The sequence below is a fragment of the Epargyreus clarus genome, unplaced genomic scaffold, assembly GCF_041222505.1.
Source record: "Epargyreus clarus isolate Ecla_fem2 unplaced genomic scaffold, WU_Ecla_fem_2.2 ptg000019l, whole genome shotgun sequence".
Taxonomy (NCBI): Eukaryota; Metazoa; Arthropoda; class Insecta; order Lepidoptera; family Hesperiidae; genus Epargyreus; species Epargyreus clarus.
Window position 1 is genome coordinate 8,210,178 of NW_027332227.1, and position 288,358 is coordinate 8,498,535.

Below are 288,358 nucleotides of genomic sequence, written 5' to 3' on the forward strand. Positions count from 1 at the left end.
CATCAATAAGTCCTTAAACTATATAAGGGTCGTACTGGTTGTGTAGTTTTTGAGTTCAAAATATATATACGCGTAGTATTAAAATATGTGTAATATTACAATACGCGTATTAAAATATGTAGACGGTATAATAATATGTTAGAACTTTAATGGCAAGATATTTCTGATTCCGGTTTTGAAAAAGAATGTCGTTGTTGTTTGGCAGCGAAGTATTGGCGTGTTCTAAAAGCTCACTCGAAGGAGGAGAAAATTTCCAACTGCACAATACAAGCTCGTAACGTTGCATAATATGGCGCGTGTTCAGCCAAAGTATTCGTTATGGTATTTGCTACACCTAGCCAACCGGGGCATATGTTCTTCGATATGACGCCGAACGTCAGGTGTTCATCGTGCGACCTACATATAAAAATCTATTTTAACGCGAGAGTGTTAAGTTTCAGAAGAGAATAGCTAGGGCTTTGTCATTTGAGTCTGTTTCGAATCGATGGGCAGTGAGCCCTCCCTCTCCGAGCGCGCATTGCCAGCGGTGGAGAGTACTTGAGACTCTGGCGAGAAGATCCGAGCGACGATATTCGCGGATCCGGGGGTTCGCTCGCTGCATCCTTTTTGCTCGCGGGAGCGCGCGACGCTAGGCGGGCGGGAGGCACCGGCTCGGCGTCACTCACGTCGACTCGGTCTTCTCGATCGTGTGTCCGAACCTCTCCTGTCCGTGACGTACGATCTCTCCGAACCCTACCGGTACTAACTCGAGCGTGCCGCGTCCCAGACGCGTCATTTATCTAAAACATCCTCTTATTTGTCGTAAAATTACCTCTCACGATCCGATCACCTGTTCCCGTAATTACGGTTGCAAGAGCGGGCTTCGGTTAGAATTTTTTTTTCGTAGAAAGTTTTATTTCGTAGTGCTATTAAATTGGCAAATTTAAAGGACTTTCGTTGGACTTTTGAACGATAATTAAGGGTTACCTGGATTGTGGGAGAAGTGAAAAGTGACCGCAGCCCGGAGCGGCAGCTTTCAACCGGCCGGTCTCATTTGTAGCTGTCAAAGAGGTAAGTTCACGTATATTTTAAAAGTAGCTTCTAAACAAACATGCGACATTTTCGCGCGGGCTTTCAAATAGTTCTTGTAGAAGTCATTGTCTTGTAGCTAGTTGGCTTAAAAACTCGTACTAAGTTTTGTTTGCCTTTAGATTTTTTGTTTGCAATTATTTTTAATGTTACACTTTGTAATTGCTAGCTATTTTTGGGATACATTTAGTGGGAATTCGAAATTATCATCTACATAAATTGTATACACTTTTAAAATAAATAAATCAAAAGTCCCAAATATATATTTTTAATCACTTAAAATTATGGAATGGCTATAAATTTTGTGGTTGTAAAATAACGAAGTGTATTTTTATTTTCACGTTGCATTTATTACCTACGATTTATTTGTGTATAAAGTCCTCGCAATTTATTTTATTATATTGTCAACTAAACACGTCCTTGCCGTATTTATACGACGCTCCGGTAGACACGAGATCGCAATATGCTAATTGACATGCACAACACCGCGACAACACTAATGGTCCCTTATTATCAACGTCACTAATTATTATTGTAAAATGTTGTTTAAATTTAAAATAGAAATAGGTTGACTTGTGATGTATTTATTTGAAATATTGTATTTTTTATTTCGTTATAAAATACAGTAGTTTTGTTAATGATGTTTTAATTGGAAAATGTATATTGTAGAGTCATTAAATGAAGAAATATTGAAATATCAATAAATCAAGAGTCAATCCGGTAATAGCCCCGCGATATAACATCGTCATAATTATTTTTATTCTAATTATTTAATTTGTAATACAATATGGGTAGTTGATATCTGAATCATGGCCGCGTAAGTGTTCAAAATCTTAGCCTCAAATAGAAATTAAGTTGCCTGAGAGTGCCGTGAGAGTTAATTGTTGTTATAATATTTTGTAATAATTTTAAATAACGTACTTTTGATTTCGAATCGAAACTTAACAATAGTTAACCCTTGAGCTACTTAGTTCTTTTGCCGCAAATCCAGATAATTCCACTGATATCTTTACTGGTTCATGGTTACGGAACTCATTTGGGTACTGAAGGGAATCCAATTTAGACTTTTAAGGTGGCGCCGCTTCTTTCACTTTCATTCAAATTTCCATTTTAGACTGTAGAAGTAGAAGTAGTTTGCTCTACACCTGTACTTACGTCTTTTACTTACTATAGATCATATTCAATGTTTTTTTACATTAACTGCATGTACATTAACTTTCTTATTTACTAAATAAAACTTTATAAAGTAAAATACATATTATAAGTCAAGTATGTGATATGTATAATATTTTATTTACTCCATGACGCCGGAGTACCGAAAAATAAAACACTCATATGTAGACATAGATTAGTAAAGATACTTTGCCGCCTTGAAATTGAATGAAGCCACGAACGGCTTATTAGTAAGTTCTTTTTTTGAATTCTTGACAAATAAAAACATTTTTAGAGAAAATTTACGAATAACTAATACTGCGTAATTTACATATTAAATAAATATTTATTTCAAATATTTTTGACATTTTAGCACGGAGACGTGGCAAAACTTTTTTACGCAACTATTTCAATTCTCTAAACTGGTTACATTTTCTTGTTAGGAGTTAGAAGTGAGTAAACTTTTCTAATCTATGTATCTAGACAACAAATTAATTAACATACATGCAATAATTTCCATAGATCTAATTTCTTGAACTTCCAATCCAAATACGAACTAAATATTCCACATTTAACCACTTGATCTGATATTAACACCGCCCTTGAGCTAAGAGACCATAATTCTCCGATTGACGTTTATAGCACTACACTTTGACAGCTCAGATTGAGGCTTCACAACGAGCCTACACGACGGCGAATTTCATATCACGCCAACGAGCATACCTACTACTTATATTAAATAATATCGTAAATTCTACAGATACTACTTTTTAATATGTCTTTCTAAATTGTCATAAATGTTCGAGGATTTACCATGTATGCGTTTAAGATGCTGTACTTTGAAAAGAATCAAATTCAAAAACCGATATTTCATCACAATTATCGGTATTTATAAAATAGTTTAAAATGAATTCGTAATAAACAATAGCATCTGTAAATGAATTAATACAATCTGGTTTAATAAATACAGAAGATTATGACCTGCTATGGCTCAATAAACTACTATTTATGAATTTTATATTACTCCCTTTTTGTCGTCGTCAGCCAATTATTGTACCACTGCTGGGCACATTTCTGTTCTCAGTATGAGAGGCGTTTTTGCCGTATTTCATCTAGCTGACCAAGTGGGAGTGAATTGGGAGACCTAATACGCTTGAGAACATTTTCTTTAGAAATTTCAGGATTCCTCACGTTGTTTGCTTCATAATCAAGCTCACTGGTTCTGAAAAGATTTTTGGAGCTAATCCAGTACTGATTATGGGAGCGTACCAATTAAAATAAGATTTATTTTGAACAAAGAACTTAAAATCAACGCTACTTTTGATTCTTATAGTATCAGGATAACACTCCTGTATTTTAATTTGAAGGATACAATAAGGTACTCTAATGTAGAGTTAATGAGGAATTTTACTCTACGTTTTCGAGAAAGAAACGCAAAATCAAGATTAATTTGGGATCTTATTTTTATCGGCGTCAATTATTATTCGTTGATTATAGTCATATGCAGTATCCATTTACGGTCTAATGATTTGCATAGCTCTATACTTTACGTTTTTATGTGTTACATAGAATTAGTGAAAAGTACCGATTAATTATGAATAGGTAACAAGAAAGACATCAAATCGAAAATATAAATCAAAATATTACTAAACGCCCATCCCATGTTATCGGATCATAGGCGACAATACTGAGCAATGAACGTAAATGAGCTAAAGATCACAATCTGTATCCTTATCATACTAACTGTCACAATATGACAAAGGTATAGTAAGACCCCATTATTCAATTTAAATTAATTTGACAATTGTGTATTATTTTCCACATTCAATAGATCGTTAATTATTAAATAAGTATTTGTTACATTTATACAACGAATTAAGACGAGAAACCGGTCATATGGTCTAGTATAACAAAACGGAATTAGGAAAGGATTAGGAATTGTAATGGGAATATTTTAATCCAATTAATATCTTTATTAGCCTTTTAGTTAGTACTAAGATCGGATAAAAAACAAGACAATATTACATTAACAACAACTATTATAAAATAAATACAAGGATACAAGTATAAAAATTCAGTTTTATTGATAAAAGGAGATCTCTGTCAGCCAGCCTTAAGCTAACTATTTTGTTGGAGCCGTTTTCTGAAACAGCGAGATATGCTTATGCGTTCATCAATGCATCTCGCAAACATAGAAAATAATTATATAGGATAATTTAATTAAAGTGTAAAATAGATTGTATGAGGTACAATAGGGTTGACATAATTAAATAAAGAGAAAAAACAACCTTAAGCTAGAAAAAATAAAGGAATTCAAAAGCTTATTATTAAATAATCCGTGTTGTAGACAAATAGATACAGGACAGACTGATCGATTCCTTTATCAGTTGTTCGGAAAACCTTTCAACTTTCAGTTTCAGCGGTTTATCCGTAAATAATTTTCGGTAAAGGTATTTCGCTTGTGTAATCATTATTGTTTGATGGGCACAAGAATGGAGGAGGGTAAAATATTAATTGGACTGTCGATCCCCCGATCGGCGGTCCCCAACTGAAACGAAAACAAGGTATAAACAAAAATATTTCGAACTTTGAAATAATTTCATCGATTAATCAACGGAGAATCGATTCCAGTTCGCCTTTTGTTTGCTTTTTGACAGGTTAATGAAAACGTTAAAAACTTAAAAGAGTGTATACCTATTGTTTCGAAAATGATTTTTATACATTAGAATTTTATTAAGCGTATGGCATTATGTTTTACTGTATCTAAACAGCGTGCAATATTATTAAGATTTTTATTATATATTTTAGCAGTTAGTGTAAATATTTACTCATTTTGTACCTGTCCAATAAACTTTTTTTTATATAATATAAGAGTAGCAGACGAGCATGCAGCCCACCTGATGGCAAGTGGCTACTGCCGCCCATGGACAACTGTAATCAACCCCAGATAGGATTAGATATTCCTACCGGAGGTCGGCCACAGGTGCGCCGCTACCCCTGAGGACTAATCTGGAACGCCTCGGAAAAGTGTCTCCCATACCACACCATTCAAACCGAAACACAGCAGCGCCTAATACTGCTGTTATAGGTACACTATAACACTACTGTTATAGGTAATAGGTAGAAATAGATTTGGCGGTGGTGCCGCCGGAGTCGAACCACAAAGGGTTCTGCCACCTTCAAACTTAAGTACAATGTGGAGACAAAATTGTAAGCTAAACAGCTGATTTAAAAACTTTGTCATTTTTTCTTATACAATTCTAAATACTATAAGTATATAATTATTACATGCATTATCTATCTCATTTTATATATTATCACTAAACCGAAATAACTATATCTGTAATATTATTTATCCATAGAAACTCAAAAAGTGGTGTTTATACTTATTTCAAAATTTACTATGTATTATTCAATTATTTTCGGCCACTTATTAAAACATTTTCGTAAAGTACGTCGTACTTTAACATTGCTCCTATTTTAATTTATCAAATAAGTATAACGATTATAATACTAAGCTGTAAAATATTTGAAATGGCTGTCATTTCACAACTATTGGAGAAAAATGACAAATAAACTGTGATTTGTCAATAAAATTGACTATATTTCACAACATGAAAGGTTCCACCACTGGCTGCAAAAAAGTGGCCAAGTGTAAAATGCATTATGACATTAAGAGTTCCGTACGACCACACATACAACATTATCGGCGCTCTGTATTTAAACAAATATTTTTTTTAGTTTGGTGTATTGAGCGCAAACCCCACTCACAGTTTTCCAAATTTTATTACTTGTTATTCTAACATACATACTTAAATATTTCCACCAACCACTCAAAAATAGGTAAAACGTGTAAGACAGATGAATACATAATACGAATAATTCGTGTCCCAATAGCGGAGCTTTCAGTACGGATCCCTAAAAATAACTAACGCAAAGCCGACAAATGTCACCCGATAAACTATTTACAACGCGTGTATATCACTTCAACAAGGTAAATAAAATGAGTGTCCTTCGCATTTCATAGCTCACTGGAGTTATGAACTTATTCCTGCAAATAGAATAAATGCGTCGCAAACTTTCTCCTTTTAGGGCTCTTTATGGGTTAAATTATATACGCCCGGGGGCGCAAAAATGGAGACATATTCCACTACTGGGACTCTCCGAGTTATTGTTACCGACCTAGATGCCCCGGCCACGGAAACATACTGCTGTTTCTATTCATATTTCATACACCATTACTGAGTCGAATCGTATTTTATTCGACGTGGCCTGTCGCCGCAATTTCGCGGAAAACATTTTTCGATGCCATTATTGCGACTAAGTAATAGCACGGTTTATCGCAATTCTATCGGAATAATAGAGTATACTCACTGTATTCAATGAATGTTATATTATAAAGGATATTAAACCGTAAAGTTACGATAGATTTACACCTTGTAATTTATAATGTAAAAAATAAAATAATGCGATACGAGTGTTATCAAATAATTAATTTCTTTATAGCCGATTACTTTGCATTTAATAAAAATATATTTACGACGAAGTGATATTTCATTCATTTTATATTGAAAATTAAATAGATTATAATCATATGTTTATTCGTCTTCCAATATTCAACAACAAAGCTCTTCATTTCGAAGGCTGCAAACTTCAAAAAGATTTCTTAGGTATTCATAATCCGGTTGACAATGGCACGGTTAAAATTTTAGAAGTAATTTCTTTTGTTTTACGAGGAAAACGCGGGGGTAATTAAAGCACAGAATTTCTTTGCTCATTGCTTCTCTAGTCCGGGAAGGTATTTTAAAATGTAAGTCAATTCGCGTAGCATTATAATGTAGTATTATATATTTTTTACATTCTTATAAAAAATAAGGAGCAGAAAAATTCAAAATGATATAGTTACTTGTCTTCAACCCATTATTTTCACACTGCTGGACATGGGTCTCCTCTCAGAGTGAGAGAGGTCCAGGCCTCAGTCCGCCGGGCTGGCTAAGTGCAAATTAATAGACTTTGCACATTCTCAGGACTTTTTTTTAAGAATTTTCAGGTCCTAAATGTCCTAAACGGTTTTTTCACGCACGCATTTCTAATACGCACATAACGTTGAAAAATCAGAGGTGTGTGCCTGGGATATGTATCTCGGCTCATCTTTTGGGAGGCTGAGTTTCAATCATTAAGAACAGATACATAAACTTAGGAGAGTTGTGTGGTTATACCTATACTAAGTAGGTAAGCAAAGTATCCGAAGCAAAGTATTTCAAGATATTATGTTACAAACAACTTTGTCGCATATAATGGCGTAGTCGCAGCTTTTACACCAGTAAGCTCTATATATAAACGCAAATTCATGTCGCACTCTCTATAATTTGTGGTTGGTGTACTAATGTAGCCTAACCACTGCAAAGAGTGTAAAACACTCCCAATATTGAAAGTGGTTGGAAAATATTTTAACTAGTAAATTAAGTGCTGTATGCGAATTTTATTATCGTAATAAAATTATGTATGACTCGTCCAACCAACATGGTTCAATGTTACCACGGTTATTCATAGCCATGTGAAAATCTCAATACTGTCTCTCGTTTACGTGTTTGATTTTGGTGTTTTGTGGCGCTCAATGTACAAATAACTATTCACGGGTCCGTGTGTAGCATTAGCCATGTGCATGTTTTATAATTTTACACTGGATCTCTAATTATTTTTGGTTTGGTTTCAGAAACTTGTACTGAGCATTAGTATAGTAAGATGACGATAAAAAAGTAATAAATATAAGAAAAAATCAGAGATGCGTTTTTTTAAAGTTGTTTGCGTATTACAAATATATTATCAATAGCTTAAATGGTGAAGAAAAACGTACGAGGAAATCTACATACCTGAGAGTTCTTAAGAACGGAGTTCTAAAGTCTAACGATCCGTACTTGGCTAGTGTGATGGACTATGGCCTATACTCCTCCTACTCTAAGAGGAAACCCGTATCCAGCAGAGGTTTGGTTTAACGATGAAGTAAGAATGTATAGAAAATGTCACTTATCTTAAGAAGTTATATGACATAGGTACATACCCTTTAATGATCATAAACAACACTTCTATCTTCTAGTGTAGAATTATTTACAATTGTACCTTTTTGTAAATAATACTAATTATATCGCAGGTAGTATAGAGGTTAGCGTACCCTTGAATAATTCTAAGCACAAACTAATGTCATGGCTCGTCCAACTGGTGTTGCAAGGTAGTGAAACTCGGTACAGTGAATCGAAAGCCGCAGTCAACTCAGATGAAAAGTTTTTTGCTATAGAACCGGCTTGGCGCATAGATGTTGTGCGAATAGTGTATTTCCCTCACATTCTCTTTATTATCTACAAACATTTATGACAAATAGCTCACACAAAGAACACTAGTACTTTATGCTGACCTGGTGTTTTTTGTTCCGAAATAATACAGATAACGTGTTTATTTCAATACCATAACTTAAATATTTTGCATACCTCTAAGAGGTACGGTTATAAATGCTGTATTTACCTATATTAAGCAAATAAATGATTTGATTTGATTGGAAATAAATATAATATATTTTTAATGCCATGTACTATGTAGCAGATACAAATTTCCATACGGTGGTCATTTACCATAATGTAAAGTGAATTAGAATAATAGGTAGAAATGGTCATTAGAATTCCATCTGCTAATTTTTAGAGTAACTAATAAAGAAATATTATTTGTTTTATAGTAGCATAGTTTAAATGTAATCACGGATGGGATTAAATTATTCTTTACGTATTACATAATTTAAATTAATTATTAAACATACGTAAAAACGAACGAGTATATTTCAACGCGATCACTTTTAAATATGCGGATCCGTGGTAATGCAAGTTTAATGAGCTCAACGTACTGTTCATATCCGTAAAAATACTTAGTACTTCATAAAGCCAGAATTTCCGTCACACCCGACTACGAAGTGAGTTGTAAAATCGATTTTACTGCTCTCAGACCATAAACTTCCGAGTGTGATGAATTTTATATTGATAGGTTGGCTCTTCTACCGCAGAGTCGAAGGGTCGGGTATGTAAGAAGGTTATCGAAAGCCTAATTGGGCAAGGTCTCCAAGAAAACAACTTTGGATTTTTTAAATCCCAACCATTTGGATAACTACCGTCCGTGAATATAATATTTTTCCGATCTCGTTATTTTCTTGCCTATCAATTTTCCTATTAAATTATGTTTGTTAAGGTCATGTTTGGCGGTATTCATAATTACGATAAATTTGTGAAGAATTATTTAGTTTTTCTCTTTAATGAATAGATAGACGAACATTTTATATGACAAGGTTGTAAATCAGTAATTTACTGCTATAATCAGTGAAAAGAGGAAAATGTTGACCTTTATATTGAACTTTTTAAGTACACTCTAAGAGAATTGACATTGGACTCCGGCATAACGTTCGCATTATTTGAGGAATTTTCTACTGAATTTACAATCAGTGTGACTTGGGGTTATTAGTGATAGTATTCGTTATAAGAAATGCTTATAAAAGAAACAGTGTGTGCACTTAGATATGTGTATGTGTGCACGTTGTATCTCTTAATAGGACACATTATAACGATATTCTAAAAGCAAGAAGAAGCCCGCTATTAAAAAAAATCAATACTTATGAATACATTGGCAGGAAATGTATGACACATTTGCTCATATCCCACAGTGCAGCTAATATAGTTTTCCATGTGAATTTCTGCAGTGCGGGTTGTCTCAAATATTTGTATAGCCGCAGTATTATTGAAATAAAAATTTCAGTATTTTCTGAGCAAGCGCGTTTATACCTCAAGCTAGCTTCCGATGAAGATCCGATAAAATAGAATAGGAATAGATTTAATAAAATTCTAACCAAACAGGTACAGCAAACATTGTACGGATTTGGTTGAAGTTGTAACTGAAATTATAACATAAACAACTTTAACAGATAATACTTCGCATTTTGTACAAATTATTATAAAAACAAAAAAAAAGAGTTTTCAAAAATATAGCCTATGTCACTCCCATGATTTAAACGAATCCAACGCCACCTCATATTTTAAAATCCGTCAAGCCGTTTGGGCCGCAGGTCGTGACAAAGAATGAGATATACATTATTATACATACATATGCTCGAAAAGTATTATCCTTCGTAGTCGGATAATTTAGTAACTTGTACATTGATGTAATCATTTCATAGTGAATAGGTAGATAAGTGTGTTTAGTGTAATTTTTTTAATTATCTTCTGAATTGTATTTTAACGGTAGTGACAATGGTAATGTAAGCGCCGAGGCTCATGCGACCCTCCATACTTACTACAGCCTTAATAAGTACCTTAATATAAAATCATTTTAATTGAACCTATTTTATCACGTAGGTAAAATTTAAAAGCCAGCCTTTTAGACATTTTTAAAGACAAGATGAACATGATGTATTTTATAATACCAACATAATTACGTAACGACATCAAAAGATGCTGCAAAACGTGTCCCTTCTAATGTATGTTTTCTTACTGTACTCAGCTAACTGTAAAAGCGGGCTGGGTCCGTCTGATAGCGTCAATAACCTGACATATCCTGGTTGGTCTTCTAAACAGGTTCTAAGCTATTTGCGGTAGCGGACTCGCCGGCTAAATGTAACCTTACACTGCACTCGTTTTGTGTTAGTGGAAATACATTTTTAATAATTTCACTTCGAAAGTTGACGATTACACGTTAAAAATTATGATCGATTAAGAATCTAGTCTAGTAAACACTTTTTACGTTTTTAAGATGATTCGTTATGTCGTGGGAGTCACTAAACCAAATAGGTGAATATTCCCCTATATAGGCACCTAGACCGGGGAAAATCAAAGCAAAATCAAAGCAAAATCAAAATATATTAATTATATAGTTGCCAGCCTGAATTTGTATCTTATTCGGAGTCTTCGAGAGTCAGACCGGCAAAATGTCCTCTAAGTAACTTAAATCTTCAATATTAATTAATACTTAAGCTCCAAGATATTGACAAAGTATTCAAATTAAACTACGAGCAATACATTTCTAATATCAAATACTTTAAGAGACTTTTAAAGTCCATTAGTTTGTGGTGATTAGTTAATAATTTATGTATGGAATACACAACCTAATCTTCTAAGTTATACTCAAAATTATGGGCTTAATGTCAGCAAAAACAATCAGATGTTCAATATAAACTTACGTATCTATCCGCTTCAATAGATTTTCATAACGTGATATATCTATTATCAATAAATTACGCGTCAGTTACCAAAACCATCTGTACAATTTGTTATACCTACTCTTGCTTACTAACTTCACTTATAAGATTGATATTGTACGTGAAGTTACATTTTTTCTATTAAACTGTAGAAATTTATTTAGAAATTTTATTTTATACCCAGTGTCTCGTACCATGACCAAAAACACTATTGTGTTATAAATAAAAATTAAAATGTTTAAAAATAAAAGCACCGCAAACAGAAATAAAACGAAAACAGTAAATAAAAATATTCACAAAACTATTAGTACTTGACACCGTATCAGAAATTCTCTTTATGTTCAAAAATGCACAAAGAATTTCCTTTGAAACGCGTAGCTTTGTCCAAACGCATTTTGTAAAAAAAACTCGATTGAAAATAACCGTGTTTTCGTATGAACAAGGCTCATATGGAATTTTCGCTCGGATGATGTGTCGACTGCATTTTAAATATGGCGAGACTTAGGCTGTATTGATTTAAGGTATTTTCAGAATTATCCTCATCATAAAAAAACAAAGAACAATAAACAACAAAGATACTATAATCGCTAAACTCAAAAGTTTTAAAATTGCGGGTACTTAAAACTATCCCCTATCTTAAAAACTTTATATATCGACTTTAGTAAACTTGTATTTTCAATCTTAGTATCGCCCTGTATAAAGTTACTACTCACTACTATATACTTATATCCTGCCCTTCTTTAATTGTATATCCGTATTTATATTGTTCTTTATCCTAATTTCCACCGTATACCAATTAAAAATGGTTCATAAAGCACTCGTCTTCCTTTTATTATATGGTGCTAATAGTCTACATTTACGGCTAGACCAGATAGATGGAATAGAATAGTAGTTTTTACGATTTTTAACATAATCAAACTGAGAAAATGCAGTCGATTGGTAATTGATATTCACGACGAGCATTTTCATGAATGGCATTATTTCAGAGAAACATTTACGTACAGTGTGTAGCATACCTACCTTGCTATTTTTAAATAAGATTTGAGAAAAAGGCTGATAAATGAAATAAACAAACAACTTCTGTTCAACAGAACATCAAAAAGTAATAAAGAGGAAGTCTACTTTCTAGGTGTCTCAAATTGTACAAAGAACTCCCTTTGACACGCGTAGCTTTATCCAAACGCTTTCTGTAAAATAAAACTGTATTGAAAATAACTGAGTTTCCGCATGGACCAGGCGAATATTGCATTATCGCTCGAATGATAACGTGTCCACTGCATTTTTAAATAACAATATATTAAAATTTTATCTCTTGTCGAAGGTTTAAAAATCGATTTAATGTGAATATGTTAATGTAAAAAAATCTCAAAAAAAAATCTATATTTACGCATGCGTGAACTAATTTCGTAATTTAAGCATATAATCATAATATAATTATGATACCTAGTTAACTGAGTTAAGCTTGTGATTATTATAAATCTAATGATATGCGATTAAGTTAAACCGAATGTTTCCATTTTTTTATATTTGAGCCTAATTATTTGATTCCTATAACACTATTTGATTTCTATAACTATATGGTTAAAAAAGAAGCCTTAACCTTTGAAATCATGGTTAAATTCAATCATTAATCCAGATATTTTGTAATCGACTTCATCATTAGATTGAGCTTACTTAGTTCCACATGGGACCTAATTAATAATGTAAAAATTACAAGGAATATTTTCGCGTTTTGTGAGCTGTCAATCGTACACGCGTGACTGCTCTTCCCGCGAGCTCCATATTCGCGCATCGCTGTACGAAAATTCAATCTGCCCCAAACGTATTGGCTTGCATACAAAATGTTCAAAAGGCCATCACTCTTTTAACCGTAGATCAATTAACTTTGGCCCGAAAGTAGTGTTTATCGTTCAGTATTGGGGTTCTTCAAATTTATTTTACATAATGTTACGGATGAAACCTGGCAATTTTGTAAAGATTGTAGAATTCTCCGTTGTCGGGCTGCGGTGGAATGGCATTAGTAATGAAAGAACAACAGTATTCTGGTGTTCTGTATTCTGGTCGAATAACTTAAATAACCATCGTTTAAAATTTATTTTTTACAAAATAGTCTACGTACGTATTCTAACCACTTTTTGCCAGTCTACTCGTACCTACAGGATTTTGAAGAGTGAGCAGAAAGGAACTAGGAACAATTCAGTAAAATGAACACGTAGGTACATTATAACGTGATAGCAATCGAATAACTGGGAGCTCATTTAAGACATTTTTTAATTTGTAATATAGAAGTATCAAGCAAGAATGCAATCCACTTGATCGTAAGTGGATACTGCGGCTGGATAAGATTAGAGTTTTACCTGAGGCTGACCACAGATACGTCTCTATCCTTAAGGGCTAATTTGGAAAGCCTTGAATAAGTATGTCACCTTTCACACCAGAACATAGCAGCGCTGAACCCTGTTATTATTAGGTCGAAATAGACTTGGCGGTGGTGCCTCCAGAGTAGAACCACAAAGATTCTACGACCTTAAATAAACGTTGTCTGTCTTTTCTATCATTCTGCCTATTCTAGGCGTAGTTATCGAATGTGGCTGAACCGAACGGGATGTTCACTGGCATTGAAGAGCGCAATACATACGAGTATTAAGAAACGATTTGCAACAGCTCAACAGCAATATTTGATTAATATATAATTTTCCGTAAAAGTACTTTGGACGCCAGCGGGGTATTTTCGGCAGTTGTCAATCTGTACGCGTGACTGGCTGCTCACGCCTCCAGCGTCAAGTTCTCGCATCGCCGTGTCAGGATCCAATCCGATCCTAACCGTGCGATGTTGACTAGATTATATAACAAAATAACATTGTGACGTTATCCAGAAACTCATTTGTAATAGATAACCTTTTTTAAATACATAAGTATTAATATTATATAATAATAAAATAAAATGTGTTTCATATTACATAATGCTTTATATAAGTATATATGAAGTGTGCGAACTAAAAATATAAGCACAGTTATTGTGTGGTCTCAAAAAGCTCCACCTTCTCTTAAACTGGGTTCAAAAATATGTTATACGATAAATAATAGTAATTTGCTACAATACCATTAATCATAATACCCAAATGACGTTAAATTAAATCTTAATTATGTAAACAGACCAAAAATGCCCAATTATAAATAATAAGCCGTTCTAGTGAAAATGGTTGCATGCTTTAACAATTGTCTTCAGAGTAAGAATGATAATAGAGTGCTTCACATGCCATAAAAACCTTTGTACGATCTGTGCTATAGCTGATTCTGAACTAGTTTCCTAACTCTTAAACAACGAAATTAGCTAACTTTATCCAATCTTACTTGATTTATGATTGACTGCTCTATACCGCACCTACCAAGTAGACGCTATATAACTCTGAGCGCACTTTCCATAGCGTTTGGTAGAACACTAATTGTTGTTTTCCAGCCACTGCATGAATGTGGTTAATCTAATGCGGGAAATCCGTTAAGTGTGAAACAACGTTATGGCACGTCAGGTATGCAACATCAAGGCAACCTAATTATCATTTATTTGCTGTGTAACTCTTGTACACAAAGACTAACTTTTCGCCAGCGTGAGCTGCAAGTGATTACATATGAGTAGCTTAGCATAATAATTGTAAAGTTTAATCCAAACACAAATTGTGAATTTAGTTGTTCACATATAATGAAATAAAAGAAAGTGACTAAAATGTACAGAAATTATTATTTGTAGTGCTTATAATGTCTAGTCATTATTAAAAAATACGTACCTGCTTAAAAATAATAATTAACTGAAACGGGAATTATGTTACATACATACGATTGAAAACATTACTTTCCGCAGTCGAGTTAAAATTATATTCATTTTGCGCAAAAAAATATAACTAAAGAAAATCACAAACACTGGGCAACTATCGAGTATTTAAGCAGCAGTTTTTTGAGTTTTGGCTTCGGATTTCATGATGTGAAATTTACATGCACCCAATCGTGAATTCAACCAATTTTCCACGTAGTCATTCCAAAAACCGGATCAGTATTTCAAGCTTCCAGAAGTCTACACTAGAACAAATCCGAGAAAGCCTCGAACGGATAGCCACCCTAGCTGCAACCTGTGTGTTGACTCGCTGGGCTTTGATTGACAATTTTATTGGAAACGAGAGCTTGCTCCGGGCTTCATTCCCCAACGCCGGCCGGCCGAACTGCTTTATAAAGCTGCATACAATTTTACGCGTCGGTACGCTTTCCTCAAAGCTGATATTGAGTTCACTCTTTGTTTTTGTAAATGTAACGCTTCGGAGTAAGCGTTAGGCAAGCCGTTTATAGAACTACTAGTTATGGTTTGCGACTTCGTGTGTAAAACAATTTTAGGAGCATTAAGTAACATATTAGCAACAAAGTATATCTACTCGGTATGTACCATGCTCTAAAGTAGTTAACGAGACATATTTTTGAGTATTATAAGCAATATACAATAAGAAATATACTTTAAAAAAGTATTTTATAATTATTTATTAAATATTTCTCTAACTTGACGTCAAAACGCTCTATGGATAAAACATACATAAAACATAAAATCATATTTTCGGATAGTTTTTTTTCCTTCATGGATTTCCCACGTAGAAAAACGTCTATTAAGTCGTTTTTGGTCAGTACAGTAAATACATTAATCGCTGGACACGACTTTACCTGTTTTAAGCTCTTAATGGATTTTCCGGTTGAGACGAACTACGTCCACCCATGTTTGTAAACAAGCACTTAGTGCTAGCAACAAACGCTTTCGGTCGTGTTTCTAGATGCATTAGTTCGTGATTACATGCACGTTCCACCAACACTATTTAGACGGGAAAATTCGACAATTTTCCTAACTAAAATGTATATTTTACACTCCAGTTAAACTCGGTTGTTTATATCAGTTTAAGTAATGTTTAGGGAAGTTCAAAAAGCTTTTTGCGCGACTGCCGAGGGTAGTGTTTATTGAGGGTGTATGTATGTCTCTTTCTTATGTACTCGTATGTATTCTTTGCCACGCTATAGCACAAACGGCTCGACGGATTTTACCATATGAGGTGTCGTTGGATTCGTCTAAACTCTAAATTATAGGAGTAATGTGTGCTATATTTTTTAAATAGTTAGGTTTTATTTTATAATAATTCTACAGTATCGACTACATTATGGATTAGGTATTAGATACAAAGCAAAGTAAAGCGATATAATTAATAGTAATTCTATTAACTAAAAATCCTTATTAATATATAAAACATCCAAATAGATATTCAAATGGATATATGAATTGTTGTTTACATACTATTACTGACTGGCTACTAAATACTTCGCATTTAGTAGGTACCTTACCCAATGTACAAGATAGTAAAACAAAAAAAAACATGTTTTAAAAATTTATTTCCCTACGTGTTGATCTTAGAAACTAAATCAATCTTATCGCGTACCAAGTAAAAATAAAGAGAGGACTTTACAGCGCGTGACAAGGCTACTTTGCAAGACTACTTCAAAATACCTAAGGACTTTAAATAAATAAGATGGATACCACTTTTTATTTCAAAATATAAAGTACAAAAACCTGTTACCACGTATAGCCACACAAAAGCCGTAATGAATAAAAGGAATAAAAGTGGGTGGTATACTCGTATAATAGTGGCCAGTAACAAGGCACAGTCCACACAATGAATAAGAAAAGGATGTAAATGGGACACCGCTTACGGCGTCCAAACAGTAAAAATGAGCTAGATTAATTCACTGTCGTCAGTAGAGGAAACACCAAAAACCACTTGGCGCTGGATCCGACAGAACGATGTAAATGCAGACGATTTTAATTGAAAGAAAATAAAAATGAGTGGACAGGAAATAGTGAGGGAATATCCACTTTAAATGAAATATCAGGATTTGAAATTGCTCAATTTTAATATAATATAGCGCAGTAGTAGTATTCGATTACGTTGTATAAGCAAAGTGTATGGTGCAGTATTGTTCTAACAAACCATTTTGTAATATCTGAGTACATTTTGGGCTAGTTTTGACCACAGCCGATAGTAATTAGAATTTTTAAAACAATAAAAGTATCCATAAAAGTGAGCGATGGGTCTTTCGTACATATTGAACGCTATTGAATTTTGTTGGTTTTCTCCATTACTATTTTATAAAATAAGTAGCCCCTAGTAAGTTAAAACACTAATATAAATAAGAACCGCAACATTTTAAACCCAAAAACAATGATTCATCCACGGAAACTGTATGGAATTTAATTCAGATCAGTTTTCGCGTGAATACACCGGTGCCATTTTACAGGAGTTGTGCACGTCTCAATATTACCCGCAAGAAGTGAGCGACGCAATTTCGTCTCGACTTTGCTTCAAACTCTAGTGAACTTTATTGTTTTCTTCCAGCCACGTCCTTTACAAAACTTGAAAATAGGACGTGTTTTATAGCTCGCGCTTGCACTTTTTAGTAACTTATGAGCTCAATTACCACTCAGGAGATCGTCGCACATAACATAAATGTTTGTATTATATAGATTTTAGGTCTATTGTTATGCATAGATTCCATTATCGATTAAACTAAGCTATAGCAAGAATTGAAATGATGTTCTTACTTAACATATTTACTACTTACTAGCTGACCCGGCAAACGTTGTGTTGCCATATAAATAAAAAAATGTTAGGGGTGAAAAACCCTTATCACTTAGGGGTATGAAAAAAAAACAGTAGCCAATTTTCAGACCTACTGAATATGGAGGAGTAGGTACGGTAACTAACACTGTGACACGAGAATTTTATATAAAAGATTATTTTTTGTTTTACGTAAAGAACACAATAAAAATTGCATAAATAAATAGATTGATTTGTATAAATAAAGATTACATGTGTAAACCATATATACAAACAAGCATATATGGTTTACGCCTACAGCGAAGGTAAGTGATAACTACCGCTCATACACATAATCATCTCCATATAGGATTAGATTACTACAGGAGATCGAACAGAGATGCATAAAATATAGAACCCCCTATAGAACCCCTAAGGCTGGACTTGTCAAGCGAAAAAAAATATGTCGATACACAGAATCTATAGTATGTTACATGGAATGTAAAGAATGTGATGTTGCATGCAACAATGCAATTAGAAGTGGCGAATTGGAACGTGCAAAGCGGGAAAGAGGGACTAGAGTACGGGAATGCTGTGTGAATTCTTGTTAATCAGCTGACTTAATAGGGTATCCGTTCGATTGCAACTGTAATTCTGATTTAGAGTTCAATTTCAATAGTGCTAAAGTAGTTAGTTACTTGTACAATCGCCACATCTATTTCTGTTTAATAGCAGTAGTGTACTGCTGGGCTTTGGATTGGAAAGTGGTGAACACTTATACGAGGCTGTGCAACCTACTCCTCTGTGGTAGAAAGACAGTTAGAGTAGACATCGCTCGGTAACACATAATGGCAGAATAGCTGCCACCTGTCCATTCTGGGGTTAATTGCAAATATTCAGAAGCAGCAGTGGTCACTCGTGGTGGCACCATTACATGGATTGCGTTAGTTTGTTTTATTTAAAAAAATAGAATATGGTCATTATTTTACCGTCGTCCAAAAAAGTATCAAATATATTTTGATGTAAACTTTACATCTAGCACAAACTAAGTAATATAAATATGCCAGTAATTTCTACTTCTACAATACGAAAATTATTTTAGAATAGTTTATATAAACTAGCAGCGGTTAATTTAAAATTAACACCCCAGTGATTACTTCGAGCTACATGAGTTGGTAATCCAACTAGCGGTGATTTGTAATATGGTTTTACTCAGTTGAAGATAGTTATTACGTTAAGCTCGGAAATAGAGACTAGTTTGTAGATTTAACAATGATTGTAAATATTACAACGATTACAGTATTAACAATTATAATTATTGGAATAGGTATGCGAATTATACCGTTATAGAACACTAGCTAATGCCCGTGGCTTCGCCCGCGTTTAAAAGAAAATAATATGTCATACTAACATACATAAAACTGAAAATTCATACCTTCATTGGAATGACAGTGGCGCCATCTGGCGAAAATTGGTCGTACCAACTCTGAAACCTTCGTGGGCTCATGGACATCAACTTTGCTAAAGATCATCACTTGATCGAATGCAAAGTTTACGATTCAATCATTACTAATATCGATTAAAATAATCGATTTTTTTGGTCCAAAGATCGATTCTCCTATTAATCGATCTTAGATCACCATCCCTAGTTCCCGTGGGATTTTTGGGATAAAAACTACCCTATGTCCTTTCTCGGGTCTCAGACTATCGTTGTACAAAATTTCATTAAAATCGGATCAGTGGTTTGGGCGTGAAGAAGAGACAACCAGACAGACAGAGTTACTTTCGGATTTATAATATTAGTAAGGATAAAGTAGATTTTCCAATTACCTCAACTAATAATTAAACATGTAGCATGTGTGTAAGGAATTAAAATGGTATAAATGTACATATTTGTTCTATTATATATTTGGTCTATTACTATCTCACTGTTGAGCAAGTGTTTCCTCTGAGAGGTGTTTAGCCCATAGTCCACCATGCTGGCCAAGTGCTTGTTGGTAGACTTCACACACCTTTTAAAACTTTTTTTAAAACCTCCCTAGTGGGTTACATTTTTATGACGATTTCCTTCAGTATCAATTTACATAAATATATACATATATGTATGTAAGGTTAATAACTTTAAAAAATCTTATATTGATGAACAGGTACTTCAATGAACATGTTATATAAATGTCGCTAAACAGTAGCTAAAATTTTAGACACGAGGAATGTCTTCCCAGTTCCACCGGAGGCTTAAAAAATAAACCACCATTTCCATCATAAATTGCTTTCGTCTATTCAATGCCTTACAATATTGGCAAACTGAGTTCATAGATCCAGTAGCAACACAGTTGTAGGCACTGTAATAAATAGATATATCGCAACAAAAAGCAGCTCAAACTTGCACCATTATTAGACGAATGTCGCTCTTCAAGAGTCTGTCAATTGTTTTGCCTTCCCGGAACCCTTCCACAAATAATTAAACTTTGTGGTGTGGTATTAAAGTTCAAATTGACTTTTAAGTTTTTGTTTACTGTATTTTAATAAAAAAAATAACTGAATAATTTGTATTAATTTTAAAATCCTACATCTGCATATTCATTGTTAGGTGGAACGAAGTTCGCCTGGTAAGCTAGTAATTAATAAAATTTTAAAAATAGTTCTCTACAATCAATATATAAATAAACGACCTTTGCACTGAAAAGGTTTTGAAAATAATTAATTATAGCTAAAGATTTTTATGTACCGTTAATGGTTGTAACCGAGAATGCCTATTCACTAGACATTAAGTGGTCGCTACTACCTACGGACACTTGTAATCAATTACAAATACAAACCAGGGATACGAGTCGCCTTTGTTGTCCTAATTAGCCACGGCTTAAGTAGGTATGTAACTAAGCACAATTAAGTACACAGTCGTAAAAATACTTTTATTTTTTTCACCTTTTTGCTGGTTTTACAGAATGTCATAGAGACGTGAGGTCGGAAAACACATCAGGTAGATTGAAAGGTGGTGCAAACGTCCGTGATTACGTATTAACACTTACGGAAAGGTGAAGGGAAATATCCTGAGACAATCTATGTGCCTCAAAGAGCTTTAAAAACTTTTCAAAATTGAGTGATGTCTATCCATACGTTACCATTTGGCCAACGCGGTGTACAATGGTTCAAAGTGTATACAATAGTTCAAAGTTTAATCTGAGAGAAAACCCGCGCCCAGCAGTGGGAGAGTAATAATTAAACCACTATAAGTGCGTTAAAAAATCAATATTATAATTTTAATTATTATTAAACTATTATATACAACATCTACAAAAATTCAAGGCACCGTAAGAATAATTTTACCAAAAATACAGGTATTTGTAAAACAATAGACCAATTTTGACTACATGTACAGAGACTGTCTAACGACACCGGCTCCTACAAGGGCTCCGTATCACAACTACTTCGCATACACGGGAAGCCTTTTTATAGGTCATCAACCTTAGCGCTGCATACAAGTGTGAGGGCTAGATGCGACTGCGTTTTACTGAAGAAATAGTAAACAAATCGTTGATAAAAACGTAAGAAAGATAATGAGTTCTTAGTGGGAAATGTTGCAATTATAAACCTTTTCTGCGCCGTGTTATTTAACATATGGCTTTTTATATTCCACTGCTGGGATGTATCTGATAAAGGGCTGGAGCATACTCCGTAATTCACATATAAGGATTAGTGGATTAGAAAGTAGCTTTTACCAAAGTTTTTAACGCTATTAATTTTCAAATAACGTACACGAATAGCTCACATTAAAAATTTTCATGTCGTGTCATGTCCTGGACACATACATAAACGAATACACCCAGACCCAGGACAGAAATTCAAATTTATCATTCCCATATTTCTCTAGCCAAGAATCAAACCCAAGACCCACTGTGCCTAACCAGTATGGTTACCGCTTCACCACGCGGGTCATCAATTAACCTCACCTTACACGTAAAACATTAACAGTTATCAAAAATCTCGTTCCCCAGTCCCCCATATTAAGGGATACAAAGTAATTCATCCAGTTAATCCGGGTTAAGGGCCCTTCAAACGAGTTTGATGCCCACTGTCTCCACGATCGCTATATCCTGCTGTATCGTACCCATCTGCTAACAACATTTGCAATATTAATTATGCCAGTTCGCCCGGCGTCATCCCACTAGAGTAAATAAACGTACAGTAGTTTCCTTTGAGCGAAATTTAAATGCCTACTCTCGCATGAAATAGAAATTCCTGCTTATTTTATATGAAGCTTGCACTGCATAAATTGTTGTACGTAGGTATTAAAAATATACAGTGAAATGAATCCATTTCTCTTTATTTATAATATATATTATGATTCAAATTCCTTAATAAGTTATACAAATAGGTAATCTTTATTTAATTAATAGCAAGTTATTATTAATCGTAAATTGAATGCATAGTAAAATTTAAATATAATCCGCTTAGTATTGTTAAATCATATTCGTCATACAAGTGTTTCTTCATACAATTTCATAAATTATTTCAAGGCTCAACGAATAGATATATCTACATACTTCTATAAAAAAGTCATGTTCTAATTCTGAAAAGCACATAATTTGATTAATACTAATAATTCGTAGTACGAATTCATATGCATTATTATTAAATGGAGCGGTTGTACAAAGCTTGACTTCTGCGAATATTTGCTCACGAAGTCATGTCCGCGTTAATAACAGACAATTCGGTATGGCAATGGATTAAACAATATACGGTAACATTCGAATGGGGACAGTTCCCACCGCGGGTGGGTATTAAAAATCATATTCCACTTCCTTTACGAGCTTCAAAACTTTATTCATTTTTGTTTCGCGCATTAAAATGTGAATGGTAGATAAATGTGAATGGCAGGTTTATGCACTCTAATATCTATCTATCTAATAGTATACGAAAAATAAATGTCATTGACAATTTATAAGTGCCCCGTAAGTCTTTACAAAATAAATACATTCCATTTCAACAACAGACTCATATTATTGTTTGACACTGACTTTGAGATTAAAAAAAAATATTAATGATAAATTCTTTTTGAAACTCATACTGCTTCACTAAAAGTTTCGATCTTGGAAAAGTTGCAAAAGAAACGTATAGCATGTATGTTTTTCCGTAAAAACATCATTCACAAGTAAATAACTTAAGTTAATGGAACAAGTGGAACTGGAGCTGTTTCAGACTATACGTTTTATTGTTTTAGCAATCAATTCAGATGGGTTGCCGTTATAATCCTGCACGCTAAGTGCGGAATGGTAGAATTCTCATATATTTGAAAATACTGTGGATTACATCCAAGAATTGAGATTATCTTATAATGTTTCCCATCTTTGTTAAAACAAATTTAATTTATAATACGCACATGGCTTCAATATAGCGTGGCACTCGTAAAATCTCCAGAGCGAACGTCTGCAATTCTTACCACTGGGATATAACTTCTTATTAAGTTACGTTGCAATTAATATAATAAACGTCAATTATTATTAATTTAGAAGGCACCTATACATATAGGGACAAACATAAGAGTGCTTCAGAACAAAAAAATTGGACAGAGTTGTAACAGAAGCAAGCAGTAAATGATGTCTACTTTGTGAGGACACATTAATCAATGGAGGATGATTAATGAAAGGGAGCGTACGATCCCGATCGCTTGATGGATTAGCCCCCATATGGTGCTGCATAATTTTCTAAGTGCCGCCACCTGTGTCCTGTTCAAAGCCCGTTGAAAACATTCAGATACGCCGAATAAATGAACACGGCTTTTAATTTCATTAGGACTAAGTTCCAGCTTCGGTCCCGTTTATTTACAATGTCTTGTGGTTTTCCCGAATTTGACACGTATACGTCTATTTTAAATCGTGATCCTCTCCAAAATTTGTACAAGATTAATTATATTATATGAGTAGTCAAAAACTTTTTCAAAGAAAGTATTTTCCGTCGGTTTTAATTTATTTTGTACTAGTTTTTGCCCGCGGCTTCGCCCGCGTTTAAAAGAAAATAATATACTAACATACATAAAACTGAAAATTCGTACCTTCAACTTTGCGAATCATCACTTGATCAAATGCATAGTTTACGATTCAATCCTTACTAATATCGATTAAAATAATCGACTTTTAGGTCCAAAAGATAGATTCTCTGATTAATCGATCTTAGATCGCCATCCCTAGTTCCCGTGGGATTTCCGGGATAAAAACTATCCTATGTCCTTTCTCGGGTTTTAGACTATCTTTGTACAAAATTTCATTAAAATCGGTTCAGTGGTTTAGGCGTGAAGAAAAGACAACCAGACAGACAGACAGAGTTACTTTCGGATTTATAATATTAGTAAGGATAAGGATTTTAAATTATTTTTATCTGCTTCTTTCTTAAAACATACCTAAATATACATTTTAACATAATTAGCCATAACAGAATGATCACCTGATTCTATTAATTTATTAAATAGTACATAGAGACGATTAAGCTTTAACATGGTTCATTTTAATGTTATTTAGCGATCCATTAAAATGTAATTATCTGATACATCTACTTTTCCAAGTTATTTGTCTACTCGTTTTCCATTGTTAATAAAAAAGAGAACCTATATCCCTTCGCTAAATTACTATTCCCTTTGTAATGTCGATGAATAAGATATGAAAGCAACCTATTATTTTATATTTTCCTTTTAAGGACTTTCTTTACAAATCTGTTAACAAGAAACATGCGAGCTTGTTACCTAACGAAGAATTCGATTGCCTCCAGCGGTTACGATGGAGATTGGCAGCCCCCAAATCCGACCAAATCCTACCTACCGAGACCTTTTGCCGTGAAAAAATAAGCAGAATCGTATCAAAACATGCCCATTATAGTCATGAGAATATATGATACACACGTTAGGTTTTTCCGTGAACTTAGCCCACATACGAGGTACGTGAAAGCTTTGCTTATGTATGTTAGATCATGTAAAAACAGTAAAGTTGGGATGGTATTTCCTTATGAAATACGAAGTATTACGACTAGGGTTTTTAGAATACTAACACCTTTCTTTACATTAAAGCATTTTTGTAGCGTTTCAGTTTTGGTGAATTTGAAAATTACCCATGATTTTAAAATCACGAAACATTAATTTTTATTTAAGTATACGTTTAGAAGTTGTTGTTACCATTATGTCAAGGTAATAAATAGTAAATTCATATTTTATGGGGTAAAAATGAGGTGTTACCAATTCGTCGTGAACTACTGTCGAGTGACATGTTTCACTGTAAGTTATTACTTGATATCATATTTCATGCACAAAGCACGAAAGGTTTTTGTCGATTTCCACGAAAGAGGTAGGTATAACCGTATACATTTACTTTTTTACGGAGGAAAGAATCTGTTTCTGATCACTGCAAGGGTTTTGCTTTATCCCAATATTATACTTACCTGTGATTTTTGTGAAGGCGACCCTTTCCACTGGCATAGCATTAATATATAATAATACTAGATTATGTATCTTGCTGGTTTGTATTTTTCCAAAATTGACATACATTTTCACTCATATTTAAGACATATTACTCGTATGTGTTTGACTTTGCATGACTAATTTATAATTTATAAGCATGTATAAATACATTTCTGGAGCTCTAGAAAAACTTATATTTATTCAACAGCTTCTTGAGAGTTAACTCTTTATTTACACTGAGAATTTAAGAAGACAAAATTAAATACAAACAGGAAACTGCAATATTTTCCAATATTCAACGAATTGTTCACAATCAAAATAAGCGTAAAGCTTTAAAAGCATTTATTTTTAAATTACAATGAAACACTTTAATTTATTCATGAGCATTGAAATTGACAGATAGATTACGCTTATCAAGTCTGGATTTAACATGAAGTTCGTACGAATAAAGTTCGATGCGATCATTTGCGTATCAAAGTGGTTAATTAATTTCGTGTTGGTTCGGTTCCACTAACTACCACCCCGCACACAAAGGATTATTTCAATCGCGGATTATTCCTTTATGATTATATTTCATGACAGGAAATGATGATGCTGCTATTACTGTAACATCATTATCCATTGTTACTGTTAAGTATTTTAAGCACAAAACAGTCTGTAAAAGCGTAATTTGGGTGTAATTTGCTTCTCAGTCCAATATTTGTATAGTAATGTTTGCCTTCATTTGCTTTGGGTTTATATAATATTATTTTGGAGGAAATTTATTAGATCTTCATGTTCGACGAAAACACAATAAAAAAGATAAGCTCTAACAACATTATTAAGTAGAAATCATAAGCGCAAATCATAAGCGCATAGATCTCTGTTTTTTTTTATAATATAGGAGTAGCAGACGAGCATACAGTCCACCTGATGGTAAGTGGCTACTGCCACCCATGGACATCTGTAATCAACCCCAGATAGGATTAGATATTCCTACCTGAGGTCGGCCACAGATGCGCCGCTACCCCTGAAGACTAAGCTGGAACGCCTCGGAAAAGTGTCTCCCTTACCACACCCTTCAAACCGGAACGCAGCAGCGCCTAACACTGCTGTTATTAGGTAGAAATAGGTGTGGCGGTGGTGCCGCCGGAGTCGAACCACAAATGGTTCTACCACCTTCAAAATGTACTTATAACGTGGACGAGGCAGTAACATTTGATCTTATAATGGAGTGATTCGCAAACCTAATTGATTCAAGTATATATTAGTACATATACCTGCGTATTGAATAGTACAAATCTAATATTTTGTGATCAATATAATTCATCAAAGCATGTAGGTTGTCTGCCTACTGTTTGTTTAGTCTTCAGACTTTTCAGGTCTTTGCTATTTTGCTACTAGTTATATACGAGTACGTAAAGCGTTGACAATAAAACTAAAATGTATTAATATTTCACTTTGAAATAGTAGAAGCTTATTCAATATACAAAACCAATTATCGCCTGAGGAAATTTAACTATTTAGTAACATTTGTGAACGTTAGTGGCGCCATCTATTTCCAGATTTTCCGTTCCAGTTGCGCGGATAAATTTAGCAGAGTAGGTACCAGTCAAATTTTGTGCAATAATTTTAGATGGAGACGCGTTGCGCTGCCTGATCGCCATGCTTGGTTTATCTCGGTTCATTAACTGGACAAGTGTGTAACTGAATTAGCACCTTGTGTTATGTCGTGTGTCTAATCTCTATAAGTACATTTAGTGATTGGTTCCTACTACAGAACGTCTTATGGCGTCTTGGCAAATAAATAATTAGATAATTCCATTTCTTTATGTACGCAGCTTAATATGTCTGATATTTTATGAAATTGATGGCGTCTATTTTACATTCAAAAAAATTCAAATTTACATTCAAAGAAAATATTTAAAATCAGTGAGCAAAGTAAGCAAGTATTTTTAAGTGAAATTTCCTTGACTATCGTCAAGGAAATTCGCGGGCGAAATTTGAAAATAAAATTTTATGTACGTTCTTCAATAAATGTTAATTATAGTTAGAATTATTTGGATACCCGTTAGTCAAGCGATACGAACGAAGCCCTTGTGTTCTTAAACCCATGTAGACTGATGTATCATGATATTGCTGTTACCATTCTTAACTAACCGGCGTTACGTCAGTCATCGTCATCGACAACCAATTGTCCCACTGTTAGGCTGATAACTTTTAAATTGTCATTAAAATTATACTAAAGTAGGCATCTACAACTAATTATTGTCGCATTGCTGGACTGTTTTATTTTCAATCCTCATTAAAAGTATACTAAAGTAGGTTATAAGTACGAATATTTCAAATATCATCGATCGAAATGTGATGATCGCATGGCTGATTCCGCACAGTGCTTACAATTGATGACGCGTCACCAATCACATAGACATCCATCTCTTGCATCCATCGGGAAACAATACAGTATTCGAGTCGCTCCGGGAATGGAGACGCACGAAACCTTTCCAAACGTACAACTGTCTACATCTACTTTCGTGGATTGAAAACGTCAAGAATAATATGACCTAAATTTAATTTACGTACTCTGTGTTCTACGAAGCTACGCATATATCAAATCACATAGTAAACTGACTCAACCTGACAACCTCAGAAAACTGACAATCTTATATTTACCCGATTGCTCTCCGGTAATGTTTTTCATGGTTATGTTTCTATGTGTATGTCATTCTTAGACTAAACAATTTGGCGGATTTTAACATGATACGTATATTATTCAGTGTCGTTGGATTCGTCTAAACTGTGGTAGACATATAGACTACATTATTTTCTTTTTCTGTAAATTTATTACTAAGCAGTCGAATTTCAGTTTCTTTTTTCAATAATGAAAAAGTTATTACTAAAAGTAACCATAAAATATATTTTTAGCGCACCCACGTGGATGTAGAAAGGAATGAACAAAAATAACTTTACTTATGTAGGTACTTATACCTAAATCTTATAGTTCTTGAGTATTTCATTGAAAACATTTTATTTAGATAATAATGTTTATTTTTCTATTACTAGTTAAATTTATTTTCTTTTCTATTTAAAACAGTCTACTTAAAGAAACAGAAAAGCAAAAACTATTTTTTTCTAAATTTGATACACCTTATCTTAAAAAAAATGAATATTTGAAATATTGTTCAATCCAGCTAGACCAAATTGGCAAATTGAATAGGCCTCTATGGGACGCCTTCTGTTACTTACGGCATTCCAACTTAGGTTTAACAGTGCACCTGTGAAACCAGAACATCATAGCAAGAATGCTTCTATACAGGAGAAGAAGTGAAGGGCAGTTAAAGTACGAGCTCTGAATAAAGAATGTGGGTACATACATATTTATAATATTGTGGAACCTAACTCTCTTCGTAGAAATAATGTAGTTGTCATCCGACCTTACAAGTTCTATAATTATATAGTGGCAACGGTAAATTAATTGTTTAAAGTGAGTTATTGGAAAAGTCTAGAAAAACAATTAGTATGTGTGCTTAAGTTCATAAAGTCTTCTTTCAGACTTATCTAAGAACGAGCTTTTGCCCGCGGCTTCGCTCGCGTCACGATGTAACATTTTCATCCCCTATTTTATCCCCTTGGGGGTAGAATTGATCAAAATCCTTTCTTAGCGGATGCCTACGTCATAACATCTACCTGCATGCCAAATTTCAGCCCGATCCGTCCAGTGGTTTGGGCTGTGCGTTGATAGATCACTATGCCAGTCAGTCACCTTTGAGTTATATATATTTAGATAATCGACATTTTGGAACATGTAACTGCATTTTAACAGCCTCACAATATGTAATAAAGTCACCCTGGTGTGTAATTTGCGAGTACGTACCAAAATGAATTTTGTAGCGTAGTTATTCGTATGTTTCCACCCGTAACGCTACCTGCAGTAACACGTTTTATGAATTTTGCGAAGGAAATTACATTTATGCATAGTATAATATGGCCCGTGCAAGTTGAAATATGCATGCAGCTAGTGCGGCAGGCGACTTTAAGAGGATGTTTTCAAATCGACGCGTATAACGAGAAATCGTCTCTTTAGCATAAAAAGCGCTGAATTTACGGAGAACATTTCGGAACGATGAAAGACAGACTTTTAGGTCGTTCACTGAATATACTGGCATACCTTCGTAGTATTTTTCATTTAAGGATTGTGTGGTTTGTGACTTTTCCTTAGTTTGTTGTATTCAGTTATATCCTACACATCTTTAATACCTATAAATTAAATTCGACTATAATTTTCAATATTAAATATCAAATTTGATAAATCGTTACACAAATATTACACCTCCACAAATATTACGATAGCGTTATCTATAATGTCCTACGCATCTTTTCAAAAATAGATTTTTATAGCTTAATGAGAAAGTTCTTTATTCATAACTTTTCTAAAAGACACAAGTTAAAAGACATTAAGAAACGTCAATTTAGGAATCTCCATGCAAGCAAGGCTTTACTTGTAACCATCTCCATATAAAATAAGGGTTCTTGCTGAAGCCGATCCCAGATACATTGCTACTCTTTGGGACTAAGATGTACAATCTTCCACCGAAATGCAAGTAATGCCGGAGGCATGGAATAAGCTTTGCTGATTCTATCATCTTCCTGACACATGAAATAAAAAGAGATGTATTCAAAGCGTTGAATTCCCATCCTAAGTTATCTGACGATGATAAAAACTGTAGCGCGAAAGTTCGACTACACATCTGCTTTGTAACTAACGAAATGCTTAGTACAAATTTTATATGCAAAAAACATGTTCCTGTATTTCAGGGAAGACCCTTTGTTGATTGCTAAGCCAACCGTGGAGGCACGAGCGTTCACTCGAGAAGCGTAATTGGAATGAGCCGTCCATACTGTCCGCCACTTGAAACAAAGACGTCCTCCAAACGCGAGCTCTGCGCTGTCAAAGGTGCCTTGTCTCGTTACTATTTACAGAAATATGAATTTATGCTATTCAACGTAGTTACCTACTTTTATTTTAAGGAATTCCTGCATTGACTGTTAACTTTGAACCGTTGATATTTTATTTTACTGACGCTCTCATTCTTTTACCTGACTGCGTCTTGTAATGTTTTTGGAGCAAATGTATATATATGACAAAAAAGTCTCACCAGTTCAACGGTTAAACTGCTCAGTTGAAATACTGGGAATGAGCCACGGAGTTTAACATAATACTCGTATATAAAGCGTAGTTGAGTTCTTCTAAATTGTGGGAGTGACACGCTACATTACTCTACATATTATATTTATAAAAATCCGACTCCTAAAAAATTGCCTATATCGCTCCCACACAATTTTGACGAGTTCAACGACACCTCAAATATCCCTCAAGCCCATCTTTATTAGTAGTATATCGATGCTCAAGCCCTTGAATGCAGGACATGCCAAAGAATGAGATATACACACATACGCTAGAAAAACATTACCGCCGTAGTCGAGTAAAAAAGACTATACGTTAACTGAATGATCTCGTAAAGTTGTAAGACCTTTATTTATGACTTACTAACTTCGCTTGCGGCTTCGCCCGCGTGTATTGGCTTTCATTAGTTTCAATATATTTTTAACCAGAAACGCTGTGATTTTAAAATGTTATTAGGTATAAGATTTTAAACTGTTTTTAATAAGATCTGAATAAAATTCTATTCAACGTTAGTAAAATAAATAATCTGAATATCAGATAAGGAAGGAAGTAAAGTAAATGAGTGACTACAAACGTTTATAAGCTCTTGGAAGTATTGTATCTGTATTTTTACATAACATTGTTTTCAATGGTTACGTTCCGTATAATTAAATTATTATAACGTTATAGCTTATTATTGTCAACCGTGGGTTCGAATTTAATTGTATTAACGTAATAAACGGAACACATGTAGGATCCCACGGCACGTTAGAGTAATCACAACTGTTTACTGCCGACCCTAAGTATTCATGAAGGTACCCTACGGTACATCTCTACGGTTACGGGGCCGTTGATAGTGCGTACTGAGGTATTTGTTATCGGGTGGTTAAATGTCAAAAGCGAGTTTTCCGGAATAATGTGTATATCACTAATATGACTATGCGTGTCGTTTTGAACGGAATTATCCCGTTTTCAGCATTCTGTTTCGGAGTCCGAAGGGCTTTGGACCGCGAAAAGGAACAATTATAGGAAGCGACGCATGGTCAGCATAATTGTAGGTAATAGGAGATACTTATCTTTTGCCGATAAATTACAGAGATAAGTTTACATTTCAGATACTATTCAAGTTTACACGAGCTTTTTTTCGTCGATTAATTCCATCCAGGGGTGGCGTGAAACTACGCAGCACCACTGAAATATTTTTTTCCAAATATTTAGATTTTTTACCCCCAATACTACGTAGCAAAGGTGTCCCATTTTACAATAAAATAAAAATGGTCAGCATATGTGAGCAACGGGGGCCGTGTAGTACTCGGTTTGTGGGTCGCTCTGTATTGTACAACTTTCGTATTTACTACGCGTACTTCGGTGGATTCTACTCGTTTGTTATTTATGTTGTGTTAGTCTTTTTGTCATGTAAGTATATCCCACTTTCCGAATTTGTACTCAAAAAGGTACAAAGATAGATTATGACGCAAGATAATCATATTCAGTGAGGTCGGAGCATTGATTTAAACCGTGGATGCGCCCCGAGCTTAAAAACGGTGTCATGCAGTGTGACATTGAACGAAATAAAGAGTTCAGTTTTGTCTCTTTTGCTCTTGTTGAGTCGTGTTTTCTTTTGCATAGTGCATTGAGTCATGTCATAATATCGAAGTTATTACATTAAGAAGAGTTAAATCTATGATTTTTTTTCCATATTAGCTCTCATCGTTAGCAATACTCCTGTAATTATATGCAGATATATGACATGTTAAACCACGAACGAAAGACTCTTGTCTATATAAAGTCCATAAGTTGTCCATAGGGATGTCCGTTTTACACGAAAGTGGTTCATAAAAAAACGCGTTAGTGTGCTATGCGGTTTCCAAGTGTTTAATTTTGCAAATGTTATTAGTGGACGTGCAGTGGCGCTACGCGACGGTGACGCAGCGTTGGCCGACAAACAAGCCATAAAGGCGGCTAATTAAGCGACTACCAGTCACTCGGAGCTTCACAATTAACTGCTAATCCGTTTTCATAGGCAACCGCCTGTACTTGTGTCCGATGTGCAGACCCTGTTTTCATAAGCTTGTACGTTCGCGAAGCGTTTCACGGTGTGACAATATTATGACAGTCCAAAACTAGGTTGCTGACGCTTTTGCGATCGTGTTTGTATCTAGTTTCGAAATTATGGATCCGGAATAGATATTAATTTGTTTTGATCATGATATATGAACAGTGTATACTTAGAATACGTTCAAATTTCGATGATTTGACCATGCGCCGTACTTGTAGAATGTATAATTTTTTACCACGAGGCGATGACGATATAATCTCATAGAGATAGTCTCTAAAGGGAATATGATTTCTCCAGTTTCTCTAAAATATCTATTTTCAATATTGTTATATGTGACATTTTCTCTACTACATAGTATAGTATAGTAAAACATTTTAAATAATGATGCAAAAATAAGTCAAACATAAAGTTTTCCTAAACTTATCCAAAGATGTGACCAGTACATGTACTTTTTGTAATCCATTTCTACACAGTCGTACAAGTAGTTAGTTTAATGGAGAACACATCTATATAATCTGGCCTCTTACAGTAGTAAAAGCCTACGAGCTACTTAGTGATCTGCAAGATTATCATTTAAACACGTAGCTACGTATCTACTGTTAATCCCTACAAACGGATTCGTAGACAAGCTACGAAAATTGTTGTCTAAATAAAACGGCTTGTATTTAACGTGAATAATGGAGATTGCAATGGAAATAAATTAATAAGTTGTAATATTTATGATGATCCGAAGTTCATATCCCTGGCACGCACCTCTGATTTTTCAAAGTTATGTGCAGTATGTGCAGTATTAGAAATTAATGATCACTTGCTTAAACGGTGAAGGAAAATATCGTGAGGAAATTGCATACCAGAGAGATTAAAAAATCAAGAGAAACCTGAATAGTATGTGAAATCTGCTAATACGCACTTGGCCAGCGCGGTGGACTATGGGAGGAGACCCGAGCCCAGCAGTAGGACAGTAATGGGTTGGTGATGATGAATGAGAATTTTGGCTTATAAGTTTGGTAAAATAACTTAACTTACGAAATTATTTAAGATGTCTTTATCGTTTGCCATATCACATAACCGTGAATAAATATAATTCCGTTGGTAGCATATTTTCTGGGTTTCAACAAAAAATGATTCCCCGTAGTCCAACTTGGGGACCCGATACTGGATCCGTGAGGAATAACGTAGCGAGAGGGCCGGGCACAGTTTAAAAATGTATGAGGCATAAATATTATGACAGCGTTAGGTACATGTCGCAAACGAAATTTAGAATTACATAACAGTCGCTTTCAATACTGAGCTACTGATAGCTGATAGGGTACTGGCCCTTAGTATAAGTTTTATGTTTTTACAAAAATGACTGTTTTGGTATTTGTTTACGTATTTGCCAATACATTTCCAATCAGAGCCCCTAGCGTATTGTATCAGAACAGATTGGAAATATTTGAGAAATACGTAAAGAAAAACGAAAACAGTCATTTTTGTAAAAATCGTAAAAAGTCATACTAAGAGTTCAAGTGGCATATCACCTTTACCATAGTAGAGGTGTGTCATTAATGTGTCATTAATGTACTTTTTTATCTGACTGCGGTGGGTAATGTTTTTCAAGAACCTTTGTATGTATATCTCATTCTTTGACATCTTCAAATGAATGAATAATTTGGTTGAATTGTGGAAATAACATACGAGTAGATTACCTCCCTGTTGACTTAATTATTTTTGAGCTGTCGGTTTTCTGTATTTTAAATAATACTCCATTAAAAAGCTTAAATTAACGCAATTTCAAGGTTTTATTTTTTATTAATAGGTTTTATTCGGTCGAAATAATGGTATGTGAATTCCCTGAAAGACTTTACGCCGAATTTATGCTGGCTTAAATAAACGAAATATAAAATGTGATTATAATTATTTTTACATCTTTCATATTTTTACATAGTAGAAATCTAATTTCATCTGGGGTTGATTCTAGATATCCATGGGAGGTAGTTGCCACATACCTTCAAGGACTGCTTGCTCGTTTGTTTCCTTTATACTTATTTTAAAAAAAATCAAATGTATATTTAAAAACATAAAGTTTTAGATTTTAATTGCATAAACTAACTAATACTGGTCTAGGTATTTCAATCAATGTCCAACTCCTTTAACTAAACCCTGCATTAGATATGAACAAACATCAAATCCAAGTCAATACAATATACGAAACCAAACACAATTCCGAACGAGTCTGAAACAAAGTTTTTGTTAGCAGGTACCAAACCTGGCACCGTACTTGTTCAATAAAATAGCAATGTCTTGCTACTTTTGACTGCATTGAAGTTCGTTCGCTGAAAGTTTTGATTAGTTTCGATACTAACATAGTGCAGTTTAGTTTCAGTTTTGCATTCGATCGCTTTGTTTATTGGGCGTGTGTAATTAAAAACGTGTAGGTATTTGGCAAAAAACAGTGATAATGTAGTGGTTTATATCTCTATGTCGAGGTTTTAAGTCAAAGTTATGAGTGTATTAAAAATTAATTTTCATCTGAGTTCTTCAATATACACTTGGCCAGCGCGTTGGGCTACGTTCTAAGGGCGGCAGGCGGACTACCTACTGAAAATATATACCACTCTGAGAAACGACACGTGCCCAGGAGTGGGACAAAACTGGGTTGACGACGAGGTATTTGATGTTATATTGACTGATCTAAAACATAATTTTATATTCTAAAACATAAACATATACATTCAAAAACCGTCAGGTCAATAAAGTTTAAATATCTGTTTGATTTTAGTAAAACAAATCAAAAGTATCTATTTAACTGATTCTTAACCTTTATGTTTAGTAAATGTTAGAACATGATATTAAAAAATAATATAAGGGTGATATTTGTAATAATAATGCGATAGAACCACAGAATCCAATATAATGGAATTCTTAGCTATAATTCATTTCAAAACTTTTCCGACAAGTCGTATAAAATCTGTAACACATCTTATTGATGTGCTGGCAAAGAATTTGAATAAGAACTTAGAGATAATCGGAAGTGTTCAAGACTTCCCTCGAGCAATTGTTTGTCAAAAATTACCTCAATTTAGATAGTTACCGGTAAAGTTTTAATCTTAAACGACGCCAGTGATGTGAGAAAGTTTGTGCTCGTAGTTTGAACTTCATAGAACTATTTATACCCGTTGGCAGTGACAAATTTACTCTAAGTATATTTGGCGTGAACTACATTAAAATGTTACTACTGCTAGCAGATTTATCATGCTTGTAAATAAATATGCGCTACAAACTCTGGACCTTTCTCCTAATGACATCTACTCACTCCTCGAAGATAAGAGGGAATACTACAGCGCTACTGATCTTTCAGAATAATGAGCGTGAAAACAGTTCCTATAGCAGTGGTTTATTTCACATAGGAATTTAGTCACAGATTTGATACCAGTTATTATGTAATGATATCATCATTCATTACATAATTGTCATTCATTACTAATGTGTTTGTCAATATGTGATGGAGCAGCGTGGTGGAATACATTATATTTTATTTTCATTCCCTCCCCTAGGAGTCTCGTGCATACATACAAAAGTACGAGGGTACATGAAAGCTGAGATTCCTAATAGTTAATAGTATTCTTCCCCCAGAGCGCCAGAATATACCAAGAATCACGCACACCCAGTGTGCGTGATTCTACACCTACCTACCTACCTACAAAAATTCCATTTTTACAAAAAGCTTCAACCTCCTTAAATGTTTACCGTTATGAATCTTGTTAAAATAAACCGTAAAGTGATTTTACATACCAAGTTGGGCAGTAACAATAAGAAAACAATTTCCTAATTTCCCAACAATGTTTTTCCGTTATTTTCTTTCCTATATTCCTGTCTGCCAAAAGTTTGGAGTTATGATATTGCGACCGAGTAAAAGTTTAGTGAGTTTATAAATCATGACAAAGAATCAATGATCCAATTGTCTGAGAGCTTCGCTTTTGAAGGCAAAAAATGCTGAGAATGGATTATGATCACATGTCATATTTTGCAAGATTTTATTTGACTTGCTTTGATAGTTCGTATGTATGTGAGAACCAAATCTTGATCCCGTATTTTAAATTAATTAACCCCAATCGATTGCGCTGAAATTTTGAAAGCGGTTACATTTCATGGTTAGTGACTTCATTCTAAATCCAATCCGCCATATTGGATTGTTAATTTTAATCTTATATGGTTATGATCACCATATAAGTTATACTTGTATTTAAACGTTTTTCTAATGAGAAATTGAAAAAAAATTGGGTTACATTTCATGATTAGGTTAGTGACTTCATTCTAAATCCAAACTGCCATATTGGATTGTTAATTTTAATCTTGGATCATTAATTTTAATCTTATATGTTTATGATAACCACATTTATACTGGTATTAAAAAGTTTTTACAATAAGATTGAAACATAAAATGACATTCTTAACAAAGTCCTTTATAAAAAACTTTTTAAATTTTATTTAGCCTCAAGTTGCTTTTTACACAAAGAATTAGGTTAAGAGACGAGAATTCAACGTTTATTTCGGACAAAAACGGATCACATACACAGTGACCGAGGATTGTGGAGTCCGACAGAGTAGAGCCGATTACAACGTGAATCGCTAAATATTTTATAAGACTGATTTGCATTTTTTTATAAACCGGCTAGGTGGTCGACTACAAAAATACTCTCTCTTTATAGAACGAGAGAGGTTCTTTATTAAAGTCTCAATATAGATAAGTTACTGTATAAATTAAGGTCTTTGTACACCTGAGCACTGGGAATGTCTGCGCTTTGTAATATTATGAAAGGGCTATTAATCATTCAGTACTTAATTAAGGGATTAAGGTACATTTGTGTGTTTTAGTAATTGGTAATCGACGTTACGGCACGAGGAACGCAAATAGGGCTTATTGTTTATTTCATTTATTGTGGCTTAATTAGTTTCCATGTAGGAACATATCAATAACAGTAAATGAATTTAAAACTTCCACAAATAATATTTGATTTTAACAAACATTTGTTGTCTTTGTTTGATTGATGTGATTATTTTTTGGTCTTATCATTTAAATTCCATATTTTATTACATTTACATATCTATCCAAGTGGTTTTATCTACAAAATTTGTGAAAAATATAACTTTAAAAGACAAAATACCAATAAATAAATGATCAGGGTTCTGTAAAGCCATAGTACTTTTAAAATCACACAGAAGCCTCAGGCAATGTGGACACGAACCGCTCTGCTCTCACAGTATTATAATTATTATTGTAGAACTTCGTTACACGAAAATATGTTTCAAAGCGAACGTTTTCTTCTTTATTTCATTTTACATTCGAATATTACTTTACTTTATAAAATTGTAGTGAAGTACGTTCTGGAATCTATACTTTTAGAAGAACATTGAATTTAATTAGCGCTAAAAACTGAAGCTATTTCGAGAAAGGTATACCTTTAATCACAATCCTCTATTTTTATTCAATATGGCTCATGAGCTAAATTCTGTACATTAGCAAATGATGCTCGACTAAAAATAATTTTAAAAAAATTGCACGAAGGAATATTAAAACTCAAGAAAATAAAAGTAATTATTGAAGTAATTCGTAGTAATAGGTACTTTCGGTAATCGGGACTAGAATAGGGCTACGGTATCCCCTGCCTGTCGTAAGAGGCGACTAAAGGGGGGCTTCCGGGGTTGCGGGCGGCAAGAGTGGGAGCTCGAACCGTCCAGTGTGCTACCCCGGGAAGGACGGCGGTATGTGTGGTCGCATACCGTCGTAATCATAATTTGTTGTAGGAGGAGCGAATGCTCCCCTAGGGCAGAGCCCGATCCGGGCATCGCGCTTGGAGGACTCCGGTTGTGTTCCGTTGGAGATCCCGGAGTTCTCCAACAAGCGCCGAGGACGGCCACCGGGGGGGTTTCAGTGCGGTAAAAATCCCACATAACCCGACGTCGCTCCTACGACGTCAGGTACCATTTGAAGGTTTCCCCCTCGAAAAGAAAAAAAAAGAGGTACTTTCGGTAATACTTAATTTTGCAATTTTAATACTCTTAAAGTACTGTAATTATAAATGGCATTACACAGAAATATGTTCAGTAGATTTTTTCTTTGTTCCATTGTACATTGGAATAATGTCCAATTTTAATTTTAAAACTGTTTCTGAAAAAATGATTTTTCTTTTTCCGCGTGGTTGTATACAATTTATCTTTAAATTAATAATGAGCCATTAACAAGGTGGATGGATAAGGGTTCCTCACTTTCAATATAATTGTCAAATCACGTCTCCTATTTTGGGAAGATAAATATTGCGTATTTATAAAGTATTCTACCTTAATAGTCACTGAATCGATGACAAATAACTTTTGGATAAACACACCATTGTCATGATATATTTTCTCAAGGAATTCTTACTTAATAATCTCTTCACGGCGTAAATACACGAATAGCCTTATTTTCACAAATAACGTATCATACTTATTTTGTTTTTCAAGGTACTTTTCGTTATTAATGTCGTACAAAATTATAATTTTGGCGAAAATTGCGGCTACATTTTATACTGAGTAAAAGATTACGCAATGTACATCTTGTTCTCCAAGAAATTCGTTATGACGGCATCAACTCGAGTTCGTAATATAAATACGCTTTGACGTACTTGGTGGGCCCAAGTTACAGAGGCCTGCCTTTTAATCTCAAACGAATAATTAAAAGATGTAAAAGTACTTTCGGGTGTCTCTGAAAGGCACTGCTTTGTGTGTCTTTTGCGTTAAGCTTAATTATATAATAATACAAAAGGCAGTGTCATGTTATATTAAAAGGTTGAGATGAGTATTTAAATTTAAAGTTATTTATTATCTTATATATAAAATTCCCGTGTCACAATGTCAGTTTCCGTATTCCTCTGAAACGGCTTTTCACCAAATTTTATATGCATATTCAGTAGGTCTGAGAAACGGCTACTATCTATTTTTCGTACCCCTAATTGAGTGATTGTTCAACCTTAACATTTTTTTATTTATATGGCAACACAACGTTTGCCGGGTCAGATAGTAATATATAATATTTTGTATAATATTTACATATGTATTTACATTTTTTTTTTTCGTACTAATTCATCGCAAGTCCGTTACTGTCCCACTGCTGGGCACGGGTACCCTCTTAAAGTGAGAAGTTATTATGCCATAGTCCACCACGCTGGCCAAGTAAGAAAGAATTGGTAGACTTCAAATAACCTAGAGATTTTTTTTAAGAACTCAGACCTGCAGGTTTACTCAACATGCACAAAATTTTGAAAAAAATTAGGCCTAGAATTGGATTTTAGACTTCCGGGCTAAGGGGGCAAGTTTCTACTACAAAGCCATCATTATTCTTAGTATTTACTGAATACATCATTCTCAGTTCTTGTTTAACATCTTTCTAAATTTAAGATAACTTTCATTATCTCATTGGATCACATGGTTTCGACTCTAAAAATAATTAAACCAAATTTTCAATTTTGCATCAGTACTGAACGAATCTCCGCGTATAGCAACTTGACATTCAATTTGAATGATCTGAAAAAAAACCTAAATTAATTGTAACAAACAATACAAAATACTTTAAAAAATATAATTGTTTAAACAAAGCATAGAGTGTAAATACGTATAAGGATGAGATAATACTTAGGAGTTTCTAAGCCGGAATGTTAAGAGGATACGGGGAGTTAAACCTTTAAGCTTGTATTTTGCATTAGCGAGACTTGCTAAAAAACATTGTTAGATTTTCACGATATGGGCAAACTTCTTTAGACTGCTATATTTACTACCTTTGTGTGTATGTATTTGAAAGTATGAAATCAATTACAAACACACTAATGAGGTCTAAGTTTCTTCGGCTCGTATTAGAGCATTTGCCTTACCAGATTTTTTATAACACTGAACTAGCAAACCGTCCAGTCCGCCTGATGGTGAGTGGTCACTGTCGCATGGACATTTATAATAAACTCCACATTGAAGAGGCGTTCTATCGAAAACCGATCACAGCTGCGTTGTCACTCCAGAAGACCAGTATATACCCGTCCTTTCGGAGTCAGTCGGCATCCTTTCCAAGGAAGTACTTCCTCCATCAAATCATATAATTTCTACTACTTTTTAAATAGGTATACTAGTGCGAATACTGATATCAAGGCGGAAATAACTTATTCACTCAATTCTACACAGGAAAAACTACAAAGGTATTACTTACAACATTGCAAATTATTTCAAGATCTCCAAGCGAATAATAAATAAACAAGAAGCGGAAATCTCGAGAGATGATTATATCAGCATTCGAATAGATATTCGTAATAAGCAAAGAATTGAAGCAAAGTAAATTCTGAAATGCATACAACTGTCGCTAAACAAGATGTTTTGTGAATCCGCATCGCAAAGAACTCCAAAAATGGAAACGGAAATTCCTGTACCGATGCTTCGTATATTACTAAAGGGGAGGGGAATAACGGATAAAACATACATAAGATTTTATTAGTCGCTAGTTATTTTTAAATTTGTATGCTTTGTCAAGGTTCTTTTGTTATTATTACTACAGCGGCGTACCTGCGATAGTCCGCACTGGCGATCGTAGCTGATGATAGGCGACAGTCGCTAACGACGGGCGGCGACAGTCGCAAGCAGTCGACGACAGTCGTCAGCGTGTTATCGCTCATATATTAGTTAGTTTACTATCGTTTTTATGTTAGCTTTTAGAGGATTTTTCCAAAACTAACTTAGTTTTAGAGCTCTGTGTACTGTTCTAGTTGGGTAATAGTCCTATGAATTTCCCTGTATATCGGTATAGTATGTAATACTATACCGATATACAGGGATACAGGGTTTGAAGGTGGTAGAACCCGTTGTGAAGGTGGTAGAACCCGTTGTGGTTCGACTCCGGCGGCACCACCGCCACACCTATTTCTACCTAATAACAGCAGTGTTAAGCGCTGCTGTGTTCCGGTTTGAAGGGTGTGGTAAGGGAGACAGACTTTTCCGAGGCGTTCCAACTTAGTCCTCAGGGGTAGCAGCGCATCTGTGGCCGACCTTAGGTAGGAATATCTAATCCTATCTGGGGTTGATTACAGATGTCCATGGGCGGCAGTAGCCACTTACCATCAGGTGGACTGCATGCTCGTCTGCTACTCCTATATTATAAAAAAAAAAAAAAAAAAAAAAAAAATAGGGTTCAATAGGTTCAATAAACCATCGAAAAATTATTGATCGGTCGAAGTCGATACTAAAGCTTGTTCCGAGAAGAGCCCAAGGGCTTTCGCGCTAGAAGGGCATCGGTGCGTCCCTCTGGAAAACCCAGAGCTGTCAGGGTTCTCTCCGTCCGGTCGTTGAGAGGGTTTAGTGAGTTTTACATACGCCAATATCTTATACAATAGGTTTGATATCATTTTAGATTTTCTTCTCGTAATCAAGAAGGTTGCTATATTATGATTTCCTTTTAAAACACAAACAAGAGACTACACACAGAGAGCAAAATCATATAATCCCCATACAAATTGTTCCTCTAAAACTAACTTCGGAACTCTATTTATTACTTGTTGTTGGCCGTTAAAGTCCGCTTTCAAATTGGATCCAAACAAACCCATGCGTATTCTAAAATTTGTATCTTGCTTATGACTGCAGATACTTCAATAAATATAGATTTTGCCAAGTACTGAGTCGATGAAAAAATGGCTCTGGGATTTTCTCGTAGAAGATAAAATAAGGGAAATTGAACCTGAAGATGGGGTGGCGCCCTTCCACTGTGATTAGTAATTACCACTCCTGAGGGATAAATGTTGGTCTAATTGTTTCCCGAGACGATTAAATGGATGGATGAGTGCAAATTTCCCGGCAAAATGTGTTTCAAAAAGGCTTATGTTTATAATAATATAGTAGTTTTAATATAGTAATATAGTTTTTAGCAAAGTTATGTTTAAATAGAAAAACTCAAAGTATATATAAAGGTACCAGTTCTATGTGTGTAGCTGGAACAGCTTTGTAAAACTTTATACCTTTCATGATTTTCTTGCCATAGAAGAAAATAAATTGGGAAAGAACGTTGTTTTTATGACGCTTCCTACACTCACAATTGCATACTAGGATTCCCTTTGTCTTGGATATCAGGGACAGTTGTAAATACAAATAATAACTACCCAGACCCAGAATAGAAAGCTAAATTAATCATTTAGATATCTATCTGGACGGGGATCGAACCCGGAACCCTCCAAGCCCCAGAACGCGCTAATCGATATGGAGACCGCTCCGTCACGTGAGTGATCAAAAACATATTAACTTGCCCAGGCAGGGCATTATTTCGGAACCATAAAGTAATACTTGACGATCTCTAACCTTATTTACCGTTGCACAGTATAAAGTTAAAACAACATGAGAATAAGAATAATTTGAACAAGGTTTGCTACTCATACATTAATAAAAGTACCCCACAATAGCCGGTACGGGCGGTTGTTGGTTTGTGGCTTGCGGTCGCACCACACACTATCAGACGGGATACGACGCCAATGTCGCGTTGGAAAACGCGGTTTAAGGTGATGCCACACTCGTGTAATACGTTGTGTAAAGACACGTGTAATGTAACGCAAATTCTTCGTATGTGAACATAACAAAATATAATACCCTAGTAATTAGAAACTGGGCCTCTCAACCTGCGGTCGAAGTAGCCCTGATTTTTCAAAGTTACCTAAAAATAATAATAGGTATGTATCACTTGCCTAAACGTCGTTTTTTAAAGTAAGTTTTTCGAATTAAAAATCTATCAATCCGCGTTTGGCGAATGTGGTCGACTCTAGCCTAAATCCTTCTGATTCTGACAGCAGACTCGTGCCCAGTAGTAAGACAATAATTGCTTTACAACAATACTAAGAATTTTATGTACTCGCTCGGTGCTGGCATTCACGCTGAAAATTCCATTGATTTGCCAGCCTTGTTTAATTCTAATTCAAATACTAAAGGTTACGGTGAGCTTGTATACAGTCGTCGCTATTTGTGTTATTTTAGAGTAAATTATAAGCATTATAAGCTAAATACATGTGAACCCGCCCTTAGGCAACCGGTAACCCGATATTTGTGGACAAATATGGAACTTTGTTTGATAATTCGGTTGGTTTCATGTTCAAAGTGACAAATGGGCGTAAAGTCTACATGATGTTAAATAACTATTGTAGCCAATAGCTGCCTGTCACCAAATCCACACAAAAGACTTTTGTCCTTGTCCGTGTTGATTCCTACTAAAGACGAGCTATTGATTCACAAGTTAATAATTTACACTTTGTTTCTAATTCTTCTGTATACTATTATTTCCTCCGCGATATGTTTCTTTTTTATTTTACATTGGGCTGATAAGTGCATCGTGTTACCGCAAATCCATACGGCTACTGCGTCTGAAATGTTCCCAATAACTCTGTAAAATTTTACCTTATGTATCACGGACATACGTCATATCAATATGATATTTTGTCGATTTTCTGTTATGAACAATGAAGAACAAAAGCCCGTGTAACATCTCACAGGGAACGCGAAATGTGGTTAGGTTAGGTTAGGGTAGCCGGGAAGAACATGTGTAATATTCACCCAAACTAGACCACTCGTAGTCCCAGCGAACTCGTTATGCACGGGGATAACTGATCAGCTAATCGCCCGTAAATCGCAACCATGATTAGGTCCTAACACAACACAGATTAGTAAACAAAACGTGGAGCCATCTCAACACGAGTATTTGAGGTCGTATTTTGTTTGAAACTTGTACCACCGCATGTTTGCAAATGTAAATAAGGCACCAATGAAGTATTTTATAATAATATAACAGCAGCAAACGAGTAGCGAACGAATTTCATAATTATATAACAGTAAAAGAATTTGCAATCCACCTGATGGCAAGTGGCTACTGCCTTGCTCAGGTAATTGAAATCAACTCCAGGTAATACTACCCGTGGTAGGTCACATATGCGGTTCTCTCTCTGAGGACTAAGCTGGAATGCCTCGGATAATAACGTGTCCTTGACACACACTTCAAACCGAAACAGAGCAACGCTCAACACTGTAGTTATTAGGCAGAAAAAGGTGTGGCCTTTAAAATCTGTATAATTTGCAAAACCATATTAAAATTATTAAGACTAACGCAGAATTATTCATTGTATCCAGCTTAGTAGGTATAGATGTATACATACCTGAAGAAAATCTCTTCCATCCACTTTAGTTTTAAGTATCACGATGTCAGACTCCTCTGACTTAATATCCACTCGAATTCGACTTCAAATGGACTGAAGAGGTTTTGAATTTCATCACCTGAGCGTACTCTGTTATTGGATTTGAGCTTTCACCGGGTGTTAAAAATATAACTTAGGAAATTTTCAAGCAAAGGTAATAAATAAACGAATACAATTCATGTTCTCTCCGCCAAATTCATATAAAGAAGTCCACTTTAAGATAGTATATATTAAGATAAATGTCTTATTACGAGTATACTGTCAAGTACGCATGTCTGGATGTCTGACATATTTATATACACGCATACCGAAAACATTACCTTCCGAATTCGGGTAAAGACGAAACATTACGGAAGATAAAATTAATATAACTTAAGTATTTAATAAAATGTTATTAATATGTAATTTATATAAAATTAATAGGAATAAGTAGTATTATTGCTTATAGATTTTAGGTTAGAATTGATTTCTCTCGGTAATAATATGCTTAAAACATATTTTCTAATTTAGAAAAAGTGTATGAGATACTTTTATGATAAGTATGTAGTATACAATACATACAATACAATACAATGTATGTAGTATACAACTTCTAAACATACTTATCATAAAAGTATCTCATACACTTTTTCTAAAGAAGTTGTAATGCGATTACTTACAATATAAAGTCTACTCTTTATTTTATAAAGATGAAAGAAGTGTTAATAAACAAAAAGTCTAATTAGTTAAAGGTAAGATTGCGCCTAGAGCCTCATTTAACTTGAGATTCGGTGTCAACTGCTTGTTTACGCGTAGAAAATGAGATATTTCCAGACACCTGCCATAATTTCTACGGTACGCAGTCTAATGGTAACATTGTCGTATTTCTTCTTATAGTCTAATAGGTAGTTCTTTTTCCTCGGTGTTCCTAAGTGCAATTTATATTAATACCATCATATTTTCACGTTGGTTACCCGCATTTTCATATTAACCGTTGTCCGGACCCCTGTGATAATGGCGGTCCCACCTTCGTCATTTGTTTGCGAACTGATTAAATTTACACGGCTAACGCAGTTTGGTGCTAAATTAAATCTCGGTAAGGTATTTCGCATATTTTTTTTGGGAAATGCTAAATTGTTTTAGTGGTAACCTACTTACGTAAATCTTTTTTAAGGTTAAACGTACGTAAATATTTGTATCGGCTCTTAAAATGCTCTAATAAATTTGAAAGTACTTGGATCAAATTAATTATATTTTAGTACGAACATAAAGCAATAGCGTAATATTAATAGCGTAAGTAATACGAATAGTAATATTTTGTTGTATAAATGAATAAGCTTAAAATAATTCTCTCTGATTTCAACTACCATTTTAAACTCGACACCGGCTATAAAAAGTCAACTTTTTGTCTAAGCTACAACATAATGGTAACTTAAATTTAACGACACAACTTACACGATTATAATGTAACTTTTTACGTTATAATAGCCCCCGACAATTATGCAATAACCCTGATGATTAAGGTATACTGCCACCCATTTACATTTTCTACCTATCCCAAATAAGACAAGGGCCCTTTTTTAACGAGGAAACCTTCAAAAGGTACCCTATGCCGTGGGACTGACACGAGGTTATGTGAGATTCTTACCGCGCTAAAACCCCTCGGTGGCCGTCCTCGGCGCTGCGTAGAGGACTCCGTGATCTCCAAAGGAACGCAACCGGAGTCTACTTAGCGCGTTGCCCCGTCGGGCTCCGCCCAGGTGACGAGGAGGAGCGTGAAGCTCGCCACACCGTCTGGTGTGTACGACGATATGCGACCACACATACAGCCGTCCTTCCCGGTCGCTGACGGGCGGTTCGAGCTCCCACTCTTGCCACCCGCAACCCCTGAAGCCCCCTATTAGTCGCCTCTTACGACAGGCAGGAGATATCGAAAACAAGAGCCCTACCTACAGGTATCTACTTAACTACTACTACTACTACAACTTATACACGACTTCAGGAGCACATGTTTGTATAGATGCTGTGCACCCGCTGAAGACTAAATTGACACGACATGTAATTTACGCTCATTACACTGATTATACAAATATCTATCGAATTTATACACAAAAGATTGTGAAAAAAAAAACATTTTTATATGTAAATAACGAATTGTAATTATCAATGTACCATGGAGCCACATAATAACATACATTAATAACGGGGTTTTTTTTGTAGCTCAATAAACATAAAATATTTTTTTTAACCATCTCCTTCTATCAGAAGCGCAAAGATTATTAATTTGAAGCGGGCATGTTACGTTGAAGGTATTCATAGAGCATCCATTGAATAGCTAAGAAAGCCTTTTTAAAGATCGTCGAATAGGAATTCTGAATGCGTTGGCAATTTTCAACGCAGCTTCAAATTCCGGAGCGAATTTGTAGACCGCGGGTTCTACCAACATTTATATTAAAGGAGTGATAATATTATTTCTATATTAAAGAATAAAAAAACGTTTGTCCTGAAGTGGATAAAGTTTTTATAAAAAAATATTTTATTTATGACATTTCTCATTTAAAATTATTATCTTAATTATCAAATTATATAGCCTAAAGGTAAGTATGAATACTTTATAATACCGATTTTTCTCATAATATCAAGTTTGGAATCCAATTATTTTTTAATAAACAAATCTATTATATGATTGCCGAATAAAGTCCTTATAAACTTTGAATTTGGGCCCTCTTAACCAAAATTAACCTATCATTAACAATAATACCGTAATACTCATGCAAAACAACCTTTGCCCCTAATTAGGTGTATTTTCATTTTCCTAAGTGTATATAATAATCCAACTAATTGGACCCATTCCCCGAAAAGAATTATTTCGTAAGTACAGGAAAGTAAAACATGAGGGTTTCGCTTCACCGTGGCCGGATAACAAACAACGTGCTTAAGAAGGGTAAACATTGAATGAAAATAAACGCCAAAACCATATTTTATTCAGGTATTTTGTAGAACTGCCAATATGCTAATTGATTTTGATATATTATATACTTTTATGGGTACTAAGATACGGAAAATAGTTAAGAATTTTGTGAAAAATAAAAAAATATATATATAATTTCGGGTAGTGGACGCCCATAAAAACCCTTCACGCAATAAAAATCAGTTAGTTTTTTTGATGTATAAGCTTTTTCAAAATAAAATAAACAGCTATTCTGCGTCCACAAGCAAAGGCGGAGGGAAAATGAAACTTATTTTTCCGTGCCATCGTTTAAAGGCACATCGCTTCACTTTTCTTCGTTCTCAATGAGACCAGTTGTTAAATACCCACATAAAATCTTCAACAAACAAGTGGTAGCGGTCGGAGGTTTAGCTATATATAAATATTCTGTTGTTGTCTCTTGTTGGTTTGATTCTTGACTGCTATTATCGAACGTATATTATGATTTACAAATTTTTTGAGCAGTGACAGTCTTGTAGTTAGAAACGTCTCATACCCTGGATCCAAGATATCAATTTCAGGTACCCCTGATTTTTCAAACTTATGTGTTATGTGTTTATCACACACACACACACACATGCACGCACGCACACACGCACGCACGCACGCACGCACGCACGCACGCACGCACGCACGCACGCACGCACGCACACACACACACACACACTCACGACAAGACGCTAAATAATTTGGCACCTGCAGTAGGCCAGTAAGGGTTGGACGATGTCGTCGTCAAACAGTCGTCGTCAACAACTTGAAACAAAGCTACTACAATTACATTTTTCATATCTGTAGCCTTATAAAATGTTTTAAGTTAAACTGTTAAACTTTTTTACCTTCAGAAAACTTCTCGAAATTGGAGCAATAAAATGAAAAATCTATTTTTAACAAGAATAAACTGAAAACGAATTGATTAAATTACTTAATAATGAAAATGGTTAAACTCGATACTTTCGTAGGTAACTTTTATCTTCAATTTATTTCACCTCAATAAATCGCGATAAATTTTTACTCGTACAGCAGTTGTTGGACTGCCATTGTGAAAAGGTTTCAGCTGTATTTTGCGACTATTCTTGGCTTTATCCACCGCCGTCTTGCACATTTTCCAATAATATCCCCATTGAATAGGGCTGTCTAAATCGTTGAAAAATAAACTAATAAAATTTTATAAATTTATTATTTTGAATTTTTAAATGACAACCTTTTCCAAAATACTCACTTGCTTTAAATAAAAATAAAATTATTTGTTCTTCTTGCTAGAAAACGGCTGAATGATTGTTATGGTATTTACGCGGAGAGTGGTCTAGACTTTGTTAGGAATAACATAGTATACTTTATCCCCGGCGTAACTTTAATATAAGAGTGACGAAATTAATAGTGTGACTGACTACATTCATACTTTTTTCGGTAAAATAAATGACTAAATACGACAGCCCTATTGCATAATATACTCCCATTTGAGTAATACAACATAACAAAAACCTTCCTAATAAATTCGGATCATGAATATGTTAGTATGTGATTGCTACTTCTACTGTTATACGAGTACTAAGTAGCAATATAATCTTTTAAGTACATAATGTATGTACTAATAAAATATCCTAATAACGCTAAATATGACTCGATATTGAACTATGGACGTAATTACCTATTTTCGACAACTCAGTACTTAACCTGACTATGTATAAATAATGTCTAGAAATACAGATTCCCGGTAAATATCTTCTGATCGTTATTTTAAGACAATTTTAATTGGTTGTTTATCTTATCTTATGATATAAAAAATATAATCTTTATAAAATGTCATGTTGAATGTTCAGATATTTCACTACATTGGATAATTATTAGTATAAGCCACCTGAGAAAGATCATTTCTTACATTTACGTGTACAGTAAGTAAGTATAGACACACGTATACATATCATCTTCTGTCTTTCTTTCAAGTCTCGTCATCTTTAAAGAATCCCTCCACCAGCAAAAGATTGAAAGGATCCCTTTGTTCCACTAAAAATCAAAGAAATATCTGTAACTATTACTGTCATAGACCAATTTGTGTCCCACTGCTGGGCACAGGTCTCTTTTGTATTGAGATGGATAGTAACAATAAGTATATAAAAAAACATTTATTAGTAATAGCCTACTTTTGTTAATTTTAAATCCCATATAAAAAGTATCTCTTATGTAATAATAGGCAACTAAAATAGAATTGCTAATTTAACAAACTAGATATAATTTAATATCATGCACGGCATATATCCCGACAAAAACAGTAACAGAATATTAAATAAGACGTCAGAAACCATGAAACAGAACCTTCACTGTAAATTGAATCAGATTATTGAATAAGTGCGCTCCGACGTACGACGTAGGTTTGCCAGAGATATAGGATGACATGAAGTGGCTATAAAATTGTCCACGCACATCAAAACACGCTCTAAACTCGCACATTTAGTACCGTGCAATGGCTACCAGTGAAATGTAGCGTGCTCTAAAGATTGAATAGAGACTTTTAGATCTCTCCTGAAGTTTATTACACGGTAATTGTTCGATTATTTTATGTTGATTGTTCAGTATGTTTATTTACTAGGTAATTCGATGGAATGACTATGTTTACAATTTTAAGGTTTCAATAATAAACGATTAATTAAATATTAACATTAAATTAGTTTTAGGTAGGTATCAAAAAAACTTTTACAAAATATTTTAAGATCTGCTGGTTTTTTGCATTAATACATTTACGGTAATAACAATTTACATTATCTAAAAACGCATTAGAGCCAAGCGACTTTTTAAAATTCTTAATGGGTAAAGTACATTTCAACTCAAATCTGCAATTACATTGCAATAATAGTGTAGAATTGTAGATAATAATAATAAGATAACAACGAAGTTTAATAGCCAATTTTGCCTAAAGCTTGCTACTAGCACCCACTGCCGGGTCAATGCGAATACATTTTGAATTTGAAATCATAAATAGCCGTAAGCTTAGAAAAACAATATTCAAGACAACATTACTTATCCCCTCAACTTTGGGAAAAAATATTACCAACTTCGTTTAAAACCATAGACAAGTTATAAATATTAGCTACTAGCTAAAATAATGGCTAAACTAAAGTTTAAAAATCAGAAAACATTTAGCAAAATATCGATTTTCCTCTTAGTAATAGAATCATCTAATTGAGTTTTTTTTTAAATGGTAATCTCGATCACGCTATCGTCTAGTAAAAGGTCTATAAATATCTAAAAACTGTTGTTATCTCTTTTATCTACGAGTGTATAATATATCCAACTTAAAATTCTCGCAATTTAGCATTAGCAAATAATCGATAAACCCTAGACCTGAATCCATTTAAGTAACAAGATACTTAGCTCTCAGCCGTACTAAACTCTTTTAACACCGTCATAAAACTGAATTGAAGGAGATCTTTAGAATAATACTCTATGTTTTTCTTTCTTTCTTTTTTTCTTTCTATCTAGACTAATATTACAAAGAGGAAAACTTTGTTTGCTTGTTTGGTTAAACTCAAAAACTACTGGACTGATTTTAAAAATTCTTTCACCATTCGAAAGCTACATTATCCACGAGTAACATAGGCTATATTTTATATGAAATATATTTGATAAATAGATTTTGAGGCGGTAAAACGTTTACCAGGTCAGCTAGTATGTGATATTTTGCGTACATCCAGTCCACAGTAAAGTGTATCGCTGTGGTTTATGAGTAGGTAATATTGTTAGGAGGCAAGTTAGCTTGCAGGACATGAGGGTTTCATGACGTGCTTGTGCTCTTGACATTTGGCACGTCCCGTTTAAATTTATAAGGGTTGTCGGCTTTTCATGTACACCCTGCGATTATTTTGATTTCTTTCTTGTCAATTTAACCCTTTAATTCGGACTTTTGCGTTGCTTGCCAAAAGATTGGTAGGATGTATACTATATATTGAAGTTACTTTATTGCTTGTCAAATATAAAACTAAATTACAAAAGCTCACTCGTATAATGCAAATCGGCAAATACTATCATTTTTAAGGAGCAAATAGAAGTTTGGGTCGATATTTTGATCTATTAAATAATTACAAATAATAGAATAATAATTAGGCAAGACCTAAGATGGACGGAATAGATTAATACTCTAGCTATCTGAAATTAGTTAACTGGCATGTTTAGTGAGAAGTTATAGTATGAAAGTGTTTTAAAATAAAGTTGAGTCGAATTGATTTTGAATATATATGTCTTTTAATTATCGAATGATGAATAAATGAAAACATTTACTTATCACGACTCGTAGCTGTGAAATCGGCAAAATGTTTGCTCTTTCACAAATTGACATAAATATAGACATGCTTATCACACTTTCGCTCAATTCAAATTATAATTGATGTTTGCTTAAAGCATCAGAGCATCACGGGAGCGGCGAATTACGTCGACTAATTTTGTAGCTTCAGTCTTCACATTAATGTTGATTTAAAATCGTATATATTAGCATGTTCGGAGTTATTCCAAGGGTTGTAAATGAGAAACATTATCACGTTCTCGCGTAAGCAGTCAAAACATTAAACATATTTTAAGTTATTTTCATTCTAAAAATAACAAATGGTCAAAATGTATTTATGTAAGCGTAAGTAGTATATAATTTCCGTATATTTCCTTTATTTTTATACATATGAATGAATAAATTTTAAGTAATTTATTAATAATCAAGTATTTCTAGTCAATAACTTCAAATTCTTTAGATAAATATTTTACAAATTTTAAATTTTGTTACCGCAAACCGTATCTAATTTCAATACTTGTACCTATATTAAATTTTCTCAGCCAATTATGGATATAGCAATAGGAAATTTCATCCGAAATATTATACAACTTCCATTGATAAAATTACACATTTCTAATCTCGACTGGTGATTGATTGGAATATAATAATGAACTTCGAGACTGTTATGACTTAAGTTTGAAGTAAACTTGAAGCAGTTTGAATGCGTAACATTTATGCCCTTCAAAACTTCTGACATTGACATCAGACTGTGAATTGAAATGAAGTTGAATCTATTTACACATGAATGTAATGAACTACGCTAATTAGAAAAACATTAAAAACAACTAAGTTTCTCCATAACCATCATCGTTGAAGTAGATGACAATTATTTCTTCTATTATTAATTCTAATAAGCACATGGATAGAAATCCTTATCTTTGGATGAAAGCGGCCGTTCTACTCCATGGCGTTTTCATGCCCTGGGAATCGGTTTACAGATTTTGTGGTATCCCTCTTTACCCGGGTAACTCTCAAGAGGTCTACCGTATTACCTCCGGTGAAGTGATCCGCCATTTGGGGGATCTATTCACGATCTACAGTAAATACCAGACCATATCTTACCGAAGTCGCATGGACAATATTTATACAATACGAACTATATTAGATTCATCTTCAAATGCGAATAAGCAATCCATTCGTGATTAAATTGAAATCACACCTACCTTCGAATAGCTATATATTATAACGGCTGCAGTGTCTCATATGCGGTGCCAATTACTAAACTAAACACGGAGACTATTAGTGTCTGTGTGCACCCAAATTAGACTGTGTTCAGTGCTTGTGTCCTGTGCTTAATGTACAAACTTGTATTGGACCGCATACAAATTTACAACTTGCAACCTTAGCTCAGTATTCCAGGAATGGATGGTTATTTAATTAAATATAACATATTGCCTTCATGGTTGAAATTATCATCTTGTAGCCAAACTTAATCTTACCACATATTTTTATTTATATAAGCATAGTTAATTTAAGAATATAAGAGAGTTAGTAACGATGTTTTAGTATTTTTGATTCACGATACCATGTCTTATATTAAATAACTTTGTTTATATAATGGATCACAAAGTTCTATTGAAATCAAACAGCATTGTAAGCAACTTTATATGTATGTCTACAGAAAGTACCTATTCTCTTTTTTCTGCCACGGAATAGCATTAATAAGATGCACTGACATTTAATATTTGTTATTACAGTAGTACAGTAAAATATTTTGTTATTTTCCATAACTTTCTCTTTACACAAATATGCGTCATAAAGGTTTGACCGTTCTAACGCCACTTAGTTCATAACCCGGGGCGGGCTACTGGCGCGACGCCGTTCGGAACATACGTTATTAATTTTAGATGACCCAACTTGTACGTATTCTGCACGGTTTCTACGTAGAAATTCCTGCACACCACAAAGATTGGACGTATTTATGGAAAGACAAACAAAACTGTTTATATTTTCTGTTAATGTTGTTGAAAGTTACGTGCTTTCAGTTTCTAGTCACATATCACAAGATGTGTAGAAGAATTCTTTACACATCGTAGACTACGAAAAGATTTTTAAAAATGCATCCCTCAAGCGATTTAAATAAGGTATGAAAGACAAAAGCAGAAGTGAAAACCATATTCTATTTCTCACATAACTTAATCCTCTCACCTCAGCGCAACTCAGTTTATGCACGGAGCTCTCAGCGCTTTATTTGCAGACTATTCGGTTATCTGTTAACACAATTGGAGATCATGTTGAATAGAATTATTTTACCTGATAAAAGAGTCTATTTTACTATTTAAGTAAAGCGTAAGTTTCTGTATATAAATATTCATGTACCAGAGTATGTTTATATTTTTATTGTCTTTTGATTAACTATGTGAGACTCGTCATAAATTAGTGTAGATGCTTCAGAAATAAACTCTTGTTAATATTTAATCTTGAGTCAAATATTACATCAAGACGAAGAAGAAAAAAATAATTTAACTTATTCGACTTACTATCTGACTTGTTAAAATTATTGGATTGGTAGCATTTACACGTAGCATTGCATTTAAAAAAATATAGTTCCTATACCCTGCTTCGAAGGCTGACACTTCTAACTCAGATATAGGCGTTCCAACTTAATTCTCAGAAGCAGCAGCGCGATTGAGATCGACTTTAGATAGGCTTCGTGATTTGGAATGCAGATACATAGAATTATGGACAGCTGTGACCAGTAATCGTCAAGTGGAGTGCATGTTTGATTGCGCATGCTAATGATTCGCTGTTCGCAGTGGCCGGGAATTAGCAAAGATAGATAAAGGTCAGAAAGAGGCAAACAATACCTACAACAAGGACTAGACTTTTTTTAAATACTATTTATTTAAAGAAAATATAAGTATTAAAATAAAAGTCATTAAGGAAACTCAAACATTATCGAAGGTAAACCATTAGACACGACTTTGCAAAGCTTTAAGGTAAACTGATATTACTCATGTTTAACTTAAATGTTATAAATGCACTTAATATTCGCTCTGAGCTGAGCAAGCAAAGATGTTGAAACCGAATTAACTCAGATAACACAGTCAATAATCATATTGACATACTTTACAAATTTTAGTACCTAAATCATAGATTAGTAAAGATACTTCGCCGCCTTGAAATTGAATGAAGCCACAAACGGCTTATTAGTAAGTTCTTTTTTTGAATTCTTAACAAATAGAAACATTTTTAGAGAAAATTTACGAATATATAACTAATACTGCGTAATTTACATATTAAATAAATATTTATTTCAAATATTTTAGGGACATTTTAGCACGGAGACGTGGCAAAACTTTTTTACGCAACTATTTCAATTCTCAAAACTGGGTACATTTTCTTGTTAGGAGTGAGTAATCTTTACTAATCTATGACCTACATAGCTTTATTTTCTATAAAGTGGTGAATATGACTTTACCTAACAAACTTAGTTCCATGTTCGCTTCGTATAATTTGGTTTACAGGAGACTTTGGTAACGACAGCTATTATTTGCTAGCAGTCGATTATATTACTACAAATAAGATTTAAGATCGAATGCAAAGATGAAATTACATTGAAACATATCTCACGTGTATTTAACTAATATATATGCATTTCGAGCGGTATCATATACGATATACCGTAATACCGCGTAATGTTCAGCCAATCTTAGTTAACAACAATTCAGTTAGTCACAGACAGTGTAGATTAATTAATATAATATTATCATGAAATGTATGCATCTTGAAGTTTGGTAAAGCGGAGTATTCAAAGCCACCCACTGAAGTAAATCTTCGCTGCTTAGTTTGACTTGATTCTCTTTGGAAGTTATCTAATACTGCATTCTGGAATTAAGTTCATTGTACTCTGACTAATACTTAGCTACCTTACTTACTTTACTTAGCTAGCTAACGACTTTACCTTTTTTTTAAGAATCAAACTATAATGTAACTGGCTTTTGTTGTAGAAGTCTTGAAATATTAATATTAAGTTTCATTGCTCATTCTTGCTACTACAACATTTATTTTTCACATAAATAAAGTTACATCATTATTTTAAAGGCATGTATCTATTTTCAATTGAAACAATCATTATTTATCTAATTCACACTTCACACTCATTTAATAACCATAGAAACTTTATGATAAGTTAATTCTTGTAACACAAATGCGAAGAGTTTATAAAGTGCAATTCAATTGCTAATAATGTTATTACAGTTACCAAACTTGACTAATTAGACTAACTTCAAACTACGAAATGTAAGTATAATGCACTGGAACTGTAAACCGAACTTTTAAAGACTGAAAGTTAACCAGATTTATTTACACTGCCCAACTTTCTATGAAAGAGCTAGACGCTGAAACATGTATACAAATATTGAAGGATTCGCACTAAGAGCTCGTATAAACTGTTAAATCAGTTCATTTCAGCAATAAACCTTTGCTCAAACTTGCTGTAACTGAGTACAAGTTGACTCATAACTTTCAGTTGCAAGTTCGCGCTAAGTTTGGCACGCCAGTCCAAGAACAGCTACGTACTTCACTCAAATGCCACATAACAAAATACAAATATTTGTGTTATAAACAACATATTTAAGTTCTAAATTTTATCCTCCATCATTAATTATTAATATGATAAAAAGTACATAATTAGAACCTTCAACCTTCGATCTGCATTCTTCTTCTTTTCATTACTGAACGTCATGTTCGTTATAGTAAGTGTTGGCGAATGATCTGACTAGCTGTCTTTATGGTGATGGTCTGACTCGGTCATAGATGCGGCGCTGCCCTTGAGGACTAAGCTTGAATGCCTCGGTCTCGGAAAAGTACGTCTCACATGCTACACCCTGAAGGATGTAGGATCCTGAAGAATCCAGAACACAGCAGTGCTTACCACTGATGATATAAGTAGCACATATTCTCCATGTGCATCTAGATATTTATAAGGGTCCTAATCATCATCATCTTCATCAACCCATTATTGTCCCACTGCTGGGCACGGGTCTCCTCTTAGAATGAGAAGGTGTAGGCCATAGTCCACCCCGCCAAGTGCGTATTGGTAGACTTCACATACCTTTAAGACTTTTTTTTATAAATCTCTCAGGTATGCAGGTTTCCTTACGATGTTTTACTTCACCGTTTAAACAAGTGATAATTAATTTCTAATACGCACATAACTTTGAAAAATCAGAGGTGCGTGCCTGGGATTTGAACCTCGAACCCCTCGATCGAGAGGCCGAGTTTCTTAACCACTAGGCTCTATCACTGCTGCAAGAGTACTAATATCATACAAAATATAATATTTACAAATGCCTACGAGATAACTATAGATCGTACGTTATGTTTGATTTATTCGCCAGAGACGCTAGCAGACACTTAGGGATTAATTCAATTCTATCTCCATTTCCAGGTAGGTTGCGGTAAAAGCAATTCGAAATATTAGAAGCCATTTTACCCGTGTACATCAACCCCTTGAGATAGTTCAGTCTCCCGGCTATTAATCAATAAAATTCATGATAGCTTCATAAGCGCTTGCAAGATTTTCTAAGTGGTATTTATGAAGGATGAAAAATGTACGTTATATAAACATGAAAAGGTATTTAATGAATTGATTTCTGTTTTCTGATTAGATTTAATAATTAATAAATGATTTTCTATTTTAAAATGACTAAAAGCCATATGCCCTTCGTTACCTTCTTATTTTAGAGCATGTATTTTTAATGTTACGCTCTTCTCCACTTACGACAAAATTAAGTCAATTTAATACTTAATTATAATTATTATATTAATTTATTACTTAATTTTCTTCTCAATATTATTTTCTACTTAAAAGCCCATAAAATTGAATAAAGTGTTTTACCTATTTCTTGATGACTACACTCAATTCGAATTATTCCGTAGAGTGTCTACGTGTAGCATCTGTTGTTTATTGGAGTATCAAAGGCGGTTTGATTCAACCTTATCTTATTGCCATTGCTAGTCTCAAATGGTTCAAACAGTCAGTGGTTTACTCCTGTGATCGGAATTTCATTCGACCATGTTGTCACGTATAGGTATCGACGAAGCCATGCGAGAAACATCTTCACTCTATGTATGTGTGAAAATTTTGGGTACACTGCACCACTCACCACGTGAACCTGTTTCCATATTATGCTAGTATATCGTCTATTATCTTCTCTTCTAATATATAAAATTCTCGTGTCACAGTTTTCGTTGCCATACTCCTCCGAAACGGCTTGACCGATTTTGATGAATTTTTTTGTGCTTATCCGGTATCTATGAGAATCGGCCAACATCTATTTTTCATCCCCCTAAGTGATAAGGGTTGTTCACCCTTAACATTTTTTTTATTTATATGGCAACACGACGTTTGTCGGGTCAGCTAGTTAATAATAATTCCATCCGATTTTAGTCTACTAATATCGAAATTTGTCAATTTCTGTCTTTAACATTTATCTTTGGGAGACAAAACAATGGTGTAATCGATTTTTACTAACGAGCATAAGTAGCTATACAAATGAGAATTGAATTGAATGGGTGGCAGATTGTTAAAATTATTAACAATTATGTTTTGGCCAAATACGTACTTTTGGCTTAAATTGATTTTTGCACAAATATATAAAAACACACATTAATAATCTCATTAAAGCCTATCTTCACCTATTAATATTAATTGTAATAATTAAAATGCATATTCTACATAATTTTATTTATTTTAGTATTTAATAATTATATTCAAATCACAAATCTTATGAAATTGTACCGTTATGTAATTTGCAACTTGTTTTGCATAACAATTACTAGGCACATTTATTTTAGAGGCAATAGCCGGAGCAATTAAGAATGTTTGCCCTTTTAATTATGATACTGAAAATTCAACGGACGAAATCGTTTGACCTCAAAATTGTTAGAGATATTGTTTGTTTGTGGAGAGTGAATGAGAACAAAGCATATTTTTGTAAGCAAACTGAGATGGAAGGTAATGAATACCGGAACAAAGGACCGAATGGCGAGCTTCATTAGCTATTCGCTCGTTGTACTCACCTTAAAAATAATTTACAAACGTCTTAATGAATGATAGTCGCTACAAGATTGTTTTATCGTTCACTCGTTTATGATTTATTGTACACGATGAAAGGTAATTGCCAATAGCGTAGCTAGAAGCTTTATTTTAAACGCTTTAAAGACTCGATTTCTTAACCAAGTTTCTTTTGATTGAAAATAATTGTATGACCGGGATTTTCTTTAAAGTAAGTAAGTGTAATATTCTATAGTAAGTAAGTATTTTATAGTAAGTACTCGTAAGTGTAATCTTTGAAGCAGAGGGCTTCATTGTGGATATCAAAATAATTTATTTAAGAAGATTATTATTTTGCTCTGTTTTTATTATGCTATATAACAACTACTTAAAGGTTATGATAAGAGAGAAAAGCTTATACGAGGTGTTCCAACTTAGTTCTTCGGGATAACAACAAATCTATAGCTGACTTAAGCTAGACTCTGATTGGGATTGATTATAGATGCACATCGCCTAAAGGCCACTTCTACATTGTTCTTCAAAAAAACTAATCTTGGTCTTCTTTTTTCTTTCTTATTTTAATATTATTTATGATTTTCGAATATGTTTTTAACCTTAACATTATTTTTAGCTATTAACCAAAATAACCTGTACCGTATTTTGGAAAAAAGATAAAAGTCAGATAAAAGTAAAAATCAGTAGTAGCAAGTAAGTACGAAAGCGTAATGTCATTTATTATTCTACTTTTTAGGCATAACATTCAAGAGAGTGGCGATTACTTAATAATAACGTGGTCATAAAATAGGCGCTTAAAAGCTAATAAATCATCCTTCCACCGTACTACATTATGGCTATCCTCGAATAATAATAATAATGACGATATTAGTTAGTTAAGTAGATTGTGAATGTTAATACAATTGTAAAATCATTATTCCTAAAATACTATTTTATATAATAAAAGATTCAATTACAACTCCATTATTTATTTTCTCTGACAATTCATTTCATGACATCTTATTCTCTAAAAAATCATAATATCCTTCTTTCTTTTTATATAGTTTCCCGCTACATTGCTGCTCACCAGCAATTAAATAGACTCTTTTTAAACATAATTAACTAAAAAGTATTGTTATGAAAATATACCCCTACACAATACTATTACCTACACATAAATATACAAAACAACATTTCATAAAAATTACAATAATAAACTGTTATTGTATACAATAGGCAGACTTATCGCTTAAGTAGCGACCCCATCCAGACTACTTGGGTATACGATAAAGAAAGACTTTGTGGAAAAGAGGAAAGTGTGTAATTCTTCATATGAAGTAATAAAATATACGTACAACATACACATAGCAGTGAATTTGTCTGAAAATATATATTAAGATGTGTATCAAGCCTTCTTAATATATAAACACTTCTAATAAATGCGTAAAACATTACTATTTTCAAAACTTTGTTTTAACAAAATCATTTCGGGTAGGGTAAAGATTTTTTAAATGTAAAAACAATATTTATCCCTACAGCATGAATCGATTACATAATCGATTTTAGTTTCGGCCGTCCTACATAGTCATAAAGAAAAGAAAAAATATTTAAATACATCTTAATATAACTTTCAGAAAAGAAAATCATTTCATACGAGTTTTTTCTTCAGGCACAATCAATATCATCGAATATGCGTATGGCTTCGCCGTTTCTTCCTCTACTTAACTTAATATTAAATAATAGATTATACGGATTCAACCCAACAATAGACTAGTACTTACATAATTATAATTGTCAACATTTATATAACTTCATCGTGAATTCAAAGGAGTAATAAAGACTATTTGCAAACGCCGGTCTGTGTAAAACTTTACAAAAGATTAATTGAAATAAAAAGCGGTTTATTAGGGTTCCGTACCCAAAGGGTAAAAACGGAACCCTATTAAACCGTCCGTCTGTCCGTCTGTCACAGGGCTCTACCGCTTAAACTGTAATAGATAGACACATGAAATTTTGACAGAGGAGGCATAATGGTGGCAGCTATAACAACAAATACTAAAAATAAAATAAAGTTGAATATTCAAGGGGGTCTCCATACAACAAACCGGATTTTTTCGGCATTTTTCGATCTAACTGTTAAACTGTACGAGGAAGACGGTTGAAATTTTTACAATACGTTTACTACTATAATTGGTATTATAATAAGTACAAATAAGAACCGTAAAACATATTTTAATATACTTATTTTAATTTTATTATACTTTGATTACGTATAATCGTCGTCCCATCGTCACCCCAACGCCATCTATTGTTGTTTCATATGACTAAGTATTATTTAAAATCATAAAATGAATTAAAATAATGAACATTTGGTAGTACGGAAGCCTCCATGTGCGAGTTCGACTCGTACTTGGCGAATTATTATTCTTACAATTATATTTAAAAAAGTTTTATAAATATTTCTGTAAAATAAATGTTCCACTATTTAGTTAAAAGCTCATAATATTAATTATTTTATTAAAAAGTATTTGCGTTCATATTGTTATAAGACTTAAAATTAAAGGCCTATAAATGTTTAAATCAATATTTTCTAGCAACGTATCACTCATTAATATTAGTTTCGCTAGATTTTAAATCAACTGGGAGTTCAAACTTTTAATACATCACTTACTAATTCAATTCCTACAGTATTTACAGATCGATCACTATTAAATATGATGAAATGGTTCTCGTCCATAGCCTTTCTTGCGTAAAATTTCAATACAAACTTTGACTATAACAAAATTAATCATCATTAAACTTATAGGCCTGTCTGTACCCTTACCAGGAGTTTTTACGTTTCGACAAATACGTAAACAAATACCAAACAGTAATATTTTTTGAAACGTAAAATCTCCTGGTAAGGGTACTGTCTGTGACTCGACTACGAAGACACTCATAAAAATGTAACAATAGTGTATTCCTCTGTGCTTACATATAAGTAACGTTCGCGCAGCTTTTTTAGGATACGATAATGGAGATTTTTATACCCACATAGGGACATTCTAACTTAATCCTTAGACAACAACGCTGATGTAATCGACTATTTTTCACGGGCTGTAGGGACCACCTACCAACAGAATTCAAATTTAGAGAAAATAACTGTAGTACAGTACGAATGTACGTACAATTTGTCTTAAGTGAACTGAATGTAAAAAAACTAGTTCTATTTAATGGAGATTAAAAGCTTTCAGTAATTTAACCGTAAAAATTAATTCTTTATTAAAATGGAAGTACAAAAAAAATATAAAAATTACATCCTCATTCGTCTCTTCTAAAAAGTAAAATTAAAAGTAGCCGCTAATAACTAAATTGTGTTTGAATTTTCTCCATTGTTTAGATAATTGTACTTTGAGCGAAATTAATTCAGATTAATTAACATTCAAACGAGGATTATTGTCCCGATGGAGCGTGACAGACCGGAATCTGAAGCAGGATTTAAACAAATTTATGAAATTACAAACTTTTGTAACGTCTTTTATATATATTAAGCTTTACGCATTGTTAATTTGGCCACTTAAACTAATTACTTGTATTGTGTTCATAACATTGTTTTATTACAATAAATGTTAATTGACATTGTTTAAAGTAGGTACAATACTTTAAACAATGTCAATGAACATTTATTGAATTACAATACTAATTTAATTTTAATAACATATTATGGCTCGTAGTTTTACCATTAACTAGTGAAACTTAGCGTATTCCCTTCACTAGATAAATGGATTGAAGTTGAAAAGTTTTACTTACGAGTGAAATTTACTTTTAAAATGTAAATAACGCATAAGTATATCATAACTCTATAATAAGATTCCCTGTCGTAGGTTTCGTGAATTAGAACAAAGATCATCTCAACGTATATAAGTCAATACTAGAAATAAATAAGCATTTTGATGTGAAACATCTATAGCCGCACGTAAAACCGATTTCTGGCGTGGCGACGCATGCCGTCGCCACGCTATACGATGGTATATATATACAGTCTATATGCAGTAGTGTGTACGGTGTGGCGACGCGTCGCCATGCGCAATCGAATTCAATAAATAGTCATCGTTATCTGGACAAAAATCGTAATATTTTATTTTATCATTATGACATATTTAGTTCCAATCACAATATGTTCTTTTGTGCATATTACTTTTACAAAATAATGTCGATGTTTCACATCTGCCAGGCGTCCCGTGACGGCTCACATTTTTTTTATGACAGTGTGAGGATGCGCTCACTATTTTGTACCACGTAAGTGTTGGTGGTTGAAACAAATCATTATTTATAAATCATTAATCTTACTCAATTAAGACTGTAGAATAAAAAGTAAAACTAGATTTATTTCCAAAGCTTGCTACGATTTTTGTTTTGATGATGCTATACATATCTGTAATGCATCTTTATTTAACACACATGGTATTTTAAAATTTACTGTATGATGTATTATCAAATAACAAGTACGAATAGATGAAAAGAATACTACGGAAAAGAGTCCGTTCTTTGGCCATATACGGATATCATGATCGTAAAAACAGAGGGTTAGTGCTAGCAGAGGTCGTGTGTATATCCGGCGTTATGCAAATATAACGATAACACGCCTTTAGGGTCAATAAACTGTTACCTACTCACTTTTACGACATGATAAGTATATTGCTTGTCTTAGCTATACCTTTTTGCCTTCCATTTGTTTTTAGGTCACGTACCCGTTGACTGACTTAGAAATATGTTTTTGTTACAGATTGAATCGCCGTCGCCTCGCTAAAGGTAAGATGAATAGAGATTTTATGCGATGGACATGCTAATGAAAATTTTTACTGAAAAATTCAAAGGAAGCGTGCGATTGCATAAAACGGAAGGATTATGACGAAAGGTTATTGCTCTCGGCGTTGAAAGCAGTGTCTCGCTATATTAAACCCTAATTTGTTTATTATTTTATCGATATTAAACATATTTTGTTAAAATTTGAGTTTATGCTATTATATTATTGATAGAGTATTGTGTTGATAATATAAAATTGCGTGGACATTAAAAATTTAACTATTTAGAAATTATAAAAGTTCTTTGTTAGAATCCACTCACGGCATATCAAACGCTTGTAAAATTCAGTTTTAAGACTAAACTTCATGTACGTAAGTGCAACTTAATATGCAGCAAACGAGGTTAAGTATCCATTGTAATGAACTTGCGTACGACGTACTAAAGTTTAAAAGTCGCTACTCTCCATTAGAAAATTCTTTATTAATAATATAATTAACCACTACTCGTTGATGTCCGGTCGTATTTTAAAATATATATTTTATTAATTTCGCGATAATGGTTGGCTTTACTCATGTAAATTTTCCATAATATTACGTATTTTAGTAATTGTTGCAGTTACAATGACATTTTATCTATATGAGATGGTTGGAATTTATTCACTCCACTAAAACAAAAAAAGAAAGATTTTCTTTCCTCTATCTAATTCATAACACGTACATAATATTAAATGCTTATTATCTACTGTTTCTTCTTATTTACGCTGTGCTACGTAGCACGAAGCTTACACAAACCATATTCGACATACACCATTATTTCGTTGTGTCAAATACAAATACCGATACTGAGTTCGTTTAGCTCTTCGAGAAGCTCTATATTAAATTACCTTACCACTAATCAATAGTATTAAACGTCGACATAGTATTAAGCGTGTTTATTGAATTGAGAGGATTGAAATTGTAATCAGGCTCAGTCCTCTACAGTTTTAGCAATAAAGCAAGCACAGCTCGTGCAGCGATGCGTCAAGTATCCATTGTGTGGAGTGATGGACCCGTGTTCTGTGCCTTACGCTCTGATGAACCCTATGTTAAATTACCATCCGTAAGTCATTACCAGTCAATAGCCACCTATCGCCCTCGCGTCCTTATTGTGTTTCCATAGACATTGGGATTAACCTAGTTGGACCTAGCTGTATATAGCACGTATTAATTAAATTAGAACAATGTTCAAAGCTTAAGTGGTTTTCATGAAACTATAGTCTATTCATTGCATGTGTATGCATGAATGCATGGATAATTTATATTAATTAATAAATGGATAAGAAGATTATGTACGTTTGATTCAGTTATTAATGTATTTACTTGTATTCAGTTGTATTTAAAGACTGAAAGACAATTTTATAAAATGTTTAATTTTTTAATGTCTAACAGATAAACTTACGATGTACAGAATATGGTAATTATTTGAAAATTTTAGGCAAATTTGTTTATACAACTATATAAATCAGGCAAGTCTGTTCTAAAGCGAAATTACTTTTACATAGAAGAGGCACGAACAAATTGGAGTTACCAACATAAATTGTTTGGAAATAGAAATGAAATTCTTATTGGGACCTGAAATTGGGTAATATGTTTGAACAATATCCAGCGTCGACAACATCTCAGGCCAAACCTTCCAATATTGCGAGTTACGCCTGAGTGAAGTCTTTTAATTAAGGCGACAAGGGTAAGTGCGTGACGTCAGAGTTCGTAGCCCATCAATTTCTGCTTCACTTCTGATTGTTTGAGACGGCCTCGTTAGTGGCGCCACGCTAGCCAACCCTGTAAATGTTGGCGTTAACTCCGCATTTAACTTTCGGACGCCGTAACGCTGTAACTTTTTCAATTACTTGTGTCGTTAAAATTTTGTTCATGAGCTAGGAAAACTGTAGCTAAAGGCATAGTTTGTCAAAAAAGGACTTTTTAAACATTACCGAGTATTATTTAAAACTGGATTTGTAAGGTAATGTGAAGTGAAATCAGTGAATGTGATTTATTTAAAACACAAGAAAATCGTAGAAACATGTTGTTTGTTTATTATGTATTCACAACTCAGTGTTTACTATTAATATTGTATTTATATTAAACTGGTAGCTAAAGAGTAGAAATAACAGTTATTGAGTATTTTGACGTTTACCATAGGTATAATAAACATTACCTTGTGTGTAATATTTTTAATTGATTTTTTTAAAATTGATTTACGAGCTACAGCGTATCTATAAAAATAATGAGTAAGTTTAAAACGTAATAAACTTTGATTTAAATAAAACAGGGCTAGCTTTTACGTGCATACGTGAGCGAAATGAAGTACAGGAGCTATATGCATAGTTTATATACCTACTCACACTTACCTATAAGCAGGTAATTTACCCCGTTACGCAAGTAATTTAACGAGTAAATTTTTACGCAGTGAACATTGCCATTAAGGGTATGTGGCCTATAAAGACATTGAATATTTTACTAACTCTTTTTTTTATAATATAAGAGCAGACGAGCATGCAGTCCACCTGATGGTAAGTGGCTACTGCCGCCCATAGACATCTGTAATCAACCCCAGATAGGATTAGATATTCCTACTTGAGGTCGGCCACAGATGCGCCGCTACCCCTGAGAACTAAGCTGAAACGCCTCGGAAAAGTCTGTCTCCCTTACCACACCCTTCAAACCGGAACACAGCAGCGCCTAACACTGCTGTTATTAGGTGGAAATAGGTGTGGCGGTGGTGCCGCCGGAGTCGAACCTCAAAGGGTTCTACCACCTTCAATCGCACAACTTAACAGCATAACTCGCCGTGATAAGAATAGGTACTTAAACAGTTCACTCGCAACTCGAAGTACGCTTTTATGCTTATAAGCCGAAACCCTGATCGTGCAACATTTTTCTTCAAAACACAATTTTAAGGTTCGATTAGAATTTATTTCGTACAACACTCATCTACTTTCTTTACAAGATTCTTTATCTCATAAATAAGATATCGCTTCGGGAAATTTCAGAACACCGGAAACTTTTCGCTTATGCTCCTGTTCGCTCAATTATGGAAATTGTCTTTGGGGAAAAGAAACTCGCCTACCAACGCCTAGCTAAATATTTGAGGAACTTCTCACAATCCATCATAATGCGATTGATACACTCCAATAATGCAGAAAGTTGTAATATTGATAAATTAGGTACCCACTTCGACATGATTTATATGTTTGTGCTGCCGTGAATAAACTGATTCAATTATTGTTTCGGTTGAAAATGTGTCGAATAATGAAGAGGGATTTTGTCGAAATCAATTCTATTCACAGTAAAAACGAAGTAATACAAATATTTTTATCAGTAACGTTATGAAACACGTTATTACACTTCAAATCGTACATATATCTATGTTGTTTAATTTGAAACAATATTTCATCTGACATTTGTTTTCAGCTTTTTGCGTGATTATGGTTTGAATTGGTTGGATAGATTGAATCAGTGGATTCATTGAAACAGTGACAGCCTAGTGGTTACAACCTCGGCTACTCAATCGAAGGATCCGAGAATGCAGTCCTAGGCACCTCTGATTTGTCACAGTAATGTGCGTTTTATAAATTAGTTTTTTCTTGCTTTAACGTCGAAGTCAAACTTCGTGTGGAAACCTACATATCTGGGACTTTGTTAAAGGGGATACCTTCAAAAGGTACCCGGTGCCGTGGGAGCGACACAGAAATATGTGGGATTCTTACCCCAAAACACCCTCGGTGGCCGTCCTCGGCGCTGCGTAAAGGACTCCGGGATCTCCAGAGGAACGCAACCGGAGTCCTCTTAGCGCGTTGCCCCATCGGGCTCCACCCAGGTGAGCATGCCGCTCGCCACACCGTCTGGTGTACACGATAGTATGCGACCACACATACTGCCGTCCTTCCCGGGACAGCGGGCCGGACGGTTTGAGCTCCCACTTTTACCGCCCGAAAACCCGGGAACCCCTTTTAGTCGCCTCTTACGACAGGCAGGGGATACCGTAGCCCTATTCTGGTCCCGGAACTACAGGGACAAAATTGCGAAGTCTACCATTCACACTTAGGCGTAGTGGACTATAGACTAAACCTCTCTCACTCTGAGAAGAGACCCGTGCCCAGCAGTGGGATACTAATAGAACAACGCTGTTATAATTTCATTGTAACCATTCCAATTCCACTTAAAATTGCGGGACAGTAGCAAGAACAATTCATTATCAAACACAAAACAAAATCTTTACACATGGTAGTCTAATCACGTGTGGCCTTAAGCGCGGAGGGTCAAAGGATAACTCGCTTTGAACTGCCTGCAAATGTTGAGCCCCTTTAGTAATATGCATATGGATTGCTCCGGATTGAGATTACGTTGTAACCCTTTTAGAAGGGCTGTGTTTAAAGTGATGAAAGGCCTGTATTAAAACTAAGTAGCATGCTCCCTGGGATATAGTTTCGGTTCAAATAAATCGTTATGTTATATGGTAGTAATATTTTAACATAATTGTAACAATTTGCGCAACAAAACTCTGTGTCGACTTTAATTATTAGCAATGCTAGTGTTTCCAATGATAAATATCGTCATTTATATCTACTTATATATAATTTTAATACTCAATTCGCATATGCAATTCCGAACATCGGAAAAGTACACTAATATTATATAACAATTGATTCACCAGTTTTCTTAGATTGTTAACGTTTTAGATGACAAGCGAATCTGAAAGTGTAATAATAAACTCATAGATATTCCTAAAAAAATTCAAACCTACCTTTAAATAGTTTGAGTAGTATACGACAGAAGAAGAATGAAATGGTATATTCAATGGCTTCAGATAATGGCATATCAGAAGCTTATTTTTGCGTATATTTTAATTAAAGCTATTTAAACTTAAAAAATCGAAAAAGAATCCGTAAGTCATGATGAACAACGCACGGTAAAGGGTCAAGGGATAAACACGTACAAAATTGACCGCAAATGTCAAACCTCTTCAGATATTGGTACGTTGAAAATGGTTCAGATTGAGATTATGTAGATGATGTTGGATTTCAAGTGACATTTACAGTGTTTATTTTTAATAGTATAACTATGACATGTTTTTTTATAATAATACTGAGCAAGTACTCAGCAGACCATAGACATCTATAATCAACCCCAGATAACATGAGATCCCTACCTGAGGTCGGCCACAGACACGCCGCTACCCCTAAGGATTCCGCTAGAATACTCAGAAAACTATATCTTTCTTCAACACAGAACATAGCTCTGCTGCTAGTTCTGTTAGTAGGCAGAAATAGATGTGGCGGTGGTGAAATCTTCCTGTAAATTTGAACTCTGCAATACACTAAGCAAAAGCTGCTTCATACTTAATCCCGATTATCCATCCATAATCGGAGAATTTCAATTAAATACACGTGTACAGTATGGTTTTGTGAGGATCAAATTGGTGAACTACCAGATCTACACAACATCTATAGATAATACTTTTGTTTAGCACATATTTGTAATAATACTACAATATAAATAAAAAATCTGGATAGAGAGATAAAAATACTTAATATGTAGAATTTATTTCTTTCATTTAAAGCAAATACTAAATACTAAGTATACTATTATTAGACAAAGAGATGGCAATACGTGACATACAGTAAAAAAAGAAATATTTTTCATGGATTTTCAATGTCCCCATATTTATTATTTTCTACCACTACATGGACCATTGCACGTTGAACACAACTTGTAGGTCAAAGTTTAACATTTAGTTCCACAGTAAATTACATGGAAACGGTAGGCTTGAGCCTCCATTTAAATATGCAATCGAGTGGCTGGATTCGGACTACGATTATGTACGTAAGCCTTTGTGCAGGTTTGTATTGAAACTCTGGTAATTAGATGCGAGTTTCATTCGTCAATCCTTTAATTAGTCTGTCCATTTAAACATTAGCCCTTAGATGTCCATTGTTAAACTTACACCTCCCCTAAACAGGAAATGCTATGTAGTACGATAAGTAAGGTAAAGTTATATAGTGACTGACGACTGACGAGGTACCGACTGACGAGGTACCGCAGCTACACTTGCTACACAGCTTGAAGGTGGTAGAACCCTTTGTGGTTCGACCTATTTCTGCCTAATAACAGCAGTGTTAGGCGCTGCTGTGTTCCGTTTTGAAGGGTGTGGTAAGGGAGATATACTTGGCTTATATATATATACTCCGAGGCTTGGTCCTCAGGGGTAGCGGCGCATCTGTGGTTGACCTCAGGTAGGAATATCTAATTATATTTGGGGTTGATTACAGATGTCCATGGGCGGCAGTAGCCACTTGCCATCAGGTGGACTGCATTTTCGTCTGCTACTCCTATATTATAAAAAAAACATATTTCTAGCGTATGACAGTTCTTACGTTTCATTGGAAGGATGTGGATGCCTTTTGGCTTACATTACAGGCGACCTTAGTCTTCAAAATCGGAAATGCGCCTGTGATCAACTTCAAATAGAGCCCCTGTTATATATGAAGTTGCTACAAACATGCTCGTTAGCTACTTAAATAATAATGAGAAACCGTTATCAAATTATTGCATTGTCACAGGTTCTTGATACGTGTACAAAGTTTAAAATTTATCAAGCTTATAGAAAAAAATCAAAAATTCCGTTATATACATACATAGATTCAACCCAAGCTAATAAAAGCGTGTTAAAAAGAGTCGCTGTTTTGACTATAGCAAAATAGGAAATAAAATCTACTCTATTTTAAATAAAATAATAAAACTCTATTTTAAATACGACATTCATGAAAGTTTCTGATTGCACAGTGTTAATTACATCTACTATGCCATTACTGTTTTAAATGTTTATTTATTTATTTACATGTACGTCAATTAAAGTGTTTATTTACACTCCCAGAATACTGTTATTGTAGCATAGCGTTCTGTGTAGAGTGTAGTTTACAGTGTCAAAGCAAATAATGTGTTCACAGTACACAAGTTCAACTGTAATTTGTTCCACGAAAGAGCAAAAAAACGGTCAAATTTAAAACATGTCAAAAAATGTTTATAATCTCAAGCGTATTTTGTATGTAACTACTAAGATCAGACTTTTGCTATGCAATCATGTAGTAACTTAAGTAAACGGTGTATATTATTATGTAAAACACTATCAATATTTCACAGTCAAAATTTTATTATTCATGTTCCGATATAAACTCATATTATATTTGAGTCAAAGTAGTAACTTTACATATTGTCAAAAATAATTTGTCTAGGCAGTATATACAGTTTTCCGTTTCAAACAAAGCTGCAAGTTTTGTAACGAATGAAAAGTGAAGAAAAGTATTACAAAAGCTCGGACTTATGTTAAGGAAGCCTTATTTCACCGAAAGCAATGTTAACCAGACCTGAAAAGCTCCTTTGGAGATTCGCTACCAACAGTTGCAACGACATAAGTTTTACAGTTACAAAGACGAGAAACATAAACACATTTTACAAAAATGAAGTGGTTCCAGTTTTAAAGTTTTCTCGTCTCTCCTTACCATTGTCTGTGTCATTACAATATTATATTTGTAAAAATAGTCGCTTATTTGCGATTTAATGATAAAAAAATTGCAACGACTAGTTGTAATAAAAGTTGTAACGTTTTAAAAAAAAAAGAACTTCAGACTAATACACTTAATTTGTTCTTGTTTTAAATTAACATTTTTGTAGCAACTTTATAAAATCTAGTACCAGAAATTCATTAAAATAATGATAATGTAACATAATAATATATTTTAAATATTACATATATGTTATTTACAATTATAATTACTAAATATATTAAATTTTAAGTAATAAAATAAACTATAAACTAAAAAAAGTAAAACTTTTTTACTTATAATAATATTAAAATCGGAAATAAATTAGGGGACCACGCCACAGTTTTTAGACATCTGTCCCATCTGTCATTCCTGTTATCGTCATCGAGGTCATCAATCATTTCTTCTTTCTATTCGGCCAGCTTAGCATCGTAGTGGTTATATTCTCTTTGCTTAGCATTTTAGACATAGTAGTGACATCTATGTAGTTTCCCATTTATAACAATAATATATTATAAGTAAAAAAAATCCTCGCTAACAAAGTCGGTATTTATATTATTCATTGTGTATTTGTCTTTATGCTTCTATGCATTATTCATAATATTTTAGTATACTTAACAATGTATTTGTTTAGGATGACGGTTTTACATGTTGTTTTATTTCTCATAAACGTTCCACGTGTCCTCTAAAAAAGACGGGACCCTCTGACTTTTCAAAATCATACAATTTACTAATTATCATCACTTGGTTTACCTACTGTAGAAGACAATATTTTCATTGTATAGTAATTATTTCATGAATTGACCTAATGTGTTTGTATTTAAGCAAAATTCTGTGTACAAAGAAATATTTTGAATAAGGCGTAGTCATTTGTAATTATGTGTCCTCTCGTATATGTACTTACCCTGTTTGCGATCAGGCAAGTGCAAATTGCCAATATTCTGTACTTCATTAAGCTACTTACAGATCGTCAGGGAAACTTCATCAGTACTAGTTGAAATTTCATTAGGATTATCTGCACTATTATCAACGCATCGCGTATTTATTACTAGTTAAAGTAAATTACACATGATAAATTGGGAGCGAGTAAACGAATATGTATGCGAATTTTCATGAATTGATATAAGACCGTTATGATGTCAAATCAATTCGAGAAAATGAATAATAAGTATGAGCCCAAAATCAGAACACACAAAGAACACAGAAAGAAAGACACACTGAAAATCAGTGGCCGTGGTTCGCCGCGGTGAGGCTGAGTGTGGACCCTTTTTTTTAAATTTATTGCAGCAATGTTCTGATTTGAGAATCATGTTTACTATTATTTCTGCCATATAATGTTGTAGTATTATTTACAAATAAATATTTCTTTCTTTCTTTCTTTCAAGATCAAGTTACTGAAAAGTCTCACTATCCACGTCCACATTTTGGCATCAGATCCTCCAAGATGCTCGATACTATGATTCATTAATTGTTATTCGAAACTCATACACATGAGAAGTGCTAACGTCGATTAATCATTTCAATAAAGTTGTTTGTCTTCCAACATTTGGTTACATTAAGAAGTAAAGCTAATAAGAACGAATTAATAAACCGGTTTGTAAATATAGTTAACATTATTAAGATATCACTACACATTTTATACTTTTATAATATTAAACACTAAAATTATTTAAAATACAACATAATTCGAGCACCCTTTTATCTATTCTTTGTGCTGAGCCCATGTTCAACAACGCGTTTATAAACACACGAACTCTATTTAATGATGTTGTTACATATGAAACAGCAGACACCCTGGAAAGTTTATCTAGTGCCTACGTTTTAGTGTATTGCCTTTTAAATTATGCTGTGGCTGTATGCAGACACATGCTTTGCCGGTAAGGTTTTATCTGTTGGAAAAACACGAAGATAAAAAATGAAAATAAACATTTTCCAGTGCGGAACAAACAGCCAGTAATGGTTTAGTAAAAAAATAAATTGATGGTTGTACATTGCGGCGTTCTCGGGCTCATTTAGATAATGGCTCATGAGCCGACTTTCCACGAGTAATTAAGATTGATAGAGTCGCCATTGACATTTAATTGTTTTCAGGTTTAAATTGAGCCGTATTATGGCTGGAAATGTTGTGTGGTGATAAATATAGGCAGTGAAAAGCTGATTTATGTTAGTACGATTTTGGTCATGAAAATGGATTGAATTGAATCGAAATTGAATTTATTTTAGAGTAATTATCTTTTACAAAAACATATCGGTGGCCGACATCAGGTAGAAATAGCTATCTGGGGTTGATTACAGATGTTCATGGGCGGCAGTAGCCACTTACCATCAGACTGCATGCTCGTCTGCTACTCCCATATTATAAAAAAACATCATTTACTAAAAGTTAATCAAGTTTAATGTGAATATACCTGTAACAATATTCATAACATATGTATAACATAATTAAGATACGTAGTCAAAAACGCAATTGTATCAGTCTATTTCTGAATCACATTCCAGTATAATAATAATAATTATATATAAGAACCCTCTTAATTAAGATGATCGAAAAATATAATATAGCGTTTATATCTTATCTTATATATAAAATTCTCGTGTCACAATGTTAATTACCGTACTCCTCCGAAACGGCTTTACCGATTTTCACCAAATTTTATATGCATATTCAGTAGGTCTGTGAATCGGCTACTATCTATTTTTCATACCCCTAAGTGATAAGAATTGTTCACCCTTAACATTTTTTTGTTTATATGGCAACACAACGTTTGCCGGATCAGCTAGTTTTTATATATACCATGTTAAAGTAATATAAGTACTAGACAACGCACATTACATAAATGATCTCACAATTGCCGAAGTATGTCACGATGTCGTTTTCTCTCTTAAGATAGCCCATGAGCCTAGAAATTGCTAAGTGTAATTAATATTGATGGAGTTTCTACTGACACTTGCTTTCAGGTAACTGTAAATTTAATTACAATTATGATGATCAGCTATCATTATTTATAAGAGAGGTATCTTATATACGAAAGGAATAAACAAGAATGCTGGTCATCATATTACAGCCGCCAGCTAATAAACGATATTATTTAAAATCAATTATACCTAAATTGCGTCTCATTTAGATAATTAGACGCTACTTTTGGAACCAAACTGGAATATTACTAACTCGGCACTAGTAGTAGATTACATGTTAACTAGGCATTGGAGACTCCTGTAGTTCCGGGACCAGAATAGGGCTACGGTATCCCCTGCCTGTCGTAAGAGGCGACTAAAAGGGGGCTGCCGGGTTGCGGACGGCAAGAGTGGGAGCTCGAACCGCCCGGCCAGCAACCCCGGCGGCGCCAATGGACGGCGGTATGTGTGGTCGCATACCGTCGTGAACACCAGATGGTGTGGTGATTCCGGTTGCGTTCCGTTGGAGATCCCGGAGTCCTCTACGCAGCGCCGAGGACGGCCACCGGGGGGGTTTTAGTGCGGTAAGAATCCCACATAACCCCGTGCCGCTCCCACGCCATAGGGTACCTTTTGAATGTTTCCCCCTCGTCAACAAAAAGAAAAAAAGGCATTGGAGACTCGTGCATCTACAACAAACATAAAAAAGAACATGAGTCACTTTGAATTGACTCTGACAAATAATAATACGAGTATTTTTATTAATGACTAAGTTAGGACACCTTTAATATTATTAATGCCCGCCTTACAACCGCCTACTAAAACGTGAACGTGTAGAACAGAATTTTTATTATATTGACAATGAGGTAAGTACATTACGTAACGTTGGGTAATCTTTTCAGTACATGGACATCTGTAAGTAATTCTAAATAGGATAGATGGTCTACTTGAAGCCTGTCTTAACTTCACGCACCTAGAATGCGGCCAATGACAATCCGTTGCGAAGCCTTTGAAAACACTTCTATTTACTCTTCATGTTTTGCTTAAGATATATTATCCTACCACAAGTAATTAATTTAAAAAATCAAAAACCCGACTGCATCAAAAAGGATGAAGTAGAATTTGCAAAAGCAGTGAAATAGGCATTTCATTATTTTTATCCAGAAAGCCAAATACAAAGTTTCATAGTAGGTGTCTGCTTCAAAAACAAAAAAATTTAAAACAATATTATCCTATTTTATTTTATCCTCGTAGTGTTCATTAACGCTATATAAAGAACCTATGTGTAAAATTCCAGCACGCTTAAGTTCAGCGGTTTCCCTTTGCGTTGATCTCTGGCACATCAACTCTCTCATTTAGTCAGACAGTCATCTCGATGTGTATATACGAGTATATATGTACTAGCTGACCCGGCAAACGTTGTGTTGCCATATAAATAAAAAAATGTTAAGGATGAAGAACCCTTATCACTTAGGTGTAAAAAAAATAGATAGTGGCCGATTCTCAGACCTACTGAATATGTATATAAAATTTGGTGAAAATCGGTGAAGCCGTTTCGGAGGAGTACGGTCACTAACACGAGAATTTTATATATAAGATATATTATATAATGTATGTGTAATCTCCTCTTAATTTCCTTTATTTTGACACCCTACTCGATAGGTTTGGTTAAATTTTTTTTATAACGTGTTACTATTTCGCGAAAAAATTCACCATTTACGGTCTATAAAATATGTAACTTCAGTAAATCAAAGTTTCGGTCATTATTTTACCTCGTTAGAGGTAGCATTTCATTATTTTTATCCAACAAGCCTGATACAAAATGTCATAGTGTTTGCTTCAAAATTGACGATAGTTTAAATGCACTTTTAATCCTCATTTTACCCTCTACGGGGTTGATTTTTCGGAGGGAGATAAACAAGTGCGTCCTTGTTCCTATCCAGAAAGCCAAATACAAAATTTTATAGTAGTTGCTTCAAAATTAAAGGATTTCAAAAAAACTGTTTTCCCCTATTTTACCCTCTTAAGGGTAGAATTTCCAAAAGGCCTTTCTTAGTACTTATTCAAGCTATATAGAGAACCTGTGTGCAAAATTTCAGAACTGTAAAGTCCTTGGTTTAGGCTGTACGTTGATTTCTGAAAAATGAAAAAGTCATTTAGTTAGTCAGTCAGTCAGTCACCTTACTGTTTTATATATATACAAATATGTTTTTATAATCTCCGTTTAATTTCCTTTCATTTGATACCCTACTCGATAGGTTCGGTTAACTTTTTTTTTTAAATGTGTTACTATTTCGCGCCAAAAATCCGCCATTTTGATTTTTTTTTACTAACACCTATCTAAGGACACTCGGGTCATTGAGACAAATATAATGACACTTTAACTGTTGAAATTCATCCAGCCGTTTGTTAGATCGGATCAAATAAAGAAAGACAAACATACAAGATACGCGCGAAAAACATAACCCTTCCTTGGCAGTCGGGTAAAAAAGACTTACGTTAAATTAGGGTGAAGTCCCTATGCACAAATTTCACCTTAAAATACTCGTATTACATGTATATTAAGACTAAGTTTTGTCTTGTTCTAGATAAATTACAAACTTAACACATCCTTTTTACCTACAGAATTAAACTGAGTACCTACTATGTATGTTGAATTAAAAGATCAATAAATATATCTTTTCCTTTTCTACGCTTACTTTTATTTTTGATTCCCATTTTTTATTGATTACGTAAGTTTCTTTATTAATAGATTTTGGTGAAACAATATCTTAAACTTACTCTATGAAGAATAAAAACTCTATGAAGTACATAATAATAACACATAAGTATTGCTTTTTCTAAGCTGCCTTTTAATTTATCCTCCTGAATGCACTGAAACCATAAAGACTTCTATCAACTTTAAAAATGGGGCAAAATAGGGCGCTAAAATTCCTCTTGGCTATCTTTGCTCATAAAATAGGAAACATGTGTAAGATACACATGTGTTTACATTTGTAAAGTTAGAAAAGTAGGTGATAAAGCTAGTAGAATGTAGCTATTAACCCAATACAGAATGCGGCCAATGACAATCCAGTGCGAAGCCCACCAACGTCGACATACATTCGATCGTAAAGGTATTACTCGTCTATCATTGTAACGTAAAGTCGGTCTGAGGTGACGTTTATTGAGCACAACTGAAATTGAAGATGTTGCTGCAATATATCATACCTTGATGTCGATATTAAGGACATTTCATTTTGAAGAAGCTTTCTAGGGAGCTATAAATAATAATTTAATATTCAAAAGTCATAAAGCCTAACAAATCGTAGGAATTCTGTGTGGAAACTTATGATTGGCAGTAGTTTTTGATGGTTAGACCTACAGTCTGAAATCAATATTACAATAGTTTTATATATAGGCCATAGATTTGTTCGTAATGATTATTCCTTTATATTATAATAGTACACAAAATAATATTTATACTCTCTACTTTCTTTCTAGATTTCTTGATTACTCTCTTTCTAGTTAAAATGTTGGAACGACGTCAACCTAAATATGTACGAAAAATAAGTTGATAAATATACTCAGTATATTGAATTTTTACTGTTATTTTTAAATTTTATTTTAAAAGGTAGAAACAGAAATACGTTTTATATACCTACCTTTAATAAAATTGTAAACCCAAAGAATAAAGGGGAAGATTAGTGTCTGAAAACTTTAGTATTAGTGAACTTACGGCGCTACCGAAAAGCTGGCGACATTGCAATGCATTCAAGCGAAAACATTCTAAGTCAAGTATGATTCAAATAGAGTTAATATTCAGCGGGACAAAATTCACTCAATTAAGTAAGATCTTCCAAGGGTCCATCATGATAGAAGTTAATTCGTCAAGTCATTGGCATATCGCTAATATCTTGAAGCAGGCCGCCAACGCCACTTTACCTTTACCCGGTCTGACGGAGATTAATGGTCGCTTGTTTGTTGCGGTGAATGTGAAATGTGTAACAATTTGTGACAACTTTAGCCTGCGCCTGTGTACCACTTTAAACATGATGAATTATGAGGAGAGTAAACACAGTTTTGAGCTTTTAACGGCCAAAAAGCTTGCGGTCCAGTTCTGTTAGTCTTCGAGGCTCGGTAATGTAATTCGACAAGCGTTACCCTAATTTCAAACTTTAATGGTAGCTTGAAGGCCAATGAAATCTGAGTTTTGATTTTATTTGTGTTAATAATGTTGTTATATTATTTTTATACAGCTAATATTCTGTTTTTTAATGCAATATAATGTTTTATTATAAGCCACGAATTGTGACATATAGGCACTTAAGTCAAAAACAATAAACCTACCTAACTAAATACCAGTACCTAACTTACATACCAGTAACTAATATATCTAACCAATAAACTATATACCAGTATATTAGTTTCATTCTTGTTTTGCTACTCCTGAAAGCTCAGAACACTTTTTATTATTTGACGGTAGTAAACCAATCTATGCAATTTTTGCCTACCAAAAATCTAAATTTGACTATTACTAGTAGACAGAAATTATTAAATGTATTTTTAAGCAAAACATTGAATACTTTTTTATAAATAAATAACGTTAGATGAGAGTACGTTCAATCGCGATATAGGACACGTGGAACAGACAAGTTTATTAGATTTTACTCATAACCGCCTAGCATATTCATGATGTTTCATTGAATAGAGTACTGAAGCTGAATTTAATTATGGATCCAGTCAGTCTCTTTTAAAAGTGAGTTTCTGACATGTTCAATTTAGTCTGATTGATTCGACAGCGATCCTCTGTCGCTACACGCTGATAAACCCAATTTGGTGTCTATTTGAACAGATATACTGACTAAAGCTCGACATATCATGTTCGCTCAACCACTTCGAATAATTAAACCGGAATGTTTATCGGCTCATGTTATGATTCGAAACACAAATTATTTGCAATCAATATTTGAATTAACATTAAAAGTTACAACTATTAATGACAATACGTATATATCCCACGTGACAATACGTATATGTCATATTATTTTCTTTTAAACGCGGGCGAAGCCGCGGGCAAAAACTAGTCTTCAATAATGTGGCATTAGCCTAATTGCTAAAATATAGTGTAGTAGGTACAAAGTTCATTTCGGTGTTCAGGTACACAACTGCTTACAACACTCTGGTAGGTAGGATAATGACTTCTGCACAGCTGAACTCTACAAATAAAGTACAAAGGTACTGTGACATACATTCGAATTACTTGGCAAGTCTTGTCGTATTTTGTACAAGTAATGTTAATTATTTTATTTATATTTATGTTAATAGGCAAGGATAAAACAGTTCAGTACCTTTCGCTATTTTTGTCAACTGATTTTGTTTTTATATGTTTTAGTAGACTGGACAAATTAAGATCAATGGACAAAATCTACCATCTTTATTTTTTCGCGTTACTCCGTATGCGACCACATGTATAATATTCATCTATCAGACCATTTTTGAATTCTGTTAGGATGTAATTTCGGTTTCAAATATTTTGAATATATTTAAAAATAGTTTTTGTTCTATTTTTTTTTATAATATAGGAGTAGCAGACGATCATGCAGCCCACCTAATGGTGAGTGCCGCCCATTAACATCTGTAATCAACCCCAGATAGGATTAGATATTCCTACCTGAGGTCGGCCACAGTTGCGCCGCTACCCCTGAGGACTAAGCTGGAACGCCTTAGAAAAGTGTGTCTCCCTTAACACACCCTTCAAACCGAAACACAGCAGCGCCTAACACTGCTGTTATTAAGTAGAAGTAGGTGTGGCGTTGGTGCTCCGGAGTCGAACCAAAAGGGATCTACCACCTTCAAATTAAATTAGAGAAAGAAAAAGAGAAACCTCTGAATTTTAGAGTCTTAGCTTTTTTGTTGATCGACAGTTATATTTATTATTGACATTTCGTCACAGCGTCATTACCGTTTAGAATGAAGGTAAATAGCAAGCTAAACTCGCTTCGGTGACTAACAGTATTCACTTCGGCGCTCACACAACTTCTTGGCAACACACTTGTAGCTCAGATAATGACTTCTGCTCTAGTAAACTACAAATAGAGCACGACAATGTAAATACATTGTAAGAATAAAGGCTCAGTATATTTTGTGAGTAAATTTGTAAAGGTCTTAGATCCTAAATCTTTTCAGCTTTACTAAAAGATTATATAGTTAAAAAAGTCACTTGATATTCGATTCTCTAATGGACAATTTAAACGAATATTAAGAAGGTTGAATGACTATATAAAACTATTAAAAACAATTTTCATTTGTCTTAATATGCGTCTTAATATGTCTTAATATGCGAATTTGTCTTAATAAAACTTCCTATACCATAGAAAGATTATTTCCTTGTCCTTTTATACAAAACCGCCCGCTTTCGGCTATATTACTTCTAATTCAATAGTAACTAATAAAACAAATTAAAAAAGAATAACACCAAGCTAATAAAATATCAATACTATTAATTGTTATCTTTTTCCTTGCACGGTCTTTCTGTAACCGGAAAATGCTCGTAGAATTTTCCACCATATTTACGCAGTACAGATTGGAGAAAACTTCTGTATATGTAATTTATTTCTTTACCATTTCTTTACCACTGTATATTTCGATGTGTAAACAAGCTTTCGCGCGTTCGTGTTCCCTTAACGAGATTTGTATAAACACGAGAAAAAAATCAGCAAAGTTATAACAGGAAATGATCTTAAAATTCCCAATAATATGTATAAAATGGAGATTAGAGTGAAATAAACATGGTAAGGTAAATAACCCTTGATGAAGAAGCAATAAGGCATTAAATACTTGCATGAATAAAGTTTAAATAAAGTAAACTTGTATTCGTTATATTTTGTATAAGTTTAAGGTATACTCGTTGTACCCATTTGAAATCGCTTTGTCCAAAATTGCCTTGTAATTTTATTAATTCCAAAACCCTATTAGTAACTTGTAATAACGAAACTCGCCAAATAAATTGCTTTATAGTCGTTTCGGGGACTGTAATTGTTATTCGCTTATGAAATAGAATAGGAAATAGACTTTCTACCAGATAATTGAAAAATTACGTATTTAATAATATTTTTACAGTATTGTAGTATTTCGTTTTGTTTTCTAGTGGATTTTTTAGATTATGTTTTAATTAAATTCTATTTATGTTTCAGGTACGTTACTATCCCGAAGTTTACGTAAGTAAGTAGCCATTTTGTATTAAATAAATATTAACAAAAACGTTAAATCTACCACATTGAACGTCTTATCCTCTCTAGAAATTAAATATCCTCTAATAAAGTAATATTTCATCATCATCAACCCATTATTGTCCCACTGCTGGGACTGGGTCTCCTCTCAGATTGAGAAGGATTAGGCCATAGTCCACCGCGCTGTGCTTTAATCCTTACTAAATGTTTTACATAATCAAAACTTAATTAAAACGTAATTAAATAAATAACTTGTCAAACATTTTCAATAACAACATGTCGAGTGCATTTTAGATAAGCAATTTCAATCAATTTAAGTTAAATTTCAATCTAAAATTCTAAAGCAACGTTTATTCATCTATTCATTAGCATCGCAAACTTTCACTGGCGCGGCGGCGTCAATGAAAATATGTCACGAAAGAGAGTTTTCCGATCTCAAAATTGAATAAAAAAGTATTTGTATACAAAGTGGGCAGATAATCGATGCTGTTGAATATTTCAAAGAGGTGGAACGTGATCAAAATAAATACATGTATAACACCGACTGGTCTCACCGCAAACTGGAGAACGATTTAAAAAAATTAAACTCTTTATTCCGGTTTGCAAATTTAACTTTAATAAATCCGTTTCGTGGCTACAGCACTTTTATATGCACATTCTTTAGTACTTTATTTATGTACGAGTAATGGTTAGTTTTGATATTCGCATTTGATAAATAGAAATGTTGAAACATGGAGGGTCATACTTAAACAAGTAATTTAAACAACGCAAATTTTACTTATAATCGTAATTGCAACTGCGTGGTGTAAAATCACCAGGCCAGGACACATCCAAACAAAACAAAGAGACCAGCAGAGGAACACATAGATACTCAACTCTTAATAAACTTCAGTTTTACGTAATGCTTACATAACGCTTTACTGTTTACTTAATGTTTATTATGATAAAATTGCTAGTAAAATTTAATGGTAAATTTATATGTGGTTTAGAATTCGGCGATTATCATTTTTATTTGTCTTTGTTGTATTATACCGAAAACAGATTATCTTATAACATACCATATGAATACAAATATTTGTTTCTTCACTCGACAGCAGTAAAGCAACTGCCTAAACTCGGAACAGCGCCCTTATTGTCGTCGGTAGCGTCCTTTCACACTCATTTCAGATTTATTTTGTAAACAGTATTATGTGTCATTTTCATCTCATTAGAATTAAGAAAATAATATCCAGGTTATTTATAACATAACATTCACAATCACCAACAGCTTATTATAGAGTTAAACGAAGTTATTTGTGCTGTAATAATCTATAATTTTCTATGTTGAATAACTAACTGCAAATTTAATAAAGGGCTCATATGAATAAAGCATACTTTAGCAAATATGATAATATAATATATATAGTATATATATATAGTATTTTGCAAATTGTAAACTTTGTAATAAAAATGCAAGGCACTTGTTCACGGGTAGTGACGCGCCCGCTCGCTATATAATTCTTAAACAGTACGAGCCGGCCTCCCGTCAAAATATCGTCTACGGATGTCGCGGTTGTGTGACGTAACCACGCTTCAAAATACATTTGTGTGAGTGAACCAGGTTATTGATTCATGGCGGTAGATTTATGCCTGCCCTCTTGCTCTTAATGAAAACTACGACAGAGCAAGAGGGACATAGCTCACCTGGTTACGAGTATGCACCCACGTGGTTAAAATACCGGTACACGTCGATGTTATAAAGCGAAGTAAAATTTTAATAAAAACCGCTCAAATTTTTATTGCAAACATTTTTAATGAATGTGAAAAACGTTGAATATACGAAGATAAGTTCCAGTGTGCAAACTTTAAATGGAGTAAGAAATGTTTACAGTGGAATCCGTTCCACTATTCCCTGATGCCCTGAGCGACAAAGCAATCACGGTATCATAGCAAATAGTCTAAACGGGTAATTAGTTTGTTCTACCGTTGGAGGCTACGTAACCCCGCCTTACCTGGGCGCCTCAAACAATGAGTTGCGCGCCCAACTTATTGAGTCCTGTTATACTAATTTACAACCAAAGAAACGATCTCATTAATTATTAAAGGAACCGAGAGTTGTGAAATATATTTCCGTTAAGTGAATTAATGTAGTCATTTTTGAATACTGACTAGAAATATCGAATTAAACGTCAGCAAAATTTGGGTATTAGAAATAAATCTTGAATGGATTAATTTTGAGACGATTCTCTGAAGAAAGATCTTTAAGTATATTTGATGTTTGAAGGTACATTTATAACAGCGTTCCGTCAACCGTACTCTTATTATCGTAAATTTATTTATCAAGCGTCGTGAAAATTTTATCAATGAATATTATTTAAAGGATGGTAATATAATATTCTGAGCATTAAACAGAATATTTGAGCTTATAAGGTCTTGATACTTTCGCTAAGTCTTAGGTGGCCCTCATCCATAATTCGCAACAAATTAGCAGTGCTTCGTGTTGGCTTCATTTCACAAATTCCTCACTCTCGTAAGTTCTGGAGAGCATTAAATTTTCACGAAATTGCTTTCGAAACTTTTCCTCTCTCAATAAGCCTGAACTCAATTTCCGAAGCCATACTTCGGATCACATAGTTGCCTGTTGTGTATTAATTACCACCTGGATACATTCTTTCCTTATTACCGGCTTTTATTCAACTTGCGCTGCTAATATCAGACATAACACAGCGAACATAAAATTTTCAAGAATTTTCAAGTATTTTAAGCGACCTGACAATGATCTTTACTGGAATTGATAGTAATGTTATAAAAACATTATATTTTAAATAACATACCAAATGCTACTTTATTTTAACATTATACATTATAACATTTTCAAAACTTTCAGCTTTATTTATTCACCTGTAAACCAAGCGCTGTAAAATAACAGCTGAATCGGATATTGCTTACGAGCTTTGCTTTGTGATTAATCCGAAAAATCGTTTTTCGCCTAATTAATACAACATTCGTATTTGCGGTGATCACGGAAAATACATCGCTTTTCATGACATGAATTTTCATTTGCCAATAATGGAAATATAAATAATTAGTACAGAAAATTAATTGTAGTTACTAAACCGGGATGTTATATCACTGTCAAACTTTTGAATTTTATAAAGCTTCCGAAAACTGTGGTCCCGAAACAGTTTCCTAAATGAAAATATATAGCTATTAATAATTTGGCTGTTTCATATCGCACGTTGCGGTTTGTGCCCGTTCGCTGGCCACTTTATCCGGGTGTCAGAATTGAAAATGAGCCGGTTCCGTAAATGGACTATTACCTCAGTTCGGGACGGCCGGCAGCCCTACGAATATAGAGCCAGCCGAAGTTGCCTTAATAATTCAACAGTGCAATGCTTTTACAAAACCTGTCGGCGTCAATCCTAATTTAGCGCCGCCGATCGGGCCGCTTTCCGAAAGTGTCGCTAGACAAACCTAATGGAACTCTCCTGTACTCTGCTGAATTTCACCAATGCAAGCCTAAAATAACCTATTGGATGCGATACGAAATTAGAACCGTGCTAAACTTTAGTTATTTAATAAAGGAGAATACATCTATACGCTTGCGTCAGCTATAGTTTTGAGTGATATATTTTTAGCGAAATACTTTGAGAAGTAGAGAAGTTTTGTTTTATTAATGGTAGTACAAATTTATATGATTACCTGACAATTTATAAAGTAATTTGATAGTAATGAAATTATATTTACAACAGTTGTATAATATATTTATAACAATTTACTGCCGCTATATTAAATTTTAATACAAAGCGCTGTGGCTAGCGTTCTCGGGTCTAGACAAAATTCATATCTTAGCGAATAAATAATTATCCAATGTATTTCATTGGATATTAAATCGTAAATAAATAATTTCAACTTTTAAGCTGTTACATAAGCCATACCACACAAATTAAAACATTTCACTGATTTCTTTATAATAATTAATTTAAGTTAAATCATTAAAAGTCCGCTGATTTCTGATCAATAATAATGAATGTCTTAATTAATTGTTTATATATGTATCAAACGAGGATAGAACCTGAAATCTTCCGTATGAAAATCAATAAATATCTTACGTCCAACCTGAATAAATAACATCATTAATACAATTATTATATGAAGTATTCGTCGACCCATTGCAGCCCTCGCTGATGGGCACCGGCCTCTTTTTAGACAGAGAGAGGTCTAAGCCATAGTCCACCGCGCTATCAAAGTGCGAATGGTTAGACTTAACCCTCTCTGGAGATTTTTTAAAAGAAGTCCCAGACGTCTGTTTCCTCAAAACTTTTTTCTTCGCCGTTTTAGTGTAAGGTTTCCCCCTCGTAGTAAGTATGTTAGAATAATTATTTCGTAATTGTCATTTAAATTTAAATATGTCTGGGATTCAAAACTCATACCTACCGAATTTAGCTTGCCTTGTCAAAGTAATACTAATTAATTTAATAATACTATAGTCTTGAAACACACACGATGATATTCACGCTTATAAATACGAGCACGAGCATAATTATTATCTTACGTGGGCTCTGTACCTACTACGCAATAAAAGGGAATTTCTGTTAATATGGAGTAGCTCCTGGCGATTCCCCGGGGCGAGATAATGACGTGTTTTGCCTCTCCCATTAAATATACTTTGGTAACGGAAAACAATTATCTTTGTTCAGGATTAATTCGTTAATTGGTTATTCCGAAAACGCGATTGATATATCAAGAAACAGTTTTGGTAAAAAAAACGAATTAGTTTATATTGTGATATTCTTCTTTGTTTGCTGTTCAAATAAAACTTGTTTATAAGCTAAGCTAGAACGAGTTATTGAATCATTTCAGTGTATTGAAAATATCCTAAATCAACTATTACTGACTCGAAACGGAAAAGAAAGTAATAAGGAATTCCTCCGCGTGTTTACACTTTTGGGAACGTGTAGGTAACAAAAATGTTATTTTATTGGAAACGCGCTAAAATATTGTGATACTAAAAGCTTGTGACTCTTTCAAGATTACAAATGTCCATTAACAGACCATCGCATTTTTTAAATCGGAGATAAGATTATCAGATAGACTCCGAACACTATTTTTCTGCTATTACATCAGTTTTTAGATAGGATTTAAATTTGAAAATCTGAATATTTTTGCGTAGTAGAGTAAAATTTTACAATTTTATTTTCACTTATATTACGCCAATATGTTACCGCTTCATTTTACACGTCTTCTTTGTTAGAGATTCTTTATAGGTATATCTTATGGAAAAGCACACTTGGAAATATTGTACTTATATATTTTTTTAAAGTTTGCGTTATGTCTAAGCCAATTAGCATGCTTGCCTTTGTCTCCTATTTTCGCGCCAGGATACTTAACTTGAAATATTTATACTAATTAGCAGTCTATTTTATTACTTCGTTTATGTTTGAAAGTAAAAATCGATTCATTTGAATAGCGTCGTAACGAATCGTATAATTTTATCCAATTTAATTGGTATTCTATTTCTAATCTGTTTAAAATCGAACACAAAATATCTACGCTACAGAAACGTTTTAATTACTTGTAGCATTTGGTCCCTAAACAGTTTCAACGTAAATTGGAGAATTTACGATAGCACTTATAACGGTGAACACTAATCGAATATCAATACAATTACGTGCGTTTGAGTTATTGTATTATAGCATTAACTGTATTGAAACTGGAATCAACGCCACGTATTTAACGATTATGGCAATTTTGACAACTAAATCGCTTTATTAAGAGGAATTATGATATGATTTTGGCAATGTAAGAGTTAAATCAAGGATTATCGTATGTTCTTGGTATTAAGAATTCAGTTATTTTTTACATTGTTGTATTGATTTTTTTTTTAATTATTTTTATTGTTTCAATGTATTAGGTATTATATACGTTTTGAAGATATATATTATGTGCTCTACCTATATAGACTCTACCTACTAATTCGCAGTGCAGCAGTATAGTAAAGTCGCTGGCTACATTTTCAGTGGGAAGCAAATCAAAAACCATCACACCATTCTAATTCACACAGACTTCTGTAATACCTATAACAGAAACACGAAAAAAATTGCCGAAACTTTCAACAGAATCTGAACATAAGTCCGTTGTTTGGGATTCCAACTACAATTTTTCAATTCCATCCAGACGGGATCGGATGAAAAAGTAAATCTTGGTATCGAAGTTAGCTTGCAGCGTGTGTCCATTTTGATTGAAACGCGAAAACTACAACGGAATTAGGTAGCTACAAGCCGACCCGAGCGCGAAGGTACGTAAAACGAATTTGATCTGTTCCTGTTGTGAATTCAAATACAGCTGGTACCGGTGTACCGGTAAAAAATTGTGCGCCGAAATCGTTGATCGTTATTTCCACCTCGTCCGCTATCAAACAGATGATGTAGTATCCATAGTGTGCCTAGGTTAGTCTATGTATGCGGGACTTTCGTACTTTCAGTTTATCAAAATTATATTTGAGGTAGGACATATATTTGAGATACATTTGAGGTATAACTAATATGATTTCAATTATATCTGACCACATTTGTTCCAGATTCAAATGTGATTCACTTTATATTTTATAGTCCCATATGTTTAATGGTATGCTAGGATTGCATTTAGATTCATGTTAAGCGTATGATATTATTCAATTATAGTATTTACTTAATAATACTGCTGGCTAACAGAGAACACACGGTTAAACCGATGGGTCTACAAACATCAAATTTTGTACATAAGTTCTTTAAAGCGTAGATGAGTACCATGAGATGATCTATCACCGTGACCTAATCATCAACAACACAATATTTCGGGTATTAGGAGGATATGTCCCTTCCACATATAAGATTTTTATCTTATGAATCATACCTACAATCTACATGTGTAAAATTTATCGCTACATACCATCCATGCCCCAGAAATGATCACGCTTTGTTTTGTTCGTTGCTACGCGCTAGTGGCTGGTCTCGTCTAAAAGTAATTGCAGCAATAATTTATAATCTGGCACCTGCAAGCGATCTATTACGCGACATTTAATCACAATGACCTGACGTTTAAATACGACTCGCACCTTGCCGCTGCATAGATTCGAGATTTATCGTGCGAAAATCTAAATATTTAATTTACTTATCGTTTCACGTTTCCGTATACGTACCTTAATTTCGCATAGCGTTTGTTTTATGCAAGTAAAAGTGACATAAGTCTCTGAAACTATCTGTAAACTATAGATTTTATGTGGCAACCAGAAATATGTTGTTACTTCTGGAAATACATAATACGTAGAACCACGGTGATCCGAGCCTAAGCTCATCCGTAATCCGGGAAAAACCAAAAACTCTCATAACGTACATATTAGATGTATTGATTATTGGTCATATATTTTTAATTCTTCGAATTAAAAGGTGCTACTTTTCAAAGGGTTCTGGACTCAAAAGGGTATGGTAGAACAGAAGCCCCCTTGCAAGCCGTTGTCGGACAACCGCGATTGTACTGTCTATAATATAAGTGTTATAAATTATACATGTGTTATAGATATCTAAATTCACCTTTAAGCAATATGCGCTAAACAAATGTCTGCTAATTTAATGCCGTGCAGTAATTAACGTTTATATACTTGTCAATATAGGTCTCCATTGACTTGCTATTTCTGACATCCTTAATAACCTTAGCTAGCAACCCCAATTAACTTCTTGCCGGTCCACAACACAATGACGTCGATACTGCCTTATCTGCTTCGAGATTGTTTACCTCCTTTATTTGTCTTTTTGTACACTACAATGTACATACTATAAACTATACGAGTAGTATATAATATGTTATAATAATCCAATATTTTAATTTTAAATTAAACTAATATACCGACTCAATATCTACTGATTTTGATAATGAGTTACAAATAATATTTGTATAACAATTTTACAAGATTTGTCTTTTTTGTCAAGATCGATTACTTAAATATAAATTGGACCGTAATTACGTATAACGTCTACTTTACTTATCTTTAGTATAAAATAGGTTTTGAACAATAAACCTACATAATATGTTTCGCTTTTTCTCGATACTGTTGCTTATTTGTAATATTCAAGGACCGTTTCCTTTGAAACGTGTCGGCTTTTCGTAAATAGGGTCCATTATCCCTTGACGTTTGCTTTAACTTAATGTATTTTCGCGGCGACCCTTAACCTCACGCCATTAATAAAATCAGATTGCGCAATCTAGATTTAACGCCACAAATTAAAAATCGATAAGTCTGAAACGACGTGATGCAAACTACAGTTTTGTTCACTTTAATGGAATAGATTTCGCTGAACTTACTATTTCGGTACCTGCACTAGACAGTCGGGAACTCGCCGCTCGCTTTATTTATAGGTAGTTCAGTTAATTAGAACACCTAGACGAATCTACTATGTCCGTACCTCTTTGCATTTTAGTACGAGAAACAAGAATTGCTCATATTATAAAGCAAAAAAATATACCTACTCACATACTCACACATCTTAGAGAAATACCTACATATAAAAATCGAAGTAATATTTCCCGCTTATTCGTTTTGAACAAAACACAAGACGGAGGCAGATCAAAAGACCACTTTACAAGATTCCTTTTGAAGCGTTCGCAAACGTATACTTAGGTGTATTTATGTATCTGTGTGGGGTGTATAATACCCCCATTTTCAATTACCTGCTGTGTTCGCCGGCTGTTAGTAAACTAAGGGTGATTTGAAACATTTGCATGCCTCCCCAATATTTAAATATTTGCTTTCGAAATGGTCTTTATATTAAATTTTTGTGTTGCTACACCGTCACAAACGAATTAATATATTATTTAACTAGCATAATCCCCTCACAATCCCCTTATGATTGAATTGGAATTTCACAGGAGATATAATATATGAACATTGATTTATTATTATTCGAGTCGTTAGGTACATATTTATAAATAGGAAAAAACAAACACCTTCTTAGCCTTATGACATAGAGTTTTACAAGAAAGATCTAAAAACCTCTGATTCAAATCCGACGACGTATTGGTGACTTTTCTGGTATTGCAATGTCTAGACAACGGTGACTGGTTCCATCAGGTAGCAAACTAGTTTATTTTTGCTTCGGCAGCTATCGATTAACTGTGTGTTAGTGATCACGGTGATATTGTAGTCGTTTGTTTATCTAAGATACGAGTAGATCTCTCTGCCGTACGTCCAGTCCAGTGTTTTTTCCGGCATCATATTATCACTTCACAGAACTAACTAACTTATCTACTAATTATATTAATACTAAAACTAAATTTTGACATATACAATATCGTCGTGCCCTCGATACGCTCATCTTCATGAGTAGTTTGACATCGTAAATTGGAGTAATTTACGTTGTTTCTGATTTTCATCTAAACAATTTCAAGAGACTGTTCCATCAGAATTTAAATCGTACCTACAACAGTTCTATTATTAAATGATTACGCAGAAATTCTACTAAAACTTAGATGCTTCTAATTATTAGCTTAGCCTTTTTTCATGGTTCATGGTTTCAAATCCAAATCAAATCATTTTTTTTATTCAAAATAGGTTCTTTACAGAGCACTTTTTGAATGTCAATACAACTACCACCACTTCACAAGGTGTTTCGTTATGGAGAAAAAGCATTTCATTTCCAATTTTCAATTTCTACGCACTGTTTTATTTTTTTAATGGCAACCATGTTTTGAAGTGCGAACTTCTGAGTTTTATTAAAATATCGTGCTAAGCTTAAAAATGTGACTATACCTTAATTCTATTAAAATAATAATGCTACAATCAATGTAGAGATCTTTTTTACTCCAAAGATTAAGAACATGGTTTGATAGACAAAGATTACATCCACAAAGTTTCAAACCACACGGGATCAAACATTCCGGAACACAACTACGTAGCTTTGTTTACAAGTATGAAAAGAGCGTAAACTAAAATTCTTCGGCTTATAACTGGAATAAAAGTCGAAAGTAGATTTAAAACTGCCTCACTGTAGTGCGGTGTGCAGATATTGGAAAACATAATTTTATTTATCCAACCGCATTTTGCATTTGTGGCGAAAAGGAACTGAATGTTTTAAGTGTAGCTATGAAGTTGATAAAATAAAGTGTTGATACTCTCTCCGAGTTTGACTGTTATTTTGAAGTTAAGCGATAGACTGGGTTGCAGCCATTCAGTCTCTTCAGTCGCGTTAAGTTTAGCGTTGGAAAAGCCGGTCAACTTTCAGAACATTGCCAATGCTTTTCATGGCGAAACACTTTTCATTTTAGTTAACTAAATATAAGATTGGTACTCGTATGTATGAAAAAAAAAACAATTACTTTCGTCATTACCTTCATACCGTTCTTAATAATTAATATGCCTACGGGTCCAGAAAATGAAAGGTCGTAGTTAAATAACACATGTCATAAATCTTGATAAAAACTGCTTTATATAATAAAAAAAAATCTTCGTTAAAAAATTTTTCGACCCTGCCAGGATTCGAACCTGGAATCTTCTGATCCGTAGTCAGACGCGTTATCCATTGCGCCACAGGGCCGATACTGTACTGTCGAAATCCCGTCATATATTTATAGAAAATAGGTAACGTTGTTAACTGCTTCGTTTTTACAGTATGAGAAGAGACCGCGCAATTTCTAAAATCATCTGACTTTATGAGAAAAAATGTGTTAGAAATAAAAATATTAAAAAAATGTAATCCTTTAAATGTATTTATGTGTTTATTTTAAGTATTGATTTGTAAAATTATAACAAAAAAAAATTAACGCATCAGGGCCCATATTTTGAAAAGCAGTTATAATCACATCACAGGAGGTATGGTCGTCACAATTTAATAGGCCTTATAAATAATTAGTTATTGGTAATTCTAAGTTTCGATTATTTGAAAGTTAATCGATTATGGTTTCTTTCAAATGCTATGAAGCCGCAACTTCTAGCCGTCACGTGGTCGTAAACTGCCTACTAAAAAGTTAATTTAAGACATTAATGACATTAGGATGGCATGTGTCAAAATGGGCCTATTACATTGTGAGGACTATAATTATCTGTGTAAATGTATTTGTGTAAAAAAGAGATGAATTTACATCGTAAATTACAATAAATTACAATTTCTACAAAATATTACAATCAGTATAAAGACTATAATAAAATTTAACCGTACTTAAAATTAAATTTGTTTTCCAAATTGGTTGTTCTGTGAACTTTATTTTTCTAAGCACTCTGTGGGCGTCTATTCTCGCTAGCAATTTTCAGTGCCGTTCTAGCTAGTTAGCTACAGTTTAGCAAATATTTGTTTGCGAGCCAGTACTGCAGGGAATCCGTTTATTGGAACCGATTGAAAACTTTTCGTCTTGGGGAATCAGAAATGAAGAAATGTATTTAGTGAAGACGTTAAACTTATTATATTATTTTTAAAGGAAATTTCCTAAAAATGAACTTTGTCGAATTGACTTCTGCTCCCATGAGTTCACCTGAAGTTGTTTAAGTTCATTATTGTTGTTTAAAGAAAGAAAATATTTAAAATACATGATATTAGAAGTTCTGACAGTATTTCAAAAAATATTTCAAAAAAGAAATGTCTAAAAAGATTTAACTGGGTTTTTTCACTACTTCCATAGCGATTTTTTCTAAACGACTTATGTTTTAAGCATTTATATAATCATTACTAGTGGTGCTCGCGGCTTCGCCCGCATTTTAAAGAAATAATATGACATACATAAAACGGAAAATTTGTACCTGAATTGGAATGACAGTGGTGCCATCTATCGAAAATTGGTCTTACCAACTCCCAAACCCTTGTGGGCTCTTGGACAACGACTTTGCTAAAGATCATCACTTGATCAAATGCATAGTTTCCGATTCTATAAACTACTTCCGAATTAAAAATTAATTAAAAAAACCTTTTCCCACGGACTAAATTGTGAATCTAAACCATTCTCAAGTCCCCTTGAACACACACAACAAATTTCGTCAAAATCAGTCCAGTCGTTTAGGAGGAGCTAAGTGACATTCACACGCACATAAGAAATACATATATAAAGATATACAATTACATAAATAAAATGTTATTCATTTATTTTATTACAAAGGCCTTTGAGTCAAGATCTTCGGCCAACATCCTGCGTATCACCCAAACCTCTTACACTCTCCATTTATAGCGAGGCTTTTGTCAACCATCCTCAAGCCTGCTATTGATCGTTAATATCATGGTAATTAGTATTTCATCGATCGATGATCCATTCTGTCACTTTATTTCTAAACAAAACTTCGCTTTGAACTTTCCGCGTAAACTGGCTTAAATCGTTACCACGGGGAAATTGAAAGCCAATATCGTTATAAAGCGATTATCTAACTCATTTCACTTCATACATACGTCTATAAATTTGAAATTCTCATTATAATACGAGCAAAATGGAAAATATGCTTGAGTTTAACTTACTTTTCGATTAAGCTCTTATAAAACACACCCTCGGAAGTTTTACATACTTAATGAGTATCTTACATAGTGATCGTTATAGAATTAATTATTAAACTTCAGCTCAGAGAGTCAAGTCTTGTATAGCTTGAATATTTCATTATAAAGCGTTCGAAGTTTTACGTTAAGAGAAACGAGCGCTTAATGATAACTAATATTCTTACCTCATTAGTATTTAGCGTTAGATACTAAATGGGCAATTTTCTCGAACTCAATACCGTTTTGTAAAATTACCAAGCAATAATGTTAAATCTTTTTACTTAACATTACTCGCAATTTTGTTACTACGAGTAATTTATTAAAAAATATTATACGTCAATGCGAATATTAAATTGAAATTCTATTCACCCAAAACCAATCAAAGTTTTACAACTTTCTAAGCATGATACTTGATCGAGGATAAATTACAGAAAGAGTCAACGAAACTTTTACTTTGTACTCATGTGAGGACGGTTCGGTTTGAGCGACATCCCCATACTTTACGCACAAACGCTTTCTGGTCTTTTGACAACAATCAGGCGTACTCTATTTAATGGGTGGATTAAAAAGGTACGCGCAAGGTAATGTCTAAAGCTACATTTGTAACCAGAAATGGCAACAATAGTAAGTACTCAGAAATTCAGAACCTTAATATGGCAACATTAATATATTTTACGTAGTAATTAAATAGAAGGCACTTAAACTTAGGCGTTAGTAATATTAAGAAACTTAACTTCTAATATAAATAAATAATTAATGAAATTACAAATTAAATTAGGCTATATAAAAAGTATTTTTTGTTCATACATTTATATTCAACACGAAATTAAGTGTTTTTTCGTATTATAGCTATTAGTAATTAGTAAATTGTATATAATTGAAGGTGGTACAACCCTTTGTGGTTTGACTCCAGGTGCACCACCGCCACACCTATTTCTATATAATAACAGCAGTGTTGAGTGTTGCTGTATTCTGGTTTGTGGTAAGGGAATTTATCCAAGGCACTGCAAATTAGTCATCAGAGGTAGCAGCGCGTGGCCAACCTCTCATAGGAATCTAATCTTATCTGAGATTAATTACGGATGTCCAGGGGCAGCAGTAGTATCTTACCATGGGGTGGTCTGCATGCCCGTTTTCTACTTAAATATTATAAAAAAACGATTGTTTAAAAGTGAATATCGTATTAGTAATTTGGAATACCTACTCTTCTACAACAAGGTTAGTCGGGAATGTGGGTTGAACTTGCCTAGGTATTAGTATTACAAAGTTAATTGATTTAACCTTTAACTACATGAAGCCGTGTCCCAAAGGGATGGTTAACGTCTCATTGTCCCAAGTTAAATCACGTCTAATGTGAATCTTGTGGTTTAAACCTTATTTACGCCACATTTGAGGGTTACGTAAAACATTTAAAGATATTCTGGAAGACTTAACAATTAAGTAATTACTTTTAGGTAAACGACTTGCTAATTCTAAACGAATTTTCTGCAATCAAATATTATCTTATAAGATAAAATATAGCTTATCTCAAAACTATCATATTTTACTTAAATAAACTAAAATGTATTTTTATTAATTTTCCAACTTATAGTTGAAAAGTTGGTGAGGATATTTCGCTTGTTCGTACACTGATCTTGACTTGTATGTACGAAATGTGCAACCTCTTATATTTTTTGAACACTTCCCTGCTCTTATATATAACGACTTGCATATGAGGCGACCATTTTACTCTTCAGGAGTAACAAGGCGTTTATCATTCAGCTTCAGCTAGAAACTCTTTTTTTATGGAGTTGGTTAAAGATGTCCGCGGACGACGTTACCACTTACGCGACTTACCCTCAATGCATACTTATTTGCTGCTTCAATCTTATTTCAAAATCAATAAAATTGTATGATACTTAAAATTTGGAGGTCATTAAAAAGTTTCTGTGACAATTCAAATTAAATTATGCCTCAAGAAATTTAATAATTGCTTGTATTTCTTGAAAATCCGAAGCGTGTCATGTCGAAATGTGAAGTTCACTCATTTCCGCGTCTCATCGAGACTCCCCGCAAGCATGTTGCGAACAATAATGGCGTCGGAACATGCCTGCTAAATAATGTACGTATTATGTATATGTAATGTAAGCAAGAATATTCACGTGGTATAGAAATACTATCTTATGGATATGTTTCAAACCTTACTGACAATAATTTAAGTGGTATCAATTTTGTGAGGCTTGAGTACAATATTTACAATAAACTGACGAGACCTTAAATGATGTTGTAATTGTAGTTAATATAACTGTGGAACATGTTATTTTATGCCATTTCAATCAATTTTCATTACTTAAAAAAAAATTGCTAATGGAAATGTTTTTCTACGTCATTTAATTTTGAAAGCTCGAATGTTAATTACTATTGAAAATTACGATTGCTGCAATTTCTAAATATAAAATGAACTTTCAAATTTATTCAAAATGCCACCTTGCTAAAAATATTATCTACATTGTTTATACGGACCTGACTTGAAAATGTTCACTGAGGAACATTTAAAACATTCCCGAGGCTTAAAGGTTCTTAGCTGGAAGGTACTACTGGTATTGAATTTCAATATTCAAAAGAAATTCTGTACTTACTATGCAAGCCATGCTCGTTTCCCACAAGGCACCTAAAAATAAACTGAAAAATACACCACTTGCTACGCTTTCTATACAAAGGCTTACTGCAAATATAATGTAGTTAACACCGCATATTAGTATATCTATATAAATAAAATCGATATCAGGCGGTCGTCTGTAATTCGTAAGGAAGTGCCCATGTATTTTTACTTCACTATTTTTATGTATATCTACAAACTAATATTGTAAACGACTTCTACTTAAATATCGAAGGCTTTACAGGAAGAAGGTAATTAGGCTACTTTTCATCTCAAAAAGTCTCCTGTGTAAAAATAAAATAGGTATCCCAAAAACGTGTTAGAACAAATCGCCTAAAAGCCGCTAAGTAACAAATAAATAACCATTTTTCATACTTATAACAGTTTATAATACTAATTTTGAAGTTTCTTATATTGTTATTTCACATATAAATCAAAATTTAGAGAGATCATGTGATAAGATTTATCTTCTTGGTTGGTAACTTAATAGATTCATCTGGCTGAAAGCGTAACATAAAAAATGAATAATTGTCCGATTTACGCTCATGACCACATAAACATTTGGGCTATTATGGACGTAGATAAACACACAATAAAGTAACACAATAGTTAGTTATACTTATTTTCACAATTACCCATACACAATACTACATGGAGATGGTTACAAATTTCCCTGGGTGGGAGGACTGTAGGTATGTTCGTTTGCTACTGCAGTCTTATAAAAAAAAAACATTCTTTCGGCCTGACCTAAAAGTTGTCACATGACAATCTGATGATCCGGCTAAACTAAGTAGGATCGTTATACCCAAAAACCACCTTCATCACTTTTATTTGACAGGCTAAGGTATCTAATGATATATCTTAAACAAGGCATATGAAAACATGGGGAGGGAAGGGCTTAATTTTACATGCAGTGAAGTGGAGCGGATTGGAATCGAGGGTAGAGAGAAGCGGAACAAAATATTTGTATTATTTTGTTGCAGGGACATATCCCTATATTTTTAAGGACCCTTTGCGCAACATGAGTAAATATGGATGAGCGTAACTTATCGGGTTAAACATACGGGAAATGTTTGGAAGTTGGTACATAAATATCCAATCTGGACCAAGTATTGGATTTCTTATTTATAATGCCTTTGTGTAAGGTTTTCAATTCTCGTTCAGGTAGGTACTGCCAGCCGTATATTATATCAATTTATTTTTCTAAATTATGCTACTGTACTACAGTGGGTCGAAAATACTTATGTTAGAATGATATACATGTCTAGGATACTTGCTACAATTTTATTAACTTAGTTACAAAAAAAATCTAATAATTGAAAATAGAAGAATACTCCTTACTTTTGTGGTCATTGTCAAAAAAGGTCAAAACATATCATAAATCATATAGAATTATGATTCTATACTAGATAATAGATTTGTTACTCTGCTGTAAGAAATCTATCCTAAATTGTGTAGAAAATGTATCATCAAAGCAACACAAAAGCAACAAAATTTATGTCAATTTCTACATACCTCTTCAACGCCCCTTTAGGGTAAAACCTAATAACTGGTATTACAAGCTCAAGGGCAAAATTAATTGAAATTAATTGGACGAGAGAAAACCGTTTGCTTCGATACATAATTTAACAAATCTCCTCTTCTGCGTGACACATATTTAAGTGCAAATATAATTTAAATTTAAAAAACATTTAATAAATATTTTCGTATAAGTCGTAACCGTCTAAAATGTAATTATCAAAGAATCCCAATATCAAATACTGGTCAAGCAAAACAAATCTTCAATGTTATGGAAGATACAGTTTAAAAACTTGAATGCGTAGGTACACGTACAATTAATGTCAAAAGGGATAAACGTTGTTTGCAAAGGGTCGTTCCATTCCATACATTCCGTTAGGTCAAAGGAGCTTCATACGACGCCATCGCAATCCCCATAGTTCAACAGTTTAGCTTAATGTCTACAATTAACATCGCAATTTAGCTTAACAAGCCAATGTTCGTCGATTTTGCCAACCCCAGGGAAATTGGGATCTTCAGCCTAAAAATATATTTGATAATGAAAGTATTACGTAAACAAAATATATTGCCTGTATATTTCATCCAGTTTCGGCATGAAATATTCGTTGAAAATTCCATCTAATAAATTCTCAAAATTTATAAGACACAATTTTATGCTGACAATATCGCTCAGAATATTTTCTACTGACATCCGGTCCTGGAAGATGAAGTTTTAATACGGAGTATTCCTTATTTACAATCTCAATAACTTAAGGAACGTGTATAATTTTGATTCCGAGACCACATCTTTATTGTGTAAATTACTATCATTTAAAGTCTTTAAAATTCAGTTCCATGGGTCCAGACTCCAGAGATTACCTTTAATTATTTATTATGAATACTCATGTATAATATTCATTCGCTGTGATAGCCTCTGCCGATTTTTATTTAAGTAAGAGAACGTGCAAATGTACTAAGCTAATTTTTACAAGTCTTTACAAAAACGTCTTATGTTTGGATATTACGGAGTAAAGAGGGTTTGATGCTAATATTCTCTTAAGATCCACGTTACCTTTATCCAGAAACAGAATAAATAATAAAACAGCGGAAAGGCACACGTTTGTAAGCCGATGTGATCTATCAGGTACTTTTCACTCACAGTAGGTATACTTGGATAATCCGAATTTACCTACTAAGATCGTGCAAATACATAAAAGTAACTTATTTTTTATATTTAAAGGTAATCGTTTAACATTGACCCAAGTTAGTAAACTCTTAAGTTCTAACGCTGTTCTCATTCGTTGTATTATCAAGTAACTAATGTACAATTTGTGATATATGTAGTTAGAGCCATGCTCACAAATTATAACTGGAATTGTTAATTTAATATTTAAAACAGATAGCTACCAATTAGTGTGTTCAGTTAAAAACGTTTACGAGAACATTGTGCAACGTTAATAATTTAAAAATAATAAAGTAAAGTGTCGTCATGACACGTGATGAAAGTTTAAAACTGTAGTATTCATTGACGCAGGCACGTGGAGGCTGGAGCAACGACCGCGAATAGGTATTCTGTAACCGCGACGCCGGCGTCAGAGGCGGAAGCGTATTGTTTGCTCGCTCCTCTTATCTGTCATTCGACCGAAATACATACGCTGAAGTCAGTAGCGCTAGCGCGACGCTTCCGCGTATCGAACTCATCGTGCCTTTTTTGCGAATAGATTTATTTCCTGGCAACTTAAACGGAGCAAATGAAAGCGTAGTGATAAATGATGCTCATTCATTATCGAATCTTTCGTCGGAACAGTTGTAGGGGACGAACTATTTAAGTGTAATAAGAAGTAAAGCTGCGAAAGCTTAAATTAGGCACTATTAGTTATTAACAAATTTAACTACCTTGTGGATGGAAACTGTCCGTCTTTTTCTTGTAAAGCAATAACTCATTACAATATTTTATTCCCGCTATCTCATGATCCTTCTGATACAAATTGTATAAGGTAATTTAATTAATTACTAAATAAAGTCGCGTCTCTAGTTCTCTGAAATTCATACTTGAACATAACTTCTACTGAAAACAAAGAAATGTACATTAGTTACATTACATAACATCATAAACAGATATGTGTAATGTACTTATATATGTTTATTACTCTCTACCATAAAAAACTTGAGCTATCAAAATTTTTAATTTTTACTACGCCAAATTTTCGTATGACAAATTTAATTTGCAGTGGAGGAAACAATTTGTATCCAGCTAAAGCTGGAGGGATGACGCCAGTGCCGGTAAAAAAGAAAATAATTAATATCGCGCCCGTTTTCAAAAATTGGTTGCATTTTGGCTACAACGGCCATGATACAACAAAATACCACGCGGCTGCGAGGGAAAAGCTCCTGGAAAATAAATTAGTTATTTACGTTCCGGTGCTGAGAGCAAGCTTACGTGGTTATAATTCATCCAAATTGTTACTACGTGGTAGTGCTGTAAAACGTGGCTGAATGACGCAAATTTATATGTACTTTCATTCTAAACCGAACCTGCTCCGCTGTAATAAATCATCGGTTAGAATATTACTGTTTAGCATAATATCTTTGGCTTTCAGCAACTTGTAAGTCAAACAAATTTCTTATAAACTGTTTTATAGACTATTATTATCTATCATATCAAATCATCGCGTGCTAAATACGAAATTAGGTACATGTGCATTAATAGACCGTGAATATATAGCACTATTTCTGTACCACGACGTTGCCAGCGACCAGAGAGAAGGGCGTATCGTCTGAAAGCGTAATATTATTGCCAAAATAATAACATTGAGTAGACAACGTCTTCCCCCGTCAGGGCTACGTCACTTCACAAATATACTGGCTCGCGGAAATGAACTCATTTTTCCGTTTTCCCAAACGCGGAAAATAAAATTCAGTTATAGCGAAAATGTTGATTACTTTTTTTAATAGGACAGACGAAAAGATGTGCACGGTTATTTTTAACAACACAAAAACTTGTTTCGAATTTAAATTAAATGATACGTAATAAAAACTTTTTTATATACTACTTACAGTTTGTCCGCTTGTGACACAAAAAGCTAATACAAATGTATGTGTAAAAACACTTTGAAATGTTAAAATTAAAATAAGAAATCGAGTATTGTGTTTAGATTAGATAAAATTATGCGCAATAAGAAAAAACATTTGACTGCGCATTGCATTTTTGTTTTTTCTTATTTTCTTTTTTAATTATTCAAGATGCCAGTATTAAATATTTGAAGTATTTGAAGAAGGACAAATATAATAATCTAAAAATTACTAAAATAATGTTGTAAAATATTTTATAAAAGAAATAATAGTCATTATAAATTACAAATTGGGTTAGTAACAAAATAATATTTTTATTTTTACGTTTTTTTATTGTCAGGTCAGTTCAATGGCATAGTTGTTAAATGTCCAAATAAATTGCTTACAAAATAATTTGCGTACACGTCAAATAATGAAATTATCCTGTTCTGTCATTAAATAAACAACATGAAACTGTATAGAATATTTTTATTACATTTTCAAATTCATCTTTCTGAAATATATTTATGCCTACTGTTGCTATCTGTCAAATTTAATAAACATGTCCCACGTTAATATACTGTGACTCTTACCTCGTGTTCGCGTCAATAAGTACCTGTCGATAAACATACGCGTAAATGAGTCCCGCAATATTTTCCAATAATTGGGAGATAATAACGTTTTAATCGGTAATTATTTTTTTATTTAAAGGTAGAACCTTAAACGATTTCACTCCGATTTCACTGATATATATTTCATACTTAATTCTGTCTTATAACTGCTGCGTCAAGTGCTTCTGTGTTTTGGTTTTAATGCTATTATAAGGGACATGTTGTGTGGACATATCGCCTCACTCCATCGTGGCCCTTGAGGTGAACTGACCTTAGGCAGGACTAAAATTCTAAAGATGGCAATAACTACTTACCTATTAGCAGCTGGACTAAAAGCTCATTTGTTAGAAATATATTGAAATTATTTTATTATAGTATTATTTTAATTATTTTGTGTTATTGTCATCATGTATTTTTATTACAATAAGTTCCCATTAATATTGTAACTGGCTGGTACGATTGTACGAGTTAGCATAAAAAAGAAAAAGAACGCTTCTGATGTTGGAGTTGTATTTTACGCGGGAATAATAAAAGTGGTAAAGTGGTTCAAGAAATAGTTTTATTCTTTCAAATTTAATAAAAGGAATTTCTTGGAATTTTACAATTCTATCTAAGTTTATTATATATTCAAGGAATATTTCGGCTTATTTCATAAGTATTATCTACAAGAGTAAGATTAAGTGCTCTTAGCGAAGGGACATTTATATTATGTAAAATTAAAAGTCACCTCTAGAGAATTACAGAGAAATATGAAATGAACTTTTTGTAGAAGTATACAAGTATTTACGTATAACTACACTGAATGTGACTTTAATTAATTAAAATATAATTTTAAATATTCACTTTGGTAGGAATCAAACCCGAAACCGTTTACGGTAAACCACATTGACCTTTGTGTCACATGGGTCGTAATTTCCATTAAAGTTTGACGGGCATATATATTGACAGCTTCATTTAACGTGAATTCAAAGAGAATTGGGGTGCGGACAGCCCCGCGATGGGCATCAAAATTAAACGCCCCGATATCTCAAAGCGTAATCGCCGGACAGGTGCGTTTGACATGTGACATTTCCTGTGTCCGCTAGTATCGTTCTGTTTATTGCTTTACTTTGAAACGATGATTGTCTCTACCGATTTAAATCTTTGGTCTCTCTCTCTCTCTCACATAGTTGCTTTCACGATTATACTTAAAACCCGCAAGCTAACACCAGTGACATACAAAACAGTTGCCAACTTTGAATTCCAAGCCATTAAGATTGGCTGTAAATTCATAACAAAGTTTTTTTTTTTATAATACAGAAGTAGCAGACGAGCATGCAGTCCACCTGATGGTAAGTGGCTACTGCCGCCCATGGAAATCTGTAATCAACCCCAGATAGGATCAGATATTCCTACCTGAGGTCGGCGACAGATGCACGGCTACCCCTGAGGACTAAGCTGGAACGCCTCGGAAAAAGTATGTCTCCCTTACCCTTCAAATCGGAACACAGCAGCGCCTAACATTGCTGTTATTAGGCAGAAATAGGTGTAAGTGTGGCGGTGGTGCCGCCGGAGTCGAACCACAAAGGATTCTACCACCTTCCTTTCAAGTTATGCCTGAGTCAACTAACGCACATTACTCGTATAATCAATAAAAGACAGGTGGGTATACATATAAATTTTGTCGCCGAAGAAAAGGTATATCTTTAACATTTTTACATGTAATAAAAGTTGTTGCAGTAGTACTCGGGAACATAAATTTCAAAGACAGTGAATTCTACCGCCTTCGTAATATCTATTTCCAAAGTTTAATGGAATTTGTGACATGTTGCCGACGCAAAGTTAAAAGCAGTTGTCAAATCGGATACAAAAATAAACTAGTACTATTAATCTTTCTCTCATAACTACGTTGTAAAATTAACGAATAGTCTATGAGATTATAACTACTTACTTTGTATGTTTATAAATGTCTCGATCGTTAAAACATAATAATATAATGAATCTCTTACATATAAATGGGCGAAGACAAAACATTTAAGTATATTTTTTTAATTTGTTTGCTAACAAATTGGAGCTTTTGTCAATTTTTTACCACTAATTTAATTTATTTATTTACGATAAATTTTCATTTCATTTCATTTTGATTAACGTTCGTATTAGACTTTTACATTTCACTAGCTGAACCTGGCAAAAATTGAGTTGTCATATAAAAAAAATAACCCTTATCACTTAGGGGTATGAAAAATAGATAGTGGCCGATTCTCAGGCCTACTGAATATGCATATAAAATTTGGTGAAAATCGATAAAGCCGTTTCGGAGGGGTTACGGTAACTAACATTGTGACACGAGAATTTTATATAGAAGATATTATTTCTTTTTTACGTGTATTTGAATATTAACATATCCGACCAAACAATTTAGCTTGTAGAGTCGATACGCCTCCTCTGCGGCAACTCGTCATCTCAAAATGGAGTGGATGTTATCTTTGTGCTTTTGGGCTTTGTGTGCAAAGTAAGATCCTGTACGTCGCGTTGATGGGAACTTTCCAGACACCACTTTTAGTGCGCTTTATGCCGCGAATTACAACTTTATACCAGGAAATTAAACGGTGGAAAAACTTCCATGCGCATCCCTACTTCGCTTTGCATTCAATGAAAATATGCAAACTTGAAAATAAAGTGTGAATTTTTAATAGACGCTCCTTAGATAAAATAAATTGAAGCAAGCAATGTTATTTAACAGCACCCATACTAGAAAAATATTTAACTCAAAAGAGAATAATACTCTCTAATCTGTACTAGGGCGTATCTCGCTTGTTTTGCACGAAAATATATTAATTAAGAAAATCGACGGTATAATAATGATTATTATATAATGTTTTAAAATTTCTTAAAAACAAAAAAGTGATAGAGATGCATCTCATTATTATGTACCTATCAAATATAGGTACATAATAATGAGATGCATCTCGATTTTATAAATCTCTACTTCTTATTTAATGTAGTAGATATTTGTCTTGATAACACACTTGATGAATGAACAAATTTAATATACTTATCATGCATATTACATAGGTACCAAACAAACTTCAGCAACCAACTTAGAAGCGAGCTGACGAGCATCATCCGCTTCTACAACTTGTCAGGCACAAAAGCTGTCTTATCCTTTAGGTCTTGCATGCAAGCGCTCTTTATACCTTTGGAACCTGAAAATGACATTTCTAAGAGACTATCAAAAACTATGAAAATTTCCAAGTATTATTTCCAATTGACGACGGAAAATATGACGTAAATATTGGATAAAAATTGAGATATTATTTGATAGAAATATCATACAAGCATGCACTCCACCTAACTAACAACAACCGCATAAGAATATTCAGATATTCTTGATTACGGAATCAACATTAAATAGGTGTAGTATAGTCCCGCTTGAGACCAACCACATATGCGATGCTACACCTGAAGCCTATGTCAAAGCGACCTGTAAATATTCGAAGCTATTTTATTTAATTTTCGTTTCTTAGAGAACTACGAAATATGTTAATTATCAAAATATATCGACGTTTTTGACAATTAATATCTGGCATAGCTTAATCAAAACATTTGAATTGGAAGCGAGAAGCGTTGACGCATCTAAAGCTAGGCAGATCAAAACGGAGTGAAGGTTGTCTTTGTGCTCGCGGGCTTTGTGTGGGAAGTGAGCTCCTATACATGCGCGGCTAGGGAACTTGCCAGACGCTTTTAGCGCACTGTATGTGAGAATTAAAACTTTACAGCAGGAAATTACACGGCGGGAAAATTTCCGCGTAGTCATTGCCGTGTCATACGGCATTCCAACATAATATTTCAAACGTATAAACGCGGATTGTACTTTTGAAGTTGTAGAAGCGGGTTGCGCGTTGCCCGGTAAGACAGAACCTTTATCATCGAATTTTGGAGGTACACACTACGGTCTGAGTATGATTTGCGTGTGCACTAACGAGACACAACAATTAAAAAAAATGACAAATAAATAATAAACACCTTTTTAAATGTAAAATAAATAGAATAGGTTTATATTGATTTTGTGTACATATTGGCAAATTTTACATATACAACTTTTCATGGTGCAAGTCCGGTGGCTAAACCGCTTCACTAAGTTATACCTTACAACAATATTAAGCGCTTTTGTTTTCTGGTTTGTAGGGTGTAAAAAGTAGTTATATTTACGAGATCGCTTAAGGTAGCAACACTTTCGTGGCCGATCTCAATAAGCCACAATCCTACTTGGGGTTGATTACAGATCTATTCGGGCGAAAATTGCCTCTTACTAATAGGCATGCTCGCCTGTCCTTCTACAAATTTTGAATATTATTACTTATAAATAACACAAAATATACTAAGAAATGTACCCAGGTATACTAAAATGAAATCTTCTATAGTCTCCTCCTGTGCAGTGGTGTTAACGTGGTTGTGTACAAAACTGCAAAGTGAACTCCCAAGTCTCGCAAAAACCCGCTTTATGCTGGGAATCAAACTTTACACCAGGAAATTAAAAGGCGTAAGAACTTCCCAAGCTGATTTGAAATTTTCCTTCGTATGATAAATAAAACGTGAATTGACTTCCCTTTTGATTCTAATACTAAAATATTGAGTTCCTAATTAAATTGATTTGAGAGTTCTTCCTCAAAAATCAATAATTGAAAATATCATCACAAGAAGTAATGGAATATTTACTTTATCATTAATTTATGTCATTTCCTTATGGAACACCCGTGAAACTCCTTTATTTGTAGAGTCGCTTGTTAAGGTTTTTCGTAAATTATGGAAACCAATACAAAAATAACAGAGAGGTATACTTACTCCAAGTTCGGATTTCTTCGGCCTTTTTTGGAGTTTATTTTCCCTCGTTTCTGGCATAAATAAAAAATATATCCGAGACAGTAAAATCTATATTTACAAGAATATCCAATTACTTACTTCACTATGGATACAAAAGTTAACAAGAATTAAATATTTCTTCAGCAAGTCAAATCTTCTATACATCTTCTATATTGCCTACAAGTACAAATATTTGGTAGACAATAATCGGATAGATTGAATATTAACAACCGGCGCTAATCAATTACTTACTCGTAAGTTATAACATGTAAACAAAGAATTTCCATTGTTAATGTAATATTTCAGGGGTTGTCAACATTTTTCTTGACAGTATAAATATGAAAATAGAAGAGTTTTATCTTAATTTACACCAAAATTGAAATTATCACACATGTAGGGTAATATAATCTTTACCCACTCCGATTATCAAAAAAAAATCGAAGTCGTTAATAATATAACAACGTAACTTAGACTATTTGAATAGTAGAGATAACATTTATCAAATCATTTTTACGCAATGTTGATATTAAATCGTATATTCAAACCACAAACAAGAATCTAACAAACAGAACAATGAATAAAGCATACGCAAACTAAAGCATTGTATGTTTTAGAATGTGCAATATTCACATTCTCGTTCAAGTATTCAACACTTCATTATTGTGTTCGAACAAATATTGTCGGAAAAAGAGTAATGTCGTTATCCAATGCTTTCAATCCCTAACTAGCATTGTTTTGTAATGTGATTCAGATATTTCTTTTTTTTATAATGTAGGAGTAGTAGACGAGCATACAGTCCATCTGATGCTAAGTGGCTACTGCCACTTATGAACATCTGTATTTAACCCCAGATAATTAGTTTCCTACCTGAGGCCTGCAACAGATGCATCGCTACCACTGAGGACTAAGTTGGACGCCTCAGAAAAGTATGTCTCCCTTACCACACCCTTCAAACCAGAACATAGCAGCGCTTAACACTGCTGTTATTAGCCACAAATAGGTGTGGCGGTGGTGCCGTCGGAGTCAAACCAGAGGGCTGTACCATCTTCATACCTCGTTGCCACAACTTATTTAATTACATCTAAATCTTGATAATTGTATTTTATAAAATAATATCATGACGCTCAGGCTTGTGACATGCTCAGGCGATTTTAGATCAAACTCTTGTGGAAGTGAAAAAAACAGCGCATCCTTAAAGAAACATTGTATATTTCAGTTCCATCACATTTTCAACATTCAACATTGAAACCGAGAAAACACATCCTATTCTTTAAAACACTTACAAGGATTATTTTTTTATGTAACTAATTCAGGTATAAGGTACGGTATAAAGTTATTTAATTGCATGTAAATTTTCATATTAGGTTTTTCTATCAAACACCAAAGTTGAATGTTTCAGTATAATCGAAGTATCAACATAGGAATTGCGAATGGAGAACGTGATATTTTTTAGAATGAGACTATAATTAAGGTATCGAGAGGATAGAAGAGAATATTTAAAGTCACTAATAAAATTAACTTATTCAATCTTAATATTACTGATCAGATACTAAATTATACTTTTACTTGGAATCTGGCTTCCATTTAACGAATTTTTCCACGTTAAAACAAAACATTGACAAGCAAATTGAATATTATTACAGCATTACGCTCCGCTCGACGCTGGTGAGAGTGGAATTATGTCTGAATGTATTCTCCACCCTCTTGCAAAACAAATTCTACTTGTCAAAATGTTCACGCTATGTTAACGGGAATCACAAAGCGAGACGTTACAAAGAACGGCCTAACAAATTGTTCCGTCAAGCGCCATGTTTGCGTAATGCGCGGTTGGCTTCCACTACTATCTGTGATATGTTATTTTACTATATTGTTACGTAATGAATAATAAATAGTATTACCTACTGGTAATTTTGATAAACTTTTGATAATACAATAGAGATATATTACGTTATTAAGCACAATTTCCATTGTTTCAACTCCGTACAGCCTTCAATAAACTAATTGTTGAAATAAAAAGTAAGTAGAGCCCACCATCAAATTAGTGAAACTTGTAAATTCGATGCATTGACTCAAACTCCCAGTACAGATTGTATTTTATGTTTGCTGTGCAAACAAACGTACGAACCAATAAATGAAACCAAAGACAAACAGTCCAATTTCAATTCAATTCATTCAACTAAAAATATTTTTATAGCGTACCTACGTAATTATAGTGTGTAATAAATATTAGATTGTTTCTTAATACGTCATCTAATTATTATACTTAGCATACATTAGTCTTTGAAATTGTCTTCAATGTCAAGTAAACTGAAAACATACTTTTCCATGCCATATACGTTATGAGAACTTCGGATGATCCCTAAGAAGTATGTCTATAACAAGGAAACAATTTAGGTACATGGTAGATACCATTCTCGTTTTTCCCAGAAGTTTTATTTCAAACGCAAAGATTAAACTATTGTTCCGTCAGTCAAGAGTCTTGTTTCTGACTATTCTTCATGGTATAAGGCGAGCCGTGTAACCTGAGTTCCCCGACTGTCTCCTATTTATAAAATTGTTCAGTTCACTTCCCCTGTCGGAAAGACGAGACTGATGTAACCGGCGCAATGATACTGGATACAGCTATCCGTTACATGTGAGTTAAATCATCACTAGATGTTACTACTGGCGGTAATATCAACCAAAGGTTGTTACATCTATGTACAGTTGTAGACATATATTTTCCCCCTTTTTTTGTTAACTTTTTGCATATGTTTATTTAGTGCCTTATTGACGAGGTTTAGTAGAAAGTATAAATTTTAGTATTATGATTATGTTCGAATTTCGACAATATTTTAAAAAGTACCTATTGTTTATTTATTGTTTATCCTTAACAGCATACAATTATTCCTAATTAATTAGCATTTACGAAAGATTTAAAAATATGTAAGTGGGCGATTAATTGTGCCGGCTTGTGTATATTGCAATATAATCTATAGCGGCCCAATTTATGTAACATATAGGTAAGTAGCTCGTATGTAGCTATTATCCTACCCTGACGAAATGTAATAAAGCAAATGAAGCCTAAAATTATCTTCTGCTTGGCAGGATTCCCAAATTTGGTAGGGGAAACGAAATTTTAGTTAACATCTTGCAGTAGGTTGATATATCCTGGTGCTTAGGTACGTCTTTGCATTAGGCGATGTTATTAATTATTTATATCGGTAGTATAATTAATCAGGAGGCCTATTATGTGAAAATGAGCTACTTAATATATAAATTAACACCGAAGGAAAACATCGTGATAAAACCTGCAGATTGGACAAACCTAAATATAAAGTTCTTTAAAAAAGTTTTAAGTCATTTAAAAAAAGAGATTTAAAAATAAGGTGTCAACGTGATGTGAAGTCTACCAATAAGTACGCTCTTGGCCACGCTTTTTCATTCTGAGAGGAGACCCGTGCTCAACAGTGGGACAGTAATAGGTTGTTGATAAAATAAATAAATACAAATCCTGAGCTCAATTCAAACGCGGGAAAAGGCTCAACAACAAATTGGCCAAATATCTTGATTACATTTAAGATGTCAAAGCTATTCAGAGCCATAACTTAATAGCTTCGACAATAGTTCTTTGTCTCCGAAAATTGTTAAGTAACGATATTTCGTTCAAAGGATTTTTTCTAAGAAATATAATTTCCGCGAATGGTGCAAAAAACATGAAATCCGCTTCTTTTGAGATAAATAATATTCCTTTGATTGGGTATATTATTTGTTCTGGCTCTCATACCATAGTCCTCCAACCGATTTGAAACACATTAATTATCAAAATAATATTTATGAATTAATCAAGTCATACGTGTTCATTTTGAATAACTTGTGAGGTACAGATATAATTTTAAGTTCCCAAGTTGATTTGAATGCGAATATTAGTACATATTAGTTACATTATCTTCGTCTAAATCGTACGCAGCCGACAAATGAGTGAGTTGCTTTGTAATGGTATCCTCCATCTTAATCTTCATCTCTGAAAAGCTGACAAAGAGCTAAATAAAAAGAAAAATGTTGGGTGAGTCTTGGAGGGTAGGAAATAGTATATAAAGTGAAGTTAAGTGATTTGTCGTGTAGTGGTCAATCGCACTCCATCTAGGAGAAACGTAAGTAATGGGAAGATTCTCTTACCCAACACTTAAATGATTAAATACTTTAGATAGTACAGTTATTGTATGAAAATAAAGCAGCTTTTGTTATGTTTTTTCGTTACTTTTTTATCATCATTTACGATTGTATTGTTTGTATTGCTTTAATTTGCGAAAGTTACTTTATACTGAACATGTTAAAAAACCTATAATTCCGTATATACTCGTATTATGGAATTAAGTCATATGCTAACTAGTATTTCGATAAATTTAATGCCCCATAAAACAAGTTCATTATTATTAATTCACCCCATTTCCATAATATTAATAATGAAAAGAAAAAAAGAAAAACGGTACAAAACAGAAGTGCATGAAATTCAACTAATGTTTTAACATAAATTCGCTCAATTCACTGAGGCTGATTCATGAAACAACGAACTATTTGCCACTGCACAGAGGCCGAACGTTTGCGAACAAAGAAAACGGATAATTAAACCCAAGCAACGTGAAAGAGATTTTAATGAACCCCGACTCTCGCCACGTAATAAGACTTTATTATAAACATAACAACCTCTGTAATTAAATCATAAAGTCAAAAATCTAACGCGGGGTCATTTCGGTCTGATCATGTTTTAGGGTTCCGTAAAGAGCCGTAGGAAACCAACACAACCAAACCGTGACCAAGTCCTACATTACCGAACTTTAAACCGTAACCGGTATCCGATTGTACTCTCAGAATTAATTATTACGGTGAATGTAATGTAATTCCAAATTAATGAAAAAATAAAAAGGTAAATTTTATTAAAGGATATACCCAAACAATCAACGTTTTGATTAAGTGCGATAAGAAATAAAAAAATCGAGGTAAATATTTCAAACACAGAAAGAAAATACATACATTTTTAGTAAACACATAACAAATTGTGTACGTAATCATCGGTGCATGAGTCAGATTCGCACTTGGCCGGTTTTGTAGTGAAAGACGAAATTTCAGCAATACTGGCAAAATTTGTACGGAAATTTAAGTTTGTAACCACGGCTTGTTTTAATGGGGTCAGTAAAATCATAATAATAATCGAACGTCTGTATATAAAACTTGATATACAAAATATTTAGAATGTATTTACTGTACATATATTTGTATTTACTTATATTTTATTTGCCTTGTCCTCTTATATTTTATTTACTTATATTTTCATTGCTTTGTCTGCTTGTCTACTAAAATTGTCGAAAAGTTTCACAATAAAAGTATTTATTGCCTATTTTATATAAGCAAACAGTAGTCATTTTATGTTAGGTATTTTACTTAATTTACCTTTTAAACAGCCTATAAAAATAAACCTGTCTAAAACATTTCCGTGGGGTATAAAGCCTAAAACTCTGGCGGCATTAGGTACTTCGCTGAACAGTTCACCATTAGGCATTTATTTATTTTGAAATTTGAAGCAAATGTTTCGTTTGAGTCTTAATTTACCTTAACTATGCAAAAATATACTTTATTATTCTTGTTGAATGCATTAAGGTATATTTTAATTGAAATATTTTAAAGAAATCGCTACAAATCGTAATTGTAACAATTTCTATTATTTATTTTATTGTAATACATTATAATTGTTATTATTAATTAAGTATATTTTAGAACATTACTAATATTTCCACCGAGACCATAAAATAGTAAACTGCAGAACAAGATTATTTAAAAAAATATTATAGCCACCATAAAAATACAATCATCATCATCATCATCATCATCAACCCATTACTGTCCCACTGCTGGGCACGGGTCTCCTCTCAGAATGAGAAGGATTAGGCCATAGTCCACCGCGCTGGCCAAGTGCGTATTGGTAGACTTCACATACCTTTAAGATTTTTTATAAATCTCTCAGGTATGCAGGTTTCCTCACGATGTTTTCCTTCACCGTTTAAGCAAGTGGTAATTAATTTCTAATACGCACATAAATTTGAAAATCAGAGGTGCGTGCCTGGGTTTTGAACCTCGGACCCCTCGATCGAGAGGCCGCGTTTCTTAACCACTAGGCTATCACTGCTGTTAAAAATACAATAAGTCACCTGAATCCAGCGGGTTCTCGCCGTCATCCTAAGTTCATTAATCAACCTACTCCAGGTTTGTCCTACACTCCCTTTCCCCAGACGTGGTTTCCATTTGAGGATCATCTGTCCTGTGAATGATGTGGCCATCCCACTACTGGCTACTATCGTTCTAGTACGGATTTAATCGTTACGAATTTTCTCGCGTAGAGAAATACCTGACATAGCTCGCTCCAATATAAAATAACAACTGTTTATAGATATAAAATATTTCATAATTTTAGAAAAATACTTATGTCGAATTTATGATCGCGGCACTACGGTCAGCTTATATTAGTGATTGCGCTACCTTATGCAAGTTAAAGAGTTCAATTCCAACTTAGCGCTCAGGTATTAATTACGTAGCATGTGTGATGAACGTTAGCTAGTAATGCTGGATATTTTTATTAAATTATTTACAGAGATGAGAGGTCAGTATTTATAGATGGACATAATATTCGCAGATTATGTCAATTTTCTATTCTAATTCAGATATAAACCTTACCTGATAAAGTTAGCGCGCATGCTGTGGTCACTTCTGTTAAATTCAACGCCGAAGCCGCCTTCTACGACTTCACTAAAGAGAGATCATCTCTTGACCACCTCATAAAATTCTACATCACTTACATAAAGCTGGTAGAGTCAGTATGGTTGAAAGGGTAGGTCCACAAGCCCATTTATAACGTAAACAGTTCTGCGTTTGTCATGTGGATGCTGGCCGACTCACAATTCAGGTGAGACTAAGGATGGCAACGTATCTGTGATCGGATCCTATTCTATATGGAGTTGGTCACGTATCACGGTTGGTATTCACGGGCAGCTTACAAATAGAAAGGAAAACTTGTCTACTACTCTAGTGTTAAAAAATAACAATTTTGGACAACATTATATACTCGTGAGCACATCCTGTCCTAAGCCAAGGCGGCCGTCACGACGGCGAGGCACGCGCTCGGCGCAGGAATTCTCCTTTTATGATATGTCACGATCGTATTATAATCCTATTATATTATATCTTCTTCGACAACTATGCAGAGTAGACATCCGACAACGAATTTATGAAAATGTTTATTATTATTCAGAACTTCCTTTTTGAGTAATAAGGAAAAGGATCTATTTGAAAGCCAACACTAAACAATCTTTTAAAGGTGGTAGAACCCTTTGAGGTTCGACTCCGGCGGTACCACCGCCACACCTACTCGTATTTCTGCCTAATAACAGCAGTGTTAAGCGCTGCTGTGTTCCGTTTTGAAGGGTGTGGTAAGGGAGACATACTTTTCCGGGGCGCTCTAGCTTAGTCCTCAGGTGTGGCGCATCTGTTGTCGACCTCAGGTAGGAATTTCTGGTCCTATCTGGGGTTGATTACAGATGTCCATGGGCGGCAGTAGCCACTTACCATCAGGTGGACTGCATGCTCGTCTGCTACTCCTATATTATAAAAAAAAAAATCTTGTTTGGATGGTGGAAGTCATAGACGTGCCTTTAATAGGTATTTATAAGTAGTTACTGCAGCCAATTCACACCTGTGATGAAATTCTAATAGGGCATTAATTGTCTCGGAACTAATGGACGGCACTGAGGACTGATTTGGATATGATATATAAGCAAGTGTACTATAGCATCCTTTGAATCATGAGTTCTAACAATTAAAACACAATTAAAAAGATAGAATGGGATTCAAGCCATACACATCATTTTGCTATCAAGTGGTTAAGGTTACTAACTCCAAGTAAAGTCTGTTTAAAAATTAATTACCCGGAGCAGTTTTGGTACTGAAATTCCCAAACTTCTAGAAGCTTACAATTACATTCTACAAAATCGGTAGATGTCGTAAATAATAACTTTTCCTTGCGTCACCCATCAGGCCAATTCATCTCATCAAATAGTTATGCTTAACAGTTGCTATAAGCCTGAAATAGGTCAGTGGTGCCTACAGAGTTAACCACAAATCCATCACCTGCAGATAAATATAGTTTATATCAATAGGAAATGATCATACAGTACACCAGATGGTAAGTGGAAACTACCATCGATAGACATCTGTAACAGGCAATCCCAGATAAGATTAGATTCCTACCTGAGGTCGCCCTGAGCTACCCTTGAGGTCTAAAATAACGCCTGAGGACTTGGGAGGGTTGGGTCACCTTGGGAAAGTATGTCTCCCTGATCACACGAACGTTGTGCATGTGACCCGTATACAACACAGTTAAAGCTGTTCACACTTGTAGAATTAAATATAACTAATGGAATTTTACGAGTGTCTAATGAAAGGTGTTTCAAAGGCAGTCTGTTTCGCATATAAATTGCCGAATTTGCCTCCATTTACACCTTTCTGTCATGCAGCGAGCAAACCGTATTCAAGTTCGTTAGTAATTTATAATCGCTCCACTTTATACACGTGAATGCTTCCTAAGGTAATATTAGATGAGCCTCTATATCTTTGACTGTAAACCGAGTCGAGTTTACAGATACGAAAATGATTTTATGGAGTACCTACTCTCTAGAGACTAGAATTCAGTAATTTGTTTTAGTACCGCTTCGAGGAGATTGATTCTCGTACAATTGATTTGTAAAAGGATTTTAAGCTTTTACGTGTCTTATTTTATACTGTAGCTGGGTGAAATCGTCTCTATGACTTACTTTTTACGATACGGAAGGTAATGTTTTACGAGCGTATGTGTGTACGTATGTTTCATGTTTCGAACGCCTCGCAGATGTTAACAAAAGAGGTGGCGTTGGATTCATCTTTCATCATCATCATTCATCAATTACATCATATATATATTCTACTTTTACACTTCCCTTTTTAGTTAATTATTTTTAAGCAGTCATGTTTTTTTATTAATTTAAAATAATTACTATTAACATTCTCATATAATATTCATATTAGAAAAAATAAAGTTAAGTGCGATATTTCTTGTACGTTTAAATTAATATCCATAACTAATACTTAGTCAAAAGAGAAGCATTATAAACTTCCTGATATTACAAGTTATATTGATATTGGCTCTCCTAATAGGGATCAGAAATACAACTTACAACAGTCGGCGCTGAAAGGATTTCAATAGTTTCATTAAGATGTAGATTTATGGAAATCTCTCGCGATGAATGCCCAATTATACAACGGAGTGATGTCGATGAACAAATATTGGTAATTGAATCAATTCAGACACTTAGCTTAAGTGCTAAAGGCAACTTTATCATGAATCCGTAGATTGGCGGGAAATTGTTAAAGATTAGTAAAAAGTGTTTAATTTTTTGATAGTAGGTCTATACCCCTATATAGTAGTAAATTTGGTTAGGTGAACGTACCTCTATGGGAATGAAATACAGGTATGTTCACCTAACCAAATTTACTACAATATTTCCATAATAATTATATTTCGACGTAAATCTGACTTTGCACAGCGTTTTGTATAAACTTAATTCGGGTCTTGTCTGTTCAGGTGTAATTATGCAATTCAATTCAAATTATAAAAATTTAAAATAAAAAATCTAAACATGTTCACACTTCAAAAAAATGAAAGAATCAATTAACATCATTTACAGTGTAATCAAATATGGTCCGCATATTTCTATATTGTTTATGATAACGTAATATATAAAAAATATCTTATTTAATCCCATAATCGTAAATATTGCTCCTGTTACATACAAATATGTGCTACATTTGCGCCAAAATTTCTACAAGTTTTAATTGACGACCGTTCATCGACTCAGACTAGACCAACTAGATGAAGTCTTAGATTATTGATGTCACTGTAAGGTCACCTAGTCACCTGTGCTGATAGGAATCAGAAGATCCGATCAGATAAGGGTCGAAGGGCGCGGTGATGCCACTCCGTGGAACCCTCTTATTATGAGCTTGCACGACTCGCCACTCGAACACGTCTGCTTGCCACAGTCTTAATAGCTCCTTTACGTCGCCCTTCCTTTTTGCGTAAAATAAATATGTGCAGTTACGTTATTATTAGTTAGACATCCAATTAACGACATCAAGCTTAACACGTGTAACGTAAATATAAAAATATTTTACTAATATAAACATTTTTGAAACAATTAGGCTACCATGTAGAGTGGTAAAAATGTCGAAATTACAAGGTTCTTCCTTAAATACATCAATGGGAAACCCTTCCCTTTACTTGCTAAATAGGTGGATACTAAATATATCATTTAAAACTGTCAATATATAAATTATCGTCTTCAACCAAATTCACATCTTTTCCATTCTTTCTCTTTTTTTATAAATATGAGGACGATGCATCGGAACCATTCGTATTTTTCTTATGAAACGAAATATGTTTCATCAAGTAATTCGTATACTATAGCAATACTTACTCAAATACCAAAACGACGAATCAACATCCACAAAATGACATGACGAGATCCACTTTAGAATAATTAAAATCCTATTTTTGGGAACGCCATTGAGTATTTCGATTAACCGATAGAGATTTCAATTTCCTTTAGTCACGTGCACAGGGATATCGGATCCCGCGGTTGGCTCAGTCGGTAATGAGCGAGCGGATGGCAATTTTACTAGATGGGCTTTTGGCTACACGCGGGGTTTGTTTTCACGCCGCTGTGCCTTTAATATACTATCAGGCTTTTTCGTAAGCTTACATGTAAGTAAATGGTATAATATGAGGTATTTTATAATATATTTTTGCTATCATTTCTACATCTTCTACTGTTATTACTTTTTATATAGGTACTGGCTTATATTTGAAACCTTTTTACTCCACTTACAGGAGCTATCCATCTCTGTAACTACAATGGTAAAGAGTGTACTCCGCCACGCTCCCCCAGTGGTTTAACCCATCTATGCTTCTTTTAAATAATGTTAATATTAAACGCGATGTTTCAATGAAATTATTTGTGATACGAAAATTTAATATAATTTATTTATTTGCCTTATATCCTACAAACCGCAATAAAAATAGCCATAAGGAGAAGCTAATACTGTGAGGATATTATAGTGATGCAATTTTTATGCACGCCGACGTCGGAGTAAGCAACCTACGATAATATAATGCTCGCGGTGATACGAAAAGCACTTTCCTTTCAGAAATTTTTCTAGTGCGACACAATCTCCTTTCATTTGCGTTTTATAGCATCAAGGCTCTCGCTTATTGGAATATTAGTATAGCCGTTTTATGACGGAGAGTCGCATCGAGTGTCTTTCATAAATAAATTATGTTCCTGAATAGGTCGTGCTCTCCAATGGGACATAAGAGCGAAAGTAGAAGGAAAATACTTAACCAAATAGAGGAGAATACGCTACGTTTGTTTCCAAAAAGTAAACATGTGGTAAGCATTATTTTTAAGTATCCGAATTTGTTTGATGAGAATTTATATTATTTATCATAATTTACTTTATGAGACATGAGATGACATGAGAATCTGTAAGTTCATTAATTTACAGATACATAAGCTTTCTATCATACAATGATGGAAACAGCAGGCAGGCAGGATCTTGCCAGAAAGAATGGCAGACGTAAAATATTGCTTTGGTACGAGTATTTTATATTGATTTAGTTATTTCGAAGAACTGTGCTTTGTTAAATAAAACGTAGTACAATTACATTACGAAGTTCACTTTTTGCCAAGCGGGGAATACAAAAGCGACGTTAAAAGGTAAAGGAATGGCAAAGAATATATTTTTTCAGTTGTTTGCATATTGGCGATATTCTCGCGCAGCGGCGTCTCGGGAGAGATGCCGGTTAGCCTACTAAAATATGCATCGGACATTATTTTATTCAGAAACAAGAAACATCCGAGCTATTACTCAGTAAGAGTACCTACACCTGCAGTACATTAAACAAAGTACTGAGGCGGGTCGCGTAGAAATTGAATTTGAAAAATATCACCCAGGCGGTTGGAACCATTCCATGCCGGCGAAATTCTGCTCAGCAACTACCTTACGCACCAACAGTTATTATTCAAAATTACAAAGAACATTGCAAGGACTTGTAATATAACAAATCCTTGCAATGTTTCATTCTTTGCAAGCGAAATATGCATCTATCAAGACGATAATACACCTAGTAAGAAATTCAGTGGTAAAATTAATTGTATGAAAATTATATTTACCTTTCCTGTAAAGTAAAGTTTCCTTTTTCCTGTGATTGATTAGTAACTGTACATCGTTAAATATCTTATAATCATTATAATCACTACAAATCATCGATCAACAACATATAAAAAATCTATAAAATATTTATTGAAAGTACCTGACCCTACAAAAGCAAACCTCACATTCGGCTTTGTATGCGATAAGTATAATTATAAGAGGTCCCTACTCGTATTTCTCGGCAATTATCCCTAATAAGTTTGCATAAACTCATTTTACAGAAAATTGCCCGGGTTGTAAGGAACCTTTTATAATAAATACCCAAAGAAAACTTTGCGGCAAAATCTGGCCAACACAAATTTTTGACGTTCAGGACAAAATTTTAATCAAATTTTGTGTTTACCACATATTTACTTACTTAACCGTTTGTTTAAAATGTTATATTCGGGATCTTTTAGTATCTTGAGTATTTCAACCGACTTCAAAAACGGAGGTTATGTATTCGACCGCTATGTATATATATGTACATGTAAGTTTGTATGTCCCAGAGTTTCTCAAAATCAACTCATTAATTATCGTGTGTGTTGTGTAGTTACTACAAGAATTTAAGTACTTCATTTTTATATCAATCTTTGTAAATACGTACTTATGTACTATGGATCCACAATAACTATTTATAAAAATACTTCCTTAAACTGCCCTGATGTTATTATTTCTATTAAAGATCTTCTTATCAAATAGCTACAGTTCTAATACGTAGCTTAATCTTATGTGTGAATTAAAATTATTTATCAAATTAAATACGGTAATCCTCAAATTAATAAGAGCTCAAATTTCGTAACAAATTGAATAAAACAAATTACAACTTGAATTACAAATGTCGTGAATAGGGACTTATTGAGGGACTTATTCTGTCGTTATATTTTATGGAATCAATAAATACTTTACTCAAATGAAGCGGTGAGTCCCAAAAACCTCATCTCAGTAAACTGTTATCCTGAAAACTCATTATCGCCCTATCCGACCGAGAAATCTTATTAATCTTTCGCTTGAAAATTGAAAATCTTGAATAACTGAATATTATAGGCAAAATTAACACTGGGCCTTCTAAGCGTTTTATTTCATGGCCTTATATAATATTTTCACGGAGAAAAATCTGACACATGTAATTAAAAAGAAATAAAAATATATTACAGAAACTAGATAATTACTACAAATCCAGAAAATAGAGTCTATGTCAAAATTATGACGAATCCAATGGCACCTGATATGTTAAAATCCGTTTAGTCTTCAGGATGTGCTTAGTAATGATTCAAACATACTTACATACATACATACATACATACATACATACATACCAAAAGCATTACCCTCCGCAGTTGGATAAAAAATCGGACGGCCTAAAATTATATAAGAAGGAAAACACAGGTAGAACAACAATGAGATTATTATATTAAATTTAATATTAATTAAGCTGCACATGGAGACAAAGTTAGTTTTGTTAATTGTCCATGTAATTTTTGTTTATCTCTACCTGCAACGCCTTAGTACACCTACTTAAAGATACGTAGGATATTTAAAAACTGACAATAATATTATGAAATCACAACTTTGTCATATGAAGGATTATATTTGTACATACTATGCAAGAGTAATTTATAATTTAACTGGCTCATGGTTGTTTTGTATAAAGTATTTTCCATTAAAAATTAATTAACTAACATTAAAAGCTTTTCCACGCTGAAAATTGAACCCAACGTTGAACAGAACAGAAAAAAGCTCCTAAATCAAGCAAGTCCAAAGTTGCGCGAATATAAATACCTTCGTCCTATTGTCTCTTTATGATTAAAATTATCCGAGCCGAGAGCAAAGAGTTTTAAACGGAACCTCAAACTTATGCGTCCTAGTTAGGGTTACCAGGTATTCCGTTTTTATGCGGAACGTCCGGTATTTTAAGTGAAGAAAATTGAACAGTTTACTCAATATCAGGTGTTTTGACAAATTTTGACCATCTATACTCAAGGAAAATTTTCAAATGTATAATATTAATTATTTTTATAATGACTTAATTTTGATGCCTTTTCCGGCTATCCGGAATTTTTTAAACATTTTTGGTAAACCTGATCCCTGTTGGGAAACAGGTTCGAAGGTACAAAATAAACAGAGTCAGCACAGGCTAATGTAAAAAGTTTGGTGTGGCGGCGTTCCCTGCTTACTTCCAAAACATCAACGATTGAGTGTATACCAACATTGTTCGAGCGTGAACCTTTGGTTATACCTACTCTTATAAAATTGCCTATCTACATTGTAGTGATAATATTAAGAGCGCTAACATAAGTTTCTATCGAGCCAAGAAGTTACTTCTTCTTCGACGTTTTCTCTATTACTGAAGGTCGTGCCCGTCGTGCCCGTTCTGGTATGCCTCGATGGATGACAGATCGTCAGAACGAGCTGAATCCACGCAGCCTATCTTCTTCTTATCTGAAAGCACCTGTTACCGGGAGTCCCACAATATCTTTTAGAGAATCAAACTATCGGCTAGGTGATCAACCTCTGGGTTTTCTCCCGCCTATTTTTCCCAATCAACCAGCTTTTCAAGGTTGTCTTGATCTAACATAAAATCAATTCATGAAACTATGATGTGATTATATTCTTTCGTTTACAGCGGCAAGATTTTCCGTGCAGTTTTGAATGCCCACCTATTTTTGACTTGTGACAGGAGTAGGTACATGTATTTATATTTAGAAAGAATTATTTTTCGCATTAAAATACGAAGTAATTTTATCAGACTCCAGAGGATAATATTTTTCGAGCGTTTGTATGTATTTCGCATTCTTTGGCACGCCTTTCAGCGCAAACAGTTCGAAAATTTCATAGGTGTCGACATAACAATAAGCTTTTAATTATAATCAAATAAAAGACCAAATAAAACATAGGACTAAACATGAAGAAAGCCGTGCACACCATAAGCACTGTGTTCTAAGTATTCATTTCTTTAAAATGAATGTAGAAGATGGCCGGTATGTACGTATTGTCTTTTGGATACCAGCCAACAGTTCACGAGTCGGTAATATTTTTTAAATTCAATTTCGGTGAAGCCACAGGGCTCTATCCAGCCAGCTTAATGTACACCTGGTGAACATTTAAATGAGATACTACGAAACTTTTTCCACTTTTACTCTTACTGCAGCCGGACAGTCGTAATATATTCTTTTTAACGTGCCTTTGTATTATTTACATGACGCATCTTATGTTTTCTACGTCATTATGTTTTAATGCAACTATGAAATGTATATTCAATCTTATGATATTTTAATCACAATGAATTACTATAAAAACAAAAATCTAACTGCTTATAAATATAGCCGGAGTCACTCCCATAATTTACACGAATCTAACAATATGTTTAGATTCGTTTAAATTGTAATTTATCCGTTTTTGTTCCATTTGTTGTTAGTAAAAAATATTTATCGTACTTCTTAAAAAACGTAACGCACAAATGACTATAAATGAAACAAACCATCACCCTAATATTACATATAAAAACTTGGTAGGATCTCCTGATGTATTCCCGGTGTGAGATTATTTAATAAAAGAGTAAGTGCGCAATATTTATATCCCACTAAGATGGGAATAATCCCGTAGCAGCGAGGTTACGTAGCCTCATTAAAGCTGCCTCCACCTGCAAATGGTGCGGTAATGTACATAAAAATTGTAACGCAACAGCATATTAGACACAGACCTCCTTTTATGTTTTATAGGGTTACGTTATTATGGTTCTAGGAAAACTAGGAAATATCGTTATATTGTCGTCGCTTGTTTGTTTTCTTTCGACCCTATTGTATGTGGGTTTTATTCGATGTTATAAAGTTGACAGAGTTCTATGTACTGTCATAGTTACTTGTGTATAACACTATTTTTTGATAATCTTGCTCTAGGATAATTGAGCTATTGATAAATTCTTCTTGTATTTTTGTTACTGTTATAAAAGTAGCAAACCATCATACAGTCCATCTGATGGAATGGACATCTGTAATCAACATTAGAAACGATAAGAATCCTCCCTGACAGTAGCCACAGAACAGTTGCTACCTCCAGCGACTAAATTTGAATGCCTCATATAATAGCAACTTCTAACAGAGCGTAAATCACACAATTTACATTTTTGTTAGTTATGCTGTATTAATCAGTTTTTTTATTAGTCAGAAGTAGATGTAGCGGAAGGGACTAGTTAGTCGAACCATAAAGGGTTCCACTACCTTTCAAAATCGCGTATAATCATTGTTAACCCGTTACTGGCCCACAAATATATATGTATCTCCGCTAAGGATGAGAAGGGTTAAGTTCATAAAAGGCTTGTTTAAATCAAGAAATATGGATAACACATGCAAGACTAGTAAAATTTAATTAATGTTCGCTGCCTTGTGAAAAGAATGCTTTTTATTAAAATGAATGTATGCGATCATATTTTCGACTTGAAATACTGTTATTTACATCTTGTTTTAATTGGTACTTACTGTAAGCCGTCCTAAATTATTAGCATGTAATATTAGTGCTCTAAAATATGTCACGGCATAGACAAAGACAGTTATTGCGTGTGTTACAAATGTGTTTTGTTTGATGGTATCAGAGGAATAGTATATAGAGGTGTGTAACATTTAACTAAACATAACATTTACGACTACTCGCGGTATGTTTAATAACCGTTTCTGTGGTTCAGAGGATAAAAGGTCTCTGAATCATCATGATACCCGGTTTCGGGATTTCTTTTTTCTGGTAAAGTAATAAGCTCAAAACTATTGAGTACGCTGAAAACATGGAGATAGACATTGATAAAATTAAAATTGTTTTAATATTAGGTATATTCTCAATGACGCGAATTAATAGATAGCATACAAATATTATTAAATTTTCCATACTCTCGATTGTTTTCAATACCCTTGTATGAAACTTAGACAAATAATCCATATTTTTCTTTGTCGATAGAGCCTGTGTTAATATATTTATATTATGTCATGTAGGCTAAAAATTCATTTTTTTGGATTTGAACTCGGAACTAGTATTCCGGTGGTTTTTGTATGTTCATGGTAACCACTCAATGAACCTTCCGTGAGGTTAATAATAACGTAATTATTTATTTTAGTAATTTAGGTTACATTTCGTAAGTGCTATAATGAAAATGCTATTCTGTGATGCACGCTAGACAGACTAGTGGAACAGTTTAAGCTGGCAACATTTGCATGTAACCTTGGGATGAAGGCAAAGCTCAAAGTAGATCGCGGTGAGTGTACATACATTGTAGGTACAAAGAGCTTTTGTTGGTAATGTAAGCTTTATTAACTTTTAATTACATTTTTGAATTATATTTCATCATTAAAATTTAGATGGATCAATCATACTTGGCCAATTTCAAAAGGCAATATTATTTTTACGTACTTACAAGTATAAAACCAGTAGGTAGTGCTTTTTAGATTAATCAGTTGCTGTCAACCTTTGTAAATTTATTGCGAGAACAAATTTCGTTTTTTTTATTACTTATTACTTTCCAAAATGGTCACAAATCATATTTGTAGGAACACAGGCAATTTTGGTTAACGTTATCAGGGCTATGAACCGCATAGGATCTTCGGGCTTCAACATCAGATCGTCAAATAAATTTATCATCGATTAAAATCAAACTAACAAGTTCACCGGGACTTTAGAGCTACCATGGCGAAGTTCATGTCACCACACTTCTCATTGTCAGCTCGTGAATTCATATAGAAAATAACTTTAATTGACGAAAGTGAGAAAGTATATAAAAAAGTAAAAGAGTAAAGTATAGAAAGTAAGTGAGAAGTTCAGAAAGTATAGTTGTACCGCCTTCAATTTTTCTGCACATCCCTAAAGTTGACTGGGAGAAAATGCTATTTAGCATTAAGTCCGCCTTTTGTACCACACTGTTTTTAACATGGTCAATAAAGAGTAAATAAAAAATAAAGTGTTGTGAGATACTCGAAAACATAAATACATATACAAATATTACCTTAACACATTATGACAATTATTTCCCAATACATCAAAAAATTTAACAAAAGCATGTCGTCTAGGTCTTATTTTGCCATCAACAGGGGAGTCGTTTCGTAATGCACGTATCCCATAAGAGCACCCCCGCCCTCCCCTACAGCGAGAGCCACGTTAATTACGACTTTCGCAGCACTAGTTGAAAAATAAACTATATACAACGCGCATTTTACTAAGTAACACAGGTAATCATGGACGCTGGAGGTATTTTCGAAGCTTTGTTAGCTACGAACTCTAGTAGGTAATATACCTTATACAATAACCAGACATAAAATTATATAAATAAAAACTTGTAAGATGTGTAAACTGATATAAAATATAGGATGAGCGTTGAAAAACTTTTCAAATTAATTTCATTTTCATTATATTTTTCCAAATATATAACTTTCCAAATATATAATTTTAAGATAAGTATCAGAAGTATTCCACAAAGTCAAAACTGATGACACGAGAACTTCTTCCCATATTTTTAATACTTTAAATCCGTTATTTTTCACACAGTATCGCATTAAGCCTGCATTTAACGTATTATAGTAGTGGTGGCAAAACCAATTCATATCGTTATAACAATGATATATACATATATACGAAGACATTAAAATAATAGATTTTTGTTAAATAAATAACTTATTATGCGTATTGAATTCGACAACCACATAAGAACGGCCACTCACGAGCCGCAGTGAAATCCGTTAATAGCGACTTTTCGCGGCACTAGTTGAAAGATAAACTATCTAGAACGCACCCCTATTACATTGTTTAATTTACTTTAGACCGTAGCGGGTAAACGAGTTTGCGGAAATTCCGTTGTTTTCGCATTAGAACCACTCACTAGTAGTTGCAATGATCCTTGCATTAAAATGTTTAAAATCTTTTACAGAGACATCTCTGTGAAAAATCAATTTCTTCTCCTAATTTGACTTTTTAATCTTAAAAGTTATATATGTGTATATACTGACTTATACAAGTTTTACTCACACATTCAGATAATAATAGTATATGTACTAACTAATATGCTAATTGTATCGCCACGAACAATTCCAGGGAAGCAAGCTAACAAAAATATAGATAATACAGCCAATAAACGCAGTTAAGAATGAAATGCTGAAGATATTTCATGACTATACAAAAATATTTTTCCGCAAGCTAAAGAAACTTTTAATCCAATCTATAAATAAGAACGCCATAAAGAAAAATACGAAGTCCGCAATATTATGTCGATGAAAGGGAAGTTCACGGTGGAATATTTCTCAGCAATTTTATTGTCATTGGAATCGGTTGAATGGGTTTTTGTAGAAAGGTTTACATTTTATTTCAAAGGGCGTTTTCTCCCTAACGTTCATACGCCATTTATTTCCAAGTTTCTGTTTATATTTCACTTCAACATTTGAGCCCGTTCGTCTAGAAAGTTTATTTACCTGCCGTTCTGCGCTAGAAGTACCGGCTGACACCCGAGTAGGCAACGTGAATATTTCAAACTAATATGAAATGTTTAAATAGAAATATTACTCCTGAGTACCGTGCATTTTAGATGGATGAAGTTTACTATGAAATAATTGAAAATTGCTAAGTCAAAAAGGATAGTCACGAGAATATGAATATTATTTGTTGTGTTCCTTTTATTGCTAGACCTATTTGAAATTTTATTAAAAATAAAGACATCTTATCATACCTACTGGTCTAAGATCCGAAGCTAAATCGAACTGGACCGAGCTGATAATAGAATGAAACTCATTTTATAATGAAATTAGTACATTGGGTAATACATTAAAAATGGGTTTGCTAAAAAAATCCTGGACAGGATAATTTTAATTATTTTTTGAAAAATTAAAATTTAATTGAAAATTAAATTTTGCAACATCAAGATAATAAGAAAATTCTATTCTGAGTGAATGTTAAAAACATACAGAATGTGCAGGCTTTGGGTTGCCTATTATTTACGTGGACGAACTACTGGGTTGTCAGGTATAAACAGGTATTTCGCTGGCAACTACTTTCACTCATGATGATAATAGATAAAATTTTATATCAGTAGAAGCGCTGTTTTATTGTGAACACGTTGATATAGGGTTGTCTGCAAAATGAAAATTAATTTTTCAAAAAATAATTAAAATTATCCTGTCCAGGATTTTTTTAGCAAACCCATTTTTAATGTATTACCCAATGTACTAATTTCGTTATAAAATGAGTTTCATTCTATTATCAGCTCGGTCCAGTTCGACTTAGCTTCGGATCTTCTACTATACTACTCAGATTTTTCCTATATTTGTCAATTCTTGTTTATTAGTCAATATTCAGCACGTATTCTGAAAAAAAAAACAACACAATTAGGTTACAATTTTCCGAACCCTGTTATGTGTGAATATGGAATCCATACGTCAAATCATTCAAAAAATGCAGGATCACTAACAGAAGCAGGAACGATTACCCATACAAATATTTATTCACAAAGGTATACCTATTTGTAAGTCACATTTCAAAGTGAATCTGTCAACCACCAGATTATTTAAAGTCGATTTCGTACTCGTGGATTACTGACGGACTGAATTTCTCAAATCTCCATCACACAACCTTCCTGGAAATGCCGGCAAATGATGAACGGATATTGAAAGCTACGTAGGAGCTAGTACGTTATTTAACCGTAGGCGAAATTGACTCTCTTGTGTTACTTTAAATATAACCTATTTACTTTAAATCGGAGAAAACGTTGCTTTTTTATAATATGGAGTAGCAGACGAGCATGCAATCCACCTGATGGTAAGTGGCTACTGCCGCCCATAGACATCTGTAATCAACCCCAGATAGGATTACATATTCCTACCTGAGGTCGGCGATAGATGCGCCGCTACCCCTGAGGATTAAGCTGGAACGCCTCGTAAAAGTCTGTCTCCCTTACCACACCCTTCAAAACGAAACACAGCAGCGTCTAACACTGCTGTTATTAGGTAGAAATAAGTGTGGCGGTGGTGCCGCCGGAGGCGAACCACAAAGGGTTCTACCACCTTCAATGCTTTAAAACCGTCATATATTATATTCGTGGTTTGGAAATACATTTTAATTTTACCTTGCCAATGCGTCATGCAGAAATCGAGTTCAATTTCTAACTGACTAAATTTAAATTATGTTTTAGACGTCTGTTTTAAAGCCGAGTTTGTAGTCTCGATGGAAATTCGTAGCACTCACAGTACAAAAATATTGAATTATAAAATTGTCTGTATAAAATGAATAATACAAATTCTGTAACTTTAACACTATGACTTTAAAATATATATCTGTTACTTTGAGAGACAATGACTAGGTTTTCATAAGTCGCCGAACATTTAAATAAACTTCAAGAAATAACAACCTTTTGACTTTCAAATGTAATATACGTAAATGCGATATTTTTGTTTAATAGAATCTTTGTTATCTTTAAACGACTTTGGCTTCAGTAGAAGTCAGACATCTGCAATACTCGAAAGATTATTATATAAAAACTTATATTTAAAACGACACATAAATACCGCCGTTGTACTTCAAAAAATATATTAGTTCTGTTTTGTGAATTGTAACTGGTTTAAAGCCCCTTTTATGTATACAAGTAGTTGCCTCCTTAGTTAGTAAATCAGCCGCCATTCACACTCATCCACTGAAACGCAAGAACGATAGAAATAGGTGTCGTGATGGTCTATCCTTAATCGGACCATACCGGTCCTAGCACCTGTCAAATACGACGTAATTGTTCCCCAAGCTTCAACACAAGACACCGAAGCTGCTCACATCTCGTTAAACAAACAAGTGAAGACATTATTCGACAGTAATAGGACTATCATGGCGCTTGAGCACATCACAATGACCGAGGTCGAAGTTCGGATACGACAGTTTGCTTAGGACCTGGACTCATTCAGTTTCATCAATCCCTTGCGCCCATTATTTGCTCTCAAAACCAAAGGTCAAAAGCTTTCTGCTTAAACGTCTGCCAGAGATCTAATCTAAACTATAAAACGCTCAGTTAAGATCCAAATTGCATGTTCGTTGCTTTTAACTACCTAACATGAATCTATTTTTATTTCATTTTGATGAAGTACATTTCAAATTGAATCTGAACATTTTTTGCCAATTTGCTGTTCGCATTGGTGTATTCATTTTTTGTTGCTAATTTTTTTATGGAATTTTGTATGAGTACATATTCAAAAGAACGATATTATTATGATTTGTGTGTACATAGGTGGGGTGGCGAGCCTGGCATGTGCGATAGTGCTTAATCAAAACTTCAATTAAATTTTCGTAATACCTTTCATGTAGCGGCCTCTCACCAGGGAGATCGACCAAATTAATACCTACGTATTGAGTACAACATATTCTATATTAATAATCTCGTACGCGGCTTGTCAATATTTAAGCAGGGACCTAAATATTTTCGAGGGGCAAGATACTTCCTATACTGCCCTAACCGCTTTGTAAAAGTCCCATCCAGATTAATTCATAAGTTTATAATAAACCGATATTATAAATATAACTGATAAACAGGTAAAAGTAATTAAAGTTTCGTGGAAATAATACAGAGTTAATTTTCCAATAAGAAACCGAACTTGAACAATATTTTAATGAATAATTAAAATGGGTCCTCATACGAGTAGAAGACCGATATTTCGTACTAACTATTGAACCGTAATACGAAGAACGACGGCGGTTTTAAATTTCACAATAAAATTCAATTACTAATAACTTTGTGAAAATTTCTATAATATTAAAATTAAGAAATACTAAGAATAAAAAGAAACACTCCGTTTTCTTCCACTTGTACTTGGCCATATCTAAAAAGGTTAAAATGCGAAAAACAAATCTATTTTCATAAACTTAAAGATAAAGCCAATGCCCCAAGGCTTTGAGGAAGAACTCTATTTAACCTTTATTTTTATTTTAGATTAATATAAATGGTACCGGTACTCTTGGTAGGGACTTCGTTAACACTAACAAATGACCCACACCGTTGATTTTAGCGCCAAGCTCTATACAGGAATTAAGAGAAATGATGCACAAATACTTTCATTAGCTAATTTAAGACACTGGAATACAATTCATCTGAGGTGACATCCGTAACCAAGTTTGCCATCATTTTGATAACGGGATATGATGGTAAAGCATCTCCAAAGGACTAAGTTCACCACACTCATCAAACCGGAATGCAAAGCTGTTTTGCGGCGGAAATAGTTGTGGCGCTGGTATATCCGTATTCGAACACACAGTGAATTGTACTAGTGCCTTTAGGTGAGCAATTCTATAACAGGCAGGCACAGGCACAAAAAAAAAATAAAGGCAGTTAGTTACATTGAAACTAATTTAAATTAAATTACTAACTAAGCTAGGTCTAATCAAAATATCATTTATATAAAAATAAATAAATAGATATTGTCTACAAATTAACATCATTAATGGTGAAGAAACCCATTGCATCTGCATCTGCAATCAACCCCAGAGAAGACCAGATTCCCACCTGAGGTCGGCTACAGATGAGCCGCTTTCCCTAAGGACTGAGCTGGAATATCTCGAAAAAGTATGTCTCCCTTGCCACACCCTTATGGGGCCGAAATAGGTGTGGCGTTGGTGCCGACGGAGTCGAACCACAGAGGGTTCTACCACCTCTGGCCAGTAACAACAAATCCAACCTTCTCTAATATGTTCCCTAACATTTTTGAAATTCGTCTACTAGTGCTGAAATAATATGGTAGAGAGTGGCATTAATGTGTCTCATTTTGAGAAAAAAATTGAGTCCACCGATTGGTTGATGATACAAAAACATATAAACTCAAGGAACATTTCCCGCACAAGTGTTTATTGGTCTAAAAGAAAATTCAAAATGTACGTAGCGTTTTTGGGGCATTGTATTTCAACGGCCAATGCAAACAGGTTTAAAAAACCTTTAGGAGTCTTACCGCATTTTTTATTACAAGCTTTTCTCTATATAACTCTTCTTGTTAATTTGTACTCGTATTTTGTATCTGAGGATTTTGAGGTCCCAATTTTTTAATTTAATTTTATATCCAGTTTACCGGTTTGACCGCATGTTTGATTTGGATGATAGGGAATTAGTTTAATGACGTCATTCTAAATTCAATATGGATCTAGGATAGAATTTCTAGATAGAATTTTTGTATGCATCCTTATGATAAGAATATGCAATTAAAGGGTTTTCTTAGAATACAAATATTATTTTATTAATATAAATTTATTATTCTTGTCGAGTCAGACTTCATGCCATTTGTTTCGCGCCTCCGAATACAGACAAATGGCTTTTAGGAACGTTGGTAATTTAGATTAACGAAGTCTTAGATTTTAAACTACTTAAGTTCCTAATAAGTATTAGGTTTTCAAACTCCTAACGAAGATAAATAACACATTAGAAGTATTCGGCACAAATAAGACACATTTTAAATTCGCAACTGTTAAGCGGTTGCTTAGTTGATTTCTACCTCATAAGTAATTATAATTGGAACAAATGGGGGAAGTTTTAAAATATCTTCAATCGATCACATTTTTAACCGCCATACGAGCAGCAGCAACTTGCAATTCTTCAAGTCGTAACCCGTTATGCATGCATAGGTACTACCTAATTTTCCTGTGATATGAAGTTTTTCATTTGGCTACTATAACTATATTACAGGACATGCCTACATATTCTAGATATACTATAGTTATACTACTATGTGTATATCTAAACTTATTGAGGAACACGAGAGCTGGCCTTATACATGCATCTCAAATCTGTATGAGTTATCGATTTGTTGCCAAAAATACAAACTTGAAAATTGCACGAAAAATCGGTATTCTCTGTTCAGTTGACGTCCACACGCTATGATGACTAAAACCTGGGGCTTTTCACGACGCGAGCGAACTCAAAAGCTTTCATAAAAGCATGTTTTATTTTAGGTGGTTATCATTTTTCATCACGTGAGGATTTACTTTGAACCATATGGACAAACTCTATAACACCACTATAGCCAACTCTATAACATTTATGTTTTCGTTTCAACTGTATTATTAGTTTTATTAAGTTCTACTATTTTTCCAGTTATTTTTTATGAAATCAAGATAACCAGAAAGAAAATAATACGCTTATAGGTGGTAGGTATAATACGGTGCAAATAAATTATAAGTTGATATCATTTGTTGTTATTTTAATATTATTAATAATAAACTATATTAATTTATTGGAAATTCACTTAAAACACTGGATTACCGAGCTTTGCTCGGTGTTGTAATAATAAAACCAAAATATCGATTATTTGAAATTAAAAAGCACGAGTGCGATTATTTTTCTCACAAAAAGAAGGAACTCGAAAAAGAGAGAAAAAATAAAAAAACCAATCGGACCGATTTATCGCCCCCGAAACCTCCTAAATACAAAATGAAAAAAAAATCGTTGGAACCGTTTCCTTAGATGAACCTGTAACATTATTGATTGGGTGTGATTGACATTTATTTTTAATCTCAACTCTTAAACTGTATTTAAATAAATAAAGAATCGATAAGCGCTGAGAAAATGTCCTAAAAATACTAAAACATCAACCATGTTGCTAAGTAACAACCAAAAGGAGTTTCACAAGTGGTTAAAAGTAGCAAACATAATTTACCGAAGAAATCTCTGGCAGCTCTATTGGACTGAGCACAAACACTCTTGTCGAAAGGAGTTTACTTAGGACTCTCCGACACCGCAAACGACCAGACAGTTAGATTAGATGTATAATAGCTACTTGAAGTGTCATATTGCGATCCGCTGGTATTGTGAGAGATTGTATTCACGAGTAATATTTTGTTTTTAGAATCGGATGCGTTTCGAACCTTCTAAAACGTACCATTGTTTAATTATAGCGATATCACGTCGATGTTTATTTATGCCTTATAACTCCAGTACAGCTGTTCTGCACTGCTTAGAAAGGTGCTATATGGTAGACCTCAGCATTTACTCAAGAATTAAATTGTATTATTGTACACTGCAGCCCCTAATAGCCACGTCAAACGCGATTACTACTGTTGAATTCAGGAGGCTTTAACGATTTTTGACGAAGAGAAATACAAAATTCTAAAAGTAGTAAAACATTTATTTTATTCATTACATTATAAGGTTTCGAGTACAATTGATGTCTTACTCGGAATTAAATCTCATCGAGATTTTGGGCTCTACTTCTCTGAACAGATTGGGTTGTAGTAACTTAGCCGTATACATTTGTATCTATACACGAACATGGGCATTGTGCCAAACTTCAGTCATGATTTGTCCAACATTTTGGCTTACGTCAAGGCTTATGCTTTTGTGTGACGTCGATCTCCCCAATTTTCTCGCCGGAGGAGGTAAATACACTTCCTGTCATTTGTTGTGACTTAAGGTTGTAACGCTCTTCCTTTGAATTATTATTAACGAGACAATAAAGAAAGCTGAAAGGAATTAAATCCCGCAAAGAACCATTGTGTCTCGCCTGTAAACACAATGTAAGACTTAGTTCCGAGAATAGTGCTATAATGCTGACAATCCAGATTAAAACTCCTCTTTATCGTACTGCTTACCAAATATTTACTCAGATATTTTAAGATAAACTTTTTATATGTCTACGTACAAACGTAACCTATGAAATAACCATATAATTTCTATTGTTTCAGATTCACATATCTAAACATCAGGCCTGTTGAGGTAAGTTCAAATGATTAACTTTCAATTTCAGTAATTCGAGCAGGAAACAGAAATAACTCCTAAATGTTTTATGAAGTCGGCTTCGTATAATGGGTTTGGGAGACACGATTACTTAATCCCCAAACTCCCTTTTCCTTTAATAAGGAAAATGGAAATAGCCTTGATAAACGTCCCCGACCGAAACAATTATAACGTGACTATTGTGTACGCATTGCTATCAATTTACAATGAGTTGAGTTAAACCTTAAGGGCTCGAACACAAAACTGCGATGCGACGCGATGCGAATTCGCAACGCAGAAAATTGCGATGCGAATTGCTGCGATGCGATATCGTGCGGCGTAGCGTCTCTCAGGGTGACCAACAACAACAACCACTGTGCGATGCGAATCAATTCGCAAGTTCTTGCGATGCGTCGAGGGAGCTCGCAGATTTTTGCGATGCGACGTCGCATCGCAGTTTTGTGTACGAACCCTTATGGCGAACAGTGACCTCTAAAGTGATATTTGAAATGAGGATTCAATTTGGACAACCAAAATTTATCTTGAAGGCACGTATCTGCAATTTAAAGTCATTTCCCTGTTTTGAAATAATTATAACCTATGAATGAAAACATCACGAATAAACACATAAGTGAAAATTCTTCATAATGTTATTAGAACGTCAACCCTTCTCAATCTAGAACATGGCATCTATTTCACCACTATTGTAACAATTTAAGTAAAATGAAATGTATCTACGACTGTTATATTTAAATTTGGTGGCAATTGTTCATAGATGGCAGTGACTACGAAATTTAAGGTGGACCATTGCATGGTTATGCCTGTTGGAAACTCAGAAAATCACAACCGTGCACGCAGTGAAAACTAATTTAAGAAAATGTACTTATGAGTACATTGGACAAGGTTTCAACTTGAATACCACATTTTAACATCTATACTAAAACAATATTGATTGCTTAGAACAATAACTAAAGTTATATTGTTCTCTGATTGCAATTGAAACTTCTTTGAACCATCTTAATCTTGCTGATATTTCCTTTAATATTAACTTTAGGAATTAATATTACTTTATAAGATGAGGTTTCGTAACATTAGTTCAAAAAATATTATCTTACTATGAACACCATTCCAAAGGTAGACCAATTTTAGTTCGACGAAGGACGTATCACTTGTTCCACCATGTGTTTGGCTTAAGGCAGAAACCCTGACCTATATGGGGTTAGTTACAGATACACATCTCTCGGTGGTGATCACTCACCATCAAATGGACTGCGTATTTGTTTGTTACTCAAATTATTGGCGTAATTTGCAACTTAAAACATAAACGTTAAAATATTTTATTATATTGTAACTCGTCACAACACATTAGCTTTGCATGTATATTAAATGAAGATCGTTATTCGGAACATACACGGACGAACATGGACATTAAACAGTAAGTACAAAGTTTCGTATGGTCAAACTTGGTGACAAGTTGGTTCACACGTGGTAACACTGAAACTGTTACACTGAAACCCACTTTGTACCAATGTAACTTTGTAACTAAATATGAGTTTATATGACCTGATGTTAACTTTTAACATTTCAGTACCGAACGTATCTATAATGCTTAACACATTGGGTGTCGGTTATATACAAGTACATACACATTAATCGAAGGTAGTGATCACCTTTTATTATAAAGCAGTGGTTCCTAATTAGTGATACTCGTACCCCTGTGGCTTATGAAATTGCAATATGTAATGTAGTAAAATATACCGCATGCTTATATATCTGTGAAAAGCAAACCTGTTCAGCGGCTTAGCCGTGAAAAGGCAACACACAAATTAGGTAGGAAAACTAATTTAATATAACGGTTTTGAAGGCTTATCCATTTTTCCATCCTTTAAATATATCCTCGACTCATAATATATAATGGACGGATTATGACTTCAGACATAATACATATACTTACACATATGGTTGGTGCATCTAATAAAAGTTATGAAAACCATCATTTTATATAATTTTAATATAAACACAAATAAAAAGTGCCGTAAAAGTGAACACGTTCCTTGAAATGACGTTGCGATAAAACTGCTCGGTGTAATAAATAAAAATATTCACGGAGACTCCATCACAAAGTTTATCGATAACTTCTCGAAGAACTTAACAAGTATTTAACGACGGTTTAGTCTTTGAAAAACACTTTATTTTAAACTAAGTTGTTTCAGTTACATTTACATCGCAGAAGAGAAATAAGCAATGTTTTAAGACAACTTATTATATGTAATATATTTTACTCTCTAATAATGTGGAATAAATGTGCCGATTTAATAGCAATAGTTTTCTCTATTCCAGTATAAAATTCCATGCACTTATTAAATATAATTATAACGGATTGTGCGAAATGTATAATGACGCCAAAGGGTTAAAAATATCTTATATATTTGCCGACACGGGTTCAATGATTGAAATTTTAACTCGCTACACGGTATAAATAACCGCAACCGGTTTAATTGGCGTAAAAATAACGACGTAACTGAAATTCGATTGCAAAATAAATAACGTTTTTACACTCGTAGCACCACACTACGATTTGTGTCGAACCAAACTACGTACGATGGCATACAGACCCAGACCCAGAGCGGAAAGTTAAAGGCAACACCTATTTTTTTGGAATGGTAAAACCCTTTATGTTTTGATTTCGGAAGCACCACGACTACATTAGCGATTTTATAACATCAGTCTAAAGCGCTGCTTTGTTCTGGTCTGCAGGATGTGGTGAGAGATATACTTACTCGTATACGAGACTTTCCACCTCACCAGGGGTAGCAACTGAGTTTAGCTTAAAAATATTCTTACGTGTATATTTTCCATATTCAACTACAATTCCATCTTCAATACAATTACAATAAAAAACAAATACAGACTTATCTGTACCAAAAAATATATCTAGCTATAGGTATAACTGCTCGTAATTCTTGTGTTACTGTCAAAATTCCTTTCTCAGATTCAAGGAAGGAAAATACAAGTTTGTTAAAGTTTCGCGTCTTCGCCGCAGACAAATATTAAAGAAATTACGAGCTTCCTCTGATTTTGGATCTCGATAAAGATGATTAACCTCCTGAAATAACGAGTCAGCGGCAATCTTCGTAGTTACGGACAATGTTTCTCAAGTTTCAACAACATTAATTTCGATATATATTTAACGAGTTCCTCGGCTTTTATCCGTTGTTTTAGTCTTTATACCTACGTCAAAGACTGTCAGTAAGATTTTGGAATTACAAAGTACATGTTGATGTTTTAAATATTAGATAATTTCAATAGTGACGAAATTTTATCGTTGTCTTAAATATAATGGCAAAGTATCTTTTTTAATTTTCTTAGAAATATATATATTTTTAATGCGCATGGAATACTCATCTTTTAATATTTGCACAAACATATTCAGAATAGTAATTTTAAAAGAATCTAAATGACCAATCACGCTTGACAATACTTTTTGAAATACCTAACTTGTTAAATTTGAAGTCATTAGATAGTCACTGATATATAACCGTAAGTTTGAACAGAAATAAGTGTTTTATGTAGCCATTGTTGGCAAGAACTTAGGTAAGATTTCCCTCGACACCACAATTTATAATCAGCCCGTGTTTTATTGCTCCCCGTACTTTTCTAATAAAACACGCAAGTAGTGCTATTTAAGTGTTTAAAATTTTCATTCAAGACCTTAGATTTATAACGTACGCCAGTGTTTTATAGCAACATTCACTTATCTTAATAGAAACAATAGATTTTGTTAAATTGGATGTGTGAGGCAATTGCGGTTTTGATTATATTCCTTGTCATTTCTTTTAAGAATTATTTACGTTTTTATCTTTTTATTTTTAACTTTTTCACTTTATTAAAAAAGCATACTCGTTAAATAATTAAGTACATAGATTTTTAAATAATTTCATAGGATTAAAGTAGCAACAATAATAACAGTTTTCACGCAGAACCCATGTACAACAAGGACTTCTTTGCCACTCTGTCGATTAAGATGACCGCTTCACACGTGTGAATCGTCATCATTTTTTCTTACGTGGTTTAAAATCTCGGTATAAACGGACTCATAAACAATTAGTTGCAATAAAATTTAACTACAAGTAATTTGAAAAATACATTTCATTTAATATAAGATTTCACATACTAAATAAAATTACAAGAAATTGAATACATCATGTACAATTCAGGACCTACTAAATTGCCAATTTTACAAAAGGTGTAGGTATAATGGCAACCCTATTTCATCTAAGCTTTTAAAAAGCTCCCTGTAATCCTTTGCAAAACGTGAGCAACCGAGACACATTTACAAGATTCAAGGTTGGTTTAAACAATATGGAACAGAACTCTTCCCAACGCTAAAATATTTATAAGGGGATCCTTTTCCCGAAGGTTTTTATGTCCGTATAATGCGAAGAATTTACTACACTGATCCTTTAATGTAATTGAATAAAGAAAAGCTCATGTCATTTGGTCATTGTAAACGCGTAAAGTGATCTGTTATAACAAACACGTTTTGTTTACGACTTAGCCTCAATTCTTTTCAGTTTACAAAAACCCGAAATATAAAAGGATGATGAAATTTTCGCTTACAAAATGGAGTATTTTAGGTGGTATTTTCTTTGTCATCATGTTGAACATATAACAATCATGTTATTATAACGTGAATATAAAACATGTACTAGTGAACACGACTGCTTCTTACTTTATTTAAATTTTGTAATAGTAGAGACAGTTAAAAACATAAAATGACGGAGATTTATTACGTCAAAGCCCATCAAAATAACATTAAAATAATTGGTAAGTGTATTAATTATTGATTGGTGATTACAGTGAGTTAGTAGTTAAAAGCAATTAGAGATTGGTATCTCTGCTTCTAATTTAATATTTTGATGTGATATTGGAGTGATATTAATATCAAATAAATGTATTAAGGTGTAGCTCTGTTAACAATGGCTCTGTCGAATGATATTATTTGTTAATTACTAATTAATATTGATTTTGATACTAAGTTTTAAACGTCCTTAAACTTTCAGTGTAGTCAGTATAATTGTGAGATAGTATATTTTACTTTACTTGGCCCAAAACTTGTAAATAATTACAATTTCCAGGAAGACCCTGCATCAAAATATTTTGAAAGGGTATTAAGCTTCTTCTGACGGAGACGAATACATTGCCGCTACGCAGGGGACCCGTTACTTACACCTTGGAAGTGAATTCACAGGTTTGCATTTACTAATAAATGTATTTAAATTAAAGTGTTCTTGAAATCAGTGCCTCAAAAAGCCCACAAAAACAAAACAGACAAAATAAAGGTTATTAAAATCTACAAATAAAATATATTTGAAATTTACTTGTGATTCTATTTGAATACAATTAAATCCGGCTTATTTTTAATCTTATATACAAAATTCTCATGTAACAATGTTAGTTACCGTACTCCTCCGAAACGGCTTTGCCGATTTTCACCAAATTTTATATGCATATTCTAATAGGTCTAATTCTAGTAGGTCTAAGAATCGGCTACTATCTATTTTTCATACCCCTAAGTGATAAGGTTTGCTAGTATCCGCTATCAGCTAGTATCAGCTAGTATCTTATAAATATCATAAGATTTTTAAATCCTTATATTCTTACCTTTCGTGTTTTCAATATTTTGTCGCAAAACGAAGCAATAAATCACGAGCTCATAAACATTTAATATGATACTTACATTTTGACATTTTTATATCGTTTTACTAATTAATTTAGTAGTGCTCAAGTAGACTGAAATAAAAGTTATAAATAGTTTTCAACGTAAAATACCGGTAGGTTACCTCTACAAATGTGCTACGACGGCGCTTTTGCTACGAACGAGTTAATATATTTCACAGTCAACGATGTTTTCCGAACTGAAGTTACTTCTAAAATATGCATGCAAATAAATTTACATAAATAATATAAAACGTACGTACTCGTATATTTAAACAAGGTTGTAATTAATCTAATTGTATGTATCATTTGTAGAAGATCTTTTGTTAATAAATAACATCTTTGTTTATTCATTTTACTAACCTTTTTAATATATACAAATTCAATCACATAAGCTATAGCATTCATTCGTCCGTGTTAAAAGTGAAATTTTCCAAAAAAACGCATAAACGAAGTCAGTCGTAAATATGACAACGTAATTATAAATACATATTTGTTCTATATCCCAGTGATATAAACACATAAACACATGCGTTATTTCAAAGATTTATTAGAAAATGATCCAAGTAAAATATTTATTATGCGAATACGTACGTACCTATTTGGCCTTGATATTCTTACTCACAAATCTGAGCTACAGCTACGGTCTCGCTACGATGCAGACGTACTGCATCGTTATTTTTTAAGAACAGAACGTTTTTAACGTGTTGTTTATTTCAAATATTATTTCAATTATTTCTTTAAATTATACAGAGCTGTAACATTGTAAACAAGTAATGTAAATTTAAAGAATATGCATAACACTTTTAATGTGCAGTCACAAATTTAATGCTAAAGTGTATATTCTTCTTGAAATAAATACAGCAAACACACCTGCTAAAACGATTAATATGCTGTATTTTACAGTTATTTTCTGCATCCAAAACAACAATATTAATTATAATTGTGTTTTCTCAGCCTCCTAATAAATTCAATTTTTGTTACAATCATTTTTAATTATCATTAAATTAAATTATTTTTATTTATATTACGTCATTAAGCAAATTATTAAAATTTACCTTTCAATGTAACAATTCATCTTTGTACCAGTACAGGAAATTACTTACGTCATTACCACTTTAAATTAATAGCATTTGTCGAGACAATATTTGTCAACGTCTGCTTAAAGAATACCGATAAACAATAGGTACTTAATGTGCCAGTAGATCTGCTACCACTTTCCACCTGCTGCTGTCATCCCTCTGCCATTCTTAATATAAATTAATCACATAACACTTGGAAGCTTGCTCTGTTATTATCAGATAAAAATATATACTTATGGGTAAGTAGCTAAATTAAAATGAATATGATATTATTTGCGCAATCGTAACAAGTATGTTATGTATCATATATGTATATAATTAGTAATATGTATGTCATTTAACTTATGTTTATTGAGTTTCATAAAATAGTACTGTATCATTTTACGGAACATTTAAATTAAATCACAAATATTTAGTAATTATTAAATGCGAGTTAATTGATTCATGTTCATTCACCAGAAATTAAGAAAATAGGTCAAGTCATTTTTATCAATTCACTTTCATTGCCCTCATTCCCTTTTCAGTATAATTAAAAAATGATAAGCAAAACGCTATCATAAAATACAAATCTGAATTCAAGAAATTTTTAATCGCGTAATAATTTAGAAAGCGAAAACGGAAATCTAGCATTTAGTGAATTTATGAAGGTTACATAAGAGGCCAGCTTGCACATCTCCAGCCAAATAGTCCACAGTCGGCGAACTGCTACTAATTAGTCTATGCGGAACCTTCTGGTAATCTGACAAAGCCTTGCATTGACTTGGCTGCAACCATTATTGTTCCACACGCAACTCCAGTGTCGATTATTGCCGATACGGATTAGATTAGAGCCAACTCGACAGTCGAATTTAAAATTAAATTAATTTGGTGCACGACTGCCATACCTTGTTGTTTCTGTTAAAACTGACCCATATTTATGTATGCATTTATGCACAGACACGTAGACAATCGAATGTTGACAGATTTTTCGAATAAAATAAAATCATATACCACTATTTCACGCTCAAACAACAAATTGGATTTCATAAAGATATCAGTTTATGATTGATATCAATCCGTTAATTGTCACTCGTTAAATATAGTTTGTCATAATATATATTTACACAAATAATCACCCATTAAACCAACTATAAGTAATTTATTATCTCGAAATATAATTAATGTGGAATAGTAAATTATCAGTAACATACATAGATTAGTATAGATGACTCACTCCTAACAAGAAAACGTAACCAGTTTTGACCATTGAAACAGTTGCGTAAAAATGTTTTGCCACGTCTCCGTGCTAAAATGTCCTTAAATTATTTTAAAATAATTATTTATTTATTATATAGATTATGCAGTATTAGCTATTTATTCGTAAATTTTCTATAAAAATGTTTTCATTTGTCAAGAATTAAAAAAAAGAACTTACAAATAAGCCGTTTGTAGCTTCATTCAATTTCAAGGCGGGGAAGTATCTTTACTAATCTATGGTAACATAATGGTAAATGTATATTTTATATCTAGAACAAAATTCATTTTACCCCTCTGTAACCACTACAAGGGGTGGTTACTTTGACGCTCATTAGTATTATTATAGAATACTTGTCCCATACCTTTGAATTATAATACAAATTAGAAACACAATTTTAAACATATTTTTAGGTCACCTCAAGCTCTAACATACCCTTATATGACCTTTAAAACTAAAATGTATAATTATTCAGTAGCATAAATAAACATATAGGCGGACCTACATGTATTATATACAGGTATATTAATATTCCCAAAATTACTTTTCAGACAAGCTTAACGGCTCAATTAAGAGCCAGCTTCATTATATTATATTACTAGCTGACCCGGCAATCTTTGTACCGCCTCTAAATTTATTTATCAAATATATTTCATATAAAATATAGCCTATGTTACTCGTAGATAATGTAGCTTTCGAATGGTGAAAGAATTTTAAAAATCGGTCTACTAGTTTTTGAGCCTATTCATTACAACCAAACAAACAAAGTTTTCCTCTTGATAATATTAGTATAACATAATATAATTGTCACCGAAGCAATATCCCTATGTAACTTATTCAGCTGAAAATGTTTTACCAGCGATAACGCTTCATAACTTATGTCAATAATACCTATAACATTCTAAACCAACAACAGGTAAGACGGCGGTTAATAGTGGATCTTGAACGTGCAAACAATAGTCGGTATCCGAGCAAATAGAACCCCAAGTTATTCGTTATTAAAACAATAAGTCATGATTTTGTCCAATAAAGAAATGCTTCGAGTTAACGGTATCTGCTCGCACATTCCTCACGGGAAAGCGAATATTTATTCCAGAAGCGTAACTGAGGACTCGCAATTATTGGCCAAATGTTTACCGAGCCGAGAGGCTCTTGCATGTGCCAAGTGCTTGCCGTTATAGACAGCACTAGTTGCTTCCTCATGAACTCGCTACACTACACAATGAGCCAATAAAGAGACTAATGCGACACAACACTTCGACGTACGAGTAAAATAAGGTCTTACCTTTATCCTCGTGAGTGCTCTGTGAGTTTTTCATTCGTATAATCTACTTCGTAGGTACTAGCTAAGTTATAAAAGAAAAGTATTCGGTATTTTGTATTTTCGTATACGAGTTTTTAAACGGCTTACTTATGTCAGTTACAAATATTAATATTTTTATAATGGATTAGTTTATTCCGTTTATATTTTACTCAAAGATTTGAGTACGTCACATTCAAATGTAGTTTACATTTTGATGTCTTGATTATGATCGTGTATGAGACGAGGCCACCATCCATTTTAAATGTTTTAAACAATTTACAAAAAAGCAATATCTTGAAATAAATTTTAATGTACCGTTTATTATTCATACCACATATTTTCCTTTATTCCAATGTTTTATTCGTTGTTAAACAATTTAAGTTTATTAAATAACGAAATAACTTTCCCGCGTATCTTCCTTCTGTTTATACTTTTTCGCGGCAAATGATATTTTATGACGTTTATCAAAAAGAAAAATGTTTAGGTATTCTGGGAATAAACATAAGCATAAAATGAAATGTCACCGTGATAATAAATAACCGCACACTTTCCAAACATTTGAAGAAACGCACGAAGGAAAAATGTAGTTACGGTTATTCACGTAAATTTCTCAAAAGGCACTCTTGTGAGCATATAAATCCTGACATGAAAGATAATCGAGTTGGCGGAACTGATTCGCTCACAAATTGAATAAGAGGTACGAGTATATAGGAACGAAATACAGAGGGCGGAGGCAAGAGGGAGATGTTCCGCTCAAACTGCACACTGACTGACTGTGTAAATGTACACTGTTTAGTCGAATTGCTGCCACCATTTGCGATTAGATGTGTGATACGGATCCGCGTTTATAGCTTTATGAGTATTGAGTGTTTTGTTTGTTTTAAGGCGTCTTTTTATGGGATGAGCTTACTATGAGTCAGTAAGTAAGCGCAGTATAGTGAGTTTGTCTTGGTGTACCTATGTTATAGTCCAGTCCTCGGCCACAGTGCTATCTAAGCTAAATGATAAATAGATTAATTACTTTTAACTTTAGATTCATATTTGTATGCCGACGACACATGAGTCTAAAATATTATTTTCTATCTTATTCTATTACATACACCTACATTTTTTATTAATAAAGCCTTAGAATAATATTGCGTATTACGCATTAATCTGTAACCGTAATCTGTTCGATTGTATTACAAGATCCGCTTTCTGAGCTCGGCCGCAGCGGAGCCGCCATCCGATACTATTCTTTCCCTACGAGTGCGGTGGCGGTTGGCTTGTCAATCAAATTACGCATGATATTGATACATATTTTACGAGCCATTGATATCTTAGACCCGATTGATATAATATAACACTTGTGTAAGAAATACGATGCTCCTGTAACAATATCTATATATATAAAAGAAAGTCGTGTTAGTTACTCCACTTATAACTCAAGAACGGCTGAACCGATTTGGCTGAAAATTGGTGGAGAGGTAGCTTAGAACCAGGAGACGGACATAGGATACTTTTTATCCCGTTCGACCGCGTTTCCTTGAAGTCATTTTATAACTCAAGAACGGTTGAACCGATTTAGCTGAAAATTGGTAAAGAGGTAGATTAGAACCAGGAAACGGACATAGGACACTTTTTATCCCATTCGACCGCGTTTCCGTGAAGTCATTTTATAACTCAAGAACGGCTGAACCAATTTGACTGAAAATTAATCGAGAGGTAGCTTAGAAGCAGGAAAAGGACATAGGATACTTTTTATCCCGTTCGACCGCGTTTTCGTGAAGCATTTTATAACTCAACAACGGCTGAACCAATTTGACTGAAAATCGGTTGAGAGGTAGCTTAGAACCAGGAGACGGACATACGATACTTTTTATCCTGTTCGACCGCGTTTCCGTGAATAAATAAGAGTTGAAAGTTTGTATTAAAGTCCCCCAGTTTTGATGCAAATCTATATGAAAATTGGTATTTGATAGGATTTCGATAGAAAGTAATTAAATATCTATTTTACGATATTTGCAAAATCAACCCTTAAGTTGGTTAAGTAGGGGTTGGAATTTTATATTAAAATCCGTTAATTTGGAAGCAAAAACTGTAAAAATTTGCATTTGGCTTTAGAAGACACTTCGTTTAGAAATCGGCAGATTTTGAAGCAAAGTCTATGAAAATTGGAATTTAGCTTTTTGATTCAAAATAATAGAACACATTTTTCACCGTTTTTGGAAAATGAACCTTTAGGGTCGTTTAATCGGGTATGGAACTTTAATTTAATATCCGTTAATTTGGAGCACTAAGAAAATTATCATAAGACATAATGAAGCATCTGAGTCACTGTTTGTTTTTTTAGATCAACCCTTAAGACTGTTATAAATCGCCTTTCTATTTACACACCTGTTTCAGCATTTTTAGCTATTCAACAACCCGATTAGAGTACCTACTATAAGTAAATAAACTTTCTTTAAAAAAAAACCGTTATTGAAGTTATAGGTACTTCTTTTCGCGTGTTTGTAAAAAAAATAACAAAAAATACAACCGACTTCTATGTCACTACAAAGTAAAAAATAATTCGAACGAAATATATTGAGCGCCGACTTCAGAAATATGTACTAAACCAACATTTATTTGAATTATTTTTTACTATGAAGTGACATAGAAGTCGGTTGTATTTTTTGTTAAAAAATTTTTTACCCTTTTTAGTGATGACATAATAACATTTATATTAATACAATATAAAATTGTATAAACGTGATCATGAATTAAGGTACGGTCTGAATTTACATTGATTGGAACCACCCGCTCGCAGGGCGCTGCCGCGCCCTGCCCGCTTAGTTTTATATTGTCTTATGTGTTCCAACCTAACCTAACTAAATAGTCAATGATTTGCAATTTCATTAGAACCTCCTACACCAAATATCTTCAAACACGACTCAATTATTCCCATCGGTTGAGGAGTTACATATTTTGTCTCCGAGCCACATTATCAGACCCTTAAATAGTCAATGATGAACTGACTTTGCAATTTCGTTAGAACTTACACCAAATATCTTCAAACACGACTCAATTATTCCCATCGGTTGAGGAGTTACATATTTTGTCTCCGAGCCACATTATCAGACCCTTAAATAGTCAATGATGAACTGACTTTGCAATTTCGTTAGAACTTACACCAAATATCTTCAAACACAACTCAAATATCCCCATCGGTTGAGGAGTTACATATTTTGTCTCCGAGCCACATTATCAGACCCTTAAATAGTCAATGATGAACTGACTTTGTAATTTCATTAGAACCTACAATAAAAAATAACACAATAAAAAAATAATTATTAAAATCAGTTCACTAACGGCGGAGTAATTCGTGTTCATACATAAAATAAGATACCGGCCGAATTGATAACCACCTCCTTTTTGAAGTCGGTAAAAAAATAACAGAGTGCAGAGAGGTAGAGTGAATTTTATTTAATTGTATTTTTTATTTTCCTGTTCTCCTGTGGCCATTTCCTAATATTTACCAGTAGTTTATGGACATAATACATAAATTACACGAGTGAAACCACGAGGTACAGATAGTCACTCATAATTAGGTGGTACGAAGTTCACCGGGTCATCTAGTAATTATATAAAAGGTTTTATGCAATTGTGTAGTGAGATTAAATAATACTATGGTATATTATAGTAGTACTTATGTATTCACCAATTTATTCTATTTATTGTTTTAACGGCTGACTTATATATGAGGTGACTATCTTAGCCCTTAGAAGTGGTAATACATCTATGATGGGCTTCCGTTTGTTCTATATTACTATGTTGGTCACACAATAAAATTCAGTTCATTAAAATATTAGAAATGAGATATATTTTTTTCTATTTATGTTATCCTTATTTTCCTTTATTGATGGTTGTAAAATAACGTCAGTAAATTAATAATGTAATTTACGATCAAAAAGAATCTATAGCAAAGCAATAGCAACAGCAATATTAGAGACAAATAATTTTATTTTCAAAGATGACATGAAATATTGACGCGAATCGGGTTGAATTGACAAAATGTATCGCTCGAAATCAATGCTAACAAATTTTTCCACGTCGCGTCGGGAGAAAATCCTACGGAGTGTTTCATTACTTTTATGTAATTTAGCGGAAAATCAAATCTTTCAATGAGATTATCCCAACGTCCGCGGATACGACGCTCGGCTGGGCTCACGCCTTGCCCGAACTATAATCACATATACGGTTACACTTCACGTTCGATACAGATTTTATTGTATCTAAATGAAATAAATAAGAACATTTTTCGATCTCTGGTTCCAATTGCTGTTTTGTTTTCAATTTAATATTTCTCTAATGCCGCAAAGAATTTTATGGGTAATGTTATTATTATTTTATTAATATTAATACAAACAACGGTAACCTTGTTGCTTCATAGTACTTTACTAATAAAGTAATAAGTAGTAATAACTTAAAAGAAATCATGTAAAGATATAAAAAAGCTCTGTAAACAGAAAAACGTACCATAAAACTAATGTAGAGCAACTAAAAGTTTACCTACTCATATATTGTATAAAGTGACATACTCTACAACCTTCGTTACTGGCGACGGTAGGCTAGATATTATTTGTACCTGCGTCAATCACTATGAATAAAGTTATGATAGTGTCGATGGGGATTCATGGAACCATCTCCAGTTGTACCTCTAGGGGCATAAAACATTTATCAGCCAGCCTCTTCGCCGTGACAGTGACAAGTGCTTCCGTGAGTGGCGGCCGTTATACTTAACAATGGCTACCCCACATCTGTTCTGCCCACTATCGCATTACAAGTCTCATTCTGTGCTATTTGTAAAGGTTTCCTCTCGTTCTAGTTCGATACAGTATCATGTTGGCGTCTTCAATCAGAACCGTCTCGTGTTATTGTGGCGCTCGACCGGTGCAAACTGATCTATGAATATAAAATCAGATACTTGAACAATAATTGAGTTAGTTAATGGGAATGGAAGCTGACTATTCTATTTGTATGCACATATTTATACTTGTTTACATTAACGAGTGTAGCTCGCTGGTTGTTAGTGTAGTATTGCTTGGCGGAGATCCTCGTTCCTCGTAATCCTCGCTAAATGTGGATGTTGTAATTCAAAATCTACTACGCTACACATGTGCATGTTGTTTGGGGTCATATAACTTTGAGAACATTTTAAAGAATATAGTTTTTCTCCATCTTTACGCTTCATATCTTTCGCTTCCATCATATATCCCTCAGGTGTGGACAAAGACTCAGCAGTAGAATATAAACAGTTTTGTAAATTTAACAAATACTGTACGTAATACGAACCTTTTCTCTTTGTAATATTGACTTAGGAATAGCAAACGAGCATACAGTTCACCACTGCCAACCCCAAATAAGATTAACACTTCTACCTGAGGTTGGCAACAGATACTTTGCTAGGAATCAGACTCAAACCTTTAGAGTAGAAGGGAAAATTTGACACTACTAGGTAGCCCAAAGTAATTATACCTGAATATTAAATTCGCGCCTAATAAACTTCAAAGTCTTGTATTTTTCTTAGATATGAAACTTGAAATTATAACTGTTAACTCAGCAGTGCACGAAATTTCCTCATTGCACAAAGAAACGAGTTCATAATTATTTAATGGACTCATTGCAGACTTGCACAGTTTTAATTGAAACGAAACAACCAAAAATATCAAGTGCGCTTGACCCGATAATGAAAACTATTTTCTTTATAACGAGCTTTTATTTAACTTGTTTTTTTATAATAAATAATAAGTATATGAGCTGAAGTTTCGCATACACCTTTGGTTTGATGACAGTGGATGATTAGCTTAGTGACGTCTACAATTAACTAAAGTGACGACTAAAAATGCTGTTTCAAAATTATTTAATATAAATTTATTATCAGTTCCCAACAATAAATAAGCTATAGATGTTTTACCTATGCTACATGTTATATCACCACTATAGCTACCACCTTTACAACAGCTCCATCCCTACCTTCTATAACAACATATTTAACCCAACTCATTTGTTAAAGTTTCATCACGTTTTAATGCAAAGTTATTTATCTTATATTTTTTTCTTCCTTAGTATCTTAATAGAATAATTTAAGCTTAATCTGAGCTCCCCAATATGGAAACTTTTAAAGTAAGTAGCGTATAAAATACAGTCACAGAATAACAATTTCTTGAAAGAACCGCTTAGTAAGAACTTTAGAATGCTATTTTGGTTTTTATATGGCAAAGCTTGCAGAACCCCAAGCAGAAGCGAACTGCATGTAAGTGATTCTGAATTTTCCTTGTGTTAAACATACACAGTTTACTGGAATCTTACAATATACATTTTCACCCTGGGTGTATGCAATTACAAAGCGTCATTATATTATATATTCTTTAAAAGTTTTGGTGACAAAATAAATATTTTTTGCTATAAAATTAAATACTGCAAAAATTCACGTTTTAAAGTGAAATAATTTTCATACTCTTATAAAGGTAGTGTTATGAGCTGCGTAGTCGTACAGGCTCAGGAAAATGAAGAAAAATTTCAATAAACCACAGTTACCATTCCGGCGGAAATGGAAAGCTGAAAGCAAATAAATAAATAAGCAAGATTTAAATAATTCTTACAGAATGAAATGCGGTAACTCTACTTGAAGCTTCAAAGGTTTTTCAAGATGGTTGAGCTTAAAATTATATCGTTTACAAGATTTTGTATTTTATTTACAACTCTCGCTTCGAGAATTCGCAAGCGTTACACTTTATAATATATTATTAATAAACGCAAATTTTACGCGACATCCATTTCCATTCGTTCTTATTCGTGTACACACTTGCCGTGCTTTTAAGTTTTTAAGTATTTCGTTTATGAACATAAATTAATTTTTAAAAATAATATCTTAAATTCAAATGTAGTTGTAAAGAAAATGCTGTTCATACATTTGTAACATCAAACAGATTTTATATTCGTATTTACTAATTTACTTGTAAATTATTATGAACCTATAAGTACTATATAATTTGTTTTTATTATTAATCAAATCGTACGATGATCGAAAGGTATCAAACATAGACTTCGCCATTTTGTTTGAAACTGCAAAAGAGGATGATAAGCATGCATGCCTTTTGATGGTAAGTCAAGTGCCGCTTGATTATTAATCATAATTTAGTATCGATCCCACGAGGACTAGACGACCTAAACTCGACCATAGATGTGTTACTACCTCTGAAATTTATGCTGGAATGCCCCGTTTAAGTAACTCCCTTACCACACGTACAGACAACAAAGTAGCGCCTCAAAGAGTTGTGGTAAGTGTGGCGGCGGTTGCAGGAAGCATTTATCTACCTCTAAAATTCCCTTGAAAAATCAGGAAAGAAATGCCTGAATTACCACCGCAACACTTAAATATATTGTCGCTTCATTAGAAGCGAGCAAATATTATGTTGCGTGCTTTGGAACTTATAATTTACTTATCAGTCTGCTACTTCTGTACCCTTACCATGAGATTTTACGTTTGACAAATTTCCAAGTTATGATATAATCCGCTAGGGGCGCTGATTGGGAATTGAATGGGCAAATACGTAAACAAATACCAAAACAGTCATATTTGTCAAAACGTAAAAACTCATGGTAAGGGTAGTGTTACGTAATAAAACTACAAAATGTACAAATCATTTATTTAACCAAACTGTAATGTTGATCAAGCACCCCTGTCAAGTAAGTTAGTATTAATTGGGGAGCAGGCCAGCTTGCAAGTGGTCTGTGTCGTAGTTACCTGCCAAACCGCTCAGCTGACTCTGTCAAACTACTGAAAATTAGTTTCCGAATTCTGATGAAAAGTTTAATTGGTTCTTCAAAGCCAATATGTGTTTGCTTGTGTTAGCCCGAGCGAAAAGTACGTATAGGACAACTTCGACAAGAAGGAAATTGAATTTTAGTTTGACAATGACGTGTAACAACATTGTCAAGGTGGGATTAAACCGTTATCGAAGCCACATGCTGAAGATTTATTTATTTTACGTAAAATGTGTTAATATATTTTCAACGAACATGGTGCGTCGAGAGATTAATTATAAAATAATAATTGATTCGAATCTCAGTATCCTAGCCTAAAGAAGGTATGTGATATATTTTATATCTTAATGTCTTATAAGAGTTAAAAGTAGTGAATAAGATCGATCTAAATTACTGGCGCTTTCTACTGTAAGTTATGAAAACGATTAAAGATTACGTCATTACGCTTGAGGATTAAGACAGCACATGATGTGTGAGTATGCCGCCGCCCTTTAATTGGAATACACCAGTGTGAACAATGAGTGTATGCTGCTATAAAGCTTATGTGTGTGATAGATATATAAATAAGATAAAAGAGTACTTTGGTACAGATTAATTTATTAACTTTTTATATACATATATATATAGATGCTATAGCATCAAGATACATTTTCTTACCGTGTTTTCTATTACCTCCACATTATTGACTGAGATACTGGCATACCTTCCCTTACCGAGTATCTTACTCTGAAATATCACTTACTTGCTTTACTTTTACTTTTGTAGTTCGACTCCGGCGGCACCACCGCCACACAAATTTCTGCCTAATAACAGCAGTGATAGGCGCTGCTGTGTTCCGTTTTGAAGGGTGTGGTTAGTCCTCAGGGGTAGCAGTGCATCTGTGGCTGACCTCAGGTAGTAATATCTAGTCCCATCTAGGGTTGATTACAGATGTCCATGGGCGGCAGTAGCCACTTACCATCAGGTGGACTGCATGCTCGTCTGCTGCTCCTATATTATAAAAAAATATACACAAAATATTTTTTCCCTACGCACTTCGTCAAACTTACTAAATAAAAGACATTTTTATATGTTTGAACCATTAGATATACCTAGAACATAACATATAACATAATAAACATAATTGGTACGCTGACCGCAAAATTGCTGACTATATTTTTGAACTATAAAATTGTCCTTCTTTTTACTTTGAAACTATGTAGCTTCTCTTATTATTCAGCTCTTACTCTTGTCCTGGTATTATTATTGCAGGTGAATGTGAATTTCAGAGCCAAGATGATACAATACTGTATTAAAATATGTTTCGCTGCTTGAACATTTTGTGAATAAGCCACAAGAAATATGCGCCTTGTTTCTTGTTTCAATTTGAAGTTCTAGCTTCTCTCATAACTCAGAGCTATTTCTAGTCATGTTATTATTGCAGTATAAATGTAACTTTAATTCAAATTTGTCTATTTAAGCAGTATTGCAAATTCGTTTTAAATGTACGAATTTATATATCTATCACACACATAAGCTTTATATAAGCAATGTTCACCAGGGCCGAAATTAAGGGAGGGCAACCGGGGCGGCAGCCCCGGGGCCTCGACAGAAGAGGGGCCCCCACAATAGAGACGTCGGATTTTTTTAAAATTCCGACTAGTAAACACTAGTAAAAAAAATACCTTTTCCTTTGATATTTTTTTGCTGTTTTACCTTTATCTACAGTACTTTGTACAAACATGAATACTAGAAGAATCTACCTGCGTTTCACAATAAAATATTTATTGAAAAACTCAACTGAAAAAATTGTTCATTTCGGAAAATAATTTGGGGCCAGGGGCCTCCACTCCTTTGTTGCCCCAAGGCCTCTAGACCTCTAAATCCGGCCCTGATGTTCACACTGGTGTATTCCAATTAAAGGGCGGCGGCATACTCACACATCACGTGCCGTCTTAATCCTCAAGCGTAATGACGTAAAATATTTAACCGTTTTCATAACTTACAGTAGAAAGCGCCAGTAATTTAGATCGATCTTATTCACTACTTTTAACTCTTATAAGACATTAAGATATAAAATATATCACATACCTTCTTTAGGCTAGGATACTGAAATTAGAAATTAATTATATTATAGCAACACACATAAGGACTGGACAATAATGATTTTTAGAGTTTTATATCAGTATTTTTAATAAGTGTAAGTATATGTATATTTGTTATCCACCACCAACGATAACCACCAAATTATTATTAAGATCTGATATAAATACAAATAAGTAAAAATACAAAGACAAATAATTCTTCGCTTTTCAACAAGATTTCTGCCATGCTGGCATCGTATTGTCTTGGCACCCTAAGTAGCGTTGCAGATGTCCAATTACATTACATTTGTTATATCAATGTTTTATAGGTACACTCAAAACTTCTTCGAGAACTTCATTAAAATATAATGGCGAAACCCCCATCAAAATTTGTTTGGCAGTTACGGTATTACCTCTCTCACTCTCTAAGAGGACTTTCAAAACAATGTTACTAAAATGTAATGCCTACTGAAAATTGATAATATATTAACGACCTGCAAGACGGAACGGTCACCATAGTGCCTGACGTGCAGAAGGTCCCGGGTTCGAGCTCCGGCCAGACAGATATTTAATATGAATTTAGATTTCTGTTCTAAGTCTGGATGTTTGTCTATTCGTCTATGATGACTTTAATGCAGCAGTGATAGCCTAGTGGTTAAGAAACGCGGCCTCTCGATCGAGGGGTCCGAGATTCAAATCCCAGGCCTCTGATTTTCAAATTTATGTGCGTATTAGAAATTAATTATCACTTGCTTAAACGGTGAAGGAAAACATCGTGAGGAAACCTGCATACCTGAGAGATTTATAAAAAATCTTAAAGGTATGTGAAGTCTACCAATACGCACTTGGCCAGCGCGGTGGACTATGGCCTAATCCTTCTCATTCTGAGAGGAGACCCGTGCCCAGCAGTGGGACAGTAATGGGTTGATGATGATGATGATGATGATTACTTTAATGTGATGGTGATCATACAACTATGTTTCAATTTGTGCATCAATCACATTTGCAAGAGTTTCTTATTCCTCTTAAAATAAGCTGTAGTTTATGCCAGCGTTTCCCAGCCTTTTAAAGCCCACGGACCCTTAGCAAATTAAGCAGTTTTCACGGACCCCCTTAATAAAATAAACAGCAAAAAAAAACGAATTAGGTATTTATTTTAGTTATTACAGATACAATTTTTTACAGGAGAACCAAAACAAAATTTGAAAAACCAATTTATGTATTTTTCTTTTTTTTATAGAAAAATAAATGTGTTATACATCATTGGATGCATCTTTTTTTAATATTTTAAATTATCTTGTGCTTAGATCACATTTTTCTAATAAAACTGGTTTGCTGATTTTTCGTTTGCGGCCCTTTTGCATTTATGAGTGATTTATGTATGGTCCAGAGATGACACCGCGGACCCCCATACATATACTCGCGGACCCCCAGTGGTCCGCGGACCACAGGTTGGGAAACACGGGTATATGCAATAAAATTAAACAAAAAGTGCTAATGTACTGTACATTTGTTTATTTATTGTATCAAATCAAATTTAAATATTTTGGCATAACTCCGGCGAAAACAGGTATATGACCTCTAAGTATTGCGAGAATATTTGCTCGAGATGGTTTTCTTTCTGGCGTTGAATTTTTACGTTTTCTCCAAAAGTTCAGATTGAATTAGCATTTATTGTCGATAGATTGAACCGAGCGGCACTGTGATTGCAGTTTTATTCACTGAATAGATTAATATCGCTGGCAAACTTATTCCATTTAGCTTTCCAATGGAGTCTAAATAATTAACTTATGGATTGGATTTCGAGTTTTGCCCGCCCGGTTTTAGGTTAGCTTCCCGTTTATTTGTTTTGGCATAAATCCTTTGGCTAGCGACGAAGCCTTTTATGTTTATGATTGTTCATTTATGGCTTGTTTGTGAAATATAATTTCACGAGTTATTCGATATTCGAATATATGAATAAATATTTATAAATATGTTTGGAAAAAAATATCACAAAGATAAATACTAAATATGATAAATACAGGTCAATAAAGGAATAAATAGGAAAGGAAAGAATATCGACATTTTTATAATAATTGATATCTATTTATTATTGAAATACACCCTTAAAGTTGCACCTGGTTTAATGACTACAGTCAGTGGGCATCTATGACCAATCCCGGAGTTAGACAAGATGAACTACGAGTATATCTTACTTTTTTATAATATAGGAGTAGCAGACGAGCATACAGTCCACCTGATGGTAAGTGGCTACTGCCGCCCATGGACATCTGTAATCAACCCCAGATAGGATTAGATATTCCCACCTGAGGTCGGCCACAGATGCGCCGCTAACCCCTGAGGACTAAGCTGGAACGCGTCGGAGAAGTCTGTCTCCCCTACCACACCCTTCAAACCGGAACACAGCAGCGCCTAACACTGCTGTTATTAGGTAGAAATAGGTGTGGCGGTGGTGCCGCCGGAGTCGAACCACAAAGGGTTCTACCACCTTCGGAACTACTTACTATGATAGAAAAGTTCAAAGTGTTTACAACAAAATTAGGCGACAACCCAATCTGGACTGTATACATTACAATAAACTTTCTTATTTTACAGTTACTTTTATTCAATACACATCTGTCCAGTTTCCGCACCCTTTTCGACCCTCGTCGAATGTTCGGCTCTATTGCCTGACAATGTCTTCATAGTTTGTTGTCAATATATTTTTGAATATTTATCACTTCCACACAAATTCGGGACCAAAATCCTATTATATAAATTCTTTTTAGTTTGGCTTCATTAATAATAATAACATAGCATAAAGCAAAGCAGGCACATCTCAAAAAAATATGTTGGCGAAATAGGTTAATGGTACCGATAAATGCGATATTAATTACCGCTCCATATAACTTAAAACTCCGCACAACTTGTATTCTTTAAAGCAGTCTGTTTTCTTATTGTATTCTCATATCAACTTTAATCTACGAACACATTCAAAATATTTCTCGTAACACACACATATTTAAAGAATTCTGCTCGTTAAATATATGCTTATTGCAGAGTTTCCGAATACCTGCTACATTCGTAGCTATACAAGCATGGGTCGGAAAAAATATCAATCTCAAAATTATTCTGGGACGGAGATGCTTATCAAAGGACCGCTAAAGGCGGCACTGGGAAATATGTTGGCATGAGCACAAAAGAATTTTTCGTTTGGCGGGTCTCCTCGAAAAGGTTGAAGACGAGGGCACCCAGAAGCGAAGCTTACGGGTACAATACGGCGAAACATGTAATACTGATTTGGTACAATGTAAACCGTTACTTTCTAAAGCTGACGCACAAGTATGAGGAAGGTTTCGGGAACATAATATCTAATTTCTTGAACATGCAAACTATTAAAGATTTGACCACATTTTTTTTTTTTTTTACAATAAAAGGGTAGCAGACGAGCATGCAGTCCACCTGATGGTAAATGGCTACTGCCGCCCATGGACATCTGTAATCAACCCCAGATAGGATTAGATATTCCTACCTGAGGTCGGCCACAGATGCGCCGCTACCCCTGAGGACTAAGCTGGAACGCCTCGGAAAAGTCTGTCTCCCTTACCACACCCTTCAAACCGGAACACAGCAGTGCCTAACACTGTTGTTATTAGGTAGAAATAGGTGTGGCGGTGGTGCCGCCGGAGTCGAACCACAAAGGGTTCTACCACCTTCATATTCTACTACATCTACATCTACATCTACATTACGCTCGTATCAGGAAAGCTGTATTTCTATTAACGATGTCTCATCATAGCGAGTATTAAAAAAATAACAAGGCCTAATCGAAATTACGTACAGAGTGTTTCGTACGTCCAATTTTTAAAATACATTGTTATATCAGCCACAAGAATACGCTTTTTGTTAAAATATTCAATGTCTATCTATTACTATTCAAGAGACAGACGAGCAGATAAACAGACCGTTTTTACATATTGAGTATGGAATCTTAGAAATGAAAGGTTATCATGTTATCATTTCATTAATAACAAAATGTAGAACATGATTTACCATTATCATTTCATAATAGATTTCTAAAATGATGATAATATATTTATACACTAATTAGGTAATTTTCATTATGAATTAAATCTGATTAATTTTAAATTACTTTCTAAATAGACTCATTTCCGAATCTAGTTTATTCACATTAATTACTTCAAATTGGGTGACATAAATGTGCACCCAATTTTACGAATAAAGGTAAACCCACTATTAATGAACTATTGTAGTGACTTAAACTTGTTTTGTAGTTTCGTTGGTAGATACGTCTTGAAGTTTGGCTTAATACTTCAAGTGTTTAAAATTAGGTAATTTGAAGTTATCAACACTATGTAAGTATGTATATATACGGTTTCAAACCTATAATCTTCATAGATTAGTAAAGATTACTCACTCCTAACAAGAAAATGTAACCAGTTTTGAGAATTGAAATAGTTGCGTAAAAAAGTTTTGCCACGTCTCCGTGCTAAAATGTCCCAAAAATATTTGAAATAACTATTTATTATGTAAATAACGCAGTTATTTATTCGTAAATTTTCTCTAAAAAATGTTTTTATTTGTCAAGAATTCAAAAAAAGAACTTACTAATAAGCCGTTTGTGGCTTCATTCAATTTCGAGGCGGCGAAGTATCTTTACTAATCTATATTTATCTTAAGTAACTCATTGAAACGTTTTATATTACCTACTACATTTAATTAACATATTGGTGAATTAGGTGACACTTGTATCGACACTAACTGAAATATTTATATAGTTCATTCAGATTTCTTAACATCCAAACCAGGCTCATACGACAATTATTATGGTTGATTTGTCTTTGGTGCAATGTAGGTACAACTTGATGCGACTAATGTTTTCTGTATGCTTATAATAGTCTCAGCTTTAACGCGCGTACGTATATTAGTTAATAATCATAATTTATTTAATTACGTTAAATGATTTTTCATTAGCGCTTTCGGGTTATGTTCTGTAGAGGCTATAGTTCAGTAGAGGTTATGTTCTGTAGAGGCCATCATTAGGTAATTATCGTTAAACCTACTAGCAGACCTTAAATCTTCGTGGTGTTTGTCCCTCTGTATATTAGTAATATTTATTGTGTCGCATTGTTAAGTTAATCCATTTTACCTATATTATTTTTATACAATTATATGAATTGAATAATTTGTTTAAGTACGATTGGATTTTATGGAAGAAATAAAGTAATAACGACGGATCTGTTACCTCGTAAACTATTTTGCTTTTAATGATACTAGTTAGCACCTCTTATCTGGACGTTTTAATTAAATTTCTGTCTACATTGTTGCAATTTAGCGCCTTCATTGTTATAAAAAGTAATGTTAATAAGATCCGACCTCGGGTTTTACGCGAGTTGTAAATCAAGCCGCTTTTCATTTTGGCAGAGGTGTCTGTTCATTTCTTTTCCACAGCGAAAGGTATAAGAGCTGTCTATGGGTAATTTCCTTACAGTTACATCCTACAATTACATTACCTCGCTTTACTAAATGTTGTCTTGGCTAATTTTGTGAATATTAAATTGGACTGTTTATATTGTTTTGTGTCTTACCACATACATAGACTAAAGTAATTAACGATCCTACTACCAACATATTGAAAATCATTAGTCCGAAGTTTTCAGCTATTACTATACTATTGATACTATACTATTACTATACTACTATACTATTCTACTACTACTACACTATACTATACTATTGATTACTTGACTTGAATAAATATCTTCGATAAAATTATTTTATTTCGTCATTTGTGTTCTGTAACATAAGTATTTTTTATGTTTCCTGCTTCATTCGGTTTCATGACAACGGTTTGCGGAGTGCAACTACGAGTAAGAAATAAAAATTTCCACAGATTTCCCCATGTTACCTAAAAATTAACACTGATGATCGACAATTTCTTTGCATTTTCATGGTTATTTTTAAGATACTTTATTGTTCTTGTTTCTCTTGTCACTGCTCTGCTCAGCTGCCGGTGCTGTCAGGATTTCTTAGCTTTCCCCTCCTGCAACTTTATAAATTACAATAAAAAGTTCTGCTCAATTTAACAACGCTAGATTGTGAAACATTATCTTTTATTGTTCTGCCATTAATCTAATTAACTCCTGCGGTAAACGTACATAATTAATTGTTGTAATTTTATTTAATAAATAATGGATACCAGATTGAATGATGGTAGTATATAAAAGTTACTAACATCTACTCTTTAAGCATTGTTTAGTCTACAGTCTATTTAAACTTCAATAAGAATGAAATAAATAAATAAGTTATGTAGCAACCCCTAACGCAGCAATCCAGCTTTGAGAGATCGTCCGTATCTTTGTGATCCGAACTACAAAAGAATTTTAATATTGTTGGACCAACTTGATTTCAAAGTGCACCACAAATCTCCTTACTTCAGATTATCTTGAGATTACAAATCAAATTGGTTTAACTAAAAGACTGTTTTATTTTCGATCGATGTTCCTTTTGTTATACGTAGATGAAACTTTTACCGTAAGCTATTTCTTAAAGTATTTCCGTTAACTTGCAATTGTAAATATTATATACCTTTTGAATCCAATTAAAATATATTATTTTAAATTAAATACTAAATTAATTGCATGCATGTTATTTCAATGTACTAATGTTTCAGTAGAACATTGGTTCTCAGTAGTACTTTAATACTTCATACTTTGAACTAACTTATTGGAAAAATATCGTTATAAGATAAAAAAATGTAATGAATGTCTCGCTTAAGTTATAAATCAGTACCTAAGGTGGACGATGCCCTTTTTAATTCTAAACGTGGGACACATACAAAGCGTATTAATAGTACTATAAATAATATTACGAAGACTCTGTATATCACTCGTATTTAACAATACTCATATTGCTCACCTCGCGTTAATCATTATTATTCGAAGTAAAGAAAGTATTCAAGAATGCATTCACGGAAGACCCGGTACCCAAGTACATTCCTTTCTTTGCTTACGAAAAACCAAGTTTTTTAAGAATTTCGTAACTCCAATAAGAACAGTACCTTATTGCAAAATGTTTGATAAAGTTAAGCAGGTAACTAAACAACATGACTTTCAAACTTTTCCTTTTAAAGACAAACAAGAAAGAAAAAGAAATACTCTATTGTATTGTCTTTAAATAACCCTTAGTTATTGTAATGTATCCATATATTACCCTTTTAAGTAATTGTTAGCCGTTTTATGCACATATCCGTGCTTTAGAAATCTAAGTCTAAGTGAGGCAATAGGAAATAGTTAATTTATTAATGTTATTAAAGTAGTGGCCATCACGTAATTGGTGAGCGAATAGTCACTAGACTCACAGTAAAACTAATATTAATGTATCATACTTATTAGAAATTATGTATGTTTGTTCATAATTTTTTATGTTATGCCACGTTTGTGGTAACACATTATTATGGATCAAGTCACGATCACGATATTTATTGGAAAATAGCATTTTTTTAAATATTGCAAAATTCATTTATAGATTACTAGTATGTACTAAGGTACGATTAGGTAAAATACTAAGGTACCTACTAATAATAAACTTAAATATAAGCTACACTTTAGTTGTACTTTAGTTGTTGGGTAATCTGCAGAACTTCGACGTAGAATCAACTTGCACAAGTACTTACCTAATCGGATCAATCGGATCGAACAAATACTTACCTGATCTGAAATATTGAGGCACACACATGGGAAATTTATAAAAATGATAAAGTCCAAGTTTTTATTAAATTAAATTTTATTAAGTTAAATTGTAACATTAAATTAATATTATATGATAATTTGTTACAATAAGATGTTAAGTGACAATAGCATCATCTGTTATGACTTTTATGATTTGTTCAATACTTATAATATTTACTGAAAAAATATAAAAATCTTCAAATACGTATGTATTAATTTTAAAAAGCAAACGTGATAAATTTTAGCTTAACTAATGTATGTATTGTCCTGAATTATTTTCAAAGTTGACAACATTCTGTGTAGGTACTTTAGGGGTGTACAAGGGGAGCTCATTAAGCTCGGTAACTACGTCGCGCGGCAGATACACCTCTGCCAGGTATTTTCCTTAAGGGCTCGCATTTGCAGAGTGTGACCTCACAAAAGTAAGCTTTATTACGGATCTCTCTAATAAAAATAGCAGAAATCCATCTGTAACTCAAGAATGCAAGAAAGCTTTAAGGTTGTTGAAAGACGGTATAACCAGTATAGTTAAACCGAGGAGTTCGCTAAATAATTGTGATGATTTTTCCATAAGTAAACCACAACAAAGTCTTCTATGTTTCTATACTACGAATAAGCAGTAGCATGCATTTCGGCTTGCCACGCTGGTAGCCTGATTTTGCCTGCAACATATGTATGTATGTTAATACCACCACTTTTATATAATGAGAAAAGCATTCAAACGAAACTTGCATACCTGATAGTTCCGAAGTTGCATGAAGTCTTAGCCAGCGTAAAGTAACCAAAAATATTGATATCAATATCTATAACTATTTAATACCTAGAGAATAATATTTCCGTTCTATGTATAAGTATAAGTAATCCTCAGAATCCCCACGGCGTGTTTAGTGTTATCCGTCTCGATAGCTTTGCAAATTAAAATATGTTTTATATAAATTACAAATTCAAAACGCTTACCTCTACAATCCCGCGGTGCGAACAGTCAGCCAAAGCCTTGCGATTATACTGGATTAAGTCTGTTTGTTAAACAACGTTTACGTAGCTAAACACACCCTATAAGGTTCGAATATATCTTTATGAGAGAGACTAGTTCAAGCAAATCATTTAAGTCATTCAAATGATGAATTCGATACAAATGGAATGTTTATAAAATAAGAATATATCCGTATATACAATATTCCAAATTACTGCTTCGTTTAGATAGTTTCGCATTAGTGAATCGCATAAGGTCGGAAATATTACTATCACAAATAGATTTAAAATATATGTGCATATCAGAAATCACTTTAACATCTTTTAGAAATCTACACGCGTGAGAGTTCTTTAAGAAAAGTTCTCTCAAATATGTGCGAAGTCGACCGTTCCGCAATTGACCAGAGCAGTAAACTGTGGCCTAAAATCCCTCTCACTCTGAGAGAAGATGCATCCCAGCAGTGGGACAATAAAACATTGACGTCGACAGGTGTATTTAATCCTAAGCGCCTTACGTAAAAATGCATAAGTCGCCGAGGCTGTATCTTAACATTCTTTGTACTGAAACTGCGGAAATGACGACGTTGGAAGTCAAGGAGGATTTTTGTAAGCGAGCGAAAACTTCCATAGTGTCTCTTTTACAAGCAAGTTCTTTTATGATACGGCGGGATATAAGTTCCGTGAATGACATCCCGGTAAGTCGCATGGAGCAATTAAAACTTGTGATACCAGTACCTGCCACCGACATACATAATTAGGAAACATGTGTTACGTACTCTGTAGTTTGTTATTGTATCTTATACAATTAGCCTCAGCCGCGATGACAACAAAGCAACACTCTCGAATTCATTATGAATTGTAGTTGCTATGTTGTAGAACTGTACATCCACCCCAATTAGAGATATTTTATTTTAATTGTGAACAGCTTTTGAAATTTTATAAGTATCTAGTTAAACCTACATAAGTATTGGTATTTTATACAACATGATATGAATTTTTACCACCTGCAAATAATAATAAATGTATTTTTTAAATCTTTTGCCACAAATTAAAGCTACTTCGAATAAAGTTTGAAGACGAATGTTTTTTTATTATCTTTGCTGAAGGAAAAAGGGTGAAGTTTTAAGGTACGAGGATAACTCTTTTACAAATTAAATTAAAGTAAATAAGTAGAAGTCTTCTCCTTGAAGTAACCTCTAAAAGAGCGGATAAAGACTTTAAGATTGGTTTCCACTTTCCACTCAAATATTCTTAAACTGTTGAACATTTTTTTTAAATGTTGATTTTGTGATCATGATTTTATAACGATAATATAAATACAGTGTGAGTTATAAGGATTAATGGTATATGCTAAAAGGAGTTACGAGGCCGATTTTTATGAAAATTAAAACGGTATTAATTAAACTTTTAAAATATATTTCGCTAACTGAAACGAATTCATGTAGAAAATTACACACCCTGAATATATAATGACTTACACGTGAGAGAATGTAGTATGAGTTTACATTTTGGAATTCCTATGCAGATAAACTGCAAATTCACGAAATGTAAATCACATCCATATGATATCCCATCTACGTCTCCATACAATACAAGATGCCGATCAGGTTCTCGGAGGGTAAACACAAACAATTCGCATATTGTAAGCTGTATGTCTGTATCTGTATATTGCCTTACATGAGCAAACAAGGTTTGTGCGTTTTGATCTATCGGTCTTGCGTTGAATAAGTAACATACCAACTTCAATATGCCCGTCAAAATGATTGGTTTTCGCTTTTAGTAATAATTTGCAAGTAATAGTAGCGTAGAGATTTTTATTTATTATTAGATTTAGGTGTGTGTGTTATGAAATCACCTTTACCATTTAAACATACTCCATTATTTGAAATTAAACTACAGTAGGATAACTACTCGTATATTTGGAATTTTAAAAATGGTCGGAATTTGGGCTAAATTGCTCTCATTCTGAGACCTGTGTCCAACAGTGGGATAGTAACGGGTTGATAAAGACTTATTTTAGAATGTAAGAAATTTCACCGAAATTTATAAAACCATACAAGTAGGTATTATAACTAGGACTCGTAGCCCGTAGTAATATAAAATTTATTTCGTTATTTCTTAACTGACAATTAACTTTATCTGAAAATGTGACGACATCATAAAATTTAAAAAAAAACGGAAATAAAAGCATATTCTAAGTACGTGTCTGTGCAGGTTTCCTTCTAAAATATCCACGTTGTTTTTAAACAAAGGGATTATTATTCCAAAGTGAATTCAACCGTTTACAAAAGGTTGAATGTTAATTAAGTGGCGTCATAGATCCCGGCTCTGCTATACGAGATTCTGCAAGCGACTCTACAAGCCATATCGCACTGCCTTTGTCAGATAGAAACGATACAGATTGGCGCCAAAGCCGCAAATATTAATTATGCACAACTTAATTATTCGTAGATGGTGCCGAAGATCGTACGTACTAAAGCATAAAGAATGTCTACTAAGTAGGCATATTACAGTTTTTGCTTATAAGCGGAATAATGGGTGAAGTAAGTTTTTTTTTATTCTATCCATACTACGTTATAATTATAACAGGTAGTTATAGGTGATATTTTCATGCGTTATATACTTTCTTTCTATTAACTACCTACTGTAAATACTAAAACCAATAAAAACAACATATTTTTACATAACTTTATAATTTAATTTAATTTTATAATTTAACTAGCACTTTACACACAGACCTGTATTTGTTTTAGGGCTGTGACTTTATACATTTGGCATTTTTCTTGTGAATAGAAAGCTTTTCCAAGCTCAGGTAAATTTCTGACAACTAATAGAATATATGTACTCGAAACCTACTAAATTCATATGTAATACAAACGGAATACCAGACTCAGGTAGGTCACAAGCTGGAATTATTTGCGTTATTTTCGAATATAAATACACTACATTATTGTTTGCGTGCTGCCTGGACGTTATACTGAATTACTTGTACTTTCAAAAAAAGAAACTGTCTGATTATTTCAACATATTCATCAATTTTACGCTTATAAATGTTACTCATGAACTATTTATAAATCTGTACAAACATGAAAAAGTGCGTGAAGAGCGAAAAGAGCGAAAAGAGTTGAAATAAAATCAACAACTATATTTAATTTGCAAATTATAATAATGGCCAGTCTTAATAATACAATCTTACCACGATAATACAAAATAATATATACTTATATAACATAGAATCTTTATATATTTATTTCTTATGTGCGTGTGTATGTCACTGAACTCCTCCCAAACGACTGGACTGATTTTGATGAAATTTGTTGTGTGTGTTCAAGGGGACTTGAGAATGGTTTAGATTCACAATTTAGTCCGTGGGAAAAGGTTTTTTTTAATTAATTTTTAATTCGTAAGTAGTTGTTGATTTTGGAATGTTTCACATTGGATTCGACAGACTTCGCTACCATCGCAGTTTCAAATATTCTATCTATTTTACTACGGGTTTAACCGTAAGTGATAAGGGTTGTTCACCCTTAACATTTTTTTATTTATATGGCAACACAACGTTTGCCAGGTCAGCTAGTATAATTATATAATTTTTATTCAAAACCATCAAATAACATTAAATTCCTAATATTCGTACGTACTTTTGAAATATACGCCGTAAACATATAACCATGTTAAATTACTTACGTGCATTCCTGCTCCCGTGTAATGGAACTATGTAGCCAATTATAGGGAGGCATACATGTACCTACCTATATTGGAGGTAGGAACATAACTTTCTCTACGATCGTATATGATGAGGAGAAACAACTCGATTAGTTCATAATGACTGAATACTGAACTATGTTGAACTATCCATACAGATAGTTTCACTTACTACAAGTAGGTACTGCCAGAATTCCATGCAGAGTATCTATAACGATTTATTAGGGTATACCTATACATAACATGTTTTATTTAGTTTAGTTTCAAACTTAAAATTTCGAATGAAATATAGCCTGGCATTGAAGAATAGGTATCTAGTTTGAAAGTAGAACTTTCTGATAGTACTATAGCGACTCTAGGCATCATATATTTTTTTAGACCTGTTTTTTATAGAGCTGAACAATCGTCCGTTCTTGTTATTTCAGAAAAATTGTATCAGAAATACCTCATGGGCTAAGAACCAGCAGGCTTAATTCAAAACTGAGGAGATTATCAACTTTAATTAGTTTATGGAACTCTCAGGCAATGACGCCTATTGTATCATTATTCCTTTCGAAATTGACTTTGCTTTATCTTGAATGCCAATAACACGGCCTTATGATATTAAAGGCTGTGCAAAGTCAAAATGAGTTAAATTAAGCATTTACAGCGTAATTTAAGCAGTAAGAAAAATACAGTAGCCCACGTACGTACATTTTTAGGGTATTTTTTACCTTTAGCTTTGAGTGGTGACCTAGTCAAATCCCATACATTAGTTACAAAATAATAGACTTTTAATGTGTTATACAATTAAACACACGTTAAACCAAAATATTTAAACCAAACCAACTTAATTTTGTTTTTTTTTCAGGTACTTCAGCGGAAACAGTTAAAGTATCGAATTTGGCCCCTGAACTCACCTACTTATAGATGTAAGTATAATTTAATGAATTAAATAAATTTTATTTTACTAAGTTCATTATTTTTTAATTATTATTCCCTGTGAATAAAATTACCATTTATGGTGACGTTTAGATCAGGATATATCAAACAAGGCCTCTTTATATGGATTATGGAATGTTGTACGTATTCCATAATGTTTTATTCCGTTTCACTAATTCTATTTGATAATTTTATCCATATGAGATATTGCCATATTAGGCAATATTGTTAAGTTATTAACTCGTTGTAAAGTAACTTCAAGTTTAATGAACGTTTCGCAGGTTTGACAGAATTAATGTAATTTAAACATTTATAAAAAAATACATACAGCCTAACATAGCACCTCTTCTCTTTTTTACATGGATAAATAAATATAAGTCTATTTCTAAATTAACTGAGAATGTTGTATGTTATGCATATGTGCACTACCTAAGGTAGAATTAGGTAAAAAAGAATTATAATAATAATTTAGTTATTCTTTATCCGCATTAAGCTTTTAAAGGCGGTGTACGTATTTTTAATCAAAAGACAATGGAAAGATAAATGATGGTAGAGCGCTCTTAAGCTTATCTGTCGACAGAGGATTATCCAATAGAGAAATTCTTGTTCTATTCATTTAGCATCGTCTAAACCTATAATTCCCACTTCACTGCAATAAGAGCTTCCACTTTTCAATGCTCATAGAAAAGAATAATTTATTAAGCATTTAATATCCCAGGTCAATTTAATCAGATTTTATTAATCCTATTCCTTTTCTTGCACTAGACGCTATAGGAATCGATTATTTATGTATTACCTACCCTCCGAGGAATTATGTTTCAACAGGTTTAATAATTAAATACAAAACAAATACCCATGTGATGTAGGTTACAAAAATTAAAGCTTTTTGACAATTGATTATTTAATATGAGCAAAAATCATTTTCGTTTCAAAATTCACGTGTATTTTATACGAAAATGAATTATAATAATCCCAAAGACATGTCGTATCGTCCGTGTCACAAATTACCGAATAAATTGTCATCCCTTGCGTTAAGCGTTGTCATGAGATTATGTCCTCAGAGCTACTAACCATTTAAACAATGTTACAATAATGATAAAAATAATTTTAAGGTCGTTCGTAATATTTTGTATTTCGGCCCTTTACACTGGGCCTAGTCTGGATTTAAATCAGAATAAAGTTCTCAAGAGTGTACGTATACAAACTCTACTAAGTAAAGGAACTCCAGAAAGAAGCACTAGAAATAGAGGAATGACCCAATCTACTTTGTGATGAAACTTTGTGTTCTGTTAATATTAATAACCAATATAGGGGAATAGTATAATCCGGACTACTTTACTCATAATAAGAACAATGTAAGATAATGACAGAAGCAGTCGTAGCCTTGTGATTAAGAAACTCGGCCTCTCGATCGAGGGGTCTGAGGCTCAAATCCCAGGCACGCACCTCTGATTTTTCAAAGTTATGTGCGTAATAGAAATTAATTATCACTTGCTAAACGGTGAAGGAAAACATCGTGAGGAAACCTGCATATCTGAGAGATTTATAAAAAAGAAAAAAATCTCAAAGGTATGTGAAGTCTACCAATTCGCACTTGGCCAGCGCGGTGGACTATGGCCTAATCCTTCTCATTAAGAGAGGAGACCCGTGCCCAGCAGTGGGACAGTAATGGGTTGTTGATGATGATAATGACATGGATAATGAAAATGGCGCTGATTGTCGCGTTTTTAACATAACCATCATGATTTAAGTTTAGTGTCGTGGAAATGTTATATACTCGTTAATAACTAAACACCTATTAAATAAATGCCAACGAAGCAAATTGGATACATTTTGATTTATATTATTGTTACTATAATTTCATTATATCTATCTATTTATGGAAAGTAGAGCAATCGAAACGAAAGACAAAGTTATCAAAATATATGCGGCCGGGAAGGTAGGCCGCAATCACTCGTTTTCAAGACAGGTACTTTCTTATCAAAGTCGCTAGAAGAAATCTATCTAATCTAATAGCAATATTATAACATGTTGCGCCAAAACCCTGGGAGGTTTATATTCCATTGTAAACCATTACTTTCCGTAGATTCAAGTAAAACAAAGATAGGTGTATAATTCGATAGATAGGTACGTGAAAGTACTTATTTATTATTTTCCAGCCCTTTCCTCGTGTCCCACAGGTACTCAGTTTTATTTGTAGGTATGTTATAATATCTACATTTAAGTACCTAAAACAAGATGCGTAATAGTATAGTATAGTAACCATATTTATAACTAGTTTGTAGGATAACTATAAACTTTAAAGTAGGTAAAAAACATACATTAATAATATTTTAATTTTAAACCAACATAATATGTTACATAAAAATGAATGATATTACTGTATTCATGTATTAGGTATTAAATAAAATAGTAATATTATAAGATACCTATTTGAATGTAGTCACAAAAACTTAAAAAATAACTTCATTACTAAATTGACCATCAATTACAAATTAAAAACTTTCGTCACATCGTAAACTACGTAATCAGTTTTACTTTATAGTATACTTATTTTACTTACAATACAATTTCAATTATGTTACGATTGATATTTATATTACAATATATTTAACGTTTTTAGAATATATTCGAAGTTAAATAAATATTATTATTGTAACGAACTTAGCTGTATATTGAAAATACGTTTGCCTTTACATAAGAAAAAAATCAATCGCTTAACACAAGCGCCACTAGAGGCGCTACAGTCGCCGGCAGCCTCATTGGCTGTCGTCGCGCTGCTATCTCATCCTCTCTCGCATTCACATTCCATAGCCCGGCTCTGTTTCGCTCTCATCTATTGTTGTCTATGACAACGACAAGCTTTACACCGACGCGTCATCTGCGTCGGATTTTATTAGTTTTTAATTTTAAGTGACTTATTAAATTGTGATAAGTGTGATTTTTATACACATATGGGTGATAATACTAGTGATAAGATTTGTTATGTCATTATTGTTTCGTGAATTACCAATCGAGGTAAGAAAAGTGTGAAGTGCGTGTCGATAAAATTTGTTTGGGATTTGCGGGATCGATAACCCGGTCGGCTAGCCATGAGGCGCGACGCTAAGGTTATGTCGCGAGTCGCGAACCAGTATCCGAGTTCAAGTAACGGTGTCGCGGCCCGGCGCGGACTGTTTCGCGTTGCGGCCGCAGAATCCGGTCGGACCTGGGACCAGTTAGTTTATAATAGTGTCTAGATCCTCATTAGCCGCCCTCATTCCGTTGCGCTTCCCACCGACACTCACTGTAAATAAATATTTGATTCGATTAGTGCGCTTAAAGCGAGGACGAATGCTCGTGTCCCGTACCTTTAGACCGCTCGGAACCTCGACGCTCCTTTTGAGATGTGCGCCTGTTTCCAGCTTACCCTGCCTGCAGTGCGTGCCAAGAGCCCCCGAGTCCCAGCCATTAGATTGAGTGGAGTGTCCCCTGCCCACACGTAGCCCTGTACGCAGCCAAAATTCCGCGAGACACATCGGACACCTCCTCCAGCATGGAACTGGAGAAAGCCCCACCTCTCCACGAGGAAGACTCCAAAGTCACCCTCACTATCAGACTGATTATGCAGGGGAAGGTAAGAAACATGCACTTTTCTTTTTAACAAACATTGGCACCATTCGCTTAAATTTTTCATAATGTTTATATTGTGAAGTGTGCACTTTACCTTCTTCTATAACATCAATCAAACCATCAACTATAACTATCCCAGCATTTCTCATTGTCATTGCCACTCAGTAATATCTTTAAATATCAATCTTTTAAATGTGTTAGTAATTGCATATCAGTCTCATCTTAACAATTTAATTTGTATTATAGTCATTGTAGTGGGTTATTTTCATTATTCATATGCATGTGTACTGATATAATTGTAGTTTTGACATAGATCTTAAAGAATAATACAATTTTTAAGAAAAGTTTATTTAAAATTAGGCACATATTTTAGTACTTAGCTACATGTTTACTATTTATAGTCAACACTTTGTTTGAAGTGTTCATAATTAACTGTTCCATATATAAAACAAAACAATCATCTTATCTATAAGTTATGAATTAATCATTATTAAATTACACATAGTTCTCATTAGCAACCACATTCTTGCAGAGGACAACTGATATTAAGGACTCATTTGTAATTCTATTTTGTTACTATTTACTATAAAATATATAATAATATACTTATAGGTAATTGTTATTTAATATGGAAATAATATTGCACACCATAAATCACATGGCTTCATGCAAAAGTAATAAAATGATATGAAAAAAGTATTTGTTTACTTGGTCTTATCTTATGCATGTGAATAGGAGCAAAATAACAAATCATACAATGTAGATGCAAATAACAATAAAATTCTCAACTTGTTTACCATCTTAATGAGTGCCAAAGAATCCAAAGTGCAGTGTTATCAACAACAAAAATAAGAAGTAAAACTTTACATGTAATATATTTAATTAAAATAAAATATTTATTTAAAACAGTCCTAGATTTAAGAATATGGTAATCTAATATGACATTGGTATTTTAATCTTGTTAGAAAAGTACTTGTATGGCTTCATAACGCAAGATCCTGTTTGTTTGTAAGCTAAGCTTGTATGTTGACTAGGCTTTTACTCAAATAGCAAAATAAGTACACAACAATAGTATAAAAAATTTAATACTTGAACTGAATCATTATAGTAACATTGCTCAATCTTAGCAGTAATTAAGTACATCTAGATGTGGTTAAATTGCACTGACATGTGAAATGTATTGATGCTCACATCTTCGTATAACTCTTGGTATACCTACTTTTAATTGGCTTTAATCCAATACAAAGTATATCTGGCAACCTGCCAACCATTGGCACTTGTCCTGTTCATCAAATATGTCGATTTGTACCTTTTTCTGATTGAAATAATGTGTGTAAGATTTAACTTTGCAGTTGTTGATTTTCAGTTTCTGCTACTTCCGTCATTAGAGCTATATTAAATAGCTCAAATATAAGTATTCTTGGAATTTTATAAAAGTACAAATAGAATATATTTAGTTCGTGGTTATAATTATTAGCTATTAACACTTTGATAATCCCGTAAATAGATGTTTTATGTATCTTTTTCATGATCTGACATGAGATAAAAAATGGTTACATATAAGAAAGCATTAATTATCTCATATATAGTTGTATTGGCAACTCACATAGTGTTGCATGTGCATGTTACAACACTTTGCTATGTACCAATTAGTTTTAAATCAGTTCATTTATTTTGGTACCAAGTTCTTTGAACCCTAGGTACATACAGCCGTGCCCAGCTATTTGTGTCGTTTTAAGATGTATTGCTTCAACGCCTAGAGAGACATGCAAGCATTGTTCACATACTGTAGGAGTCAACAGGCCCTGTTGCCAGGAACAAACCAATACTATTCGTCCATACTAAAACTATCTGTGCAGTTGCAATGCATCTATTCTCACTGTAAAGAATTACTTAATGCTCAGACTATTATTGGACAACAGACAGGAAATATTCTGTACGATAAATCTTAAGTTGTCTGCATTAGATGTGCTTGTGCCTGCCATACAATACTTGCCAATGATTCAATCTTAGTTGAATTGAATTCTTCGTGTTATTGACATAGAATAATGCTGATTCATTATGCTTTATTAATATGTTTTCAATTTTGGTTTTAGGAAGTTGGCAGTATCATAGGCAAAAAAGGAGAAATTGTCAAGAGATTTAGAGAAGAGGTGAGTCGAAAAAATGCACAAATAATAATGATTGACTTTTTTATTTCCTATTTATTATTATGCCATACCATACAATGGCAACTCCATTGTATGATAATCATAAATATTGATACCGAAATTATATTCTTATTCCAGTCTGGAGCCAAAATCAACATATCTGATGGATCATGTCCAGAACGCATTGTCACTGTTACTGGCAACACAACAGCCATATTCAAGGCTTTCACCCTCATATGCAAGAAATTCGAAGAGGTTAGTTTTAGTTTCAATCTACACATTGATGTTAAGTTGTTTGTAAATAAATGATTTAAATTACCTTATCTGGTAGTTGTCAGCATTGAAGTATCAAGATAATCAAAATCTAATTAAATTAGATTATTTATTTACTTATTAAAAGGTGCATTTTTCTGTGAGGTACCCAAAAAAATATGTATATTAATTAAATTATTTGCAGTAACTTGTGAGTCTATGCCTACTTACAATAGTTTTTGATTAGAAATATTTAGCTATTCAATAAGAAAAACACTAATAAAAATCTTACATTTCAGAATCTATAAATTTCGAACAATGTCATTGTGATAATTATCACCTGACACTTGACACTTAACTCAATATTTATACATTTTTAAAATGTTTTCAGACATCAATCTGTATGGTCTAAGATATAAGAGAGATCTATAACGAAGCCCTTCCACATATAAAATAGATATTAACACACTTTTATTAGCTTGGGCTGTATCTATGTATCTATGTATTTAACAGAATCTTTAAACACGATTTGTACCCACTTTGAATGGTCCGATTAATTTAAGAATTTTGAACAATTATCAAGAACCGATGACAATACACGATTTTAATAACTTTATCCCATTCTCCTCATCAGGATCGTCAGGAATCAGGATGAACGATTGTCCTCGTGCGATTTTAGCGTGGTTTATAGTTATAATTATTGAAAGGTTGAATTGAACGTTTCGCAGTGGTGTTCGCAGTTCAACGAGGGCGGCGGCGGCGGGTCGCGCGCGCCCATCACGCTGCGGCTCATCGTGCCCGCCTCGCAGTGCGGCTCGCTCATCGGCAAGGGCGGCTCCAAGATCAAGGAGATCCGCGACGTCACCGGTGCCAATATACAGGTAACATCCTTTGTCCTATTTGAATATTCTTAATTTAATATAATTTAATTTAAATTAGAATTTATATGATTACATGAGACATTTTACATACCCTTTGGGTTAGGATGGGAGCACAAAACTAATGTATTCCACCATCATCAAAAACCCATTACTGTCCCACTGCTGGGCACGGGTCTCCTCTCATAATGAGAAGGATTAGGTCATAGTCCACCGCGCTGGCCAGGTGCGTATTGGTAGACTTTACATACCTTTGAGATTTTTTTTATAAATCTCTCAGGTATGCAGGTTTCCTCACGATGTTTTCCTTTACCGTTTAGCAAGTGATAATTAATTTCTAATACACACATAACTTTTTGAAAAATCAGAGGTGCGTGCCTGGGAATTGAACCTCGGACCTCTCCATCGAGAGGCCGAGTTATACCCCCTTATCCTGCAATAAATGAATTGAATTTGAACATTCAGCTTTGTACCACACTGCAAAGTATGTATGTCTCATTCCTTGATATTCCCCACAGCCCAAACGGCTTTACGGATTTTTACGTATTGTGAGGTGTTGACTTAAAAAATAATTACCTACTAGAAGTAATTCAGTTGTATCGTATAGTTTTTTAATAAAATTGTCGTATAATTTTACACATACACAGTAATTTTCAGATATAGAGTAGGATTTTTTCAATCATTTCTAATTAACTTCTTAGATAGGCATGTATTTTATTCAAGCGAAGGGCATAGATCATATCTATTACATAAATGAATATTTAATATATGGATAATCTTCAACACTACCATTTCCTGTAAGTCCATTCAGTATTCAACATAATTTCAAAGTCTAAAATACACATATTGTAATATTTACTGTTTATTCTAGTAATGTATTATAAATTCAATAATTATATATAACAAATTTTTATATACATTGATTTTTCTTAATGTAATAATATAAATTAATCGATTATGTGTTTTCTATGTGTTCTACATGCAAGATGCTGTAGTGTTCCTTAATATTTAAGTGTTCCTTAAGCTTAAGCTTGAGTTCCTTAATATGTAACTTTTTTATATACCCATATGATTCCATGCAAGAACCTAAATTGAATTTGACTATACAAATAAATATTGTTGCCTATAATTACTTATGGTATTTTTTTATCTCTTTGTAGGTAGCAAGTGAAATGCTGCCGAACTCGACTGAAAGAGCTGTGACAATCAGTGGTACCTGCGATGCCATAACACAGTGCATTTATCACATTTGCTGTGTTATGCTTGAGGTGTGTGTTACTTTCACTTATATCTTATACCTGAACATGCTATTTCAATATGTAAAATAGTAACTTTTATATATAAATAAATGGAGCATTATGATTTATCAGGTAATGTCATTTAATGTTTCAGAGCCCACCAAAAGGTGCAACCATCCCTTACAGACCAAAGCCAAATGTAGCGGGACCAGTTATTCTGGCTGGCGGACAGGCCTACACTATTCAAGGAAATTATGCAGTGCCTGCTCAAGATGTAAGTGATTATATTAAACCTTTTGGTTGTGAATACTTATTTTAGACGTCCGCTCAAATTGACATGTGTGCACGGAGCAGGCGACCGCTCCATACGGTACGGCCCGGGCGGATCTGTAGTCGTCACAATTTAAGAGACCCATTTTGACACATGCCATACCTAGGTACTAAGCATGTGATATATAAATCGATAACCAAAGAAACCGATTTTCGATAAATCGATTACAACTCCACATCTTATTGTATAGATTACTTAATATTTTGTAAACAGAATATTTATCTAATATTTTTCTAAATCATCTAAAGATTTAATAAAAAGGAGAAAATATAATAATTTCTAGTCTAATTAAAAAAAAAATCATGTTTAGCAGTTTAAACAAAGTATCGCTCGAGCTATTGTAAACTGTATTTATTGTTGTTATGATGAAAAAGGGACAAATAATCAATTCTTGGTAATTCTTCGATTATTTGAAAGTTAATCGATTATGGTTTCTGCCGGATAATTTGAAGCCGCAAGCTCTAGTCGTCACGTAGTCGTAAACTACAAAGCTATATTCTGATTCATAATTAGGTGTCCAAAATGTAAACAAAGGTGTTGACCTATCAAGAAAATCAGTTTCAAATGGTAGTTTCTTATTTTTGACAATATTAAATTAATACAACAATAATAAAATAATAATCTAAATAAATTAAGATCAATTCACATTTTCTAATAATTATATTACCTCAATTTCGTTCCATACAGTAATAATAATAAAAAACAAGGTTTATGGTAGAAAATTGAAATATGACAATGGTAACACAATCGGAACACAAAACATTTCTTGGGCCGTCATTTTTAAGTTTCGTAGCTGATGTTATTCATTTTCGTGATTGTAATCGAACTCAAATGTATTATCGTTTTCATAGCGCGTTTGTTAAATTGTGAATAAATGTAAAGTTTTCGTTTTTTGTTGAATTTGTTAAAGTTTAGGTTTCTTGTTAATTTTGACAGTGACATTTGTTTGTTTACATTTTGGACACCTAATTATGAATCAGACTATAGTTTAAAACATTAATGACATTAGGATGGCATGTGTCAAAATGGGCCTATTAAATTGTGATTACTACAGGAGCGGTACTATCAAACATATTCTGAGATACAGTGCCAGAGCGAGCGCCCGCCGCATGCGAACACGCTGAGCGCCCGCAGCACGCGCACGTGTTTTCGGCGTTGCTCACATTTTCCAATACAAACACTCGAGCGTGCACACGCACCAGTTTTAACGGACGTCCTTACATATAATAATTGTCAAATCAAAAAACGAGTAAAACAAAAAGCTTTGGAACATTTTTACAAAATTATTAATATCTACAAATCTATATACAAGAAGTAATCATAATATAAAATATATCTCTTGCAAGTTATGCTCGTTCTGTAAAAACAAATTATATACTGTATTGTTCAATTATTTTACAGGCAAATTTGAATTGTAAATAACTGTCACTGATAGGTAAATCTTTTTACGATTTAGTATGTGTCTATTTAGATGGAGAGTTTCTCGTTTCGAAGGTACGTTTATCGGAGGAATATAAAACATTTTGTTCGTCTAATCATTTGCTCTTCTCGCTCGTTGCTTTGGGCGACAATTGCCTCGCAATGGAGCAGATTTTTTTTTAAATTTGCTTTGGCCGTAATCGTATTTCAAGATTTTATGCCAATTGATACCATGAATACAGTGTACAAAGGTGTTTCAATTATATCTACTTTTCTAAGGAAAGAATTAATTAAACAGAAAAAAAGACAAAATGTTGGGCTAGATTAGGTTAGAAAATAGATAGCGAGAAGAAATGATTTGGAAGCATCTAACACGTTGTGCCTTGATTTACAATTAGATAATCACTGAATTCGAATGACAAATCTCGCACTGAAAACGATTCGAACTGATCTTTACGATACTCGTATGAACTTCAAAATATGTCACACGAGATCGTATACAAATCGAGATTCTCATAAGCAAGAATCTGTATCGTTGTGTAAATAAACATAGACAATTATCGCCTCGCGATAAGTTAGATGCGAATCTCCTATGAAATTTTCTTCGTATGAAAAGCGATATTTTAGTTCTTGCCTGTATGTAAACATTTTGACACGATTATGTTATGGCGATTATTGCTTGTGATAGTAGCTTATGGTTTCTCGAACCGATACGTAAAGAAATTCTCTCCGTCTAAATGACTCTTTAGGGTGTTTTTCTTGTCACGCGAGTTCATGCCGCGCTTACGTCCCACCCGCACGCGCGCTACTGCGAGTATATCCTTGTGTGTGGACTTGCAGGAAAAAGCGTCCTTACTCGGTTTAAATGGTTTATGATTTAAGTAGTTATCAAATACGATAACAACTAATAATGTTGTTAGAATAGTCTACTCATAGAAGCATAGTAATGACTTACACAATATATTAAATGGTCTAGATTTTTATGGCAAGCTAGGGTATCGAGTTATGGCTTAATAAATTTTATTACTACCCGAAAATGATAGGCAGGTGAGATGGAACTGTATAGGTAGGATTTATTTATACATACTTAAAGCTATTATTGGTGTACAAAAGAGTACAACTAGTACAGCTGTTTTACTGATTTATACAGTGATGAAATATAACATGTCAAAGATTGTGTATGTTGAATATGGTATGTGGGGTTACTCGGTGTAGGTTAAAGTAATTTGGGGAACTACAATAAATTTCAATTCTTTTGGTTGGATGGGGCTGATAGGTTAGGTTAGGTTAGGTTAGCTGATAGTTATATATTGATTGTTTGGGAGCTATTCCAACTAAATGATCTATCACTTAGTGACAAGAAAGCAAATCGGTAGGTTTTGGCCAAAGAAACATCTAGTTTCCATATTGTGAAACAAACATAATGTGTCATAATATAGTGTAATTATTTAATGAGTACGATGCGATACGTACTCTTGAATGTCGTAAAAATGATCGTGAGAGCGTGTTATGTAAGGAATGAAAGGTAACACGAATACGGGTATATACAACATAGAAGCTCAGTTCGTCCGAGCGCATTCCACGTAGCCGTGTACGATATGTGTACCGTGTGCCCGTGCGGTGTGCAGGCGGTGTGCGCGCCCGTGTTCCCCCTGCTGGAGGTGAAGCCGCCGCTGGTGGGCGCGCTGCCGCCGCACCACCTGCTGCCGCCGCCGCTGCACGACCACCACCTTGTGAGTCGCTCGCCCGCCGCCTCGCGCACAAACACCGTCGACGCCGCGACACTGGCCCAACCCCGCGATGCCGCCCCGGCGCGATCGACTTCTAAGGGCCCTCGCCTTTCGTTTCCTACGTATTCGTACATGTGCCAACATAAAAGTCTGTCAGTACTCTCTCAAAAATACAATGACATCGGATGAATTCACCTCAAACGGTGTGCCTCTTTGTAGTATGTCGTATTGGATAATCCATCGCACCTTGTATTAAATACCTAATTTAAATTAAATGGGCGAAAAAATGTCTTGAAGACTAAATAAACCCTAATGTTTATCAATTAATGTTACCGCCACCCAAACTGTGTCGCCTCCGCCCCTGCTTATTATGCCTCATAGTCGGGGAGCCCAAGAGGAGATTTCGGGAGTGTCTCGAACGCGACAGACTAAGATATGGGAGATACCTTACACCATGTACAGTATCCTAAATCATAAATAAGCTTTCTATGTCGGTGGGTTTGCACAGGGGAGCCCGTCAGATTAGTAAAAAAAATCGATCACTCAGATCAATCAGAATAAGAAAACCCCCCGCAGAATCGAAAAACATCATAATACCTTTTTCTTAATTGTAACGTCTAATTTACACAACCGTATAGGTCCAATAACGCTGGAGTTTGTACACATTTAGTATCGTAGGCTCCCCTACTAGCAGCTCTTATCCAAGTGGCAGCCACATTAACTGTACTGGATCGCTAAACACCGTAACCTGCGAGAAGTCATAAGGTTTGGTGATACAGAAGTAATGAGTGGTTTAAAAAAAGATTTACCCGTCCTTGTAATTTTATATCATTGATTGTCTATCCAACTATCCGACTACCCGTCCATTAAACGTTCGCGTAATCCATAATGGTTCATAGAGGTAACGACGAGACGAATAGAAATGTTTTTGGCGAGATTTAACATAATGAGATCGATGTCGCTCGTATTTGATCGTGTCGGGGCGTTTATTTTATTACATCGCGTTGTTCACCAAATAAAAAATATATTATTGCGGTATACGTACTCCTACGTTTAAGGTTTAAAGATTTTTATTGTTTTACCAGTGTGTAAATCTTCTCATCGTTTCGTTAAGTATTCATTATCTTTTATGAAATTACCAATATGCATCTATACATAAAAAAGTTATAGCGATGGACAAACACGTATACTGAGAATAATATTTTACAAACCACACTGAACATTGTGTTCGATATACGTAAATTATTTCTGGAAATAATTCTCCCGAAGCGATAAGAAGACGCGTCGTCTATATATTTCATTCTTATTATGTACGGCTTAATTATGTGTTCTTTGTTGTTTCGTAATATCCTGTAGCGTATGTAAAAATATTCTTCCAAATGTATTTTAGATTCCTACCGATGTAATTTCAATAATTCGATGGAGTTTACCTAAATTTACATATGAAATGCCCCTATATACCCAATCAAAATAATAAGAAGACTTTAAACCTATCACGTAGAAATTGTACTTGAGTGAATGTACGATTTAAAACCAGTGTCGTGGTGTTTTCGGGGTCTTGTTTATTAGTCTATGAGGTGGTGTGGACAGAGTGTTATTATGTGATTGGTGCTGCCCCATCTTCCCTAAAATCGACTTGGATATGTGGTGTCCAGTTTCCCTTGTAGCGAGAATACCAGTAAAGAACCTATATTATAGATAACCCGGTGATGTGGAGTGTAGAAATGAACTTTATTTTTTTGCGCTGTTTTATATTCCCCTACGCTTTAAAAGTCTCATTATAGATTTCCGTTAATATATTTGCACGTTCTCCCTTTGATTGATAGTGACCCCCCTAGGAACCTAATGTGCGTAATCAACCCCTTCAATCTGTAGTTAGTATCCATATTAATTTCAGCACAATTCTATGGAGTGTTTAGTGACAAAGTATGTGTAGATGAAAACATTCACATCAAGCTTTATCTGTTTGTTTTCTGGCATCGCCGAGATACGAGCTTTTATGTTTATCGAGTATTCAGTTTTCAGTGACGCAACGTTCTTTCAAACCTCCTGTACTTGCACCTGTCCCTATATTTTTGCCTCTACCTCGCCTCTTCCAATATATTTATTTTGTGTTTTATTTTTCTCACGTGAGTTAATACTGCGATTAACCATGGACCGCATGGCGTAACGTGATGCGACCAGCTCTTTAAATAATATACATAGTTAAAATTCTGACCCCTCGTAAATTAAAGGTGCATTTTTGAACTTGGGCAGCACCACTCAAGGCTCACAATGTGGTCGAATATATTTTGAAACTTTACCAAGAAAATTCGCAAACCCTAATCCATATGCGCGTATGTGCATCGTTGCGCTTGAATACCCTGGTATGTTTAATTCAGAAACTGTTTTAAACTTTATACTATATGTAATTATAAATTATGTAGAACTATCTGAATTATTCATACCAACATTGCGGATTTTCTTTGTAAGACTAATAAATTATTTAAATCACTTTCTACCCAGGTTACCCTATCCAGCGATCCCATCCCGGCAATGTCAAAGAAGATGAAAACAAGCAGCTGGAGCTCAATATTGCATTATATTTTTGCATTTAAGATTTCCGGCATGGATGATTGTTTTTGTGCGCCTAGACTGTCTATATATTTATTGCAATGTACGATAATATTATCAAGGATGGCTTTACGATTACGATTACGATTTCAGTTAAAGGTCGAATATGACAAAAGAGATCACACAAACAACACATCCTGAAAATGTTAAATGAAACAAACATTTTGATGATTTTATTTAATTGCTAATATCAATATCCGTTCCCATTTGAGGACGGACGAATAACGAATTTTATTTGATTGAAGCATTGCAGCAAAAATATGGCCAGTTAAGCGTATTATATTGCAACAAAATAATTAATGCGTAACGTAATTTACGAAAAACAGATATAATGTTGTATGATTTCGTAGATGGGAGGTCTTGCCAAATCACCACTCGCTGGATTAGCTGCCCTCGGCCTTGGTGGTCTTGCACCCGCTAACACTGGCGGACTCAATCCTGCAGGTAAGTCAAGTTATAATATACTAGCTGACCCGGCAAACTTTGTACCGCCTCAAAATCTATTTATCAAATATATGTCATATAAAATATAGCCTATGTTACTCGTAGATAATGAACCTTTCGAATGGTGAAAGAATTTTTAAAATCGGTCCAGTAGTTTTTGAGCCTATTCATTACAATCAAACAAACAAACAAAGTTGTCCACTTTATAATATTAGTATAGATGTAAGCGCATAAGTGTGCATAAGTATTTGGATCGACTGCACCACGCAAGGGTTTATCTGCCTCTTTATATACGTATGTTTGTGCTTTTGTGACGAGAAACTAAACGAGTTGGCTCATTTTGATTATTTTTACGTTACAAAATACTTAATTCAATACAATTCAAAATTACATAAGTATTTTTCCACGTTTTTTACCTGTTTTGTCATCACTATAATCAACAAGCCATTTTGTTCTAGACAAGCACAAGTCTCCATTCAAAATGAATAAGATTCTGGCCACAGTCTACCAATTGGTAGAGTGCAAATGTTTGTTATGAGGCCTATTTTTATTAAGTTTATTTTTATTAAGTAATTAAGGCATGTTACCTTTCTTCATTATATTTTCCTTCATCAGGCAAGCCATCGGTGGCGGACTAAGTTCGTTTGAGGTCCGGGCGGAAATGTTGAATAAGCTCCGCAGTCTAAGAAGTTGTTTTAATTTGTCAAGCTTTTATAAATGTCTACAAGGGACCTTGTAGATATTTGGAGGACCGCCAGTGGAGGGCGGATTGCCACCCCAAGTCCGCCAGTGCAGGCTATAATTAATTTGTAATACGCACAAACTTAAAACAATCACAGATGCTTGTCTAGAATTCGATCCGTGGATCTAGTCTATTACTGCTTTTATGTAGGTTATATCTGAAAATAAAGTTTATTGAACTCTTTTTTAATTATAAAATGGTGTGATGTACCTTCAAGCAGCCCTGGCGGCGTTGGCGGGCTCGCAGCTGCGCACGTCCAACCAGGCGCGCAACCAGCCGCAGAGCAACCAGCAGTCGCACGAGATGACCGTGCCCAACGAGCTCATCGGCTGCATCATTGGCAAGGTCCGTAACACTGTAACTGTGTTTGAAGTTGGTAGAACCCTTTGTGGTTCGTCTCCGCCGGCGCATCTGTGGCCGACCTCCGGTATGAATATCGAATCCTATCGGGAGTCGATTAGAGATGTCCATGGGCGGCAGTAGCCATTCACCATCAGGTGGATTGCATGCGCGTCTGCTACTCCATATTATAAAAACAAGAAAAACACCGCTACGGAACTTACCAGCCAATGATAAATTATCAGTAATTTTTAACAGCTACTTTTAACCGCATGTATGTAGGTTGGCGGATTCGTAGACAAGAAAGGCCATATGATATTTCTATTCTCGTTAAATTGAGTGATAATTTAATTTGAGTCACTCATGTTTTTTAAAGATTTATTATGATCTGTTTAGTTTAGACCTTCTACCAAAAAAACACTAGGAAGGGAAAATAAAAGTAATGATGGTTATTTGAAGATTTTACATTTTGTCCTTAATGAATTTTAAATTTGTAAATTGCGAACCTCAAATTAACTTTGATATGATACATTCTTCTTTGATCTGCGCCTTATTTATCAACTTCAAGTACCGATTATAGTAAATTTCAGAATAAACTACGTCATTCTCCGTTGATGGTACAATCGTTCGAAACAAAACATATTTCAGGGCGGCACCAAGATCGCGGAGATCCGACAGATCTCGGGCGCCATGATCCGGATATCGAACTGCGAGGAGCGCGAGGGCGGCAGCACCGACCGCACCATCACCATCTCGGGCAACCCGGACTCGGTGGCGCTCGCGCAGTATCTCATCAACATGAGGTGAGTCCCGCGACGCACTCCGCCTTTACGATCCCTCTCGACTCCAGCCGGTGACCTGAATGACAATATACTCATCCGTCCATTACAAATCTTGCCTGGTCCACCTCTCAGATTCTGTTTATTTGACATCCTGTGATCTTCCTTCAATTTGTCTATACCTTGTACCGGGGCGTTTCGAAATAAGCTCATTTTACCGCATTAGTTTTTCTCTCGATTTATGAATAAAAATTGGTTCTGATCCGTATTTTTTCTTATTTTTCTTTTTTTATAAAATAATATTGTTAAGTTGCTACAGTAAATATTATTTAAAGTTAAATAACATATTCAATTCATTTTATCATGTCTGTGAGACAAACAAATAAAACACCTCACAGTTTTAATCAATTTATTTATTACTAAAAGATAACGATAACTTCCGATTACAAATATAACGGAAAAAAAAAGTATAAAAACGAAACTTCGGATCGGCACCGTTTCTCAATCCTAAAAGAGCACCGCGAGCCTCGAGACGACCCCACAGCCGCCTGGCCCTTTACAAACTCCTGTCCCGCCCCCGCAGTGTGGAGCTGCAGAAGGCGAATCTGGAGGGGGGTACCAACTCGTCGGGCGCCCCCGCCGGCTCGTCGTCCAGCCCCCTCGCGTCCGCCATCCCCCTCGCGCAGCTCCTCAGCAAGACGGGCGCGCTGGGCGCGCTCAACTCGCTGTCGGCGCTGGGCGGCCTGTCCGACCTGCTGAGCGGCGCCGCGCCCGCCGTGCAGACCACGGGCGTGCACCGCTCGCACAAGCCCTTCCGCCGCCAGGACGACGACGCGCCCGCCAAGACCTCCAAGGAGCGCAACAAGTACAACCCCTACTAGGCGCGCCCGCCCCGCCCCGCCCCCGCCGGGACCCGTCCCGAACCTTATCCAAAGAAATCGAATGACCGTTTAGAAGCTTGCGCGTCGAGACGCAAGTACGTTTATTTGTTCCAGTTTTATCCTTTAGTTTGTAAGTGAAATGCGTCGAGGTTGGAATCGTTCTCGTAGATCTATGCGGTCCGTGATTGATTTCGTATTCATAAATTATGTTAAATTATTTTGTCCTTGGCAAGTTTATGTAAGGAATGTGCAGTTGGCCCTTTGTTCTTCCTGATAAAACAGACTACGACTATGTGGTTACGTAAGATGTATAGTGGTAATTAATATTATGCTTAAAAACTCTTCGAATCTCGTTTACTCTAGGAATATTTGTAATATGCCTACTTTGTTGGAGGTTTAACAGCCACGTAATATAAGAGTCCTTAAAAAGTTACATGTACATAATGTATAAAATATGTAATCACAATATTACTTACCACTGTATAAGTAAAGATGGATTATAATTTATTAGAAGTATAAGTTAAAACTTTTAGTCTTAATTTTATAAATTATATGAAATATGTGCACTGGCTGCAAATTTTAAAAGTTACAATACAAGTCAAATTAAGCTTTTAAGTTGTAAGGCAAGCATTCGCCTAAGATAAGTTTTTGTTGTATTCTATCCATAATATAATTTTATTAATCAGATAATATGTATTAAACAACAGTGCAGAGTCCGGTACAATATTTAAGAAAAAAATGCAAAATCAGTAGATAAAATGGTGCAAATGACTATTCTTCAAGTGTTGAAGTGAAACTGGCAGTACTGTCGTCCAAGAGAAAATGTTTCATTCGCAGATCAAACCTTAAAGACTGACTACTGATAAAGTCAGAACTTGAATATTGTACCGGAATATTTCTTAAAGTAGGTTAATATTAGGTTAACAGAACAGAACATAGCTGTGGTCACGATAATGTTAGTGTGTTCTAAGCACTTATTTTTTAATTCGGAATGTTTGCACCATGTTTAGGAATGTTGCATTTCTTTATATAAAGTCTTAGAATATTACCTTGGGTTTTCTATTCACGTTTGAAATCATTATTTAGGCTTTTTGACCAAAAAATTAATGATTTTTAAATATTTTTACATTTATTGTGATTTTAAATTATCTTTTTCTCGTGTATATATATGAAATTATTATTTCAACGTGACTAATATATGAAAATACATAAAAATCACTATTTTTTGTATGACCTGATACAAATGGCCAAATAATACAAACGAATAAGACGATAACTAGGGATCGTGACAATAGTAGTAAACGTAGAAGCTTAAAGGCTGTAGAATATACAGAGTGCTTCGCGTTCGATGATTGTATAAAACTCTATTTTAAAATGAAATACAGGGTGTATAGTTAGGACGTCAAGCCATACTTCGTAATTCTACGAAAAGTGTTATAGGAAGAAAGGACGATATTATTATTGCGTAATTTCTGCCTCGTTATGCTTAGACTCGTCATATAATATATCAAAGGCAATAACAGATTTTTTTTGAAAAAAGGGAAGTATTGTTTGATGTCTGCTAATGAAAGTGGACTCTGTATAGTATTAGATCGAGAGTGAAATTAGAACGGATAGGGTGAATTAGCATAAAAATATATCCCAACAAAAATGTTTGGTATATTTTATTTAGGCAGTGTTAGGGAATTTTCCAGTACAACTTGGAATAAACTTTTTAAAATGTTTACTTGGGAACATTTGCAAGACTCGTGTAACATGTGTATCGTAGTTTATAAGTTTTACAACATGTGTGTCTGTCGGTTTAATCCTTTTCTTTATTCAAGGTTCAATATTTTTTTAATATTCTGACACAATAATGACAATGATTATTAGAGTAAATCTAGATTTGTAGCGATCAATATTCTATAGTAATGATTTTGCCCATACACTGTCTTTAATAGTTAGTGCGAACATATAAAATCGAGGTCCAATTCGAGTGTTTTTAATGTTAAAAGTAGCTCCTGGTAGGGTATAATTATTTGCTTGCAATTAATATTTTATTTGTAATTTAAAATCATGTTATTTTTAAGAAAATAGACGTTTTCATATCTTTTCAAAAATCTTATTACTTGCTAGTATAGATAAGGGAAATATTGTTTTTAGTACATACCTAATAAAACTATGATAAAATGGGTGTTTTTTATTAACTGTGTTTCTTTAAAATTTTATATTACGTGCAGGTTAACGACTAACTGTTTATCGACTAATTTATATAAAGCGATCTGATACACAAAGTGTCCCAATCGAGACCCACGCCACCTATCCTTCGCCTACGCCCACTGTGGCACCACAATCCCGTGATACCCGCACGCCGAACCATCGAGAACCTACATCCCACAGCTCACCGGATCATCCAACATCCCGGTAAGAATTTTCCTTTACGTTATAATTTATGTCCGACATCCAATTAACTCGCGAAGGGGGTGCAGACGTACGTTTATTTTTCCTCCTTTTATTTAACTATCACTGTTTCCTACGAATCCAACTCCTGGCAAAATCGAACCACCTGCGTTCAATAGCATTTTCGAGTCGGAAGTAACTCGCGGCCCGTTGCAGGATCACCATGGAGACGGCGGGGCTGCCGCTGCCGGGCTACCACTACATCGCGCCCAACCACATCGTGAAGGCGCCCATCCACTGAGCCGCGCGCCGCCGCCGCACTTCCTGGACCGGCAACGTGGCTCTCCCGGCGGGGGACTCGGGCGAGCGATTGGCTAGTAGCTGAGCGTATGTTTACATTTGTTACGAGTTTATAAGTATTTTAGATATTCTTATATTTATTCTCCACTATTTAATCGATTGGAGTGCTACGTGTCGGGGCACGTCGTCGATGAATCTAGGTACGATGAGTTTTCGTGTCTTTTGATGATGAGAAAGATTTATAATGACTGACGTTTTAAAATTTTGATCCGTCCGTGAACAGTGAACCTGTAAATTTTCACGGAGCACGGAAGTACTTAATTATTTTTTATGTTCGTTCGCTGTTCACGGACGATCTTTGGCATCGGGAGATTGCTGAGTTGATCGAATTTACTATGGATTTAAGCGGTCGAGTATTGCAATTCATTGACAAATATATTCATTGTAACGATCGGTACCGATCGAGAAAATATTATAATATTCAAAATGAGTCGAATCGAGCGTCGGCTTCGAGTAGGTGTAGATGCGTTACAATCGACCCCGGACCCGCTGACGTAGCGTAGCGTTAGACTAGCGAACAGAGTGAGAGGGTTAAAGACAATATTTGTAAATAACATAATCGTAATTACCTGAAATTAGGTGTTACAGCTAATGCTCCCGCGCACTGGCCGTCACCGACCCATACATGTCATCGGGTAATGCTACAAGGTTAGCCATGTTGCTTAGCAATATCTATACTGATAGATAAAAACGGAATGTGATTATTATGTGGTCGAGGATCGAGGTGGAGTGGCTCGCGCCGCGGCGTCGGGCGGCCGGTGCGTGGCGCGACTGTACGAAACCGGTGGGATCAAATCCTTTAAGAAACTTACATTAAAAGGGAGACAGATAAATGAAATTTTGAGTGCGTCATTGATATGATCTATTAATACAAAAGACATTACATATAAAAATAGTGTTAACTGAATGTGATAGTCTTGTAACATATTTTACACGTAAAGATCTCTTACATTATTAACGCATTGTTTACATCGGCTATTGGAAATTTTAAGTCGAATAAATGATATTGGTTTAGGGATCAAAACCAAAGATTGTTAAAGTTTGTTTAACATTAATAATGTTGTGGATTTATGCTAAATTATTCTGAGAGTAGCTAACATTTAGTAATGTAATGTAGAACGATTGATTTAAATTATTTTATTACCCTCTCCAGACTGCTCATTATATTTAGACTTAGAACAAAAATATAGATAGTATGGCAGTAAGCTACATATTTCCAAGAAAAAAGAAAATAAAAAAAACAATTAGGTTAATGTAGATTAAGGTAAGGATAGGACCAGTAAGTAAATGATTTCCAGTGAATATTTTTTATTTCTTTAGAAAACAAATAGTGCCACATCAAAAGAAACTAATTGTGCCAATAAAACATTTCAAAATTTCGTTTTCATTGTATCACGTATTAATGTGTATAGTTTAAAATTGTACAATGATTATACTGTTCGGATCATTAGACCGGAATGTAACATTATTTAATTCACTTATTATTAATTTTGCACTCTAGATATAAGGTGTCTACACAATTAGAGTAAATAGTATATACATATCCCCTTAACATATTTCCCTAAAGTCTTCCCCTTCAGTATTCGTGTAATAATAATAATTAATAGGATTGTGCCAAAGTTGTGTCAAAAATTTATGATATATGGAAGGATTTGAATGTGACGGCGATGTTCATAAGTTGTAAATTTGTACTCTGTCGAAAACGTCGGTTCGTGCTAGTCAAATTGGTCTGAAATTAAAAGACATGATATTTTTTACATTCTAGTCAAAATTTTTTGATTCGGTGTACTGTTTACTTAATTTTTTGAATACATGTTATAGTTTATTTATTTTTGTTCATGAATGTCAAAGTTTTATCTATTTTGCGTGCTCTCGCTTAATGTAATTTAACTTAGCAATAAAAATGATGAAATCAATTATTTATGGTAAATTAATGAATTGCGAATAAGGCAATGTATAGAGCTTTGTACTATTAAGTACCACACGTGTATAAATAGAATTTATTCTATAGAAAATACTCTACGACGAGAAAAGAATAAATTGTTAGAGAGATGAAATATCATAGCTGTGATTTTGGAGCGCACTTTTGTGCATAAAGTGTACGTCAGATTGGAGGCAGTGTAGCTAGAATGTCAGTGTGTAGGTAGCAAGAAACGCTTTCTCAGTGTAGCTAACTTACTGGCTTCCCCATAAAGGAGATGTTTCAAAATGTATGGGCTCCCGGCCACCTTTTGTACACTATACTAAAAACTAAGAAAACATGCAAAGAACAATTCGTAGGGGTTCATTTTCTTCAAATCATGTTCGTTTAATTGTTAAAAAACAATAATTTACACTTAAACTTGCAACACAACAGTGGAAAAACATCATGGCGGTAGTGATTACCGTAATAATGTCATCTGTCATTCTATTTTAACTTACTATATACATTATATACTTTTTAATATATTTTTTACGCGAATGGGCGTAGATATATAAATATTGTATTGTATGTATTGAGAAACAAGGTCTATATTTGATAAACATTAATTATATTTACTTTCATAAATCTTGACTTAAAACAAACATACCAAAATATGTACTTCTATACCAATTTATTTTAGTTAAAACATTTAAGTGTGTAAATAAAACAACTTTAAGTACACATTTGATAATATTTTATTTATCTTCACTAAGATACATTATTTATTCATTTTCAATATCTTCCCTTACCAATATTTTCATCCAATCATGTAGCAGGTTCTGTAATATCCTGTGACGAGCTCAGCCCAAACATCAAACAATGGTCATAATGTGAGCGCAGCTACCTACGAGTACGGTTCGTTGCCCAGCGATGCAGTTGCAATAATAACTGATTATTTTGTCATCCCAAGAATGTCCTTGTCTTGCTAATGTAATTATCTAAAAAAAGAGAAATGTAAAAAGATTAGCTTCTCTAGTTTAAAATTATTAACGATTATTTCATTAATACAACTAACTGATGTATATTTTACCTGATGATATTGAATCCTTGTCAACACAATCCACAACGATCGCACGAAAATTACAAGAGTCCATAAAATATAAGCTGGGTAAACAAGTAAGGTAGAATCAGTCCAAAATCGTAAGCAGCACAGAGCAGAAACATATTCAGGATTAAACTTGAATCTTCTCATCAGTACATATTTATTCAACGTTTACATTGGAGTCCACTATTATATAATATTATGTATATATCCACTTTTACACATATCAAATTGACAACTTCTTTTTTAATTTGACATGTCACTTACATCTATAAAACCAGGTACTATTTAAAAGGTGGTTTTGTTATAATTATTATAAATTCAGAAATAATGATGGGATACCCAAAACAAAAGCCAGGTTGTAAAGTACTAAGGTAACAATAACTTTACGGCAAAAACAGCGAAATACAGAATTACCGACATCCAAAGAGTATAGTAACATATGTGTGGGGTACACATAGGTTCCCTGACCGACATCGACAGTTTTGAAAACTTGACATTGACAGTATTCCATATATATATTTCATATTTAATATTTCAATGAGGAATGCTTATTTTAAATATTTTTAAACAGGAATACTTTAGGTTATCAAAATATATGTGTATTTTTATTCAATTACACAAATTATTCGTGTTTTTTAAATATGGTGTACATGAGATGGCCGAAAATGAAACATCTCCTTTAAGAGCAAGTAATTAATTTACGGGGTATTGATTAAATAAAATAAATCACTCACTGAATTGGCAATGAGACACAATTTAATCTTTGGTGAGGTGTTTTAATTATTTTTGAGGGGGAAAGTAGTTGACAAAGTTGGCAACACTGGCTTTTATTGTGTTGTGCGGTGTCGGCGGCGATACGAGACTATAGTAATTGTAACGCAATTGCGTTGCGATATACAAGTGTTAGTTCATTGGTGTTGTTGGTATACATTTAGTACAATGCAATTATAAATAAAATTAGTGGGTAGTATTAATTTGTCGCGTGTATTATGTTCGTATTATAGTTTACGATACGAAATCAATATGAAAACTTACTAGCGTAGGATTTATGGTTTATTATTGTTATATTTTGTACTACTGTTATTATTTTCATTTGCTCAATTTAATGTTTGTGTAAGCTAGACTTTCAAATAAATGTAATGTAATGTTTGATTTGTTGAACTCTCTTCGACATCTATCTTGGGTCGTATGCGTTTAGTAGATATTCGTTCTTAAAATGTGTATAAAATATTGTTGTATGTATATGCTACTAAAAAATCAATATTTTTTATTGAGATTCGGTTGTTTAATGTATTATTTGTTATCTTTACATAGTAAAGCCATATTATTCCGAAAATCATTTAGAATAATTATACACAAAAAACTGACCAGCTGTAAGCTAATTTTATTTATACAACTTTTATCCAGTTTTCTAAGCAAAATGGATTCATTAGATTAAAAACGTGTTAGTTATGACTTCCGTCACTAAATTTTTGTTTGTTTTTAAAAAGATATTTTCGTTTCAAAAATATTTATGGACTATCATTTAAAAGCTTATTTAAAAAGTTAGGTTTTTAAAATGTTGACAGTTTATTTATGCTACAAGTGAAATTATTTACTTACATCGTTAAAATAAAATGAATTCATTATTTCAACGCCAAAAGCATAAAATTTTAAATGAATGCATTAGGAAGTGTTGCACATGTTAAAATATATTAATATTATGTATATTTAGGCGCAAGGTCACCAACATTTTAACAAAAATCTGCATTATTAGTACACGAAGGCGCACCGCCAAGTTAGAACTTTTAACAATCATAATAAAATAAATTTTATGAAAGCTTCGTATGTCTAAGGCTAAATAACGACAATGTTCCTAGTACCAGCAATTAAATAGTAAGTGTTATCAGTAAGATAAACTCAAACATTCGTTCATAAATCTTATTCATAGTTGGTGGTCTCATGCCTTTTGATTTGCGTTTTGTTTTATTACATTTTTTCTCGTAGCCTTTATTGACAGGGTCGGACTGCACTGTATAATAGTGTAATTAAATTCAATTTTAGTAAATATTTAATAAATGTAATAGTGAATTTTTTAGAAACTTCGTGTTAGCACCTGAATTTTAAATTCTTACTGCACCTTTTTGAAGTCCTTTTTACGGATTTGGGACTACTAGATATTACAAAATTGATTCTGGATACGTCGCTACTTGTAAACCGAGCTATCAAACTGACTTCTCATCGACTGCCAAGTGTAAAATGTGAAATTACGCTATATTGAAGAATATTTTGCTATCTTTGTCATAAATTAAATCCACATACAGGTTTGGGACGAATGGGTATTAAGGGTTGTGTAATTTGTTATGCGTATACAATACTCATTATATTCGCTTCAATCCCTTTAGTACATTCTATATTTCAAATTAGAACTACAGACATTTTATGATAATATTGTAGTTAATCAGGGTAAATACAATACAGATAGTGTCAGTTCACTTTACGATCGTATAGTTCAAATCATAATACGAGTGCTTATAAAAATTAATGAAAATATATTTTAAACTAATCTACATTACCTGCTTAAAAGTGTTTATTGATATATTTTTCATTGTTTACCTATACAATTGACAAGGCATAGTCCTCATATTACACAAACGTACAATATTACACATTTCATAATGGCTTATCTTTTATATACCTGCATTGTAATTTGGCTGCAATTCTTATGCAAATAACTAATGCAAAAATGTTAAAAGATCTTCATATGCTTAATTGAACCGGCACGAAACACAAAGTTCATTATAATATGTGTAATATAACATTACTGAACTAGTTTGATATCTGCTAACAGATATAACGTGTCATGTATTATGGTTGTACTGTACATAATAACTATATGGGTTTGTGTCGACGTGGGCTGTGTCACTTTTGTTGTTTCACGTTCATTTAGAATTAACTTAATGACTGAGTATAGTTAAGATTAAATTATCAAATTAATGGCAATAAAAATCTGTCACTCGTGATTCACTAATGCAATTTCGATAAGCATTTAATTTTTAAATTAACCTGATAAATGAGCTTCACATAATATGTTATTTTGTATACTCATCACTGTCATCACCTATTGATCATAATATTTGTGCACCATTTACTTATCACGAGCATAATATATGATGATGGTGTTAATAGTTGCAAATTTTTACTATAGTATTTTTTTGTAAGGATTTTGAATACCCCATAAATATTGTATTGAATATAGCCTTAATTGGAACATTGCATTATCTCACCAACATGTTTAATAAATGGCTAATACTTAAACATATTATGAATATTTTTTTATAATAAGTAATAGATATCAATATGTACAAAAGTTGTATCTATGTCAACTTTCCTCAAAAATGGATGTCACGTTTTAAGAAATCTTTGTAATATTTTTCCTTAAATATTTGGCATCCCCAAGATTGGATATTAAATTTTTTGACCAATCATAAATTAATTATAACGATAATTACAACTTAATCTATTTATTACAACTCATGTAGATATTATTAGGGTTTCACGTAAAACTTCGATGTTCCCTCGTCATATCTTTCAAATATCACTGTAATTGTCGACATATCTAATCGTTTTGTGAATTGAATTGATTATGTAATGTTAATAGATATAAATGTTGTACTTACGGTTACAGTATACTGTCATTGAAGTTAGTTTCAATATAATTAATGTTTGTTTTCATTATGTTAATTCAATAAAGTGTGTAAATAAAATGGATTTTTATTTCAAAACTCCCTTTTGACATATTTATTTTTGTATAAAACCACCACTCTACAATAACAAACAAACAACATTTTGACTAAATGTGGCCTTTACAAAACATTTTTTAACAAATACCTACCATATATTATTATTTAAGTAAATATATAACATCATATAGTATCTTTATGAAAGAGTAAGCAGTACTGAACCTGCATTAATTTGTAAAAAATACATTTGTTAAACATACATGTTCACATTCGATGACTTCACCAGTTACCAGTCGATGCTCTACACACTAGCCCCACACTAGGATTCCCTGTGTCGTGGGTTCTATGGACACACACAAAGACGAATACATAAATACCCGGACCCAGATCAAATATTCGACATTCAAATGACCGGGGATCGAATCTGGAACCGTTAGCGAGTCAGACCGGTATGGTGACTGACTGCTCTGCCACACGGCTCATCTATTAAAAGTGCTATAGAAGATGATTCAGAGCTCTATGAATTTCTGACGATATTGCGTTCCCAGATAACATTCAGCAAATAATAAGAATAATGTGAGAGGCAGTGTACGGTCACAGGCACACCGCGCTGGCCAAATGCCGATTCATAGACTACACACCCCTGAGAGCTTTTTTAGCAATTATCAGGCGTGTGCTCACGATGTCTTCCTTTACCGTTTAAGTAAGTGATAATTGCACGTAACATCGATAAAACAAAGCCTGGGATTGGAACCTTAGATTCCCAGGTTGAATTTATTATCTACCACCAGGCTAACACTGCTTATTTGGTATCAAAATAAATAACTCTTCAAAGGAAATCTTCCATACACTAATAAATTTAGGTAAAAGACATATCATGAATGTTAATTTAAAATCATTATGTGTATGTGAGGTTCAAAATCCAGTCAATCCACGGTATAGGATTCATAAGAAAATAATTTAGATTTTATAATTTTCATTTTACTTTTAATGATATTATATTTACGTTGACACTGGCTTAAACTTTATGCTGAAATATAAAAAAAAACTTAAATTTAGAACACAAGAAAAACAATCGAATGTTTATTTGCAGTTTGGCTAATTTATGTTTAAAACATTTCCTTTTATTTACTGCGCAATAAATCAGCCATTATTATAAATTTCAAATCGGCAACAGTTTTTTACACTCAGTCAGCAGACGTCAATATCTATTATGGGTTAATGTCCTTAACGAAGTAGGTATTTATTAATGTTATTTTTGAAATATTTCAAAGATAATTACTTAATAAGATAACTGAATGACTGAAATATTATAAGAATGTACCTACATGGAAGATAATAATAGAGGGGTAAGTACCTACTAGTCTACATAATTATTATTTTATGAGGTCTATTTTTGCCTTTTCCAATATATTATGCTCGGGCCAGCCCTTTGTTCAAAATGCTAAGTATTTTATTGCTATCAGATGGGCAATTCTTGATATAACTGAAGTACTCAATTAGTAAATACTTTCCTGTTTTTCTTGTACAACCGTAAATATACTTGTGCTCGAAGTTACCCCCGTGCTGCTAAAATAATGTGTAATGTATGTAAAATTGGTAATAAGCGTCGGCGATAGATTCAGAGGGTACAGGGCTGGCCGATGTGACGGCAAATAAAAGAAAGCTTACTCCTTAATCCTTTTAAACGTAGCCATATAGGTAAATATGTAATGAGGCACATTAAGCCCAAATCAGGTAATATTGCGAGTAACGCATATATACCTACATATAAACATACATAGCGTAGTAACAATAACTTTATTTCGATACAGACGCTGGGCTATGGTTAGAAATTTCTCCAGTGTGGATAGCGACATCTACTGGAATTTAAATCATACACATGGTCTCGTTATTGACTAAGAAAGTACTTTAAGTTCTATTATTTCCGCAACATCGTCTCACCGAAGGTACAAGTAGTATTTTCTGCTAACGCGCCATATAATTTTTAAATAACATAATATACCTATGATAATTTCGCACGTAACTAAAGCACAAAGATACCCAATTAATTTGTACCTACTTTGATTTTTTTTTAACTCAAATATTGGGTAACTTAGATAACTAATAATTAAATATTAGTGAATATTTGAGTACCTACCTACATATTACTTATATTTATTGTTAATATTAAAAATGAGGAACGACGATAACAAATTATCTTAATTATGGGCAGCTATTTACCTACCTAAAAAGCTGAAAGCCTACATACTTTCTACATAATATAGGTAATTAGGTACGTAATATACCATCAGCAAGATGTCTTACTCCCTGGCTCGCAGGCTCTCTTTGAATGTGAATGGCTTACTTTAAGCCATTATCCATCGTATTGGTAGAGTGCTGATTAATAAACTTAACATACTATTTAGAACTTCATGGATGGTACAATTAAGATAAGTGAATATTTTTAGTAATAAAAAGATCTAGGATAGGTGTAGGATCGAGACTTTATTTTTAAGTGATTTACAGACACTTTTACTTTTTAGAAGGTTTATGACGACACATTTTAGAAATTTTAATAAAATAATGAAAAGACGAATACAGTCTACTTAATTTTCAAGCGCAATAATTCATCATCGATCCATATTAAATGTGATTATTTATTTCTAATTAAACAAATTTTATTTAAAATAATGTGTATTTTAATAAAATATACCTACTACTCGCATATACCCACTTGTGGGTAACTTATTTTCCTCTGCGTGCTCTACGTAAGTAATACTGATTTTGGATAAATATCAAATAGTTATAGAAATCACGCAGTCTGATCTTATAGGTGCCTACTAAGTATTAAAAGAACGTATTAAAATGAAACCTTCATTTATTTCTGTTTCAATTGTTAATTAATCCCAATATCTGCCTACTCGCAATATTATTTTCTCATTACTCGTGCAATGACGTCAAACGTAAATAAAAATAAAGTTATATACGAATAGCCTTTTTACCTAGCCTAAGCCTACCTTTGATAAGGTAGGCTTTTTGAGTACATATCTATCTCTGTTGGTTTTATTCCGCTTTTGACCACATTTTCCAGCTTGAAGTTCTATTGAGGTTGAACTGAAAGAAAAAAAGGGAAAGCTCAGTGAAGAAAATAAAAAGCGAGTAATTCTTTCAAAAACAAATACAATAAAAATGTTTAAATGTAAGAAACTTACTAGGTAAGCCTACTAGGTAAAGTTTAAAGTATTTTTGTTTTTAAATAAATGGACGGTATAGGTATAACCCTCCATACTATAAAATATACCTTACCATATTTTAGATTTTTATATCTCCTGAATGACAATCTGACGGTGACCATAATTCATTATTTCTCATGTATAAAATCTGGTAATGTAAAGTATAGTGCTGTTCTACAAATTGAACCCTTAAATGACGTGAAATTATATGTAGGTGTGTAAGCACAGTTAAGGGCGGCGAGGTCGAACGTTGAACGTTGGACTCGCCTGGCTCGCCATTATCGCCATACACGCGATGTCTTGGTGCCCTGACCTCCACCGCAGTTTTTCTATTGACTTTTTTTTACTACCTAGCTGAGTAGTTCAAAATTTGTCTTGCTATATTACTATTGTTGTACAAAACTGATAATGAAACGAATAAAAGCCATCTGCCATTAAACAAGCTTTTCGATTGTTATTTTGTTTAATAATAGGTGTTATTAATTCAGGCTTAAATATTAAAAAAAAAATATTATATAAAAGACTTTTTATTTTTATGTTAATGACTTAGACTCAAATAGCACTTTTTATAGAAGTTGCAGACATCGATGAATTTACTGTAGCCAGTGACGACATTGTAGTCTTTCCATCGATTTAGTTGTATTCTAGAGTGTATTGGGTCGACGTATTTAATGTGTAGCGTATCGTACATGAAACTGAAAACGAAAGGAACAAAAGAGAAGTAGCGGTGTCGCAGCGGAGGGCAGTGCGCATGCCCGCCACTGCGCCACTGGCGGCGCGCTGCCCCCTGGCGGATTCGCGCCGCAGTGAGTTGCGTAACAAAGCACACTCGCCTTCAAACGCTCCGCTGAAAACTTTCGCTCCGTGCGCGCCGACGGAATGGGGAAGCGCAAAACGGCATAAAACTTTCCCGCGGTGCGCGCTCACTTTTCGACGTAAAAAAATATTCGCAACTCTCAGATGACTTTTAACGCAGGAATTGAACTGATCGCTATTCTTATTTAGTTCTTGAAGTTTTCCATAAAAGTTGACTGTGGCGAAAAGTGAACCGATGCGGATTTCGCCGGTAGCGTATTGTATAGTGAGAACGTTATAAGTGTGTGTGTTAATTTGGTTTGTTTTACTTTGCTTGGTAGCGAGTGGTGGCGGTGGCCGGTGCGACCGCGGTGGTGGTAGCAAGGAATCGATACTGCGGCGGGAGCGGCGAAGGTAAGTTTTTATCGTCCTTTTGAATTTTTTAATGACAGTATGTTTCTTAGTAAGTAGTAGAATACACTTTTGTATTTTAAATAAGAAATATACCTAGATATTGATAGAGTCTACAAAGTTTGTGTAGAAATTTTTGATGTGCTTTAAATAATATAATTTTTATATCATTTGTATTTAAAACTACGTAATTATTATTTTTTGTAAATATAATAATATAACTATGTACCTGTACGTCTGCAGGAATATAATTATGCATAATAATAGTTATATATTTTATACCTAAACTTTATCGTGATTGTAAGGGAAAATATGAACATAAAGACTAAAACGTACGTGACTATATAAATAAGTATAAAATGCTTTTAATCATCATATCACATAATAGTAGTATCTATTATTTATTATATCCAATAACCATTCGATAGTGTCATAAACTATTCATAACTAGGAGCTTGTTAGCCTCATTGTTTTCCTAAAAAAAGTTGGGAAGACGCCAAATTTGGGCGAAAAATATCAAAAGAAATGTAGGTCAAATACGTAGGTCTCTGCTATATTTTTATGTAACTTAGACAATGTTACGAAGGCTTAGTTATTACATCGAGGTATTGATTTGGCAAATGAGAATACGTAGAGATCTAGAATCTTGTTACAAAGGATTTTTTGTCTATTCTATTTGAGCCATTTGAGCCAAAACTAAAGGAATGTATTTTACTAATAGTAGACTCCAGCTCTTATTTACATTTTGTATACTATGTCATTAAAGATAAATAAATCACCAAAATCTTTTAGTATAAAGATTTTATGTGATATTTTATTTTCGATTGACATATTTTTATTGTATTGTTTAGTTAGGTATATGTAGGTTGCAGTTAATACTATTTTAGTACTTACAAAACAATAATTAGGTAATTTAACCTTATTAAAATATTTAAAGTATGAGGTAGGCAAGGCTGCTTAGTTTTTATATTAATTCCTCTACATTAAACTCTTTTCATTCATCAAATCAGTTGTTTTGTTACATAATATCCATACGTAACCTAAGTTGAAAGAAAACGGTTCTACACTTTATTCAGGCGATTTTTACATAGTTTTAGATATATCGAATCAAGTATAGGTACAGGAGCTTTTTATTTATTGGAACGTACTTACATTAAACACATTGTTTACGCTCCAGGAGGTACTGACAACATTCATTACACTCGCTTTATGATTATATTGATTGAGTCTTGTTAGAGCAGATTTTTTCGTTTACCTTATAATACAATAATGCTGATGCTTGTGAGATAACGCTGGCTTCATCTGGTATAGATGCAATAAACATGTTTTTTGACCTCATTTTAATCAGGGTTTGATTGCATTTACTACTAAACTACACATTTCGTTAATATTATATTTCCCTATATTCACAGAAACACATTTATGTTGCACAAATGCCTATAAACACACAATGTGAAACTATTCAATAGGTATCTAATTACTGTGCAATGTGTCGGACATACACATATTAATCACCATAAAAACCGACAAACATTAATCGGGAAACGAGGATTCCAAGTTGACGTTCAATGTGTTCAATATTCCATTTAGTTTTTTTATGACAGGCCGTAACGTCTGCCAAACAAGAGATAGGACAACATACGTAAATTGACACTGAATTATACAATTGGTCCCACGGGAAATAACATTACGCTTACCAATTTTGTGAACACTACATACTAATTGGAAGTCATAGGTACATTGGTAAATTAATTAATGATTACAAACAAGACGAATAAGAACATTCACTCGTAAAATAAGACCCCTATAGAGTAGGTATCCCTAGATCTTTTTACTTATTTTTTATCGTAAAACAAATGTGGTTTAGGCCTTCAGTCTTGACAAGAACAGTTTAACATTATATTTTGTATAATACAATGCTATAACAGCTCCAAAAAACAGATAAGATCTAAACAAACGCAATCTGAAAATAGATTATGTTCTAAGAATTTTTACGACTACATTCAGAACCAAATGGACTAACTAGTTATTAAAATTGTTATTCATAACGATTGTACGTTACAGTTACTTTTTCATTTGTTGATAAGTAGGCAGTGTTGTAGAGGACATTTATAACTAACTCCATTTGGAACAGGAGTTCTATCACACGTGGATGCGGTGCCATACCTAAGGACCGAGATGTTCGCCTCATTATATCTAATATGTAAGTCAAACGGCAATCACATCCACCGAAACGCAAAAACCGCTTCACGCTTACTTATCTATGTTCACGCTAGAAATAGGTGTGGCGATTGTACTTTCCCGGTCGAGAATACTAGCCCAACCAAGTTACTTAAAAACTCCTTAGATATGCGTTGTAGTTATGTAGCAATTAAGGACAGTAACATATTGGTCCCTATATTCTACAGACTATTCCGTTGATTCATGAATTAAGACGACTGAATACTCAATGTGATAACCACTCATGCGATCGTTTCTACAACGGATCCTCATGAATGTTTAACGTACCATATACGAGCAGTGTGACGTTATATTACGTTAGGTGCGTTATTCCTACTATTCCATGTAGTTTCATTAGCGGTGACATGGTTCCATCCTTATGCGCGTTCGCCCTTGATACGTTTATAGCTACGCGAATATTTTTTAAGACAACGCTAATCAAAGTAATTATCTACGCTTGCGTGGAATATCTTTTTGCTCTCCTATGTCAGTCGGACACCGTATATTTAGGTAATTTGTAAGTAATAGGTTATAATATACCCATTTTACCTTTCTATGGTTGTTTCTAAATAATTTGATATTGAGGCTGCGTTGTTATACAACATAAACATTATTAAAGCCTTTACCTATTCATGTAAGAAATCAGCATCTACCACAACTTCATGTACGTGCATGAGGAACAGAAGTAAGTTTAATTACAAGAAAGCTTTCTTTTAACAAAAATGAATGTACCCATTCTACGTATAATTCTTTATAATTTGTATTCGGTATGATCGATAGCAGTGTGCCGTTTTCGGAATACTAAGAACTGTACGCCATCGAAGGATTAACCAACTTAATATCGATTGCAAAAATTCCTACATTCTCATCGTATTCCTCTTCGTTATATTCGAAAAACATATTTTATTAAAACGGTGCCTTGCGGTACAAGGTGATAAACATCGTCGCGTAAGGAAAACGCGTTATACCGTCTCCATACAAGTTTCTCTCTCTTCCTGTCTTATTCTATTATATACGTGTGTATGTGCTAATGGTATTATTTCTCTTAACGTACGTTTTAACCTTTCAGGAGTTCTTTAACTATAATGTCGATACATATTATACCTATCTCCATATGATTGCGTGTTACATCAAGGCCTTAGTCGCCATTATAAGCTTTTGTAAAAAGAAATCAATATTATTCGCCCCATCAGCTATAACGATGTAATGTATTAAACCATTGGAAATGAATAAAGCCATAAACGTAATATCTTTATTATTTCAGTGGAAAAATTATATGATAATTTCATAATTTACGTAGATATGAAGAATTTATTTTGTGCTTGTCTTTATTATGTCTATAATAGGTATATCTATTATTTCTTAAATATGTGCTTACCTACAATATAAAATTATAATTAACAAGTTTAATATCTACATATACATTTTACAAAACATTATACCTACCTAATAATTATTTATTTCCATTAACTTTATTTTGATCCAAAGTAAACAAAAATGAACTTAATCTATGTTTCTGTATTATTTCAAATTAAGCTTAACGTTAATAGGTATTTAAGCATCATCAGAGAATCTGGTGGCATTAACAGATCAAATTTAGTTTAACAACGTGTATTCCTTCGGAACACTAATTGCATAAGCTGGTGCGCAAATTGAGTTTCAGTGGCAGATGTGAGACATATTTGCAGGCCAAGGACTAAGCTAGAATGTCTCTTGTGCAATACGGTACCATGCCCAATAATGCCGTCAGTAAAGCTATCGTATAATTATCATTGTTTAATGTTTATGTTTATTTTAATTTAGACATACCAATTGAAACACAACATTCAAAGATACCAGTATGGTCAATTGACGTTACAAAGATTGTCAAATGTGGTCAAAGCAACCGACAGCGACTGAAAAAAATTAATGATTGTTACATCATGTTATAACAATTCGGATCAACTGTTTAACTTGCCTCCGCATAAGCCTTCAAATTAATTTCCCACCGTAAATGTACCTAAAATGTATGTTTTAAGTATAATAATGCGTCAATATAATAATGTATCAATAATATCGTAGTAAACAATACATGGGTATAGAATACACTCCACAAAGTGATGCACGACATCGATGTTCATCGTGAGTGAATGTCAAAATGTTATAATTAGCCAGAGAAGCGGGACGACAACCTCGCCCTTGGCTATTCAATTTGTTACACTAGGTAGGTACTAATGATACCTTACTATATACGAAGTTCTCCGCGCGACTCTACCCTAAGTACAGTTTTTGTATTGACAAGTATTGACGTTGGTGTACGGATCTCTACGTAGAGATCCCAAGAATTTGCGGAAAAAACATGAAATAGGCTACTTTCATGTTTTTACTAAAAAACGGTTTACTGTTTTCAAGTCTATACAGACTGACTGACATACGAAGGGTTAAAAAGTGTTTCTTTGGTTAGCTAGTTTCTTATAGTAAAGAGTAAATTACCTTTATACAGAAAATATCGGTTTTACAAAATTGCAGAAAGTCTTCAACTTATGTATGTATGTATGAGGTACCTACTTGAAATAATTTACAATGCTTACATAGAACCATAATTAAATCGTACTACTGCAGCGTCTGCGCAGTATTCAATAAAGATCTAGACATCTAACATAACAAAAGGTGATGTCAAGTTAAACTTCATTGTTAACCAGGAACCTTATTATGACATTTATTTGACCACAAACATATAATTTACACGTAAACCGACGAAAACAAAATAGAAGTTAACATAAATTTGTTTGTACTCGGACCCATATTAATACTATATCGATATTACAATAGTTAAAAGGACAAATGTCATTAATATCGATGCCGTTAGGTATTGACAGACCATTACGAATTTATAGCCTGTGATTTCGATTGATATTATTATACTTTAGGTTGATACACAATTTGAAGCTTTTCAGGCGACGGCCAACAAATGGAGTAGTTGACGAACATAATATTACGAGGATCATAGTGTGAATTATTATTAATGGTTTATTTTGTTAAGCTTCTACGTACAAAATGTCGACACATTGATGTCGTGTTAATACGACATGGCTATTTCTTTAGGATATACTTCTGTTTTGATGTTAAATTGTCATTATACTCCAGGGATTCGTAACCATGCCACCATAACATACCCTTTGACACATTTTTCATTTTGCCATGGAGCTTTGGTCGTCTCTTTCAATATTAACAAAATGATCCTAAGACATCCTAATTGCAAATGATATTTTTGGTTTTGTATCACCCCAATCTTCCATAATAACCACGCGGCATTGATGAAATGATCACGTTTTTACGATATTTCACGTTTCTGAAATTGGTTTTACGAATTGGCCCTAATAAATGATGAGTCGGGGCCCGCCACGCATATAAATGTGGACCATAAATGATAATATTTTATATTATATTAAAAATATTACGCCACGGTGAGTTCGATAAACCTATCATGTTTTTATACCTATTTTTCCCTTACTGAAAAAGCAATTATCAAGAAAACATTAAGTACTCTATAAAAATAATAGTAGAATATGTATCTATTATTTATATTCAAATATGTACTAATATAAAAGTTTAATACGCTAACGATAAAAAAATGTGAAATTTTGTATTATCGCTGTTAAAATTAAAATAGTCGGTACGCACAATTGTATAAATTTGAAAGAATGAGTGTAATATACGACTTTGAGATGTTGCGACATGATACTCATAAAATGAAGTCGATTCTACATGAATACAAAAACGTGACACTTTTCTAATAATATAGACCATTGAGAATGTCGTTTTGTGAGATAATGGCCTACGTCGATCGTAAGACTTACGCTGTTCGTGGATTCGGGGATCTTGTTATATTGCTCGCGGATCAGAGGATGGTTGTCGAGACGGGAAACAAATGATTGCTAATAAATACGGCTCGACGAACAGATTCAGTTACCATTTATTACGTTTTACAAGATTTTTTTGTATTTTTTATTAAATATATATGTTGAATATGTAGGACAGCAGGTATCGTATCAAAAGTACAATCGTATTATAATTCTGCTGAGATATCAAGTACCAAAAGTGTTGCGCTATGGCATTGTGGTTCAAACTTACGTAGCAACGCATCTGTGAATAAGTTTAGGTAAGATTCTCATTTTATTTGCATTTATTTAAGTATAAGTCTTAATAAGTAACTGACTTAATAGCAATAGCTCTTTTGTTGCTTCCTTGTTAAAAATAATCACCTATAAGAATCTCTATAGTAGGTATCTGTAATTACGAGTACTTGTATGTAGAACAAGGTACTAAAGCTCTGTTGTACAAGAATTTCAGGCGTAATCCAGCAAATATGTTACTTATTCGTAGAATTTCCAGAAGATAATAAATACCATAGCAACTCTATTATCCTACGAATCAAAATGATCTATTATTGTATGTGAATGAGTTTGAAAGTTTGTGAAACACTTTTTATATTAATTCGTGATATATGAGAGTAGAGTTATACGCACAGACCTGTATTTGGTTATACGAGTAATATACATATAGTATTGGGTGTTTTACTGAAGATATAACATTTATAAAACTGATTTATTAATAAAACTGCGAACTCCGTACATATATATTGACATTTAAATTGACTTCTATTTACTACATCGTCCGATCGTAAATCACAATGCAGTGTATTGTTACATGCAACAATGATGCAAGTCGCACTGTTGTTAACTTTCACAGAATGCAGCCCAATGCTGTTTAACGATATAAATTTGATATAAAGTTATAGTCATTCTTGTAGAAATAGTATGTTAGAGTAATTTTTGATATGAAATTGTTAATACTTTTCAGTTTATAATTAAATCCTAATTAAATGAAATTTTAAAATTATTTAAAAATTATCTCCGCTTCAAAATTTCGAGATCCATCTCCAAGGAATAAGATAATTTAAAAGGCATAGAAATACCTTCATTGGGTTTACATGTAGTAGTAATTATTTATGTGTCTGTTATTATCCATACAATAAATTTATCTGCAGTGACCACAAAGTTCTTAATCCTGTTTTATTTACCTACAAGCAAGCGTTTAATCTCAATTAAGCGTTTAATCGAGCAAGGTTTTATCTTTTATATGTTCAAGTTTAAAATAAGTAACCTATCCACGTTTCTTCTAAAAGCAGACATGTTGTAACTCACATTTCATTTAGATATAGTATACATTGTTTAAAAATACACTTGCAGTACCATCATACCCGCAGAAATCTATTAAGAGAGCAGGACGGCGAATCTAGTGCGCGCTGAATTAATCATTTACAGACTTGTCCTAGAACGACGCGCGACGAACTACTTTTTATGTCTGTAATCTCAAAATAACTACCATTTGCTAAGCTCATTTCGTTGAAACATTTAAAAACAAACAGCGGATTATAGACAGGACTCAGTGAAAGAGGACTCTGTGATTAGGGGATTAAACCACTTCTTATCAATGTAAGTATTATGGATACTTACCAGATTGATACCTACGAGTATGTACAATGAAAATAAGCCTTTAAACATCGATCAAAATTTAATGCGGAAAAATTCTATATGGTTTAGAACTATAGATCATCTACCGAGATATGGAACGTGTAGGAAATAATGCAGCTACGCAACGCATAATCAAGACTAAATTTAAGCAATCTCTAAAATGTTATTATTTTTCATATTTTGCTTACCCTCTAAAATAATAAATTCTAAAAAAATATCAATTAATTATTACGAAAAGCAAAAAAAAAACACCTGCTTAAAATTGCTAATTATGCAAGTAATTTAGCCTGTGACACTCCCGCAATTCAGACAAAACCAACGACATCTCATATTTTAAAATCCGTCAAGCCGTTTGTTTGGGCTGTAGGAAATGCCAATAAATGAAACATACACACTTACGTACTCTCAAATACCCTTTGCAACCGGGTAAAGAATAAAACAATATCATATAGAGCAGTCTATTGAAGCATTCTTCAGACCACATACAATAGAGAGCAAATAGTATTCAACTATTCAGTCACGCCAGCAATTAAAGTTTCACATATAAATGTCATTTCTATTGTTACATCAGGTGGTGAGCTATTGTTGAGTACCTATTCGTTTTCGATAGGACAAGTCCTATAGTCTATTTATAACGACAATAATCAAACTGACGACATGCTTAATCGACTACGCCGCATACATTTCGTTAATTGAAATGTAAATATAGTTGTTGTCGCAGCACAAAGCTGTTACGCTATACTATTTTATTTCGTTTACGTTAGATTTTATTTTAAGCATTTAAGCATGATATTCCTAAATATTTGTAATATTTGACTGACGTTTGAAAAATATTTACCTTACCGGAATGACGAATGAGATGGTTTGTTATTACGATTACAAGATACACTGTTCCCAAAAGAGGTTTTGGAGTGTATGAATGTATGTATGTATGTATATATTGTCTACATATATGTCTCATTCTTTGGCACGACCTGCGTCCCAAGCTCGGTGGATTGTAACATATGAAATGTCATTGGAATCATTTGAATTTTTAGAGTGATATAGGTTATATTTTTAAATACCTACTCAACTTATTGTTTTCATAAAAAGTCTCTACTTGTTTAATTTAAATTACGGTAATGAACATTTACCCTCTTTTAATTGAAGTTGCAAATTGAGTCACAGATACCTTAGAGATATTTTCATTGAATTAAAACTTAATAAGCATTTTGATGTGCACCAACAGAATAATAGAAAGAAACTTTATAAGTAATTTACATAATATTGTGTAAATGCCCACAAGAACAGCTGAGTATGGTCTTCAGTGCCTAATTATGTCGTTACTTGGCAAAGTAATCATAAACAAAACGTTATGTAATAATATAGTAATAACGTGATGAACTCGATTCATATCATTTATCCAATGTGCTTAGATTCAATTTTTAAAATAAGTTTGTAAATCAAAATAACTGCTAAAATAAATAAGTTTAATATTTATGTAAAAAATAAGAAATAATAAATGTGACTGCAAATCTCAACGTTCTACCCACCAACTCAGGATAGGCCTAAGAAAGTAAGTTTACAACTCTATATTAGTATTAATAAAAAATAAATTAATAAGTAATATTATTTAATATTGGTGATAAAGGTGATAAAAATTTGCTAACCACCTCGAATTTAAGAGATTTGCCCGCCGTAAGACCCGTAACATTTTTATAGGATTAACTACTTAACGTATCATAGCTCTTAATAGCAGTTAAATCAAGAGCCATTTGTAGCTTTCAACTTATGCTTGTACATATGTCACAAGGAATCTCTCTGAAAATTAAATGTGCGTCCTTAAGCAAAGTGAATGCCTCTGTCATCCACACAATTTTCAACAACGTTGCCCGACTTGCCGAGACAATTAAAGTGAAGCCTATTGTAAATAACAATGGTATGTATGTATGTGATTTTTTAAATTAAAAATCTATCTCATGTATTATGTATATTTAATTTAAGAGTTTTATTTCTTAAAAATATGGATCGATTTACTTTTGTAGTAAAATAAGTGAAAAAAAGCAAGGCTTTAAGGCTTTATGATATAGGGCTAGCTGACGAGTATGCAGTCTACCTGATGGTACGTGGCTACAGTCGCTCATGGATATCTGGAATCAACAACAGACAGCATTAGATATTTCTACCTGAGGTCGGTCTTCGCCGCTACCCCTGAGGACTAAGCTGGAACGCCTCGAAAATAAAAACGAAAAGTCTGTATCCCTTACCACACGAACCGTCGAACCACAAAGGATTCTACCACCTTCGATCTCAAATTCTCAAAGGCTACTACAATATTACAAATTGTACGAACGCTCGTCTATTCTTGACAAACTGTTTACATAGCGTCCTATTTCAGTGTAAGTGTTATTTAAATTAAACTTAAGTAAACATTTCCTATAATACTTACAGTTAGAACAGACTCTAAATCAACGAAATATCCATACATCAAGAAATGTAAGCACCTAATTGTCTATCTACTCGCCTGACTTCAAAAATAACCTATTTATATATGTTACTTTTCTTACTTTAAATTTCTGTTATGATTATCCCGTTTAAAATATGTGATTAAATTTATTCAATGTATATAATATATAGCATAGTCAACAAGTTGAAAAACGCAAAAATAGGGATAAGGCTCCTAAAAATATGAGAGATAGCTTATTCGATTCAGAATGACGTATAGAAAAATGTATGTCAAGGATTTTATAGCACATAATAATGTATTTTTTAACATAATAAGATGTGTTAAAAAGTTTTGTTCTTCCAAAAAACAAAAACGAATACAAGTGAAGTAAATTAAAAAGGAGCTTCTGAAAGAAGAGACGATCTACGACGTTGAGGACGTTCCCGGTACTCTACCACTATTATTTATAATTTAAATTTAACGCCGAACATAACGCGCACCCATCACGGCATGGACGCGTTTCTGCCGTAAACAGTATACCGCATGAAATAGGTTACTTTTAGTTTCAAATATAAATTTTAAAATAAAATATCCTGTTATAAGAGTACTTGAAAGAATAAAATGGTAAAAGAATTATTAGAATCGATTAAGTTGTTTCATAATTTTACGATCACAGAAAAAGAAACAAATGTTTCCTATTCATTAAATATTTATTTGCCTATCGAAAAATCGTTAATGAAATATATTTTAAAGATGTAATGAATACGGAATTATTATTAACCAATCTTTTTCATACCATATCTATGACAAACGCACAGGCATATTTTTAAAACTGAATAATAAATTGAGTTTATAAAAAACCGCACGACTTTGTACATGCTATTTAAGTAGGTACATACGCGTGTGGCGTCTCTTGCTCTAATCGAGTTTCTAGTAACGTGGAATGTGACCCCTACAAACGCTATTTTAGGATCCCTTATATCGCTTATTACTCTTGTCCGTTGTTGTTGTTGTTGTTGTTGTTGTTGTTCCTCTTGTTGTGCAAAATATTTAGATATTAATTTACCTTAAAAATATTTACACAAACATTCTAAGTGTAGGTACGTGTAAGAATGACTTTCTCTAATTGGATTTAGCGACAGATAGAGAAAAGCGATAGTGACAACTTATAATGAAGAATACAACATTCTACTTTACCACTTTTATCAAATAAACAAGTATTTCATTACACTGTACTGTACTGTATTACATTAATTACAAGTAATATTATATTCATACTTTACTTCGGCATTTCCTCAGACACCATAACGTAATCGTCCGCAGTGCTAAATGGAAGTCCCCTGAAATCTGGAATGCTGTCCCTCAAAATGTCATTTACCGATCCTCTCTATGCCATTCGCTTTTATATTTATGGGCTCGCTTATTACCCGGCGTCGCACGCTCTATAAATTTCCATTATACAAACATCTCATTTTAACAACACCAGCATTTTCACACGAAATTTATCATTCGCAGAAGTTAATGGACTTTTGACATAAACACACGAACCTTTAGTTTGATTTGTTGACTATTATACCGAAGTAAGTATTACATGATTTTTTGATCATTATATTTTTATCCATACAGAATTATTGTGTCGCAATAGATGTATACAAATATTGTAAAAATGCGATAGGTTTCATGAATTTAATTTTAGTCTTCAATTCAAGGAAACCCCTCGTCGCCCTAATTTTCTGTAACAACATCTGTACAACTAGGGCGTAATTTCATTGGTATTGATAATATTGGTGTATCATTAGGTGCCAGTAACATTTAAAAAATAAAAGGTAAGGCCTGACCACACCTTCCAATCTAGAACACTGCTGCTATAAAGTAGAAATAATGATACGGTCGCGCTGCCACGTTGTAATCAACTTTGTAAACTGTTGTTCATGCATGGATAATGCAAAAAGGATTGGATTTCCATAGCAGCTAATAAATACTTAACTCAAAAAATCACGTACGGACCAAAAACTTATTGTCCAGTACATATGTACTTACTCATTTACCCTTTTTACAAGATTGAAGTAGTAAAAGAACATGCAGCTCTTCTATTGGTCACTGCCGCCCGTATATATATTATATATGTAGCCGATTCTGTGATTACAGAACAAGAGTTCTACTTGAAGCTAAACATAAAATGAAATACGTTCGCTTATGATAACGAAGATAGTCGCGTCATTTGTAAGTTACCCAGCATCCACACCCTTCCCCCGAAACTTAAAAACTGCATTACGCTAGAAATAAGTATAATAATATCTATGGTATCTATGGTATAGCATATCTATGGTATCCCTCTGGATGAGAGATCCCTTTACTTGTACTACCTTACAAAATGTTAACCACTAAAACGTTAAACTACGACATGCCCAATACAATTCGCATAAAAATGCATGCATATAATAAACAAAGGACTACATAGCCCAATTACAGTTATTACAGTTTTACTATAAAATTAGCAGTAAAATTCTATATTGATAACAAAATTAGGCCTGGTGCACTGGTATACTCCTTTAAATAATAAAATATTGATGTGATATTATGAACGTTTACAATTTTACAAACACAAGAATGAAAATTTTCATCAACTACGTATTTTTTGCTACTACGTGAAATACGTAAGGTTAACAATTGCAAAATTGGTTAAAAATGGCAAAAGATAAACAAAAGTATATTCGCTGAAAGGGCGTGGCCGAACAAAGAGTACGGTCGTAGGTATCTGCCTCTGAAGCCGGTATTTCCGAGTCGCCGCTACGCAGACAAGGCTTTTACTAAGAAAATATTGTTGCCGGCTTCGTTCCCTCAACTAATGGATTTTATTTTTGTAAAGAAACGAGCCCGACAGAAACTTTGACTTATTTCGGACTTTTATTTATTTCGCTGTGGATTTTACATTTTATTTGTATACAAGTAAAAACTTTTATATTGCGACAACAAAGACATATAAAACAGAAGCTTCAATAATAAAATAGTAAGATTAAGTAATTAGTATTAATATTAAAATATAATATTATATTACTGATGACCACGTTGCCTACTGATCCGCCACGCGAAGTTCTGGGGAAAGCTCGCTCAATCTAAAACTTAGTTGGAAACTTTTTAATGATCAGATTTTTACTACTTTCTTTGCATTAATTGCTTGCCCTTTACAAATACTTTGTTATACGATTTAGTTCCTTTTTTACATAGATATTATTTATTAGATTATTAGGTATGTAGATTTTTCTATTTCATTCCTATGTAATACAAAACAAATTTTAATATAAAATTAATGGCAATCATTATGATACCAACGAGAAAACAAAAACGAAGAGCTTACATTCTTTTTAAACCATTTCAATATGACGATTGCAGATTCCTTATGTTCTTTAAGGGGAGTCGCTACTCAAGGCGCTCTTTTATTAAAAGTAAGATAGTAGTCTGAATAACGCATAACGAGCCAAGCCGGGTTTATGATGAAAGGACGCCCTCAGTCACACCTAATGAATAATAATTGTCGGTAGCAATGTCACTCCAGACAATCTGAGGCAGAAAATGGTGCGCGTATTGAGTATAAAATATTCATTTAGGGACCACTCATTTTGTCATTTATTCGTATTGTAAAAGGTTTTACGGCAGAAACATATTTATAATTTAGAAAAAATCTCCGTATTTTTTTTTTTCAGTTCTTACTAGTTAGTAGTTATTAGTTAGTACGAGTATAAATAAATATAGGAACTAGATGTTTCTTCCTTAATTAACTTGTTTTATCAACCAACCCGAACTTTGCATATGTGGTGAAAAATATAGCATTTTAAGCCCTTGTTAATTTATAAAAAACTTAAGGAAGGAACGTTAAATGCATACTTAGATGGTAGTATGTTGTTACAATGGTAGTATATTAAAATACAGTGAAATTATAACATGTAGGCAGTTAACGCAATATTTTTTGTACTCCTTCAGTTAACACTAATTTATGTGATAGAACGTTTCCATAGAAACGTTACAAAGTACAACAAACGTTATTTCGATATACCTAAGCTTTTCTTGCCAGTTATGTACATAAACGTGCTTTTATAATATAATTTACATTAATATTTTAAAGTATCGTTTGCTTTTCTTAGTTTCACACACCAATTATGTATTTAAATAGATAAGTTGCAAGACACTTTGCAGTCAATTTCCTTGCCGAAATAATGATTCCATTTAGCCTACCATTTTGATTAGTAAGTAGTTAGTTTAAGTAGTAAGTGTCTGGACTGCCTTATATTTGAATCTATCATCTTAGTCCTCAGGAATAGCTGTAATCGGCTTCAAGTAGGTAGAACTCCTGCTTTGTATGGAAAGAGTTACAGAAATCTATAGGTCTAACCACTTACCATCGGGTGGTGCCATCGTTTAAATAAATTAATTAAATGAAATAAAATAAATAAATTTAAAATTATAAATAAATTGAAATTATAAAATTAAATTTTATAGAATTTATAAATTTTATAAAATGTATTGCGGATTTATGGATATGAAATCGTAGGCCGTTACAATTTTACATACGACGGATTGTATGTAACAAAAGCAAACGCCAACTGGTTTTATTACACAAGAGATTCAAGTAAATTAGGCTTTACTTACTTTAGTATATTTAGATAAATAGTGATCATATTTATAATAACATAGAAATAACATGCAATCTACTTAATATCAAATGTATCCACTTAAAAGTGATGGGGAGGACCACATCACATGCAGAAGAAGAGAACAGTGTCTTTATATCTTTGTCTTTATGCGGTTACCATAAAGTATATTCAAAATTACCAAGCTAAACAGGAATAAAGCCTGCACATTTGTACCGCTGCTTTGTGTGCCGTTCTTGTATATACTTGATTCCGTAGGTTTCTGGAGTAGGTTACTGTTGTAAGTCGAATTCTCATAGCATATTCAATGTTACGTGATCCCAGTAGCCGGCAAGGCGGCTCGCACGATACGTGCCTTAATTATCTCTATACTATGATAGAACTATCGTAAATAACTTAGGTATGTAATATTGTGTAGATTTTGCGCTTCTTTGTATCATCCAATTGTTTCAGGAAATTTATTCATAGTACAAAACATGAACGAGCATTGCAAGAATAGTATATAGATATTCCTGGTAAGGGAATTTTCTTTATGTAGCGTAAGGAATTATACATAGGTAGGTATATATTACGTATACAGGGTCACATAGGTCACATATCGTGGCATATCGTCAGTCTAAAACACCTACTAGTAACATAATAACAAACCTCATACTCATATATTAATATTGATGCAATTTTTTTTTATCGTAAACACAACATTTAAAATCATACATGTGTTATAACTTTCTATAATATTGTATGTACATATTTCTTTACATTAGGGCTATGGCTTTTGTTGGAACAGCAATACCTTTCCCAGGCACGCTATTCCCTCGATTCGTGCCGCATATAATTATTAATTACATAGAACAAACGTCACTGAAACCACCTCAAAGTTCACACAAAATGTATACTTATAAATTAAATTATTCGCAGAGCATGCAATATGAAATTTATTGCAACGTCCCCATGTAATTCTAAAATACCCATCCACTCACGTCAGACAGTTATTGTAAAATTTTAGGTATATTGTAACTCATTTTTTCGTGCAAAAGTCCATGCTACTGAATGTACGGTCCATATCGGTTGACTGGTTCCCAAACTCAAGCTGTGCAGATAGACAAACTGTTAGTAACGGATTATTTAACGAAAAATATCAGTTTAGATCCAACTTGTTTCTACCTCGCCTGTCTTTTAATTTTACTTTTCGTCCACATATTCATGACTATATCTATAGTGATTATAATTATATAAACACAAGAGTAGATATAACTTTATGACAATTTTCTTATAAAGCCAATAAATTACTATATATTGCGGTTTGTTTCGAGAAAAGTTCTATGATGTAATTGAATGGTTACCTCGTCCTCTGAGATACAGCGTAAAGTGTACTCATAACATATTCAACGTTATGTAGTACCTACGGAGTAATATATGATACAGAACCAATGTATCTCACCAATTGAGCTTATGCATAGCTCGTGCCTTATATATTATCAAGTTGTTATAAACTAGTACATACCTATTATAACTTACCAGTAAGCTATGAGTATAGCCACAAAGCAGTGGCGCAGCATGGACTTGCGGGTGGAAATTATATTTGCAACTTATTCGAAGGTGGTAGAACCCTTTGTGGTTCGACTCCGGCGGCACCACCGCCACACCTATTTCTACCTAATAACAGCAGTGTTAGGCGCTGCTGTGTTCCGGTTTGAAGGGTGTGGTAAGGGAGAGACTTTTCCGAGGCGTTCCAGCTTAGTCCTCAGGGGTAGCGGCGCATCTGTGGCCGAGTTCAGGTAGGAATATCTAATCCTATCTGGGATTGATTACAGTTGGTCGTGGGCGACAGTCGCCACTTACCATCAGGTGCTAGGTCTGCTACTCCTAAACTATAAAAAATAAATCTAAATGGTCGCAGAAAAAAGAGCCTCTTATTATAAAAATATTTTTTTAACCATCTAAGTTTGTAGGTGCATAAAAATCAGCAGATGTATACATAATTTTCGTTCAGTTATACTTACATTTAATAAGAATACTATAAGGTAAATTTTGCTGCAGTGAAAGCATTAGGACCTGTGCCATGCTCTACGTGCTTACCTAAAAGCAGACTGTTCTACTTCTCATATTACAGTAACCTCGGGTTACATACGAGTTTAGTACTCGTAGTATTTAAAGCACTTCGCCGTACCATATTGTCGCAAACAATTCGTAAGGTAAATAGTGTACACCCTTCTATATTTTTTTATTCAATGAAATGGTTAAAGTACTGGTGCTCAAATTGTAACATCCGTAGCCGTACCGTGTTATTTATCGTGTATTTATCGTTATTTAATTTACGTTCGTTGCATGGAACTAAGGTTTAAGAATATTAATTTCATAGGAATTTTATTTGGGTGTATAAGGTTACTGTTACATTTTTTTACGTATTTTATCTACCCCTAGCTTCCTCCTGGCTCCGCTCCCTTTCACCGACCTATTGCGTCACGGTTACTCAATTTATATTAACCATCACGTCCTATGAGATTCCAATAAACTATATAGTCTACGTATTTATTAAAAATTCGTGTTTCCACATAAAAGTAAAAAACTTAGTAGGTACATACAAGCATGCACAAGTGTAGCTGCCAACAGATACTTCGCAAAATAATCGTCTTCAACAGAGACAAGATTTTACAGTGTTTCAAAAACTAAAAGCACTTAAATAAAATGAAACAAAACATTACTCTTAACGGTGAAAATGTATCAAGAATACTTTCTCGTTACTTTATGTTTAAAGGCACAAGCAGCTAGCTTAGTTTCGTTAAAATTATAATATAAGTACGTAAATATCTGTCAAGAAGTACACGCACGGGAAAGTTTTTAACTTGGTAAACGTATAACATATGACATATGGCTCTTTCCATCGGCGTACTATACGTATATATGTACTGGAATCTTATATAAAATATTAGGTACAAAGTAACGTCATGGAAAAACCAGATAAATCATAATTTAGTCGTACGTACTAGCTGAGCTATAGCTTTTGATAAGTTACAATGAATAAATAAAACTGTTTTCGTGAGAAACACTCATAAACTTTACCCCCGAACGAAGAAAATTGCGTTTGAAGAGAATATTGCCGCACTGTAATAAAGGTACATATATTTCAAACTTATATATAAATAAATATCTAAAGTAATAAAACTATTATACAAGTGAAATTTTAACATAACAATAAATTATGAGACTCTTATTATGTATATAAAGGTAGGTACAGGCACAGTACGAGATACAATCATCAACCGATCCCAAAATTGTCTCATTGATGTTTACGGGGATCTTTTGTAAATAATCAAAGCAACAGCAAAAGTATATGGACGTAAATACACACAACATTAAGAACATTATGCAGGAAACTAATGCAATTTTCATGATATCCTCATGTTTACTTTGAAAAAGGTAAATAAGATTCAACATCCGCTTGACTAATAAACAAACTATCGAATATATAAACTATATACGATAAATTAATTATATGCGTTCAACTGATAACTTTTAGCATTTTCCAGAACAAACATACAGAACGAGAGAAAAAATATCAAATCATCCATTGAATTAGTCATGTTATAATATGGTCAAACGCAAAAATATTTTGTTACGTTTGTATTATGTATATAAATAAAATGAAGGCACGCATGAGTAATGCGCTGCACCTGTGTTACATATCAAAAGCCGATATAGTACAATATATTATTAAATCCATAACAAAGTTCCGCTCTAATGCACGTACACACGTAGATATAATTAACAATATCAGTATGTTTATTTTGTATCAATTTATACAAATAAATCACATTAAGTTGTTTGCTTGTCCGCCTTTATGGTCAAATGCCGGCTCCAAAATGGCCAGTAACTGAAAAGGTCCCCATAATAGGTAAGCATAGTTATGCTGCATGCATAGGTATAGTCGATGATAATCCAATATTGATTGGTGGAATTATGCATTTGCTGATAGATATCGAATGGGACCAACGAAAGCGCGGATAGCCAGAAGCAGTCACCCATTCAGATGCTGGCTGCGCTCTATGTTGGTTAGCTTTGTACGTAGGTATTAGGCTCTTCTCCCACGGAGATTTATCGAAGCTACCCGACGGCGCTACCGAAACTCAAGTATATTTAATCATTATTTTTTAAGCTATGAGAAGAAGATGAAGACTTTTTACAATATGTTTACTATAAGAATAGACGAAAAAAGACTGAGCGAAAATCAATCGCTCAGGTACTATATTATAATGAGACAATCAAATGCCTGTAAGTCGCCTCGATGTCTGCAGTCCGAGTCAAGAAAATTGCTGGGTATTTATAGCTAATCAATAAATTAGTGACAACCGATCACGGAACTACTTTGTTATTTATTACTTCGTTGTATTTTTTATGCATGCAGTCCACCTGATGGTAAGTGGCTACTGCCGCCCATGGACATATGTAATCAACCCCAGATAGGATCAGATATGCCTACCTGAGGTTGGCCACAGATGCGCCGCTACCCCTGAGGACTAAGCTGGAACGCCTCGGAAAAGTCTGTCTCCCTTACCACACCCTTCAATATGGAACACAACAGCGCGTAACACTGCTGTTATTAGGCAGAAATAGGTGTGGCGGTGATGCCGCAGGAGTCGAACCACAAAGGGTTCTATCACCTTCAAATTGTACTATTTTGTGTGACATGCAAAACGTTTGTGTTCCTTTTAGGATACAATCCTACTCGTATGTAGATACATATTTTTATTTATATTCAATCTTGAAGCGTTGTTTACCGTGGCTATAATAAAATGTTTAATGCTATTCAATATTCACAATGTTCACTTATATGTTACGCTCATCCACACCGGGGCTTAACTGACAAATTACGTTGTCAATTTGTATAACGACGTACCTAATAGCGTTAATCTATTACACAATCATGGATATTGATGGTGACGATATCGATAATTGAGCATCAAACTTAAAATTTGGTTGGAAAATATATTTCCCTGGATCTCTTAATGAATTCAAAATTTGTTTGGGCTAAAAAGGCAAGTTTAGTTTATAAGTATGTATATGCTTCGTCATCTGCCTGCTTGGGGTAGGACTTTACAAAATCTATTCTTAGTCTATCACATCAAATATATTCACATCCACATTAGGGATAGAGCGCGCGTAGTAATTAAAACTCAGCTTCTCAATTACCCCCATTAAACAAGTAAATGTTCCAAAATTATGCGAGATGCAAGATTTTCAAATTATGTGCTAAATCTCTCCCTTTGAGAGAAGATGTGTGCCTAGCAGTTCGATAGTAATAGCGATGACGACAAAATCAAAGAAATGTTTGGCAATTCATTTATCGTGGTAATATCCCCAATGTAATTAGGGCGCCGCGCTGCAGTGTCTGTTACCGCCATTACTCAACTGAGCACTCCGTTTGAGGGATTAGGGGTATTAGCAACAGAGACAAACAGCTCCATGTTCTATTTTGTATTTCACCGATGTAACACGTTGGACTATAAAATTATAGGTAATAAAACTGCAATTAAACTTATAAAACTCTTCCTTATCAGATTATATTTCAAAGATTTCAGATATCTATTCATCATCATACCTATATACGAGTACATACAAGCAAACTTAATATCGTAAACAACTGCTATAGTTATAAAACTGTGTTGCATCTAAGTACATAATTCATAAGGTAATATCAAAGAGATTAAAATAAGGGACATATATTGATGTAATACCTAAAGATGTATCGTTAGACTCGTCTATATTTTACTTAATTAATTATTTTTAAGCAGTCGGATTTATTGATATTATAATAATGCCTATTCTTAACTGGAATATATTTTCGTAAATTGTGCTTTAGATATAATATCTTTGACGAAACCCTTGCAATAAAAATCTACCAAATACCACAAATTATTACGAGTCATAGTCATAAAATACTTACGTTGTAAAGCCGTTCCAGCAGATACTCAGCTGGGGGTCTCTTAACAGTCTCTCGCAAGTTCATCTCCGCCGGCAGCGTCTAGTAGTACCCATTAAAATCAATGACACCAACCTATTTGTACAAAGTGACATTAAAACTCTTTATGAACTGATTTAATAGATACTTTCTCACAAACGTGAGTTGTTGGTCCCGTACACAAAATATAAATTGTAGCTTCGAAAGCTAAAAAGCACGTCTATTGGCCAGTTAACTATAATATGTGATTTTTTTAACTAAATATTTTATTGACTAGCGATAATAAATGCTTATAAATGCTTAATAATGAAATTAATTCCTTTTTGATTACTTTTACTCCTGAATAACAAAAAAGTACAGAGAGTTTAAATTAGTAAATATAAATATTTTGATAACAAAGCATATTGTAGGGAAATCTTACAATCGATGCTTGTAGGTAGGTACTTTAATGGAACCAATGAAGCAGTTATCCGTGTGCCTATTTTCATGTACCACGATTGTGTGCAAAATAAAATTTGTCTCTTTCCCCTAAGTGCTACGTAAAGGGAAGTTATCGTGAATTCGCAAAAACTAAAAAATATATTTAATGGGTACAAGCTTTTAGGGTAGCTGATAACGTTAAACGTGCTACCGAGATTTCGTTTGTCGATAAGTAAGATGGAAATTCAGAAGGCGAGGAATCAGTACTGAAAGAAAAAATAAACTTACATCTCGAAAGTAAATGGTCCAAAATTTTGCGACTACACGAAAAATATTCTACAATATGTGTATGAAGTTTTTTTTTCATTGCATTTTCATCATAACTCTTATCATTGCTAGTAACATTGCCCCTAAAATCTATTAGTGTTTGTAGAGTTCAACGCTTTCAAAATTATTAATGTGTCTCTTATGTTCTGTTAGTAAGCCAAGAATTTATATATTAATTTGTTATAAATTGTAAATTAATATTTAAACCGTTGTTTTCAAAACTAACTTGCAATGTTTCCAAAAGTGTGTGTTCCGTACGCGAATAAGAAACAACGTCGGAAATATCAGAGAGCCAAAAGTGAAAGAAGAAGGCAATGTGATACAATAAATCGATAAAATTAACCAAGCACAGCTCTTGCCAACTTGGCCGGCCCCGCGTAACCAGACTGGCGGCCGTGTTCGCGTCACACCTCGTCGACTGCATCTGTCTTTAGGGCATTTCTGGTTATCAATTACGACATCAGTTTCGGCAAACGCTTTCCAATATATACGCTAATCCGTAACATATTGTACTCCAAATATGGTTTTGTTTTTTACTTATTGATGGTGGCAGAGTTCCTTGTTATTCAACAAAAGTCCGTTAGCAATAAAATCAAAGTTTAACCAATTCAGCATTGATTTTACAATTTAAGTAGAATTTGACAAATTAAGTATACAAAAATTGTCTTATTTCGGAATGTGATAGGCAAAATTGGTTAATATTGATTATTATTAAAGGGCGTGCTAGTCAGTGCCAACGCCTTACTTTGTTTTGCTTTTTTCGTGTTCTTGTTTGAAATGTCAGGCAGTGTTACTTACGTAAAGCATTCCAACTATTCCTTTTTATTTTTGGGCTACTCCCAGACACCGTGTGACGGAAAATTAACGTAGTGTTGCGTACGTACGTACTACGTACCAAGCGTATGTAGATATATAACACCTCTTCCTTGGCACACCCTAGAGCCCAAACGGTTATAGTTATACGGTATAATAATATAATGTGTCGTTTGATTCTTTTAGTTTGCTGGAGACACATAGGCATACTTTTTAAGCTCTCGGATTTTTGTTTTTATAATATTTTTTTGTTACTTAATATCTTTTTCATTTTATGTAGATTCAATTTGATTATGGCATCAGTAGATTGTCAGGATCCGTGTAGGTCAGTGAGCTTCGCCCTCTTCACGATTAATTAGTTCACTCGGTTACGTTTAACCATTCGTAAATGTCGGATAAACCCGCCAGAGATTTTTTCTAAAATTAAACTGTTTTAACAACTCGCCGAAGCACCCTTTCAAACATTTAATGCAATTAAACACAACAAATTAAGTGTGGGCGACCGTTAATTAATTCGTAAATAATAATCAAACGTAGGTTCATAACGTCAACACGGCTCACGATGTAATTTTGTAACGGCATATAAACTACATATCACTCACAATCTCCCAGCAAGAGAGATAATTAAAACAGACAATAAACGAACGCTGTGTAAAAAGTATAATTTTATTATCAACCAATAATTACTTGAACGGTAAAAATGTGTGTCTAAACGATCTAAATAAAACTTTAAATGAAAAAATGTGTTTTATAGTGTTCTTTCACCTGTAAACGACACATCTTTCGTAGCGTTCGTAGCTTATTGACGTTCTAAAAAATTCCGCCAGAATCTTCTTATATTAAAATAAATGTTAGAATTAGTTATAATATTATCAAAAAGTTTTTTTACGCGGATAGAAATATACGTAACTATTAAAATAAAGTGTCCGAAGAATGTATTGAAATTGTATTGTATTGAATGTATTGAAATGTATTGAAATGAAATTTTCTGCAATATAGGTACACTTTACTTATAAATTTATTTATGTTGAAGCTTTTCTGCGAAGTAACAAGCTGACACCCTTAATAATAACATCATAATATTCCGCCATATTCCACATATGAGGAACGAGGGGATCGTTGCCCCAGTTAATATAAACCGGTGTGAGGCACATACCTACCTGTGGAACAGCAATTTATATTCATTTCGCTACTCACTGACCCTTCAGCACCGCGTGAAAACGTTTTCGTTATATTATTTTTAAGGAAGCGGAAGGTATGACTGTCACTACACCATATTAAGACGTTTGTACACATCTACCGACTTATTTTCTATTAAAACTGCTAAGAAAGAAGGCACAATATTAAGATTAATTTTACTTGGGCTATGTTTGTCTTTATTTAAACTTTTCAAACACATTCCAGTTTTAAACGATATTCATTTAATGATATAACAATAGGCTGTAATTAGTATACTTTTATTCAACGTGCTTCATTCATATGCCTCTGTTTTCAGGTTCGAAATGTGTAATTCATATTTTAAGCACGTTCTCGCATTCGTTCGAACTGAAAAGGATCCTAATGTAAGTTTCGTGACAATGCATTAATATGGTGCCACGGATCTGGTCTGATGAAGATGGAAGATAATAGCTTTATTTTACCTATTGGGTACAACCATTCTTTTGTTAAAAAAGGTTTCCTTTGTAAGGAAAAAATTAGAACAATTATGTAGTAGGTTACATAAAAGGAATGTTCGGAATTTTTACTGATGCAAGATTAGATGCATCATTAGAAAAGGAATAAATAGTAATGTATAAAAACAAAGTGTTACTAATATACCTGCTTACTATAAGACACAAAACAAAAACCGTTATTTATACCCAGTTTCATACAAAAACACGCAAAAGCTTTTTAAAAAGGAATTCTAGGACGCCTAGAGGCCGATCCAAATAGCTTTCTGGCTAAACACGCCAGGAATGACTATTGCGCCCCCAGCTCTGGTCTTCCTGTATAAGGTACGTGATTCATTCCAAGTCCGCTTACGTGATATACTCCACGGCTAAATTTCACTCAAAACTTTATTCATTTTGCAAACGTTAAAGCGTAGGTAAGCTGGTAAGCGTAACGTTCGTGACAAACAAGCTTTATGGTACAATACTTATAACAGTCACTACTCGGAATAAAAACGGTTGAAAAGTTGAAAATCCTTACGTATGTATACACGAGGTTATTTATTGTTAAATCTGACAAACTTTTTTTTATTAATCCTATCTTTGTTATATTTGATAATTCACTGTACAACTTTATGCAATATAAAACTTGTACAACTACAAAAACGTGAAAGAAATGTTACTTATTTTGTTTGCAAACAGTCTTCATTTCAATATGAATAACACGATTTACGATCTGCTTTTATATTATCTAATATTATTTTCGGTATACCGGTCCGTAGGAATCACGCAACACCACAATATGAAATCGTGTTATGTGGATAAATATCGGATAATATAACAGCAAATAACCCGCGATATCAGAATCTGTTGTGCCCCCTGGCGTGTGTATCATATCTCCAACTATTATCGTATAATCTACAGCTACATAATTCATAAGTGATAATGGTTCCAAATATCTGTAATGAACACCAAAAAACCCCTTTCCTACCTGAGGTCGGGTAGCAGTCCAGATCACTAGTCTGGAATGCCTCGGAAAAATATGTCTCTCTTACCACACCATTCAAACTAGAACACAGCAGCGCTTAACACTGCTGCTATTAGGCTTCTAATACGTGTGGCGGTGTAATAATATCATTGCAATCATAAAATTTCACTAATGTACTCTAAATGTACTAAAAAAAACATACCCATTTATTTAACATGAATATTAACTATTAACACTATGTCTATAGTTACATACGTACGCCAAACATGTTCAGCTCGGTGTTTGGGATTTTTCTATTGAGTAAATGTTGAAGATAGGAATGGACTTATTAAATTTGTAAATTATGAATCATGGTTTTCTACATGTACAAAGTTACATTAATATAACTCTGTCGGCATTAAGGTTAATGAAAAACATGCACAACCTACAAAAAGGGTGGGACAGATCGTAATAAAAGTTACGAGTGTTACAAGGAAACCAACAGTGAGATATTTTGCCCTACTTGTAAGGTCCAGGTAGTGGATGTTTGTTGAACATGTAGGTACAAAGTGGCGCTGTACGCCTTTATGTGCGAACACATTAATGTGCTGTACATGAACAAAAGATTCTTTTGATACAGCTAAGGCAACACGGCACTTTCCATTCCTTTCTGTTTGAATATGCCGTACATTTCGTCACAAAAGGAATTTTACGCACACTGGTAAACGATAAGCATTCTACTGGCTTTTTGTAAAAGGCTGTGTGTGAAAAGATTGTTTATAAAATAATTAGTAAATAGTAAAGGTCAATTCTAAGGTCATAATTATTAGTAAAATACAGTTTTATTTTCTGCCGGATAATATTACTTGCATATATTTTTTGAGTGTAATTAACTTTCACATAGAGAGGACATTGCTTTTAAGCAGTGACAAATTCCAACAAAACTTTCTTATTTAGAAAATATATTGAACGCCGATGTAAAACTAGAAATACCGAGCACGGGATATTTCTACTTGTTACTATAAAAATTGCTTACAAAAAGTGAGGAATTAACTAGATTCTAAGAAAAAATATTTCAGATGCCTTAATCGTGATCATGAAATACCGGGCCGTTATCCCAGGAAATAAAGCCTTATAAAATAAATAATTCCCTCGAGACAGGAAGCAACAACGGGCGACAAATTGCGACTCCGAATAAAGGCTATTAAGCCTTAACGCGCTACTTGTTGAAAGTCATTGTGGAAATTGAGCCGACTAAAAATTGTATGCCTGTGAACTAAGTCGTAGCTTCGTAGCAAAGAGTAAACGTGGAGCCTGCTCATCTAAGAGGTCCCCCTACAAAGTGAAGCTCAGTAAATTATTCAACACCTGCTTCGTACGATGTCGGCCCTGGGGACGAGGCCTTATCGTTTGGTATTTAAATTCAGTTTCACTACTTTCCAACGAGCATTAGATATGCTTTACAGATTTTTATTTAAGAAGTGTTTTACAGCTACTTGCCTAATAAGCTTCAAAGAATTTTCTTTGTTCAAAACTTACTTAAGTGAGACTAAGCTGAAAGTGCCAGTCTTAGAATGTAACTCGCATTGACTTATTAAATTTTCTTTTACTGTTCCGACAATATGTCTTCTTTATAAGTATCGATCCAGTGTTCATGTTCATTCAATATTTCCCAAGATTTCTTCTGATATACAAACTCTACACTTACTTAGTTCGATCGTTCCACCACATTCTCCTTTAACACATATCATGTTTACATCGCGTGTCTAAAGAAATGCTGATCCACGCCACACTTCATTGTATTCGCCAAACATTTATTCGTTTTTCTTTTGCATTTTCTATTCGTATGCGATTTAGATAAAACACGAATATCTGGTGAGTATGCTGGATATAGGTTAAGCTCTAGCTCCGAACTACTTTTACTTGAAATCAACAAAAGTGTCATCAACTTAAAGTGTATCCAATCACATTTTGAATGTTGAAATGACGATAACGTGATTTAGAATATCTGTAGGTATAACAATATGTTTTTAAAGAAGTATCTCAAAACTGTTAATAAATTTCTAGTTAAGTAGTTATGTACTAAACTAGAAATACAATAGCGACCCTAATTATGGAGATCACAAATAAGAAATAAATATAACTTACATCTTGTTACTAGAAGAACAACATTACAAGGGCACTAAATTATCACTAACAGCAGTAAGAAGGTTAAGGTATAAAGTACCCTGCGATTTTCATCGCTTGGAATAACGTTTTTACGCGGACCATGGACACTGCGGCTTTTAACTTCGTTTATCACGCTAATCCCACGGTGAAACGAACGCTGTTTTCTGCCGCTGGAGGCTTTATAAAAATGTTGGATACATTAAGTGAAGCATTTTCTAAAAACGAGAAAAAGATCACATTTATGAGCATCAATTTTAGTGGTACATCTTAACTATGACATTTTGCAGCTGATTTTATTCATAGTTGTACATAATACAGTACTATATTCAGAGTTTAATGGAATAGTTGTAATGATCATAATAGGTGGAACTATAACTTGCTTGCTAACGCCCATTATTCATAATAAATCTATCCAATGGTTTGCCAACCGAAGATCGAAATTTTTCAATTTCTACCTAATTACAAATTACGCTACTACATTATAAATTACGCCTTTGTTAAGAAAGCATTACATAAATTGTTTATTAATAACGGGCGAAAATCAAAATAAGTTTCATAATACGTAACAAATTTCGAAAAGACGGCGCCACAGAGCTGTAAACGCTTATTCTCTAGAGACCCGTGGATTCATCGGCTTTCAAGTTTATTTTACAAAGTAATCCGACGGCGAAAAGAACTACTGCCTCTGGGGATTTATTTTGTGAGGAAAAACATGTAACAACATACTGATCTAGCTACCTACTGTATACTCGTCTGAATTATGGTTTATACAAATGAAATTGTAAGCTATAATTTTCATTTGCGGCTTCTGAAAGTCAGCTGATAAGGCCAATAAGTGAGAAAAACTGGTATTATGACGAAACATCAAGAGACATATTGTCGTTTCTATCTTCTTAACACATAAGTATGTGCACTGATGACCCTAACACATTAATGTAATAAAATCCTAAAGCCTTTTTTAGACAAAAACATCTGTATATCGGTATTGCTACCCATGGATATTAGCAACTAAACAAAGATCACAGTCGTACTTGTAGTCTGCCAGAGATATAATACATACATCTTGCAAAAATAAATCGATAGAGGCTCACTGCAGCGATAAAGCCAAAATGATAATGTAGTCATATAATACAAGTAGGTATATTGAATGCCCCATAATTATTTACGACTATGGTATCCGCCAGAGTCACAGTACGAAAAGATCCACAACTTTTAAGTGTTGTAACATATAACATATACCGCTTTCATAACCGATCTGCACATCAAATAAAACCGATAAGTATGTATACTTTAACATAACAAACTGCTTTGCAAATCCTATTTGTTGACGCCACTCTAAAGTAAACTATGCAGATTAAATCTGGAAGGATATTTATCCACTTTTCTGAATATACTCTCTAGAGCGTTAGGCACTTTACGGAGCCATCGGTCCTTGGAACGTTGAGTTGCCTGCTTTTATTCTAAATAAAACAGTTTCAAAATCAGCAAACCAGTATGAAAATTATATAATCTCGTGTTACGAATGGTAACACACCCTTCAACGCGGTTGGTACATATTTCACAGCAAGGCTTTGTTAGCATCATCATGACTTCTCCGTATTTTTTTCAAATACGTATGAAGCCTACTAACGTTTAACCAACACAGAACTATGAACTAAATTCTTCTAATTCTGAGAAGAGTATATGCTAGACAGAGTAATAGAAGAATGATAAGTTCACAATGTATATTATTATGTTATTAGGCACAATGGGCAAATACATCTTATTATATTACGTATGTTAATGTTGAGTTTACTCGTAATATAATTTCTGCTCTGGTATTGTTGGCTCGTGACTGGCAATAATGTTACTTGATTTGATATTGGTATTGTTTTGACGACCTTATTACTACCCAATTTGTTTCGGCCAAATTCTTGCGTGTTGTATTTTTCGAGGCGTGAATAGGAATTCATTGGAACGTGTTGAATTTCTGCCTTAAATGCAAAGTAATGTCCGATATATTTTCTTATTTTTACATACTACTTAAATATGTAGGACTGTATGTCTATTTGTTAACCAGATAATTAATATTTGATATAAGAACCTACATAATAACACTTAATAAATTATACATAAATTAATCAAATTAACAACTTTGTAATCTGTCAGAATCAAAAAGGCAAAATTTGGGGCTACAACAAATTTAAACTACTCTATAAAATAATAGAAAATATATATACACCGGTCAAAATCATAACCATCCTTTTGGCTACGTACCTATTAGTCAAATAATAATTAATCAAAGAATATTCCTATAAATGTGTATTTAATATATCTTCCGCGGACGTGATGAAATTAATCACAATGACAGTGTCTCTCGGCTTTAGGCCCGAACGTAAATTAGTTTTGCTGGCGAACTCGCTTCCACCCCGAACAATAGTGTAGAGCTCAAATACATTAATTTACTTACACACTAATATACGAATACGTACAATAACTTCGGCCGTGACACATATTCAGCCTTAATTTATACTGCCTACTAACCCTTATAAATATTTAAAAAGCATAGACGCGAACCCTACATCCCTTACGTGCGTATCTCAAATGCCAAGAATATTTAATTAATTGCTTAGGGCTGTGTAAGTAAGTCAATGTAACTAAGGTACCGTTTGGACGCTCCTTTTTTCTCCCTACAACATAATTATAAATTTAAACTAAGTCTATTAAATACCTCTACTAAGATTGATTGCAAATTGTTTAATTTAATTACTTACTCATAATATGGGTTTCATACTAATTCATACTTTGGATGCCTCGATGCTTACCGTAGACATGCCTACCGTAAAGCTATTATTGCGTTTTTATAGAAAGATCCTCAGGAATCTCAACGCATCTACTTTCAAGTAGGGTTCCTGTTGTATATGGAGTTGGTGAAAGATGTCCAATGTCCATAGGCAATAATCACTTACCATCATGTGGACTGTATGCTAAATTGCTACATCAACTTGATAAAAATGCAATGTTATTCTTAACAGTAACTCAACTTGGCCTTTTTTACCGTTACGTGGACTTAATATTGTACTGTATTAAATTCAGTACAAAATCGTCATTTACATTACATAAAGATTAAATAGATTTTACTATAAGCTGAAAATTTCATATTTCATCTAACTTATTTCATTTTAAGCTGAAGTTGCCGGGTAAACCACTTCGATGTTTTAATAACGAGTTATTTTGTACTATGCGGGTTTATGCAACAAATAATATAATTGCATATAAAAAACAGAATATAACTTAATGCAAGCTAACATGAAAGTTGTAAGAGTTTTAAGGTAACAGAACAAAGACAAGACGGTTTGACTCAAAAAACTATTTAATCTAACTACGTCTAAATTGACTTAATACTGTAACTGTTTTTAAATTTTAAAAGTATTGCAATACAAAAAATGTGTATAGTACGAAACCGTTTTACAATTCAAAAACGAACCATAAGAAAATATTTCATATGGAAAGAGATAGTGGCCTCGTTTTGCCTGAAACGCTTTACCGCTTTCAACGCGAAACAACGCAGTTAAGCTTCGTTTCACAAACCTTTTATCATTTTTCTTTGTAAAATTGTTCTCGATTGGCAAAATATTTGCTCTGTTTTGACAAGCAATCATATCAACTGGAACAGCGAGGTTCACTCGACATCTGAGGTTGCTTTAGCTGTTTTCTACCATTTTTTACTTTTACACACATTTTTTATAGTATAGCGTCTATTCGTTGAACATGGATAGTTCACTGCTGCTCTTAAACATCTGTTATCAATCTCAGATAAAATTGGAGTCCTATCTGAAGTGTGATGCAGACTAAGTTGAAACAAAAGTTTGTTAACAGAGTCATATATTAATATATGGATATTTCGCAGAAGTCATGCATTGATATTACAGTACCTAAGTATACTTATATAAAGAAACATTAATATGACATCAATAAATTCACTAAATATTATGAACTCGACAACTCAACTTCCTTCTTACTTTTAAACCGTAGTTTCTGTGTACGTAGTAAACAGGATATGTATGTGTCACAGGTCTGTGGTATGTATCTTAGTATCGTAAACAAAGCTTATTACTTTTCTTCGCGACATTTTCACAAGTATCTACAACATAAATGTATAGTTATTTGTTGTTTTGCGAATAAACAAAATATAATCTGGATTAAGGACAGACACTAGGACTATTAGATATATTTGCCTGAAACAGACAAAGTGAATTGACATTGATTTCCGCTTAAGAACACATCCATGAGATGACGGCAAATTCTTCATTTTTCTAAATGATTAAATAAGCTCTTCACTTTTATAAGGCAAAGGATATCAAATAGCTTTGTACATTAAACACCTATTTTAGAAATTTATTAAGTTCTTTAACATCATTATTTTCATCAAAATTTATTTAATCAAATGTTTAAATTAATATAATAACAAGTAAATAGTTCAATGTTATTACGCGAAGTGAGGTTAACTGATGCTATTAAGAGCAGACTAATTAATGAAGCTTAACGTATATATATTATTCAGTATCGGCTGGTTTGTCGCAGTCATTAACCAGTAAGTAAAGCAGTATAGAGCGCTATTCCAAACAAATATCTTAGAATGTTGTCTCGATAGGTACAATGTATATATCAGGTGAATTTCGGGAAATACTAAACTAGTTCTTATTAGTATTCATATCCTAGAAACGTAGGAAAATCAGACTCTACAAATTACATACTCGTATTCTCGTAAGTACTATTCATAATAGTGTGGGTACAATGAAGTTTAATTTGAGTATATTCCACGTATGCTGAAAATCAAATATGAAAACAATCTTCTTCATGTTATTTACATGTATACAAAGTAAAATTGCTAGGTGTGCGTGGATCGCCAAATCAAAAAATGGAAAATGCCAAAAATGTTTCAAAGGGTTATATGAGAATGGGGATGGAAAATGGATTTGAAACTAGTTACAAAGTCTATTTCCCGTAGCGGACATCACGCGAGATAATTAAGAAAAACACTTCGTATTATTGCGCCGTCGAAAAGTGTAGCTTAAGGATCTACTTCTGGGAAGCAATGATAAATAACAAAGTAAAGAAAAAAACATTATTTTTACATATTTTCTCCAATTATAATTATATAGGTATGGGTAGATGATAACAACATATGCCAACCAACAAGCTATGTAGGAATATTCAATAAGCTTACGACGTCATATCTTTCGCGTAGCTATTTATTTTATGACAAGGTTTTCTACTCAGGCACAAGCGCCACTCGTGTTGCCAACAAACTGCTTATGGTTTTGCTTTTTTATAACTTTGAGACCTAATAAATGCTCATCGGATCGGATAGCGCATGCTTTATTTTTTATACTTTTTTCCTTATTTTCAAATAAAATAAAGTACAAATATATTTTAGCGAGCTCTCAGCTCCTACATTAAACATTTTTGCAATAATGGTATCAGGAAATTTCAGTAATAGCGGATAAAAAATATTTTAAGTAACTAAATTTGCAGTTATATTCTAAAGTTAAATAGAAACTAAGTATTGATTGTTTATCTAACACAGTAGGTTAGATAAATAATCAATACTTAGTTTATTAAAGTAGATACCTGCAAATCGCTCTGCAAATCGCAGCAAATCGCAATAGCAATCGCTCAGTAAGATTTTTTGGCAAGTGACCTTAAATAGCGGCACACGAGGCATTACATGGTATCATATTACGTACTTACTTCGTAACAGAATTCTCTACTTAGATACTCTGTCTAGATAAATTATCACATCTGTAAGCTTATGTCGGTGACTCTTCTACATTTTTTATGGCATCTCTATCGCTAGAATTCACTAGATCATCTTTAGTGAAAAGTAGTAAATTATGTGTATTCATTAATACATAATATGTGTACGTTCTTCTAAATGTCATTTTGTCAAGTGTCTACTTGTCAATTTGGCCTTGGCCTATAAGTTATCCAAATTGTTGATGCCACGCGTTTGAAGTATGTGTTGTTGACCGAAGTTTTAATTGAAATATTCAATACAAGTAGAACTCAGCCAGAAGTAGGTACTTAAAACTTTTGACAAGCCAAGTACCCTTATGTTTTAGACGCCTACTTAAGGGGCTACTAAAAGAGCTCTGAAGCATCACACCACACAAATAGCGCTGGCCTACGCTGTAAACATTACTACACGTGCGAATTATCATTGTTGTTTATGTGTGTGTATGTGTATGTGTATGTGTATGTGTATGTAATAAAATAGTCATTATAAATTAAATTTCACTACAATGAAATCTGTCTTATCATACACGCCTAAAATAGAGACAATGCCATTACATAATAGATTTTTCATATTTATATTTTTTATAAAAATGTTGAAAATCGGAAAAACATAATATAAAAAATGTACACAGAGCACGGACAAAGCAACATAGAAACAATTGCCCCTAGATTTTGCTTTGAACGAGCTCTATTTCGTGCATGAAAGGAAGTGTGTTGTTTCAGTTTTAATAGAAGCTATTTTACAAAATATTTACCGGCTAAACACAGCAATTTAACACTTAAACATTTTCAAGTAGTGTAAGTAACGTAATAAAAGAGAAATAAAATATGTGCTTTAATATTTTTCACAATTTGGTTTGAATTATGAAAAGAAATAAACGATTATTGTTGCCAACCAATTCATGAAACAATAATTCAAGAAAAATAACTTAAAATAATAGGTCTCGTATAACTTCTCGTATAACATAGTCTACTTTTGTGATTACATCATTTAAGATGAGAAACAGTTCATTTACCTAATACAACAGTTACCTAATACATTACCATAAGTGCCTGTAAGTTAAATCCTTTAATAGTTTCCTATGTAACGCTTCAAAGCTCATACATAACAATATCTTCTAGCAGTTAGAGACTATGGTTAAATTACGACTTTAAAAATAAGTTCTATGGCCAAGTGCATATTGGTAGTATGTTCTGTTCACGAGTAATTCAGCTTCATTACTCGTAATTTTCTTGTTCAATCAGCATTAGTATTAAATGCCTGATACTGAAATTTAGTTCAACCTAAAGCCTTACGCTATTTTTACCAAATCAGAGACACGATCGAAGTATCATCCTATGACCTATTTGTGTGGCAATCGTGTTCGATCGATTAGGCTATTTGTGTTAAACGGTAGAGGTTATCCGAGACTGCTTTCAATCCGAATTCATCACTAAATGCGGTAATTGTTACTGAACTTTGTCAACTCGCTTCACTGTACTTTAATCGTAGATTACACGCAACGTCCTTTAACGATATACTAGTTCGATTTCAAGATTAACACTCGACAACTTTTGAACGATTAATAACAAGGAAATTCAAATACGAAATAATAGTTTTTACAGTAATTACACCTCTTCCTTCTAATTATTTGAATCAGCTACTATAAAGGATAGGTTCGCTTAAAATGGATAACAAATGTTTTATTTATTATTAATTATATCATCAAACTTCTATTAGTCATAAAAGTCGGTCTCTAGATTATGTTTTAATTTGAGAAGACTAAAATACACAGTAGATATTTAAATTGAATTTAAATATTTTGTGAAATATTCTATTTAGCACTGAAGCAGACATAAATATGTGTTGCATACTGGATCCATGAACCAATCAGTAGATCTATTAATAGTTCAATTAAAATTAAAACTGCGTGCACTACTTGTTACTGACGTGACCACACAATTGTAATTAGTTGCGAGTCATCGTCATAATATCTGGCACAATCATATTTCATGGAGGAAACGCGATGATTCGTCTTTGTCGGCTTGTGCCAGGTTCCTTTCTAACAATGCCGACATATTATGTACGTTTATGATATTGTATTGTTCAAAGGCTACAATAATTGATCATCCTAAATGAGGTATATTATAAACTAAACTAATATTACAAGTGCTAATTTGAGTATGGTTGATTGCAACGAGTTCATATCTTTAATGGTCAATAAAATAGTACCATTCGTTTCGAAAAAAGTACTGCTACCAAAAATTACGAACATTATATTTAATGTGCCAACACACCAATCGATCGATGCTATTGATCGACGAGGGAGTGGATCAGTAGACGTCCATCGTCCCTGTCCACGTCATCCTCTGAATATATTATAAAAGACCTCGACAATGGTTCAATGATCGGTTGATGGTCGATAGTTGATTTTAGTATCTATCGATCGTAGAATGCTTTTGACTATTTTATTTTTTAAAAATCTATTTTTCATTAAAATCAACAATCTGCTATCAAGGCAACCTACGCTTAATACCAGGAACTCGATTGTAATGATTTATTTGAAATGTTTTCAGTTCATTTTAAAAATACGGCAGTTCTAAAATTTGTTTTTAACGAACACCAAGACTTACAAATAAAAGCAAATCACCGCAGTGAAATTGCGCCGAAGTTCGCAGTCAAACTTAACAAATTACCAGCGGACCTAGCGCCTTGTAAAACGTGACCCAAATATAAATACCGTAATTATACAGTGGAAACTCGGAAATAATGAATTATGGAAACGAAAATTTTATTCAAATTATATGGTCATGTTCTTCAAATACGGACTGATATGGAGATCATAAAGATAAAAAAAGCGCTTTCTACACTCACAGCCCCACACTAGGATTCCCTGTATCGTGGGTGCTATGGACACACACAACAAATACACAAACACCCAGACCCAGAAACAGAAATTTAATTCATCATTTAGAAATCTGTCTGGCCGGGGATCGAACCCGGGACCCTCTGCGCGTCAGACCGGCATGGTGACCGCTCCACCACGCGGGTCGTCAAAGATATTTACTTGTTATCTATCTTGAATAGGTAAATTTATTGCTTCCATGTCCCCGTAGTTCCGGGTCTAAAGTAGGGCTACAATACGGTACAGGGGGTTTTCAGCGCGGTAAAAATCTCACATAACGCTGTGTGGCTCCCTCGACACCGTGTACCTTTTGAAGGTTTCCCCTCGAGAAAAGAAAGAAAAAGTAAATTTATTGCTATTATTATGCACTACCAACATTTATATCTTCCTTCTATAGAAAAGCGCTAAATTTGGGTTAGAGCTACAAATAAATTAAATAATGGTTTTCCACCGCCACCCTCGCACCACGGCACACGTCGCGTCGACCCGTAGTGCTATTTAACAACACGTCAAAAGCATGTACACGTCCTAATTTAGCTTTTATCACACTCCTAATAACAAAGTTTGCGTGACGCGCTCGAGCGACAACATTACAGATGGGTATACAAACTCTCGCAGCACTTAAAATAACAACACAGCTTATATTTCTGGTAAATTTGCTTGAAATTACACACTAGTTTCAATATAATTGTACTTATATAACGTCAATCAAATAAAATAATAGATAAGCGTAGTAATTACTGTAGTAATTCTACATATTTAATAAGTCATTGAACATACACAATCGTTTTTGTATCATGGCTCATAGGTTTTACATGTAAAATGTTTATTGTTTATGTAACTTCGTTGTACATGTCAAATAACACATTATGGACTAAAATAATGGGAATAACCTTCTAACCTACATTACTATTAACTTCATGCCAGCTGATGTTCATTCTAATTGTATGGCTGGGATTTATGGCAAATGTACAGAGGGACGATCCCCCGAGAAAACATTTCATCTATTCTGTAGAAGAGTGCCAATCGTATAAAAAACACAAAGCATCTCATCTCTACGACTAGTCCGATGCCAATATTGTTCTATATTTAGAAAGTACATTGCGATTAATGTCGTCCAAAGTTATAATTTAAATAAACACATTATTTATAGGATGCTTGTAACGTTGTAAAAATCTTCCAGTTAATAGAAACATAATTCAGTAAAAAATGAACATATCATGGACATGTGCCAAAAAGAAATTATTCCCACTCCAATTAAGAGGACAAAACCATTTTAAGGCCGTTTCACTTAATATTCAATGTTAACCCACTTGGCATGAAATTGGCAACATGTCAAACCCAATTTAAAGCATAGCCTCTGTTAGTTATAAACTAGATTTTTTACACCATGGGACCCTACTAGAGCGTATTTTTTTCTATGAGAATTAAATACTTTACGGTAAAATATATAATGCACATAAGTATTACGAAGACTCAATCAGAAGATACTCATACTTTATATAATAATTCTAACTACCATAGACAGAAAAAACGCGTCAAGTGTGGTATTGACCATTTTTTGTTTAATAAAATAATGATTTCAGGTCTGTTTATCATTTTTGTAAACCATTTGTTCAATACAACAACAAATTTGTCGTAAAAAACACAACCAAAAAGGATAGGATTAAAGGTTGTTACGAAACGGAAACAGGTAAAAGCGTGCCCGGAAAATGTAGACGGAAACGGATAACAAAGCTTTTAAAATGAATCGTATTATTTGCATGAAAACATTCTTTAAAATATCTTAAATTTAAACATATTTATTTACGAGTATACTTATCTTTATTTATTAGAGTTTATATTACCTATAAGACATGTTAAAATATGCCAAAATATCGACAACAAAAAACTTACCATTCCGACATAATATCCGTCTGAAATTCAAGAATAAACGTTTAATTTTACAACGAGAATTTTAAAAAGAATTAATTAAATAGAGATGTAATTATCTGTAACGTGAAATAGACAAAAGTAAAATACTTAAATAATTAATTGAGACATCATTATTTCAAACCAGTAACATTGGAAAAATCATTAAGTCATTAATTACTCTGACCTCAATAAATCCGACAAAAATAGATAAAAGATTCAGCAATCAGCAATCGCAATAAAGTTTGAGAGCATCACGTTATGAGTTAGTAGTAAGTTATTGAATGATCGGCCGATTTGCGGTTAACGCTTAATGATTTTTTCTAGGGCCCCTCAATATTAATAGATTCCTTCTGTCATTAATGAACATGAAAATTTCATTTATGAAATAGAGATTTTTACTGAAACTAAACAATATCTATATCACTCTTTATTACTAGTTAGTATATTCACGAAATAGTAGGTAATATTCATTATAATACGAGTACCTAATAGAATATGTACAAGGTACTACGCATTATTGGAAAGTATTTTCACTTAATCCGATACGTAAAATAGTGTGTCAAATACTGTATTCATGTATAACATCATATTTAGGTAACCGCAAAATTTTCATAATATATTATTAAAAACATGCAATGCACCTACTGAATTTAAAACCCATCACCAGTGGAGGTTTATCTAATGCATTATAAATATGTGTATTATTATCCCCCTAATTAATTCTGACCGCAATGCGCAACCAAATTGAGTTCAAGTGTTGTGTTTTTGTTTCGTCCTTGTTTCAACAGATACACTCATGCCGGCGAAGTAGACGGTATGGCGCTATCTTCTTTGTCAGTGTTAGCTAGAGCAATGCCTCTACGGGTTGGTATAGCTAACCTCAAACAAAGACGTATAAGATTTGTCTGGCACTCAGTAGTCAGATGAAACGACCCTTGTGCCGACAATTACACTCGCTCTCGCAGCCTTCTAACCGCAATACAGTTGTATGAGTGACTATTAGGTATGCTACAATAGGCGTAAATGAAAATTAGATGACTTCTAATAGATTACTATTTTAATTTAACTACGTCGGCATAAGTTGCTTATCATTTTTTCACTGCCTTTTTTGTCATTTTAATTCTACCACAAATAGTCTCATTTTCTTTTGTTACTTTAGTTGTTAATTCATCATTAGCAGCCTTTGTGTTCAGTCGTCTGATATGTTTAAAGTTTAAAACCACTGTGAGTACCGTATTTCGGAATGGAAGCAATCAAACTAGGAAAGCACATGTGTTTGTTTGGAAAATTCGAATACGTCGTGTCCGAGTCAGGCTCGTTAACTACCGTAGGAGAAAGTCTAGTTCGTTAGTGCCACACTAATTTGCTGAGATATAACGAATGGATTTGAAAGTTTAAAATTTTTCATGCCATTAAATCTACATTAATGGAATACATAATACCAATTTATTGGAAAATACGCTAACCACTATATTTATAATCGTGAAAAAATTCTTTAGACAAAATTATAAAAGTTGCATGTCTTGCTAATTGGCTAGAAAACCATAGAAACATTTTTGGAAATAAGTATTTGTGTAAACTGTACCTACAATGTGTTCCAAGAAAATACTGAATCAATTTTGACTAGGCTTTCTGGAAATATTTATTATTTCATTATTCCTGGAAATAAGTCTACATTTTATTCAAATGATACCAACGCTTTCCGCCTAAAAAAGAAAAATCGCAACGTGAACGTGCATGCCGACAGACGCGATCGGATATTTTAAAGAAGAATATAAGAAACAATATCTTAAAAAAACACCGCATTCTATTAATATGCTTAATTCGTCGCATAAGACCCGCAACACTGAAGCCGTCTCTGGATGGTACGAGCTTTCAGGTACGAATTTAGTATACACGTGCCATCATACATCTATATTCTATAGCTAATCAACTACGTATTGTCTTGATTTATTAAGTTGAGTTTTAAAATATATATTTTGAAGTTTTAGATTTAAATAATTCATTATCTGACGAGAACAAAGAACTTTTTAACTGTTTTTTATAAAAGCTATAATATGCTTACAACTGTAAAATTAAATATTACGTTGCTTTACCTTAAAAAAATATATTCATGTAAACATGTTTTAGGTTTTTATGCCCCTGTAGGCCGTATATGATTAAACCCCTTTCTCCTTTCATTTATATATTATTTGGTTGTATAACAATAAACATACTGATGAATAGTACAGTAAAATATTATTTATTTGTTACAGGTCACTTCGATATGTTGTGGCGGAGAAGTGAGACGGCGCGGGCGGGTTAACCATCTCTCCACATGCCGACAAAACTCTGCAGTCAGCAGAAAGGTTACGTCTTCCTCTAGCTTACCTTATGCCGCTGTACCTTGTCATTCTGGCATCTCTTGTTGACTCAAGTGCTCTGTACATTTTTTTAAAGTATGCATATTAATAAATTATTAATATTAGTAACAACAAAAAAGAGCGAATTACAAAACAAATCGCATTAGTTATTATTTAATTTCAAACACAAGTTATTGGTGTATTTCTTTTATCGTAACGAAATAACTTACTGAAATGAAGGAAAACAACATATGTTTGTCTCGTCCGCTTCAATAAATATGTTGTATCAAGTTTAAGTCGATAGACTTGATGGAAAGGTTCAATCTACTTTACTAGCTCCCAGGAGACACGAAGGCCCTTCAATGCTGAAAATTTTATTTCCCATGCTTCAACCGGCCGGTAAACAATTTCGAAATGAGTATAAAATAACTTTTACTTACTCTCAAAAAAATTTTCGCTCATCTGGACTTTAAATATCGTTGAAGTGTAACTGAAAATGTTTAAAATCTTCAAGAGTATAACAATCATGAATAGAAAATCGCAGTTTAAACTTTTTTTGTAGCAATGTGCAAATTCATCTTCTTTGCCAACAAAGGCCTTTGTAGCCAACATAAAAATCAGTTGCGTTTGGCGAATGGCATTTTTAAATACCATTTGGTCCACTTTTAGATTTCAAATAAATGTCTATTTTATCTTACAGCTTATGCTAAAGTAAACCCATGGAAAAAATTGACATATTTTTTTCCTAATTACAACTAACTACTACAACTAACTACGTATAACATTTTAAGTCTAATTGAATAAAAAATTACTATTTTTAAATTTTCTAATTATTAATAGCATTTTACTAAGAAATAACGTTTTTTTAATATTTTTTGAATAAATCACAAAAGAACCATAATGTAACCGCAATTAACGTGTTGAATTAACCTGTTGAAATTCATAGATAGATAAAAAATATATACTGTAGGTATACTTAAAATTGTATCGAAAATGTTTGTGTTTATAGTTAGAAATCATCCGTTACTAATTACTCCGTAATTGACGTCACAGCATTTTATACTTTAGAAAAGTAGGTCACGTATTAAATTCCGGACTTTAGTAAAAATATCATGTTTTTAAACTGGCCTTGTCGCACGCTACTAGCTAATACCCGAGCTTTGAATGGGCATCGCGTGACTCCCAGTTAGCAACGATATTTCTTAAATAAATTAAATCAAATTGATTGAAAACAACAGCTAATGTACTTAACAGGTTAGAAATATTACAAAGAAGAAGCTAAAGTGTGATTAATAAACAATATGACGATGGCGCTTAAGTTCCCGATATTTTTCTACTTTAAACATTTCGCATATCATGAAATAATTGTGACCTTGTGTTTTATATCTATAAAAAAGCGACATTTTCTTTACAAGTTAAGTGAGGTTAATTTACAGATCATTAAAATGGAATGTCAAGGTGCTATGTATGAAGTTGTTCAATACCTGAGTGATTAAATATTATGTTAAATGTTGTAAAAAAGTGGGAAACAATGAGGGAGAATATATTATTAAATAGACAGATTTTATTTTTCATTTACGAATAAATCTCAAAAAATGGCAAGAACTTAGTTGCACAAACGAGCAGGGTGGAGTTTTTCTTTAGGAGGGAAAGGACTTTTTAATTAAATTGCTTTAAAGAAATTATTTTAAATTTTTATTGAGAATTGTTTTGTTCTTGTTTTCAGATGTCCTAATATGGGTTGGTCATGCGTGGTCGGACGCGCCGTGGCCTTTATCCTTATGCTCAGCAGAGTATCTGCGCTCACGTCCGATATGTAAGAATTCATTTACCTTACTTCTTTTTTACCTATACTTACGCTTTTCCTTCCATTCCTTAAACGTAACATATGAAATAGTAGAGATATCCTTATTCAAATTATAGAAAAAATGGTGTGATACAGTTATATAATAGATATAAGAATATTAAGCAAAGTCTATATACGAGCTTTTATTGGATACCCATATTGACGTTATAGAAAAATATCTAAATCCTTTTTTATATACTTTACAAGCCGTAAGTGCTCTAGAGCGTCCCAAAGGTTACTAAATTAATGTGCGTACCTACGTCTAGATTTACGTGTTTACGTGCTAGATTTATACGCTCGAAAAACATTCCCCTCCTGACGCAGTCGGGTAAAAATAAAATTGCCCCAATGTCGGTCATGTATTATGATGTTTCATTTTAATACATGTATGGCACAAATGAGTAAAAGCGTGAAAGGGCGACTGGCAGGCGGCGAAGCGGACATAACGCTTTGACCGGTACACGGCCGGTGGAGCGTAAAGTTCCTCGCTCCATTTATAGACCTTCCCTTGCTACATACGTATGTGATTTTACAATAACACATGAATCATTTATCGCTTACCTAAATACCTATTATCAAATAAACTATTTTATATATTCGAAGAATATTTGAATTAAAAAATTTTGCGTTACTAGCGAATACAAAATGTACTTTTGCATTATTCTTATATACAAATTAACATGTGAAATAAAATCCCATATTAAATGTACATATACGAGTAACTCAGTTAACATCTGCCTGATTATAAAGTTAAGACGTACAATTTGCTGGCCCCGAAACGTTGTCGGAAACTTTTGATTGAATCATTTATCTTAGCACAGCGTGTATGTTGGCTGAAATTGTTTGTTATCAAACTCAGAAAGTTAAGCTCCCGTGGTTCCAAGGTTCACCCATGTAGAATATTTAATAAATTTATATGGGGTGCATTCTTAAGAAATCTTAGAAGTAGTCAGACTATGTATCTTTATAAATTCATGGATACAGCAGGTAGTGTGAGGTCGGCTATTCGCATTGAACATCCAGGGATGAAATCCTGTGTATCCCTAATTCTCCAAAATTATGTTTAGTTGTCGTCATAGATAAGTATAGACATCTCACCGTCTTGTAATTGAAGGACTATGTGTCAGCCTATGTGTTACGTCTCCGACTGTTATGGTGTAATTTACGCGGAACAATGCCGACATCTGCAATTATGTGGTGCAAATCATGTAATCGAAGAAAAAGTGCTGAAAAATATCGTTTCATTCGTAAATGCTCTAGAAACTACATTTCTTTAATATTTGTCAACCATAAAAATAGGTGAAGTGACAATTTCAATTTCTCAAAACTGGTTACATTTTCTTGTTAGGAGTGAGTAATCTTTACTAATGTATGGTTGTCGTGGGAACATTACCTCATATTTGGTCATACGTGGGAACGTTATGTGAGAATTATGCACGACTATAAATAATTGACTTACATACATAATAATAGATGTAAATGTACACCGTAAGTAAGGATACGCTTTGCTTTACTGCTGGCCAACTTACAAATAGATAAAAAACATCATACATCCTTGAAAGTAAAAGTCGTTGTCAAAAGCATGTGTAAAGTTTACTAATCCGCATTTGGCTAACGTGGTGGACAGTGGCTTAAACCTTCTCATTCTTAGGAGATACGTACTCAATCATCGGATAGTAATCAGTTGTTCATAAATATTGATGGTCATGACAATGATGTAATTTTATGTACAAATATGGAGTGTATAAATATATGTGTATTTTTTTCAGTTTATTTATCGAAATACTATACTTAGTTAACAATGAGTACTAATCTAAAATCAATACAAATTTTACCACTCTGTGTACCTACTCACGCGCTGACATGAGCTTCGACATTGATGGATTATTCATAATACGACTGCTGACTCTTATAATTTATGAATGATTACAATGAACTATTTGTTTAGTATTCATATGAACTAAAATAAACTGTCTACAAATAATATGTTGTTAATAGTCAAATTTACCTTTTACCTTTTGTGGTTCGACTACAGCGGCACTACCGTCACACCTATTTCTGCTTCATAACAGCAGTGTTAAGCGCTGCTGTGTTTTGGCTTGAAGGGTGTGGTAAGGGAGACATACTTTTCCGAGGCGCTCCAGCTTAATCCTCAGGGGTAGCGGTGCATCTGTGGCCGACCTCAGGTAGGAATATCTAATCCTATCTGGGGTTGATTACAGATGTCCATGGGCGCCAGTAGCCACTTACCATCAGGTGGACTTCTCATCTGTCACTCCTATATTATAAAAAAGCCACAAGTCCTTTACAAGATGTTTAACAGCAAATAACGGAACTTTTGAAGAGGAGGAGGAGGTATTGTGTTAACCCCTGTTGCATGACTAATGTGTGTGTATTGAGTTACAGATTTTTTTAATTTGTATATTTTTGATAGCTTTGCAGCGGGGAAATCGGATAAAGAGATATTGGACAACCTTCTGAAAAATTCCCGCTACGACAAAAGACTGCTTCCACCTGTAGACGGTAATTATAACTTTATTCATACATTAAGCTAATAAGTATAACGCCCGTTTATAACTACAGACATAACGTGTCAGATAAATTTATATGATTCCATACCTACAATATTTTAAAGTCTAACCGCATATCTACACGGCTGTGTACGCACTATACACATTGTATATCAGAATATTTATTATCTGCCACGCCACGCGTCTGACACGCTCTATGTCTGTAGTAAATAAACCCTAAGCTGCCAGTTTTTTTGCTCGAATGAAAGGTTATAGATGTTTTGTAGGCCAAGAACTTAACGTTGCGTGCATTTCGTAGTCCGAATTACTCAAGTGGTGTAATATTACAGATCCAGAATTCTGTTGTGGTTTAACATCCCCGAACGACTCTCTGGCACAAAATACTATCGGACTGTCCTCCCTCCGGCCTCGGTCGCACAACCGTGGTGCGTTGTGTTTTATGTTTATGAAAAGAGAAATCCTATATAATGTAGCGTTTTGTTCCACTGCAATATCCTTTATGCACGATTTTCAAATGTTTAGGCTGTGTATACTTTAGATGGATCCTTGCTTTATCTATCTACCTATTTTATTTCGCCCACCTATGCCTAAGCTACTGATACTATGATATGATTATGTTTTATGAGCACATTCTGGATGTTGTAGAAATTGCACACGAGTAATTATGATTTGTGTATCTCACTGTTTTAATATGTATCAGACAAACGAATAAGTTGAAACATCATGGCGGCTAACATGTCTCATTCTCAATTATTTTATTGCCTTCTATGATTTTCTCTTTTCACAAACATTAAACACTTGTATAATTATTGAAACTTATTCCTTACGATTACGATATCTTGTGAAGTCGGCTCTGCCATTTACTTTTCCCTTGACGTGACTGTTTATTTCATTAAATATTATAAATTATTAAATGTGAAAAATGAAAAAAGAATAATTCAAAATGTTTTTTTTCGTTAAAACTTTTATAAATAATGTACCGTGTAAGACAGCACTTTTCATTTCTTGAAGCATGATAAATGGCCGTGAGTGTATTATTTTCTTGTACATGAAGCCTTCGTCCTTTATTTGAGAGTGTTTACCTTGAATACAAAGCTTACCTCTTTACTATCCTGTTTTATTTGCGTTGTACTATTATTTCCCAGAATACCAAGTATAATGGTAGATGTAAGTAAAACTTAATATAAGATTATTATACAATCTTAAGTTAGATACAATTATTGTTTCCCTTTTCAGGTGTGCTCACCGTAAATGTTAGTGTGCTACTTCTTAGCTTAGCATCTCCAGATGAATCTAGTCTTGTAAGTATTTTCTTATATTTTTTACTTTTAAACATAACACATTATTTATTTAAATTAATGTTTATTTTTTGCAAATAAAAAAAGACATCTTATTTGTTTTTTTACCTTTATCTTAAAAGAGTACAGGATATTAAACTGTGTTAGTAAGTATCTTTAACTAAACTATAGAACGTAGAAACGTTGCGTTGGTGATCAAGAGGCACAATTAACTACTTGTAACATTAGAATGCTAACGAATGATTAGTCCGCGCCAAACTGCTAGTCCGCTCTGAAGTTGTTGCGAGCAGGTGTAGTCATACAATTTCCTATGTCGACGCGACTCATTTCTTTATTCAGAGCAGACTAGCAGTTGTACGCGGATTATACCAATTTAAATAGTGCACTTCGATAAAGGCGCTATGCTACGAAACAAAGAGCTTGCTACGTTTCGTAGTGCTACGTCAAAGGCTACGATTTTGAGTTGAAAATATTTCGTTAGTACGTGCTCTACAAAGTTTGAACGATGATTCTACGAAGTTACTGGAGCCTCTCGTAGTTTGATTGTGACGACACTAACTTTAAATAACAGTTTAGCTGCGCTGTTCGAGTATTATTAATGTAGTAAAGCTTGAAAGTACTGAATTCTATGTAGCCGATCTCATTTAGGCCTTCAGATCATATGATTGATTTGGTACAGAAATATCAAATTACCTTAAAATACATATAAAATAAATATTATATCGTTTAAATTAAAAAAAAAATATCTTTCTTTATTTCAGAAATACGAAGTCGAATTTCTACTTCAACAACAGTGGTACGATCCTCGCCTGCGGTATTCGAACCAGTCCCACTACGACTTCCTAAACGCAATACACCACCACGAGGATATCTGGTTGCCGGATACGTATTTTATAATGCATGGTGACTTCAAAGTTAGTACAAATGTAATACATTTTTCTATAGTGTATATTTAGATATTTTAACTATTTTTATTGGATATGTAGTCTGAATGTACGTGTAAAGTAAATGACATGATGTTGTGTTGTAAAACTTGTCTAGAAAAAACTTCTTCCAAAATCCTTTCTACGGGTAAAGTCCAATTACAAATCAAGACCCACGAAGTGCATCGACAAATTTAACTTATTTGTTTACAGGCCATAACTGAGCAATTATTTCATGAATTCATTATTTGATTTTGATACCCATAACCACCATGGGATGGTAAGACTTATTTTATAAAAAAAATATTTGATGTAAAGTAGTCACTGCTACTACTTGATACCTATAACACACTCCAATTTTAATACAAGATTAACCTACTGAAATTAATAACTCAACATTCTAAAAGCTAAAGCTATTGTTAGAGATGAGTATTTATATTAAAATAACAAATTGTACGTATGTAAGAAAGATATCGTTTACATAATAAGATAAACTTTCTTTTGAAAGGCTTTCCAAAGTGATGACTTCGGCTTACACACCATTTTAAACGTGAGAACGTGTGACACACATTACAATTCTATTTTGTTGAGAAAACTGTACGTACAACACTTATGTTACACTTTCAGTAAAAGTGGACTTTACCCGTACTGGGACTACATGTCATATAGAAGTGCTTGTGATAATAGTTGAAAACAGCAGTCATCGTATTTCAGGATCCAATCATACCGATGCATTTCGCGTTGCGTATATACCGCAACGGAACAATCAACTATTTAATGCGACGACATCTCATCCTGTCCTGTCAGGGGCGGCTCAACATTTTTCCTTTTGATGACCCACTGTGTTCATTTGCCTTAGAAAGTAGTGAGTAAAACGTATTCGTACTAGATACGCACGCTTAGCTAACGGAAAGGTAAATATGTTATTGCTAATTGTTTAGCATTGAATAGGTTAAGCGATGTAGAATAGTATTAAATGTGCCGTGTAGACGTTTCCTTGGTTAAGAAACATGAGAAGTGTGCGCTTTGTGAATTACTTATAAAAATATTTCGTAGTAATTAACACACATATATTACAACGATCTAATTTCAGTATCGTACGAGCAGTCCGCAATAACTTACGTGTGGAAGAATGACGAAGATACACTTCGCAAGTCGCCCTCTCTCACGACGCTTAATGCGTATCTCATTCAGAACCAAACCATCCCGTGCCCGATCAAGGCCAGCTGGCGAGGTAATATTCACTTCTTATATCCGTCACTTCAACATCGCTTATTGTTACATCAGTGATATCATCAATTTACGTACTTAATCGGGATGTGTAGATAAGCCTTTCCGACGCTCATGGGCGTAGCTGTTTTATTTGTTAGGTTTCCTTTAGATAAATTCGGGTATTTCTTGTTAAAAATGTATCTATTTCTTTATGTATTCTTTATTATTATATTTAAAGATACTGTGGGGTTATAAGTAATTATTTCCTTTGATTGAATATGCAAATATTTTAAATATTTAGTGTGGAATATTTACATAATAGTGGTTTACCTTAAACAATCGTAATAATAAAAATATAAAAGTGTAGCTTATGGCTAGTTGTATGTCGTAGCTATGCCCATGCCAACGCTATTTTATGTTAAATTCGCACACTAATATATTTTGCACAATAGGAGGGCCAATTTTTTCGTTACGACTAATTTGACATTCTGATTAACTCTTTTCAGCTTGGTCTTGATTTGTGTGAAAGTTTTATTTTAAATTCATTGTTAGTGTTGACAAAATTGAGTACTTAGAATAACATCGTAATGTCGGTATTGTCATCAAATTGACCGGTAGACGCTTCAGTAACGTTGTTCGTTTACAATAGCTAGTAGCGAGTACAGCATGTTCATCCATCAGTTCTTGTATCATACATTCAACATTGCACCTCAGTTATATTCACACGATTTTATACTGAGAGTTAAAATTTAATCAAAGATGAAAATAAATGTAGATTGTAAGAATTTTGTTAAACTCTTTGCAAGCAGCTGATGGTATGTCACTTTACGAAGACGATGAAGAGCTGACATGTAATCTTTGCCAGAGACGCTTTGAGGAGCAAGGTACCTTCTTGAGTAGCACCGGACGAAGAACAGTTCAGTCCGGTGTCTTCATAATTAAAATATATTCTCCGCTTATGTGTGAGTAAATGCGCTGTTGTGTAGTCGAGTAACACGACAAAATTAACTGCCGGTGACGACAAACAAATACAACACCGAGTTAACCATTAACACTTCATTGATCATCCTTTGTTTAACCATTACTTGTCTTGGCAACTTCTATGCACGTTTGTTTAAATGCACGTGTTAGAAAAATAGCTAGAGTTCATATTGAAATAAACTCCATAACACTACTGTAAGTGCGTACGCATCTGTGGAACCCAACACAACACGCGTTACTCTTACATACGGAATGGTAGCTAATTAGTTGCTGATTTTTGTTTTAGTCAGTGTATATAAAAGATCGTTTTACAAGGCCACTGAACGGAGTTACTTGGAATTTACCAACGCACCAACTTACTCGGGCTCTAGAGCAACTTTATACTTACACGAACAATATGCAACGTCGCTATTATATTGCAACTAAACTAAAAACGTATCACGTTGTACGTTGTTCAAAATTTACGGAGTATATTCACTTCACAGGTAACTACAGCTGTCTAAAGGTGGATCTAATTTTTACGAGAGACCGAGCATTCTACTTTACCACAGTATTTATTCCCGGCATAATTCTGGTGACCTCTTCCTTCATCACATTTTGGCTGGAATGGAACGCGGTGCCGGCCCGTTCCATGATAGGTAAAATATGGATCGCGATTGGAATGTTCTCGGTCTTGCAATGCATCTTCTCTCTTCATAGACGTGGCTGCGGCTGTCAATGTAACACGCTAATTCCTTATTCTTGCAGGTTACCTTCGCTTACCGCTGGCAATGTACATAACCTAAATATTACTACTGCCAGCGAGTCACTTTCACAAACGCTTAGTTTCAATGTATTTTTTTTAGAATCTGCTTGATATTTTTAGGTAATTACAGCTGCCTCAAAGTGGATCTCATCTTCACGCGGGATAGATCATTTTACTTCACCACCGTTTTCATTCCGGGCATCATTTTGGTGACATCATCGTTTATTACTTTTTGGCTGGAATGGAATGCAGTGCCTGCTAGAGTAATGATAGGTTGGTTTAATTATCAGTTTTGCTTATAATTTACACGTGTTCATTAACTTCATTGTTCCAGACTATATATGTTAATATGAAAGCCATTGAATCATTTATTACTTCTACTTACATGCTTATTTAAAAGCTCTAACAGTTTTTAAAAATACGAAATTTTGGTTTATAAAAACCTGTTATTTTTCCTAACCCCTGCTATAGTACAGGGAGTATGTATTTTTATAATAAGCACTTAGATTAGTTTCGTAACGTAGACATTACATATATAAGTAGTAAGGTAGAGCACAGGATGTCTGCTGTAGCACATTAAACGTAGCATGTTATATTAAATATTTAGTTATGTTATATAGTATTATTATATCTGTTATATGGCGCCTATCAATGTCAATATATATATGTAGAATTTAGATTTTTACTACTGAAGATATCAATAGAATCCTTGCTTTTATGTGTTCTCTGTTTGTTAAAAGATAATATATGCAATACTAATGCTCATTTTAACAAGATTTCATCGTATCTAAGGATTATCTTTTCCAACAATGATGATGTTTAATCTGAATCCAGGTGTAACAACAATGTTGAACTTCTTTACAACGTCGAACGGGTTCCGGTCGACACTGCCGGTGGTGTCGAACCTGACGGCCATGAACGTATGGGACGGCGTATGCATGTGCTTCATCTACGCCTCCTTGCTAGAGTTCGTGTGCGTCAACTATGTTGGCAGGAAACGGCCGCTGCACAATGTGGTGTACCGACCAGGCGAGAATCCAGTCACCCAGGTGAACTATATACTCTCTTACCCGGCTTTGTTCGTGTTTGGTTATTTTTGCGTGTACCTACTCAGTGTTGTCCCTTCTTAGCAATGCATCGTAGCGGGCAATTTGCACCCTGCAACAAATAATCTACCTCCCTACCCTATTGGCCTTAAATGATAGTCGATATTCTACTCGATAAACAATTCATTGTCATGAACTTGATATAAAATCAATGTTACTCTAATAAGTCATTATTAAGCTTTCCCTTACTAAAATCCTACTTACTATTTAGCTATATATGTAAATAATATACCTACTTCTATTCAAAAACATATATTTGTTTATTCTTAAATATTAATTAAATAAAGCCTGCGTTACCCTATCCCTTTTCAACTGTAGGTACTGATAATTAGAATAAATGAACAATGTTTAATATTAAATGAAGCACACAAGAAAGGTTATTTGATTCACGAAGGAAATTAGATTTCAAATTAAAATTTATTCGATAATAATTTTATCCTCTTTACTAACAGATATTCCGGTTACGTTAAATTTTAATGATCACATTGTAAATTCCTCCGTGAATAGCTCTATTTTCTATCTATACTCTTTGCAATGTTTTCTTTTAATATTTATGTACAGTAAACAATGTAGCATGGATTTTTAAATTTAAAGCGTATTTATGTAATTGGTTTTCTTTTTCAATACCTACCTATAGCATGCTTATCCTACAACCTAATAAATTATTGCACGTCAACCTTTACGATTTATTACAGCGGTTAGGCCAGATAGGTTCATCTGACAAAACTAATCTTCACTTCATCAAAGAATTTTAAGACTATTTTGTGTGGCCATAATAACCCTTGTTTTACCTTGTCACGTTACTTTACACTCCCTTCTCATTTTCAAAATTACTTATATCTGTAATATTATTATATTACAAGTAAAAAGTCGAAAACATTGCAAAGATAGTAAAAAGAGAATTAAAGATAAAGTTAAAGGACGATCCTTCGGAAATCATTGTAACCCTCGTGAGTGTGTATCTGGCCACAACAATCTAGTCTGTGTTCACACTAGCACACGGTAGACCATCTGTCACGAGTGAACAAGTTGTCTGTATAATGTGTTCGCAGCGACTGCCCGCAGTCCTCAGCAGAATTGGCATTATACTGGCCAGCCCCTTGGTAAGAACATTCGCCATATTCATTGGCACACTCCGATTACGATTCTGTTATATTTCTTGGTTTAATTTTTTAAACATTATAGCACGCGTATCACATGTAAATATAATGTAAATAGCAAGTTGGAAACGCGTAAAATGTCAGTTTTACGTATTAAAAAAACGTGAAATTTGCGGTTTTATTGGTAGGATATAATTTACGTGTAAGTAACACACAACTTGTAATATACTCGTCAGGTTAGCTATTGTTATTTATTTTTTTATTTTACTGGTATTGCTGTTAAATATGTATAATGTACAACGTAGTATAATGTTAAATAGGTGTATTGCTAAATACATGATATTTACTATTAAATAAGCGATTGAAGCACCAGCTTTGATATCTTTCTAATAAATGTTTGTTTTAAAAAGAGAAATATAACAGAACATTAGAAATTGTATGCAATCACTTCAACCACACGGTTACGTTCGAAAAGCATGTAGTAGTCTATAAGATTAGATTAGAAGCGTTAAATTAATGTTTTATAGATAAGTAGTATTGTCATACACCTTTAATTTCCTCATTTTAGTTTTGGATTGTAATTTGGACCGTAATTGAGTTTAGCGTTATTTAAGTAGATATTTAAAAATTCATGTAGGTAGACAAATAGGCGCTATTAAACATGGAAAATTGGTATCACGCCCATCAGTGCTAACTTAACTATGATGCTCGCAGATATAACTTGTAAATGTATTCTAAATGAAAATGTTAATAAAATTATATTTATATTGAATGTCCAGATGGACAGAGGTTACTTATAAGAAACATTACTTACTTAACGTAATATCAAGGAATATTTGAATCAGATTTTAGTTACGCGCCTCTATATAAAGTTAAATAGCTATCATACAAAGTACCTTCTACTTCTTGATACACTATGTAATTGTAATCATTTTATGTAATAATAGTTCAAACGGCAGGTGGAATTATAATAAGTAGGTAGGTACTTTTAAATATTTCACCACGAAATTATATGCAAATAAGGCTTTTGCAATCAATCACTTATTTTTTGATTAAGTAATATATTTTTAATTTCATACGGAGGTAAACTAATATGCATAAAGTTAACCGACAGATTGAGTATCTGTGTGCATCATTGTTAAGTATAAGGAAGAAAATGTAATGGTAATGATAAGCAACCGTGTTGGACGACAGAAGGAACAAAGAAGATAAACACAGTTATTTGGACTCTGAAATATAAAAATATTATAATATTGCCAATCATCAGCATAACAACAACTAATATGATATTGCAATAACGCTTAACATAGTGATCATGTATGTACTCTAACCGTACGCTGCTTCTGTCGGCCTCGTTGAACATACATGTTTGCTTCGGCTACTTTAAATATATATTCATTATCAGGAGGCGATGGCATTCCTCCATTGGGCTAAATCAGAAACGCCTCAGCCGGAAACTAGTGATGCCGTAAGTGATATCACTGAAACGCTCGAACAAACCATCCGCAACCACCCCATCATATCAAATATATGATATCACGAAAAACTAACGCATATTTTTTATTTTAATGCATCTTCGGATTGATACAGCCTGTAAGTAATCTGTTTCTATACCATTTTTCACTTTTAGTTATCTCGTTCCGTTCCTACAATTTTATAATTTAAGTTTTAGATCATTTTTTTAGTTCATTCGTTGTCGATTTATAAATATTGCATTGTTCATCACTGTCAGTTGACATTGTTTGGACATAGCCTCCCTAAATCATTTTAACTCCCAATTATCTTATTCCGTCCCTATTTCATTATAATTAGTTTTAGTCAGTCATTGTCAGTTCATAAATACTGCATTATTTATCACGATTTAAATTGTTTAGATCCCTTGTTCCATTACTTGCAGTTCTTTTCAGTGTACTATATTGATTGCAATAACTGCAGGGTGATAAAAAACGTGAATCAACTGGAGCAGCTGATTTAGTGACGTGCACGGCGTGCTCGGCCGCGCCCGGCGCCTGCACGCACACTACCAACAATGGTGGCGTGTCTGAGGTAATTACATATTTATTTATATACCATTGATATGTTACAATTTAAGGACCGAATATTGCGTTTTTTAGAGGACGCATTTGTTTTTTTGGCACTTGCGTGGGCGGTCAATGAGAGCTCAAGTTTGTGGGCTCGCTATCCTTGTTCCCGGTCGCCATCTTGGAAAATGGAGTTAAAACACTTTTTTTAGCGATATCTCGGAAACTATGCGGAAAAATGTCATAATTTGTAACAAAGTGTTTTGTCTACAAATATGTTTATATAAGTTTTTGTTCTGAATTAAAAATTAAAGAAGTAATAAGCAAAAAAAAGGTAGACACTGGCCGGGGGACTTGAGGTTAAGCTTTTATTGACACATGTTCCAAAATAGTACATTACAATACGAGGACGAAAATTTTTTTTCTGACAAGTGTGAGTTTGCAGGCCGAGCCGCAGGCGAGGACTGCAATCACACGAGTCAGAAAAACATTTTTCGTCCGCGTGTTGTATAAAATTTTATATTACGGGGTCGGAAATGGGGGTTTTGCGCACGCGAAGCGTGCGTAAAACGTCCATTTACGCACGCCGTGATATAAATAAAATTGCGTCCTCTAAAAAATGCAAAGCTCATGTAACATTTCAATGGACTATTATATTACAATTTATTTCTTGGAAGGGGGGAAGCTTTTAGTTTATATCAAAGCTTTTTTTATTCAAGTACTTAAAATTTATTATACGTCCACACTAGGGGTTTACATTACACATACACCTACAATTTACATCACCTACTCTATCACGACACTCATTTCGAATATCCATCCGCCTTAACACAAAATGCTACGTATTATAGCGTAAAAAATACAGAATATTTTTTGTCTAACAATAACAAATATTCACTTCCAAAACACGCTTCCGGCTAATCATTTATGATTTGTCTATCAAGTAGAACAGTTCGTATCATACGAGCACGGCATCGAGGTATTTTTGGTTCGCCATCATCATTTATTTGCAAAATAATTTCTTTCAGCCATGTTTCGTCCAGGTTCGTAAAAAGGAGCCGCCGCACCCCATCCGCGTGGCGAAGACCATCGACGTGATCGCGCGCATCACCTTCCCCACTGCCTACGCCGTCTTTCTTATCTTCTTCTTCATCCACTACAAGGCCTTCTCTTAATGCTGTCTATATTTATCAAATTATGTAGCTTACGGAAGCTTCGTGTACATGGACAATGGTGATATCCTTATATTTTGTAACCTATTTCGTCACAGCGTATGAGGCCAAGCTATTCACGATAACTAACGAGATATTTTTGATGATATTAATTAAGAAATTGTGATCGTACTCATAGAATTCGTTGTAAGTCAATATAGATATTAGGGAATATTGAAATGCAAGAGACTCACTGCAGCTTTCGAGTGTTATCCGACTTTAACGATAGTGCGATAAATGTGTGTGAATTTTCTAAGGGTTTTGAAATAGTTTCGATATATAATAAAAGGCCGATGTTCTTATCTCAGGAAACGAATGAAGCAAAAAATCTTATGATAGGATAAAGAGGGATCAATAAGGTACGAAGATTTTCTACATGTATGTCAATGGTAATTCGTTGTTTGACGAACTAATGCTGTGATTGGGGATGCAACCATTCTCATTGAGTGTCCTCATCGTCCTTGTAATACAGAAACCTATTTCAAACCTAAAGACAGTCCATTTGTATTTTTTAAATATAAGTTACGAATATCTAGTAAGATAGCTAAAGTTATGACTTTTATAATGTAGTAAACAAATCACTATAGCGGTAGTTTATTCATTTACACCCACGTCCTTTGTGATAATATTTAATTATAATTGCTTAGATAAACGATGCATTATATTGAGTTATATGAAATATGTATTATATTAAAAACAGTTCAAAACCATCTTTTGTAATATGTTAGGTAATGTTATCTGAAGCTCAAATCTATAGTGTAAAGTCTGAGGTGTGTCTAATATAAAGACATTTAATTTTGATGTACTTGAGAACATTGTAAGAGTTCACATTTTTTTACCTTGTACCCGTAGTAAATACATGCCTTATTTAAATCGTAGAGTAATACAAGCTTATAGAAAATCAGCCTTAAAATTTATATGATAGGTTAAATACGTAAAATAGATTAACCAAAATGTCACGAATTGCTTGTAAATTACAATAAACATTGTGACAGTATTTAAACTGCTTGCATAATCATCATTTTTAATAAATTTATTATAGCATATCTGTATTGATGAAAACATTCGAAAACTATCATTTACTGCGCAGCTCCAGTATTGGTGGAGGTACAAGTTAGCAACGTAATTAAACAAGTTTATACCTACTACCTAACTAACGACTGGAAGCGACGGCTCGAGGTCCGAATCACGGAGAACATGTTCAGTATCCAGCTTTAATTATCTTGGCCAATAAGGTGGCGTCATAAAATATTGCAAAGTTGTTTCAAGCTTATCTAAAAGTAGAGCATACTACATGCGAAATTAATAAAAATATATTATGTACTATGTCAAAAATTAATAATTAAAAGGTACACAATTTATTGAAAGGATCTAGATGCGATTAAGCGCCTTCAATTTATCGCTAATACGAGATCATATTAAATTATGTTGCAGATATAAGTATGATGTTTATTTATTGTTAAAGTTATCGTGAAAGGTAAATTTAATTTATTTCAACGCCATATTCCTCCACGAAAAAAGTCAACCTACACAAAATTAATGTTTAATAATTGATGTTATTAACATAATTGCAAGTATTTTACATTGTGCCAAAAATAAATGGCAAAGACAAAATATAATATTTAATTTTACATGAATAATTTTAAAAGGTCGTTATATTTATTTACTTATTAAGTGTTTTAGTTACCAAAAGTGGTTCTCTATATGCCTATGTTGTCAAATTTTATTATACGTGTTACATAACAGAAACCTACCTACCTATTCGAATTTGATTTTATATTGTTATGATTGTTAGTTAAGCGTGACATGTTCAATTTAATTGTCATCGACATAATTATTAGGTATTTGCTTGTTAAAAAGCGGACCAAAGAGTCAACTTTTTGAAAATATAGATTTTATATCTAAAATACTTTTTATCGGTACCTGTTAAGAAAAACAAGTTTTGGCTGTGCTTTTAAAATTTAATATAGTATATTATCATTACCCCTCATTATATCTAGTGCTACTTGCTGTGCTATATGTAATGTATATTTTATTCAAACGTATTTAGCTTTTTCGTGGTATTCCATAAAAGATAAGTGGTTCGTTAAATAATAAAGTTCATACAAAATGCGTGGCAAAATATAAACGAATATTACTTGTAAATGGATATTTCTACATACATACATTGTCAAGTTTATTACTTTCTATCGTGTAGAGATTTAATGCGTAAAAGCATTTCTTTATAGCGATTCTAATGATCACTTACGTACTCTACTGATCGTAAACTCTATTGAAACAATCAATGAATAAAAATAGTAAATGTTACTTAAATGGTTATTTTAATACTATTGCTATTTTTATTTATTTTGCATGTAAGAAATTAAAATCATTAAGTAATTAAATAACGGTAAACTTTTGAAAAATATAAAACAGTATACAAAAATAATATTTTCCTATGAAATATTGTTATAAATATGTTACAACATATTTAAAAAGGCTTATAATAGTACGACAAGAAAAATATCTTTTAGTTCTAGTAAAGGTAGAGATTATTAAAAATAACCAAAATATTAGTATATGCCTGGCCAGGAGCTGTATTCCTTTAACTTTTAATTGTGTTTACATGTATTTTTGTAAGAATGTGTTTTATTTATATTTTAAAGTGTATTATATTATTATGTAACTAGTCATTTTGCCAAAGTTCAATAAACTTAGTAAATATTTATAACTTTGAGTATTAAACCTAACTCAAACCACACCCGTCCTTATTCTTAACAACTCGATTTTCATACTCAGATGTGGTGTATATACAGATACAGTGTATCAAGGAAATAAAATAAAGGTTTCTCTTACTTTTCAGCTCCAATGTCGAAATAATGTCATACATACACTATATACCTAATAAATGGCATGTGTTATAGATTATATGCTAAATAATTAAGACACAAACATACATGGCGCAATTTATTTACACAATCACGTCATAAAGGTTTTCGTCCTGTAAAAGACATATTTGATGGATATTATAGTAAAACAGATCATGTAGGTACCTTTATATAAAATATGTAGACTTTATAATATGTTTTCTCTTTGATTATAAATAACAAAATTACCATGGATCTCTTAAATCTTCGAAAGTCTATTGTTTGTTAAAATTATAAAATTATGACCATTCCCTTATATATATGTATATATTAATACATTACATAGAAGTGATACTAATTTAATTCTTGTGGTGTTTATAGTACCTAAAATATAAGATAAAAAACATATCATTCGCTTTATAAGAATCCTAATTATATTAATGAATTTGTTATATAGTTACTTGAAACTTTATCTTTACACAAGGCTTATTATACCTATTGTTTGTATCTAAACTTTGAATGTTTATAAATCTATACTGTATATGTTATGCTATAAATTCTTCTGGATATTATTTTAATAGTCTTCAGTCAGACAATCATATAGCTATATAATTATATACATTATATAACATTACATAATGTAATGTTCATTAGGACGAGCATATTTGGAACGACCAGAATTTTTATTGTTATTGTTACCTATACACCTACTTACTATTTCGCCATGTAAAATAAAATATTACTCGTAACATTTGTAATGATCATTTAAGCCATGTTCTCCGAGTAACTCTTAAGCTACAGGCCAATACCAACCAGATACATACCTATAAATATAAACACTTTTATTGATATTCTTTATAACGGTAAATATGACGGGCAGCTTTATAAGGCTGATTGTGTATGCAAGAAATAATGCATAATAACCGCCCTTGCTAAGATTACATTGAAAGTACATGTAATGTCATTGGTTTATCGTTTAGGTACCTACCTAGGTACCTAGTACGGTAAAGTACAGCGATTATTCTACTGTGCTTACGTAAGCATTGGTTATCTGCACGAAAATCACTAAATCACGAAATAAAAATACATATATTTATTGCATTAAAAGGAACATTGTTTACAGAGAAATGTACCTCCACATAGGTATTTATAAAAAACAGACACGAACCATCAATTCAAAACAATGTTCGTATAAGTTTAAGTATATTATATATTAATCTTAAAGAATATACGTGATTAAATTGGAAATTTATGAAAAAAGTATATATAAAATAAGCGGACCTACTTTTTTCTCATGTTTACTATTATTCGAATAAAAAAGTTCATTCATATTTTATGTTGACTAGTAAAATTTTATCATAATTTTTGTATACTTAAATCATTAGATTAAACTAAAATATTAGCAAATATAATTGCGTATAATTATAATGCTGCTTAATTATTTAGCGTGCGCAAAAAACTTTAATGATTGTAGAGTATTTATTAGTAACAAATGGTGTATATTGAAGGAGATACGACGCTGTAATATAAAACAATAAAGGCAGTAGACATATTTTTTGCAAATGTCTATACAATTCATGTACTCGCTATGTAGCTTACAAATACTCTACCTAGAGCATTATTATCAAAATCTACATAAGTAAGAGTAAAATGATGTTATACATATATATTATCTTTATCATATTTTTTACCTTAAGCTTAATAATGCATAATTTACTGTAGTTGTCATAATCACTCAAACTAAATCGCACGTAATTATTATTTATTTGAATCAAATTTTATAATTAAATATCAATTGGACAGTTTACATAATCCATAGCAATAAGTTATTATAATTGATTATGAAATTCAAAGACAAACTTCAAAAAAAGAAAATTGGGGATCATTCTTCACGGTTATGTCCAGTCACGCGGGTATGTGTACCACTTGCACACGTTTCATAGATGCTTTCCCAGTTGTGCGTGTCACGCGGATGCGGGTCGCGAAGAGACTGCATCACGTGACTGCTTCTAATCCCGTAGGACACGTGTGCAGAATAGTCTCTGGGCGGAATAATGACAGGAAAAAATCCCTAAAAGTACCGATTATTACTCCTATTACTAACTTACTAAGGTATAAATAAATGTTTTTTATTAATCCTGAGTGACTTTATTGTAATTATGAATATGTTGTTTCTCTTTTTGTCGTACACAGTAAATTCAAATAATGTACCTATGAAGCATGTACGAATCACAAGCATAGCTTGAATCATGGATTTCATAACATCTTATCTTATATTATTTATAAATTGTAGAATAATACGATTTTCAAATATTTATATCGGTAGGCTGATATTGTATACATAATGATTAACAACTTTCAGTGTCATTTTATATGTATACATACCTATTTATTGTTCTTACTGTATCTAACACACAAAATGGTATGAAAACCTTAAATGATTTGCTTAAATTCTAAGAATTTCAGAACTGATATAATTTATGCTTGTAAGTTGGATGGTTCATGATTTAGTAATAAGGTAGATACGCATAAGATGATCAGTTAAATATATTAAGACGCACGAAAAGACATTAGTGAGATAAATAAATCTTCTACTTAATTTCATAAGATGTACAGATGCAGCACGCCCTATTATTTACCTGCTGATACAAATAAGGTTAAGTTTACTAAATGGGGATAACATCTCAATTTATATCTATCTATTGCATCACTTATATTATAATTGTTAAAGTATAATCGTCTGTTCATTAGAAGTATTTACATAAAAGGGTCCGCATTATAAATAACTTAATATGTAATCATTTAATCACCGAATTCACGAAGGAAAAAAAATACCTACCTATTCTTCGCGTACAATACCTAGCCATAGATAGGTACCATTTATCTGGACTAGACACTCTAAAGTTAACATGTGAAATTTCTTAAAAAAGGACTCCCATAGCACTTGACGTTTCTTTACCAAGTTGATAATAATGTCCTTGTCTTATTTTGCAAATATTTAGCTAGGCACCTAAAACCTATAAACTCAAGAACATAAAAGGTGCAATAGCTATTTAAAACTTTGTAATTATGGCCAGCTCATTCGTTATGGAACTTAAGAATCATTATTTACCTCATTGGTGAATCAGACATAACATCCTTACGCTGAAAAGTAAAACTAGGAAACATAAATGAAAATCTATTATATAGTTATAAAAAATGCTAGTATACTGTCCTACCAACTATGCTATAATTGAAACAAAGTATTGTCAACATTTAAGTACGAATTAATTTAAAAAATAATAATGCATTTTAGACTAATTTGCTTGATTACGTAAATGTTTACCTTACCCATACAAATTCCTCTACATTCAGTGAAATAAATTTTATTTAAAGTCCATATAACTTTCGTTACAATTTAACGCACATGCATATATTATATAACTAATATTGTGCGTTGTTATATCAAAAGTAAATAGATACGTAATCAAATATATTATTTATTTCTTGTCGTATAATTCATGTACCTAAACCTCTTATTGATGATTTGTTGATTTATCGATATACATAATAATATGTATACTTATATAAATACCTAAATCTATAAATTGACAGTGCGGTTAGACCGCTAAGAGCATTTCTTTGTATAGGTTAGTAAATGATTTATGAATATGAATTAAACATCATGATTGCATAGAAATGAAGCTGAAAAGTAAAAGTGAATGTATGAATTGATTTGTTTTTCAAATTATGTATGTACAAAAACTTAAGCCAAGTCATTGCCTAATTACATTGGAATAACTACATAGGAAATCAATCAATTATTATGTTCGCCATCAGAACCCTTGTAAATATAAATTGCAGTGATGATTACGCATCGCACAATAAGTCATTGTAAATAGTTTTAATGTAAAATTTATGAATTATAATTTTCATCAAATAAAACACAAATTGGAACAAAATATGTTGCTTTTTTGTTCATTCACAAAACAATCGGAACAGTAGTTTGCTTGTTGTTCAAAGGTCATGTTGTTAATATATGCTACAGTAAGAATCTACTCACGAATGGCCCACGTAAACATTTATCATCTTTGTGTACTCAAATGACATGGTAATATCAGAAATCGATAATATCATTATTGATATGCAAAATACAGATTAATGTTATTCTATCTATATAGTGCTAACTTTTTACATCAGTTAGTACTATGGTATATAATAAATAATCCCTCAGTCTCAAGTATTCAAATGGAGGGTGTGGACCATGATTTCTTTTTTTTTAAGGTAAACTCAGTAGCAACAAAAAATGACAAAGATTACTAAAAAAAATTTTAACAAAAAAATACAACCGACTTCTATGTCACTACAAAGTAAAAAATAATTGAAAAAATAGTTGGTTTAGTACATATTTCTCAAGTCGGCGCTCATATTAGACACGCTGTTTACATTGTTATCCAACGAAATATATTTTCACCCTTTTTAGTGATGACATACTAACTTTTATATTAATACAATGTAAAATTGTATAAACGTGATCATGAATAAAGGTACGGTCTGAATTTACATTGATTAACCACCCGCTCGCAGGGCGCTGCCACGCCCTGTTCGCTTAGTTTTATATTGTCTTATATGTTCCAACCTTACCTAACTAAATAGTCAATGATGAACTGGCTTTGCAATTTCATTAGAACCTACACCAAATATCTTCAAACATAACTCAATTATTCCCATCGATTAAAAAGTTACATATTTTGACTCCGAGCCACATTATCAGACCCTTAAATAGTCAGTGATGAACTGGCTTTTCAATTTCATTAGAACCTACCTACACCAAATATCTTCAAACAAATCCCAATTATACCCATCGGTTGACGAGTTACATATTTTGTCTCTAGAACCCACTCTGATCCTCATCATATTTAAATGGGACCAACTTGTAGCAATTGTCCACACACGAAATTAAAGGCATTAAAATAGTTTCATAAACGGCGAAGTTATGGCTGTTATATATACATGGGTTGAGGAGTTCCCCTCATTTTTTTCAGAACCCATAGATGGATCCTAACCGTATGGGTGGGACCAACTTCCAGCTCGTCTCTACACAATAAAAGAATAATTAAAATCGGTCCACTAACGGCGGAGTAATTAGTGTACATACATAAAAAAATATATACCGGCCGAATTGAGAACCACCTCCTTTTTGAAGTCGGTTAAAAATAATTATGTTTTATTAAAATAATTGGATTTTTTATTTTAAAATTAAGTATCATTTTCGGTCACCTCATGTACAGTAGGTATATAAAAAAAACGAGAATAAACACTGATTACAATTATATCAATCTATCGGCAGTATGAAACTGTTTATTAAAGTAAAAGTGAAAAATATATATCACGATGACATTTATCTCTGACATGACATGACAACTAAAACTGTCAAAAGTGTCAGTGCCGTTCGTTGAACTACGTGTTGCCTTGCAACCGAGTCCAAAATTAAATACAAAATAAATTAAATCAAGAAAACAAAGGGAATGTGAAATTTCAATAGAAATGATATTTTTTAACCTTTGGTCTGTTCTGCAATGGTATCTAAGGCCTTTTATCAAATGGTTTTTAAGAAAAACTACTAATCTGTGTGAGTTACAACGAATTTGCTATGGAGATAAAGTCGGTGCTCAAAGGACGACAAATGTGGAGAATTCTTTAATGTTATCACGCACACGAGCTGTAAAAGAAGTGGTTTCTTTCTTGGATTCCATTGTATCGGAACGAAGATTTGTACCAGCAAATTTACGGGATGTACTAGATCCATCTGTAAATATTATCGTAAGAGTTAAAAAGATCAATCCAAAGTTGCATGTTCCGTTTCTAACATCATTCCGAAGATGCCTAGAACAAATCTGGTGCTACAAACAACTAATGAATGAAGTTGAAGACATACGCAAGACTCAGTTTGATAGCAATAATTCTGAACATGAAGATAAATTGATGAGACTGTGGTCTTTACTTGTACCAAACGAAGAATTAGAGGCTCGTGTAACTAAGCAATGGCAAGACATAGGTTTTCAGGTAAGATATTTTTTGATAATTAACATTTCAAAGTTATGTTGTTTCTGTAAAATTATCCCAATAAATATCCCATTATGAGATGAAAAATATTGTTATTACTTCGAGGTATTTTTATTAATCTTACCGGCATTCCATGCAGTAAAGCCCGAGGTCTAAAGAGTCCAAAATAGTAAGCCCAGGTGTGTGGAATTATTTTTTTATAGAAACTAAATTTGAATTTATTGTGAAATGATTACCAAAAGAAAGAATCATTCAATAACCTCATTTACCATTATAATGCTTATAACTTTTTTCCAGGGTGATGATCCAAAAACAGATTTCCGTGGCATGGGCCTGCTGGGATTAGAAAACCTTTTGTTCTTTGCTAAAGAATATCCTCAAGCATCGAGCCATGTTCTGAGCCATTCCAAACATCCAAAGTATGGCTACACATTTGCAATTGTAGGGATAAATTTGACATCAATGGCATACTACCTCTTAAAAGATGGGTCTGCTAAAACATACATGTTTAATGCAAAACATCATTTACCTGATATTAACTTATTTCATAGATTTTATTGTTACTTGTTCTATGAGTTTGATAAACTGTGGATTGAATCGAAGCCACAGAATATTATGGAATTCTCAATGATATTTAAGAGGTTTGAGAATGCTATTAGAACAGAGCTTGCTGACCCTGCATCAGTATTTAGAATAAATATTGAAGTAGATACAATTTAAAATTATTACTAGTCAATGTCTATAGAGTGTTAGAAAAATTTACACAAGTTGCTTTATAAAGACACTGTGGTGCTTCGTGTTCACTGATCTCTGCAACTATATCACAATTATTATTCTGATGCCTACTAATAATTTTAATTCCATCAGACTTTTCTATTTTATATAACATATTTGTTTTGATGTATACAGCAATATTTTCAATGTTTTTTAACATTTCATTTAAGAAACATTACAAATTGTAAAAAGAATTTTATTTTTACTAACAAAACATTACACAACAAGGTTGCATGTGTTTTTGATATAAAATATAAAGTATGTGTAAACTGCTTTTAATATTTATAATATAACCAAGATTTGACACAGTGAATGGTAAAATGGTCACTGCATAAAATTGAAGAGCACCAGTATAACCTGTACTCACAATGAGTGGGCCTGAAGCCAATACTTTGCGAAGTTATAGATTTATATCTAAACTGTATCCTGGTGTTTATTTTGTAATTGGTTGTAATACCATTATCTTACTATTACTTTGCTTAACATGCTCTGCAAAAAAATGCAAATTTTCTATAACCAATCCACCAATCCAATACTTATGACACCATAAATGGGGTATTTGATTTGACTAATGGTGTGTTTATTACTTCTTAACTTAAACCATAATCCCTTCTATTACTTACTTGTATTAAGTTTAGACATTCATTTTAATTTCAAAAATTAAGTCATATAAAAGTAAGCATAAGTTTATTTTTTGAGCAAATCGAAAGCCCATTATAGTAGCCGGTAACTTAAATTAAATTATTGGAAAATTCTTTCACACATGTCAATCATAAATTTGGAAAATATGCATATTACATTGCAGATATGTTGTACTCATTTTGGACTAAAATTGAAATACTTTTATAAACTTGAAATATTATTTGTAATTATAATTTAAAAGTTACACATAATAAAGGTTCAATTCAAATACGCTAATATGAGTTTTGCATAATTGAATGTGATCAGATCTAATACCAATTTATTCATGTGTATCAAAATATATTATGTTCTTTTTTAATTAGCAAACTCGAAAGTGAATACTCGAAAACGTTTTCATAAAATGTTGTACATTATCTCAATCATTTATCTTTCATTTACCTTACTTTCTACTAGATCTGAATTTACAAAGAAAACCAAGAGACAAAAATTAACTATGACATTAAATCACTAGAACGTTTCTAAGTATTGTTGTGTGCATATATACATAATTGATTTTACTGAGACAGAAATGACCATGACATGAAATAAGAATGTTTCTTTCTAGGTACAGTTAAGTGTGTATGAGTCATAACTAATTTTACAATTTAGTTGTATAGATTTTATGATTTGAACATGTATGTACATGTGTGTGGATATTTTTTATTGGGGAAAAGTTACAAACTATAATGCTTACTATGAAATAAAACATCAAGTTTCATTGGGCTCTATGTTTTATTATTTATTTATTTATTATGATATCACAATGCATTTACAAGCTTAGGTACATACTTTTAATAAAAGATTTAATGGGAATGTCATTTGTTTTATTTTCTGAAAGAAACCTAAGTTATCATATTGTTACATTATTGTAACTACTTATACACAACAACCGCTTTGCACCAAACAGTGATACCTATATTTCAACACAACTTAATATACATATCAATGTCTACATTGCTTTTTTTGACAACAGATTGTGAAAGAGGAAAATTAGAGAATATAATAAGCATTACATTGGTTTCTCGGAAATGACAATAATGATTTAGATGATATCTCGTATTTTTCCTCTTAATCTTTACACAATTATACATAATATGAGACGCCTTTAATATTAACATATTCAGGAACAGACACATTGTTGTAAAAGTAGAATCACAGCTGTATTGTATAAATGCAAAATAACAAAATATTTATCTTAAAAAATATCCATTAACCAGAGAACTTTAGTTTTTAAACGAGTGAAGCAGTATGATGGCCCTGGCACAAATAATATGCTACATATTAATCAGTATAAACGACACTTCCATTGAGTTAAATAATCAGTTTTAATATAACCAGGAAACAGACCAAAATCGCAACAAACCCACATATACATTTCACTAAATATATTTTTCTACAAAATTTAAGCAAAATACAAATATATATCTAAGTTGTAACAAAATAAAAAAAAATCACCAAATCTAATGGCATTCAGCCATGCCTTAATTTATTAATTTAGTATATTTACACAGCAGACAAAATGTACACCAATTTTACTCTAGCATCATTAGTTCGTAATCTAACTATATATTATGGAAAATAATGAAGCTGAATTTCAGGTTACTACATATTGACTTCTTTCATGATTGTTGAAAAAAATCACAAATATGTATATTACTTAAGTAGTAATTTAAATACATATCGGGCATATATTCAATTTATAATATCTATATAAATAAAGTAAAACATTTCAAATTAGAAAAATATTATTTTAGGGTCGAAGTATCTGTTGCCTGAGAGTTCTACTTATTATTGTAAATTTTTGACAACTAATTTATTTATAACTTGATTCTGCTACTTTAGATTCATTATTGTTCTGTATTTAAAATTCCAAATGAAATCTACAAGTGTAGTATTTATTTACTCTTCTTTTCTTTTTTTGAATCTTTTGCAGGTCTAGATTTTCCAGCTTTTATCAGTGCAATTAGTGCAGTAATACCCACAAGTCCAAATCCTGCTAAACCTATCTGCCAAACCCAAGGATACTTAATTGCTAAATCTAAACCATAATTAACACTGAGTTTCAGAAGATTGACACACCAGTCCACTAATTCATCACTGAAACAAAAAATAACACATAATAATGTTGTGTTTCATTCATCCTTCAATTAACATTATTCTAAAAGATAGTAGGTAGAATCAGTATGGTTTGAGCAGGAATCTAGCACTAGCCTAGCTAGTCCAGTGTGAAGTAATTCAGCATTTTGGTGGAAGGGTATGCATGCCGGCAGCCTTACGCATGAGGCAAACACCTTAGGTTTCAAGTGGGACAATAAATCTGTGATCAACTTTAGGTCGAATTTGTTTTTTTAGAGTAATTCCAAGATGATTTTGGGCGACATTAACCACTTACTTATCAGGTGGAGACATTCTTCAACAATCTTAAAAAAATATAATCTAAATAAATTATAATTAAAATACTTACAATGGTGAAGCTAAGAGTGGTACTGTTTCACCTTTTGCATTTTTATACCAGTCCTGGGCAAAAATCACAAATGATTTGACATCATTCTTTGGCAATTCATACCTATATACCTTGCCTAAGCGGAAACTGAAAAATAAAATATGACAATCATAATATGACAAAAAAATACAACAACAGTAATGAAGATGATGATGATTATGCTTTACTTACAAGAGGAAAGCTGGTAGTTTAGTCACTTTGAACCTTTTAGCTGTGGCAGCTCCAGCTAAGTTAGCATCAACACGAGCGACATTTACACGACCTTTCAATGTCGCTCCAACACCTTCCCAAACTGCATGCAGTCTCTGACATTCTACACAGGATGCTCCATAACTGCAATAATATTTGACAGTCCAGTTAAATCAACACATACGACAGACTAACATCTTAAGCAGAGTTTATATACAAGTATAGTCCGTGCCAAGCTTCTAGGCCGTTTTGAAGTTGTTCCGAGCACATATAGTCATACAATTTGCTATGGAGATGTGATTTCTTTATTCAGTGCGGACTAGCAGTTTAACACGGACTATACATGGAATTTCTCTGCAGTCTCCAATTGGTGAGTGACTGAATTGCAGTTAGCTTTGATCAGTGACATTGTCGTTTGCATTTAAATATGACCAAAGTGACCTTATGTAAACACATCATTGCAGCTGTACATATTTTAAAAAGATTTACGTTTTTTCAATAAAATTGATACTTACAACATAACAAACCAGTCTCCAGTGGTAGCTCCAGTGGCAGCTTGTGTCATGTGTTCAAATATTTTGTCAGTAAGTTCCTTTACAGCTGGCGCCTGATTCTTTTCGAAGAATCCATATACCTCATTCTCATCTGGCTCACCTAATAACATTAAAGGTGATATTATTAAACAAAAATTTTATTATTTAAAAAAAATTCAAGAGTCACGTCTATGACAGCGGTATATAAGTGTATATTATGTAAATAATTAAACATGAGAAGTAGGGAATTTAATACCTACATAGCTATAAGTGACTAGTTAATTTCTATCTATTACAAAAAGAGAAATATATTTAACTTGATCAAAGCACTGTGCTTCATTACAATTTCTTCAATTCCTATAGAATAAAGTTTACTCTTTTTTAGCACTTAATGTAGAAATCTAAATCTATTGTAATAAGTAAAAGGTAAAGTACCACTAAATAGTAAGGGAACACCATGTCTAAAGAACACTAAGGCAGGCTCCTTGGTAGGACTGTACAGGCGTGCTAAGTGGCTGTTCTCCACCTTCACTGTGACTGCGTTCAGGTTCTTGTTGAAGTCGTCCTGCAAGCTCTCCAGATTCTGTGCAAACTGGTCGCACACATCACACTTTGGCTTTGCTGCAAAATTAAGCACATTTGTTACTTAAATATAATGAATATTGTTTTATTTTCTTTTTATGTCAGAAATGTAGTAAACTTGCGCCTTAGTAAGTAATGGATGTTTTAAAAAAATATATTAGTAAATTTAATATTAATTGAATTATTCAACAACCAATACATCATATTTTTAATTTCAATAAAATTTCACGAATCTAATTGAAATTTCACGTCGTATTTGACTTCCGTGTCTAAGAAAAAAAAATCTCTTCAAATGTATCAGGATTATGATGAGGCCAAAACTCAAAGTACCATGAACATCACTTATAGTAAGTTAAAAATATACTTTACTAACAGAATAAGACTATTAATTTTTCCTTTTCTTTGATCAGTTGCAACAGGTCATCATCGCTTACACTAGACAAACTTTGACTATTGACATTTAAAAAAATACTTAATGATAATAACACGTATGTTAACATGAACATTTTGGCAAAAAATAATTTAATTGTTAAGTTTTTAACTTTTAAAATGTTTAACCACAATATTCACTGATACCACATTGATATATTATTGATAATATGACAATGAATGTCAACGTCAAACTGAATTATCAGCTATGTGTGAGTTGAACTTGTATAGTGAAAGTTCCGTACCGTCAATATTTAATAATGTTTTGTTAGGACACTGTTAACGGTATGGTCTGCGCCAAACAGCTAGTTCGTTTTGAAGTTGTTGCGAGCAGGTGCAGTGTAGTTTGGTATCGCAACGCGATTCATTTCTATATTCAGAGCGAACTAATTTCGATGGTGAATGGGTACTGGCGACAGTACCTACCCATTTACCATCAAAATTAGTCCGCTCATCAGGTTGATTATGGACACCTATAATCAACCTGAGTTACCCCACAAATGCGTCGCTACAACTGAGGACGAAGCTGAAATGCCTCGGGGCTCGGATAGGTATGTTTCACTTACCACTCCCTTCAAACTAGAGTTTAGTTTAGTTCAAACTAATTAGGCTAATTAGGCTGCAGCCTAGGGCGCGAGGATCTCGTCGCCAAAATTGTGTCTTCGGCACTATTCATTTCATGCTAGAAAACAAATTCAAAACTAATATATTACTTTTGAGGTCTATCGTAACGGTGGGGGCGCGTCTTCCTAATTAGCCTAAGGCGGTCAGAACTCTTGATCAGTCGCTGAGCATACAGTATACACGGTTATTAGTCAGAAATATTATTAGTGTGACGGTGGTGTGGCTGGAATCAAATCACAGAGGGTTCGACCATCTTTGCTGAACTTGACAACAAACATTCATGAGACTTGTACAAATTTTCATGACATTCGGTTTTTGTAATTAAGGCGTGAAAATGTACCGAACAAATATATATTCGCATTTATAATATTAGTAAGGAAGGGTCAAAGGTTTGGAATAAGGTTATTCTTTGCAATTTCCCTGATGCTCCAAATTTTTGTGAGTACAAAGGTTCCGCAAATAAACCTAAAACCGCTGAAAAATCCAGATTGTTTACATGGGGCCCCTTATTTTTATTTTTTTTTCAGGCAATGATATAAAATATGCAAGTGGGTGTGTCTGATACGATTCAAAAGGGGCTACATCTCTATTCATCATATATTCAATGTTAAATAGGGTCCTGCTACTACTGCTTTTGCCCTTGGGTACGGATCTCTAAAATGTATTTTATTTATTTGTTTCTCCTTTCTCTATTTGTTTATGGCGCCAGATGTTCTATAGGCAATATTAGTCTATGATAATGGCGCGACCAGACTTGGCATTGCCTATTCGTATTGTTGTAATATTTGCCAAAATACTTGTTTTACATATAAATCTTCACCTACACAGTATCATTATTTCGTTATAGTCTGCGTAAAATTGCTAGTCCGCTCTGAATATAGAAATGAATCGCGTCGCCATAATAAATTGTATGACTGCACCAGCTCGCAACAACTTCAGAGCGGACTAGCAGTTGGGCGGGGACTATACTAGTATACTACTACCACAGTATAAGGATATACCTTATACTGTGCTACTACTCTACACTATCTAAGTCGCTAATGTATGTAACGCCGTAACTAAATTTCATATGTAATCTGTGTTTACCTATTTATGATTATACGAGAGCTGTAAGGTAAAGTAAAAGTTAAGTTGACTTTTAACAAGATTATGTTAGGGTAGAATTTTGAATAGGTATTCAAAAATAAATGTTTAAGTTGTTGTTACGATATCAATTCCTACTTTATTTACGTTTTCTTTCTAACTACATTGCTTCCAATGTATTAAGTCGGGTGATAGTTTGACTTATATTTATACATTATCAAGATATTTGGTCGTTTATGTTGTTAAATCAATAGATTCGTTATAAGGTTATCAAGTAAGTACTCCCGATTCGCATATACTTTAATTCAACCTCGATTCGGAGACTACTTATTAGTCTTAGTATTAGGTATGTCATACTGCAAGTTTTAAAAAAGAAGGAGCTAAGTAAGATGACTCATAACATTTGCTCTTGATTAGTCTTGTGCGGGATTTAGTGACTGGTACACTTTGTTATTTATCTTTTAGTTAAATCAATTTATCGAGCCACAATGGGTGACTTAGTGGAAGAAAAAGTTATTATGACCCCAAAAAGTAAAACATCGACGTCTACGATTCTAGTAGTCGAAAGAAAAGTCATAGAAGCAGAGCCCAGTGACAAAATTCATATTGCGGGCGGTGATCATACAGGAATAATAATAAACAAGGAAAAAGTATATGGTGAGTAGATAAGACTATATTTAGTTCACACTAGCTCTTTTTGGCATCTATGTCCCCTTATCCTGTTTGTGACCTTGTATTAACAATCACATAATAACTTAACTGTATTTTACTTATAACCAAGTAGTACTAAAATAAAAAAAAAACAAGATGTAAATAGAGCTACTTAATTTTTCCTTATCAGTTAATTAATTGCATTAATATACTGTAATAGTCTTGTTCCATGGGCTTTATAAAAATATATAAATATAAATTTCATTCCATCAAAGTTAACTTATTTGCATATTTAATTCTTATTACAATGTAAATATAATGAAGCTACAAGAATTTAATGATGAAAGTTTTAAATTATTAAAATAATACAAAATAATGTACCACTGAGACTCGTCCTAATTACCACTTAAGCTTAATTAAACGCTTTACCAGTGAATTAGTGTTATTTCTTTGACACCACTGACAAAGTGGGTATACAGATAAAGGCATCTTATATCAAGATATGGAGGGATCAGTGTTGCTTATCTCTATAATATAGACTTATCCATTTTGATTTTTGACACTGTAGATGTAAATAAAAATTATTAATTTAAGTGACTTATAAAGCTTTTGTGACATGTTGTGGAAATTGATGGCATTTGAAACAAAGTATTGAATGTATATTTATTATTTACCATATAAAGTAAATTTGTTATACATTACCTTTCAGAAAATGGTGTCACTGAGCCGTGCCATGCTCAATTGGAATTTTGTGTCTATCTCGTATCTGCGGCCACTGGATCGCACACAAGAGAGGCTAGAGCCTTACGATTCTGGTTTAAGCCTGAAGTGGCTCTACATGATTGTCCGCACGAAGCCCAAGCATTTTTCAGAGAACTTGTGAGCCCTCAAGACTTTCCTAAAGGTAATAATTCTTATGATCTCTTTTATGCTATGGAAATAACAAGCAGGCATACTGATAATACTGAAAAGCAGTTTTAACAATGTTATTGTGAGATGGATATAGATTTGCTATTTATTAACAATAAATATAATAGTCTCTTGAGTAGAAAGTTTTGACTTTGTGTTATATTTCTGTTTGTTAGTTCTATTATCCCCAGGAGATTTCTTTGGAATAATATTTACTTGGCGTGTTGTAGTGTTAAATGTGTGAGTATGGTTGGTAGCACAATCTGTAATACAACCCCCATCATACCACATATAACCAGATTTTTTCTGTATTTCTCTTGTCACTGAATATCAGTTAAGCTGCAATTAGACATCTTAAAATAAAAGGTGTGCTTTTTGTATTTACAGATTATGTTGGTTTCATTAAGAAGATAATGAAGTTGATGCAAAATAAGTACCATCAGTTAAAGATCTTAGAAGTTGAGCTTCGCCAAGAACTGTGTGGGCCACCTCCACAAGGTTTGTATAGTGTGATAATGTTACACGAATTTGTAGTTCCATAATTAATGTGTCCTATTGAGCTCAGGTCTTTCTGGGTGACTGTTGCTGAGATCAGAGATCACGTCCAGGATTCTCATTTGGGGGGGAATTGACCCAAGCGAAAGTAGTCAATGGTGAAAAACAAAGTTCCACCTATTTCTGATATTTTATCCTAAGAAGGTCACAGTTGGACCTACACCTAGTTGGTTGTTGGTTGGAGTTGGAAGTACACATTTTTGGTACTCATATCTTTAAGTTGTGCTCTAGCTCCTTAGCCAACTGTAGACTCACCATTGGATAGGGACATATGTAATACCTATATAGTCATGGTGGCTACAAAGTCTGCAGAGTTTCACATAATATACTAAGAGTTTGTAAGCTCTTTGACAAGGCATAATAACAGTCAGCTATCTATAATATTAGATGATTTCACATTGGATAATTTTATACCAGGTGCTAGCGAATACATACAAGGATCAAGCTTAGTACCGCTTATTATTAATATTTGCTTTCATATTATTTATTATATGCAGACCTATATGCTGATCACTTACTTGAAATAGTAGTCTAATATCCAAAGATGCAAAATATAATCATGAATTTAACCAAGGTAGCAATATGGTAAAACATGTATTATTTTTTACTATTATCATAATAATACTTGCCTGATACTCATATTGATATTATTAATCTTATTCTTTAATTTATGGTACAGAAACCAATGGGGATATAACCAGTAAGAACATTATATACAAGTATTTTAATGGCTGTATGTATATTTTATTATATTGTGCATGTGTTTTGAATTCAAACACTCTAAACATGATTTAATCATGAAAGTAACAAGTGTAATACTGATATCAAATTAACAAATTAAAACCAATTTAGACCCCATCCCCACAATAGTCCATTATTGGTTAAGTTTTTCTATAATAGGAGATAGTAATTTGCTGTGTGTCAAGCATGTGAACCGAAGTACATTTGTCTAGAGTTAAAACGAAACTTGTAGTATTGATTGACCTCATATGTATTATGAACACATAATGATGTCATACTCCTAAATATTAATATAAGTAATAAAGCGTGTATGTGTGCTGTAACTCGCTGGTATGATCTAATCATTTGATTGTGTGCAGATTTATTTTATTACAACCTTTATTGAAAAAAGCGTCAGTACCCGCATCCTTATTTCATATTTGCATGATACGGACGTCATTATGAAACAAGATTGTAATTTATGTACTCAATAAAACACAAGTACAATTTAGAAACTTAATAAAACATATCGTTTCCACATATACTTGTAGAACGCGTACTATATATATATGCAAGTCTCATAAAATCAGACTTATGTAACATCTGAACAATAAACAGTTTCAAGTAGAATTTATTTTAACATATATTTTAGGTATATATGTATATATGTTACACATCATTATATGTTGTAAAAGTATTAATTATTCTTATCAGAATTTATTATTTTCCTATTATAATGTAGAATATGTATATAATTTTAGTTTTATAAATTACTGTTGTTTGCTTTTTAGCTATCATCTAAATCAATATTTTATAGATTACCGATATTGATGTGTTATTGAGCATGAAAAACCATTAACATTTAAAATGTTAAATTGCTATTATTCGTTATGGAATTCATAGATAGATAATATTTATTATTAAGTACCTACTTATCTGAACTTATCGACCTATTTTTTTTCACAAGGACATTATTAATTGCGAAATTTATGTTCGAAACAATTTATTAATGCAATGATGATACTTAAATTTTTGTAATATAAAACGACATGTATGTTAGCTATAACTTTTCTCTATTTCATAACCCTTATCTCTTAAAATTAGTTATATTCACTCGTCTAACACTCACTCTTGCTTATTTCTCTCTAAAGTGTGTTTTCAAAAGCGCTTTACAAGTGTTAATTTTTAATATTTAAGTTTGATTATGAAATACACTAATATGAATGTGTTTTATAGCCTTCATAGAAGACACTGCAGTTAATCAAACACCTGTGATTTCTGAACAAAGGGTCTTAGACATGATTGAAAATGCCTATCCTAACCCACTAACTGTTGAGGACTTTGTAACGTAAGTATACTTTGAAAAGTTTAGCTAAAGTAACTGCAGCACTTTTTACATCTTACTGCTGGCTATTACCATATCTGGGGGGACCTGGGAAACAATATTTGCGCGTTGGTAGAGAAAATCATCGGTTAGATTACGTTGTGAATCATTGAAAACATGAATTACATGTTAATAGAACTCCTTGTGATTCGACTACGGAGACTTAAGGTAGCAATAAGTAAACAGTAAGACAAAAAGTTTTCAACCAAACGACAACAAGTCTTTTGAGACGATAAATTTACGTCATATCCTATAGAAGTTCGTAAACCAATATTTTTCGTAACGTAACATTTACTTTTTTAGGGTTGGAAAATGGTCGAAAACGGAAGTAAAAGATGCCTTGGAAGCTTTAGAAGAGAAGGGTTTGACGCGTGCAATGGCTGAAGGCCTGTACGTACGCCAACACAGTGTTGACACGCAGGTAATCTTAATAATTTGACAGTATTCTAATTTTCACAAAAGCATTTTCTTAATATTCGTGATAAAATAAAATGTTTTACTGTCATCTCAATGTAATAAATTAACTTTGGTAAAGGGAGATCCCGCCGGGCTAGGTGATCATGCCCGGAGAGCGGATGTGCTCCGACAGTTTCAGTTCGGAGCTTGTACATATGCAAGATGTTTAGAAAACTTCGATAGCGTGATTCAGAATACTCGTGGCGCCATCTCTTGCCAAATAGTTGAAGTAATACTTTTAACGCAGTTGAAAAAATTATGAAGTTGAATATTTAACATCACCGACATCTAAATAGACTCCATATACTTGACTAGTACATGTCGCAAGTTTTGTAGAAAAGGTTACCAATCTTTTTGTAATAGTTTCACTTCGTGTGCGTATACATTGATACACGCTCTAGTGGCTTGGGGGGGGGGGGGGGGGTCCGTCCCGGACTTCCCAACACAGTTGATAAAAAAAAGGTCTTCAGAAACAAACAATCTATGAAATGTTATCACTAAGTTAAAATAAGGTCACCGACTCACCCATATATGATTTTGTAAAATCAAATAAAGTTTTTACACTTTTATGGGCCCTCCAATCAACTTTCCGCCCCAGGACTCGGAAGACCTTGGTCCGCCACTGGATACACGCACTATTATTTATGTTTGTATGAAATACGCTAAATTGCAGGCATAATTACACACTCTTAATATTTGTTATTTTAAAATCTATCAGTACAGCACTGCTGTTTGCTAGTTCGAAATATTCCTGATGAATATTATCATAGATGTCACCTGTGTGGCAATTGGCTACTTGACACTTTTTGGTAAACTGTTTTAATGAATTCATATACGTATTATATATGCCTTTCATTGATCATTTTTTCGAAAAAAGGGCTATTTATTAATAAAAAACATATTTTTATTACGGTAAACGGAACGTTACGCCAAAACAGGCGGTCAAGTGTCATTTCGTAGCGTGACGTCAAAACATTGAAAATATAGAAATAAACTTCGACGCTACACATACTTCAGGGGAAATCTTGGGAATTATTTAACTTTTATTAGTACAATTGCAAGAATGTCAAATTACAAGGCGTGTGCAGTGACGATGTGTTCAAGTACGATCGCTAAATATCCTAACAAATTTGCTTATACAAGTTCCTAAACCCAAATCTCATAAACGTTAAAGAACTTGCAGATTCTTATATGTTTAAATCCTCTGTTTGCAAGCAATGACATTTTATACTATCTATGTAAGTATTATTGAAAAAAAGGAATAAATTTAGTGATTCGTCAATTCCAAATCATTGGAACGGGACGTAATCAAAACAAAACAGCAAGTGGAAGTATTCATATATTTAATATATTATATAGATGTCTATGATAAGAATAGAATTATAAGACGTCTATGAGAATTCTATTTTAAGGGCCCATTCTGTAATTAATAGGACACAATTAAAATATTTCATGACTGTGTTATTAATGATGGTGCATGTGCACTGATTAAGTTACAAGACTGTATAATTAAAAATACATGATTTGCTAATATTAGTATTTTATTAACCGATTTCTTTGTTTATTTGGTTTATATGGTTCTATATATATTAGTGAGTACACACAGTAGAACTTTTGTATATATTTATCATATGTTACAGTTACAATAATTACTACAGATCACCTAAGCTAAATTTTTGTGCTGCTTGCGTGTCTGCTTTTCTTCATTACTAAAATTATTTTCCGTAACAAATGGATATATATTTTTATCACTGTCATTTTCAGAATTAAATTGCAATGCAATAATAGGAACTGTATGGTCACTTTTCTTCCTTCATCTTGTTGGGTAGGTTATGCAAGTAAAGAAGTACTATTTCCCGTGTACTTTACTTTATGTATTTCAGACTGGTGCCCACTTTCGAAACTTTTGGCTCCTCACTTCTTCTAGGCAGGACAGTCATCACATTTTCATTTTCATTGATGTACCTTGTGTTCAGGACAACTTTTACTTTTCATGAAACACAAACTTGCCTTCCTCTTAAACTGCACATACTCTATAACGTCGTCACTATACGATTGTCGGGAAGATCTGTAAATATAAATATAACCAATTAATAACCTTAAAACAGTTCACATAAGAATATAAGTATATTTAAAAAAATCTTAATAATCACTTGAAGACAACCTTTCTTCTGTCTGAAGTCAGTTAAGAAATGTTTTAATTGTCCGATATGATTAAATGTAAATATAAAGAATGTTTTACTTACGTTGTTTATTTGATATTTCCATAGGTTATCTCACGGAAGTTTTTGTATCCATTTTGATTTATTGCACTGCATATATGGAGATTCTTTAAGCAGGTTCACGCTATCAGCTTTAATATAGTATGGCTTCATTTCGGTTCACAACATATTATAAATTCAACCAACTCTAACAGCAAATGATTTAATTATTATTTGTCTTGTTTGGTTTCGATGTAGTGACGTCACATGACATTTGAGGCAGCACTGTCGCCGTTTTGGGATTTAAAATCCACAGATAAACAATCGAAAATTTCTTTTTAAAAATTAAAATACTTAGAACGTATTAAAAAATAAACGAAATACTGCATAATTTATGTTTACTTATAAGCTATCATATCCAACATATTTCATATTTTATTGTTATAACTGTCAAGTACCCAATTATACACTAAAATTGCTCTAAAAACATGTTTATTACGTAGGTGGTGAAACAAATGCCGCGATTGTGTTCCTCAAGACAACCTACTATAGCTGTTGTCACTGCTTTGTATTGTGAGAAGCAGGCAGTCGATGCTATGATGGACAATCAGGAGACCTATGTTCGATACACTACTGTTGGTAAGTGAGATGATGTACTTTATATTACGGTATTACAACCATTTGTGAAAAGTGTTTCAAATTATTCTGAAGTAGTTATAAATGACTTATAAATTATCAATTTGCATTTTCTCGAGGAAACGCTAGCCGCCATTCTGATTGACTCGTGACATGACGTCATTGCATTAGTAAATATTTTATAAAGCATATTTTAGATATTTATAAAATTGTAAATGGAAATTCACAATATTCCTCTTACTGAATTATGATAATAAAAAATCGATTGTTGCGTTGTTTGCGTATTAGAAAATCTATCATAAAAAATAATTTTAGATTTTTCTATAATGGTGTATAATGCCCTATTAGATCGATGCAATATCCTACAATAGCTGCAGGTGCTCTGACTATAAACTTATAAACTATAATTTCTTGAAAGATGATTTTGTTAATGTTCATCAATTAACCCCTCGTTCAGCTCGTAGGCAGGTGATATATGTTTAAATTTTGCAGATGGATAAGTATATCACCCTTACAATATCCTTTAAACCAGCCCCAGCTCACAATTAGCGCAACCTTAAGGGTTTTACCACCTTTACACAAAATAAAATATGAGCTTGTTTATAAATTAGCAGATTTCATATAATGTTTGTATGAAGAAGGATAATGTTGCATTTCTATAACACACGTGTTAATATATTTTATCCCCACGTTCCAACGGTAAATGTGAATAGTGAACTCAACTATAGCAAAGGATGCTTGGGTTTTGTATTCCATAATAAAGGTAATGTGTGCTCATTAACATATTCATTATTTTAATAATGGAAAATAAAAGTATCACCAGTCATAACTCTGTTGATGTGGTGCACTTATTCCAAGCAATTCCTGAGGAATTAAGGTAAAATAATATTTCAAAGATGTTTACATGATCTAGAAATGAAATTAATGAAGAAGTGAAGGTATATTCAAGAAAAAAAAAACATTTTCTATCATAGATGATTTAGTCATACATAATACAAATAAAGGGACAATACAAATCTACATAAATTGCGTAGTTTTATGTATTAATTAAAGCATTACAATAATACAAATTGTAAATATGAATACTTAACATTCGAGTTTGCGCAGCAAATCTTTCACTACGCTATTATGATTTTTAAAGTAATTTTAGACTACAATGAAAATTACAGATGCTTGGCAAAGGATTTATAATCGCTATGATGACTTTACATTAATACATTTTTAATACAAACTCTTTATATTGTATGGCTGTGTTCAAATTCACAGGAACTAAACTAAATGCATCAAAGTCTATTTACTATAACATATAAAATAAAATATAAATTATTGTAATAATCGTATGTAACTAATAACTGCCTTGTGCGGTAAAATAACTTTAATGTAACATGCTTAACAATAAAAATAATAACAATGTGGTGGGACTTTACAAACAGTAATATAACATAGTAAAATTGTAAAATACACAACTCATGTTTTCTCACACTCCAGGCTATGGCATACAAGAACATCTGTCATCACAATCATTATAAAAAATAAAAACAAAAACTTAACAGAATATTGTTTAAAGATACATAAAATTCTAGGTTATTCGTCGAAAATAATAAAATATTTGTATGCGAAGCATATTTTTTTATAACAATGTACATATGTTTGACAAGAGCTTGAAACACATATATCAAACTCTTAAAAATTGCAGCAACTACACAAATATTACAATATTTTATGGAAAGTACTGATATTTTCTAAGAAATATATTCTTCAAGTTCAAAACTGTTTTATGCAAATTGAAATTGTAAGTTGTCAACCTTCTCTACATCACCATCCAATTTCAAATATTTGATTCTGGAAATATGGTGTTGAAGTTCAATGCATTTTATAAATGATAGGCCAACCTCGAACTCCATCTGTGTATTATTAGTGTCTTCATCCTGACTAATCCTTATTTTTATTGTGATGGTTGATTCTGGATCATTGTAATTTGGAACTGAAAAAAAGGATGGGTATAAGTTTCATGACTATCACATGCATTTGCTAAGAATAATTTATGATTCATTTTTTTATCAGTTAGATTCAAGCTCATCGTCACAGAATTGTATGCAGCGTTACATTTTCAACTTGCATACTTGAAATGTTTTGTAACATATCTCTAGTGTCTGCACATTATTTGCCTATTAGTAGTATGCTTACTAGCATACTACTAATAGGCAAATTATGGGGGTTTACTAACCCCTCATCAACAAACAGATTCTCATTTTTTGCTCTTATAGCAATTTTTTTTCGCTTCTGAAGATGAAGTAAGGGATATACAACTTAAAGAACTATTCATTGCCACTTGTTAAATGTTCTAGCTATTATTATGTTATTAAACAGTTAGTTTTAAGGCAGTGCAAACTTAACGGTTGAAGCTTGACCTGTCAATTGTGGATTCCGAGGTCGAACCCAGGCATGCACCTCTTATATTTCAAAGACATGTGTATATTATAATTTAAATATCATGTAATAACAAATAAACGAAGCGAGGAAACCTACATGACCAAGGTGTGTAAAATTTATCAATTTGTTTTTGGCTAGCACAGTGGATTATGGCCTAACACTCTGAGAGGAGACCCGTGCCTAGCAGTAGGACAGTGATGGATTAACACTGAGCTTGAAGTTTTCTTTTTAATTTAAAAAAGGAGCTGTATAATGTGTCAAATTTGTTTTTAAATAATTTAATTACATTCAACTTTGTTAACAGTGTAACATAATGGATAAATATTTTACAAACATAATAATTACCTATACTTATTGGTGTATTGAATTCAGGATTCTCTGGTTCAATAGATTGTGATATTCCATTAACTACTGTTTTCAATTTTATTATGTTTTGTGGAAAGTGTAATTCTATAAGTCCAGCAACATTATTTTCATCTGCCTCGTTAAGTCCATTATCTCCGGTTAGGCTTAAGGATATCCTGAAACATAGAGACAAAAACACTATTGCATTGGCTTTAAAATCGGTGTATTTTAAAGAATGTATGAACAATGAGTAGGTAACCCTTATTTACTCATTGTTTATACATTTTATCTGATAACTCCTTTCCTTAGGGAAGTGTATTAAAATACTAATAAGATTTTTATTGCATCAACAGGTTATTGATATAATGAGGTCCGTAAAAACCACATAGGAATATTTTTAGATATTTATTTTCCTGGTATTGATGGTGTTATCTGTAAATTGTAGATATAAAGATAAGAGCCATACTTGAATACATATGCATTGCTATTCCTGAAAATGTTAAAATATCTGACACGCATAAGGAAAATCAGTATTATCACATCCTTTACAACGAGATTACAAATCTTTTTAGCTTTGGAACGTCATATGAACACCTTTAGGAAGCTTAAGGTATCACTGGAAGACTTTTAAAAGTGGAAATTGTTAAAATGAAACAAAATACAAAAAAATCTTACTTACCACTGGGGACTCTGTAAAAAGACACTTTTTACATTTATTTCATCTCCAATATTTAGTTGCCTGGGAAGACTGAACACGATTCCGCGTACTGATTTTGGCCACATGTTATTATGTCTGTTCATCTGAGAGCCATATACTTCGTTTTCTTCACGAATTCTGTAATAACAATAAAATCGCCGATTTAAATAATAGTTGATTTACGTCGACACAAATCAGTCATAATATAAAATGATGTAATCGACTAAAATAATACTGTTAAAATATCAATAAGTAATACTTGTAATATAAAATAATTTAAACATCAATTAAAATATAACCTAAATAGCGCGTCGATTTACCATGGTTGTATTAAACTGGTTTACTCGTGGACTTTACAATACAATATGTAGTACATATTTATACCTTTACAATGCACAACTATTTTCACCGAGTAAAATAAAACATTGTATACGGTTTGCTCCTTTTGGGGAAAAGTCAATCAATATTATGACAGGCTGAAGTCGGACTGACAGTGACATTAAAATCTTTAACATTGTAATGTTTTCTGTGAAAAAGAAACGCAAGAATTTAGGTCTCCAAGACCAAGTGGGGAATAACTTAACTTACAAATATTTTAATTATGATAATTTTCAAACCGTACCCGGCCGCTATGCAATCACAACAGGCCTTCAACATTTTAATAAACTGACACTTTCTATTTCTTATACACTGCAACTTTGAGGTATTACACGTCTATACTGCTGGAGAATCGATTGAAGATGTTGACCTAACACGGAATTTTAATTTGGGATGACGTAATGTAGAAAAATACGCGTCACTGCACACACCTCGAGTTAACAGCACTGACGTGCGCTCGCGCAGTTATACTACTCCGATGTATAGTAGGTAGTCGATCAGAAGATTGAGATTTGATACTTCCCGTAGCTTTTTGCTCTTAATGCTGGCGACTCGCGGCAATCTAGTCTAACTGAACAATACACAGATTTAAATCCGTAGATATATCCGTTGATATAACGACGGTAATGTCGGTAATGAATATTGAACAGTTATCTAGGTGATTTATATTGGATTGTGCAATCTTGTTAAACTTATGTTGTTAAGGTTTATCATATTTGCAAGTACTTGAGTAAATACTTATGATAATAATCGTAATACTTCTACTTAATGATTGGCAAATTAATAGGTAACTTTACGTAAAAACCAAATGTGTATTTAATTTATATTATGTATTCTTAATTACATTTAGATTATTTTAAGATTCAAGCTCGTTTATTGCTATCTTTGGTTTCCTTGGTAATAGGGTTTCGTTTTACTCTTTGGACTAATTATAGGTAGCTTATTATAATAATCATAATGCTATATAGATTATATAGTGGATGCGGGTAGTTAGGTACACACTCCAACTTCTACATTTTTGATTTCAAAAACAACACTACGATTTGAGTAAATCCTATCTTTAGGAAAAAACAGAATGTTACTAAGTCTTAAAATAGTTTCATTGAGTAGCTTCGTCAAAGTTAATTCTGAGGTTTCCATGACACAACAATAATAATGACGAATTTATGTCCATCTGTCCGTCATGCGTTATTACACCGTTCATTCGATTACGAAATAACTTTAGGATCCCTGCATTACTGTCATGCATAGATTATAAAATCGGATTATGACAGTACGATAGCTGGCGGGCGCGTGTATGTTGTATAAGTATGTATGTACCTGCACACAATTTGTAATCGACAATTTCACATCAATTTGTAGATGACAAATATTGTATAATATAAGGATAACTTTGGGTGGCGTTATTGTAAAAATCATTTGCTTCTTTTTCATTTATTCATTAATTTACATCTTATTTTTTGTGGCAAAAAATATTTTCCCGGTTCCAATTAAATAGTAAGCAATAAATTCTGGTATTGCGGAAAGTCTACTATTGCTCTATGAATGCTACAGTCCATAATTTTCGATCCATAAAATTTTAACTTAAAATCGTCTCTTTTTTACGGTATCAAGCCTTGTTTGATTGTTTAACTGCTAACTAAATTAGGCGCAGATACAAGGTGAATCACCTTCAAGGTAATGTGATCTATAGATCTAAAGAAGGTATCATCTATAACTTTTCTTATAAAATCACGTATTTTATGACTTTTATTAACAGTAAAAAAATAATTTACGACGTTATAAGGTTAGATAAATAAAATTATTATAGATAGGTGAGGTCTTTTTAACAGACATATAAGTAATCTATTTTATGTTATATGATCACTAGTCCATAGACCTATATTATCAACTTCATTCACCGCACTTCGTTCACTCTGTTGCATGTGCCTTATTCAAAAGTTGTGAGAAAATAAATACAATCAATTTTAAAAAGAATAAGCCTCATGCGCACTAAAATTCGTGTAATCACATTACAATTACATTAACATTATCGTTCAATTTAGTGTTGTGATACCCAAACACACGCTTTGACTCCATCTGTCACTGACATCGTTATGTTTTAAAATGTATGTACTTTCTCTACATTGTACATAGAATAAACAGTTTTCAATACTTTAGACTTCCGTGCGGTACTGATTTGAAATTGGTATCCTAAATTTATTTTTAAATCCTGGACTCGGTAGGTTTTTGCATGATATAAACTGTGGGTAGGTTAATATTAAAGAAAGCTTTTTTACAATCATCTATTAATGATTTATTTTATTCAACTAAAAAGAAAATACAGATATACAGTAATTGCGAATATTTATCTATTAATTAAAGCTTAATTTAATACAAATTCTCATTATAAATAAACATACAAGTTTGTACAGCAGAACTTAGGAATGCTGTTACGATTTTTAAAGTAGTTTCGAACTGCTTGGCATTAATAATAATCACTGTTGTTACTTCACCTTATAATATATTAGTATTATTTAATAAATAGTATTTAATTCATTACTTTATAGCGCTGTGTTCAAATCCACTGGAACTAAATCAAATGCGTGAACGTCTACTTTTTATAACATTATTTTTGTATAACACAATCCGAACACTATTGAATGTAAAAACAAATTATAATCCTAATTACATATCACAAATAACTGCCTTATGTAGTAATATAAATTTTAATTAACAATACATTCTTAAATACATAAATAATAACAATATGGTGGGACATTACATTAAGATTTAGTTACTTTGTAAAATACACTAAACATTTTTCACACACTCCAGGATGTATCAACACACTTACAATCATACTTTAACAAAAACACTTAAAACAAAAACTTAACAGCATATTTTTTGGATACATAAAAAATACTAGTTAATTATAAAAAGAAAAAAAAACAATATTTTTTATGAAATAGGTACAGTAGGTACCTATTTCTAAAACTTCTGTTTCCTTCTTTCGTTGTGCGACATTGCTGAATGTCGTGCCTGCTGTGGTGGTCTACTGTGCAGGTGTGCTGCATTTTGCCGTAGCGCTCGGTCTTCTGCATGTCTTAGGCATTCTGTAATAGACATCTTGGTTAAGTCCTTGATCTGGTCAGACCATCTGGTTGAGGTCGGGGTCTTTACCCTCCACTTTCCGCACCATAATCTTCTTCAAGCAGTCTTCTTCCCATCGTGATGGTTTTGTATTTACTTTCAGCTTTTTTAGAAATGTTTGTCTTCTTTGCTGTCCATGTAATACGGAGCATCCTCCGCCAGTACCACATTACGAAGGCATTGAATTTTTGCCTTTCATTTGCTCGCAGTTTCCACACCATAGAGAAAAAATAGAGAGTATTAACGTTTGACAAGTCTTACTTTGGTGACATGAGTAATATTTCTATCGCGCCATACTTTTGTTAGACTTGTCATAGCACATTTGGCATTTGGATTCTTCTCTTTATCTCTAGTTCTTACCCTCCTTGGTCGCTTATCATGGATCCTAGATAGACAAATTGGTTCACAATTTTAAAATCGTTACGCTTGGTGGACAGAGGCAACAACCTCTCACACCCTGAGACCCTCTACTACCATTATTTTCGTTTTGGCTTTGTTGATAGCAAGCCCATACTTTTGACTCTATTCTCTGAACTAACTGTGCCATCTCGTCTTCTGAAGATACAAACAATGTAGTGTCACGGCATAACACAGGTTATTGTTCTTGTGACCAGCGATTGTTCCACCCTCCCAATTCTCCAAGGCTTGTCTCGTTATGTATTCGCCGTATATTTTAAAGAGAAGTGGAGAGAGAAAGCATCCCTGTCGTACACATTTCTGCGGTTTGAACGGTTTGGATAGAATGTGGTTGACGCGTACTACTGTTTCACCGTCTTCATAAAAGTTCTGTATGAGATTTGTGAGGTGATCTGGTACTCCCATATATTTGAGAATATGCCACATATTCGCCCATTTAACGTTGTCAAACGCTTTTGAGTAGTCCACAAAGCACATGATCATGGGTACCTATAACTCTCGACTTTATGACATGTTCACAGCTAATTTATGGATATTATTTAAATTGTAAACTATATTAACCTTCCCTACATCACCATCCAATTTCAAATATTTCACTACGGAAATATTGTGTTGAAGTTCAATTCTTTTTATAAATGACATGCCAGCGTCAAATTCCATCTGCATTTTGTCTTCGTACTCAGTAATGCTTATTTTTATAGAGATAGATTCTTTTTTGTACTGTGGAACTGAAAATAAAATGTTGGGATAAAATATAGGTTGTACCTACATATATACAATTTTATACTTTAATTATTTAATTAAATATTTTATCATATATACAAAATACTAAATAGGATTTACGAGACACTTTTTTTTAAATATGTATAAACAAAGAAATAAATATAAATAAACAAACGAGAGAGAACCCTCTTTGGTTCAACCCCGTCAGCATCAACGCAGCACCTATATCTGCTTGAGTGGTGCTGTGTTCTGGTTTGGTAAGGGAAACATATTTTTGAGGCGTTCCAACGTAGGTAGGGCACTAATCCCAGGTAGGGCACTAATCTCATCAGGGGTTAATTAAAGATTTCTATGGGCGGCAGTAGCCCATAACTATCAAGTGAACTGCATGCTCGCTTACTACTTCCGAAAATATTGTCCTCCTTTGTATATTATACATAATATATGAGTCTGTGGTTTAGGGAGGCCAAGCTTAGATTTAAATTAGTTACCAGTATCTTCCATTCCCAACAACTGATTTTAATAAATTATTGTCTAAAGCCTTCCTTAATAAATGACCTATCAAATTTTAAAGATGAATTCAAATCGGATCAATACTTCTGCAAATTCGTGCATATCGCAAAATCATCTAAATAATGGGTAAATATTTAACAAACGTAATAATTACATATACTTAATGGTGTATTGACTTCAAAATTATCAGGTTCAATCGATTCTGACGTTCCATCCACTATTGTTTTCAATTTAATTTTGTTTTCTAGAAAGTGCAATTCTATGTGCCCAGCAATATTATTTTCATCTGGCTCGCTAGAACCTTTCTCTCCTGTTAGACTTAAGGAAATCCTGAAATGTAAAGACAAAATATTATAGCATGTTTATAAAATAAGTAACCTCACTTAACTGTATCAACGTCAGAACTATTTAGTCGTATCATTATAGAGTACCTTGGAAGAACTCAGAAAAGGGATTTTCATGAATTGACATGAATTTTATATAAAAATACTTACCATTCGGAATTATTTAACAACGAACTTGTAATATTTATTTCATCCCCAATATTAAGTTGTCTGGGTAGACAAAACGCGATTCCCCGTTCCACTTTCTGCATGTTTGTATGTGACTGTGCTTCGTTTCCTTCACCAGTTCTGTAATAACGATATAGTCTTCGAATAAATTGAATGATGATTACGTCGACATACGGTTTAGTAAATTCATAATTCAGTTGTAGAATTCAGTCGTAATATACAACGATGGAACCGAGCAACATAATATCGTGAGATTGTACCTGGGTATGAAGTACCTAGGTACCGTTTTCGCGAGGTGACAATTTATTAGTTCACATCATACGACAAAACCGTCACATCTAACTCTGTTTTTTAAACCTGCTCTTTGAAATGGGTTTTAAAAAGAATATTATGAGTTAATCTAAAATCGGGGGCATCAACGAATCTGTAATCTTCATCAGAATTCCGATTAGAATACGTCAATTAGCTCTTGGTGAGCTTCCATTGTTACTTAAATTGTTTGACGTCACAATATAATTTTATTATAAAATTTCTTAATGCAAAGAGGCTTTCTTTATTTCTCAACTTCGTATGCTAATTGATTCATTCTAGAATGTTTTAGTAAGCCCAGCACTCTAATTTCAAATAGATCATCGATCATTTCTATGATTCATGTACTTTGTACTTTGCGTAACAATAACGCAGGTGGATTAGGGGAAGACTATACCTTTAACACGTCTGCGGTGATACCGTGAATAACAATTTCATTACTTGTCAGTGGAATTATGTCGCGACGCATTTATGCACGTACATTTTCTCCGTACACGTATTTCCTCAAAGTTCTCGATTTCAAATAACAAGTGATATAATACAAGAAAAATCTAATGTTGAAGTAATTTATATTTTTTAAACATTTGTAATTAAATTAAAAAATACTAATACGGTTGGCGGCAATTTCTCTGTCGTTACATTTTTTAACTTTAAATACTTTTTAACTTTGTACGTCTTAATTCGAATTCATACTATTGTTCGATTATAAATTTTCGTGCAATACTAATGTCAGACTGCAATATAATATTTTTAAATTTTATTTAGGGACTTACATAAATAAATTAAAATATATAACGTCAAAATATTTCACTAAAAGAAAAACAGCTTTTACATTTTATTATTTGATGTCTGTTAGTTGGTCTGTTATCTGTATGGACTTGTTTTTCTGAACACTTCAGATTTTTTCATCTCATTTTATATAGTATGTTACTTTTGTTTATAAAATAAATAAAACAAGTATTCAAAATTAGTCAAAAAAGTATAAAGTACATAATAATACATTTTATTAAAATTTTATCGTCTTCGTACTTTATTTTAGTGAATGAATTGTTTAATAGGTGCTACTTGATAAATAAAAGGTTCAAAGGACTTACTGCCCTATTTTTGATAGTTAATCCATCGTAAGTTCGTAACCATATTTATCTTTTATATCGTGATAGGATGGTAGTTAGGTACGTGAAATTTGTAATCGAGCCTACTATAATTACTAAAATCATACGCGGCATGAAAAACGGTGTGAAGTATAAATAAATATATAAAAATAAAATTAATTACTTTTCAGATGATATTTCCTCTTTCATTTCTTCAGCTGGTCGCGCTCTCACTTGTATATTTGAAACACAACACAATAATATTGCAACAAGTATCAATCTCTCACTTTCCATTTTATTATTATTAATGAAACCTTTCAATCACACAAGTCTAAACACTAAAACAATGTTGACACTTAAGCACATGTAGACCGCGTTATGAACTAATTTATAGTAATAAAACCCTTATATAAATCATTAACATGAGTCATTAACACCTAATAAAGGTTCACCGCAATCATAGAATTCCCAATGCTTTTACAAATTCCAAAATTTTCAAAATTAAACTCGTGGAAATTATTCCTATTGGTATTAGTCACATATTTCTAGATAGGTAGAGATACATATCTTAATGAAAATATCAAAACTGGATCATAAAGCAGTTACAATAATGTAAGTATAACCAACATCATAGTTAATGATATCAATGAAAAGACTACTATTTGTTATCAATCTTATCATTCTATACTAATGAGATAAATAAAATGTTTCAATTATTATTTTTTATATATAGACACCGACAAAACAGACCGACAGATCAGTATGTTTCTCGTATATCGTTTCTAAACTGCAAATTTGCATTGTAAGATACATAATTGTCAGAATGTTTATTTGTGGAAAAAGCGCTAATAGGGATCTAGGGTGACCCGAGCAGGGTACTGATGGAATACACAAATACAAGATCTACATCTAAATTAATAATTTACATTTCTGCCAGGCCAGGTCATAATCACTTACTTAGGTAATGATATCATTAACATATTGTCTTTTATTGAAGTGTTAGTTTTTTTATAAACAATCCTTATAAGGACATGCATATATGCATCCAGGGGAGTGGGGTTTTGCCGTAGTTACCGCAATTAGACGTGCGGAGTTTGTGATGGTCAGGTACAGCAGATGATTAATTTTCATAACTAACATTCGTGACTAGTGAAAAGTGACGTTATTATGTGTGAATAGGTAAATTTCACTTATATGTTAAAAATTATTGTTTGTTCACAGGTGAATCTAACGTTTATACCTTGGGTACTATTGGAGCACATAGGGTGGTTACGACAAAACTGCCTTCAGTGGGTCGGACCAGGGAGGCGATGACTGCTGCGGGGAATACAACAACCAGGCTGTTAGGCATTTTCCAAAAGGTATTTTAACTATTAATTTGATTTTTTTATATAAATCGAAGCTGCAA

The 288,358-nt window shown here is 33.3% G+C and overlaps 6 protein-coding genes, 2 long non-coding RNA genes and 1 other non-coding gene across 47 annotated transcripts in view; 4 read left to right on the plus strand and 5 right to left on the minus strand.

Moving 5' to 3' along the window:
• Nucleotides 1-641: 641 nt before the first annotated feature.
• On the plus strand, nt 642-187,117 carry mub (poly(rC)-binding protein mub). Of its 14 annotated transcripts, none has more exons than XM_073083942.1 (15): nt 642-1,050; nt 63,967-63,992; nt 133,745-133,775; nt 166,224-166,284; nt 169,699-169,910; nt 172,003-172,059; nt 172,195-172,311; nt 173,049-173,189; nt 174,347-174,454; nt 174,579-174,698; nt 177,803-177,907; nt 180,868-180,961; nt 181,921-182,048; nt 182,691-182,845; nt 183,405-185,871. In XM_073083942.1, the coding sequence occupies exons 5-15, from the start codon at nt 169,830-169,832 to the stop codon at nt 183,700-183,702; spliced, it is 1,404 nt and encodes a 467-aa protein (XP_072940043.1). In that variant the 5' UTR covers nt 642-1,050; nt 63,967-63,992; nt 133,745-133,775; nt 166,224-166,284; nt 169,699-169,829; the 3' UTR covers nt 183,703-185,871. The 14 variants fall into 14 exon arrangements, with proteins under 14 accessions (XP_072940043.1, XP_072940049.1, XP_072940046.1 ...); XM_073083948.1 differs by having other exon boundaries at nt 181,924-182,048; XM_073083945.1 differs by lacking the exon at nt 183,405-185,871 and adding an exon at nt 186,298-187,117 and having other exon boundaries at nt 643-1,050; nt 173,037-173,189.
• TRNAR-ACG (transfer RNA arginine (anticodon ACG)) lies at nt 92,146-92,218 on the minus strand. Its single transcript has one exon. It is a non-coding gene; the product is annotated as a tRNA-Arg (tRNA).
• A 10,071-nt stretch (nt 187,118-197,188) lies between the features above and the next one.
• On the plus strand, nt 197,189-256,126 carry pHCl-1 (pH-sensitive chloride channel 1). 24 transcript variants are annotated; one of them, XM_073083401.1, is made up of 18 exons: nt 197,218-197,301; nt 197,523-197,595; nt 237,539-237,631; nt 239,352-239,441; nt 241,906-241,994; nt 242,332-242,427; nt 243,239-243,303; nt 244,062-244,214; nt 244,938-245,088; nt 245,317-245,457; nt 246,245-246,319; nt 246,902-247,054; nt 247,282-247,434; nt 247,996-248,210; nt 249,320-249,370; nt 250,773-250,835; nt 251,303-251,413; nt 252,417-256,126. In XM_073083401.1, the coding sequence occupies exons 4-18, from the start codon at nt 239,362-239,364 to the stop codon at nt 252,561-252,563; spliced, it is 1,743 nt and encodes a 580-aa protein (XP_072939502.1). In that variant the 5' UTR covers nt 197,218-197,301; nt 197,523-197,595; nt 237,539-237,631; nt 239,352-239,361; the 3' UTR covers nt 252,564-256,126. The 24 variants fall into 24 exon arrangements, 21 of the variants coding, with proteins under 21 accessions (XP_072939503.1, XP_072939506.1, XP_072939510.1 ...); XR_012103156.1 differs by having other exon boundaries at nt 197,189-197,595; nt 250,773-250,960; nt 252,417-252,431; XM_073083402.1 differs by having other exon boundaries at nt 197,189-197,595; nt 252,432-256,126.
• A 4,736-nt stretch (nt 256,127-260,862) lies between these two features.
• On the plus strand, nt 260,863-263,758 carry LOC140750010 (ELMO domain-containing protein 2). The gene is made up of 2 exons (XM_073083293.1): nt 260,863-261,490; nt 261,788-263,758. Exons 1-2 carry the CDS (start codon nt 260,972-260,974, stop codon nt 262,208-262,210), a joined length of 942 nt encoding a protein of 313 aa, XP_072939394.1. The 5' UTR covers nt 260,863-260,971; the 3' UTR covers nt 262,211-263,758.
• On the minus strand, nt 263,659-267,363 carry LOC140750009 (protein disulfide-isomerase A5). Its single transcript, XM_073083292.1, has 6 exons — nt 267,126-267,363; nt 266,606-266,791; nt 266,153-266,291; nt 265,620-265,781; nt 265,410-265,535; nt 263,659-265,042 (listed from the first exon to the last, which is right to left on the minus strand). Exons 1-6 carry the CDS (start codon nt 267,256-267,258, stop codon nt 264,841-264,843), a joined length of 948 nt encoding a protein of 315 aa, XP_072939393.1. The 5' UTR covers nt 267,259-267,363; the 3' UTR covers nt 263,659-264,840.
• Nucleotides 267,364-268,817: 1,454 nt separating this feature from the next.
• Nucleotides 268,818-288,358, plus strand: part of LOC140749990 (uncharacterized) — a 32,517-nt gene continuing 12,976 nt past the window's right edge. Inside the window, exons 1-8 of one of the 3 annotated variants that reach the window (XM_073083269.1) lie at nt 268,818-268,919; nt 269,354-269,545; nt 270,249-270,443; nt 270,836-270,946; nt 272,960-273,071; nt 273,411-273,528; nt 276,268-276,403; nt 288,172-288,311. In XM_073083269.1, the coding sequence (XP_072939370.1) occupies nt 269,377-269,545; nt 270,249-270,443; nt 270,836-270,946; nt 272,960-273,071; nt 273,411-273,528; nt 276,268-276,403; nt 288,172-288,311 (981 nt within the window). In that variant the 5' untranslated portion in view covers nt 268,818-268,919; nt 269,354-269,376. The other 2 variants (XM_073083270.1, XM_073083268.1) reach the window with 2 other exon arrangements.
• Nucleotides 275,170-276,224, minus strand: LOC140749993 (uncharacterized). Its single transcript, XR_012103147.1, has 2 exons — nt 275,810-276,224; nt 275,170-275,631 (listed from the first exon to the last, which is right to left on the minus strand). It is a non-coding gene; the product is annotated as an uncharacterized LOC140749993 (long non-coding RNA).
• Nucleotides 278,174-280,678, minus strand: LOC140749992 (uncharacterized). The gene is made up of 4 exons (XM_073083271.1): nt 280,498-280,678; nt 279,858-280,013; nt 279,179-279,354; nt 278,174-278,384 (listed from the first exon to the last, which is right to left on the minus strand). Exons 1-4 carry the CDS (start codon nt 280,530-280,532, stop codon nt 278,176-278,178), a joined length of 576 nt encoding a protein of 191 aa, XP_072939372.1. The 5' UTR covers nt 280,533-280,678; the 3' UTR covers nt 278,174-278,175.
• The window catches only part of LOC140749994 (uncharacterized), a 12,123-nt gene continuing 6,394 nt past the window's right edge, over nt 282,630-288,358 (minus strand). The window contains exons 2-4 of the long non-coding RNA XR_012103148.1: nt 285,533-285,670; nt 285,193-285,368; nt 282,630-284,530 (exon numbers count right to left, since the gene is read on the minus strand). This is a non-coding gene — a long non-coding RNA (uncharacterized LOC140749994). The remainder of the gene's footprint in view (nt 284,531-285,192; nt 285,369-285,532; nt 285,671-288,358) is intronic.

Excerpts from the sequence above, each read along its gene's own strand:
- LOC140750009 (XM_073083292.1), bottom strand. The coding sequence starts at position 267,258 with ATGTTCATGTTAACATACGTGTTATTATCATTAAGTATTTTTTTAAAT. Across the intron at positions 266,792-267,125 it reads AAAATTAATAGTCTTATTCT|CAAAGCCAAAGTGTGATGTG; the intron begins GTTAGTAAAGTA and ends TTAATTTTGCAG. Across the intron at positions 265,536-265,619 it reads AAACTACCAGCTTTCCTCTT|TTTCCGCTTAGGCAAGGTAT; the intron begins GTAAGTAAAGCA and ends TTTATTTTTCAG.
- LOC140750010 (XM_073083293.1), top strand. The coding sequence starts at position 260,972 with ATGATATTTTTTAACCTTTGGTCTGTTCTGCAATGGTATCTAAGGCCT. Across the intron at positions 261,491-261,787 it reads GGCAAGACATAGGTTTTCAG|GGTGATGATCCAAAAACAGA; the intron begins GTAAGATATTTT and ends ACTTTTTTCCAG.
- pHCl-1 (XM_073083401.1), top strand. The coding sequence starts at position 239,362 with ATGGGTTGGTCATGCGTGGTCGGACGCGCCGTGGCCTTTATCCTTATG. Across the intron at positions 242,428-243,238 it reads GCCTCGGTCGCACAACCGTG|GTGTGCTCACCGTAAATGTT; the intron begins GTGCGTTGTGTT and ends TTCCCTTTTCAG. Across the intron at positions 250,836-251,302 it reads AGCCGGAAACTAGTGATGCC|GGTGATAAAAAACGTGAATC; the intron begins GTAAGTGATATC and ends CAATAACTGCAG.
- LOC140749992 (XM_073083271.1), bottom strand. The coding sequence starts at position 280,532 with ATGTTGAAGGCCTGTTGTGATTGCATAGCGGCCGG. Across the intron at positions 279,355-279,857 it reads TTTTTACAGAGTCCCCAGTG|GATATCCTTAAGCCTAACCG; the intron begins GTAAGTAAGATT and ends TCTATGTTTCAG. Across the intron at positions 278,385-279,178 it reads CAATACACCAATAAGTATAG|TTCCAAATTACAATGATCCA; the intron begins GTAATTATTATG and ends CCTTTTTTTCAG.
- mub (XM_073083936.1), top strand. The coding sequence starts at position 169,830 with ATGGAACTGGAGAAAGCCCCACCTCTCCACGAGGAAGACTCCAAAGTC. Across the intron at positions 172,060-172,194 it reads TCAAGAGATTTAGAGAAGAG|TCTGGAGCCAAAATCAACAT; the intron begins GTGAGTCGAAAA and ends TTCTTATTCCAG. Across the intron at positions 182,846-183,404 it reads CAGTATCTCATCAACATGAG|TGTGGAGCTGCAGAAGGCGA; the intron begins GTGAGTCCCGCG and ends CCGCCCCCGCAG.